Below are 280,263 nucleotides of genomic sequence, written 5' to 3' on the forward strand. Positions count from 1 at the left end.
CGCAGGTGGCCCAGGGTGTACCCGCAGGTCGCCCAGGGTACCCGCAGCTGACCCAGTGTACCCGCAGCACGCCCAGCACGCCTGCAGCAAGCTCAGTGTGCTCACAGCATGCCCAGGGTCCCTGCAGCTGGCCCAAGGTCTCCGCAGCTGGCCCACGGTGCCCGCAGGTGGCCCTGCTGGCCGCGCCGGCAGCGCCCGCCCAGCCGCAGCGAGTTCGCGGCGCGGCGGCGGCCGGCGGGGGAGGGCAGAGCAGCAGCCACTCCCAGGAACAGTAGTGAAATCGCCCCGACACTTTAACTGTCAATCAGGATTAATGGGGTATAAAAGCTCCCCAGCGCCGCGGCCCTGAGCGGCAGAGACAGCAATAGGCAGAAATGAGTAAGAGCCAGAGCTGAACTAGTGCACGGCGTAATTCCTGCTCTGTGATCAGACACTCCAAGTGAAAAAACCGGGAGAGGGGGCAGAGAGAGGCGGTGATCAGCTCAACCTTTGCAGCCGGCTCAGGACAGAACGTCTATAGATATTTATAGATATTAAAACAAAAACAACAACCTCACCCTGAATAGAGCCTTTCTTAAAAAGAAGGTCCTGGCAATTCTGTCTTATTTAAGCAATTTCCTGAGTCTAAGAATAGAAATGAGCTGCCTGGAAGGCACTGCAGGCTGAAATTTGGAGACATAGGCTGCTTTATTTTATTTTTCCAAATATAAAAACCTTTCCTTTGGATCCTGGATTTTTATGTGGGTCTTTGCAGCGGAGGGATGTATGGCTACTTTTAATTTTACTCTTTTTTTCTCTCTCTTTTAATTAAAAAAAAGCTCTCCTGTTAAAAAGCAAGGAAACCGTTTTACCTGCATGTGACAATCCCAGAGGACACCGATCCAGAAACAGGGGAGTGACTTGATCTTCTGCACTACTTTACTCCTACATTCTTTTTTTTGTAGGGGGAGAGAAGGATTTTTCCAGTCCAAGAACGTCTTGCCCCCAAGTTTTGGAAGGGGGTTGAAGACTTGTCACCCATCTAGGGGTGCATGAAGGGTATTGCTTTTCGTCCTCTGTCAGCTTGGTTTTGTGGAGGTTTGGAAGAGAACTTTGCCTGGGAGAAGAGGATGATCTGGAAGTGGCTGGGCGCCCTGCTGCTGTTCCCGGTGCAGATGGTGTATCTGATGGTGAAAGCTGCCGTGTGCCTGGTGCTGCCACCCAAGCTGCGAGACCTGTCCCAGGAGAACGTGCTGGTCACCGGCGGGGGCCGAGGTATCGGCCGGCACCTGGCCCGGGAATTCGCCAGGAGAGGAGCCAGGAAGGTGAGCAGGGAGGGGAGGGGAGCGCCCACCTGCTGCTCTGCCAGGGAGCCCTGTTCCCTCACCTCTAGGTGGGATTGGTGGGATCACTTGGAAAAGGTGAGAGAGGCTGTCATTTTGCAGAACTGAGTTGTTACATCAATTACATTTCAGAAGTTGCCCACTCCTCCATCCCTGCATCCTGCCTTTCCCTGTCTCATCCGTGAAAATGCGATGGTGAGAAAGGTCCCCCGCGTAAATCCCCCTCTGCTGACAAAGGAGAGGTTTTTGCCTCAGCCAGGTTTCCTGTGGCAAGGGAAGGAGAGCTGAGCAATTCTCATGCATGGAGCCAGTGCTCACTTCCATTGCTGTTTCCTGGGCTTCTTCCTGGCACTGCTGGTCATGGGGGTCATGTACAGAGAGCCCTCATCTATCAGGATCATATCCAGGTGTATCACCCCAGAGGAGAGGGGCAAGTGGCTCTGGGATGGTGGGGAAAAGCGCTCCCTTTCACCCTGATGGGCTTCCATTTGTGAAATTAATTTCTTGTGCTTCCTGAAGTCCCTTGTATTTCACTTTTGGGCAGCCCAGAGCTGTTCAAATGGAAGATGAATGAGAACCTAGCAAGAACAGCACGGCTTGAGTGGGAGCTGTAGGATTATTTGCACGTTTCCTTTAGGAGAGCAGCTGAGAGTGGTCTGTCTGCACAGGAGCCCAGAAGTGCCAGCGTAGCTGGTGGGTCCATTCTCTTGCTCAGGAATTGGTGGTTTACCTTGAAACTTTGTGGTTTGTAAGTACAGGTATGTCCCTATGTGTGAATCAGTCAGGGGATACAGGAACACATCCCTGAAATGAGTCTTGGGACGGAAAGTTTCATCTCCCCCTTTATTGGTAATTGAGGGGAGGACTGGTGAAATTAGACAGCTGCACAAATACTTCTCTGTGTGAGAGGATGAATGAGAGTAAATAGAGAAGAAAGAAGAGGAAAAATACAGAATGAGAGGCTATTTAAAGAAAAAAATTTGGATTTAGTTCAGGATAGTGTTTTGTCACTTCCTTACACATGCATTACAGTTTTCTCTGTGTGGTACAGAGCTATTCTGGCATGTAACTCGGAGGTGTAAAATATGTCAGCATTGAACTTTGATGTTTGTCTGTGTTTGTGTTTAAACATCATGTTGAGATTTACACATTCTGGGAGTCAGAGCAAACAAGTTGACTGACCTTTGGACCCAAGCAATTTGCTGAAAGTGTATTTATATTATCTCTTGGAATACCACGCTTCATTATTTATTTATTTAGGGCGGCTGGTTGCTATGCTGAGCTCTGGCATTAAAGTGCCACCATTTCTACAGTACATTTAAGAGCTGTTTTGCTGCAGTTGAGCTGGGAGCTGAACAATGGCCCTGAGGAGCCAGGGGGCAGGGGCCAAAAGGAGACAGGGCTGTTTGAGAGAGAGCTGAGGATGGAATTACTGTAAACAGACACAGACTGTAGTCTATCTGTGTGTCCTATCTACAAAATCTCTATGTATTGTACAAGGAAAGAATAAATGAGAATAATTATTGGGAACCTTTGTACTTGTCTCATATGATGTTCTGAAACACTCTGTGTTGCTAGTTATTGGTTAGAACTTTGGGGTGTTTTGCCTTTTGGGATGTTTTCATGTGTGTCATCAAGGTGTTTAAGTCTTTGCATTGACTCAATTTGAATTAGATTTTCTTTTCAGTTACATCATGGTATCCAGTCAGTCAAATACGGAACTCAGCAAGTTCTGATTCCCCTGGTAGTGGCATTGCCTGTCAGCCTGTGGTGAGAACACCAAAGTTGGCATATTCTCCTTAGCAGTTTTAATGCCAATTTTACCTACATGTGGTAGTTTGCTTTCCCTTTGCTCTGAGATTTCATTTCTTTCCTGCTTCTGTGCTCAACCCTACATTTGTGGATTTTATGCAGTCTCCATGTACCGTGCACAACCTTCTGCTTGGCACTCCTCTTCAATTTTACACTTTGCCTTTGACAATCAAAAAGAAATGAAAAAGGCTTGCAATGTCTAGCAAGTCATCTTTTGATAAGGCTTGTGAAAATTGACTGGTTTTCTCTTTTTACACTCTTAACAGTTTTACAATAATATGCTAAGCTTGAATTATTGATCATAATAAATAACTTAGAACAGATTCTGATTATCAGATGGTGTAGTCACCATATTCCAGGTTTAGAAAAAGACTGCCAGCAAAGGCGTGGAATTCTGGGGCCAAGCCCAGCGTGCCATGGAGGCGGTTGGCAGCAGTGCCGCGGGCTCACGTTCTGGTGGAGGGTGTGCAGCGTGTCCTGACCAAGTGCTCCCAGCGCCTGCGCACACAGACATAGTGGCGGGGTTTTGGAGGTAGGCGGCGATATATAACCATATTTTTGAGATTACAATCTTCAGAAAGATAAGTTAGTTGGGACTGTGAGCATATGAAACTTCTCTGGTAATTAGGCTGGATGGGATTTCATCTTACACTCAGTTTCAGAGGCTGGTTTTGTTGCTCACAAGTGAGATGTATTGGAGCCATTTTCACGCAAGGTGGCAAATGTTGTATCTCACAAGATTATCAATTGTCACATCTGCAACTCCTCTACTGTCAAATTTGATCTTGCATTTAAAGCTATGAAGATGACAAGAAATAAATCCCAAAAGGGTTCATGCGAATAGAAATACAATGTCTTCTGCTTGATTGATGAGCATGGAGACTAAAATTCTCAATCTAATGGAATGGAAGTCTCTTGGGCATGATCTTGTAAATCCATACTGATTCTCATTCTTTACCCCCATTGCTCTGCCACTGTTCCTCAAATGTGACTTGGATAGATAAATGTCTAGGAGACATTTCCTTCTCAGGTGATGTTTTTTTTCTCACAGTTGTTCATTGGCCTCTCCAAAGAAATGGCCAATAAGGGCACAAAGCAGTGCCAGTTCTACTTGCAGTTTCAGAAGTGTATGTTCTGTTTTTTTCAATTAAGACGGTCAGCAATTTTTAGGCCATGAGAGACTTTAATAATCAGATCATCCCTGTTCAGGTGTACACTGACAAGTCAAAGGATCCGTACTCCATTTGTAATTTCAAGTAGTTGTCAAGAACTACTTGGTCCTGGGAGGCACTGTGTATTGAAATGCTTCCTGGAGCACTTCTGGAAAAAGCCAAGAGCATGTAAATGAGCTGTATGCAGAGATGAAGTGGTCACAGATGATCCAGGACATGTTAGTATTATTATGAGGGATGAACAGCACTGACTTTTCTCCGGAAGTGCTCAAGTGTTGTAATCCAACTTGCCAGAGATGTGTCCAGATTCATAAGTGCTGGCTGAGAAGCTACTTTGCTGTGGCTGAATTGCTGGAGAAATTAACTTTCTGCTTTCAGTTCCTTCTTGGTTGCTTGCAAAATTCAAAATCCTCACTGTTGCCTGCTTTAACTCTTGAGAATTTGACTGTACCTTAAAAGTATTTGGTCAATGGAGCATCACCTCTGCCTCAGTCTCACACACTGGTAGCTCTCTCAAGGCTCATAGCTGGTGATACTCTAGTGAGCCAGAATGGCAGGGAATGTCTGTGTTAATGAAATGGGAGAAGGAGAGACTTTTATGAGTTTATGATTTAATGCCTATGAAATAAAAATCCACTTCCAAAGCCTAATGGTGTTTTGCAAAGACTGTACTGTATAATCCAGTTAATATTGGGAAGACTGGCCCCTTTGAACAGTATTTCTTGTGTTGGAGAACAACCCTCTGCAGATGTGAACAGTCAGGGGGTGTAGGGACTGAATGGGTTCATTCACTGCTCAGTAGAGTGGGAAACTGCTCCTGGTTTCCTCAAAGCCATTTGCTTTTCCTACAGAAGTTTCATTATAGTGCCTTTGCCAGGGAATTGTCAGCTGTGGTTTTGATGGTCTCTAGTGAAAAACTTTTGATTCCTATGTCTTTTGTATGTCTTGCTCTTTGTTAGGTTTTCATCTAGGAAACCTTGATCTCTAAAAATTTTCCTTGTCATTTTAATTTACTTTGTTCACAGATTATCTAATTTGAGGTGTGATTGAACAGGAAGGGGATGCTTGATTCGTAGGCATTCTGCATTTTTAAATGTCAACAAAACCTAATAAAAGTAACTGAAAAAGATGTTAATGATAGGACAGAAACAGATTCCCCCACTCTGATATGTAATGTAGTATTCTTGTTTATCTGACAGTGACTTTGGAAGAGTTTCTTGGGCCTTTCCAAAAAAGCCTAACAACCCTAAAATCTCAGCTGTTCTTTCCATCAGTATTTTCACAACATTTTCCAAAGTCAGACCTCAGTGTCTGCATTTTGGAAGATTTCTTGTCATTTGGTTGTGCTGTCCTCTTTCAGTTCAGTGGCAATTGGGGAGCACCAAGGATGAGAGCTGTGCAAGTCCACACTGCTGTTGGAACCTGGAGCTTCCCTCAGTGTTCCACTTTCTCCAACAGAATTGAAAACCTCAGAGGAACTACAAGTGCTTGAAAGCCTTGTATAATTGGAGGGGTTTAGCTCTGTGAGATTTGAGGCTATTTTGTGTTTAGGCTGAGAGTATTGGAGAGAGGTTACGTAAAAAAATGCTACCAGGTCTTAGAATTTAGACTTGTATTCCCAGTAATGGAAAATTTGGCAAGTTTTGAAATGAGTTTATCAATGGCACACTCCTCCCACACAAACTGCATCTGTAGGCCTACGAATATTTCACTTTGGTCTTTATGAATCATGTTGACATATTATTTCACAGAATATTCTGAGTTTGAAGGGACCCCACAAGGATCATTGAGTCCAACTCTTAAGTGAAGGGCCCCTATATTATTGTCCTGATTTGTATGAATTAGTATATGTCTTCTAAAAGCTTTATAACACATACCAATACTATATGATCAAGGATTAACTGCACTGTGACTAGACTGGATATTACAATACCGATCTCCTGAAGTGAGGGCAAAAGACAGCCACTGCTACTGTCCTGCACCTTTTTTTGAGGTGCAGGACAAAAGCTATAAGTGTCTCCCATGGATTTAGTAAGAGTTCTTATTCCAAAATGACTTAAAATATTGGTCACTCTCAAACATTCATCTCTGGTTGCACTTTCAGGGCCTCTAGAAGACTCTTAACTAAACTGCACTGGAGAGTATCTCTTGCCTGGCATCAAATTCCTGGCAGACAGGAATGGAAATGTGCCCCGGACTTCATCCAGAAGGGCTGTAGTGTTCCAAACCTGGAAGCCTTCCTTTTGTAATGTACAAAGGTGTATAATTCCTGACCATGTGCTGGGGGAGTGGGGAAGGGATGGGAAGGCATGAGACCTCTGCAGGAATCCCAGCAAGCCCTTCTGCGTCTGTCAGCTTTAAAATCCATTGTGCTGGGCCAGTTGTCAAGGAGACACTTTTGTTCTGCAAGTAATAACTGATTTCTGACACATTCATTCCTTCTCAGCTCAGAACATGACTAGACCTGATCTGGCCACCCCAGAGAAGATTAGTCCTGATAGAAGGAAAAGAACTGGTTTAAAATTACATGCCTTCAGAGCTGAGAGGACCTGATTTTCCTCAGAATCTGATTAATCACCATGTACTTGTTTTTAACAGGCATCATGACCTATCGTAATGAAGTCAGAAAGCCTTTAAAATTAATTTTGTAAAAGAAATGGATGCAATTCTGATGTACATTACGCAGTGCAATATGCTAGTGTGGTGCACTGTGTTAAGGTGGCCTGGTGGATAATAATTTTTAAAAGACTCAGTGTAAAATTTTTACACATATATATATATTTAGATTTCAATGCTAATACAGTTGTTGCCAGGTGAGCATCTGTGCCCATTCTGAATGCTTTTCTTGCCCTGTGGTGGTACCACAGTGACATACAGCCCACGTGTCTAATGGCTTTCTCTGCAGTCATTTTGAAATGCAAAAAAGTAAGTAACCATTTGGAAAAAGCAATCTGACATTATGTGAAAAAGATAATGTAATCTAAAAGGAAAGTGCACATATTCTATGCTGTAGATATTGTAGTGCAATGAGAATATTTACCTGTAGTGCAAATATCAGGCTGTAGGTGATTAATGTCCTGTTGTGTGTGGTTAGAAAAAAACCACCATAGGAATGCAGCAGCTTCAGGGATATGTTAAATGATGGTTACTTTAATCTTTCTTAAATTTAAGCACTTAATCTTACAGTGAACTATTAGAGCATGTCACAACTTACCAGCAACCAGAAGTACGTGAGAAGAACTGAGGAGTGAATGTTTTTCCATGTCATGCAAAATAATACATTAATTTGAAACTTTTGGTAAACTATAAGAGCACAGATCTGATTGGGTGGCTTTACGGTCTCCAGAAAGGCTTTATTTCTCCAAAGATTATATCCTGATGGCAGCTTTATTTAATGGCTTCCTGTTGGCAGCTCCCTACTTTGTTGATTGGATTTAAGGATGGGCAGAAGAGACCTTGTTTCGAGTCCCAGGCTGCGATGGCATGAAGCCTGTGCTGGGTGCTGGTGCCAAGGCCAGCAGTTGGAATAACATGCTGAATAAGTGTCTCTGCCTGGCAGGCACTGCCAGAATTTATCAGCTCTCAGATCTTTGGTGTCTGTGAAGCAGCTTGGGCTGGAGCTGTTTTAACTTATGATTTGGAGCATACCTGTTTTTTGTTGGTGGGTATGTTGTAAGGAGAATAAATAATGTTAACAAGAAGTGGAACTTCGTGTTACAGGCTTGTCATCTCCCATCGGGATATGGTGATGTCATGAGAAAATAGTGTCCCAATGAGACCATGCTGTGTTGGCACACCAAGATCCAGCACTTTTTAACATGCTGAAGGTCTGGCATCAGGGCAGTTAAATGAGGCTTCTCACTAAATACAAGGACTATGCCAATGCTGTAAAAAGTCTTAAAGTTTTAAGGATGAGGTTATATATTAATGCCATTGCAGTGCCTCAAAAACTGACTTCACACTGTTTAGCATAAAGATGCTAAATGTGCTCTATAAGAACAACAGCAAAAGATAATGCTGGCCTCAGGGTTGGCAGGGATAAAATAAATAAATGTGACAGTAGAAATAAAAACCAAAAGGCCACAATGAGTACCAACACAGAACTCTCTGCTAATTAAAGCCAGAGTCTGGAGCACCACTCGTTGAGCCACTTTAAAGTTTTGGGGGAGGCATCACAGCAATGGAAGTTTTAAGGTGGGGTTTGAAAAGCAGCAGTAAAGGGTTTTGAAGAATGTTTAGAGAGGTGCAGGACGTGTGGTAGAAAACAGACAGGTTGTTCTAAAAATTAATGCTGGGAGGTAAAGGCTGCAGTAGGAGACCTGATGCTAAATGAAAAGTGATGGGAACATGGGTGAAGTGAAAGTGAATACCTTGAAAGTAAAAACAGAGGCTCAGATCTGGCAAGCTGGAGGATGAGGCAGTGAAATTCAAAATGAGCTGACCTGGTCAAAGCAGTAGATGAGGTGTTTGATCTTGAGCAGGGACTTGGACCAGAGGACATGCAGAGGTCCAGAGCCTCAACCATACCCTGATTCCGTAATTCTCAGTCTTATTTGTACCACAGAAAGGAAAAAGGCAGATTTTCTGAACTTCAGGGCTGATAGGAAGGTTTTGGTCTATAATGTTTCATGTTACTTATCTGAAGTGATTCATCCCTATTTTATTTGCATTGTTTCATCACCTACAGTGACTTGTAAAAGTACTGCTGTGTATTTATGTTGCATTTATGTCATGGCTCTGGCACAGGCTAGGAAAAAGTCTCAGATTTGTAGAACTATTTCCATCTGAAGCACTGTAGGTAGTATTTACTGCATTATAAAAGAATCAAACATGCTGTTGAGCTAATGTCTAATTTAATTAGCCAGGCACAGCAATTTGCTTTAAGAGTGACCATAATCCGTGCATACAGTCCTAATCATTTGACTAAAAACATTTTAAAGGAATCAAAGATTTTATTATTTTTGAGCCTGCTGTGGAAACCTGCTTTATTAGGGCAATACTATGCAGTGGATAGTAAAATTATGAAGGAGGAACTTAGAAAACTCTGAATAGACTCTGAATTCCATTTCTCAAAAGATCAGCAGCATTCAAAGCTGGTACATCAAGAACTATCTTGTTTTACATCAAACTGCCAAAGCCAAGATCAGGAACTCAGCCTGACAGTAACCTGAGAGGGATGAAAATATTAAGGCAAAAAAAAAAAAAAGAGGACAAATAGATGATAATGATGAAGTTCACCGAAGTAGCCAGTTGATTGATTCTACAGGAATGATGGGCAGAAGGAAAAAAGGCAACAGTTCTCTTGATTTCCTTCCAATAAAATTGGACAAGGGTCTAGAAATTCTGTATCTTTCCTTCTGGGCAGTTTGAAAATGTCAGTTAATGATTATTGAGTATTTGAGTACTGAGGATGAGTTAGAGTATTTGTTTTAAAATCCACTAACAAATGCTAGTTAGTGTTTAGTGTTCACTTTCACTTTGATCCCTGGCCCAAATTGAAAGCACAAATCTAACATGATTGCTGCTTCAAGGTTTTCTGCAGGAAAGGGAGACTGAAAAGAAAAACTCTTCAAGACAGAGAAAAACAGCCTCAGAGCTGACCACCGAGAGCGAACAAGCTCTGGCATTTTTAAACCTGTGCTTATCAGGAATATAAAGCAGAAATTATTAGAGATCTTTTAGCTGGGCCCAGACTCTGTTCTTCAAAGCATCCTGTCAACATCCTGAAGAGTCGAACAAGTCAGACCCAGGCACTGCCAGATCCATTGGCTGATAACACTGACGCCAGGAGAAAAGGGTCAAATACATGTTGTTTGACCTTTATCCCAGTGGGGATAAAATTGATTCTAATTAATAGACTTGGGAATAGATGGGTACCTTGGCAGAGTTTGTAATTAATTTAAATTGTTCATCCCATTATCTTAGCCATAAACTATGCATAATTACAATGGAATTTTGTGGACAGCCACCCTTTTCTTGCCGCCTTCTTAATTACAATTTATTGACTGCAGTGCTGCAGAGCTTATTTGTTTTGGTTAACATAGGGATTTCTGTTGTCTTACACTGCCTGAGCAAATGTGTCAGTGCTCCATTTATAGCAATAAAATCATGTTTGAAAGCACAAATGCAGCTCTGCTGAATCAATTGTGCTTTAGGTGTGTGCCTGTGAGGTAAACCTGGCTCTCAGTGTGTGATCAGTGACAGTTGTACCTCTGAGTACATTTAACCAACATAAAATTATACATATTTTGAAGTGGTATAAAAATGATGCCTGGAAAGATTCTGGCTGTGATTATCCTGTAGTATGACATAGTTTTAGCCACAGATTGCAAAGAGTCTGTATAAAGGTGGGTGGCAGTTGGTGTGACCTGGATAACAGTGTATTTTTTCCCTTATCTCAGTGAAAGACCCTTTTAAAGTAGGTGCAAATGGAGTTCAAACTTGACTTTTCATTCAGTCATCATCATCCCTTCTCTTGGGCAGCACAAGTGTATCCATGGGTGCTGTTTGCCTTTTTGGTAGGTCCTCTTTTCCAGTAAGTCCTGGACTAGAATCTTGGTGTCGAAACTTCGAGCACTGGCCTGTATCAGAGAGTCAAACTTCAGGCACTGAAGTGTTTCTTCAGTGTTTCTCGGAAGCTTCACTGAGGAGCAAATGTCTCCTTTATGGCCAGGCCTACATTAAGAAGTCAGGAGTCACCACTCAACCATCATCTTTTGTGTGCTTATAATTGGGGTTTGTTCTATTTGCTCTTTGAATCACTAGGTACGCCCAAGATTTTCTTAGTGTCTGAGGAGCTGACAAACTTGCACTACTTTACCTGAAAGCCGAAATTCTTAGGTAATCATTTTACTGGACCTCAAGAAAAAACTCAAATATGCCAGGCCTAAATTATGGCAGTGAAGAGTGTTGCTCTAAAGACACTGAGCAGTTCCTCTTTCCATGACCTTCAACAGAATGGATCAGCAATAACAGTGGGAAGACAGATACTTTCTACATGAACATTAAATTAGTGTTTGTCTTCTACCTGTCATTTCAGTCTCCTTGCTGGCAGTAAACACAGACAGTTTGTCTCTGATCAGCACTTCCCTGGGCAAAGCTTGGTGGAGAGGGAACAGAAAATCCTGACATCCCCTTTCACCAGCTTGGTTTGACATTGACTACAACGTCAAATTCCCTGTACCCAGCTCCTAAAAAACCTTCCCAGTGAGGACAGACTCAGCTTACTGCCTTAAGGAGACAGGTCATGCTTCCAAGTGGGATATTAAAGACATCCAGCTGGTACAAGTGCTTCTTTCCCAAATGGTAATAGCTCAGGGCTGGCTCTGGCCACAGTGAGCTGTCAGGAATTATGTCAGAACATTTCCAAGGCCCTTGGGAAACACAGAAGTCCTGCCTCGCTGAACCAAGCTGTTTGATTTTGGGGTTGGGATGTGCTGCTTGTGCAATGCTGTAGCTTTCTGCTGCTTGTTATTGGATTGTAATCCAGGCCCCTTAGAGACTGCTGTCCGTGCTGTGTTTATATTTGATGTGCTTATGGAAGTAGGTTTGTCTCTTCAAAAGCAAACTCTTTAGCCGTCAAAAGGGGTTCCAGGGTTTATTTCCCTGGATGATGATGTGCAACTGTGGCAGATTGTTCTGTGACACCTTTTCTGCTGAAAGGAGGGGGATGTGTGTGTATGTGTGCACACATGTGTGGGAAAGGGATCTGGCACCTTGCGTGTACTTCAGAGCCCAGAGTTCAGCAGTGGGTCAGCCAGCTCCTCCTGACATCACTGCACTTGTTTACAGCTCTCACTGAGCTTTCCTGATGCCTTTGACCACTAACACGGTTTCATCTTAGTCCAGCATTTGTGCAAAATCATAAATTTAGAAGAGCATCTTATATCTGTAAAGGGATTTTAGTTTCTCTTCCTCACTGACTTGAAAGGGACAATAAGAGATAGAAAATTCTTGCCCACTGAAAATAAATTACATTTAAAAATAAATTATATCAAATTATAGACTACACAATTTCAAGTTGTTGTTGAAATTGTAATGGGACTAAATAATCAGAATGCTGGTTATAGACTGAAAAAGGATCCATTTCAGAGGGAGTTGATATATTCGGGATGAAGTCAGAATGGCTTCTTTAGCACTGGAATCAGTAAAATCAGTTAAAACACTTTTGGTTTGCATTTGAGTCTCAGATTTTAGGCCAAGTGGTGTTACTTGTTTCAGGATCCATGTTTCTGAGTGCAATTCCAACACTGGCAATCCATCCCAGATCTCCCACTGCTGCACATGGGGATTGCTGTCCTTCAGGCCATTACTTCAGTTGGGTTTGTCACTTATATTTAAGTGGAAGCGAAGATTGTCCTACAGTGAATGTGAGTCAACCAAAAATAAGCCTGTTTTTTAGGGCTAAATTTCACACACTTTCTTGGAGCAGTCTCCAGATCCCCAATGCTCTGAAGCTGCTGGTAGGGAGGGAACTCTTCAGGCAAAGAGCTGTGCTTGTGACTGCCTTTGAACACACCGAGAATTACTGTCACTCAATATTCTATTTCTGCCCCTCGGCTAAATCTCAGTTACTGACCAGGTACATTATATCGTTTATTTTATTGGAAAGTCAGGTTTGTCTCATGGTCTGTGATAAGTTAATTGATTATATGTTCACATTGAAGAGAATTAACTTCATTTTGCATTGCAGTGGCCTGAAAAGCATGCAATCACATCCAAAGGACGGTAACTTCCAGGCAGCTATAAGTTAGGAATATGCTAAAGCTGGATTTGTGACTGCCTTACCAGCCCCTCTTGTTCTAATAACTGCCATTGTGGCAGAATCTGCTTAGAATTGCTTTGATCATTTCTGGATAAAAGTAATGAACATATATATAACTTTTGTTTCTACATTTAGATATCATTTTATTTAACCAGAGCTGTGCTGGTTTTCACATTTTTTGTAAGCAAGGTAGCTTCTTTATCTTAAAAGTGTATTGAAAAAAATTGTGTAATCAGTGAAAGACCCTTTTTAAAGCCATGCTGTACCCCTGGGGGTGTGTGTGCTCTGGGAGCTTACAGTCCTCTGATTCCCATCCTCCTTCTTTGACTTAATAGACTGAGAGAGTTAAATATGTCCTGAAAACTGCCATTTGTACAACACATGAATAGATTTTAGAGATTCTGCCCTGTTGCATAGCAACAGCCACCATTAAAAAATAACATTTTGAAAAGCACATGAAAAGATAGGCAACCAGTTAAGCATTTCAATATTGAAGCTTTCTTCTTAAGCAGTGCCCTTTATTTCTTTGACTAAAATTCTTATAAGAAAGGCACCTTTTGACGGCTTTTATATGGTTTGAAAATGGTAGCAGCTCTCTTTTGCTGGAGGCAAAGAAAGGCTTGTAGGGGAGCTTGTCTGGAGCAGTTGCTGGTGTTCAATTTATACACAAATTTAAGGCAGGCTATTTTAACTCCAGTACTTCTCCAGTAGCCTCACGGGAGAAGTTATTTTTTCAGTCAAGAGCTGAATCCTATTATGTACATGGATGATCTGGAGCATATTTTAGCCCTTTCTGGAGGGCAGTTTATAATGACAGCATTGGGAACATTATTCACCCTTAGGTTTCCATGGCTGTTTTTGTTGCAATCCTTCTCCAAGCTTAACAAATTTAAACCCTTCCCTAGTTTTTCTTTTCAGTGATGTTTTGAGTATAGCATCTAATTGATAAATTTGTATTTTTTATTTTTACAGAGCTTGTAGAGGATTTTTTTTATATTCCCCAAAATAAGTGAAGTGCTGGTGAATTGCTCATCGTGATTTAGCTTAGAGCAAAACTGAAGGTGTCCTGAATTAAAGCTGACAATTCTTTAAATTGGTAATGCAGCATGATTGATGCTTCTATAAGCTGTGCAGGGTCTAGCCTAGGAGTCAGTGCTGTCCCTGGGGGGATGCAGTGCCCAGCCCTCTCCACTAGAACTTAAAACCACCCAGCATTTCAACATTTCAAGGTTAGGCTGCTCTGCTGCAGAATTTGTCTCAGAAATAGAAAGGCAAACTCTAAAGAAGAATCCACTTCAACCAACTAGCACCCAGTTTGTAGCTCTTTAATTCTTCTTTTCCATACATTTATATTGTCAGATTTTTCCATTTTGTTAGTTTAGAAGTGCAGACTTTTCAGTTAATTGTTGGTTGAAGAGGCAACTTGTGGGCAGTTTTGCCTAGTGAGGTGAAATAATGCTGTATTGGAGCCACTTTTTAATTCCACATGTCCCTTTCTTCTAACATTACCCTGTACTCTAAACTTTCGGACTTCTTTAGCTTTCCAAAAACAAACAGTTACTGTTCGGTGTAGACATAACTTTGTGTTGTAGTAAATGTTTAACTCTGTTACAATGAACTTTTAGCCTGCCACATGGTAAGAATTCTTTACCTGTAGAGTTGTATCCAATAAGTAAAAATAATAATGCAGCATTTTGGAAGGAAAATGTGCACACAGCAAACCTTCAGTGATGCTGAAATGTCCTGTATGACCATGGCAGTAATTTCTTTTTCCCCTTTGAAATGTTATTTACTGACTTTCTATCCCTTCATCCTGTCTGTTGTGCATGCAGGACAGAAGGGCTTTCTGCACCTGCATATTTACCCTCCCCACAATTTCCTGAGATCTCTGTGGACATTTTTATAGGAGTCTGGATTATAGGGATGCCATGCCAAGCAAACGGAGGCGGCAGCAGCACACTAGTTATTTTTGCAGGGTGGAGTATTATATTTCTATTGGTGGATGTCTCCAAACCCTTACCTCAAATACAGAACTTTTCTAACATTACCCCTCTCCCCACCCCCAGATACGCCACTTCTTCCTGCTCTCCAGCCAGAGAATTTTACTGCGGGATATCTCTTTGTGTGCTTTGGATCCCTGGAGCAGCGGCCGGTTCTCACACATGGTGTGGCAAGACATTCACCATTAAATGTCTGTCCTTTCTTCCCCCACAGATGCTTCCAGGGACCTTTGCAGGGTGACAGTTTGTGGCCACTTGGTGCTTTTTGTTGGAACGTGCACTCGGTTTGACCCTGTCCCAGCGTTAATGGGATTGTAAAGGCTGACTCCTGCCTGACCTCTCCTTGCAAACAACCCTCACCCTTCCCCTTCCTCCTCTGCTCCGAGCAGAGCTGGGAAGAGTCGCTCCCAAGGCAGTCTGGAGTAGCAGTTCGTGCTGCAGACGAAAGCAATTGGAAAAAACATTGGAAAAAAAAAGTCAGCAAGGGGCCACCTGTCCTTAAATAGTCCTGACTGGGAGAACAGTGGGCATTTGTTCCCTTCTTTAGGGGGAGCTGGTCTTAAATGCCTGTGTGCAGACAGAAAATCACACATTTTCTTTCCAAGGAAGGTCTCTGTTGAATAGCAGGCAGGTGTTGACATACTCCTCTGTAATTTTTTTAGGTGCTGTTTGGTTTCTTTCGGAGGAAAAAAAGGGTGACTGGGGTACAACTGGAATTGACTGTTGTTTAGGTGAATAATGTTAATCCCATTGAGTGCTAAGTCAACATATAAAGTAATAAAAATTCTGCCTCTAGACGAAAAGGATTGGAATTCACTCTTTTAGTCTCCTTCTGAAGTCTCTTTAGCCCTAACTTTTAATCTCATTACTGTGTGTTACTCCTGGCCTTAACTCAAACCAGTTTATAATAAAGTCTGTGGCTTGTGTTTACCAGGGTGGCAGGATTAAATTTAAATTCAATTCTTACAGACTTTACAACTTCTAAATAGTAATCTAGAAAGGCTTGTGTGTAAAATAGAAAAACAGGCTTACTCTCTTGATTCTCCATGTTAACGTGCAACCTTTCTCATACCTGTCCCTTGCAGCTTTGATACTCACTGTGGGAGCTGAGAAAAATTTGCCACTGGCCTGCTTTGTTTGCTTACCTTTATAAAAGTGTCACTAAGGGGCTGGGTTAAGTATTTTGACCTACTTCAGGCATCACAAGGTTTTTTTTTCCCTTTCTAAAGCAAAGATTGGCTTTTCACACTGCAGGGCTACACCTTTCCCTCTTCCAGTAATCTGCCTTTAGCTGCCTCTCCCATGGAGAACTCCTGAAAGAACTTGTCTGCCTTTGCCTGGGGCCAAGAGAGGGGAAGGGGTGGAGGAGAAAACCGTTTTGCCATTGACAGGCAAAAGACATGGAGCTTTTGAGGCTGTGGGATTTAGCCTCCCTTTCTCACGATATGCAAAACTCTGCCAGGATTATGGGTCACACTGGAATGCATTTTTTCGGAGGACAGGCTGTGAGTTAGTACTACCAGACTTTGTAAATATAGGGGGATAAGACTGGCATACTTCAGTGGATTATCTACACTTTGTACTTCCTAAAAGTATGCAGGAACCCTGAGTGTTGGGCGCAGAAAGGCTTTCTGTGTTTGAACAAAGGTCTGTGCAATTACAGATACCAGCTCACACAGAGCAACTTTTGTTCCACTGGACTAGGAAGGAGGTTCAAAGGGGGAATGAAATGTGTTGACCTACCAACTACTTCCTATCTCTGCTGATCTGGGGCTGGGAGTTGTGGTTGATTTGTGGAGGCAGCAATAATGAGATCAGGCAGGAAGGGCATTCGTGTCTCTGCAACACTTTAATCTTTCAGTGTCTTCAGATTATATCAGAGAATTGCTTTATGAATCGTAAAATGGAGAAACTTTCGGCATGGAAGTTATATCTGCTAATCACAGCTCACCTTGTGTTGTAAAGGACCAAGGGTGAACAGTTCTTTACTCAAATACAGCCCAGATAACCCAAGGGGAGTGCCTAGAAATAGCAGATGTTCAGTCTCAGAAGTTTGTGGTGGGACACCTTTCCAGTACTGCTCCAGCTCACTGGAGGCAGAAATTCTAGCACAGCAGGTTTGCTGAAGATACAGTGCCAAAATAATTGATGATGTAAAAGGGCAGCGTTCCTTTGCTGCTGTTCTTGAATTGTGCTAGCAATAAAATCGGACCAAACAAGTTAACTAGCCTTGTAAATGATGTACAGTTAGCTCTAACCTTGTGTCCTGCACCAGTAATATCCTTCAGTCTCTGGAAGCATTGATCACGTGTTTATATTGTGGTTCATTGCAGTTTCAATCTAGACCAGTTTATATAAATTAGTGGCTTTATCTGATTTTGCGGTGGCCAGAAGCATAACTCTTCTTGTGTTATGGTGAAAGTCAGGCTTTGGCCCTGCAGGATTGGGGCTTCTGGCACGAAGCCAGTGCAGGTCTCTGTTAGGCAGCCTTACCTTAGTCCAACAGCAGCAAAACTCTTCCCTCTGACTCCCCTCCGACCTCGGGGCAGGCCTCATTAGCAGATTAAATCCAGAGTTAAATGAGTCCTCTGGGAGCAGAGGATGCAGTGCCTGCCCCTCTAGCTGAAAGGATTTTCCTAAGGTCAGATAAGGACCTTATCTGTGACTCCAGATCAACAGATAAAGTTTGTTTTGCAAAAATCCATGAATAATCCTGGGAAAATCTGCGCCAAGTGTGATGTCACACCCCTTGCCTACTTTGAAGTTCATCAGGGGGAGGAGGGCACGTAGAGTTCCTCCCTCCGTCATCATAAATCTCTTCTTCCTTGTGTCCAGTGGCAGGATCCTGCCCTGCTGCCTCCAGTAGCCTGGAGTGTCAGGGATAGCTTTCCCATTCCACCTGCCTCCCTGGCCACTGCCAGCCCGGGGTCACGCCAAGGTAAGTGTGGGCAGGAGGCCTTGGAGCGGGATTATCCACCTCCCCAGGCTCCTGCCCTCGCCAATTTTCTGGTCAGTAACTCTGTGAAAGGAGAGCATGTCTGGTGCAGCAGGGACAGGCAGGCAGGGGAGGATCGTGAGAGATGAAGGGGAGGAAGAAATAAGGGCTGGATTCTTTCCAAGAGAAAAAACTGTCTGTCCAAGAATTTATCCAAAATGCAAATTAAATATTCCTCTGTCCACCACTAAGTTACGGTGAATGGGTGGCTGTGCAGCATCCTGATGGGCTGGGAAATCAGGAACACGGTGTCTGTCTTTATTCCTTTGCATTTTTCTCTGTCCAGACAGGAACTTCTGTGTCTGTTGGAGTCATTCTCAGCCTCCAGTTGGGACACACTTACTGCCAATTTAGACTTAGAAAAGAAAGAGGAGACACACCAGACTCTGAGCCCCATGTCTACATTTGGAAAATTGTCCTTCCTAATAAAATGGACCATTTCCTAAACCACACGTCTGGACTACTCATGAATGCAGAGCCCTCGATTCCCAGCTGGGGCACAATGAAGTGAAATGATGCCTTTCTTGATGTTGACTGAGCAAAGAATAATATTCTTGTATCCCAAGGGTTGCATCCCAAGGGAAGCAAAGAGCCAAGTGTTTGGGTAACTGGAGCTCACGTGGCAGCAGCAAACTGCCCCAGGCCCACAGTGGCTCATTAGGTCAACAGGGAGCAGAAGGGTTTGTTCAGGAGCATTGAGAACATGGATGATCATCCCTTAATTACACATTTTGCAGAAGAGGGTGAATGCAGGAGAGCAGAGAACTGAGGAGTTTGTAGAAAATCTCAGGAGGCAATAGGAGATTAAGGACGCAGAAAACATCAGAAACATCAGAAAACTGCTGTATTGCCTATGCAGTAAGACTGAACCAAGCCCTCCATAAAGATGTTCAGGAGCAACAGATGCCTCAACTGTGAGACAAATGCAGCAACTGAGTCTTGTCTCACTGTAAGAGCTGATGTCCTGAGAGGCTGGAGGGAAGCCCGTGCCAGTTCAGTTTGGCCAGATGTAAGAGAGAAATTGAAAATCTCATATGATCTCGTAGGAGCAGTCAAGCTTGAATTTGGACCAAAAGCACATTGTATTGAGTTCTGAGTTTTATCCATCTGTAAAAAGTAGCAGAAATGACAGCAGGAGCCCTCACTTCCCACTGGGTCATCAGGGACCTCTCACAAAAGAATGGTCTTTTATTTACTGCCTTTCTCTTACACAGGCTGAAGCCTTCACCTGAGTGTGGACAGTATCAAAGACAGGAAACTTCTCATGGAAAAAAGGCAGTACTGAAATTAATGTTGTCAGCAGGATAAGCAGCAAATTCTGTCTTCCCCAGATGGCTCAGATTTTAACGGGGTCACCTTGCAAGACTTGCCTGTAGGATATTAAAGGTCGCAATGAAACTGTTGGGGCATAAAAAAAATATTATATCCAAGAGAGATGCATCACAGACAGATGTTCCTTTTGACAGGTCATCCTTTGCTTAACTATTCTTCCATGTATATTTCCTGACATTCAATGCATCAGTGGCAGCTCCTGGGAATAGGAGGCTGTGTGGATGTTTGAAACAGATTGAAGTGAAGAGTGAGGGATCTACTTTTTATTTAGCAATAGCAGTGTGAAGCGCTGGAGTATTAGATATGTGAGGGCAGTTTCTTGCCTTGCACTCTCCTCGTCTGACACCTTATTTCTCTTTCTCTCCTCTTCCTGTCCTACCTTCCATCACTCTTTAACAAGTCACTTCATTTTTTAATGTGTGCATTGACTAATCCAACCCTGCAAAGAGGGTGAAGTTCACCCTGATGCAAGACTCTGTGGGCATCAAACTCGATGTTTGCAGTTGACATTTTGTAGTGGTTTGTCCTCCCCTTTTTACAGAGATGTGGGTTGTGAAAGGGAGAGCAAGTGTGCATGTGCTCACAGCTGAACAGTATTTTGTAAATATTTCCTGAGAGCTTGTGAAATTTCTCACATGTTCTTGATTTCCCTTCAAGTCTGCAGTGTACACATGAAAAATATCCCTTGGTCTAGCCCTGGGATCAGAAGTGAGTAAATAGCCATCAGTTTTACAAGCTTTGAGGAGATGCCAAGCCCTGATGGCCAAGGGTGATACGCTGAGACTTTGGAAGCCAGGCCAGCGCACAAGCTGCAATTTCAGCCATATGCTTTCTTACAGTTTTTAAGTTTTAAGCTTTTTCCTTGAAAATTACTTCCCCTGAGATAAGATTTCCCATGAAATGGCTCTGGCATATTTATACACGCTCTGAAGTTTCTGGTTAGCCAGATTCATTAGTGCTCTGGAGAATTTGAGGATATAAATCTTATCAGTCTGGGTGTGTTTGGGTTCACAGATGTGCCAATGACTTGGAAATGGGATTAATTGTAAATGTGACTTATTTGGGAAATGGCTGAGGACTTGGGTACTTCTGCATTTTAGCTTTGCTTGGGCACACTGAAGAGCTCTTTGGCCCTGCCAGAGATTACTTTTTTAGTACCAGTTATGAGATAAGCTTAACTCGTCCTTAAAAACAGGTATGTTAAAGCTCCCTGCCAGAGGTTTGTTGTGGGGAAGGAATACTGCACTCATAATACATAATTTTTAATGTTTATCTTGCTGTTACTAAATTAATTGCAGGGATGGAGCTGTAAGCAGTGATGGAATTCAGACTTTTTTCTTTCTGTTCTTTCAACTTTTGGAAAACTCAAAGATTCTTTAGTCTTTGAAGTTTAAGTGTGCTTATTTTTAACCATTAAAAAATCAGTATACTGGTCAGATTCATACAGACTCAATACACAGTGGTGTGAGAAGGAACTATAACCCTGGATCACACGTCCTTGGAAATAGCACCATAATTTTGCATTTCCAATGTAGCAACCGTTTCTTCTTTCTTTTTGGATCTTGCTCTTGGAGTCAAAGAGCAGTCAGCTGATTGCAGTAACATGCTCCATTCAGTAATTTATTTTTTGCAGAAGGCAATGACTCACCATTTATAACATGGTGAGTGCTGAGAAGACTTAGTTGAAGAGCAAAAAGCATAGATCAATTCATTCATAAAATGTCTTAGGTAACAGAGATGGAATTATATTCCTTCCAGTAACCTTAAAAGAAATAGAAAATAAGGTTGTGTACTCAGAAAAAAATATTGTGGTTAAGTCTGTTTAGCTGCAGGTTAGTGTTTGAAGGACAGTGGTGGGAGCCCCCTCTCATACTTGAGACTGATGTTTTTGTCTCACTAGAAAGAATTGTACTGGACAAAGCCCCATGATGGAAGTTAATGAACCTGGTGACTTTTCAAGTTATTTCTATTTCTGACCTCGCTGCTGGTGTAGAAATGCAGATAGGGTTGTCTGGTTATGTCTCATTCTAAGTCAGATCCATGCTCCATTATTTGAATGTTTGTGCCATGAATATTCAGAATTTTCTTTGTACAAGAAGCAGTGTTTAATTTTTACTGTGTTAAAAGGGAGTGGCAGGTGAAATGCTGCATATATGAGCTGCAAAATAAATTCATACTTGAAATTTCTCACTTTAAAAGTCTGTAGTAGGATGAATGCTTGTTTGAAATGCACTTGAGACACCAGCCTGCAACCAGCATTGCAAGTAATTACTAGGCTCAAAAAATACATACTACTGCATAGCAGATTTTGTCTCCAAACGTAAAACAAGAAGTAGAGAACACACGAGATATTCAGGAGGGTCTGTGGTTTTAGGATAAATTTATCATTCTATACATGTGTATAGCAAAAACAGGGAGACATTTGAAATGACATGATTCAGTAAAATTTCCAAGCATTCCATATGCTGGTCCTGTTAGGCTTAAGATCTATTTTTTTGTTTTAGCTTGTATTGCTTGTAAAGAATCTGTAACAGAGGATCAGCACTGGGACACAGGTCCCACTTGATACTCCCCATGTAACAGAAAATCATTGCTTGTATTAAATGAAACAAAACAACAGCCCTGGCAGTGAAAACACATCAAAGATTTCCATCAAACTGTTGAAGTCAGAAGCATGTTTTAATTATTTTAGATACGAAACAGAAGCAGTTCAACTCTTAACAAAAGTTTCTCACTGCAGATCATCCTGTGGGGTCGGACTGAGAAATGCCTGAAGGAGACCACGGAGGAGATCAGAATGATGGGGACAGAGTGCCACTATTTCATCTGTGATGTAGGAAATCGGGAGGAAGTCTATCGGCAAGCCAAGGCTGTGCGGGAAAAGGTCTGGGAGAACTCTGGTTGTGAAGGGGTTGAGGGAGCTGGAGAAAAGGAGGCTCACGGGGAGCCTTCTGGGTCTCCACAGCTCCCTGACAGGAGGGTCCAGCCGGGGGATATCAGGATCTGCTCCCAGGGAACAGGGACAGGATGAGAGGAAATGGCCTCAAGTTGCACCAGGGGAGGTTTAGATTGGATTTTAGTGAAAACATTTTCATGGAAGGGGTTGTAAAGCATCAGAACAGGCTGTCCAGGGCAGTAGTGGAAGCACCATCCCTGGAAGCGTTCAAAAACCATGTGGATTGTGGCACCTGAGGACATGGGTTAGTGATGAACACAGTGGTGGAGCCAGGTTCATGGTTGGACTTGATGATCTCAAAGGTCTTTTCCAGCCTTGACAATTCTGTGATTCTGTGATTCAGTATTTGACGAGAAAGAAAATATATTGGGAAAAAAGAAGGGTGACCATGCCAGTAACGTTGTACAAAGTCTAGCTACCTGTGTGAGGTGATCCAAAGGATTGCAAGGCCCATAGGCAAGAATGTTAAAAGCTGTGAAAATAATGATGTGTTTGGGCAGTAGTGGCTATTCAGCTCTAAGGTAACTGCCAATTTGTATGGGGAGATACAGTTTGTCACAAGTAATTTGCCTTTTTTTTTGCAGGTGGGTGACATCACCATCCTTGTGAACAATGCTGCTGTGGTCCATGGGAAGAGCCTGATGGACAGCGATGATGATGCACTGCTCAAATCTCAGCACATAAACACCCTGGGACAGTTCTGGGTGAGACAATCTCTTGTGTCCCACATAGTCAAAGCTGGGAAAGAGAGTGACGGATTACAGCCAATAGGTCTTTCTAAGGGATGCTTGATAAAACCAGTCTGTCTTAAAAACAAGAGAAAAAACGATGCGAGGGGCAATGGCCAGAGGGAGGAGATCAAAAATAAATACAATCTTTTCAGTATTACTCAGTATTTGATGCTCTTTATTCCCATTCTGTGATTTCCAGAAAAACATTTGATGACTTTGTCAAAGCCTGAGCTCACAGAGGAGTTTTCTGTATGGTGATGTGAAGGGAACATGAGAGGAGTGTGGGACTACATTGCTTAGGGAAGGGAGCTGTGAAACTCAGTCCATTTTGAATCAGACAATAGAAATAAAAAAGGGCTTCTTGTGATTTCATCTCTTTGTTGAAGACTTTATCCCGTACAAGTTCTTAAGCATAGAATGTACTCTGTTCATGGCCTTCATCTGGAGGTACTGCTTATATACGTGCTAGGAAAGACTTCTGTTGTGTTTCTACACAAACTTTGCCTGCTTAGAGTCTCAGAAAATGGCAAAGCAACAAGGTCCTCTGCCACTCCTTTCCTGACATAATGAACAGGACACTGGGGTTTGTCATGTCCGTGTCACCTTATTTTTTTCAGTCAGTGTTGTTTTTGATGTATCACTGCTGAGCAAATCTTTTTTATTTCTTTTCTTCTTTTAACTCTGTTATTCTTCAGACCACCAAAGCATTCCTGCCAAGGATGCTGGAGCTGCAGAATGGGCACATTGTTTGCCTGAACTCTGTCCTGGCCTTGTCAGCCATCCCTGGTGCCATTGACTATTGCACCTCCAAAGCCTCATCGTTTGCTTTCATGGAGAGCCTGACCCTGGGGCTGCTGGACTGTCCCGGAGTGAATGCCACCACAGTCCTGCCCTTCCACACCAGCACAGAGATGTTCCAGGGCATGAGAATCAGGTCAGTTCAGGGGAACTAGAATAAAGTATCTCATTTTAAATGAATCATCAAAATACACTCCTAATTAATGCTTCATTTAGTTAAGAGAATTTGATGTCTCATTTGGCTGCCTGGGAACAGAGGGTCAGTCTAGGCCACCTGGGACTCATCAGACTGGTTCCCTCAGTGTGCTAGGATATTCCTGCAGCCTGTTCTGGGGGAGACATTGGCTGCTACAGGGAGAACTGGAAGCTGTTTTTCCCTGCGTGTATTCAAGCCATACCAGAGAGGGAGGGGAGGCAATCTGCAACTGTGGTCATGCAAAAGGACCAGTCTACAAATTACTTCAGAATTAACAGTACAAGTTCCTTCTTTATTCACTGGAATACTTAATCCTTTCCCACTGAAAGGAATGACAGTCATTTACTGAAGTGAGACTATCAGTACCTCCTTTTTGCCCCTGTCCAAGAGAACAAGTAATGGCTATCAAAATTAATCTTTTACAATGGGTAAAATAACCTGTTAATACAGATTGTGCTCTCATAGTCAAGAAAATCTGCAGTGTCAAGCTATTGCAGGAGCTGGGAAAAGCCCTATGTTTGGTATTAAAAGCAATGGAGGAAAATATTTGTCTTTCACCTGTCAAGGATTTGAATCAAGCAAAGAGGAACAGAGAACAAATGGAAAAACACCAGCTCTGAAAAGACAGCATTTGGTATTGGTTTGCATTCAAATTAAGAAAAGCCTTGAATCAGGGCTCTGATTACACTGTGCCACTGTGGATGCTAAAAAGCAGGAGCAGAGGAAAATGCTTCAGCAGCTGGAAAATTCCTCTGCTCCTGCTTTTTAGCATCCACATGCCACTTCCCACTGAAGGCACCAACATGCACATTCTTAACTGTTTAGCTCACCCAGTAGTACTGGTTGGAACTGGGCGTTCTGCTTTCGGGCTTTTTGGCTGGAACTAGAATTTTCTGCCTCTTAGAGGAATAGCTGGTCCTGGGCATGTTTGAAGGCCAGTAACCAGCGATAACTTAGAGAAACAGGACTTGGGCAGTGATAACCTTAAAGAAAAATCTTGGTTCACATGTAATTATTTTATTTCTTACATTTTTTATTCAGGTTCCCTAGTCTTTTTCCTCCTCTCAAGCCAGAGACAGTGGCGAGGAGGACAGTAGAAGCTGTTCAGTTGAATCAAGCCTTCCTGCTCCTTCCATGGACAATGCATGTTCTTGTCATCCTAAAGAGGTGAGTATTTCCTTTGCCCAGCAATAGTCTCGCTACGTAGGGAAGGTTGGCTCTGTGTCTGTTCCCCGAGGCAAAGTTCAAGCTGACAGGAACTGCTCTCTCATCTCTTCCCTTGAAAGACAGTCATGGAAGCAAAAGGGAGATTCCCTTTGGAGATTTTTTGTCTTTGTAAAACTCCTTTATGAAACCAGTTTCATCCCCAGAATTTGGATTCCTGAGGTGTAAAGTGGATTTTTGTCTAGGGAATTTCTTAATAATTAACTTACACAGGTAGTTGATTGGGATTTATTAAGTCACTTGTTGGACTCCAGGCTTTTTATTGTGTGGGATTTCTGAGCCATAAGGCCTGGATATCCCAGCTGCATTTAGAGAGCATTGCCTATGTTACAGCAGTGAAACTATTAAATCAATATTTTTGTGTATGATCAGGACAGAAGTTTTAAGGTCCCTAAGGAAAAAAAAAGTCATAACTTCATATCCTGAAACAACCAAAGAGAAAGGACATTCACTGTTGTATGTCCATGACAGTTTGCACTAAAGCCTTCGGAAAACCTGCTGCAGTCAGGAACTGAAACAAGGCAATGAGACTTCTGTGGAAAATAATTTCAGTATTGCATTTCAAACAAGAAAAATAATTCACAGTAAATGCTTTGCTCTGAATGTAAAATTTGGGGTAAAAGTTCCCGGAAATTCTATTGACAAGAGAAAGGGCTGTTCCATTTTATTGTAAGAATTAATAGGTTATTTTCCATTACTGTAGCTGTCAGAAAATCAGGTCTCTATCCATGCCTTAGGATAAGGAGGCCACATGCCTTGCTCAACCAGATGGCAAGGTAACCAGAGAATTTAGGTTAAATTTGTGTACATCAAAATATAGTATTTGGAAGGAAGAAAACATAATGGTATCTTCCAAGTTACATCTTTTACAGACATTTTTTGGATAAACATTTCTGTAGAGAAAGGGTGACTGGATGGAACTTTCTCCCTGTAGGGCCTCCTCACAACAGGAAACTGATGCCAGTTTTGTCTGCGTCTCTCACTAGCTGATTTTTGAGCACGTGTATATTTATGTACATAAATGCATATTTACACATCTCTCATTAGAACAGATTAAGGGATTTGTCTCATCTGATCATTTTCTTTCTCCTTCTACCCCAGCATTCTCCCCCAGGCAGCACTTGAAGAAATCCACAAGTTTTCTGGGAGCTACACCTGCATGAACACTTTTAAAGGACGAACATAGACCTGATGGCTCAAGGACTGTTCCGCAGTGAACCCAACACAAGCATGAAAATCCTACAGGACTGTGAATCAGCAAGTCTTGGCTTTCAGCCTGCTCATGTGATTTGTGCTGCTCTGAGGCAACACATTTCTTGCAGGTCATATCCATAGTAACATGACCTTTGCACAGGATTGAGTGAGTGGACTATGGACCCTTGGAAAGAAAAACAGAAAGTGTGAAATGTTTCTATGGTGTTTAATTCTTTAGAGTTCAATTGTTAAATCTACTCATAGTTTTAAGATGTGATTTTTGTTTCTGAAGTGTCTGTGGGCTGTCTCAGTGGAGAGGCATCACATCCCATCCCAAACACACTTTGTCCCCTCTCTCCAGAGGAACTGCCACTGGTTTCATTTCAGCTTTTTGAATGGGGAGCTTCAAAATTACTTTGAAGAACTAAAAGTTATGAACATTTAATAGAAGTTTCCTTCCCTTTCTTCAGTTTCCATCCCATGGTGAAGTTGTTCCCAGCACACACTGGGGAAAGAGCAAACCATGAAGCAATGTTTTCTTTGCTGCAGGCTGCCTAGGACTTCTCTTTCTGCGCCCAAAATAGCTGTTGTACTTCCTCTGTGGTGGCTGGACAGGAAGGCTCAGGCAGCAGAGCTGAGAGTTTGAATAGTGGGAGATTCTTTCTGTCACTGAACTCATATGTGAAATTGTCATTCTGATTTTTTTTGTTGTTCATTTATGATAAAATATAAACATATTTTTAGCGTTAATCCCAGTTGCCACACATGTAGGCAGCAGCACATTTGGGATGAACTAAATCTAGAACTAAAATTAGAGTCTGCTTGTACAAACATACATTCACTGACATAATCCATGCAGACGAAAATCCATTGTATCAATCTGCACAGTGAAGTGGAATAATGCTCTAAAAATAGAAGAGACAGTACTGTCGTGCTTATGAGATGTGAAGTTTGGGAGCACATTTAGCAAAGACCTGATTAAATGCACGTTGAATTCATCTGGGAATGAACCCATTGTGCTTTAGGGACATTGAATCAGGTACTGATCAGCCAAAAGTGACAAATATACTTGGACTGAGGTGCCAGAAGCAGCTAGACATTATTTATTTTTGTAATTAAATATCCTTTTTGACAGCCTAGGAAGGGCAACATGGCATTCCTGTGCAAAATGCAGTGAGCAGCACATTGGAGCACTACTAACAGAGGAATTAATATAATTGCAATACAGGAAGTAGCAAGTCTAACTGGAGACACCTGAATGAAGTGCCTCAAGGATGGTTGTGTGATTAAAAGAGTGAATTTAGGGCTCTTGACTCAAATTTTGAGCTTTTCCATAAATGTCCTGTGTAGCCTGGGGCAAAATGCATCATCTGAAGGCGTACCCTGACCTGCAAAGCAGATATTTCTAGTGTTTCCCTACCTCAAAAGTTGCAAGTCTGACTACCTAAATGTCTGTTGAAAGCTCAGAAAATTCAAATGCAACGTGTTATAGAAAGGAAAAGCAGTATTTTTTCATAGACCAAGAGGTTCTATACAAAAATTTAGATGAGGAAAAGACCCATATGCCAAAATATATCATCTCCTAAAAGACATCTGAGGAACAGCAGAAAAGCTGCATTTGGAACACTCCTTTGGTTCTGCTGTGTAGAATGGAGACTTGCTACTGAGGGGCAAAGGTGTGAGTGTTAAAATCAGGTCTGACCTTACTGCAGACCACTGGATTTCTCTCTTCTGGAGCTCTCCAAGAGGAAGATGCTGCCAGAAGTGCCACTGGTGAAGTCCCTCTGCTTGGGTGAGTGTTTGGAGGGGCTCTCCTGCCAGGGTCAGTGCAGAACTATAACCTGGAGCACTGTGACACCTCTGAACATGTTTCTTAAAATGCAGTTTTTGTTGGAATTCCTGGATGTCTGAGGCTCTCTGGAGAGGATGCAAAGAAACGTCAGTCTCTCTGTGATTTTGAGGCCCACCCTAATAGATGCTTCCAGCTTTATTTTTTGTCAACTTTTTTGAGAAGCCCAGCTCACTGAAAGGTCAAGTGCCATGAAGGGAGAACCCTTCCAGGATCTGCCTGGAATACTGAAGGTACCAGGTTTATCAGGAGAGGTTTGGGAGAGGAAGGTATGATGATACCAACTTCCCCTTGTGCTCTCTGATCCATTCCAGTTCCTCATTAATCCCAGCTGGGTGTGCCAGGCTCGTAGCTGCAAGAGCAAACAGCTGTGGTGGAAGAGCAGTGTCCCCCTGAAATTAAACCTTTGTGCTGAGATTCTATTTATTGGTAGCTTCCTGATGCAAAAGTGAGGTAAAAACACACACTGGAATCTTCATTAATCCCCAAATCCTGTCCCTTAGATAGATCTGCTCTTTCCCTGCACCACACAAAAAGATGTTCCCTATCTCTAGAGTTGTCTTACACACTTAAGTGCTGTTGATTTCTTTCTGATGAATAGAAACAAGACAGAACATAGCTGAGACTTGTCATCTCTTCTCATACACACAGAATTCCCCCTCTCTTCCCCCAGGGTCCTGGAGTGGACAGCGGGTCAAATAGCAGTCACAGTGGGGGAGAGGGTTGCAGCAAACAGAAAATAATGAGGAAAACATTGACTTTGCTTTTCAGATAGCCAGGAAGAGTTGGGTAAGAGAGTTCCTTCCCTTGTGAGTGTTGCGAGGCAGGACAGTTTCCATCCAGCAAGCAACTGCAAATGTGAATGGAGACACTGAAGACTTTTTTTTAATAGAAAGACTCCTCTGGAATGGCTGCTGAGGTCTGCTGGGACCTTCCCACATAAGGGTAGTATTGGGTAATCTTGAAGTGCTGCAAATATGGACAAGCTTTGTTGAAGCCTAAGGCCTTCTACGAGGAATTTCCGCCCTTTGACCTTTTTAAATTTTGATTTTTTCCCGCTCTCTTTGCTGCCTCCTGCTCTCCACTGCGTAATTATTTTTTCCCTTCTGTTTTCCTATGTCATCACTGCACTTTTCTGTGCCACCATCTTGAAGCCAGATGTCATATGAGAGTCTGGAGTAAATCAAAATCGGGGTGTCCATTTATTATCCTGCTGGAGGAACCCAGGTGAAGCTGCAGGAGCAGGTCACAGGAGTTTCATAGGGAATTAGTTTTACTTGCTCCAAACTCTGAAGAAGTAAAAGAGTCCTTGCTATCGCTCTTATACAGGAGATTGCTTCTGGTTAAAAATTTGAATGGTAGAGTAACATGAGCTGATTTGAGACATGTTCCCCTGACAAAAAAAGGCCCAATTTAAATGGGAGGATTTTTCAGTTCCAGTTGGTTTCAGGGGCTGGTGTTTATACAAAGTGATTGTCAGAATTAGCAAGGCAGGGCAGGGAGAGGAGGAGTCCTTTGCAAAGGAATCTGATCCCTCATGTTCGATATTTCATTTTGTGGTTTTTGATGAGAAAAAAATGCACCCTCATGTACCCTTGGTGACCTTTAAAAAGGTCATTCCAGCCATGTCCCTGCCAATGGCATGTTTTTAGCAGAATGACAAAAAGGAGTGAGCCCTCAAAGTGGGAACTGTACCCTCCCCACTCACCCATTGTTCTGTTGAGGTTAAAAAGCAATAGAGTCCATCCCTCTAGTTCTTCTAGAACTGCGTAGAAAGTGCCTGGGCAAGCGATTCTGATGTTTGCAAAGAGAAACTTGTTGTACTTTTATGTAATGTGTTAATTAGTGTGGGTGGGTATCATCAGATCTAGTCTTGCAATCCTTTCCGACAACTCCCTGAACACTCCCACCTTCAGATATTAACAGATAGCACTTGCCAAAGCTCCTAAAAACCCAGTAACAGACTTAATGCAGGCAGAGCATAAGTGGGTGCATGTATTTCAAAGAGAACACATCTGCTTGTAGCAGACATTAATGTGGCCTAGTGCCTTCCTTGAGCTGAAATGCAACTGTTGAGAGAAGAATACAGGGTGACCCTTGGATCATCTCTCTTGTTTTTATTTCTTCATGTGGCTTCAATAAACTTAATCTGGGTGGCAGCCACTTTTTTGACAGCACTGGTTCCTAAATTTGGGGTAAAGCAAGATTATGTCAAATGCAGTATTTAACATTTTTACCAACCGCCAGCCCTGAGAATGAGAATATTCTGCACTGTTTGCAGCTCTCACCTCCCCGGCACTAAGATCCTGGTATGTTTGGAGTCTGAGCAAACCTGTCAGTCACCAGCAGCAGTTGCATTCTCTAGGGAATAGAATCCTCTTTGTCCTAATGCTTTTCTGAAGGAGATGTTGACCTGTGAGCAGTGGCAGCCACAGATTCAGGAATGTAGAGAAAGACGAGTCAAAACAGAACTTCACCTGCTCCCTGCAGCTCATTGTCTTCTATCCAGTTTCCTGTGGGAAGATGGCAATTCAGATACTTCTTGCCCCCTTTCCCACCTCTGTTCTACTGAGGTCACCTCAGCACCTTCCTTCAGTACCTTCAGGGAGCCGAAGTTTCAGCACAAACACCCCTGTCTGTCTTCGAGGAGTTGGATCAGCTGGTAAGTAGTGGAAGAGCAGACAGAGGCTGTTCTCAGGGGCTGAGCTGCCCCAGCCTGCAGAGCACAGGTGGAAGACACAGGACACACCTTGATTGTCCCCTGGACCACTGAAGGCAGTGAGTCCCCCCCATCTTTGCTTTCAACATCACACCCTCTTTTGTTCCTGTAACAGATCCTGTGAGCAGAAGCACACACTGTCCCAGCCTGCCTGGACTGGACTAGAGGCACAAACCTCTGAGACAATTTATATCTTCACACCTTCTCAAAGAGTCCAAACTTATAGTTCCTTATGCTCACCTTTGCTATGGGCATTGTGATGTATTAGCACAGAAAAAAAAATCAAGGCAAATGTGTGATGGTTTTTTATGCACTGTATAATTTTTTCTGCATAAAACTAGAACAATTCCTCCTTAAGTGAGGGAATAAAGCACTGTAATTGCAGCTGGAGAGTGACTGAAAAGTATATGAGAATACAAAATAGAAGATGCAATCTTAGGGGGAGTGTGATGGCCCTAAAGAGACAGAAGCAAGATACCACCTTACATCCCTGAAGTTATATAATAACAGAGGCGTGTGATTTCCATCTAAATACGAAGTCTGTAAAAGAAGCCTGTTGTTGCCCCTCCTCATTCCAGTGGGTCACCATGCCCTAAAAATTAAGTCAATTAATTTTGTAGTTTGCTGGCTCAGAAACTCCAGTATGCTGGTAACTGATGGCTGATTCTTGTGGTTTTTGAGGGAGGGAAAGGAGCCCAAACATGTAAAAACAAGGAAGGGTCAATTTGACTCCCTACTTACTTTTACCAGCTGCAAGGGCCATCTATCATGCCTAGGTATTACAAGGACATGTGCTCCTCTGGCTTGTGTCAGTAATCATCCTGACATGGTGCTACTAGGTAGATGTGGTTCCATTTCCTGTTTTTTTCTTAAGCAAAAGCATTTTTTAAATACGATTTTTCTTTATCTGAGTTAGCTGCCTCTGTATTGTACAGGCTTTTCACAGATAGGCATCCTAGACATGAAGTTTCCCTATCTATGTTGTGAATGTTCCCTATCCATGTAATGAATACAGAAGTGAAGAGTTCCCGTTGGATATCTTCCTTCCCCAAGCAATGTGGAACTGATGGAGAGGAACACTATTGGAATATCAATGCCTTAAACTGAGCCATCTCAGAAGCCTGTTGGCTTCTGTCTGAAAATTACCCTGGCTTCCAAAATAGCCTTCCTGGAGATCCCTGGGGCATTTGGCACTGATCTTGGTTTCCTGAGCAGGTCACTATCACAGTGCACTCATACAGTAAAGGCTGCACATACAAACTCTGAACAGATGGATTTAAACTTCTGGTTCCACAGGACACTCTTGAAAAATCCAGATTAAAGAAGGAGGTGGCATCAGGTAACCAGTGCAAACCCAAGCACTGAAGGAAGGCTCTGTTTGTCCATAGGTGCCGGAAAGCTCAGAGCACAGCTCCCACCTCCTGTCTCAGTTCTGACCCCTGACTGGAGCCTTGGACCACTGTGTGCAAACCCTGGGCATTAGGAGTACATGAACTGAGACCTTCCTCAACTTTTTTAGTGTCATACACTTTGGGGTGGAGCTACCAGCTGCCCTTGGGCATCACTGTTAGTCTGATCAGTGTTCCCAGACACTGGGCTGGCACATGGCAGCATCAACTTCAGCTGTAAGATAAGGACGCAACTCCTTGCTGTTTTTTCCAGGAAAGTCAACTCTTCCTGCCTTTATGCAGAGAGGACTGAAGTAAGTGCAGGGTGATAGGGTTTCTGGAGTGTTTTGGCTGCATGAATACCGCTGTCATTTGGAATAAGAAAAAAAGGGCTCATGTCAGAAGAATGTTAACAGAAGATAGAAATGGCAGTAATGGAAAACAAGTGAAATCCAAACACATAATTCCTGTTCCCAGAACCTGCTGGGAACACTGATTCCCTGTGAACATTGCACAGGGAAGTCAATTCACTCCATAGTCTCACACGCCCTTCAACTCTGCCTACTTCAAGTAGCTGCAGAGGTGACAAGCTCATGATCTCTGTTCTCTCCACTCTTAAATGTAGCAACATAGGTGCTTTTAAAAAAAAAATAAAAATCTATCCATCAGAGACCAAAGCAATTCTTTGGGTCAGTATCAGCCTTAGAGAATGGATGAGTCTCTCAAGTACCAGAAACAGGAGCCACAGCAGCTCCTACTTGATTCCTTGAGGTCTCGGCACACATCTCCCCTTGGTAATAAATGTGGAGGAGTATGTTTGACTCAATTCCGCCGTAGGATTAAACAGAATCACAGATCAGTCTGTGAGCTTTTGCTTGGCTCTCTCCTTCCCAGCAATAAAATACCTTGTGTTCTTTTCTGAACTCCCATCAGAGCTGCAAATTCATGGAGAACACTTGTGGAGCCAGGCAATATTTTATTCCTGTTCTAAGGACTGTGCAAAAGACAGTCAGGAGAGACATGAGCAAGCACTATCACATGTGCTTTGGTGGCTGAATAGTCTGTAACTTTCAATATTCTGGTTTTTTTGACTGTTCAGTAGAAGCAATCTGACATGTTTCTCAACTGTCTGCTATAGCCAAAAAACCTTCTTCACCCACATCAACTATTATAATATTTTTGAACCGTAAACCGCATTTAGTTTCTCTGTTGTTTTAGCTGAGGTTTAACAAGCATGTTAATCATGTTAATCAAATTATCAAATGTAGCCTTGAATTTCTTTAGAAGTGGTCTGATGCTGAAAAATAATTTTTAAAAATTCCAGTGTTGATGTCCTGTAGCAAAAGTTTCTACATATGTTAAACAGTACATAAATAATTTACAAACAACTCAGTTTGATTGTGCAATACAATGCTCTGCTTCCATCATCCTGGGGATACATCTGAGCCTCCTGACCTCATTCTGTTTTACACATGCAGAGTCAAAGCATCTTCATTCCAGTTTTAAAAATAAATTACAGAATTGTAAGTTTTCTTTTGTAAAAACTATCACTTGGCTTTGAATCCAGGCAAGTACACACAGCTCTGACCCCACATCAATTATGAAAATAATGTTAATTCTTTCAAATTCTGAAGCCCAGGATTTAGGAGCAGTTACACTTTCTGGCTGGAGATGACACATTTCCTGTGATGCAACGTAGGAGGTAGAGTTGCAATCTTCAGTATTTCCCTTTAAAAACCTCTTCCCATTGCCAGTCAGAGTTGCCAGTGGCTCCTAAAGGCACAGAGCAGAGAAGTTCTATTCCGTCTTTCCCCTGACCTGAGTTCACTGGAGAAGAGCTGCTTTTCAATGAGCCACAGGAGCCATGCTGAGTTTATTTTAGTTGGGTTTATATTAGGTTTGATTTCTGCTGATCCCTTCATTTTTCATCATTTCATCTGTCTCTTCCAATTGTTCCCGTTGGAGAGGGCTGTGTTTGGAGAGTTCCTGAGCCAGAATGCTGTGCCTGCAGATTGTTCATCTCTGCGCCCTCCCCTCAGGCAGTCCCTCACCTGTGCCTTGTGCACACCTTAGACATTAATTCTACAAACTGCCCTAAATATCTTCAGATTTGTTCCTTTGAAGCATGAAGTGTAGCTAAACCCTAGAGAGCTGTTACTTCTGTTCATAACTGCACATTCTGTTTAACACCTACACAATCCGAATTTGAACTGGGAAGGACTGGGAGGGAGTGGGTGGCCATAACCTCACTTTATGGTTAGAGGGGGAATCATAAGGTAAAAGTCATTTGTTGAAAAATAAAAATATGGTGCAAGCCCCAATACCCAGCACTGCTGTTTGATTTCTTCTGATAATTTACCGTACACAAATAGTAAAATAGATTATTTTCACGATACTTCAGAGTGTCCTTTTGCAGTCTAAGGTACACAGCCTCTAAGGCTGGAGGAGCAACTTGTATTCCAGTGATCTTTATTACAGCCAGCAGCACTTCTTGACATGGGCAATTCCGCTGTAAAATCAGCCTGTTTTCTTTCAATGGATTATTTTTACATAGACTTCTTTCAGATTTTCATTTATCGAATACTTTATGCACATGATGGTTCTCAGCCAGTGATTTCCTTGCAAGCTCTTCACCGTAACTCCCCTTTTGAGTGCTTGCCATTCATTAATGTACAGTTTTCTTGTGGAACTGGCCATCCCAATCACATGGTGGCTTTGCTTTCTCCTGGCTGGATGCCTTCCAATCCCACAGAAAGCTTTCTAGGGGCTCCACTATGTCTGGTGATGACTGTGAGATGGCTTCTGGCAGCAGTGTTAATGCAAACACATATTTGAGTGTGTTCTCATGACATATTTCCAATCCTGTGATCAAAAACGTGCCTATAGACATTTTTAAGGGCAAAAACCCTAACTTGGGATACTGTCAAAAGTGCATTTGCCTTTACTTACAGCAAACATTTTTCACAGTTTGGTTTTGTTTCTTTCACTGGATCCGCTTCTCAGCCTCAGATCATCAGGGGAAAAATAATCACACTGGAAATCCTGGAAAGAGTTCATTAAAATAAGAGTGACTTCCCGACATCAGGGCATGGCATATTTCCACATGAGGGGAATGGCATGATGGTACTTTGGGATTTGTGTTGCTGCATACTCTGTCCTTGGTTCATTTAAGAAAATAAAGGGGACTAGAGTTGTGCTGCAACTGAAGTTTGGGAAGTAAGGAAATGCAGGAAAAGCACTGCCAGCACATTGTTTGACCTACTGAAGCACTTCAATTTGTTACAGACATAGGAAGGGTGGCACAGAAAATGGTACAGTCTCACCTGGTGTCACACAATGAAATAATTTATGATTGTACTGCTGGTACAACCTTTTGGGTCACCCAAAGACCTTTGGTGGCAGCCAACATCATGAGTTTCTGACCTGGCTGAGGCTGTCAAAATTGGGGTTAAAAATCCCAACAAAATATGGTATTTGTTCATGATCTGTTGCTTAATTATTTCACTCTGTATAGACAAACCCCAGTGGCAAATCTCTAATCAGATTTTCACACTTGCCCTTGACTTGTTGGATGAGATTGCTGCTTCTTCTTAATGCCATAATTACAATATTTCCATGCCTTAAACCAAAACAAGGCTTGGAAACCAAGCCCTGTGGCTGCTCCAGCCCAGGGATGTTCTGGGAGAAGGGGGAAGGTATCTGCTGTGCTGAGTTGGCCTAAAAATCACATAGAGGTTCTGAGGGTTTAATCACAGAAATGTTTGCTCAGGGGCATTTGCAATGGGCCCTTTTCTTGGAACTTTGAGCAAACGTAGCCTTTGTTTGCATTTTTCTGTGGGATTTGTTTACTGTTCATTTGTGCTGCACATGCTGTGAGAAATTAAGCCATTATGTCCGTATTTTTTTTCCTTTCTCCTGCTTTCATTCCTTCCACCCGCCCCCCTTCAAAACCCTTACAATTCCTTTCATTACTTAATGTTAACAGGACAAAAGAAATAAATACTTGAAAGAAGATACAAGCTGTGTTTCTGTTTGACTTTGGAGCTGCTGTGGTAACTGAATACCAGTCTGCAAGGTCAGGAAAAGAAAGGAAGGAATAAGAAAACTGCCCAAAAACTCAGACCACGGGGCTCGTTGGCTTTTGCCCAGCAATTTCCAGCCACATGCCCCGAGAGCTGAGCAGTTGCTCTGTAAATCTCTGAGTGTTTCATATAGTTTCCTTGTCATGTGGCCGTTAAGTTTTATAACCTTTATATTTCAAGGGAAACAATGAACGTGAATTCCTTCAAAATGCCCTAATAGATCCCACATGTGAGCAATCTTTCATATTTTGGTTGCTCTGTAGGTACTGAACCCGTGCGTGGATGGTTGTTGTTGGCTGTGGCCCTCAGATGTGCCTGGCCAAGGGACTGACTCCTGCTGTCTGGTGCTGTCCACCCACCTCCAGCCACACTGGGACCAGTGTCCAGCCGGCTGAGCCCCTGGGGCTGCACATGGCCTGTGTGACATCCCACCCTGAGGGCAAGGAAGCATGGGAGGGAAAGGAAGGAAGGAAGGAATTCGGAAGGAAGGAATTCAGAAGGAAGGAAGGAAGGAATTCAGAAGGAAGGAAGGAAGGAATTCGGAAGGAAGGAATTCAGAAGGAAGGAATTAGGAAGGAAGGAAGGAAGGAAGGAAGGAAGGAAGGAAGGAAGGAAAGGAATTAGGAATTCGGAAGGAAGGAAGGAAGGAAGGAATTCGGAAGGAAGGAAGGAATTCGGAAGGAATTCGGAAGGAATTCGGAAGGAAGGAAGGAAGGAATTCGGAAGGAAGGAATTCGGAAGGAAGGAAGGAAGGAAGGAAGGAAGGAAGGAAGGAAGGAAGGAAGGAAGGAAGGAAGGAAGGAAGGAAGGAAGGAAGGAAGGAAGGAAGGAACTGGGATGTCATTCCTGGTTTCAGCATGGATCCAGGTGCATCAGTCCAGCTGATGGGATGTCCAGGATCCTGGGGACACCACCCAGGCTTGAGGGGGTCCTTTTTATGGACAGGGTTTCCCATTGTCAGGATATTTTCTCAGTTTCTATGCAGATCAGCTGTCATGGATGTTCTTTCAGACCTTTCTGGAAATGGGTCAGAGGCTTTGTGGATCACTGGTGACCTTGATTCCTATAATCCCTGCCTAATTCCCAGCCTTATTCCTGCACTTGTGCTGTGCTTGTCTCCAGGAGCATGCACAAGGATGTTTGTCCCAGGATAGTGCTGCCCTACCTCCACATGGCCCCTTCTCCAGCCACATCTTTTTCTTTCTCACGGCGTGTTATCAACAATCCCTGTCTGTGATCAACAACAATCCCTGCCTGTTATTACCAACAGCCCTTGGCTGGCTCCACAGCCACCCTGCTCTCAGTGTTTGAGACATACACATTTATTTCCTGGAATTCTGCATCCCAGGGGCTCCAGTGGAACCTTCCAGAGCTGCGGGAAGGGGCAGGTTATGGAGCCCTCCAGGTGATCCCAGGGGAGTTGAGAAACCCCAGAACCGCAAGCACTCCTTACCAGCTCATCAAAGGCTGTCAGGGTCGTGGGTTTCCCTGTCCTTGGCTTTAATTTAGAATCACAGACAATTCTGGATTGGAAGGGACCTCCAAGGGGGTCCTCCATCGAGTCCAGTTCTTGAATGGCCTGTACAGGGATTGAAGCCACAACTTTGGCATTATCAGGACCATGCTCCAACCAACTGGGCTGATTTCACTTAATTCCTTTGTTTTAAGCATCATCCCTTGATCTTGGTGGTGAGTCTGACCCTGGAGTACAGGGGCTGTGTCTGAGCTGAGCCTATTCCAACAGCAGCAGCCGCTGGAATTGTGCCCCGAGTGCCAGGAGGTGGGGGCGATGTGTCTGTGAGGGTCTGTCTGCAGTCATGGGGGACAAAAATCTTCCTCAGGAGCCAGCAAGAGCTGAAAAATCTCCCTGAGAGGCTGAAACTGAATTTCCAGTTGCTGCCCTCTTACATTTTCATGATGTGGGATGGGTTTTGGGAGCAGGGGACAGAGGTGTTGGGGTTTGTTTGTTGTGGTGTTTTTCTTGGTTTTGTTTGGGTTTTTTTCCCCACAAACAAAAGCCTCTAAGTTGGATACATGGAGAAGAGGACATAGATTTCCTTTGAAGCTTGACCTGTTAATTGCCCTCCTGTATTTCTAAAGTGAAAGTTGTTTCTCTCAAGGTTTTCACAAGCTCTTTTCTGTTGTGAACAAACTCTGGGGTTTGGGGCTGAATTATTAAAATGGCTGCATCAAGTATGTGCGGCCTTTTTTTTAAGTTAGGTGATTCTTAAGCTGCACCTGTAAACTATTTGAGCTTCATTGCATTCAGCTTGCCTTTAATTATGCAGGTATGGCATCTTTTGAAGTATTTTTGCTTTTCTGTGTGGTGCCTGGAGGGAGCAAACTGGGATCTGTGGCACTGAGCTCTGTGATTGACTTTCTCTCTCACCTGTTGTAACAATCCTGTGCCTTTTTACCCACCCATGACTAATTTCAACAGTTTTGAAGAGGCATTAAAATCTATAACAAAGTTTGCACAAAGGGTTCCTTGTATGGCAATTATACATTGTTTGTTATCGAATAGATTAATTATGTTGAGGCAGCAGTGAGTTCCTGTACTGGCCCTACTGTTGAGGAATACAGGTACCAGGGGACTTACGCCATGTGGGTTGAGGAGTTTTTTGTGTATCGTCAGTTTACTTATGTAGCAGTTTGAAGTCCTGTCACCCTTACTTGGCTCTTCTCAACAACTTTCATGCCTTGAAAACATGGAGCATTAGATGGGGAGGGTGGTGCTGAATCATGTGCTTTGGTAAGGGCCCGGGGGTTTTCATTTCAAAGTACTCTTTGTAAACTCATATTTTGCTACTTTGGTGAGGGAGTGGTGAAGTTTGGAATGGATGGTGTCACTAAATTAGTGACCACATCAGAACTAGGCCAGTCTGCACTGCTTCCAGAGAAACGAAGCCATGTGTCAAGGCGAGGTCATCTGCTGACCCTGAGAAACGAGTTTAATATTGTTCTTAGACCACAAGGAATTTCCACTTATTGTAAGGCTGTCAGGCTGTTTCTGCCCTCCCTGTCAGAGGGACATGAACTTTGTGTGTGCAGACACACTGTAATGGAGTTTTGGGCACTCTGATGATACAGATTATAAAAATAATAAGTTGTGAGAATGACTCCTAGACCTGAGGCAGCTCAGGTGTATCAAAGCCATGGCACTGAGGTTCTTTGTCAGGTCAAAAATGATAAAGTTAAGGTTTACAGGAAACATTTGTTCTGCTCCATTAGCAGAGTCTTAGGCACATCCTAAGTCACTCTCACGGAGGCAGGGAGTGCCAGCAGGTGGGAATGGAAGTGTGGATTCTGGGGCGTCCAAGGTTAAACACCAAAGGGAGCAGCAGCTGCTCAATGGAGCAGGGACAGCTCGGCAAGTTTGGTTTGTGCCCGGTTCTGAAGTTGTGCCCAGTCATTGAGAAGCCCATCAAATACACTTTGTGTTGCCCTGGAGAGTGTTGGGAACAGTCCTGAGCACAGCAGGAAAACAAGGAGAGCCTGCCAGTAACGCGTGTTCCGGGCAGTTTTTCCAGCAGTTTGCATCACCAATGCCGAGCTCTGACGTGTGGAATCAAGAGGTGCTGTGAGGGTGTTCACAGAGCAGTGCACTGCACAGCAGGGGGAATGTCAGGAGTTCTTGTCACCCATTTTTTTGGGCACAGGGGCAGGAGGGGTTGGGAAGCTGTAGATTACCAGGGAAAGGGAATATACTCAGCAGCTTCTGAGCACAACCTTGGCTGTATTCTGCAGGATGAGTTGCTTATGGATGCACAAAGGTCTGTGGATCAGGGAATCCTGTTCTCTGAAGAGCAGCAGTAGCGCATCTTGATAACCCTCCAGCCTTTCCTCTACTGACTTTATGGGATTTGGGGTGAGAAAAGCCCTTTAGGATCGCCCTGCTCGTGTTCTGTGTCACTGCAGCTACTGCTCTGTGCCTTGCAAAATTTAAATTTATCTGTCAGGTTCCTTTTGAGGGTCTTGAGCTGCAGAAATGAGGTGATGGGCATACTGGGTTAAGTGGTATCTTGCAGGCTGTGGATGTGGGAACTTTGTGCCAGTCCCCTGGCCAGGGCTGCCAGGGGAATCAGGGATCCATTATAAGCCACTCTAGAAGTGTTGCATCCTTGTAAGAGTGAGAGGGTGCAAAGGAAGTGGGGGTGCAGGCGGGGTGCCATCCAGCCTTGGGAAGGCTGATAAGCTGGAACACCATGTCAGGCAACGTTGCTGACTGTAGGGCTTTTGTGTTTGCTCCTGTTGAAGTTTAGAGCATAAATAATGATTATCTGTGCAGTGCTCGGGCTCTGGTCTGTGCTTGGCCCTGTGTCCCAGCCCCCGCTCCCCTCGGCAGGGTCAGGGAGAAGGGAATTAGAGGCGGTGTCTTTGGCTGACACAAACCCGCTGGGGAGGGATGAGAGGAAGGGGGTCTTGGGGGCTGGGTTCAGAGCAAGGTTAGCCAAATATTGGATAAATTAAGCAAGAGAAACAGACAGCTCAGCTTGCAGTGAACTTTTCACCCAGCTAACCTGTTCCTCACCCTGCCTTGCACAGGTGGAGTGCGACTGGAGCACAACCCTTGCTCTCCCTGCCTCCCTTCTTGCTGTGGTAAGGCATGGCCAAGGGGAGAGCATGAACTGTTTTGAATCCAAGAAATATCATAGTTCTGATTTTCATCTTAAGAACCCTGAAGTTAACACCACTAATTGCAGAGGGGTTAGTCCATATTCGCTGCAGGGTAAAGGAGGACTGATAATTACTGGTCATAGAGGATTGGGAAGAAATTCCATGCTGGTCAGGGCAAGGAACAAATGTGAGTGTCTGAACCGGGATGATTAGAGATTCTTTGTGGGAAAACACAAGACTGGTGGGAATTCTGCTGTTTATTTCTCTGACTTTTCTTCTGCATTTGCAGTGCAAGTAAATACAAATAATTGCTGACAGATGTTGTAAAAACATAGCATTATGCTAACCATTAAGGTTAACTTTTTTTGGTTAATAATAGATGCTGATAATTCAACATGGTGTACTTGTCTCAAACTCACATCACCTTGTTGAAATGGGCTGTGCTCCAGAGGCACGTGTGGAACAAGTGCTGGACTTCTTCTCTTGACCCTTCCCTAAATCCCCATTGTCTCCACTCCCTTCTCTCCAGAAATCTCCAAGAAAATTAAAGTTCCTGGATTTTAAGTAGTTGTTCCATCACAATCAGTGCACAGTGGTGAGGCCTGAAGTTTTTGCTCTTCTTTCTTAGACCGTATCTCTGGTTTGTGGTGTGACAGATTTGTTGGAGAGCAATACCTTGTATTGCTTCAATCTTGGGCTGAAAACCACTGTGTTGAAATTGCAACTCTCAAGTTCTGTAATCTTCCTTTTCCCTTTTCTCTCATCATAGGTAAGGAAGGTCTGAAACCAACAGCAGCTCTCTAATGCACAGTATTTCCAGGAGTCCTATATTTTTCTCTGTGTGTGCCTAAATTCCATAAAACTCCAAAAAGTAAAAAAAATTTCTTGTAAAGCCCTCTTAAGAACTCTTAATGGCAATGCACTAGATGCTGGGAACTGTGCGTCTGAAAAGGGAAGAGCAATCTGGAGATAATCCCCGACTTTAGGAAGCAATGAGCCTTCCTGGAACACTGAATAATTTCAGCTTTGCCTCCTGCTCTGCTCCACACACAGGGATGGTTTCCACCCCCATTTTGGATCTGGGAAGTTCTTGGAACTACCTGTAAATGTCTGTTCACACCCAGCTCTTCAGCCACTGCCAGGTTTAGGTGACTGGCTGCAAAGCAGCACTGACAGCATCCAGTATTTTGCCCACAGGTGAGAAGCAAACATGGATTGGGTGCAGAAGGTGTTTTATGTTGGCAGAAAAGGGCCATGGTTCTGCAGTTTGGGAAAAGGGGGTGTGTTAAGTGGAAGGTGTGGAAAAAGGGACTGTGATGTGGTTACTGTTGAGTTCCTGAGCCTGCTGATGCTACTGGTTGTTGATCAGTTTTTCTTCCGAGTTTTTCTTCTCCTGCAGTTGTTTAAGAAGATAAAAGGAGTTCAGACGTGCACAAGGCAGCACCACCTCTGCTGCCCCTTCCCCTGCAAGGACAGGAGCTCTTGGGCAGGTTTGGTGAACCCAGAGAACAGATTCTGTTCAAACTCACTCTGTTGTTTGCGTGGTTTGGGCTGTTGTGTTGTTGCTCTGGTTTGGTTTTGTTTTCTCAGGACGGTTCTGGCCAGCTGATTTTACAACCTGTAGCTTCAAATGCAAATTCCACCCCCGGGGAGGGGACGGGGCAATGACAAGGTCAGTGGTCATCAGATAAGTGAGGCTACTCCTTCTCCAGCAGTTCAGGCAGATTCATCAGAGCTTCAAGTAACATCATAATCTTGCCAAAGACAAATTTGCCTGACCAATCTGTCAGAGTGTATATTCTCCACAAAACTTGCTCCCTTTTCAATGTGTTGGTGAAGCTTCCCAGACCTGTTTGGCCAGTCATGTTGTGGCTCCAAACCCTTGTCATGGCAGGCTGGCAGTTTCTACTGTATTTTTTATTGCCCCTTGAGTGACATCATTTAATGATGAGTCTCTGAGATGATTCATACCAAAAAAGATCTAATAATTGTTACCAGTTATTCAGATCAGTGTTACTGATTTCCCGCATCCTCCCACTGGTCCCTTGAGCTCCCCCACCCACTCGTTTTTCCTAATATTTCCCAGACTTTCTGGCTGTAGGCTCAGTATGCCCTCTTCTGTGTTAAGGTGTAAGTGTCTGGCTCTCCCCAGAGGAACATTTAGGGCTTGGCTGCAGCAGCTTGCATGGGCAGATGTGAGCTGGAATGGAACTGGGAGGTAAAGGGACCACTGGCAGCTCCAGGGAAGCGGCACACAGTGTTTGCAGCACATCCCTGCTCCCTGTGCTGTGCTGGCATTGCTGGCAGGCTCTGAGGTGGCCAGTTCAAAGCTGGCTGAGTGCTGTATCTGCAGGCTACAGGGCTGGGGTCACAGGACCGGGCTGGGATCTCTGGAGCAGTTTGCACAGGACCAGCTCCACACTCCACCAAGGCTCCCGCCAGGAGCAGCCTCATGTGCTGCCACTACGGTTCCTGTGGTTGTCTCTTATCTCACTAATAAAGTTCTTCAACTCATGAGGCTCATTTCTCCAGCACTGTGAGTTGGAATCTACATTGTGCAGTGATTTGTGTGGTCCATACAAACAGCTGCCATTGAGAGGAGTGGGTTTTTCAAGCAGCTCCTCAGTCTGGCCCCTTTTCCTCATCATGTTCTCTTTTCGCATCCTGGTCAAGCATTTTTGCTTGATCTTTGAGTCCCTTCAACATCTGTATTCTCATTTTATTAACTTATTTACTCAGTCTCTCTCTAGTGATTTCTTCTATTGGTAGAAATACACTTGGTTTTGCCCAGAGTGAGTTGGATCTAGAGCCCAGTGATGGAAAAGGGTTCTAGGTACCCACAATGAAATATTTGAGGATGCACTGACATTATGGCAGCTGAAGCTATAAAGTTGATTTTGGAGCTATTTTTTGGCTGTGTTACTGTCTTGTGCAAGGCCTTAAAGAAACTAGGTATACAGATCTACAGAGCTGTCTTAAGCAAGGGAAACAGCTTCACCTTTCCTATTTATTAGGTCCAGGGGTGGATTTTTGGTCCGACTGTTGGTTGTTGGGGGGTGGGAGAGTCAGTAGTTTGAAATTTGTGCTGTCAAAAATTCTTGTACAGGAAGTAAGGAACCCCTTCTGTTGTGGAGCTCATTTGTTCGCTCTTGCTGGTAGGGGCTGGAATGGCAAGAACCAAAAATTAGAGTGTTCTCCCCAGTATTTGCAGGAAGTTCTTTACTTTGCAGACAGTGGGAAGGGAGAATGAAGGGATATTGAGGAAACAGGACACAGAGACAAGGTCTCAGTTAGTAGAGGACCTCTTTGGATGACTAAAAAAACTTCGGTTCATTTCCTAGACTCCAGTTTTTTAAAGGAAAAACTCCTTTTGTTTGAGGTTTTCCAATAGAGGAGATACGAGCATATTGAATGTTTAGAATATTAAAGAAAGGTATCTAACATGAAATCCCAGCCTCACACAGGATTCCTGGATATTCTAGTGAACTTACGGGTTATTTTGGTGCAAATAAGTAAGATGATTTCAAGGCCTGTGCCTTGTTGGTCCTGATTCTGCAGCCTGTGAAGTTCAGCCCCCAGAGAGTTTTCTTCTGGAGAGGACTTGGTGTAGCCACCCCTGCGGCTGGGCTGTACCGCTGTTCCCTTCGGGGGGAGGAGCCCTGTGTTGGCCCAGCAGACTGAGCTCCCACAAAAGAGCAACAGAGCTGCCTCTTTCCTCCTTTCTGGAAGAGCGAGTGGATTTATGGCTGTTCTTGTGCGTGCAGTAAAGTTGGCACCGCAGCCCCTCCTGCGTCAGCAGTAGGGCAGTTGAGGGGAAGAAAAGCTTGGAGTAACTTTGCTGTGTTATTTATTATCACTTTGCAGCCCCCTGGAAAATGAACTTTAGAAACTCGTGGGCCGATGGTAACGGCGAACACTGGGAAAAGCCCAGGAATCAGCAAATCCATTGTGTTGCGCTGACAGAAAGATACTGTTACAACACACTTTAGCTGCCAACTTGCTGCAGTCACTCAATCCATCACGGTGGGCTGTGGGATCACAAGCCAGTGAAACTCAGCCTGGCGTGTTATTTTAGTCTTACATGGACTGTGAGATAAACGGGGCATGAACCGGCCCCCTGGCAGGGGGTCGACCCCCGGCGCCCTCATTAAAGTGCCAATCAAAAAGAGTAATGGAAGGGGGAATGGAAAACTGGCTCCTCCAGCCTCGCACTATGCTCAGTCCCAGCAACTTGCACAAGCCAAGGGAAACATTTCTGTTCTGAACAGAAGCCAGGCCTCCAGAAATGCTCCCTGCTCGTCTTGGAGTTCTGAGGCTCCTCCGGTGTCATGTGGTGGAAACCTGTCCCCCATGGCTGGCTGTAAGCACAGGGAAGGTACTCGCTGGGTGCACTCTGGAAAGGTGTGGATGTGCTTTTTGTGGGTGCACAGGCCCTGGGACTGTGTCCGTGGTCACTCAGTGATGGGTTTTCTGTCAGAAGTGGCGCCTAGTTCAGTATTTGTGTGTGCAAAGGTGCAGTGAAACCTCCTCTCTGCCGCAGCACTGCCACCCTCCTGGGAGCCTCAGCAGCTGGTTGGTCTGTCCGAAGTGTGGATTTGGATTCCTGTCCTTTGTGGGGAGATTATTTCCACTGGAACCCACAGCAAATTGACACTGGATAATCTTGGAGTGAATACAGACATAAGGCTGAGGCACACAAGCAGTGATGAACTGTCACTGTACCCCTGAGCTCTGCTTTGACAATGGGTGCTGGCCTTTGAGATTGAGACAGTTCCCAGCACTGCTGTGGGAATTCCTGGATGGCCTGAGATGTGTTCTGGATGAGGTATAAATACATATTCTTCTGCATGTTGATTTCCCTCTGGTGTGTGCTCAAAGGAGAGGCAAAAAGGTGTCTGTGGGAAGAAAGGTGAGTGAAGTTGTACGTGTAATGTGGATTTTTAGTGTTTGAAATCAGGAAGCTGAAAGTGGGCGAGTTGGCTCTTAAACTTGCTTATAAATGAGATAAATGCTTATAAACCTCTTATAAATGAGAGCTCTGGTGTGCTCTCAGTGTGATTATGACCTTGGCTGCTGTTTATTTTTGCTCACAAGGTTTTGTCAACAGCACAGAATTTCTCCAGGTAGATTGGTCTGGTTTAAAATAAATTTTTAATGGAGAGGGTCAGCAGGATCAGTTGGGATTAGAGTTAGTGAAGCAAAATGTATGAACAGTAACACCAAAGAATGACGACTGTGAGAATGGAACCTCCTGCCACAAAACAAGGTGGTCTCATGTGAAGGTGACATCTTATTGTCTACTGAGGCTGGTACAGATTAGAGGCACCCAATACAGGGAGGAAGGAAATGTATCCAGGTCTGGAGCCCTCAGCACAGGAAAGACATGGAGCAGGTCCAGAGGAGGCCACAGAGATGCTCCAAAGGCTGGAACCCCTCTGGAGCCAGGCTGGGAGAGCTGGGGGTTACCCGCCTGGAGTAGAGAAGGCTCCAGGGAAACCTTAGAGCCCTTCCAGTATTTCAAAAGGCCTTACTAGAAAGATGAGGACATACTTTTTAACAGGGTCTGCAGCCATAGGAGAAGGGGAAATGGTTTTAACGTAAAGGAGAGTAAACTCAGACCATATAAAGAAGAAAATTTTACAGCGAAGGTGAGGGACAGTCACAGGTTGCCCAGAGCAGTGGTAGATGCCCCATCCATGAAACATCCAAGCCAAACAATTTTATGACTATAAGTAGCATGATTGGAGTCAGCTTTGTACTGAGCCAGGTCAGAAATAATGATTGTACCCATTTATACACAAAATTCTAGAACATTTGCATGTCTGAACTGGGGGTCTAAGGATGCTGTCTCTGGATAATCCTTTGAATGATCATGTAACTGCTACTACACCAGAAATTAAGATATTACACCAGAAATTAAGATGTGTTCTGGCATAGAAGGTAGCGCTGAATAGAATCTTCACATTTCTGGGATGTTTACCTCAAATACTTTTTCCTCCATGCTTTGAGATTCAAAGAAATCCTGAAAAAGGATTAATGGAAGGGCCTAGAATTGCCCATTGGCAGAGGGAAGACAGAGGTGATGCTCCTGCTGCTGGAGCTGCTGAAAGGGCCTGGCCTTGCCAAAAGAAGGCTGGGGGAGAGTCTTGTCATGCAAATGGTGGGTTACTTGTAAAAATTATTTTATTTTTTTCCTCCCATTAAACCTGCATGCAGGCACAGGTTTTTGCTACATCATTACTTTGATACCCAGTGGTTTGTACGGCTGGATGTCGATTGTTTGCCAAAGGCCTTGGAGCAACAGTCCTTAGGAATGGTGAGTCACCCTCCCAGAGCAGAGCAAATGTTTGCTTTTGCAGTGTCTGGAGGGCTGAGGGATAGATGGTATGATGGATTTCTCCTTTATTTGTTAGAATTCCTCTACAGCTGCAGCATGCAGGGGACTTTTTTTGCTGGCATTTTCAGAACCCATTGTTCTGCAGCTCCCGTCCACAGCCCTTGTCCTTTGGGTGACCCAGCCATTTATCCAAAATGGAAATGCACATGGAAGCTGTTTACTTGGCCCGTGGCCTTTCAAAGCTTTTGAGTCAGCCCAGAGCAGGCCTGAGATACAGGGTTGCTCTTACCCACACTTTGTGGAGGGCACAGTGTCGGGCAGTGGAGTGTCAGCTAAAGGGAAGAAAACCCGAAAACCCACACACACACCAACACTGTGTAACACTGTGTTATGTATAAATTATGTATTACTGGCACAGGGTGGGGAGGCCCTGGCACACATTCCCAGAGAAGCTGTGGCTGCCCCATCCCACGCAGTGTCTAAGGCCAGGCTGAACGGGGCTTGGAGCAACCTGGGATAGTGGAAGGTGGCCCTGCCCATGGCAGGGGAGGATGGGATGGTCTTTTAAGGTCCTTTCCAGCTCAAACCAATCTGGGATTCTGGGATTCTGATGCTCTGCTCATCATGAGTGTCCCCAGGCCCTGAGCAGAGCTGACCTCTCTAATGGAACTGCAGTTTGTACCCACAGCATTTGTATTTCTGGCCAAAATGTGCAGTAGTTCTACTGAGCAAAACAATATGACTGTTTTTCCCCCCAGTGTTTGTCAGTGGTTAATGAGTAACCTTTTCTTTCTGGCAGGAATCCTTGTCAGATTCTGCCCTCTCCTGCACCGAGGCACAAGCAGGGCTGGTCAAAGACCCAGCTGGGGCTGGGTTTGCCTCACATTCTCCCACTCCAGAAAATCTGCTGCTGGAGAACCATGGAAACTCCATGGTTAGGTCAAACTGCTCCCAGTCCTGTTAACAAAACATTTTCTCGGCCAGGGATTGTTCTGGCAGGGGAAGGCAGGTGCGTTTGTGCTGCCCGGAGCCCTCTGTCAAAGCTGTCAGACCATTTGGGAGGCCACCAGCAGCTGTTAGAAATGGGCTGCAAGAAAGTCAAACCTGTAACATAGGGGGAGTTAGAAGTGCTTTGTCCCAGCGCTGCATTTGATAAAATTAAGCATCATAACATGGAGTAAGAGTGAGCTGTCAAGCTGGAATGCTGCAGCAATCTGGACTGGAATCTGAAGCTCTGGGCACATTTTATTATTTTATTTTATTTTAACTATTGTTTGTTTTATATTTTCTATTTTATTTTATTTTATTGTATTTATTTTCTGAAAAATATGATTGTTCTTTCTTTGCAACAACCCTGCCTTTAGGAAGGTGGAATAGAGGAGTTTGGAACAGAGCCTTTGCTTTTCAAGAGAATTTTGAAGTGTATCTACATTTGGGGGTGGGTGTATATATTAGAAGGAGTACAGAAGCATACACATGCACAGTGTTACTGTCAGAAGAAAACTTGTATAAGTGGAGTTTGAGCAGCTCTTAATTAAAATGTGCTTTAATTTTGCTTTGTTGGGATTTTTAAAAATATCTGTGCAGCAACCTGTAATCTAAAGAGAGTATATTCACTGAAACCTGCTTTTTCAGTGTGAGGTACCAGAGGTGAAGTCATTGTGAGAAGCAGGTTCCTCTGAGAAGAAAAACAGAGCAAGGGCTGAGAGGATTTGTCAGCCCAGTGGGTTGTGCCCTGGAGGAAGCAGGTTCGGACTAAACTCTGCTTTAGAGAGAAAAAGAAGTTAAAAAAAATACATAGTTGGGCTAAGATGTTATGAAGTATTTTATTGAAGAGAAAATAGATAAATGTTGAAAAGCATCACGCAGTCTAGGAAATGAGATAGTGAAGAGATCAAAGGTCCCTGTCACTGGGAAATGGCTGATTATTGCTCTGGTTTGAGATGGAGCCCATTTAGTCACTTAGCTTCTCCCCACAAAAATGTAAACACTGCACTGCTTTGGAAAACAGCCTTTGGGACTGGAGCTGCTCAGATGGCTCATCACACTGAGTTATTTCGACTGTGAAGAGCAGAGGGGAGGGAAGGGTGTTGTTCACATTTGCTCCGTGTTCCCATCACTGCAGGAACCCCTCAAGCTGTAGGAGCTGTTGGGAACAGGATCACTGATGATCCAGCAATGATAGCAAGGAAAAGGGGTTTTCCCTGTGAACATGCCACAGATGCAGAAGGACACCCAGAACTTCATCCCTGGTTTCAGAGCCTGAAAGTATCTTTTTTCCAGTTACTTTCATGTCTTGAGATAGTGAGGACAGTCCCTGTCTCAGGAGTGGGCAGACAAGTTATGCCTGTGTCCTGAGTCAGACTTGGTGACAGGGTCAGTTAGTGGGGTCGGGTGGGGGTGTTCCCAGCAGGGACAGTGTGGACACAGCCCCTGGATTTGTTCACCTTTGCAGGAGCACTGGAGTGAAACTATGGGCCAGGGAAAAGGGCAAGGGAGGAGAGGACAGGAGGAGAGGGCAGGGCATTAAAGGGGAGAAAAGGGGAGGGCAGGAAAAGGGGGAGAAGGACAGCAAAGAAGAGGAAAGGTGGAAAGGATGGAGAAAAGGGAGGACAGGACAGGATGTGACAGGTCAGTAAAGGGGACGAGAGGACTGGGAAAACAGGCAAGGAAAGGGAAGGAGAGTAGAGAAGGAAGATACAGACAGGTGTCATTTCCTCACGTGTCATTTCCATGCTGTGTTGAGTCTCTTTACCAGTTAGAGACAGTTCTTCCTTCCTGCCCCTGCTGAGGTGTTATTTCATCTACTCTTTATTGCACCTTGAAGCTGGACAGGTTTTTTCACACAAATAGCTCTCTGAGTTCACGGCCAAGAGTGCAACTGTTCAATGACTGCTCTGGTGTTTGTACATCATGTCCTTATGGATGGTTACAGACCCCAAGTACTCCATCCATCCCTGGAAATGCTCAACACAGCAGTGAACTACTCCTGTTTTCCCTCCCCACTTTCAGCAGCCAAGTATTTTACAAGAGCTCAGAACTGGTTTCATTCTAACCTTCAGCACCAAAATATCCCCATGTGTCTTCATGAAAGGACTTTACCTTCAAATTACTTTACCTTTTAAAGCTCTACTTACACTGAGTCAAAAGGTTTACAAAATAACACTTTAAAATTTAGGTTACTCGGCAGTTACAGGAGAGTTGTGTGTTCATACCCAAGCCTGGCACCTCCAGGAAGTAAATGTGACACTGAGGGTTCCAGTTCCTGTGGGTTAACATGCTGAAGAGCACTCATTCCTCCCTCTTCAGTGTGGTTACAGTTAATGAGACAAATACTGATGTGATGTACAACACCGGAAAAAAAAACCAACTTGTTATTTTTATTATTTAGAAGTTTACTTCTGAAGATGTTGATAAGCCCAACAAGCTGGTGATCTCCTCTACCCTCACCCTTCCTCCACCTGAGGGAAGGAAAAATCTGAAGTTAAAGATTCAATTTCCAAGGCTGCTCACTTCAACTACTTCAAAGCCAAGTCAGAAATAGGGGCCTTGAGATGCAGACTGTGAATGTAAAACTGAATCCTCCCTGTATTATTTACCAAAATGCAATTTTTTGTTAAAAAAGAGGCTGACATTTCAGTGCAAGGTCTCCTGTATTTATCTGTATTAGTGACTTAAGAGAAGAAACAACAAAAAGCCCACCAAACAACCCAACCAATGCCCCCTAATCACAGTGTTAATGCACCCTAACCATGGTGTTAAAGCTCCAAACCATGGGACACCTGTGCTTCAACAGCTGAAATTAATTCATCATTTTATTTTTTAAAGGTTTATCTACATTCCTGCACTGGGATAATCAGTTTTCTCAAGGAAAAGAAAAAGACAGAGAGAGAGAAGGGCTTGTGTCAGGTAGTGCAGTATGTATGACTCAGTAGAGCTCCTTTAATTTCTTTACACAGTAAACAGACTCATATTTATACCAACACCTGCTGCCGGTTGTATTTACATGGACACGTGTACATATATACATGTTAGCAAAATACAGGGCTTCTCCCAGACCCAAAGCTGTGTCAGCTACACCTCTGTTATACAACTGGTGCATAAAAAAGAAAAGCCACCTCTTTTGTTTTCTCTAAATACTAAAATTATGTTTTTTCCTTCTCTAGTCATACAATTCTAGCTCCAGCCTGGTACTTGCAGCTCTTTGTGGCAGTGAGGAAGTGGATTTTCAAGAGTCCAGCTCGAGTTGCTCTTGATTTTCACTGAGTCTCAGCATCAGCTGCTGCTCATAATACAGGCTCTTTGCATAGTTGATTTCTTGGGACAGCTTTACTGCCAGAGCTTCCGATCTCACTTTCACCTGCAGAAAGAAAGGGAATTTTTCTTAATGTGCTCCTGCTGTCAGCTAAAACAGAATAGATTTTAGACTTGAAGTAAGGGACAGAAAGGTTTCAGTGGAGTTTCCTTCTCAGCACTGAGGCTGGAGTAAGGAAGAAGAGAGAGGGAGCACCAGGTGCACACATATTCAAGGGTGAGAGCAGGAACACTGTGCCCTATCTGAGGTTATTTCCTTTGCCTCCCCTCCCACCTTTTATCTTGCTGGTCTGTTTGGAATGTGAACTGACTTGGGTCAGGGGTGAGCTTGTAACTGGGCCTGTAGGACAGCCCCCAAGCAACTACTGTAATGGCACAAAACATAAACACTGGTTCCATCGTTAGAGATCTCACAGTAAAAAAATACTACATGTAGGAGAAGATTAAAAAGACAGCAAAGTACCCAAGTTCCATTTATGTGGTAAAGTTAAAAGCCTTTCACAGGTAAATACAAGTTTCTTCCTGTTACTTTCCTGCCTGCAGAAATATTTTAGAGTTTTCCTTTCTTCAGCTTTCTCAGGAGTTTAAGGAGCCACTTCTACAGTCACTGAAACCTGGGCAGCAGCCGTTTTCAGTGCTGACAGAACAAAGCCTGTGACTAAAACACTTTGGTCACAAGGGGAGCACAAGGAGAAAGGGGTGCCAGCTCCTCACCATGGGCCGCTGTTGGGAGGGGCCTGGCATGGCCACACCGCTGCTCGTGTTCACAGCCTTCTTGGTGAGCTGGATGTACACATTCCCGTGGTCCTTGGACACCAGGCAGTGGTACAGGTCATCATACCTGACCTCCAGGAATATGGAATCTCTGTCCGTGCAGTCTCCGCTCTTCAGGAAATACACGGCCTTGGAGGAGATGAGCACACAGTAGCTGTCAATGTTCTCCACAGCGATGAAACTGCAACAAAGGAGAAAACATCATTAGCTTAAAGCTGAAAATAGCAAATTAAGCATTGTCTTCACCTGTTCTGTGACCTTCAGAAGTCCATCAGAAAATGCAGTAGTGCAACATGTACAATTCATCTGTATTTAATTTAAACCGTTTAGAAATGGAGCTGATAAAGGACACTCTCACCTAGTTATAAAAAGATCATGCTGTAAATCAAATATTAGTGCTGCCTGCCTGGCCACCAGCTGTGGGCATTACAGGGACACATAAAAGTGTCCTTTGACAAGGCTTAGGAACAGTAATTTCCTTGCTCTGGAGGACTGCAAGTCCTAATGCTGAAGTTTAATTGCAACTAACTTCAGTTCTGGAGCTAGCACGTGAAAGGTTTGCAGACATTTATGACAAGAGCATTATCCTGTAACCCTCCTGTGCTTCCCTCCTCCCCACACCTCCCTGCCTTCAAAACCAAAACCAAGTTGAACCTGCTGCCAGGATCAGTAACAGAAAAGAGAAATTAGCTGTTTAACATGGGGTGAGAGGTTAAGCAGCAAGCAGGTTTCCCCAGGGAGATTAGACTGAGTGATGAATAGGAAGAGGGAGAGAAGAGTGAGTTAGGAATATTGAGAGTTATGATGGCTGAAAAGGCTGGTGTGTAAAAGAATAACTGTTAGGTGCAAAAGTGAAGTGGAAGTTGAACACATAAATGCTTCTCCCCCACTTCTGATTTACTACTGAAATGAGCCTCATTAGTGGGGCTTTCTAAATGCTGAAAAAATCAGCAACTTGAATGTGAAATCATAGCTGAGTAGAGTAATAGAGTAGTGCTAAATAGAATAATAAAGTTCTGCCAACAGCCCCCAGGGTTGACATGCATCTGTAAAGGAGGATTCTCCTACTGTCAGGCAGCTTCCCAATTGCTGCCCTCTGAGCCACTGCTCGTACAAACCTGCCTGCTGCCCTCACATCCTGCAGAATCCTCCACTGGCTTAGAAATCAGTGACCTTTGTCACTACTTGATGTTTCTGGTAAACAGAGAAGTTCCCCATCTCCAAACCCACCCTTGGCTCTACCAGTTAAATAACACTGTGCACAAACTGCTTCGAGCTGTAGCCAAATAAACCCAGAGCTATAAAAGGTATGTTAATAGCCAAAAATATGGCAAGAGGTCAGGCCATGGTTTCTTTTTGTGGTATAAAAGGATAACTCCAGTAATTCTGTATTCCCAGTCCTCTCAAAGACACTGCTCTGCACTGAAATTACCTTTCCCTCTGTGCTGTGTCCCTGCCCTCGCTCCCCTCACACTGGGAAAGGTGCACACACCAACTCCAGCCCACACTGTAATGTCAGTGCTGAGAAGGGCACAACCAGCCTCATTAAAAAGGGCCTGCAATGTGCTTTGCCCAGCTCTACCCTTGGATGAAGCTCCAGGATGGGATAAATGAACTGTGTTCCTTTAAGTAAAACAAACTGGGAGAAAAGTGGATTTCAGCTTAGAGGAACCCAGGTGAAAGACAACATTAACAGAGTTCCGGAAACCAGCAGCTGCCCCGCAGTTTTCCATCGGAGTTCAAACGCTTCGGGGCAAGGTTCTGCCTTTGAAATTAGCTAAATAGGATGGAGAGTGACATTTTTTATGAAGTGTCACAGAAAACTTAATTTAAACCCAGAGCAGCAGTACAGCTGCAGAGGAACAGCCTGATGCCCTGGACAGGCACATCAAACACAAGTGTTTGAGGGAGGCCCCGAATCCAACAGGGTCACAATGCCACTGAGCACACCACAGGGAGAAATGGGGCACTGACAGCTGCTCTCAAGTCCAGGGGCAGCACCTGGGCACTGACCATGGGTTGCATTTGCTCTGTAAGAACACCACATGATGCATGTACTTCTCCTTACAAGACTTTTACTGGTGGTATATATTCTGAGGAATGGAAACAGAGGTCAGTGAGTTAACAGAGAAGCCCAGAAACATTAGCTAATTTGTAGTTCAGGCTCTACATTTTGTTCTAAGTTTGAGTCATGCATCATTACCTTTGCTCTTGCCAACTGTTACTTTCTTCTCAGTGTCTAGTTCTTAAAACAGGTATTTTTAACCTTTTCAGATACTACTGCAAGATACAACTTATTTTTTTTTAAACCCATACAGCTACACTATTATCTCAAATTAATAAAATGAAAAATTAAATGAAACATGATCCAGTAGAACAAAGTAGAAGCAACCAGATCTCTGGAGAATTTGTGGAGTTTTTAACAACATCAGGAAGTAATTACACTATATTTTCCAGAAGTGAAACAGCAAGCCTAACTGGAAAAAAATGTGGAAACATTTAGTTAGAACAGTAGAGCAAGGTATTAAACCCCCTTTTATGGATTTAACTCTGAAGAAAAATATGCAAATAATCAGGTCTTTAAATGTGTTTCTGATTATGATCCTAGGATAAAAGTCAGAGGCATAATTTTGTACTTATTTTCCATGACAAGAAACACTGTGTTCCTGTTGAATGGTGTTCCTAATGGTGAGAGTCACAGTGAATGAACTGCGTGACTTGATGACAAAGGCCACTGCTCTGCTATGGGCTACACTGGTGATTTTTTTTGGTCACAAATTGCTCTTTCCAGTCTCCCTGCCTAAGAGCCAGACTGAATAGGCACAAAGATCCTGAAAGGAGATGGAAACGGGATACCCCAAGTGTGAACTCACAGGGCCACAATAAGTGCCAGATTGCAAACTCTTCCTCAGGCAGAACCTGAAGTGGCACATGGAGCCTGCCCAGTGACACTGGTGACACCAAGTGACCCTGCTGAACCTGCACCTCCCTCTGCCAGGTCCACCATCAGCAGTTCCGACCCTTTGCCTTGGCAGATGCTCTGATGGGTGACAGACAGAGCATCTGACACCTTCCCCTGACACAGGTGATCAGTAACTGTGGTGGAGATCGGGCAAGTGATGAATTCTGCCTTTAGACCCCAGTCCAACAAACTGACATCCCCTGTAGAATCACAGAAAAATTGGGGTTGGAAAAGCCCTCTGAGACCATCAAATCCAACTGTTCCTCCAGCACTGCCCAGGCCACCACTAACCCATGTCCCCGAGTGCCACATCCACATGGCTTTTAAATCCCTCCAGGAATGGTGACTGCACTACTGCCCTGGGCAGCTGTGCCACAGCTTTATGACTTTCCATGAATAAATTTACCCCAATATCCAACCTAAAACTCCCCTGGTGCGACTTCAGGCCGTTTCCTCTCATCCTGTCCCTTGTTCCTGTCACCTGTTCTGTGACAGAAGAGCCTGACTGGCTTCCCCCTCCTGCCAGGGAGTTGTGGAGAGCCAGAAGGTCCCCCATGAGCCTCCTTTTCTCCAGGCTGAGCCCCCCCAGCTCCCTCACACACTCCTGGTGTTCCAGACCCAGCTCTGTTCCCTTCCCTGGACACGCTCCAGCCCCTCAATGTCTTTGTTGTGGTGAGGGCCCAGAACTGAGTATGTGTCTGTGTGCAAAGCAGTTTTAGATGTGAAGACATGATGGCAGCAAACAGAACAGAAGTACTCTGTGTAAGTGGCTATGTACTCACAACTCATCCTGGATGTTGTCTGTCAGTTTGAAGAGCTGCTCCTGTCCCTCTGCTTGGCTCTCCAGGTAGCGGGGCAGGAGCCCCTGGGGTCCCCTGCAACACCGGGGCTTCCGCACTCGCTCTGCCTGGGTCCTGCAGCAAGAGACACACAGAGATCACCTGGTGCAGCCTTTTCTTCCGCTGACACCTGTCTGCACACAGAGTTCTAGTCATTTTGAAATATGAGGTGTGACAAAGCCTTCAAAAATCCCAGATCTTCACCCACATGGCATGTAGATCCTGCAAGACTTGGCTCTGGAAGATACGGTGTCTACTCATACATTTCTATGAGACACACAACCATACAATAATAAAAATAGAAGGATTTTGTCTACAAGGAAGGGGCAAGTAGTTAAATTAGTAGGAAGAAGTAACCTGAGCAGAGTATACTCTCTGAAGATCTGAGGATGTATTTATCAGGAGTTCTACTGATTTGACAGTTTTTTCTCACTGCTCTAGAGAAAGTAAGAGCGCACCAATGGACAGCGCCAGGAGACTGCAAACTCTATGGTTATGGAAATAGGAACATACAGTTAAATTAAGACAGAAGAAAAATCCCCATTAATTAGGGTCCCCACAGCAGGGTTTAACATACTTTACCCTTCTGCATGTTTATTAAAAATGACAATAATAAAGATACACATGTGCGGGCTGACAGCCATCGGAGGTTGATATTGGCCACAGCATTGCAGAACTGCAGGCTCGGTTCCTTCCTTAGCAGTATTTTGTCAAAAAATAATACTCTGAATTCCTTCAAGCTCCTGGAACGCCCCACCCCTGAAGAATTGTGTTACAGGCTCCCGAACCCTGCTTCATTCCCTGTCCCTTCCGAGCAGCATCGCTCTGGGGCTGCTCCATGATATTTCACAGCTCTTCCAGGCTATTGCTGTTACAAATTTCCCGGCCAAATGCACCATTTTGGATTAGTGCTCTCCCTTCCCATCCTGACTCTTTTTAAAAACCCTGCACAAGGAACTCCAGCCTCCAGGGACAGGAAGAAGGTCCCACAGAGCATTACCTTTGCTTTTGAAGCTGCCCACCACCAGGAGAGAGCACTCACCTTCTGGGCTCCATGATCTGCAGATGTTTTCTCTGGAGCCTCATTTCCTTGTCACCTTTCCCCCCCTCAGCACTCCTGTCTCACACCTGAAGCCTGAGCACCCTTTTAAAATTTGTTTTCCTTCAAGTTTTTGACAACCCTGAATGCAGTGGTTAGAGCTGTGCTATTAAAGTACTTTGGATCTGAAGCAAGTCTTCTCTCCTGCCCCTTAAATTCCTTGGACATAAGCAAGATTCACCTGCACCAGATACAGCATTCTTGTCTTTCTGAACCTACACAAGAGGTGAACAAACATGTGCCTGTTTTTACCTATTAGACTCTTATAAAGCAGTAAAAAAAAGTGTTTGCCTCTGTGAATGCAAAATATTAAAACAAAGTTCCAAAGAGATTAAAGAATTCCAACCAGTATAATTCACATCTTGCTGCTTGTCCTACTTACTAACTTCCAAAAGCAGGAAAACAGCAAAAGATCACTAATCTAAGAAGCCCCTGTTGACTGTTAAAACCTCTCTATGCCACCTCTTGACAAGTTCAAAGAGCGACTGTCTGCAGCCTAAGGAGGGTTTTAGTTAACAGTGGCCAATCAATAATGTTTTGCTGAGACACTTTCCATTCTGCATTCAGGAAGGCTGGATAACTGGGACAGAGCAGCTGCACTGTGCAGTGGGTTTTACATGAACCATCCTTCAGACAAACACTCCCCTGTGCCAGCCTCTCTAACATTCTGTAGTACCTTGAGAAGAGGGATCTGAAGCACTGCAAGCAAGACTACACTAAAAATGGGGATAGAACAGGGCCTTTTAATCCCATAGACTCTGTAACTACAGGGAACACTGGTTTCTAACGTCTGGCTCAAAGCAGGTCAGAGAGGAAGTACGACTGCTAAAAAGGCACAGGATACCAAATGGATTTCTGAAGGTTTGGCAATTTCTGAGCCAAGGTTTTATGTTTTGGTTTTGTTTTTAAATGAAGAAGCACCATAGAGTACAAGTTCAGTGTTCACCCTGCCTTCCACGCTCAGACACTGATCCTGGTGATAACAGATCATTCCCTTCTTGTTGGTAAGGCCAGCAGTTCTCCAACCCAATGCCACTGGTGCTGGACCTAAACTGCATTGATTTAGTCCATCACCCCCTTGGCAAACTGCTGTGTTTGGTCTGCACAGCTAAAAACATTCCACACCATTTGATTTTTTTTAATCTAAAAATTTGTTCTACTGTCTCAAGTTACATTCTGTAAATAATAAGCAACCCTGGTGAAATCCCAAAAGCTGCAGATTTGTCAAGCGGAGCGGACGGCAGTGCCCACATCTGGGTTCCATTACCCAGGCACTCAGCAGATCTGCTGATTCCTTTTTAATAAGCACACAAAGGCAATACAAGACAGGAATGCCCTCACGTCTGCCCGGCACAGCAGGGAATGGTGCTGCTGAATGGAGGCACAAAGGGCTGGGAGAGGGTGTTGGGAGGTTGAGATGAACACTGCAGCCCTGTCCTGCTCCAAGCTGAGCACCGGAGCTCTCACCCCAGCTGACTCTGCTCACTGGAACCAGTGCCTGGCATTGACTGGTTGGCTGGCATTTGCTGAGCAGTTCACAGAATCCTTGGGATTCAGCTGGCCAGTTTTAAGCCAGAAGTTTTGTAATCAAACACATCACCAACCTGATGAAGAAAGCGGTCAGGTATTAGTGGGGATAATTACTGACCAACTTAGGTTGAGAAAACTCTCCAAGAAACACCACATTTTCCAGAATCACCTGTCCTTGTTCCTTCACTCCATGTTCGCCCCTATCAGGTACCTACCCCATCAGGTTCCCACCATCAGGTCTGTAGATGTGATTCCTGCAGAGGTGCATAAACACACAGTGGCTTTGAGAACAACAACTGTTACTCATCTTTGAGGGTCTCTTGGACCTCAGAAATTTCCCTGAAGTGTATCCTGAGTACCTTGACAAAAACACTGAATATCAAAAGACATTGATCCGTTAAAAGAAACCACCTCTCTTCTAAAATGATTTAGAAATTATTTACAAATTTATATCTTTCTGTTTCCTGAGTATCACACCCAGAATAATTATTCATAATAATACAACTTTAGGAAATGTAGCGACTTCTGAGAAAAACCAACACGGACAAAACCCCATGACCAACACAGTAATCACTGGATTTCATTTAAAATCTGTATCTGGGGCATTTCTCATCTAGATAAGAGAACAGCACTGGCAACCACAGATCTGTTCAAAAACCCAACCTGAGCATGGACACCCCAAATCTTGCACAAACAACAGCTCTAAGTGCAAGGAGATGGAATTCTGGCACCTGGAACCAGTATTTAATGGACCAGGCTCCTCACAGACTGGACCTGCTGCAGCATCTGCCTGCCAGCCAAGCCCCATGGCCACACCTTGGGGTGCTCCTGGTCATGGGCTCCCTCCCAAGGGATCCTTCAGCCCCAGAGCTACCCCCAAAACTCTCAAGGAATCAGTTTCTTCAGCCACACCCAGTTCTTGCTGCCAAAACTTCAGCAACTGTCACCACCTCATTATTCCAGCCCACTTAAGCAGTAACTTGCTGGTTCTGGTACAGCTATAATTCAGTGTTTCCATTGTAAACTCTTTTTTTTTTCAGGTTTAAAGCCTGCTCTGGGCTGTAGCTTGGCATACTGACTTTCAGCCTGGGAATGATTTTTATCCCCTTGAAATAATTATAAAACAACCTTAATTCAAACAAAGGAAAATGGCAGGTAATGTAAGACACAATTCAAAAGCTGCTGGCATTTTCAAGAAAAAATAAAATCAAACTATTACTGGCTCTGGAAAAAGTCTGCTTCCTAAATACAGGGAGTGCTTTGTCTGAGGAGGCTTCAGTGCATTTCAGACATTAAAAGTGACATGATCTGATAAGTTAAGGGAGGAATAACCTTTATCTTCTACCATAAAATACACAATTAAAATACCTGATCCACTTGCTTGAGTTTCAGACTGACTTCCACCTGCAGCCTTCCATGAGGATCACCATCCCACGCACATGATTTCCATGAAATGCAGAATGAGGACGGTGGTTGTGCCACAGACATGATGGGAGGACACTGTGCAAAAAACACTTGGGAGTGCCAGAACCAATTAAATGCTGAACAATGTATGCCCTTAAAAATTGAGTTGAAAACTCAGCCATCACAGTGACAAATTCTCAGTGCTGCAGCCATAGCTTGGGAACACATGGATAACAAACAAAAACAAACATGTGCCACTTGTGATGGGGTCTGTAGTGCACATCACACCTCTGCACAGCACTAAAGATCCACTATTTCCACAATTCTTTCCTCACTGATGCACTTAACCTTGTTTCATGTGCTGAACCCATGTGATGAGCAAGAATATTCCCTGAATTTACTGAGCAGAAGGGGAGAGATAGCACAATTTTGATGTGCCAGCTCTCAGCATCTGAGAAATTTAATGCCTTGGGCCTAACTTCAGGCAAACGTGGCAATCTAGATTCCCTGTTCCCTGGTGATTCTACTGGTGCTCTGTTTCAAGGGGTCAGTGCACCCTGTGCCGGACCTTGGGGTGCAGTTCCCAACAGGCAGGTCACTGCCTGATCCGAGATCTGGCACAGCCATGGGATTTGTTTGCTGGTTCCAACGCAGATGCTGTTAAGGTGTGTTAAAGTGCACACACGGTGGAGTCAGTTGAGTGCTGGATTTGGCATCAGAATGTCTCAGTTAGATGCAAGAATGTGTAAAATCACGAGCCAGACAGCTCCCTGCTGACTGCAGATCTGAGGAAGCTCATATGCACCGTTTATTCCAGCAAATGCATGGAATATATTGTGCTTGTTAAACATGTTCCCAAAATGCTAGTTTCAGGCAGAAACATGCAAATAAATGGTGCCTAGGGTTAAAACCTCCCACTTACAGTCAAATACCTCCTCTTTGGAGGGATCTCCCAGCTCAGATGCTGCAGACCTTTAGCTGACCCGACATGCCTTTAGGAGAGTACAGCATGCTCAAGGAACAACTGTTTATCATGGAGGTTGTTCCTGCCAGTTTCTTGAGATAGAGCTTTTCTCCCCCCTCCCTTTTCTTTTGTACACCAGATCAAAACAAAATTGAGAATTATTCCTTGGGTTTACAACCTCACCAGGCTCCAAGTTCAAAAGGAATTGAGAAGAGATTAATTAAGACACAACTTAATTATGACATCCATATTACAAATCCAGCATTTGGACAAGGTGCTTGAGCTTGCACTGTAGACAAAGCACTGACACCAGCTGCACCCAGGGTATCAACCTATGGCACTTGCCCCACCTCTGCCTGTCACAGTTGTGCAGCAAAACCCGCATTTTCTCAAGCACTTTGGCAACATCAAGCTTAAGAAGTTGACAAAACGTAACACTGCCATCGTAGTTTCCAGTTTCTCCTTGACTTTTACTGTACTCATTACAGGGATATCTGCAGCTGTCATCTTAAAAAGTTTCTTGTCTAACCAATGTGTTGAAAAATGCTCCCATTCGCCTTCTGACTTGATGTAGAAGATAGTTCTTAGCAGGAATTTCCTGCAAACACCTGTCTGAGAACAGAAGCTGAACATGCCTTAGTGAAACCAAAGTGCCCAGGGCCATAACACTGCTCAGCCTCAGGGTACTGTGGGTTTAAAATATTAAATACTGTCTGCTGCCAGGCAGGGCCCATAGCAGATGGAGCATTGCTCTTATGTCTGTGCCCATGGAATTCCAGATTGGTTTGGGCTGGAAGGGGCCTTAAAGCTCATCCCGTTCTACCCCCTGCCGTGGGCAGGGACACCTTCTCCTATCCCAGGTTGCTCCAAGCCCTGTCCAACCTGACATAAGACACTGTCAGGGACAGGGAGTCACGTTTATAATGGTCCCATCATTGCTGGTCAAGCCAATACCCAGTTGTAGCAAATGCAAACACAGTGACTTTACTTTGAGTATAAAATACTTCAATCTAACAGAAATGCTTCCATGTTGTATTCCTGCCTTTCTGGGAAAGCAAATCTGCTTTGGGGAAAAAAAAAAAACCAGGGGTCCTGCCCAGCATCAGGACAGTGACTCTGGCTGTGCATGAAGGACTGTGTCAATCAACTCTTAACGACTGGATGTTTCTTCTCTTTCCAACCCTCCTTTTAAACTTCTCAGTTACTACAACTGGGGCTGCAACAGGTACAGCAAAGTGCTCCAGCACAAACCTCACCCAACAAAAAGCTACTCATGAGGTTTGTTTGATTTTTAAAGTTCACAGTTGCAAGAACAATTCAGATCAACTGGCTGTACTTACAAAACTGATAAAGAGCATTCCACATGTTAACAGCAACATTAGGTGAAAAAATTATCTATAAAAATACCAGCCACGTGCTAAATGAGGTGACATCAAGGCAATAAATAGCTCCATCTGTATGAAACAGTTTGCAGAACAACCCAGAAGACGTATCTGAACAAAAAAGTAACTATGGATGAAGCAGTGCTGAAAAAAAAGTGGGTTGGATTTCTTTTTTTGGTTAAAAAAAAAAGATCAGTTTTACATATTTTTCCGCAATCACTTTATAAATCTGCTGCACATTAGAAATCAGACACACATGTATGTTTTTCAAGTACAGAAAGTCGAAGGTTTACATTTTAATAGCAAAGTGCCTATTTGTGAATGGCAGCAGTGTATATTACAGGCAGTGTGAGAGGGTTAAACAGGACAGCCTCGACTCTTTATAAACTTTTGCCCTCTGGATATGTACTCATTGGCTGCTGTACAAGACTCGAGCTGTATTACACGCCTTAACGATATGGTTCAACTGTCGGTCAGGCTCGGGGCTGGCGCTGGGCCAGACCGCAATCAATGGGACACAAACCTCCCCCTTTCAGATCATCACGAAGGCTCATATTATCTCCTTTTTGTCGTGCTGGTTAAATTTATGGAGCAGAACCCCGAAGCTGCATTCCTTGGCCTGGGCCGGCCCACGCGGGCCTCCCTTTGTTTGGTACTGTAAGGAGCGTGCTTTGGAGGATTGCGGGGTTGTTAGTTCAGGCACTGACTGTTTGCTCATGACTGAAATGAAAAGAGTTCAGGGGAAGGGCAAAAGGACAGCACAAGTGTAAAACCCCATCCCAGCAGGCCCTGGGCTCCCATCTACCGCTCCGGCCTGGGAGTGAACACAAAACCTCACGTTAATGACAAAGGGGAAAGCCTCTCTAGTAACAGGTAAACAGCCCGGCTGCACCTGAGCAGCACCTCGAGCTCTCCTGCTTTCAGGCAAGCCTGCAATTGCTACATAAAGATGAACCTCGACTAAGCTGGCTTAAAACACTGCTTAGAAGTGGTATTAGTTTAAAAGCAATGCTGTATCTCTTTGTTTGAAAATAAAACCCATCACTGCACACAGCCACACAGTTTACTATTTCCACCACTTTAAACACATGGAATAACCTCAGAGAACCCGGTATTTACGATGTAGCATGGAATTCTAATAAGACACAAAAATGAATGGAAATACAGTACAGAGAGAAGATTTTCATTTTGTCTAAAATGGGCATTTCTTACATCTTTATACTTGGTCTGAGGATGAAAAAAATGCACCTCTGGGTAAGCTCAGACACTCTCTACTCAAAGCTTTGTTCCTGTCATAAATAAAGGGCACTTCTTGATCCCACTCCTGACACCATTCTCATTCCAAATCCAAAAGACAGCACTGTAACACCTACAGAGAAGAAATTAGCTCTATACTAGCTGAAACCAGGGCAAGATCACAAACTAAGGATGTAAGAAACCTCGAGTGTGATCTCAAAGCAAAAGCACCAGGAGCAAAGGCAAATGGAAAGACTCAATTCCAAATCCACACAAGAGAAGCAAATACATACATGGGAAACCCCAAGGACTCTCAGTGTTGTGTAAGAATAGAAGGTGCCTGTGGACTCATTCTTCAGCATGGATATTCAAAAAATATCCACCCTTACCTTCATCATTATTAAGACATTCCCAAGAAGCCACTCCAGACCTGCTGTACCAGACTTCACCCCTGTGGTCCCAGCACAGTTGTCTCTGTCCAGCAGGTCACACAGTCACTGCACTGGTGAGCAGCTCCTGTCACTTGTGCCTTAGAAATAAGAACATAAACAAACCCTACACTCCTATTGCACTACACCAGTTTCATCTTTCCTGCTATTTTTATGAACTGAAAATCCTAGAAAAAGGGCTAGAAGAGATTATGAAAACTCACAGAATGTATGAGATGTTTCTCAGTGCCAGAGCCCAAGCCCGACACTGGCCACAGCCTGATGGGCTGTCCCAGTACATTCCAGCAGACACGGCTGGCTTGAATAAGCCTTTGTTCTTTCCTGGTGGGCAGACGCTCCCTACTTATCCCACCTCGTTCTGAGCAGGCAGATTTGTGAATTGGAACTGCGAACTCTTTACGGCCCAATCTTCGATGACTTTTTAGTAGGTTCTGCAGATGGTCATGCATGAATATAATTTTTTTTTCTTTTCCAAAGACTCTCCAATTCTATTCTAGGAGGCAGCAATGCAGACTAATTAAATCTGCAGCTCTCTGGAATTGTTTCCACCCAAGGCAAGTGTTACACAGAATACATGAAACAGCAGCATCCTTTAGCAGAGATGCTGTGATCTAAAAAAATCACATGAATGCCTGAAAACAGGAAACATGCAAAACAGGAAGAAGTGTTTCTTTTACTTTTTGGTCTTTGTGTCCTAAAGCTTTGGATGAAATAGAAGATAATTAGAACATGCAGGCTCTAGAAATACAAGTATTTCCAGAAGACATAAAACTTTTTCCCTGTCTAGCTGCATTCCTTTGAGTTAACAGCTAAATACTGTGAAGTGGACACACAGAATAAGAATTCCACTTTGTGAAGCAAATATTTCATGTCATGTGAAGTTCAAGTATCCAACAAAGGATTTATCTGCTCTTTTCAGAAGGAAGTTCATAATTGCTTCTATTTCTGATGGACTACACCGGACCAACGTTAGAGTGTCTTGGATTTAACTGAACTGGAAGACATTAGTCACCTACTGCAAATGTCTGTGTGTCCTAAGAAACTTTCCCATGGCCTCCAGAAGTGTTGCACTGGAAAGGGAGCAAGTTCTGTACCCATGATGTCTGTTTTCAGCCAGCTCTCCTTTCCTACCTGACGAGACTAACACCAAGCAATGCATTTCCCTCGCTAATGTGCATCTTTTCCAGACCAGTTACTGCATACAGTAACATCAAGCTGAATCTGAACCCAGATTTCTGCATTCAACCCAGCCCAGGCAACGGTTTAAGTCTAACAGGAGCTGGACATGGCTCACTGCATGCAGCACCTTTCACCAGGGATGGAAAGGCTCCTGCCCTTACTTGTAACATATTTGGAGGGTGTGGAGGCCACCACAGTAAGAACTCTGCATTCATTCATCCTTTTGAAATTATTTATTGCTATTAATGAATGGACATCTAAAGAAAAAGACGATTTAACATTTTATGCTTGGGTAACTCCTCAGCATTGCTCACTTCAATGTTTTCCATTTTCATGATCTGTCCTCCCCTTGCAACATTCCCTTCCGGTGCCTCTGTCCCTTGAGCAGAGTCTGAAAGCATCCAGGGTATCTTTCTGCCCTCAAATATCAAGTTAAACACTAATGTTCTAGTGGGAAATCCTTCTTACTCACAGAATAGATGCTGGGATTTAGAATGACAGCCAGTCTCTCACAAAGCCTCCCTGTTTAATGCCAACGGACATGTCACCACTGGAGAACCCAGTGCCTGCACAGTTTTCTTATGCCAGGTTTTTGTTCAGTTTAATACATTTTCTGAAGGTAAAGCAAAAAGGCTTAAACAGTAAAAGTTACACAAGTCTTAACTAAAGATTTAGCCCTCCTTGTTGGAATTTGTTGGAACCATCTACAGCTTCTTTCTTAAATGTAGGGTGCATGAAACGCCAGAGGTACAACGCGAGGGAGCTGAACAGCCTCAGCAACTTAAACCCTTGAGCTTGAAAAAGTGTCTTTTTACAAACAGATAACAGGGCTGTTTGGGGGTTTTCCTGTCTCAGACACTGCTACTCTAAGTCTAGCTCGTAAGCCCCAGAGACTAATCAAGGTAACATATGTAAAGTGTGAGACCTGTATGATTAAACATTGCCCAATGCAAGCCCATAATTGCTTATTTTTTTCCAAAAACCTCCTATTACATAAAAATACTCCTATAGGCAGATATGAAAGGAACCACATCTATATAATATTAATGTAGGGTTATGTTGCTTCTCTAGGTTCAAACACCGTGAGTTTTACTTCCTTCCAAATAGTTAAACTGAGTCAAGTTCAGAAAAGAGAACAATGACAACTGAGTATTTAGTAGTGCTGATCCCTAGGAACAGCCTCCTGGAAACATTATTCAGACATACAGTGGGTATTTGCAGTAATGCACAAAAATGTGTTAAGAGTTTAGGCACCAATCCCACTCAACCCTCTAAAAAGGAAAGGGAGAGGGATGTGTCAGTGCAGTTTGGGTTCTCCAAACCATCTGACTTTTACTGCGCACAAACAATGGACAGTGTATTGTTCTAGAAACTGTGACACTTTTATACATGAGGCTCTAGGATTACAGACTGCGTAATAAAATATGATTAAGCAAACTCAATGTTTTAAAACTTCATCTTTCTTTTACTGTATCTTGTGGATTACAAAAGAAACCCAATGAAAACTAACTACATGCATCATTTCTTCAGCCATGCATAGCAAATCCTGTTTTATTGTGAAGAACAGAGCCTGTAAGTCCCAAGAAATTATCCTTCAGCTCTTTGTTCCAGGAGGGAGGGCAAAGGGAACAAACTGTGAGATGCCCAGCCTGTCAGTGCTGGTGGAGGACACAAAAAAAAGGAAAGAAAAGCTGCCTCCCTGTATTTCATTCTCACACAGAGGTACTCAGGCTTGACTTCACTTTCCTTTATTTCTATAATTTTTTTAGAAAATTTTGAAAAATTTTGAAAAAACTTTGAAAATTTTATTTTTGTTTCTTCAAATACTAAGTTTTATTAGCCACTGTATGAGTACGTTGAGCTTCCGAAGTGCAGGGAAATGTGGGGTGGCATCGCACCCCATCCTCAGTTCTCCTAACTTTGGGCACTCCAGAACAGTCATCACAAGCCTCAGCTGCTTGAATTCCTTCCAAAAAGCTTTAAGGGGAAGTTGATTTTCCCCTTAGGAAGAGTGAGCATGCAAAGCAATCTTGACAGATTCCACTCCCAGGCAAACATAATCACTACTTGACTGACAAAAAGCGCTACTAGTTTCTTGATGCACAGCATAAGACTTGTGCAAAATGAGATCTGAGTAGAAACAAGAAAAAAAACTAACACATTCTTACAGAGAGCTATAGAAAAGAGAACCAACTAGAAGCCAGAAGCGTCTTATGAAAGAAGCACTCCTTGAATAGAAAAAGGAACAGAGAACCACTTTCTGTTCATTCTAAAGGCAGCTTCATTTATTTAGAAATCATTTTAAGTCTTAGATGATGGATTACTGCATCTTTCTAGTTTAGAAACTAAATTAGCTGAGGTGCATTTTCAGAAAGAAATTAAGGTTTTGAGATTAAATCAGCCACACTGAAAAGAAACAGGGCTGCATTTGGGGAACTGCTTCTCCCACAAGGAAATCCACATTTACTTATGCAACAAGCAAGAGCAGACACTTCAAGAACAGTGCCAGTATCTCCAAATGAACTACAGAAAGCTACCAGTGATAAAATAAAACTTAACAGAAGAATACTGAGCAGGTGAGACTGGTCACAGAAAAAGAAGCATCTACTGAGGTGCTGCTAAATGTGTAGACACAAACCCAGGTTTGCTTAACTACAAGGATCTAGTGATATAAAACTACATTTGGAGGACAAATTAAGAAGCACTTAAAACCCCAGGGAGGACACTGAAGTACTGAAGGACCTGAAGAGGTCAGAAATATGACAGGAAATTAAATGGGGTTCAACCTACAAGATTGCATTTCTGGGGAAAAATAACCCAGAACACAAATGTGAAATGACAAGGAGATACCTGCAAAGCAGTAAAATCAAACAAAACATAAAGAAAACCTCTTGGGGCAAAACAGCAAGCAGAAAAATGGGCATCAGTTTGCAATGGGATATGGCAGTAAAACCATGACAATTCTGGGTGGCTTGCAGAGCACAGCTTGTCCCAGAGCAGAGGAATGACGGGCCCTTTTCACACCACACTGATGGGAACCTGCATATGGGGAATTTCAAAGCATCTCCACAAAAGCAGGGGAACAATCTGGATATCAGCTAATGACAGAAGAATGTAAACCACAAAATCCAGTTGGACAGTAACTGAGCATGGGAGGCTGAGCTGACACTGAGGAAAAGCCCATGGCTACAGCTGTGCAACAAGGACAAATCTGCTCAAAGAAAACAGATTATCATGAAGACCTGTTATCCCACTGGGAGAAAGAAAATAGGATGTGAAGGAAATCACACTGCTGAAGTAATTAATTGATTAGACTGATAAATACATTTTTTTCTCTGGCTTCTAGGAAAATCTCAGGAAGGGCTTACCACGAGAATAACAACATCCCCTTGACCAGAATCATGGCCCATACATGACTGACATTATTGTAAAGAGTTGTAAAGTCAGAGCTAGATCAAGTCCAAGGTCAGGACCAAATCTGAGGCACATACAGAAGTGTAAAGGTTCAAGCAATATATACTGTAAAACCTGAGAACCTCGTGGCAATATATTGGCTGAGTTGGTCTCCATACAATTATGTACATATTTCCTACTTCTCCTTGGTGTCACTGATACTCATGCTCTCAACCACACTACTTTTGACCTCACAAGGCAAATCACGGCTAACAGAGAGATGCATGCAAAAAGGCAAAAAAAATCAAATTAAATCACCTTCTTTTGACATTGTGTCAAACTTTGCAACCTCATTGCACAACTCCAAGTGATGAGCAAAGGAACAACTAGCACAGGCTGCTGCTTTCCACATGAAGTACATTTAAAAGAATAAAATATTTACATAACAATCTTCTGTGACCATTAATGGCTTTCCAATCTCAAACTATTCTTTACTAATAACAGTCTACTTCATGGACAGAATTCGTCAGAATTGAGGAGGTCATGGAGTTATCTCCTTACTTCTAATTTTCACATCGTGACTCAAAAAAGAACACAAACCCTTGCAGCAACAGTCCAAGAATAATCTTAAACTTGCACTGACCTGGCAGAAGCCTGAAAGAAAGCCATAAAGAGAGTTTCCTGTACTAATTCTTAGGTTAGACACACATCTAAATATAAACGTTCTTTACTTGTGCTGTACCAGGATGTAAAACACGTTTCTAAGCGAGAGCTCTCCAAGCATATCCAGAGACGTAACAGCTTTCCTGTTTTGAACTGGGCTTTAAAGACTTTTGGCAGTATATGAAAAATATGGAAATAATCAGAACTGTTGTATGTAACACTGGAGTACTTGGAACACATAAAACCCACTCAATAAAGGTATCAAATCATAGACATTAACTGTTTATAAATTAGAGGTATACTGCACTTTCACCAACTGCTTTATGCTCTCTTCTGCATTAAATTTAGAAGTAGTAGGGCAGCTTTATGATTAGATAGTAAGTTTGTAAGATTAGCCTTTAAAAAGTCCAGTCTAAAGTCAGATTTAAAAATATTTTCTTGCACTTTAAACCAATCACCTTTGAAACTACCCCCTTAAGGTCTAAACCCATCACCTGCGCCTCAGCCATGCTGATCTGGCTCCCTGTTCCCAACACATGGCGTGTGCCAGCTGCAGGAGTTCCAACACAAATCAACACATTTCAAGACAAAAAAGACTCATATCCATGTAGCCTGATCACAGGAACACATGCTGCAGACTGTTGATTGCATTCACGAACTTTGCTGGAATTAAACTATGTCTTTTAGGAAAGCCAACAACCTCAATTAAAATTCTTCATCCCACTCAAATCTGATCCAATGGTTAAAGTCAAGCAGCTGAAATTCAGAGCTTTTTTTAAAATTCAACCATGTAATTAGAGAATTGCAATGGGCCTGTAATTTACAGTTACATATCCTGCTATTTAACTGCAATTAACTGGCTGAGTCAGCTTTGCAGCAGCACCAGGAGCGTGCACAGGGTAAGGTCACACAGCTCTTGTCACGCTTATGAACTCAGTCTTCAGGTGTGCAAAACTACACTGGAGACCAGCTCCTCCCATGCACATTCAGTCACATCCATCAGGGAAGGCTGCTCTTGTGTGCCGAGCTTGGAAGAGCCAACACAGCCCAGCACACTCCAACCGGAGCCAGCAGCTCGGGCTTGGAACGTTATTCTCCTCTGATTCCAAACCACACATACTTGAGCAGTTACAAACGCGGCAGGGGGATAGTGGTACACGGCAGCCCAGAAAACAGACAAACCCTTTGTTGTGTGGGGCTTTTTAAACCCCTAAAAGAACAATTTGGCTCCTTCATTATATAAGTACATAAAACCCACACACCAAACAAAACATGAGTGCAAGGTTGCTTACAGATGGAGGTGGCATTTTGGTCCCACCCCACTCCTTACACTACCTACATGTTCTCAAGTACATTTGTTTAGCTAAAAAAAGTTTTGATCGGACTTTTGTAGACTGGAGAACTGTAGTAACTGAGTAACCTTGAGAAAGGTCGGGGCTTTTTTCCCTTTTTTTTTTTTTTTCCTTTCCTCTTGTAAAAGGTTGTTGGGTCAGAAACTCAACTGTGTGTAGATAAAATAAAATAAAATAAAATAAAATCAGTAAAAAATAAGATAAAATAAAATCATTTTACAGTGCTCATGCATGACAAAAGGATTTCAAAATCTAGTGGAAGCAAAAACATGGTTCAGCTCATCTGTCCTAACCTCTTCTCTGAACTGACAGTTAGCAAGGCAAAGAGAAATATTTCCCAAAGGAAATACAAGCCCAAGATCAGGCTGGCTGGAGACCCTCTTGCCCTCTCTCTCCTGGCTGGTGTCCAGTTTGGCAACTGTTGGTAACACCTACTGCATACAGGCTGTATCTCACAGAAGTGTGTCAAAACAAGAATTTTAAGAGTATTTTTATCTTGAAACAAATTACAATAGACACACAGCTCAACCAGAAATCCAGCTAACAGCACAGCCAGGTGTGCTTCTCCCCACCTTTACATAAATCAGTCAACCTGTACAGTCACAAAATTAAGACACGTACAAGCGAAACACTGGATGCGTTTTCTCAGGGATGCACTGAGAGTTCTCATTTAATTTTGTGCATGCAAATATACTTACCAAATTTCAATCCTTGACCTCTTGGTTTTACAAATCAGGGTAAGTCCCAAATATGTAATACACACATGTACAAACTTCCATTTTCAGAACAAAGCCCACCTAAGGTCATTCTTCAGGCTTCCTTCAACTCACTCACACTTAAACTTATTTTTTACTGAAACCCTGATGTAGACCCTTCAGAATCCAAGAGCGGCATAATAAAACACAGGAAATGGAAAAGCCAAATGGGAAGACAAAACAAGCAGAAAACCCAGCATTTTTCAGACATTTTTCACCAAGCTTTCTGACAATAAAACCTGCTTAGGGTTTTTTTTCACTTCTTCAGCAGACGGGTCTAGTGTACATAGAACAGGACTTCTTGGCATAGTAATACAAAGCAAACTTTTGGCCACAAAGAGCACAAAAACTCTGCTCTCAGAGCAGCCCTTTCAGAACTTGGCCCTTTCCCTCTGCCACACTCACAGTCAGTGCTAATGAACATTTCTTTATTTTAAGCAAAACCATCATTACTTTGCTGAGGCCACATTACACCAGTAACCGAGCACAGGAAGAAGCCAAAGCATCTGTCCTGATGTGCTGATCCCTCACACAGAGGAGGATGGTCCCATGCACATAAGGGCACACAGCCACTCCCTTTCATAACTGAGAATTTTGCACGAAATGAAAATTAGAAAATAATGACACTATATTGATGACAGAACTCTTCAAACCTTTCAAGAGCTGTTTTTCTACAGTGAAATGAAAACTGGAGGTAGAGCAAGGAGAACTCCTTCATTTCAACTCTGTGTGAGGATTTAGTGGTAGAAGTTTAACCTTACTACCATACAGCCTTTCTAAAACCTTTGCTTTATCTAATGCTGTAGCTTAATAATTCCTGTTTTACGTTGCAGATTTTTCGGGCAAATTTCACTCTTGTTAGAGTATCAACAAATGCCATCTATCAAACAAAAAGCAAATGGAATTAAATGGGCTGATAACAGCTTATGTTAACCTTGATTATTGTTGCTTTGCTTGCAGAAAGACAATCGGTTCAGAAGTTGCAGCAGGCACTGATACACAGTTTTATAGTATTATTCACTAGAAATCCCAACTGGTGGCTGACCTGGGGCCGCTCAGGGTCGCAGTGTCCCTCACTGCCTGTGCGGTTTCCGACGCGAAATCCAGCGCTCCTGCCACAGGTTTGGTGACAGTGCCCACCAGCCCCTTCCCCAGGCCGGATATGAAACCACTGACCCCTCCTTCTGTTTTCACACCTTCCACTGTCGACGTTATGACACTTGTCAATCCTCCAATGATACCTGGCAAAGACAAGAGCAGCGGAGAAGTCCAGAATTATTGGCTCTAGAACGTACAGAACCTCATCCACCTGACGGCTCTCTGCCTACAGAGTTTATTGTGCATTTAATTTAATACACACTGTTTCAAACTTAATTACATTAACCAGTAACTTTACTTTGTATGTAGTATACACATGCATATGTACAGACAATAATATCCCACAGAAAAATACTTAATTCATCACTAAATATATGTATTTAAAAATATTTCTATACTGGTTCACTTCCAGCAGCACTTACCAAGAGTCCTCATCCATTGCACAGGTTAACTGGTTACTTAGGATGTGACTAAATTCTATCACTGCGAAAGCTGGTACAACTTGAGACAGAAAACAGTAGAATGCATTTCTCCACTGGACGAAGTCAATTATTTTAAACTGGCACTTTAAGTGTCTTTAAAGTCAGTTTCAATGACTTTAACTATGATGCTGCCAACAGATATTTTTGTGCACATTTCCCTTCCTGCAAACATCAGTGCTCTGAGAAATCAAGCACCTACTGAAGTTTCAAAAGACTTGGAACAGTTCACATTGTCTGAGAACACACTTTAGAGATTTCATATCTCCATGATTAAAAGATAGTTTCTAGTGCCCTGGCTCAAGCACTCACCTGCCCAGCTTCCAGCAGGCAAGGGCTCCTCTGAGGTCTGTAACTCAAGTACAGACCACGCAAATCTCAACAGCCAAACTCAAAAAGCACAAAGTATTTAAATCTCTCCTCTTGAGTAACTATAGTTTATGATTAAATCCTGTCTGTTGAAATGTAGTAATTAGCAGTTCCTTTCTTTTTTCAAAAAACTGAATGGGAAGCATTTAAAAATGCCACAGACTTAGGATTAGAACAGCCACACTAATTACTGGATAATACAACACAGTTAAGTGCTTTCATAATGGACTTTTCAGCAAAGACTCACATATTTTGGATTTCCCGTGTTTCTACCAATTTATGTCAGACTGTACAGCACACTGGTGTGAGAGGAACCTTTCATGATCCATTTCATACCTACAGTGTCTCTGTATGACCAAAGCAAAAAGACTTTTCTCAGCATAGAAAAGATCCTCTTTTACTGAAAGCCAAATCAGCTTTGCACAGGCTGCAACAGTTACACTGTGAGAATAATATTTAAACAAACTGAGTCAAGATGATGCAAAATATAAATATTTGATTTAAACTTGGCTTGTATTGATTTAACGTTCTTCAACAGATAAATCATGAACTAAATCGATGTGAAGTTCTGGCCAAATTAAAACTAGTCCACTGCCTTTTATACAAGTCCATGCCTCTAGTTCTTAGTACACTGAAAAAAACCACGAAATAACCCAACTGGTGAAATGTAACTTTAAACTGATGTACTGATTCCAAGGAAACTCAGGTTTCTGGAACTAAAAGCAAACATAAGAAAGCTACAACCCAGCCATACTAACATTTTATTTTAATGTCTGGCCCTCAAAAAAACCCTGTGTATTTCATGCTTCTACAAAGAAATGGATGTTCTGGATGAATTTTCTTTGCAATTTCATTTTAATTTGCAAAAAAAAATTTACTTCCAGTTACATGTGAAAAGCCCTGATTAAATGTAGTTTCTGTTGACTTGAAAACCAAACAAATGCCCCCACCCCCGACCTGCCAGTACTGAAACTCAAGCATAAAGCCTCTGATAGCTCCACTGCCCAGGCTTCCAGCAAACACGCAGCAGTAACAATCACTGTTCTTTGCAATCTGATCATCCCTTTTAAGAGAGAAATGAATTGAGATTACAGCTAAGGATTACCATGTGCAAGTCCATGGATTCCAGCTACAAGGTGTTCTCCACTGGTTGCAGCATGATATCGGATGTATTCCCGCTCCGTCTGATGTCTGTTATCCATGGTCTTTCCCAAACCATCTGACAAAGTCCCAGCAAACTGCAAGAGAAGAACCTTTTCCGTTATTAAAAGAACAAAAGCTGTTTCTCCTAAGTAGATTCATTGCAGAAAATACCTAAATCCTACTTGTGAAATGCACATTTATACAAATCATTTTGATACATAACGAAATCTGTCCAATCCTTTTGCCATGGAGAACGCTCAGAACTACATCAACACATACAACGGTGGTGACAAGGAGGTGCACCAATTACTGTGGCCAAGCCAAAACAAACCAAGTCTGTGAAAGATGTACCAAAAGCAATGCCAATGACCCAACTGCGACCCCTCAAAACCTCAAAGGAATGCTATTTAGATACAAAGCTTTTCCTCTGAAAAAATATGTGCAAAGCTTCAAGGCAAATATGCCTGTCATGAAACTAAAACATTTTTAAGAGTGAATTAAATTCTTTTTAGTAACTCAGGGTAGAAGTGGCTGTGTTGTAGAAGGAGTGGGAGCCAGGCCACACTCACAGCATGACATGGGGAGATCCCTGACAGGATTCCAAGCTGTGCTGGGAAGTGTTGTCCTGGTTTAAAGGACAGGTGTCTGCCAAGGAAGGTGGGAACCTCCCTCGGAATGGAAAATATGACCCCCTTCCCTCCAAATTATTCTAACTTTGAAATTACAGGGCTTTCAGGCCCTGTATAAGAGAAAAGGAATAACAGTTCTTTACTAGCATGTATAACAAGGCAAGTAACAACAACAGCAGCAACAACAAACAGAACCAGAGACCCAGTGCTGGCCTCTATCGGCCGCAGGCGCTTTCCCCTCGGTGCAGTTCCGGTCACGGCCGGCAGGGGCGCTGCTGGCTCCCGGCCGGGCAGGGCAGGTGCGGTGATTCCCCCGCGCCTGCAGGGGGCGCTGTGGCGCGAGCTCAGCTGCCTCTCCCACACATGGTAACGCCGGGCACAGCCGGCAAGAGAGAGAAAAAGGGGCTCCTGCTGCAAACTCACGGGGGAGGGAGGGATGGAGCAGGTCTCAGTGCTCCTCTGGGTCGTGAAATGAACTGGTGCAGGAACCTCGGAGCAGCAGGCTGGAACAGCAGAGGCAGGCACACACAGGGTAGCAAACAAAGCGTAGCAGAAACTCTGCGGCCGCACCAGGAGCCGCAGGGGTCGGGCGGACAGAGGGTGTCAGGTTGAAGTGTAGCAAGAAACCCGAAGCAGTGGTAGAAAAACAGTGGGGCTGGGCAGTGGCAGCTGGGCTCCGACAAACAGCCGGGAGATGTTCCATCGGTGGGGCTTGGAGCTTGGCGTGCCGGGTTTTTCCCCTAAGGCACCCTAGCAGATGGTGAGGGTCCTTTCCAGTGAGATCAGGTGTTGATAAGGTCCCAGTTAAACGGTCGCTCTTATGAGCGAAGCCCCAGTAGGAGAGGCAGTAAAAGACGGAACTCCGCCGTGGCAGCGAATTCTCCCCGCAACAACCGCAGCCCAGCCGTCTCCCCGACCCGAGAGCTAGAGCTAGGAGCTGAGCCCTAGAGATATCTCTCGGTATCTCTGCCCTTCCCAAGAGAAAGTCCCCCCCAGTTAAGAGGGTAGCCAACTGCACCCTTCCCAGTCCTCCTCCTCCCAGCACATCTTTTGTCTCTCTTAAGTATCATCATCATCTCCTCTTAGGCAACAAATGGGAGAAAATTCCCTGAGAGAAAGCACAAAAAAAGAAAAATCCTAACCTCCAACAAGTGTCCACAGGTACCATACTAAAGGCCCAGGGGCAACCCCGAGTGTGTGTGTGTGGAGCATTTTGACTCCTTACACTTCCCTTGAACAGTGTGGGGAGACATGCTCATGGATGAAAGGGAACATTATGTCCAAACAGGATTTGTTCCGAGAACTCTAACCATTGCTGTGTGCGAGTCAATGAAAAAGCACCAAGTAAAAACGATCTACTGTGATCTGCTGACCTTTAGTCTGATGTAATTAGATAGAAACCAGAAGCCTGGTGGAAGGAGGGAGGCAAGAAAAGGAGACAGAAAACCTGAAACTTTGCCTTTATTCAGGATGTTACTATAGAAAAGGGCTCCTAGCAGGAATTTTCCTGGAATACTTTCCAAACACTAGCTGGGTTTTGATTAAATGTAGTTGGACACCTCCTGTATCACTTTCAACTACTATCAGCATTCTTATCTCCTTTCAATAAATGAACAAACTTCATCCTCTCCACCCCTGCGGAAGGAAAGATCATTTAAAGCTTTGTTGCATCTTTCACTGGGCCAGGTGCCCCAGGAATGTCACTCAGGATGCTGAAGTCCCTGGTGTCCTGCATGACTACAGCTCTTCCAGGACAAGGATTTCATTGTGTAAGGACCTGCCTATGTCTCAAGGACCATCTCCTCTGCACCCACAGCAGCTACCTTTGCAGAGGTAAAACTCCTCCGTGGCTCAGGTGTGCACCAGAGGACAACTTAGACCTGGTGTGAAACCCTGATACACTGAAGATTAAAAAAGAACTGGACAAACAGTTCATTTACGGGCCCAATGCCACAATGAAGTTCCCCTCATTTTTCTGCCATTTCTTCCAAGGCTGTGTTTCTTTTTCACTAATGACACTATGTCCCAGTTTGAAAAACTCCTTTTGAGCTTAAAGACAAACAACTCCAGTGGCTCCAATTATCTAAACAAGTAGATTTTAACAACAGGGATGAAAATGAAATCCCATGACCTTTCTTGAGACTTGATCATATGGACACTAAACAGAACATAGTGGTCAAGGTCTGAGTTACTTCTGACCTTGTTGTGAACTTAATGTAGATGCTGTGAACTTAATGTAGATGCTATTTTTTAAAAAAATTATCCTAGAAATACAAACCAACCTGAAGTTATTTATGAACTGTGTTTAAGATCAGGGGTTTTTCTGGAAAAATACTTTGCTTATGAGGATTAGAGTAGTTGCTATAGAAACTGAAAGGCTCAACAGGTCTTCAAATCAAACCTCGTTACAAGACCTGAAAATTATTTTTCAAGAACACATTTTGGAAGTTACAGTAGTGCGTGACTGGACAATCAGCCAAGCAGGAATAAACCAACTTATTGATGAGAATTGGTAATGTCTCTTTACAGCTTCCCCCCCCCTGCACCCACACTGTCCAGCTCCACTACCCCAGCTCTTCCTGTGAATACAATCCAGTCTTTCCTCAAATTGCCCTTCCTCCATGACACATAATCTGACACCTAATGGTCCACAGCAGTCCTGTTTGTGTGTAGACATAATTTTAATGTAATAGTGCATTTTTCTTAGTAAGGAGGAAAAAGGAAAAAATCCCATGCACACAGTTTAAAAGTCAAACTCCATTAGCTATAAACCCAAAGTTAAACAGGGACATTTTTGTTTGTGTTATTTAGAAAATAGCACTGAATTACAGCTGTAAGCAAGATAATTTAAGGATTTTAATGTACCAAATGTACCATGAAATGTTTCCATTTTGCCCTGATTCAGGTGACAAAATCTGAACTCACAACATGTTAGTTACAAGACATGAACTTCGTGTTGAATTACTTTTTGATGCGGCTCCTCATCCCCTCTCCCCAGGACTGTTTGTTTTCTGGCCTCATTTATTAAAGACTGAAGCCAAACTTTTGTCACCATCTGCACCATTTGTACCCAAACCAAGGGGTTTCCGCAGGGAGCACAGTGAGTCAGTCCCTCCTGAGCCATTTCCAGCTGGGACCAGTCCCCTCCTGCTCTTCGGTGCAGAGTTTACCAATTAGAGGTGAAATGCCAGGGAAGATAAAACAAAGGGATGTTCCACAGGCATTAGCAAGTGATGGGAAGGGCTGCTGGGCAAGGGGGTAAAGGTTTAGACTCGTATTTGAATAAAGATTCAGACTGTGGTGTCTGAATTATCCTGATTCCTGATCTGAACCACATCCATCCATATCACCTATTACAGGTAATACCACCTGAGTGAAATACCTGCTGGGGATCACAACTTGACACTTTTTTAAACTTTTCTGTGCACCTCAGAAATACCTTCCTTGAAATGGTTTCTGAAGTCTATTTCGACTAATAGGATTGTATCTACTATACAATAGGAAAATTAAAGATTTCTAACATAAAAAACCCACAACCAACCAAACACCTGCACAACACCTCCTGTCCAGTCTGTGTAGGTTATAATCACTTTACTGAGAACAAGTTCCTCAGCAGTTACTTCTGGATCAGAAACCTAAACAAGCGTTAGAAATGTAAGCAGTTTAAGTCCAGCTTAAACTCTGAAGGGAGATTTGAACAAGCTGAAGCACAAAAGCAGGCTGCTTCCGCCCCCCTCCCCCTCCCGTCTTGCTTTTAGATACCTCCTTTGGGGAGTGCAATATCAGCTGCTGAGGTTGAGGTTTTAAGACTCCTGAAAGAGCAGAGATGGTGCCTTATTGAGGTGTTAACCCGGTTACACAGCAAATCGGCTCCAGATAAACAAAGGTGACACCAAAAGTGCGACCCACCCTTGTCTTCCTCAGCTTTTGTTAATAAGGTGTGACCTGGTAACTTCAAAGCCTACTCAAGACCATGTAAATGCCAACATAACTAAACACAACAGTCTTCGGAACAAACATGAAACTAATCAAGGGACTTGTAAAAAAACAGCTCCCCCTTCTCTACCCTAATTTTCATAATGAGTTCTTTGTCTACTTGCTGATGAAAAAAAGAAATGAGTCACTTGGTCTTTTATCTCTGCATTTTCCCCACTTCAGACATCCCTTGCCTTGAAACAGGACTGCAACACAATACATTAGTTTCAGCTAAGGGAAGTTACCTGCTTCCAGACCAAAAGGCTCCCAGTGTTTCTGGATGAAGCAAGTCTGCACAAGGCACACGTAGAAGTGGGTGTTTTATTTGTCAATTTGGCCTCTCCAGAGGGGAACAGGAGCCTTCCAGACTACTGCTTAAAAGCTCTGTCATTTCAGGTACTTAAAATATTTCAACTTACCATCAGTACATATTGTTTAATGCTTTGTCTTATCCTTTTTGCCTGGACAGAAGGAGAACCCCTCCTAAAAGCCCCAGGCAGCTGAGCATTCATCCACCTTCATTCACAAGACACCCTCTGTCTCCTCTCACCCTTTTTGTCCCCAAAGCACATGGTTCTTTCTTCATTTTCCTTCTACAGAGGGACACTGATCTTTTCTTTCAGGTCTACACTCTAAAGACACTTGGATCCCTGGTTTTCATCCCACACCGGTTCATGGAAGATATGAAGCTACTGACTGGTAACATACTGCAAGCAGAAAACATTCCCCACTGCACTTCAGCCTACCTGATCTAACATAAACTCATCCTCCTGAGAAGGGTGAAATACGACATTTTCCTCCAAATCCCAGGACACTATGCTACTGTGCACACTATCTTTGGATGAGCATGCTAACCACTCTCAGCACTTCACAATCATTGAAGATGTTAATACACTTCTGCAAGCCTGGGGCACGCTGGGCTCAGCCGCCTCCTCTGCAGACTCAAGTAAATCAATGATTCATCACTTCTTGCTTTACATTTACACAGTGTCACCAATCAATACTAACTACTCACCAAGATCTGCAAAAGCAGATTAAATACTATCTGTACAAGAAACTAATCTATTCATGTTTTGGATAATTTGCTGTGTTTGTTTTTAAAGGCACAGTAATTAAGGAAGTTTTGCCACAAAAACCTTTTACCACTGACTACATATCCCTGCTGTTTCAAGCAATAGAAGAAAAACAAAACCACCTATATATACAATGTTTGTGAACCAAAGCTGGTGCCAAACAATAAGGCTTATGGGGCACAAAAAGAATTCAAAGCAAATGGAAACTCGACTTTGGACTGCCTGTTCCCTCTAAGCCAGATGCATGAAGCACACAGCATGGAAATAAGGTTTTAGTCATCTTTTAAAGTCTTTTTAAGTTCTTGGCGCTGCCTGGTTCTCTAAGGACATCCCAAAAGGATAAATACACAATTATGACCTGAGTCCAAACATTCCATTGTAGTTCTAGCATCAGAGAATGGTACATTTACAAATATTATTGACTGAGCAAAGCAGAACATTCCAAGATGGAATGTTAAGGGAGAAAGTGATGACATTAATTCTGGATCAGTTAAAACTTCTGTGCAAACCTCACAATGAACTGTGTTTAAATCAGAAAACACAGGGTTTATTTGGTTCTCATCTTTGCTTTGCAGATGTCATTTAGAAAGGAGTTCAGTCCTTCATGTTCACTTGCCTTGTAGCAACATCATTAAAAATCACCTTTATTTCCTACAACTCTACAACCTGTTAAAGGTATTTTAGAGGAAGCCAATTTTTATGCTGTTGTCTGTCAGTAAATTAAAACAGTTCAAAATTAAGCACTTGCCTATAGAGACAAAAAGTCCTCAGAGTGTACATGTTCTAGGCTAAGGAGACATATATACATGCTGTTAGGATTTGTGGTTTAAAAGGGTCATCTTCAAACCTTGCTTCTATTCTTTGGAAAGTGCAAAAGTCAAAAAGCCATGCAGGATCCTTGGATATACACAAGGACTGGGTGCAGTGGGACAGGTAAACTTGTCCAGTAAATTTGCAGCCTAAGTTTTCCTGCTTTTACTTCAACGTCTCAGGATTGATATGTAATGTATTTCTGTGACTTACCATAAAAATAACTTTTAGAGCAGCTTCTTTGCTCATCAATACATACATTGTTATAGAGTGGAAGCAGTACATATTTCGTTTTACAAACTGGCCACCAGTAAGCACAGACAACAAACAGCTTCATCCCTTCCTATCACTGTGGTCAATGGTGTATTATACTGGGACTAAAAAGTAAAATGCTTTTATTTGAAAACACAACAGGTGTTTGTTTGTCAGGTTTCAAAGGCCTACTGGTCTGAAGCTGTTCCCCAAAACACTTTTGCTATGGCTTTGGTCAGTCTCTTAAGAATTACCTGGGGCATTTTAGCAGGAAAGTTTGTGAATTCAGTTAAATTTATATGCTCTAGACTTTTACACTTTCCTTTACACATCGAGACAGACCGAAGTCAACTCTTTGATCCAGTCCTAACCAGAAAGGACAGTTCAGGCCGAGCCCCCAAAGCATTTATAACCCAGCCAAGCTGTGCAAAGAGAAACGAGTCCTGGTACTCTGAACAGCACCAACAGAGTCTTAATTTAGAAAATACTAAATCAGCAAAAAGCGATAATCAGCTTCTCATTTTCAGAGCAACATAAACTTTGACCCTCTCCAAATTACTGACAACCACGAGGAGCCGACAGCTTTTCCCACTGAACGTGCTCCTTGAGATTCCCTGCAGCATTCCCCACCCGCATTTATGTCATTTGCCCAAAGTAAAGGAGCTTTAATTAGCTCACATCTCATCGTTAACTGAGCTTCCTAATGCATCCTGACACGGGCTGCTGGCAGCCGCGGGAACCCCTGATGGGCCGGCTGTGAGGAGCCTGATTAGCCGGGTATCCCAGGGGAGCCCCGCTGTTCCCACCCCGCCATGCCCCAGGAGCTGGGTCGCTTCCCTCCGGGACCTCCTGGGAAGCCGCACCAGCAGGTGCCCGCTGGCAATAGTTTTGTGTTACAGGGCAGAATGAGTGATCCCTGCAGGAACCGCCGGCTGTTTTCACAGACACAGAAGGCAGTCAAAAGTCCACAGCATGAACTTGGAATGACCCCAATTGCAGAGTCACTGGCGGGTTCATCTGGAGGACAACTGTGCTTTATTAAACAACTAATACTCTTAACAGATAATTCCCCGCCCCCCGGCCTTAACTCTTACCAAGCCGAGTTTGTTTATTTTTTGGGAATGGAATTATTTGCCCTCCTTCACCCCCTTCCTTAAATATATCGAAAAACAGAGAGAAGGCCTGAGGAGATCCAGTGCCTTGAGTTAATAGGTAACAACAAAGTATTCAGAGGGGGCACTTTAGGTTTGGTTTTAACATCATCTTTACCAGCTCTGTTGATCTTGATTTCCAAAAGCATTTCCATCTGCGCTAACTGCAGCACTCGGGCTCTTTCCAACCAGTTTCTTTTTCTGCCATGACCACCTGTGACCACACTTGGGATCTGAAAGAACCTCCTGTTTAAAAACTAACAGGTTTTCCATGTTCTACTAGATATTTTGAAGGAAACCCCATGCAAGCACATTAACTGGACCTGCCACCCCGCCCGCGTGTGTGTATGTGTGTAAATAGTGAACAACTCTGTGAGTTGTTTGGATCTTCTGGTACAGCTTGGCCTTCTCCCCTGGCCATAGAAACACTATTTTCACTTCTCAGGGATACACAGCTAAGGAACTTCAAGTTTAAGTCTGTACTATTTAACATTTTCTACAGAACTCTACAACTTTAAATACACAGTAGGGAGGTGCAGTCAGCCATTTATCAAGACTGAAATGATGAATTTCAAACCCACATCCCATTTTTTCTCCTTCAGATGCTAATGGTGATACATGGGATAGATTTGCCTGTCCGCCTGACATGTAACCACTCAAAAACTGCAGGTTAAAACGAAATTTCATTTCATCTATATAAAATATAGATGAAATAATAAGCACTGGAAATGCTTATTTCCAGTGTCACAGTTTATGACTTGGCAACTCTTTGCATACCTCATTTTAAATTCTCCTTTGCTCACTGAATTCTCCAATGAGTCAGCAAAACAGCAATGGTGCATTTTATTTTCCAGGAAAATCAGCTGGTAAACCCCATTTTTTTGAAATGAAGCTGTAAAGCAGGTGTAAAACTAAAGGCTCTCTAATCCCTCTTTTTTTCAGTTGTCAAATGGTCACCTGTACATTCCTCTATCCAGCTGTGCATCTTCATGTGTGCAGTTGCTGCATTGTTGCAGGACTCTCATTATCAACTGAGCAGTTTCTCCTGGGTAAGGCTCATTCAAAGCTGCCACCAATTTGCTTCTGAATGGGGCACACTGAGGATGTCAAGTCCACATCAAACCAGTTCTTCCCACAAAATATATCACCGTTTCTGTTCAATCTACCCATGCCCATTTCTCCACATAAAAATACACTGGAGTAAAGTGTGTTCACTTTGTGCAAGAAGCTTTGTAAAAGAAAGGCTGAATTTAACCCAAACTGAGACGAAAACTTTCAACCTGGCTGCTGGCCAGACACATTTTATCCCATGGTACAAATGAAAACCAGGAAGAACAAAATAATACTTCAAACTTCTCAAAGATGATCCTTTATCCCAAAACCTCTTTCAAAGATACTAATTACAGATACCAGATGTTCTGCACATTAAAACTGACACTTTCCATGGCTTTTGATTGCCACTAATTGGCCATAAAACTTGCTGTCTTTTCAAACTGGCAGGAAATGGGGAAATGGCCTCATCTGTAATGTTGCTCCAGTACTCAACATTTCTGCCTGGGAATTTCAATTGCTTTCCATCTCATAATCTGCACATTTTGATACAGATTCTCACTGCTCACACGAACCTGCACATGAGCTGCTTATCTGTGGATGAAATGCAAGTTAAACTGAAGATGACCTGCAGTGCCACCTGCACAGGCTGCAGGAGCTTCTACGCTACACTGGGGAAGATTACACTGAAGAAAACACAGAAAAAGCTACATTTGACCCAAACTGTATGAATCACTTTTGTAATAGAAAAAATTATGGTAGATGCTGCTAAATCCCACTACTTCAATACCTCAACTACCCTTTGTAAGGGATGAACACCAGCTTTCCTGAATGAAAACCCAAATTCTAAACTGTAAAATTGCCCAGAAAGATGACATGTATTCCAGCCTTCCTCACCTTTATCCAGTGAGACTGACAGTAACCACACACATTCTGCTCTTAGGAGTCAAGGAGAAGAGCAGACAATCAAACAAAAATCATGAAAATATAGAATGGTAGGAAACTCAGCAAACTCAGAATCCAAACACCACCATGACCTCTCTACAGCATCACTTGATGATTCTGTTTAAGACTCTTCGGAGGAAAACACCACCATGTATTTCTTTCTCAGGCTTCATATACAAAGGCTTTTGTTAGAAGTTCCCTAACACCAAGATATTATTTTATTTACAGCTACTTCATTGGCATTTTGAGCTAATGAAGCTAGAGCTGAACTGCAGTGACTCCAAAAATGGGAGAATGGCAGTTGTTCTTGCTTCTGAATGGTATCAAAGAGGAGTGGTTGGTTACATGAACTAAGAAACTTTAAACAAAAGGGAACCATCGGCTTTGATTGTTTTAGAAAGCTTTCTGTCTGTTTTTGGGTAGAGCCTGCTCAAACTGCACCTTCCTTCTGTGCTCTGCTACAGCCACTTCTCATTGCATTTACTGCCAACTTTGTTAAAATTAACATTCATGTGAGTCAAACACTTGTTCAAGGTTTGTTTTTAAATAATCCCTTTATTACTTCCTCTTTATTTTCCATTCAGTTATCTTTATTTTCCTGTCACTGCCAACCACCTGAGATTCTGCTTTGATTTATCTTACAAGGAGGGTTAAAACTCCCATTTCCCTTTCTGTTGCTTTCATGCTTCTGTTCTACAAATGCCCAAACACTCACCTGAAACAGTATTTGCATCCTTACTAGTCCTAAAGTTTTCTTACCCGGTTCTAACATGCCACGTCTTTTCCTACCTCTGTTAAGCACCTAAGCACCTCTGCCATCAGTCTGAACTCAGCTGAAATAAACAGATGGAGTGAAAGTCCAGGGAAGAAAGGTTCATCAGCCATAAAAGAAAACAAACACCCAAATGCAATTTGTTGCAACTCCCCTCTAGGGAAGTTTTAGCATCTCAGGTGCCTGATTCTGGAAGGAAGCCTGTCTCTCAGAACCCTGCATGCTTCCGAAAAACCTAACGGGGAAATGCAGCTGTGACTGATGGGTTACCTTTCCTTAAGAAGCCTAATTAAACTGGAAACTTCAAAGTTCAATATGAAAATTAAGCTCTTTCATTAAGTTCATTAAATTATTTTTCTCAAGAGGAAGGGAAGGACACACCAATTATTTCCATCCTATATCCTAACCTCAGAGTCATAACAGAGACACTACTATGTGCTCATAATTCCTAAAAGATAGAATTCATGGTAGAACGAAATCGGCCACATTAAATACAGTATTGGCAAGCTTTGAATCTTTTCAATCCTTTACCACCAGGACTTTCACTATGTCAGCACAACACCTATTTGCCAGTAATAGATACAACCACACTTATTTTTCTATTTGGAGAACACAGGCTACAGAACAGTTTTGGTCAGCTGCTAATTCAGTGTTCAATATTCATTTCTAATTGAAACACATCTGAAACAGGAACAATTTAGGATTTAGTTCTATCATGCCTAACAGGGGAAATAAAAAAAGTGTGGATGCCAAGAATGTGTGACATTTCTACGCATATGGCAACTACAGAAGGCTCCATTCAGAGGGAATGAAATTCCCTCAGGTGTCTATATTTAGGATCAAAGAACTTTTTAAAATACAGAACTTGGGAGTCTCCAAGGGATAAAAACTACAAAACTGTCTGTAGTGAACTTTATTTAACCTAAGGGTTTGTGCCAATTTAAATACACCACAGCTCTCCACTTGAAAGAAGGCATTACCCACTGCATGCTCAGAAATGCATGGAAAAGCCATTACAAGGATAATCAGCACAACTATAAAATAGAAAAGCAATAAAATGACAAAACCAGATACAACTCCAATAGCTTACTTCTTGATTCAGTTGAGCAGTGTTACTTTAAAAGCCATGATTATAGTATTCCTCTTCGTTTATCTACTCACACCTTAATAGCTAACTCATCTTAAAATCTAGGATAGATTTTTATTTTAGACACTTCGTAAGTCAGGTACTCAAACAACCAAAATGGAGATTTTTTCCCAACCCTCAGTGCCTGTGCAGGACACAGGCTCCTCTAGTTTTGACTCCTTTAATTACCAGATCCACAGAATAAGCTGCAAAGACAAGAGCCCTCTGTGGCACAGCTGAATCAGGTGAAAATTTATGCAGTGAAAATATACCTAAAAATACCTGCCCAGAGCACCAACAGCAAGATGAAAATGACCTATTGTTTCAGTTTTGTTTCTCTTGACTAACTCAAATTGTTTTTTCTCTCCACGTAATTTTCTTTACCAATACTTCACATATCCTAGATACACTCATAAGGCACACACAAGGTAGAACAGAAAGTAAAAGACAAAGTTCTGTGCTGTACCATGTACATAACATATCACAAACTGTACTTGAAATGCCAATTTTTTTATCATACGGACATTCTGGGCTTAATTTTCAAGCACATTTAAATGCCTGAAAGCAGTGCAACACATAAGGAAGAATTCAACCTGACTATTTGGAGCCTTTTTTACCATTGTCTTCTATGCATCAGAATGAAGATTCAACCTTTGGAAGGAAGACTCATCAAGGAGCTCCACAATGTACTACTAAGCCTTCTTAAATTACAGATTGCTCTCCTTGTTCCAAAAGGACAAATACATAAACCATATAAAAAGCTTTGAAAAGGGAACTGTGTGAGACTTGCATCACAGAGACATTTCTGATATATCAAGGAGAAAGAAAAAAAATACCTGGGAAGACATGGCGTGATTTTCAAAGGTATAAATGGGGAGCAGGCACTCAGCTCCTGTTGAATTTTGAAAGGAACTAAGCATCCAACTGCCCTTCTGCCTTTGAAAATCTTCCTTCACAAACCCCTTGGTTACAAATGACTCCAAAGTTCAAGGAATGACCTTGCCCTTGTGGGAAACAGAGGAAGGCTCGTGCCTTTTAAAGGAAGATTTATGAGACTGTTGCTGCAGATGTGACTGTGATGAGGAAACAACACTTTACAGAAAGGAAATTCTAAAGAAACATACTCTATTGGGTGGAGTGGATGGGTCACCAGAGACTACAACCACGAGGAGAAAGCATGGACAAAAGTACTCATTTGCAGACAGATACAGCTGCCTTCCAGAAGCTCAGCAAGTCTCCTACCAGACTGCCTGGATCAGCTTGTATTTGCAGTGCTGAGAATTACAGAACCACCGACTAGGAGATTGAGACAGGAATATCAACATGGCATTTTGTTTGAATTTCTTGAAATTGTGGAAAATAGGCTAATGCTGCAAACAAGATAATTATGACAGAGAATGTGCATGTCATCTTTCTTCATAGCTCAGCTCTCCGGGTCAGACCCAGCTGTGCACTTGGTGATGGTCTAGGTTTGATAATGTTAGTCTCGAGCTCTCTTTAATTATAGAGACTCTGAATCTTCTGAATCACCTTTTTCCACTAAGGAGGGGAAAAAGCAGATTTCCTTGTATACAAGTAAGTGGGAAAGGTTGTTAAAGGATGAACCATGACAATACACACATACAAAGTTACCCACTTGGAAAATGAAAATAATAGAAAGTAAAGAATTTTCACAAAACCAAACTTAGCAACACATCCTTGTGTCAAAAAAGCATTACTGCAGTTGTACCCATGAAGGGTTGTGCAGACACAACATGTATGTTTGCTCAGCATCAAGTACGGCATCAACCATGATCCAAACCTCTTCCTATTTCTAACTCCTGCCTCAGATCATCCCTCTCTTGGGCACTAAATACAGTAATTTTCACTGATATAACTGAATTCTCTCAGCTGTTATCAGGAAGGACAAAACAGTGTTCACCATGCAGAGACTTTAGAATTAAACCACAGATAAATACAAAGCAATCTAGAAATTCCTTAGTTTGTTGCTATGTGGCACAAAAACCCCCAAACCTCAAGAGTCAGCATAATTGCTATTCACATCAGCTTAATCACTTCTCAAAAATAACAGCTAACAACTCCTGTTATACTAAATAACCCCTTAAATACTCCACCTTCCTCTAGTGCTCTCTCTCTCTTCTGTATGTAGATTACATACACAATTTAACACAGCTTTGTTCATTTGCATGTAGGAGCAAATTATTTCTCATTTTGGTTAACTGTTGATTCAACCTGCAAGTATCTGTACAGCAGTAATAGGGTTTTGAGTGGTCCACTGACTCCTGTTTCTGGCATCTCTGGGATGTATAAAAAGCATTTATGAAAAACAAAATCTACATTTCAAACACCATTTTTACAAAACAAACAGGACATAAAGCAATTTAAGCATGGTCAATAGTTCTATTTGACTTCTTGCCTATTTTTTGCTTATTGTTATAGCAAACTTTATTATCACAATTTTTACCTTTGCAGCAGAGTTTGATACTCCATGAGTGACATTTCTAATGAGACCACCCACATTGCCATACTTTATAAGTCCAGTAACACCTTCTGAGACATCATTCAGTAGACCCATTGGGTTGCCAAGGAAATCCACAGAACCTAGAATCCTTGCTGCCTGACTCAGCAGCTCCTGTAAAATCAAGAGGAAGAATGAAGTATTTCTTATGGATCACATTAACATGAGCAAGGTTGATGGAAAAAAAAACCATCCCACCCACAACAGAAGCTTCTGCCAACCCAGGTAGGTTTACTGGAGAAAGCAACACACAAATACCAGTAAAATTAACAATAGTTTCATCTTAAAATGCAGTGTATTCTTAGAATTCTTCTGGGATACTACTTCTCCATATACCAAAGAAGCAAAACAGCACTAACACTTAATAGTCAGGAAAGAGCTCCCATATCCTTGGTGGAGAACTCCTCAACCAAGAGAAGTTCAACCTTTGCCACGACATAATCTCCATTGCACTGACCTCCTGAAAGTGTTTCAGAATGTCATTAATGATGAACTCCTGAGTTTCATATGGATGGACTCGAGTGAAAGGATCCAGATTAATCACAGCATCTTCAAATCGGATCAGAGGGAATCCCAGTGTGCTTTTCAATGCCTGAGTAAATAAAAGATATTGCCACTGTAATTCTTTTCTCTGCTTTTCATTCAGAGCATCCAAGTGAGTTTACCTTTAAATGGGTAACAAACCAAAATTCTCTGAAGCTGCTGGAGTTCTCTACCACTGCAGTGTGGACACTTTGATACAGAGAGCAATCACCCACAAATCTTTTAATTTTTAATTTAATCTTTTTAGCACTGTATTTCTTCAATAACTCAAGAGTCACTAACCTTCCCAAATGCAATCTGTTTCCCACACCTGATAGGAGTATTTCAAACCAAAATGTGTCTAAGATTCCATATATAACTTTGCTATACTGTTCTAATCTTCAATTAAACCAACCCTAAATGAATTTCCTTGACAAAACTGGCTATTTTCCACTCTGCTGAACTTCTGTGAAGGGATTAAATGTCAGGATGAGCTGAAGTAACATACATAATTTACTGTAAGCCTGTGGCTCATATCTTAACATTATATGGTGTACAGAAATTCTTTAAACTAGCTTTTCCCATTATTTTGCAAGGAAGAAAACTAAGATTGTCATTAGCTCATAGGCCATACGTACCTTGTACAATTTATATACAAAAAAGTACATTTCAGGTGGACAAGCTGTACATCTAAAGATACACACATGAATAAAACGATTTTGGAAAAAAAATTGTAAAAAATCTAATTTTTTAAGACAGAAAGAGTCTTCTTCTTCTTCAGGTCTTTATAATGGCACCTGTACACTCACCAACATCAGACACTCTGAAGAAGGCAAGAAGCCTCACACTGATATCTTTACACATTAATCACCAAAGCTGCCTGGTATAGGGAACACGAGTTTTTGTGCCATCTGCAGGCAATTAAGGCAAGTTACAGGTCTGAGTTAAGTCTGCGAGTAAGAAAAGAGCTATTTATTTTTTCAGTAAATGGATGACCAACCAGAGTAGTCCTCATTATTCACTTGGGTAGGAAGTAATTTCCTGTTTAACTATCAGATATTATATAAGGCAACTTTGTTAATACTGGTACCTAATAAAAATAATCTGTCTACACCAAATTACCAGACAGCCAAGTCCAAGCCAGAAACATCAGAGGTAGTTAGAAAAACTTCCACAAAGGCTCTACGGTGATTATTCTCTCCCTCCTACCCTGAACTTTCCTGTGCTACAGAACTGAATGGAACTCTTTCTGTGAAAGTCAATATACAGAATATGTAGGGACTGTTAACATTATGGGGGAAAATGTATACGCCAAGTTTTCTCTTGAGAACACTGCTGACAGCTGCCAAGATGGATCCATGTGCAATCCTGTACCAAGGGTGGTAGGAAATCCAAACAAAACAGTGCACAGTGCTGGGCTCTTAAAGGCACTCACCACTAGCTCTGTTTCCTCAGTCTGCATTTCAGCTAATGGCATTACAAGGGTTTTTGTGTTGAAGCTAAAGTGCAAACACATATTCAGGACTATTATTTATGCTGCTATTATTTAGTGGTAAGGACTATCACGGCTAAGGAATATCATACCTAGGAATATCACAGGCAAGGAATATCCCAGCTAGCTATTGAACTGTCCTCTGCACAAGGATTTGGTAAAAGCAATACAAGAATGCACGACTGGTGATCTTCTGGATCATCTTGGTAAGACTCCATGACAGACATTCATTACACAAAACTAAACTTCTTTAGAAGCTTTCTCATCATGATGTCCTTAATATCAAGGACAAAAAAGCCCAGCTGGTATCTCCGTTTTGGTTTTTTGAAAAGGCAGCAGCTCAGTTCCTCCAGAATAGGGAGGGTTTTTCATGGTTTGGTTGGTTGGTTTTGTTTCAGCTCTCCCACCTTGGAGGAAAGCAGTTGTATTAGCTCAGAGAGAACTGAAATATTTCTGACTGAAATGCTAAATTAATCATTTTTGAAGTGGAAACTCACTGCTGCCACTTTATTGTGTCCAGGAATTGTGTGTCCTAACACACAATTTGGGAACACTGGATGAGACTATGTTCTGGCTAGAATCTGGAATCCTTGGTTCACTTACCAACTGTGCCAGATTTATGACCATATGAATCAGTCTCAATTTACTTTAATTTTTGACCATATTGCACAGTGCTCATGCAAATTCTCCAATTCCAATGAAACAACATTTTTTGGATGAAAACACTCAGAGTTGTCCTGTATTTCTGTTCTCTAAGTTGAGTAACTTCTTATTTTATGATAGCAATTCCCTTCAAGCTCTTTACACTTCCATTATTGCAACTAAGGTCCTCTGTAAAGCAGTGAGTCATTAGGTCCAGCTGGCTGTGCTTCAACTGAAATTACAAAAATTAAGTACTATTACAGAAGAGACTGGAAATTATGCTAATTAAATGTCAGAAGTTGCTGAAACTTCTATTATTTGTAACTTAGATAATGCAAAAGTAAATGGAAACTAAAGAGTATTAAGTTAAAGCTTCTGTTCCCTTTTCTTTCTCTTTACTGGAAGCCCACTCTGAGAATGCATTGGTGTACCTTGAGATCCAAAGGGAGCTTGTTGGAAGTGAAGACACTCAACTTGATTTGAGGCACACTGATTTTCAGATTTTCAAAGTAGTATCGTTTTTGTCCTCCGCCTTGTTCAACAACCTTCTCATGGAGGTTCTCATCATACTTTTCAACCTCTGCATCCAGACAAAACACAGGAATCAGAACCAATTAAAGATAAATAAGTATGGGGTTAGGAATGCACACTCTGTTAAGAGTTAACAATCCTCTGTACAAATAAAAACTATGTGTGACTGCTGGTGTAGCCAGCAAAATTACTCATGCCTTGTGACATGAAGTTGACCTCTGAAGCTCAATAATTTTTGTCAGATTGCTCTGCATCTCTAAAACCTGTTATGTGAGCTCACTTCTAATTTATCTTTATCAGCACACAGAAACAAGGAGATAACACATGACCATGCAATGTTCCTACTGTGCCGTTGTGATCTTACAGTCTGTTTTCCTCTCTCTACTTTCTCTGTAATTCCTTACGCACTCAACTAAGAATATAATGTACAAAGAAAGCTTTCAATTATTCACTACACAATGGACAAAATGCCTACATGGAAGACATCCAATAAATCAATTTACATGGAGAGTGACTCAAATTCGGTCGACATTAACAGGCTCATGTTATTTGTAAGAGCACCTGGGTGGTGTCAGGAAGCAGGGGAAAGACGAAAGATGACCAAGTCTTATGAACTCAGACTTACGAACAATAAAACATGCTGACTGTAAATGAGAAAATTATTTTTGTCTGAATCTTGGATGGCATCAGCATCAGGGGATAAACTACAAATAATGTACAGTAAGGAAAAAAAATAGCAAAAGCAACAGGGTAAACCAGAACAAAGGGCAAATTAGTTAAAAGGCTAAGAGCAAGACTCAAAATTTTTACTTCTTCCTCATCATTAGAGATCTAAGTTTGTAAGTCCTCTGTGAAATGCAATACTGTTATTTTTCCAGAGACAATTCAGAGGATAGTGTGGATTAGCAAGACAGAACTCTGGAGCATCACTTGTAGGCTTGGTCCCATTTGGAATCATGCCAAAAATAATTACTTTCTTGTGACAGTTATTATGTAATAGTACACAGGCTACTGCATAATAGAAGTGATATTTTCAATTGCCACTCCAAAACAAACATTTCATAAAGTTTCCAAAGCACAGATAAACACTAAAATAGGAGGATTAGAATAGCATCTATGAGATCAGAAGATTGAAAAGGTCTGTCTTGCCTCATTGAATGAAAGAAAACTTACATTACAATTAAAACCAGGGGTATGGATGCCACAACAAAGGTCAGACAAAATTTTCTTGCACTGAAGCAAGAGGAACTGCCCAAGGAACAAATTAACACAGATCCCACTTCTAGCCCTGGGTTAAATAAACAAACTAAACAAATCACTAAACAAAGTGGCTTGCTAAATTAATAACACAATTTCTTTTATCCCAATTTAGATGAATCCAGATACAGGAACTGAAAATGAATACTGAACTCCTTCAAGAGACAGGCTGTACTTGGGCAATCACCTGAGCTCTGCAACAGGCATTAACACCCATGAACAGCTTCACAGGGGCCACTGAAGCATTTCCAGCTCTGTTCAAGAGTGGGAGGTTCCAAACAGCCAAGAGTGTGCTGGTGTTTTCTACTTATTTTATATGCAAAGATCATAATACTTCTGTACACTGTAAATCTGGGCTGTGCAATTTTATACCACACCTGATTCCGACTGGTCGTAGCCAAAGAAACTCAACAGCTTCAGAAGTAGTTTCTCCTCAATTTGAACTGTGAACTTTCGGGCAGTGATCATCAGATGCTACAGAAATAAACAAGTCTCATTTTACAGCATTAACACCAGAAATATAATCCATGTAAGCTATTAAAAAGGACAACGTGCTCTATTCCAGTGGAATATTTCACTTAAGTGGATTTGTAGCAAGACTCCCACCTTCAAAATGTCTTTGGTAGCTTTCTTCACTTCAAGTTATCTACAACTAGTGAAGATTATTTCAATTTTCTGGAAGGCATTGTGCTTTATTACCTAATCCTAACACTTCAAAATCTTAGCTGCATTTCCAACACTGGAATCAGCTGCTTTTCAAAACAGAGTTAAAATACATGCGTGAAGACTCCAAGTGAGAAAGTAAGTCTTGACAACCAACTCAGTTTTGCTGTCACAATACATACCACAGTTGGTGGATAAATTTATAACCAACGTTTCCAAAAGGCTGCAGTGCACAGAACAGCGTTTATGCAGCAAGATAACAGCTTATCAGAGAGAATTTATAACCTTGTACTCAACTCCTGAAGAGCAAAAAACACAGATACTCTGGTTCACTGTGCTACAGTTCTCAGGAGAGAATAACTACCTTGAAAAATAAGGTCACAGACATGGACAGACAGGGGTCTGGACTGATTTTTTATATTTTTAAACATATTTATTACCCTGTTCATCACTGTGCTGTAGCTTTAAACACCACAAATGTGAGAAGGTGGACACTGTGTCCTTTAAGCTTCAGAACTGATTCAACAAAGTGTATTTCATAAACCACTGAATTCAGATTACAAGTAAAAATTAAGAACAGGAAAGGTCATTTAAGCAAAGTAGTACCTATGTTGCACGAACAAAAACATTGTGGTTTACCTTGTATATATCGGTCAGTGCACTTTTACTGGGAAATTTCATGGCATTGACTTGCACAGCAGGCCCAGGGTCCAGGGGCTCATTCTCACTCATCCTGGGCGTCAGAAAGAGCATAAAAGGCCGTGTGGTGCCAATAAGTTGGTTGTCCACCTACACAGTGGACAGAAAACAGAATTGAAACTCCAGTGATATTTAGGAATTAAAGTCTCAGTCACACAGCTCTAAACATTTTTCAAACCTATTATGACTCAAAAAACCGAAGAAGACCCATGAATAAATGAATTTGTTTCAAAATGGCAAGTACCTGTATATCATGCACACTGAGCTCTAGCACCTGACTGGTCGAGAGCTGAGTGTAATGGACATTAATTCTGGTGAGGCTTGCAAACACAAGCTCTTCAGGGACTTTGTTGACCAAAGACAATCCTATTCCACCTTCCAGTTTCACAAGCACCTGAGAAAAAAAGGGGAAAAAAATCCACCACTAACAAACCAACACTGAGAAAACCTGTGATATCAAATACATATTTCTGCAAAGTTGTTATTTTTTTAGGATCATCTCCAGAGAGACTGAGCAGCATTGAATTAGTCTTAGAATCAAGAGGGTTAAGGCATATTAACCCAAATTCTGAGAAGGAGAAGTTGTAGCAGGAAAAGCTACAAGTTCATAACACGAGGTCATCATCAGGAGAAGTTACTGACCATCATCCCCCCCTGAAATGTAGAAAGGAAAATGAAAATGAAAAAGACAAGTACTAGTTGTCATATCTTACTTCTAACTCCTGCTCTGTATCAGGATTTTTGAACTTCCGCAGATCTTGTTCCGTAACTGGAAGCTCTTCTCCTTCACTGAATGAACGATCATTTCTACGTTGGTTAAAATCCGTTATCTGAAAACAAGTGAATTACTACAAGATCCCTTTTGTATATATAAATAACAGCTACATTGTCCTACCTTAGAAAATTATCTTTTTAAAAAAATAAGGACAAGGAAAACTTCTGTAGTACCTGTTTCTGGCTTATGATATTCCCACCCCCTTCATGTCATTACAAAGGCAGTTATTCATAAGGATTTGAAGACGTAATACAGAAAAAGAGTATTTCCAGTATAAGCAAATAATGAACTAGATTCTAGTTAATGAAGGACTGTCACCTGCAGAACTCTAGTTGGCCCATCTGGGATGACTCTCACAGCCAGTACTCCTGAGCCAGGCCTCATCTTTTGGTTTGTGAACTTCTGTTCAGGTGGAACTGGCCCCAAAAGTTCAAGTGAGGTATCAGGACCTAGAACAACTTCAGCTCCATCATGAAGACCCTGTATTCCTCCCTTTGCCTGAAGAAAGAAAAAAGAGTAAGGAAAGAAAATTAACTAACTAAGTGATAGGTAAATACTTCAGATGACTATTTACATATATTAATTTAGAATTGTATTTTACTTTCCTCTCCTTATTCTTCGGAATGAAAAGAAGAGCAATCCAGAGCATTTTACTTGATATTACTAAAGTTTCTGGTAACTAATGTTTAATCAGTTGGCAGCTAAAAGAAACAGCCAAGATCAATAATTAAGTAATTGATAATTAGGTGGGTAATTGATAGTTAAGTGGGAATTAAGTATTCCCACTGCACATTTAAAACTGAAGCTATCACATCATCAAAGGACGTTGGAAAGTCCTTCCTGAAGAGTTTTCAAAAACGATAGGAAGCTTTTTAAAAGACGAACCCTGGACCTGCAGATGAGAATGTAAATCCTTACTGAGTCAACATCTAAAGACATCAATACAGAGCTTTTTTAGATGCTTCAAGTAGTTACTTACTAAGCTGCAGTAATTTGATCACGAAATGATCAATATAGTATCAGGGTACTAACTAAAAGACTTTTTTAATTTCTAATTATTAGTGCAAGATCTTCTGTTATTTGAAATTAATAAGAACATTCAAATATAAACCTAAAACATAAGCTGTTTGCACAAGTTTGCTTTGCTCTGTATTCTGAATTTGCCTCAAACCTTTTGGTTCACTTCAATACTAAGCCCAAATGACTTTGTCATCTACATCAGCAACAAACAAAACAGGTTCAACATATAATCAGTACTGACCTGGACAACAAGTCCATGGATACCACAGGCCAGCTTCCCATCCCGAAAGCTCCACGTCTGGGTCGTACTGCGTCGTCGATCCGGCCTTCTCAGCATCAAGGGCTCATACCTGCAGGGGACACTCCAGTGCTCAGAGGATGTACCTCAGCACTTTTACTCTGCACCTGGGTTAATGCTGAACATTTACTTTGTCCCAGCTCATTTTTCTAATCTCTCTTCTGAAGTGCTGTCTACAGTCACCTGCTGGAAAGGCATCAGCCATGCTTTTACAAGTAGTTCCAAGTCACACAGGTGACCATGAGGTTTGTTTATAAAACCAGGTAAAATCCAGCTCTTTCACATGCCTTCAGAACAATGTCTTTCCCTATTCAGAGAATATCATATTAAGTATGTTTTCAAAGACACAGTTAGAAACCCCCATCAGTTTCCTGAGGAACTGCATTTCAATACCTGTTATCTGTGACAGCTGCCAGGCCTGCGATATCTAAAATCATACTGGAGTCCTCGGAGCGAGGAGAAGGTTTGTGGGGGTTATGAGGAACTGAAGAACCTTCATGGCAAAGCATTCCTGTGTCTGTCATTCTCCAGAGCTGGGATCGCTTTCCTGGCTCCTGTTGCAGAAAAATTCAACATTTAAATATAATATGGAGCAAATATTTTTTTCTGTTTTTCTATCAGAGGCTTTGAATTATAATTCTTGGAATGACTTGCATACATTTAACTTCAAAGCCCTGAATTAGAATTAGGAACTAGTTTGGATAAAGACTTCTGATTGAACTCTGATATTCAATGAATACGTAACAGCAGCTAGATGCAGAGCTGCATTTACAAGCTGTTTGCTAAACTCAGCAATATTTAAACACAGTTTCTATTTCTTAAGAGCTGCAGAAACAGATGACTTGGCTTACACTGCTCCCAAAAAGGGAGCATGTCCTACCTTGTAACTTCATGAGAATATCTAACACACAACTACCACATTCAGTTGTCTTGGAGGCATTTACAACCTTCCTTACTACTTTATTCCAATTCCCTTTTCTGTCACCTTTACCCCTATAAAAGTCTTACACGGGAAGCACTACCAAAACTCAAAAAAACCCATCACTTTGGAGTCTCTCTCTACCCTTTAGAAGTTAGAACTTTTTTTTTTAATGTTCTCCTACTCGCAAGCATTTGATTTTACTTCAGCACACAGCAACAATAGTATAAAACAGTAGTATAAAAAAAAAGTCAAATTGTACCTTCTTTTTCAGCAAAACTCGTTGAGTCTTTGGAGAAACATCAAGGACAAGCTCTGCATTTGCAGCATCCTTATTTGAAGTAACTGGTCTTACACTTGGCTCCTGTAACCTGGAACACCAAGAGAACAGCATCATGTTTGTTCAGAGTAGCAGCTTCTTTTGTAGAGTGAATTAGATCTGCACCAAAATTCAAACTGGAAGTTTACACTTCCAATACAGCCCATAAGACTAACATTTAAATTGGGGTTTTTTCCCCTCTTGTTAGGAATTATCAGGGCAAGCTGGTAACTTGAGTACATTCTTAAAAGGGGCTTTGATTTCTCACCAGAACTCGGAACTTCACAGGCAAAACAGATGAATTACAAAGACAGTTTTCTACCTCATATTGAGGAAAGTAACAAAGTCCTGTATCAATCTCCCAGAGCTGTTTTCAGCAGCATATAAACTAGTGCAAGCTTAATCTCACAGGCATGTTGTAAATAGGTGTGACTTGTGGTAAAGTGTCCTTTATACAACAAAGGAAATTAAGTCCCCAGAGGGGACCCCAAACATCCAGACTCTTCCGAGACCACATCGACCATACAGTGGGGTCACAGCAGATGCCAGATGCTAAATCCTTCTCACTGTGTGACAGAATAAACAGTGTCAAGCTGCACCTCTAAAGCAAAAGTACTATGTCCAAATGAGGTAAAATACACAAATTACCAACACCCAGACAACTTCAGAATCTGGCATTTCTTCTGCTAGCTACAAGGTAGACAGAAGTTTAACTCCATGTGAAAAACTCTTGAATGGCAACCATTAAGAGAATAATAATTTGATATTAATTAATTAAAGCTTAATGTGAACGTTAAAAATATTTCCATCAACAGATATAAAGAATTACCCTGAGAAAGTATATGTAGCAGCTATATAGATGAAGTTTTCATAGTAAAGCTGTTTGGCGTCTTGGAAGTCATTCATGCAGCAGACAACTTCTGAGGAGCCTGCTCCTTTCACTGTCAGCATGATGAAGGGAGGCAGGACTGGCTCATCCCATGCGTAATCCAGAGAGGTCATGGGCTTCACCTCAGTGGACAGCCTGGGCTCCACCACCCCATGCTGCTTAAACACAACTGGGACCTGTAACAGTCAGGAAGGAGGAGTTTGTTCATACAGGAATTGTTCATCACACAGACTTTTTGCTATCATTTGCTCATTTACTAGGAGTTGATGACTGAAACACGTTCAGATAACTTCTTTTTTTCCCCCCCAATCATTTCATATGTATATTCTTCCATTCAGGTCTCAATTAAATAGAGTCTTAAAGGGATGAGAAACATCATCTTTGCTTGTATCTGTCATCTGTGGTTCAAAATGTCTGCAGTCCCATGGCAGCATCTCAAACCCTGCTAATCTAAATTATGAGACTAGAACAGATTAAGTATCATCACTCTCATTGGTAATACTTCTCTTCCTTGTAAGACTTCTAAAGCACTCATGAAAGCCACAATGTTACCACTATTATTTGAAAAAGATTAAGCAGCTGTGTGCTACCAGTTTTTACTAGAACTTCAGAAAATTACAATTATTACAGACAAATACACAGACAATAATGTTTATTTCATGACACAAGTTAGTCAGCTCCCACTTCTAATAAATACAGAAGAACTTCTACTTTTTTTACTGAAAGTAGTAAAGGGAAAAAATATGGGGCTTGGTTCTTTTACCTTAGAAAAATTGTCAATGCGGAAAGGTGGCGGTAACTGGTCGGTGTCACTGAACGCAATGCGGTACGTGGCTCCTTGAAGGGTAATTTCTACTCTTAAGAAGTAACATTTTCCCAGGGTGTCCCTGAACAAGAACACAGTAAAAGACAGGTAAACTTCTGATCTGCATTATCTGCAGTGTTAAACAGCTGCTTCTATCAAAACACAGCAGCTGCAGAAGATTTATAGGTCACAGCTACCTCATATTAATGTGGAACGAATTGTTCTTGTTGACCTCAAAGCCCCCAGACCAAATGCAGTTTGGGATATCCATCAGCCTCACACACAACAGCTGATCATAATCATTCCGTGGCCAGTGGAACACAACACTGGAACCAGGGAGGGTGGAAATATAGCCGTCAGGATTGGATGTTCCCTAGGAACAGAAATTGGTAAATAATTGGTAAATAATCCCAGCACTGAAAAATCCACTATTAACCTATACACCTCTCAGATACAAACGCAGCCATTCTTCTGTCAGGTGGATGCTGCTATTGGAATAATGAGAAAGATCCTCATAATCAGCCAACAATACTTTAAAGAACAATGCCTGCTCTTCTTGGTAAACAGTTTCTGTGACTAAGTACAATACTGTACTAAAAAGTCACCACCAGGAAGCTTCTTACCCGACCTCTGGCAAATTCCCGCTGAACAAAGGCCAGTTTGTAGCTTGATTTATTGTCTAACAGGTACCGGGGAGCGAAGGTGACCATGCAGGTGTCAATATAACGGCCTCTGCCTTTTTTAACATCAATACCTAGTAATAAAAACAAGGTGAAAATAAAGCTATTATTTACAAAAGAAAAAGACAGCTGCCACAATATATTTCAGAGAACACAAGTTACTTCTTGGGTTCCTGACATGCACTCTCTGTGCCACACCACTGACTTGCATTGGAAAATCATTTTAAATAGTAAAAGACATCTGTTACCCTGTATTTCTCAAGTACAACTTAGATACTGAAGATAACTGAAGATAAAAAAACACAAAACAATTCCCAATCACAAGTACATCAACGCAAGTAATTATTTCACTTTTAAACATATGAAAAATTCCTCGAAAATCACTGTGGAGTAACTTCCAGACTCTCAACTAATTTAAAACCAAAACCTGCTTGTACTTTATGTACACCAGGAGCACAAGGACTCCAGAAGCTGCATTCCTGCACATCAGCCTATGCAGACACTGCTAAGCAAAACCCACAGACACAGCACACGGCTGACCAGTTACAGTACACAGACACTCAAATTAATCAGAGTAATGTCATGGGATTTAAAATGCACTTGGAATTAACATATAAGGGGAATAAAAACACAGAAGCAGACAGAACAGTTTGACAACGTAGTTATTAACACTCGATGAAACGTAAAATTAAAAAGAACTGCAAACTAATTTTTAAGCTAATAAAATTTACAACAAATATATAAAATTACTTAGAATACTATCTTTTGTTTGATGATTTTCTCTGGACCCTCAAATGCCTTTAAGAAGATATGTTTCTCTGCTGCAATTGTTCTGTTTCTGGTGTCACTGACATTGTATCTCACCAAGAGTTCCACAGGATTTTCAGATGTTCCCATCAGCACCTACCAATGTTATAGATGAGGCCTGGCCGGTTTCCATGCTGGATCACCTTAAGGGCTCTGACACCACTCCCACCATCCAGGGAGAAACCCTGGCACCAGCCAGGCATGCCTTCAGGATGGATTCCTTTTCCAACCCTCATTGTGCAACTAAGGGTAAGAAGAAAACACAAAGATTTACTAATTTAAATGAAGGATCAGGTAGCAACATGATGCTGGTGATCAAACACATGCCCAGATAGAAAAAGAACATCTGTGTCTGGATATAAAAACATTTGAAGCCATGATAAATCTCTTACTGAGCGACTCATTCTGCATGTCTGCTATAAACCCTTTCAACACATTAGTAAGGTGTCAATGGCCATGTCCTGTAAAAAGCTTGGCAATTTCCAGACTGATTAATCATGACAGCATTTGTGTGTCCTTTATCTTTGAAATTTAAGACAAAAAAATTTGAAATAAATTGAGACATGACAGAATTGGCTAACCAAGCAGCTTTCAGTAGGAAATGTCTAAGAATCCAATATGCTCAATACAGTATTAAAAAACTTAATAATTTAAGAGGTCATCTTAATATTTTCATCTTTGTAAGGTTCCTCCTGATTGCCCTTCTTACTTACAAGTTTGGCTGTTCTTTATCAGCATAACAGAACAGCAGTGGGCTGAGACTTCTAGCAAGCTCATGCTCTTCGAATTGACCAGCCGCATCTGTTTTTGCATTATCTTGTCTGAAGATAAGTGGCAATCCTTTAAGTAAACACAGAAGAAAAGAGTGTTAAACTACACATCACCTTTGTACAAATTAACATGAGAATGGTAAAAATTTCAAATTAAGGAACAACCCAAAATATTTTTGTTGTAGTATTAGCCATTACTGTGCATTACTGTGCATCTAGTTTTTCATCTAACCTGCTTAAAACAGCTGCTCACAGCTGCAGATCATGAGACTGGCCCATGCAGACCTGAAAGTGCCAGTGGAAGTTCACACAGACTCACTGCAATTCAGACCCGTTGCCTTCTCAAGGTATGTCGGTCTTCGAAAACCACAAATTTTAACAGTGATCTAATCTATATTGATTTATTTAGAGGTACAATAGCTCATGTTTGAAAATCTGTAATACAGCAACCCAATGGCTAAGTTATCTCCTGTAACATGCATCAAACAGTAGCTGCTGGCACTATTAAAAATATAAATTCCTGCAACCTTTATTCCTCTTAAATAGTGTTTAAAAGCTTTATTTGGCTAGAAAGCAAATCAAAATACTACAGGAAAACCTTATTTCCCACTTCGTTACAACAAAACTTGCCTGTTTTGTTGATTAACCAATACGGAGCTGAAATTAGTATTTTTAGAGAGCCCTCAGCACGACACACAATCCGTATGGTCAGATTTAGCAGCCGCTTATTGACATCGTACAATCGCATCCGCACCATGTAGTTTTGTGTCCCAGGAGGAATCAACAGCTCTTTGCAGATTGGGAAGTTTTCTAGCAATACCCCTATGAAACAAAACAAAGCAGAGCAAAATAAAACATCACCCACACAAACATGAGTTTTTGATAAGCACTGAAGTTGGTGTTTCATGTAACTTCATCTTCCTGAATATTTCATGGAGCTCACCCTGATCAACTTTTAAATATACCCACTATGGTAAACTCTGACCTCATGAAGAAATGCCTCAATTTAAGTCACAAACAGCAAAACAAGTTCTGTAAGGGACCCTGATTAGGGCTAATTATTGCTTCAGGCATTACAGGTCTAACCAGTGTTGAATAACTCCATACATACTCTCAACACCAATTATTTCTGTCAGAAAGAAAAGAGCAAAACCACCCAAAACATTAGGAACTTATTTGATTTATTCCCCTCTTTACCACTGTTCTCTCCAGTTTCCACTCTCAGGAAAACCAGAGCTGAACAAGGAACATCCTAAGTGACAGCTGACAGATTTGGGGGAATGATGGCAGTATTGGGTTGGTTTTTTTCCAGTGTGTACACTTCGTTACTAAAAATAAGAAGCCCTGCAACCCAATGAAACCATCATTTAAATGCTTTCTATTTTTCCATTTTTCCATTCTGTGCCATAGTTCCTTGCAGAAACAAGTTCCCTGGAGGTACAGAGAGGAGCAGCAAATAGTCCCTGAGCAAGAGCCTTACCAAGCTCAATGTTCTGGGCTGTGTCAGCCGTGTGCAAGGCAGCCTCTTTGCCAGGCTTCAGTGTCCCACTGATGGGCAAACCCTTCACGTAGAATTCCAGCTCACAAGGCAGCAGGTTGCAGATTACCACCGTTGGCAGGAGATAAATGGTATGCCCAGGCTGCCTGAAAATCTGCTTAGCACTGTCAGAGAATATGCTGGAAGGCATGTAATCTGGGTAATTTTCTTTCTTTATAGCCACACAAAACCTGGGAATGCCAACATACATGAGAAGTCAATGAATTTGACACAATAATTAAACCCTGTCTTTCCATATTGCACTAAGTCCTCAAAGATGCTCTAACTTCAGGATTGATGAGAAAAACAGTATTTAGAGTTGTTCTCCACATAATCACTTTGCAGCTCATTATAAGGTACTTTGTATTTATGTCTGACGTTAAGACAACATGAGTTTTCTGATTTTAATCGAAGACTTAATTTAGTTCCCCAAAAACTGGTCTATTTAGAGACCTAACAGAAAATGGCTATTAGAGATTGCCACCTTTAAAACCAACTTTCATAAACTTGCAAAAGCATGTTCTTTACTACTACTATTAAAAACAGATTTTTAACTATTGAAGTAAACTATAATCATGTACTTAAACATAAATGCTGAATGTGTCCTTCTTCCCAGTAGATATATCTTTGCTCTGACCACTTGACACTTCAGTTTTTCATTAGTTAAGGTAAAAAATTGAGTTGGTAAACTTTCATTTTAAATAATTAGTTTATTTTCCTCCCTGTGATACATTCAAAAACAGTGTATTAGGAAATGAACTATGAAACTGACATAGAGCAGTAACCATATGGTGTGCAAAGGTCATTTCCTGACACAACTTCATAATCCCTATCCTAGTATTTCCTAAATTCAGAGCAACCTTAAAGCAATCATATCAGAAAACTACAAAATTCCATTAAGTCCTCACTATGCAGAGAATTTTTGGCCTCAGAACCGAGCACAGGACATTGAGGATAAAGAGTAAGTATTTGTGAACACTCTTTTGGCAAACCCCTCATTACCCTCAGTGAGACAGAGTAGTTAATTTAATGTAAGTTCACATTCTATTTTCTAACTTTCTCTTTTTTTTACAATAAATATTCATAGTGTGCTTTATATTCTCAGAGGTTTAACAGCACTGTCAGAAGGGCTTCCAGGAGCCCTGCAGAAACAGAGCAGCTACACTTCACTGCTTCACTGCAGATCCAATAAAACATCCCACTAAACTGCAGCAGCTTTCATCTCTAAGCATTCTCTTTCCTGTTATTTACTTTCACAGGATTTCATTTATCAGAGCTTACAGAAAAAGAACTGGGCTTTAATTACCTGAAAAACCGGCTGTTTTCGGACTCCATGGAATGACACTCCCTCTTGCTGCTGCACACCTCTGCTGCCTTCTGGACGTTAGTCCAGTGAATCGGAGCCTTACAGAAGAACACTCCCATTCCTTTGGGCCTGGCTTGCAAACGCCAGGATGTGAGATGTAATGGAATAGCAAAGGAATCTCCTGGCATAACTGCTGGAAGGACTACAGGCTCTGCAACCAGAGAAGAAATCACACATATTAAAAGAGGCCCCTTTACTGAAAACAGTAAAATTTTGAAGTAGTAAGTCTCAAATTTTTAATGCAACACGTTTAATTTTAATATAAATCACTTCCTGCTTTATTCATGTTTCAAACACCAACCTGGTATTTTCAGCTCTATTAACAATCTGGCAGCAGACTAATGTCAGCATGTAAATCTGAAACAGCCTAAAAACTTGTTGGTATTCCAATTCTTTAGTGAAAACGCTTGTTTCAAAAAACCTCGTTCTACAAACATTCTGGGTACATTACCAGCATATCATTACATTTCTACTCTAAACCTTTGCATGGTAACAGCAAAACCTTCCAGACTGCTGCTGTAAGAGACAACTTTGCTACATACAGAAATAAGTTTTAGTCTTTACAGAATGTCAGCTTTCCCTGTTTATCTGAACAGCAACAAAAAGTCCTACTGGGCTCTCTAGTTCACCTTGCTGACTGTTTTCTTCTTAACCTGACCCATTTCCTGTCCAGGGAGCTCTATTCTGGTATGAAACATTACAGATGGTGGTGAATCTTCCTGGGGAGGAAGCTGAACTCCCCACAGTATATAGGGACTGCTATAGGAACATGGGTCACAGGAGTTTACAGCACTTACTGTCAGGGGCAGAAGGACTGTCCAGTCGCAGTTCCATTGGAGATTCCAGCTTGTTCTTCACCATCAAGGCTGAGCGCACTGTTATCACCTTCCGGGCGCTCCCCTCCATGGTAACTTCAAACACCACACGAACTGGAGGCAATGAAGAAAACTGGAAGATATTTAAAAGCATTAAAAAGCTCAGGTAATGAATATATCTAGAAGAGGGACACCTCCCTTATGAAGCACTAACTGCTGGAGAAAAATTTGCCAACTGAATCCAACCATGTGCAACTCATAAGGTGTATAAATAGTTTCATAATGGTGCTTTATAATCCTGTACCTCCTCCTCAAAGAACAGTAAAATTATGAAAAAGCAATTCCACACATCACTAACTCTGTTACGTTTCTCAAAATGATGCAAGTTCAAATAAGAGCAATATAGATCCTAAGAGGTGAACTTTACACATCATCTTTCTATTATATTATTTAATAAATCCATGTAGTTTGAAGTCTAAGACTCATAAAATTACCGATCACTCACCACTCCTATCTGTCAAAACTGAAAAATAAGGTAGAGCTTTCTTAAAATATTCATGCTTTCTTCACTCACAGCTGCCCTTCTACTGTGGTGTTTTACCTTGTACATTACACAAAGCCATGGCCACTTTGATCCTGAAAACAACATTTAATATGCGTTTACATGCTAGAATTCACATATTAGAATTTAAGACCCATTTTTCAAACATTTATACTGGTGAGGAATGGTAAGTCATAAGTATTTGTTCTGATTTGAAAGTGCATTTTGTTTGCCTAAATTTTGTTTCCTTTCTATTGAAAAGGTTCTAGAAGGATGGAAAAGCCAGTTCACTTGTAGAGTTACCCTACTCTTACTTAAGTAGCTCTCAAAAAAATGAAAATATATACTCACGTAGACTTGTGGATGTATTATATTTGTTCTACTTATTGGGCTTCCAAGCTGGGAGGAAAGTAAACAAGAAGGTTAAAGAAGTTAAACTTTTAAGATGCTGCTCTCAGCTCTAATACAAAACTTTACTACAGAAGAATAAACTTTCATCACATTGTGTTTCTGATCTTCAGTGCAACTTGGAATCACATCAGAACTAGATTAGCAAAGCCTGTTTGTAATACTGCTTTGCAAAGAAATGAAGCTTAAGGAGGTTTTGTTGTAAAGAAAAATTCTACAGGAAATGTTGCTGGACAGCAATTCTCATTAATTTGCATCCTTTTCCTTCAACATTCAAGTTACAGAGAGATGATCCTTTTTATGCTTCAATATAAAAACTCAGAAACAATTCAAGTAAGAGACCACTGGCTCTTGTCAGCAGTATCAAATCAAATTTAATTCTGTTTTATATCAAGAAGATCTCAACCTCCTATTTGTCCAGTGCTCAACAACTAGCTAGTCTCAGTAGCTAGTCTCTGAACTTAGCTAGTCTTGAAATCCACAAGACCATTTTTATCAGTGAGCCTCCACCAAATGCCAGCCTGCTGATTATTACAACTGCATTTTCCCTTCATGACAAGTGTATTTTGTCTACAGAGCCACATACTTCGAAAAACAATCTCCAGGCTTACAGGAAATTGCAGTGTTTGTTTATTTTAAGCAAATTAAATACATGAAAAGCATTCTTGCAATAAAAGAAATAAAGTAGCTGCTGAAATGCTGCGTTGATTTAAGCTCAGTCCTCCACGAGCGCATGGCCTGTCACTAATACATTCATTCTGTTCAACTGGAAGCTCTGCTGCCAAGGACAGATTAACTGATGACTGCTCTGGCTGTGGTTTGGTTACACAGTATTGCCAGTTAGGAACCCAGCATCTCCAAGCTCTCCCAACCCAGGCTAACTGGAAAGAGGACAATCTCATACAACAGATGCTTTGAGATTAAAATCTTGCAGACATCATTACTCTTACATGACATATTCTTTTAAAACACTCAAATCAGAACTTACAGTAGAAGAGGAGGAGTTTCTTATCTGGTGCAGCATATCGGAAAAATGTTCAACTTGTCTACAGACACTGGACTCACTTCTTCCCAGCCATTTACTCTCACTTGCAACTGATGAATCCTTAGATCATGTGTGTGTCTACCAGGTTAGATCAAGTTAAATTACTATTAAGCATTGTTATACAGAGTAAACACCAAACAGTTCAAACCACAAACATCCTATGGATTCTCGTAAAAGAATCTCACTGAAGCATTAAAAAGTCTCAAGTTTTTCCATTTCATGGATAGATGGACCTGATTTTATGTCTAATTACTGCACCTTCCCGAAGGAACACACAGACACATAACTATATCACAAAAAAAAAAAAAAAGCGTGCTACACATTTGTTAACAAGCTCTAGTTCTTACCTTTGATAACAACCAACACTGCCCCAACAGTCCTTTAAAATAAAGGACATTGATTTGTAACTGAGACCCCCAAGTCCTTCTAAAAGCTTATAATGATCCAACTCAGATAAAGGAATAGCTTCCACCAATAGCAACAGTTGCTGCTTTACCAGAGAAATTATAATTTCACTCTATACAAGAGTATTAAAAATAAACACTAAACATTAACAGGAGATTTTGAAGAAATCCACTTCTAATGTGACACCTGCCAGTGCCCTCACAACTATGAACCTGTGTGTTCCATACACGAGACTGTCAGAACATCTCATGGCCTGGTCCCTTCACCTGTGTCTGAGTTTTCCTCTGGCTTCAAACTCAAATGGAACCTCTTCCCCAGTGATAACCTCTTGCCATTCACTGACGTTATGGGCATCATCCAGCAACGTCCCATTTTCCTCAGGAACAACACCTGGACTCCCACTGTGAGATAGGGCAGCCCTGTGAAGAGAATCACAGCATTTTACAAACTGACTACTTCAAGTTGACTACTTCAAGTTAGTCCTGCAATGAACACAATCACACCATGAACGTACGTGACTGGTTTCCACACTCTGCTGGGTCTCTTGAAAAACAGAATCTTTTGTTTAATAATAAAACTATCTCAGCGTCAAAGAAAAGGCTCTTAACTAAGTAAAACTGGGAGTTGCCTACAGGTCTCTGCAAAACAGAAGCACTGAAAACAACAGGGTCTGGCTCACATGGAAGAGGTGCCAGACAAATACGTCTGAAGTGATCCCCCAAGAGCTGCTTACCGGGTTGGGGTCGTAGTCAGGGTGGCAACCAGAGAGTGCACCCCAGTGTGATTCCTCAGAAGCAAAGGGGACAAACGGCTGCCTGCGTTTTGGGGGTCTTCATTTCCAGCTACAAAACAGAACAGAGACTTGTCTGAATGCGCGTGAGAAATTCATTCATCAGATGTTAATGTGGGATGAGATGCAATGGCTGGAGAACCACAACCTGCTCTAACTAAAGAAAAACAAAGAAACAGGACATCCAGATTACTTACAAAGTTTTCACAACTAGTAATTACTACAGGAATGGTACAAAGCAAACAGACATTCTTCCCCTACATCAACCCCGCCTTGGAACTGAACTTAATCTACATGTTCTTTTGTTTGTTTTTATCAAGTCTTGTAAAATACTATGCCTCCAGTTACACCTAACACGTAGAAAACCTAACTAAAAACCCAAGCATGATGAGTAATCTTTTATATACATCCAAATGCTCATGAAATACTAAAGACACATTCACTTAAAATTAAGATTTATGTTGCATTTAATGTAACAAATACAGTCACATTAAAGGTAACAGGTTAGCCAGGTACCCCCTTTAACATGGGACTTTTATTCTCAACGCCTGAACAAGTAGAAATATTTCCAATACAGGATAAAGCCTACTAAAATAACGGAAAATCATTTGAGAGCAACCAAAGGCAATCTGGTTTTGTTAACCTGTTGGGACAGCAATATGCCAGAAGGACGATACTTCACCTCCCATGTTTGCCTTTTTCCAAGCACAAATTTCTAACAGGCACAAGTGTTACTCTCATCTTCCACACTGCAGTGCATGAAATCTGTGAAAATACTTACTGTGTTTGGACAGAGAAAAACCCCTGTCCGAGTCCAGTAATTTACTTAAAAAGGAATATAAATGGCTGCTACCTCAATACACACATCTTTGGTATAAGAGAAGTGGAAAGAAGGCACACACAACAAATCAGCTGCTTAAAGAAAAGGTAAGACAGAAATCTCTTTCCCAGACCTGAAGTCACTCCAAAAGGTTTCCAGAGGCAAGGAGGGGTGATGTGGGGAGGGCAGGAAAGTTTTGAAGGAGTTACTGATGACGACAGACAACTTTCTTCCAAATCAACAAACTCCTATGTACTCTCATGTTGTCCACGGAGACTTAAAGCTTACAGAGAAAGTTCTTTCCAATTAAATAGCAAGAAGATGAAATCTTTGAAAATCAAAGCTCTGATTTTTGCCAAAAGCAAATACATGTTCTAAGTGTTGAGTTTCACTTTATATCATTTTTTGGCTAGCCCAGGTTCTACAAAATTAGACCAGAAGCCAAATGAACTTTTACTCTGGTGTTTAATCGATTGCCAATTTATCTTTGGAGACTTTTAAAAAAGAATTTTTGGGACTATGGCCTGATTTTCAAAAGAAATGTAGAAGTTGAGTTTTGAGACTACTGCCTGAAAAAAAAAGGCTATCATTACCAGGAGGATTTTTTCATAATTAATTTAGTAATTTAGCTGCAACCCCTACTAAAAGCCAAGCAATAAATATTAGATGTTTTGCTGTTCGGTTGATTTTTGGGGGGGAAAAAAACCAACAGAAAAATACTTCAGAAACATAAATCCAAAATTTTCCGTTTTGTTGTTTTGTTTTTTTTAACTCAGAGAAAATATTTCTAAGGGGCACTCGAACAGGCAACAGATGTAGATTTCCAGAGAGCTCTCTCTTCTCCCATCCACTAACTTTTTTGCAGGGCTATGTATTTATCAAGTGTGCTGTTTGTCTTCCATAATGTCAAAAATTGAAAAATCTTACTTCATACTGCATGGTTTTGCCCAAAACCTATCCTGTCAAATAGAACCCAAACAAATTAACAAATTATTTATTAGGAATGCTTTACTTCCTAAAGCTTACTGAAAACAGCCCGTTCTTCTGAAGGCATCTGAAAGTTTTAAGTACCTAAATATGCTAAATTAGGCATAAATATGTATATTGAACATAATGGTGGATATTTTTAGAATATAAATTAAATACTGTGATATTACTATGCTATTTTTAATCACACTGTACTTTCCCTCTAGAAAAGAGACACTGAACAGTCAACAATTCACATAACCTTCCTCACAAAGACAGTTCTCCTACATGGGGTTACATTTCTCCATTCTTTCCTGAAGGACCCAGAGAATGACAGGACAAAATACTAAATTTAGCAGCCTAAAAGAAAAGTAGCTGTTATGTTATTTGGCTTGAGGGTTTTTTGGGTTTTGATTATTTTTAAATATAGAGGCCAATCCACCAGCAAGTCCCACATACAGCACAGTATTTATTGTGCAAGAGCCTTTCAAAGAAAAAAGCACCTTTTGGTGTCTGTGTGCTGTACAGTACCTCTAGCATAGATCTGATGCTCTAGGTTAGTCAAACTGGCTGTACTCCTAGTTCTAAGGTAGACAAGAGGAAGGCCTGGCAGACAGGAAAGACAAAGTTAGCAGGTAAGAAAACCCATACAAATACAAGTAGATTTTCCCCTGCATGCATAAGGGAAGATATACATCATGCAATTATGAGTCTCTACCCATTTGCTTGCACTAAGCTGGCATTTGAATTGTTAAAATTCCTTCTAGAAGGAACTCTGGGAGAAAAAAGGATGAAAAGACCTGCCACATGTCAAGAACTATTACTCAGGTGATTATTTCACAAAGAAAACAGCATTTTTTTAGAGAAACTCAGTTATTTAGGTCTTTGAGGTACAGAAAGAAAAAGATCCTCTCTGAACTTCACACAGCCTAAACTCAACACTCTGATTTAATCCTTGACATGAGAGTCACTCATTAACTGAGAGTGGCAGACAGAAAGGAAGCAGAACTAGCAGTACAAAGCTCTTACTCAAAGCTAAGCAGCCAGAAAGCTTTTTGTTTTGAAAGAACTGAATATAATTGAACAGAAACAGCTTTTTTGTCTTTTTTTTTTTTGCCAAACATCTCTAACAAATCACTGTATGCTGGGAAGCCAAAATACTTATGTTTGTAATACATTAGACAGATGACCATGTGTGTCAAGACTGTTTCAAATAAAGTGTGATTAATGACCAACATACTCTGCCCAAAACATGGGGGATCCACCGAAGAACCCGACCAGTCTTCTGAGCTGATTACATTCACTTCTTTGTCCTGTTTACAGTAATCTTCCATCCAGGACTGCTTGGTACATGTGTATTGCTCTAGAGGAATGTAAGCACAGACAGTGTCTCCAAGGTGGCAGTAAACGAAATAATTGAAAAGTGTGTTAAATTCATCACACTCAAGTTACTCCACTTTAATGGTAGAAGTTATACTTCACTGCTTTTTCTGTGAGTCACTTACGTAAGTTAAAGACAAACAACAGCTCATAAAATCACAGCAATGTCTTAAAAAACAAATATATCCCAAAGATTTTATTTTTAAAAGAAGCTTTCAGTGGAATTTCATGTTCTTGATACTCCTATATCAATCTAAGAGCTCTACCTGCCGAGACAATTAACCTTAGATATTTTCATGTCAGAAGCACTTCCTAGGGTTTTGGGGTTGCTTCTTTTAAGAGGCACATGCACATTCCTGCCTAAGTATCAAGACATTAATTGAGTCCTCTGGCACACAGCCTCACCACTTGTCATTACTGGTTTTAAAAAGCATAATCTTCAGAATCATCGATTTGCTTCTTCTCCTGCCACCTTGGCTCCCCTCTTTCTGCCAACCCCCCAGGTTCTCCTTGGGGGACAAAGGAGACCAAGGCAGGTTTTTTTGTTATATCTGCAATCTCAGCTGTTGACATTTTCTTTACTGTGTCCACCAAATAATTCTGAATGAGCAACAATATTCCTGGGAAATGCACACAATTAGAGCTCCACAACACAGAAGCTCACATGAAATTGGAGCTAACGATGAACAAAATATTTTGGTTTCCAGAGGTGGGAACTGACAGCTCAGGTGCTCAGAAACTGAAGAACTGAAATGAGTAGCTACCCACTACATCTGTCAATGTACTGAAAAATGATGAGCTTATCAAAATATTTTTAAGCCCTGTGAAGTATGGAAAGCTTTAGATGAAAGCCTGTTTCTGATTAAAAATAAATTTCAAATAACATACAAATTTGATAGAATTCATATGACCAGAGAAAGAATTCCTACTAGCCTCTAAAATATGCAGCTCATGTCTTTACACTTTCACAACATCTGATAGAACACGGGCTGCCTAAACACACACCTGGTACAGTATCCTGGGAAGTATGGAGGGACTTGAGCCGATCCCGCTCCCTCCACAGGATGCCAACAGTTTAACTAGAGATATCTGTCATTTTCAGTAGTGAAAACCAGACTGTAGAGTGCTGCTCTCAGGGAATATTCCCACATACCTATGAGAACAGAGGTGATGTTTATATCCAGGCGTGGTTTGGCCTTCACTTCCAGCTTCAGGCGGGAAGGGTGGAGGCGGCTTGAAACTTGCTGTTGCCAAGACACTGAACACGGCCACGGCTCAATAAATGGCTCCCAGCCTGAGAGAAACACAAACCATGACCTCTGCTACACGCATGGAGGCCACACTGGAATGCTCTTTACATATATAATAATGAAACTCTAATAATTAGATCCTTTACTTTTAATCTGTGTTCAAGATGAAGTTGCAAACCTATGGATTTAATTTAATACCTATTACAAATTTGGTCCAGCTCCTCCATTTAGACCATGTATACCATATGTAGGGTCTTGCAGAAATATCTTAATTCCAATTAAAGAACTAGAAGGCAATTACCGCTCTATATTTAAGCTAGCTGGAATTAAGTTCTCTCAAACAGCTTCGACAATGACTTTCACACAATTATACGTAAGCTGGCTATTATTCAGTATCTCAAAGGATAAAGATCTAGAAGCTTTTAAAAAAAACCACCCTACATACTTTTAAAAACAAAGTATTTTTTAAAAACAAAAAAATTACCTTGTTATTGACAGATAATTTCTGAGTGCTTGTCACCAATTATGTAACAGAAAATTTAGTTTCTCAGTTAAAAAACCCCACACAACTAGATTACTTCTTTTGTCAGTATCATTGAGGCCTAACTTGGTTTTTAACATCTAAAATATAAATTGTGATTGTCTTCTTATGTTAATCCTTTGTCTTCAGCCTAATCACCTGCCCTCACATGCTTTTCCTTCCTGAAAAACGTAATCAACTGAATGCACCAAACAGTCAAAGAGAAGAGAGACAAGAATGCAGAGACAGCTTGTTGTAAAAGTGTTGTTTTGGTGAATAACCTTTCTATGCAATTCCATCTGAAAACTTGAGTGCTACTTTCATATCAGCAAAATCTCTACTTTCCACATTCCTCCAACTGATCTCAAATCAGGGTATCTTGTCTAGGATCACAGTCTCACACAGAGTCCCAAAAGTCAACCTTTCCCCATTCCCTTAAAGGCATTTCCTGTAGTAGGAAAGGCTGTTTCCTAAATTTAAATAAGAAGACAACAACTCCCCAGGTATTTCACCTGAAAGCTCACGGTTGTAATAATCTCCAGACAGGGTAAAATGAGCGTAACCTTCAGGGCTGGTTCTCAAATGTTGGAGAAAATTCAAACCTGGGGGAAAAAAACCCATGTGACATTTAAACTAATGCAAAACCATCAAGCTTCCTGATTTTGTGAACTGTCAAGTAAGCAATGGAAGGTTTTGTCTTGTCTTTTAAACTGAAATGGTACAAAAAGCCTATCATAATACTCTTCAAATAACATTTGCAGATAGCCACACCTTACAATACAGAGCCTCCCTAGGATTCTGCTCAGGACAGATTCCATTTGTTATGTAATGTCAAAAAGGGAAACCAGAATCTTAACCCTACAAAGACTGTAATCTTAAAACCAAAACTTAAACCAAAGAGAACTAAAGAAAAAAGAACCCCCAAAATCCCCCATAACCACCACCAAGGCACTGTCAGTTGAAATTTGACAAGTCCTGACAAACAAGAGCATGGTGCTGAACACACCCAGAACTGACAGTCATTTTATACAAGGCAGAACCAAAAACTCACGTGAAAAGGTTAATTCAGCCAGGGGAACATCACAGTCCATGCAGTCATCTATAAAGCAGATGCAAACACTTTCTGCCTTTATTTCCACCCCAGAGATGAACTGGAGAGGCACAATCCCCTGGCTATCTCGACCAGAAGAGGTCTGGGAAACTGATTTCAGAGGTTCAGCATTCTTAAACAGCCAACTTGCTGCTTTTTTCAAGTCACCTTAGATGAAAGCAAACAACCAAGCAATCATCATCTACTTTCTCAATGAAACGTACTTAGTAAAAAACATATAGAAGAAAACTAATTCTCTCTCTCTTAAGAAAATATTCTCAACAGTACCTTGAATATGCTCTATTTTGTAACATAAATATGAGAAGAATATAAAGACATTGGTATTTCCTAAGAGTAAGAAATGTATTTTGAAGTTTGCAAAAGTAATAAAAATCTGTAACATTATGCATGCCTATAGATAAGGTGGGAAGCATGATAGTGCTAAAGGAAAAGAATCACTTGTGTTAAAGCTTTGTCTTCTTTTCATGTACTGCACGTAGAAATAGAGAAATACGATTTTAAAATGGAGAGATGAAAACACATGCTCTCAAGAGGAAGAGATGGATAATAGCGAGAAATTGGCCCACCATAAAAAATTACCAACCTGAACACAACTAAAACTCCCAAACAAAAATATACTCAAGCGCCCCACACATGACATCCCAAGGGTAGGAAGAATCCTTGCAGGGTAGATTTTACGCAGTAGCAGAACAGGAAGAAGAATGTTTAAGATTACAGGCCAACACAGAGCCAAAGACATTCTAAAGAAGGAAACAGGGCTTGTGCATCGCCACCTGACAGTCTACAGGCTTTACTCAGTTGCAATTAAGGTAAGATGAACAATGTGCAAGCCCCTGCTGAGAATATCTGATGTTACCTTGGCAGATCAAAAGAGCTTTACGACAATCTTCCATACTGAATCCCAGCTCCTGGAGGCGAGCCAGCTGGACCTCTGGAATGAACAGTTAACCACGCATAAATCCTTGACAGTTATCTACTTGTTTTCATTTCTAGAATCAAGATACATCTGTATGTATCTGTATGTAGAAAAAGCACATGATTCAACACTGCTTTTACATTTTTTATAATATCATCAAGACAATGCCATCATTAAACAGCTCTAACCAACAAAGGGTCTTACACCATGACGGTATCAACATCTTTTGTGTTAAGCATATAGATTAGCTTCACCTTGTAGAAACCTCCTTTAGATATAAAAAAGGGCTTCACTCCAACAGTGAAAAACATACCAAGAACAGGATCCAGCACACGTTTGGATCCATCTCTGGTTTCATGTGCCAAGGAAGCCTCATTTTCCAGTGCTGAACTGGAGGCATCAGCAGCATTCCCAGTACTTGAGGCAGCCGAGTCAGGCAGAGCTGCACTTGTCTGTTGGGGAATTGACTTTGCAATCGCCAAAAAGAGTTGAACATCATTGTAGGACAGTCTGATATCCAGTGCTTGCAACTGAATCTAAATGAAAAATTAAAATATAAGATTCACTTGCCTTTTTCTACACATTCTTCTTACATACTTTAGATATTAATGAAGCTTTTCCCAAAGAAGACAAAATTTAGGGTTAAAATCTGATCACCATGCTGTTTTAAAGATCCAATAATAAAATTATCGAAGTTGTTATAATTTACCAACAACCAACAGCATTACTTTTCAGGGAAAAGAAGTTTTACTTTGATATAATGGTAAAAAAAGTCTCTAAATATAATTCCTCTCTAATATGTCCTAACAAGTAGAAACAGAAAATACAGAAAAGTATCTTTTTCTTTCAGATATTAGTAACTATCTAACATGCCTACAAAATCAGCCTACTTCTTTCCCCCACTATTAAACTCTGTAACATATCCCAGAAATCACTCTTTCATTACCACTAAGAGCATTTTCTGCATGCTTGTTTCTTTTCCTTTTCAGGAAAAAATTACCTTATTCTCTTCTTATGCATTTGAAAGTCTTCTATTAAATCCTTGGGCATAAAAATATCTCTGCTAGTATTCTCTACTGCATATCATTTTATTCAGGCCTTTAACATTACCTCTAGAATAGGGGGAAAATCTTCACTATTGAAAGCATCCAGCAGTCCTGAACCACTTGGGTAGGAAGAATTCCCAATAAGTTCCATATGAATCTGTACTGGATCGATAATTGACAGTGCAGTCTCTTGCTCATTTCCTAACCGGCATGAAAACACCTAAAAGTTGCAAATTATTTTTAAAAAATTACGAATTGAGAGAACAGGCCTGGCAAGAACTAGCAGTATTTTGAGGTTGCAGTCAAGTCTTACAATGTTTTAACAGAAACAATATAAAACTGTTCCTAAAACTGCTGTAAAATGAGACCATTTGGTGAGAAACTAACAAACTTCAAAAAGCATCTGTGGACTATTCCTTTTGTGTCTATACATTTATAGTAAAGTATCTTCACAAACTCCTCTAATTTTAGATGTTTTACAGAAGCAAATTTATTTTTCTTACCTCAATGCCAAACAAACTGCCAGAGAAAGGACGATCTAACAACTTGGGCTTGTAAGTGAGAACAGTTGTTCCCTTCAGAATAATTGCGTTGGTATCGAAGCAGGATATGTCTTCAACAACCACAAATTCAGTTCCTTAACCAAACAAAATGACAAATAATAAACAGGGCAGTTGGCAATATCATTAAGCTACTTTCAGCATTTGCAGCAGGTTTCTTGATTTCCTTTAACAGACCTGGTTTTACACCAGCACATGGCTTTTAATGAGAAAAACTCCTGCAAAAGCACTAGAGAAGAGCATGTTTACCTGTCACATTGACCTTGACTTCCAGCTGCTTTTCTGCTGTCACAGGGAGCGAGGAACGTTTGGTAACTACTCCACTTTTCACAGTTTTGGGAACTACAGTTGTGTCACTGATGCAGGTTCGCTGCCGGGATGAATGGGGATTTTCCCGCTTTTTGGTATCTCCAGGAGTATATAAAAAGTCATGAACCAGTAACAACCAGTCAAATATCAGGAAGACACGAAGATTGTTCAGAACAACTGTGAAACTGGAGGAATCCTTAGTAGACCTTTTAAGAAGAGAGAAGCACACAAGTGAACTTTACAACCTACAGATATTTAAAATCATGCTGAATACTGTCAGTATCTAGTAAGAATTATGTGGCATTTTATAGGGATACACTTAGTTTACAGAGTGTCTGGCCTTTAAAATACACATACATACATATATATATACACACACACATATATATATTTAAACGGATTGAAATTCAACAATTTGCTGTACCCACAGAAACCCAACACATCTTAACCGCACAAATTCTAAGCCATAATGGTACAGGAGATGAACTGAAAAACTACGTAACAGGAAATTTATAAAAGCTCCTTTAACACACTTACATTATCAATATTAATTTGCAAAATTTCAAATTTTGAAACTTTTTATTATCATTTTATGTCTGCTGGGTATCAAACCTAACATTCTGTGTGTGAAACTCAGACCAGCTCCAAGGTAAGAGGTACAGCATGAATTTCCTCTCACACCCTGACAGCATTTTGCAGCACAGGAAGCTGCTCTGTCATTCAGAAAAAATGTCAGCCTGCCTGAGCTCCCAGCATCCCATCCTGAAGGTCTGGCTAGGAGGGATAAAGTGTTTGGCTTCATGATCTGGAATACCAGTTACATTTGATCATGCTAACTGGAAAATCATCTAAGTACTTAAATATCATGAAGCAATTTTCAATCCAGCACACTGTGAACTATAAAATCTCCAAAGAACTGTGGTGCCTTAGCGGGGAGCAGCCTCTGCCTGAGCTGCTTCCAACAGCAAAAGCCTATAACCCTCCCTGGCTCTCCAGGATATTTCAAGAGGCACCAGCCAGTACAACACTATCACTGAGTTCTGCCAACCCTTACATCTACTGCCAAGGATGCTCTCACCACTAAAAACAGACCACATGCTGCTGTGGCTGAAATTTAAAAGCACAACGCTTGGGAAGAAGATTTCTGAAACTCTCACTCACAAACCAGATTAGGCTGTACCTTGAAAACTCACTAACTGTGTCTAATCTAGGCACCTACTGACTCAACAGTTCTGTGAAAACCATCTGGGTTTTTTTAGGGTTTATTTTTTAGTAAATCCCATTTTAGTTATATTCAAATTGAAATGTTGGTTTCTTTCTGAACACATTTTTTTAGGTACCTAAAACCGCAATGCAGCATCCAAATCTTAAAAAAAATTTCTCTCAGTTGCCAAGTTTCTTTGGTTGGTTTTTATGAACAAATATCTTCAAAATTCTCTACTGGACTAAAACAATCCACGGTTTTTTTCTACATTATTCCTGCAACTGTTTCAGAGGGCATCATAATTATATGAGAGTGAGAAAGCTGAGCTTGGTCAGCAAATCTGATCAGAAGTGAAAGTAAGATCTCTAGTCATCTCAGTTCACCCTCTTTTTTGTTAGTTAACATTCCTCAGAAAAACACCATGCTGAGAAGGTAAATACTGACATTATTCTTTATATTCCCAATTTCAACACTAAGTTAGATCAAAACAGATAAGAAAAAACAAACATGGTAGGATAGAACACAGAAGAGAATACAGAGATTGTTTTTGAAAGAGGTGCCACTTCTGTCTGTATTTGATGCTCTCAGAAAACCACATGTGACACCTGCTGGGAAACAGCTTTTGTGCAACTTACAGTAAAAATTCTACAAACTGGTTTTATGCACACATGTGATAGGCCAGACTTATCAAGCTTTAAGCGCTAGTGATTTTAATAGTATTTCAAACCTTCATCTGATCCATTACACATTCAAACCTAAATTTTACTGCAACAACTGAAAAGAAAAAAATCCAACAACTTCCAGAGAATGAGTAACTGCAGATTTCAATCTATCACGTACCACTGATCACCCCAAAAAAGTCATCAGATTGAAATACAAAGCCAGCAAGTTTATTTACAATAATAACAGGTGTATTAAAACCAGGACAGTCCTGATTATGTCATTATTAAAAACAAACAAATCCCAGAATTACCAACCTGAAATGCAATTCAATCTGGATTGCTCCCGGGCTACTGGTGTTCTTTGATGACTGAAAGATGCAACTGAAGACATTTGGGGGGCATGTAGCATATTTCTGTCCAGCATAACGAGTGTCAAAGGCCATCATGGAATGAGAGACCAGATTTACGGACTTTGTTCCATTTGAAGAGCTTTCAAAAAGCAACTTGGATTTCTTAAAATCAAACCTGGGAGAATAAGAAGCAAAACAACACACTGAAGAGACTTACAGTTTATTTATTCCTTGGAGTAATTTATTTTACAAGTACAGCACACTGCTGAAATCTTTCATTTAGGTATTTTCTAAAACAACTACAATCATATCCCATGTCACAGGGATAGAAAATAGGTCTATACTACATGTAATAATATCTTCCACTGATGAAAACCCTTCTGGATTAAAAACACCCCAACAAGCCAACACAGCAGAAATCTGCTTTTTTAAACCCTCCCTCATATCACTTTCTTAATTAAAATACTGTTTCTCTTGGGCAAGTCAACTGATCACTGGATTGTTATTTCAAGGACAACTGGAAAGACAGACGGTATCGTTTGAACAGTGTTATTCCCTTTCATCTTTCAGAGCAGCTCAAACTCTCAGTTTGGACTCTAATTAAGAAATTCCATTTCACTGCATTATTAAACTGTAATTCCACATATTATTTCAATTCTTGTCCTGTATCTCTCAATATAAGCACAGTATTTAGGATAAGGTATTCAGTAAGAGAAGAACATTCATACCTGGCTAAAGAGCTGCATCCATCTTTCCCCTTTGGATCCATCAGTTCCAGGCTCACATTAACCATGTCAATGAGGAATGACATGGAAGTATACACTTCTCCGCTCAAAACTGTCTGAAAATGGAAAACACCAACATTCTTTTTCAGAGCATCTGTTTAACTTTCATCTCTGAATTAAACTGTATTTCAGAAAAATGCAAACAGTTTTTGTGTGGTGTCCTTCTTTTCCAAAGAGTTTCATTAACCATTACTGGGGAAATGTAACATTTCACAACAGTGTGGCCTTTACCTTGAAAATAAAATGACCATTAATCCATTTTCACACTACTGGTCTAGAGCTTCTTTGTACTTAAAATATTGCTGTCATCAGCAAAATCAGCAAACCCCCCCCAGACATTTCAAGAGAATTTCAGCTGCACATAGATCCTTACAAGAATTCTTGGATCCTGCAAGTCATAGGGACGCATGAATTCCTCGATGGGCTCCCCAAGGTTGTTCTCCAGCAGCCCACGGATCAGTTTGTACTTGTTCAGATCCAGAGAGCAGTGCACTGAGGACAGGCTGCCGTGGATTGAAATGTCTGCGACGGCGTGACTCAGCTCCCTGCAACAAAGGGGAAACCTCAGCATTTCCAGGAGCTCCAACACAGCAGGGCAAAACCTTTAGGATACAACAAAAGGCATTTAAAACACTGCTGTAGGTGACAGCATAAGGCAACCCTGTTTAAACTCACTTGTCCAAGTTTCTCTCTACTTTTAACTTCAGTCTGAAGGGTTCTGTGAGCAGGCTCCCTCCTGTCTGCCTCACCAAGTAGGATGGAAAGCTCAAATCCACACTGGTATCTTCCATAGCCTTGGAATACTCTCTCTCGTATCTTTCGGCAGCAAAGATATCCATGTCCTGCAGATCAACCACAATGCAGTCTAAGAGGCAGATGTGATCCTCTGCAAGTGCACAGGAGATAACACATTAAGGAAGAAAAATAGAATCTGTACAAAACTAATGCAACTTACTTTTAAAATGAAATTTAATTTAGTCTCAATTTTATTCAATTTTTAATTTTCTTTTATTCATATTTATCAATATCTGTAACTACCAGATACCAAGCTCATTTGCAGGTAAATGTAAATTCTTTATTAGGAGTCCAAGTACACTCCTTGTATATCTGCAATATGCATCTCAAAACACATCCAATTTGCAGGACTGCTCTTCCAGAAACTGAACTACAACTCCCTAAGCCTTTACGCTGCAAAAATCAGCCTTAAAGCTCAGAAATAATTTCTTCTCCAGCCTGCAATCTTCAGACCCAGAAGTCATTTCTTCTCCAATCTACAATCTTCAGACCCAGAGCCTAATACTTTTTCAGTGTCACGTAAGATATAAGCAATATGTCACTGTACTATTTCACAGGACAAAAGAAGCACCATGGAAGCACCACTGCTCTCACATACCTGGGCTCTCAGGGTTTGGGACAACAGGCAGCTTTGACGGCTGCCCTTGCTGCTTACTCGATGTGCTCACTGTAGGTTCATTCTTCAGCCTAGAAATGTTTGTTCCTGATGATTTTTTCATGACTAATCCTTCCATTGCTACTTTGGACTCATCAGCACTTGTCTTCTTCATGCTATGTTTTGGGGTTCCCAAAGGAGAGGAAAACTGAACTGAATCCTGCTAATGAGAGAAATTTTGTAATTAACATTAGATTTTTAATTTCAATTGTAAGGAACCAATGCACCAAGGTTCAAGCTGCAACAAATTTCTGTCAAAATTAAGTATGTTACTGGAATGCCAGTATCTTCTGCTGTAGAAAGATGGCCAAACTTTTCTCCTATAGCCTTAACAGCAGATGAGAACATTTTCTTTGTAAAAAAGTTCACTTCAGCAACCTTCCCCAAAAAGCTGTGGAATCTTTTCAGTGAGAAACTAATTCAAAAGCAGAGGGTTTTGCATAAAACACAAACACTGTCATGTAAATGAAATTCATATCAAAATGGAGGGGTAAAACTGTCAAGATATTAAACATTTCTGCAGAATAAAGACTACTAAATATTTAAAGCTGTTTTTCAGGTGATGAAAATAACATATGCCATTATTTTTGCAAGATCATGTCAGCAACTTCATATCTTATTAGAGTATGTGAACTAACACTTCCAAACATGCACATTTTATGCACTTCAAATACTTCAGTTGTCACACCAAAATGTGTCCCAAAATTCTCCTGCAGTTTAAGGTTGGATAAATCCCTACACTTAGTGGTAAATTCCTCACAGGTGAAAAAAGAAAAGCTCATTTATATTGATGTAAAACATTTTAGACATCTCCCCACCACCACATATCCAGTGGAAATCCATGAGCTGTCTTGCATCAAAAACCTACAACTCTCCCTAGGAAAAGAGTCACATAAACATTAAGAATTTCTTTTCCCAAAAATCCTGCGTGACCAATTTGATAGCCTTCTGTGATGGAGTGGCCCCAACCACCCTGTGATATGTCTGGTGGAAGAGATCTACATACCACCTGTATACTCCAAAGTTCATTTTGGGATTCATCTGTCCTGATTTCAGTTAATTAACCTCATGCCCCACATGCAGGCAGCAATCATCTTTAGTGATTTACTCACCCCTTACTCCAATATTGCTCACTTTGCCCCTGGCTCCTGTATTGTTACTATCATTTCCCACCTTCCTTCTGTATCCAGCTTCTGATGTCACATCAATCCCTACCATAAACTTCCCTTTCTGGTTTTAATTGTTAATATTTTCTTGCCTTACATGGTTTTTAAATATTAGAAAAAAATTGGAAAAATTAATTGCAATCATAATCAAGGATTTCAAGAAAAAAAAATTGATGACATTAACTTCATACTGTAAAGACAAGACTGAAAAGTACATGCAAAGGAAAATCATCACATCATCTATAAATCTATAAATATGTGCAATTAAATCCAAATTAGCAGCTCCTCAGACATGCATAAAGAGCACACCACAAAAAATTTACATCCAGTTCTAATAGAATGCAGCAAAATCTTTAGAATGGGAACATAATTTTTAATAAATGAAGTAATGTTTTAAAGTGCTAAATTCCAGAAGAATATTTTCTCTTTTTTAGAATGAATGAGGAGCACCTGAACACTGCTATAAAGATGTGAAATACCTCAAATAAAACAGGATCCTTGTATGCATTGCCTTGTAAAATCCGATCCTCAAAAATAAACATAGGACAGAGGAAAAATGAAAACAAAAGCAACAAAAAAAAAGCCAAACCCCACCTAATCCCATTTCAAACACCTACATTTCTACAGTGCTACAAAACACAGTATTTTTAGGCTGAAATAAAATTATTGTGCATACTTTCTTTAATTTATAACATCAATTTAGGAGTCTACTGCTTACGAACCTTTACTTACATCAACACACTACAGCACAGGAAACAACTCAACATCACAGTCCACTAGTTCCTTACAGCAAAAACACAGGTAGGTACAAGTCAGATCAAGGCAACAGACACACCACAAAACCACTGCAGCAATTTAGTCCATCTAATTTCTAATTCCTTCAAAATGGAATTAGGGGGTTCCCAGACAACTCCTTACTTTGCTGAATAGGTTAGATATAGAAAGCCATCCAAGATGGATCTTCCTTAGCTCAAATTTTGTGGCTGCATCTCTCAAGAGCAGCACCAGCTACTCCTGTCCTGTGCCTTGCCACGTGTGCAAACACTGGAAACCTTTCCCAAGGTTTCACCTCATCGAAGCAACTACACACACTCAGTTTCACCAAGAGCACAAAAATAAAATAAACCCAATTCTATTCTCCAGTGCATTTGAACAAGTCTCAGCCAACACAGACCCCTGTTTTCTGCCACTCACACTGTGGATATAGTGAGTGGTAAAGAGCTGGAGTTACCAAACAGGGTGAGCTGAAAGCCCATCCTGGTCCCAACATTCAGGTGTGTACCCAGCTGGGTCCTGCTTCCTCACCAGAGCAGCTGGAGCAAGTTCAGCCTCCTTTCTTCCCTCCATTCTCTCAAAACACTCAGTTCAGTCTCCCCTCTGCCCCAATGCCTCAGACAATAAGCCCAAGGCAGGAAGGGCAGCACAGCACAATCAACAGCAAGGCAAATCCGTAAGATCTGCCAGCATGCTGCCACAGACTCTCATTACCAGAAATATAAAGTCAATATATAAAGTAAAATGCAAGAATCATTTACAATTTTGATTTAGAAATAAAATGCATAAAAACTAGCAAAACTACAAACTGCTAAATTAAGAAGTAATGTTCCTACCTTGTTCTTTAATGAAAAGGTACCCGACACTCCTGCAAACAGGAATCTGTTCTTCACTTTCAGTTTTCCCAGATTAGCTACAATAAGACTGTTAGACTTGGAGCTCTCAGGTATAAGCAGAACAGGAGCCCCAGCTTCAATATCAAGAAGAACTCGGGAAGCTCGCTGGGCTTTATCTCTCACCTGGGAAGAGCAAAAATACATTTTAAAAAGTAATTACAAAAATTGCAGAAAGCAGGTGATTATTTCCCACTGATGAGTACTGAACTCAGGATCATGACCCCTTGATTTACAAAATTAAGATAAGGTAAGAGTTTATACCAAACAAAAACAACAACAAAGCAACCAAAAAAACCCCCTCAAACTCTTGTTTTAGGCAGAGAATAAAGGCTCATTAAAAAAGTATTATGATGCAAACAGGAAAAACCTGTGCAACAGGTGCAGCCCTCAGGAGTAACACATCCTTTCACCCCTGAACTAAGAGGTAGAACAGACACTACCCAACTCACTATATAACAAATTACTTAAGAAAAATTATTTACAAAAAGCAAAACCCCATCATTTAGAACAGATGTTTCAAAATCAGATTCAAACTTCCCACCTAGTGCACAATGAAGCATTTTAATATCCAAATATTCACTGTCTTTCCTTCAACTATGAGACGCTTCTATTAAATGAAGACTATTGACTACATTAATTACTCCCACATTAGGTCATGTGGTCTATGGCTGTCCTGACTATTGAAACATTCTATCATGCCCTATATACTCTATTATGTAGAGTATTGATATACTCTGTCTTGATATACTCTATCATGCTCTATATTCTCTATATTGATATATTCAATCTTGCTCTATAATCTCTATATTGATACACTCTACCATGCAGCAGTTCTGATTTTCTCAGCCTACCAGCCATCAAACTAATCAGAGACATACACCTGAGTGGAACAGAACTTCTCACTTGGCTCTCCTAAGTCAGGTATTATTATATCTGGTGGACAGTGGAGAATAAGACAAGATAACGCCTTGACCCTTTTTGTCCAGCACATCCTGCAGAATCCAGGTGCCAAAGTTTTAATTAATGTGCAAATTTGGTATTCTGCACTTTCAAACAGCAGCAGAATGGTCCTAACTAAGGTCTCCTGACTACAAGATGAGCCTGAGAAATCTCTACCAACACCAAAACTCTAAAACCTCCCACCATTTCAACTCATTTGAGATGATGCATTAACGTAAAGTATATATTGCATTTCAACTGGAAAAAACAGGCTGGGAAAGAATAGAAAAAAGGCCCAGACATACTGTTTGTCCCTCAATTGCTGCTCTCTGCCGCCCCAAGACATCTTGGAGCTGAGTAAAATGCTGGATGAAAGACACCACCTCGGCCTGGAAGCGCTGGGTGTGCACATACTGGACAGAGGCCATACGCAGGGTCACACAGATGTCACACTCTCTCTGCAGCAGTGGATCTGGCCTCCCGTATCTGTGAGAAGGGTTCAAAGTCAAAATTTACCAATCTTCAATACATTTTACAAGCAGCACTAGACATTTTGCTGCATTCAAAATAGCAATATAGAGGATTTAACTAATATTCACAGCATGTCATTAACACTATTGCAGTTGCAGACATGAAAACTCAGGTTTGTATTAATTACTTCTAAATTTTGTACGTTTAAGTGCTGCTGAGTTTTAATTAAGCAAACAGGAAAATTCTACATTTGGAATGTACCTTTAATCTTTGCATACCAGTTAGACCTTTGGTGATTTTATATCAGAACCGTGGCTTTTAAGGTAAGTACTCTACTGCAGGATAATGTGTACATTCAATTCTGAATCAGCATGCTGTCATATTTGAAATTAATTCCGTAACACTACTTGGATAATTTCTAATCTGATTAATTGGAGAACCAGGAAACATCACAGGATAAGAACTATTGCTTTAAACAAAACAAAGAAATTCAAGTTTACAGTATGACAAAAGCAAACCCCTAATTCCAAAATTAAGGAGCAATGGAAAATCTATTTCATCAGGTGAATACCTCTTCCAACTTTTAAAAAACAACTGTTTTAGCTAGGAACAAACTATCATGTAAATACTTTCAAGAACAGCTTTAAAGGGAAATAAAAAACTACTTTTCCATTTTTTTTGTACATTGCAGGACAAAGGTAAGTTAAAAATCTCAAGTTTATGACTGAAAATATTTTAAGTCCCACTTAAGTCCCAAGAGGCCAAAGCAGAATCATGCAGCCCTGACAGTTGTAGGCTTGGGTTTTGTGGGTTTGTTTGACTTTTTTTTTGGTTTTTTTGCGGGGAGTGTGTTGGAAGTTAATGGAGTACCAAGCTAATATTGAGTAACAAGAAGTTTAAATTCATACTTAAAGATTTGGAAAATGAGTGCTTCTTCACCACTTGTAGTGAAACGTTCTCTGTAAAATTCTCCATGAGCTGTAAGATCACTTAAGGACAGACTTCCAATACTTCCCTGCAAGGCTAAATCTCCCTCTGAAAAACAAAGGGCAGACAATCGGGATCCACAAACACAGATCAGTTACTAAACCCCAAAAGCTTCTATTAGTGGGATAGCATCCTTACAAGTAATTAAGTACATCAATTCAATTAAACATTAAACTTTGTGTTCAAAGAAAATCACGTCCTTCTGCTACAAAGGTTGTATTAACCCACACATTACTCTAGGCTTTACACACATCACGTGATCACACCACTTTGATTTGTGAAACTTAGATGCAACTCCTTTTTTTCCTCTAAAACAGTAATAAAAACTAATGTTCTGCTCTGTGAAAGTGAAGCATTAAAATCACAGCCAATCTCAGCTACAACGATGAAAGGTGACAACTGGGAGGGATGCCAGGATTTAAAACAAACCCTGAAAAAGCAGAGGAAGAAGCAGTGGGAGGAGAATGTGCATTTTGCCCAAGAAAAACACACAAAAACCCAATGAGGACCAAAATAAAAACATTTAAAATCGTAATTCCAGTGCACACCTCATCTTACTTTAAGCTGCAAACAAACCGGACCCTTCAATCTACTCACCAATCACTTCCAAGTGAGCTGCAAGTTTTGCCACACTGGCTTTAGCAAGCTCACTGGTTGCCTTATTCAGGACTAAGGATAAAGAATGGACCTGGTCAAACAAAACAGGAACAAATTGGTATGAAACAACATGACTTCAGAGCTTGAACATCTTGTTTAGCTTTTTTTCAAGACAATTGCACTGTAACACATGAATGGCACACAACAATTATCTGATCAGGAGACACTGAAGGAGAGCAACATTTTTACTGCCTTGTTTGCACATTAATGGGTCTCCCAAGCTATTCAGAATTATCAGGCCAAGAAGAAATCCCAGCACTGTTACCTTCATGTTCTTCTCTTTCAAGATTTGTCACATGTAAATTAAGACTGCAGGGCCTCTGGGCAAAGACTATATTATATACACATACATAATGTGTTTTTCAAAAAATATGTTTATACATACAGATGTATAAACATATATGGATATATATTTATAAAATATAGAATTTTTCTGCATAAATAAATTCCATAGTACCTAGAACAGCACAGTGCCAATTGCAGCATGTTAGGTCTTTAATACTGAAGCAACCTTTTCATTCAAGAGAGGGACACAGAACAAGGGAGCCAAGCACTTTGCAAATGTTCTGCTTTTCAGTAACTCCTTCTATAACTCCTTTTTTGTTTCTTTTAACTACATACACCCATTTTAAATCTGTTTCTGCATTTATGTATACTCCCCACTAGAATATAAGACACTTGATGTAAATGTCACCTTAAGTTTCTATAAACCAGAAGTTTTATGACAGACAATCCCATTACTGTTTTGCATCTCAAGTATACCTTTAGATCCAGTTTAGTGTTTACAGGCTCTTGGGCTTGAGAAGCTGACAAGGAATTTATTTCTGATTTGATTGTCTGCTGAGTATCTTCAGGCTGTGGCTTCATAGCATGGTTATCAGCAGTGGATCCAATCCCAAAGAAATCCAGTATCACTACCCAAGTTTGCAAAGTTATTAACACATCTAGACAATTAAAATCAACATCTACACTACGATTAATTTTGTTATAGCGAGAAGAAAATTCAGGATGTTTCCTATCCACTAGAAATATATTGATATGAACTAATGAATCATCAAAGTTACTTTTTCCACAGGGCAACTTGGATCTGTCTGCTGATGGAGAAGGAGGTGGAGTCAGAGGATACTCAGAATCAGCATCTTCTTTTTGCTTCTTACGGGAGGCACAAACTGGTCTTTGGTACAGCTGAAAGACATTAGGTGCTTCTTCCATATGGGAAGGGAGGGACCGTGGCATATCTGGATATTCTGCATTGGATACTGAGGGACAGGACTGTGAAAGATATTCCTTATGTGCTAAATTGGACGGTTTGGGTGCTCCACGGGACACCATGAGGTTCTTATACTTTGAGTCTGGTTTCTTTTCCAGGAGATCTTCCATCAGCAGGGAACGTAAGGCAATCTGAATGGACAAGGTCTGAGGGTGATCTTTGGCAAACTCAACATCAAAATCCTGAAACTTAAGGCTCACGAGACCTTGTGCCCCAAGTGTGAGATCACCACTTAACTGAACCTGGAGCTCTGAGATGTGAAAGTTTGCTTGAATCTGAGTAAAAGATTTTGTTTCCCTGATAGCTAAGGGCTTGTTTGGAACAGAATTAAAACTAGAGTGGCTGAATAAACCATTTTCCTTCCGTTCACTCAAGAATTCTGTGGCTGTACTATGAAGTGATGCTGAAGGAGAACTAAGACCAGCTGGAGATGTAGAAGTGGTTGAAAACTTGTTCAAGTCTTCACTGTAAATTAAATTATCCAGAGTCTGAAGGACTTGTTCATACACATGTTTTGCTAACACCACCTACAACATAGAGAAAAGAAACAATCCTCACATTGGAGCTCTATATATTAATAGAATTAATACATATATGTTAAAATTCGTAAGTGGTATGCCAGCCCACAAAAATTTTAAGTTCATCCAAGAAAAAAACAATCCAAAACAAGATATAATGCAAAACTGAAGCAAAACAGTTCTTCTGTATTAGCTCTGCAAGATGACACCACCTAGAAACACATGGGATGGGATCCTAGAATAGGATACCTTGTATCCCTGGGCAAAAACCATCCACACAGAGTTAGTTAAAAATAATTCACCCCGTGAGCTTACACAGTAATGTATGAAACAAACATTCCACTTAGCCATCATTGCTTGTCTCCTTAGCATTAGAAGTTTCAGTTTCCTCTATTTAAAACCTCTGCTCCTGCACAGATTTTTTTCAAGGTAATGGCATTTTAATGCTTAGTTTCAACTAGAACTGCAAATAAACTTACTTGGACAGTGACACATTTACTTTTCCTTCTGTGTTCAAGATAAGCAAAAGTTATACTAATTCATTAAGACGTCTAAAATGCCCCCAAACAAGGTTAAATATTGGTCATTATTATCATGACTTAAGACTGTCTCTTTTAATCACGTATATAAGGATCAGATTTCTAAACTATCAACATGTTAAACCTGAAGATACTGGCCTGAAAAATACTTATCTTCTATGCAGGGAAATACTTTTATATTGATAGTGGAAATACTACACTTCTGTACCTGAAGAGGGTTCACAAATTTCCCTTCAATCTTCATGATGCTTGATATTCCAAACTCTTCATTACACAGAGGGAAAGTTAAATCCAAATCTTTCTCTAGTGGTATCTTTTCCAATTTAAACTGGATGGTGGTATTATTCAGAATGTGGAAAGCTTTAAGAGAAAGTGAAATTAAAACAACATTAGAATAAGTGAACTGATTATCCCATAAATACTGTATGGAGGAAGTAACACAGTAGCTATTGAACTTGCTCAGAATGTGAGCAATGCTGGACTAAGGTTGTGTGGTTATGTTTTGCTCAATTTCTGCATAAAAGGCACCATTCAGTTTTTGCTTAGGAGACCAAAAAAAGATATAAATACAATAACTAGCCCATTGTCATTAAAACTGACCAATGTATTTTAGTAGGATGGGTGAAGCAGAATATAAATTAGACCTATGGTCAATACACATTTTTGACACATATACTACTCACATTATAATAATTAAGACTCCTCTGATTCACATACCATGGCCTTTATGTAATGATTCAAAGAAGTCATGACGAGTAAAATGAGTTTCTTCCTGGCTGGTAATGCTGGCAGGACCTGAGGAAGAATGTGGTCCATGGGGTATCTCACTTGCAGGCTCCTTCTTGTTTGTAAATTGACTACTATTTAATGAATACATCTTAATATCTTTAATTTCAACTTGCAGCCTATCACTTGTAGACTCATCTTCTCCTGGTACAAAATTCTGAATAGATATTTGTCCTAGATGACCTACAAGCAATTCAGAGCTACCAGGCTTTCGAGGTATGGAGACAATTGGCGATTCAATGTTTACATTTAATATAAGCTTGATAGTATCAGTTTTGAGGGGCTGTGATCCAAATGCATTGCCTTCATTATCTTCTGCACTGGCAACATCTCTTGATCGCGGTATGGTATCAAACAAAGAAACCATTTCACTGTATTCAGCAGTTTTAGTTGCCAAGACTGTAGTAACTTTTGAAGCTGCACTTTTCAACATGCTGCGGAAATTCTCTTCCAGCTCATCCATGGACAAAGTCAGTTCTTTCAAAAATTTGGCTGAGTGGTTGTAGTGCAAGGAAGCCATTTTGAGGTTGAGAAAACACTCTTCTTTTGACTTTTCTGTGAAAGTGAAACTTAAAGCATCTGGAAGGCTATTTCCATCATCAAGCCTAAAAAATAAAGATTCAAAGAAATTTACATCGCCAATGAGATTTTCACACCTCCCTGTGTTCCCTATGCTCACCACGTACTGGTTCTTTACATTGTCTTGGGTCAGATCCATAAGGTGAAGGCATCCAAGAGAGCCATTCACATCCAGTTTACTACACATGGAGACATTGACTTTGGTGCCACCAATACTGGCTGTTGCAATTTTTCTGCCATATTTTTCTCCATTTGCCATGCCAACTGTCCTGAGGAGAAGAACATTTAACCAGTGAATATCAACCGCTACCTCTGTGTTCTGTGCGTAAGTAGACTGGAATGTTTCCTGTTCCCTCCAACCTCTCTCCAAGTCAGCTATTAAAGGCTGAGGACTAGAATCTTCTTTCTCCTTGGGGAAAGACTTCTGGAGGAACCCAATCAGTTCAACAATAGTCTCTGGGTTAAGAATGATATCCAGGTTGTTCACTTGTACAGAGATCACCTGCAGACTGCTATCCAAGTTCATCGATGGGCATTCTGCACTCACAAACTGATACTCCAACTTTATCAAGGACTCTTGATCTTTTCCATTGTTACCAAGTGAGGTGCTGGAGGCTGTAGTGCATCTCTCTGCCAAACCAGCTACATCAATGGGACGTGCATCTTGTGATCCAGAAACTGGGGATTGAGCCCTGCTGTCTCGAAGGCTTCCTGTTGGCACATCAAAGCTCAGGTTCTTATGAGAAGCCATCAAAAGATCAAAATCTGTTCCATATGTTTGCATAGTATCAACCAGTAACAGGCCATGGACAGTCAGGGACACCTCTGCATCATAAGGCCTTTTCACAAAATGGGCATTGGTGCCAAAAACTTTGAGCACAGAGATGTATCGCCCGTTACTCTCAACACCCAGCTGCATACAGTTTACTTTGAACTCAGCCAAAAGCAGCTGGGATTCAACAAGAACTTCCCGGGTGTGTTGTTCCAGCATGACAACACTCTGTGTTAGATTCATTACAGAATCATGCAAACTGCCAAACTGGTCTACCTCTGCAAAAATCTTGTCTTTCCCTAAATGTAGGGCATCTGAAGACTTAGCTTCAGATGTACTCAGCAGTGTCAAACAGTTCTTCAGAGCCAGGATTTTGTCTTCATTGATGTGAATTTTCAAGTCTGGCAAATTGCCAGACAAGACGGCTCCTGGGTATTTTGGGTCAGATGTGTATATCAGTCTGCGCTCCAGCTGCAGGTGAACATTGAATTTTTCTACCACATGAGTTGGACCCACATCACTATCCTGCACATGCTTCCAGTTGTCTTTCATTCGGCCCACCATGATCTGAAGGTCCATAAAAGAAAGTGTGTATCTCTCATACATTTTTTTACTCATTAAGTGTGCCTGTAGTTGCTCTTCACTTATTTCTACTCCAGTAAATTCAGACACTTTGGTGCCACTATTGGTGTTGGATTCTGGTGGTGGAGTATTGGGAGGAGTTGCAAGAGGTGTTTTATATTCCTCATCACTCAACTCATTGACTTCTGAAGAAATGGCACCTGCACTCCTCTTAGAGTCTTCTGCGGATTAAAAAAACAGTAAACAAACAAACAAACCAACGTATTCTCCTCCCTCCTGAGATGTTTTCTATCATTATCTGATCATCCTGTATGAAGTCCTATTTTTTTTAACACAGAGCATATCTGGTACTGTCCTTGCCTCCTTCCACTGTCACTTCTTTTTTCCTCAACAAGAAACCTACTATACTTCTACATTCACAGAAGTGTCAGTCACAATGCAGTATAGAAGCTATTCAAAGACACTATTGTCTCATTTTTAACCCACTTACTACAAGATTTACTCTTAACCAAGTCAAAAAAAGAACTCTGCCCACACAATTCTTACGATCCTCGAAACCAAATGAAAGGTAAGAGCTACTTAACTATTTTTATCATCAGAAAGTTTTGTCCAACTGGCTTTATTGCCTGATATTAACTTTCATTTTATTATCTTAAGAAAAGGATTATTTTCTACTTTACAAAGCAGGAACACCCCTCAAAAACTTCCTTGTACTTTTTTACCCGTTTTTTTTAAGCTCTGACTTTCTGAAAGAAGATATTAAAAAAAGGAAAGCTGCAATAATTCTAGATCATACCTTGAGAATTTGTGAGTAATATTCTTCCCAGATCTACAACAACTAACACAGGATCCACAAATTTGAAATCATCAAGAAAGATCACCTGAGGGGCAAAGATATCAAGGCACACAGTCCAGCTATTGCTGTTTTCCTGAAAGTTAAGAAGAAAGATATAATAGCCCATAAGAAAACAAATTTAAAAAGCCATGTGAAACATCTAATTAGCCACTTTTTCTTGTGATGAGCTGACTGTCACGAACTCCAGCCACACTCAGGTTTGGTACCTTGTTAAACCACAGACTCCCACTGCAGTCAATAAAGAAACATTTTCAGCAGGTGAAAACACCCCCTGCACCCTCAAGCCTGGACTGACTAACAGCAAAAGGAATCTACACCACCCCCTGGAAAACTCCCATCCTGCTCACACAAACAACAACAAACCTCATTCTTTAGCGCTCCTAGTCCTAAACCGAAAGGCTAAAAGTCCACCTAGACATTTTGGGGGCAAAAACTTACAATGAAGTCTCCAACTAATAAACGATCGATCGTTTGTCTGATTTCAGCTTTTGTCTGCATTTTCAGCTTGTTGTACTGTCTTCTGGCAGCTTCAGCCACTCTTGCCTCTAACTCAGATTGATAACCAAAACCTGCACAAGAGAGGGAAAACTGACTAGGTATAACTTTGTTCACCCAGTATTGAATCAGAAGAAAAAATGGAAGAGAAAAAATAAAAGATTTATTTTAAATTTTAGCAGTAAAATACAAAACAGGAAAACACAGCAGGTGAAAGCCACTGCCTGTGCCTATTCACCAGGCTGCTGCACAGAAAAAAGGAAGTATCTAAGCACAAAACAAATAATCCCACTAAAAAAAACACTCCCCAAACCTTTTTCTGGTCTTTATTTCACAGACCTTCAGCCCAAGTAATTAAATTTGAGGAAGAAAGAAAGGGTGCTAAGTATGGCCACAGAGGAAATTCTAACTAAACATTAAGATGTGCCTATGTAGGCAGTGGTTTTTTGTTTGGTTGGGTGGTTTATTTTAAACTTGAATATTTATGGAATAATCTCACCTTGTGAGAAAAGGCATGACACACACCTTTATGCCAGGTAACTTGAATCTTTTGGTATTTACCATAATCAGCAGAAAAATAATTCGTATTTCAAGAACATTTTAATGTTCCTAATGTTGCTTACTGTCACCTCTCATTTCCTCAAAAACTGAACTTTAACAACCAAAACTGCAAAGGTGGCCACTTTAGAGTGTTACAGGGTTAGGTACTAGATCTTGTTGCCTTTAGAAATTTATGGAACCAGTATGCTCAAATCTAAAACTCAAGGTATCTCAAGAAGCCATAACAAAGGGCAGTCTTTATCTAATCAACAGAAGAGATACAACAGGAACCAGAAGACTATTTCCTCTGTATGATTACTATAGAAATACTCTTTCAACTGCCCTCTCAAAAAAACTCCATCAGTTTCCAGAACGCATTGCAGGAACAACTCCCCTCTCTTTATTTATGCATTTTAATTTAGGGGGCATGAACATCCACCATGGGGTATAGCAGCAACTTGCAATTTTAAAGCAGAAGTTGCAGGAGCCTGCCAAAGCAAAACCCCTGATTCAATTAAAGAACAAACAAAGAAACAAAACCCTCCAGAGAAGACTTGGAATACTGCTAAATTTGAACTTAAAGATTCTTTGATTAGTGCTTTATATTTCTAAGAATGAAAATAAATAAAAATCAAAAACAAGAAAAGATGTAAATCCACCAACCCCACCAAAAAAACACATTAAAGGTTAACCTGAGGAATGAACCCTTCCCTTGTAGAAGAAGTCAGCTACTTTCTTAATGGCTTGTGGATTGTAAATAATATTTAGAGGTCTGGTACTGACTTCCAGGCGTCTCTCAAAAGTGCTGTGAATTGGATTTCTTTCATAAAGCATCTCAAATACTGGGGCATCAGGATCTGCAACTGAATAAAAAATGAGTTACAAAAAGCAGCTATAAAAAAACCCCAAAACAAACAAATAGACAAAACCAAAAAACAACTCCCAAAGAATTTAATAACTGATTTTTAACTGGTAGTACTGGGTGAGTAGAAGTTTCTAAGAATTCTTCAGTAACAGAAAAGGAAGTAACATGTTCAACTTCTACAATCAACAGAATTCAACAAGGTTATATATACAAAAACATACGTATAATTGGGGTCCTAATGTTGAATTCCTACTAATTTCTTTTTAAACCAAAACTAAGAGTAAGGGCAACACCTATTGTCTTGAAAGACATCGTTTCTTCCTTTCTTTAAAGTCAACCTGCATGCACCCTTACATCTGAACAAAGCTTCTATGATTTTATCTTTACCATTTGCAAAAAGCATTTGCATTAATTCAAACTCTAGGCACTTAGTTTTGAAATTTCTCGTTTTTTAGTAATTATGTCATCAAACATAAAATGAAATCTTTACCAGTGTTCTCATTAGTCATTTCTGAGGACAAACTTTGGAGTCCAAAGGAAGACATGCAGCCAACCTCTTTTTGCTAATAAGAATTTAAAAGAAAAAGATTGTTTAGATAAAATCAACCAAGCCACCTGATAATAAGCGTAAGTCTTTTCTGTTGAAGTATATGTATAGTCTGAGATTATTATATGCATTTTTTTCCCTGACATGGTCAAATGAAAGAAGGCAAACACTCTCCACTCCTGCAGCAGACAGGCTGAACACTGAAGTGCAAATTGCAATCAGTACAAAATACACAAGAAATCCGCATGGCATTGGATTCAAATTTTGTTCGCTCAGAAGAGAAATTGAAATATTTTCTAGAATTTATTTCTGCATTTAGTGTACCAGTATGCAGGTGAAATAGAACCATTCCTTGGGCCACAGAGCTTTATGGAAAAGAACAATCACTGATTAAGCAGCAATGTTGATTGTTCCAAAAATCAAATGTTGTTTAACAAATTATCTTCTTCCCAACACATATAACTGACAGGTTAAAGTCACAAGCATACAGAGTAAAAAATGAAGAGTTCTACAAATTATATTTGGAAAGAGAGAGAAAAAGTAAATTCAACAGGTGGAAACTTTTCCTCAAGACTTTTGTGTTCCCTTTCTGGGATAAGAAATGTTTTGAGTTGAGTTTTGGAGTACAATTATTTTCATACACAATTATGCATCCCACATAGTAACTTATAGGGTTTTTTTCACCTACAGGATTTGGGAAAACAAGAACAGGAAATATGGTCCCTTCTGTTGCCAAATCCCTCAGGAAAAGACCACCAAGCTGAACTTTGAGAAGGGAAGACTTTCTGCGAGGAAGGGATTCAGCCAAGATCTTTACACCTGGAATATAAATACATAGAATTATTTTGTTTCTTTTAGTACAGCATACATTTTATTTAAATTTTATGAATAAAAAAATACTGTCCAACAAGTAAGTATTTTTGAAGTCTTTATATATATTAATTTCTACTAAAAAATTTAACATGGAAATTTGTTATATAGTACAATAATTGTGAGGCAGCTCTGGTCTTTTTTAAGAAAGACCAGAAACGGGCTTAATACCTGAAAACTCCAGCTGCATAAAAGCTGTCTCTTCAGCATGCACTACCTTCTTCTTCCCATGCAACAGAGTAAAAGAGCCACCCTGCAGCTGTAGATTTAACTTAGCAAAAACATGATCTCTCTTGGTAAAGGTATTCATGCTGGAAGCATCTGCAGCAGGGTCAAAAAATTCATCCGCACCTAATAAAAAACAAAACCAAAACCAACATGTTAAATAAATTAAATTTCTGGAGGGCTACTGAAGAACAAGAAAGTTCCTGCGAATATGAAAATAAAGATGTCTCCAGCTCTCAGGGGGAAAAATAGAAACAAGAAATAGACCAGATATACCTTTTTCCTTTAAAAACCTGAATATTCCATAGAACTCTTTTATTTCAATCAAGGTAATGTAAGCCTGAATTTACAAAGACCCCAACAACCCAGTACTATTCCTGTTACACCCAGTCATATGACCTCTCACACACACTTGAACAGAAAAGGTCCCAAAGCTCTTTGCCACAAATGACAGTAACAGGGGAAGCAAATGTATTCCACGTATCGCTTTGGAAATAAGCAGGTATCCAAGTACCAACATACTGCCCAGGGTGTTCAGCTTTAGGCAAGCTCTGCTGCCTGGGTCCATCAGCTGACAGAGAATCCTTTAACAGTACAGGCCCAGAGCCCTTTCTGCGTACCTGGACCAGCTATCAAACCATGGGAGCAAACCCTGCGTGTCCATACCCAGTATGTCTTCTGGATTCCACTGTTCCTTCGGGTCTGGCAGCAGCCCTTCAAAAGGTTCACCCTCATAAGTCTGCTGAGCATATCCATACCAACCTCCCCAGCCAGGAAACCACGATTGCAGGTACTGCAGCATCCCAGTGCTGCTGCCATGGGCGGGTTCTGCCGGAGGGGAGCCTCCAATGGAATCAGGCAAGGGCTCTTTAACACTCTGTGTCCGAACATTCAAGACATAACACGTTACTGCTGTTGAGTGAGAGAGTATCACCAGTGTACAAAAACCACCCCAACAGAAGCACAATTCCATCTCCAATTTACTCAGCACTCCAGCAGTGATATTCTCAATGAATACTCAGCCTAGAGGAGAGCAGCAGCAAAGAAGTAACAAACATAATTACTTAACTGCTGTGTATTCATATGAACATATAAATATGCATATGATTATGCATATATGAAGCCATACATCACTGTTTAAATCTTAGTCTAGAAACACTAAACCAAAGAAGAAGTCACTTCATACCATAAAGCACAGCTCTACATTTTAACATTTGTATTTACAAGAGATGATATTGTGTTGTTATGGAGATTAGTTTATATTTAATGAAGTGTGTTCCCCAAGTAATTTCTGTGAGGCTCACTTCTGGCACCTGTTTATTTCAGGAAAATATTCACTACAGGCCTTGGTTTCCACTCTGTTGTTTTTAAGATGCGGAGTACCTGACCTAGGAATTCTGGCAAGGATCCTGCTGGGGAAGATCATCATATGACAAGACAAAAGATTTCACTGTGCAAGTGACACAACCGTAAAGACTGCAGGAACTGAGCATTTCTGCAATTTTAGCATTAATGCCACACTTCTAAATCAAAGAAAATACCTGATAAGGCTGTCCAGCAGAACACTACCTCAGATAATCACTTAAAGATTGCAAACATTACACTGTATGGAGAATGCTCTCACCTCAGCTAAGTCATGAAATTTATTATGAACTATCTCATACAGAACCTTCAATTCTTCATAAGTCTGCTCATCCTCAATACGATGCATTTGTGCCTGGAAAGACAAAAAAGGTGAAGTACCTGCATTCAAGGAGTACAGAATCTTGTTCACAAACATGTCAAGTATCTCTGCACTGAGTTAGGGACTCGTAGAAAAAACTAAGATGGCATTAATGATCATATCCAAGTGCCTCAGCACACAAAAATTAATGAAAGTCATGTAGGCAATTGTAACATTGACATTTCCCCGAATTATAAATAAACCTTATTTGCATTGTAAAATACACTATTTTACCACTGTACAAAATTCACAACTATATCCTCCTATTACAAATAAGAAGCAAGATTTGCAGAACAAAAATTAAACCAGGGAAAATAAATTGATTTAACAGAATGCCTTGCTTAGCCAGGGGCAAAAAAAGCTTCTGTCTTGAAAAAAGAAGGTGGAGGAAATGAACTGGGTAAATTAGGGCAATGTAGTATTCATAGTCAGTTACTCAGACATGTTGTCTTCTCTGTACTGATTAACAAGTTATTTGTGGGAACTGACAATTCACCCAAGTCTAAAAAAACTATCATGAAACAACAAAGCAAAAGACATTTTTCTAGTCCACTGCCATTAACCTTGTTACATTTCACAGCTCTGCTGAACACAATACAAGCTCTATGAGACCTGGCTTCGCTAGGTACTATAAAAATTTTCTGTATATTGACCTACTCCTACAGTTCATCTCCAAATTACATAAGTAAGGACCACATACAACTTAAAAGTAACAGCAGAATTGCACCTTTAATTAATACAGGTGAGGTACATGGTGCCCTGAACTGATTTAAAGCAAAAGTCCCAATATACCTAAACATAAAAAGCAGCTAATTGTAGTTCATGGGTTTTTTCTTTCTGAAGTAGGTCATAGGTTCATTATTAGGGGCATTAAATTCTTCATCCTCAAATCAACTTGGAAAAACAAAACAAATAAAAAACCCCAACAAAACCCGCCAAATAACCCCAAACACACTGTCAAGTAGCCACAATTTTTCCCAATTCTCTACCGAAGCATATGGGTAGACACATCTCTGGTATTTAAATACCTTTTGGATCTACAGAGAACATGAGTTAAGAAAGCATGTCACCAACTGTCACAGGCATTCTATAGCAGTTAACGCTATTTTTGGTGAACACTGGTTACAGCTCAAAAACCAATCAGCTTTTTGCAGTGCAAAACAAAAACACATGAACCCTGCAGCACGCACACCTCCCACAAGCCCAGGTTTCATCATTAAAATCTCAGCTGTGGTCAGCAGACAGTCTGTTCAGTGAAAACAGACTGCAGTACAACTAAAGATGTTTCTTATCTTGCCCAGGTTTTAAACATGAAAAGATGAAACAAACCAAATGTAAGATGATTAATCATCACTGTAGAAGAAACTCAAGTCTAAATACCTGGTCTGCAGCAGACAGTGGTTCCCCCTTCAGCTTGCTGTAGTACAAGTCTGTGTAGGACACTGCATCCCGGGCCCGATGCAGCGCGAACTGCCAGGTGGAACGTTGCCTCTGCTCCCTGATCTCCGAAAGATTTGCATTCAGGGCAAAGATCCACCATTCCCGGCAGCTGGAACAATTTTCAATTGCTGTATTACCAGTATCTCATTTAAAAAAACCTAACCCAAGTCCATATCCAACTGGTGAAAGGTGCAGGAAACACAGTGAAAAGCAATGGGCCAACGGCCAGGAAAAGCAGTAGCACTGGAGCCAGCACAGATGGGCTGGTCCTACAGACTGTAGGACGATGCTCCCCAGGGTCCCACCACTCCAATGGGATTTAGTCCAGCTGCCACATATCAGGCACAGACAACAAAATTTAGAGTTACACAGACTGGATTGAAAGCCTCCGGTAAGGATAATTTTACGTCTGAATTACATCTGAGTATTTAAAACTCATTTATGAGGTAGGGGAACAAAACATGAAAACTGAATCTCTAACATATTGTTATTATGTACATTTTTGTATTTGTCTCATCTAGTTTTTCTAATATAGCTTGTAATACCCTATTGACAACACCACATATGGAGATGTACTTACTTCTCTGTTACTGTAACCTTTGGTTTCCACTTCCTGAATTTAAGCTGTTGTTCCTTTCTAGCCAGTTCCTTTAAAAATCCCATGATCTGCTGATACTGCATCTTTTAGTGAAACAACACACAGATCAGTGAGGTGATACTGGAGTGTTTTCCCAGGAAAAGAAGAGGAAAAAACCAGTGGCCTGCACATAGTGCAGGATTAGGATTATAACAATTCTGTTCCCCAATGTGACACATCTTCTCCCAGCAACTAGTAGTTCATGTGTGACATTCGATTTACAGCTTTATTTACAAAAACACAGAATGAAATCTTCCATGTCAGGTTATCAACATAACATCAGCTGCTATTGTACATTGCACAGATCAAACCCCCCCACATGCACCCTTCCTATTACTACAATAAACAAACAACAATTTAATTCTTTTTGCAGTAATTGGTTTCAGTAAAATAAATAAATAATTTTGAATGCTTGACTTTAGAACAACCTATTCAATATATCTCTTTGAGCTGCCTCTCAAATAAAATCTTTCAGAGAGTATTAATGTTAGGCTACAATAATAGCATTTAAGCTGTCACAAACACTGCCAGTTTTATGCTATCTGTTCCAGTTACTGGCAGGTAAATGGTTGCTATTTACCTGGGAGAGCTTCAGGGGTATCGTCTCAAGCTGAATGTCACATTCCAGGCGTGGAGCATGGCGGGATCTTAAAGGCTCCTTAGAACAATTTCTCTTGAGAAGAGCAGAAGTGCAGACAGGCTCCATGATGTAATTATGATCACGACTTTCCATACTTCTATCCATTGCTTCCTGGGGGTTACAAGCAAATTACTCTCTAAGAAATGAGTGTACAACAGTGTCGTGGTGTCATTAGGATGCACTGGTTTCATGTACTAGAATGTACTTTACTAGCAGGCCAGTCCATTGGAAAAAATTTATTGAACATGTTCTCTCTTCAAAAGTAAAACAAGCTATTTCACAGCACAGCCTTTGTGGATCGCACATGTATCCTATCACTAAAGCATGAAACCATAGACTTCTGTTGCTCTTAAAAGACCAAATCCAATAAATTCTACACCAGTCAGGTCTGCAGTACAGAAAGGAGAGTAACAACTACCTCTCTTTCGTATGCAAAGCTTCTCTCATGTACCTGTAGCTGCCCAGGAGGAAGGTCACCCAGTAAAGTGCAACTGGTATCCCAATAAACACTGAAATCAGCAACATCCATCTGTTTTTTCCGCATCAGCTTTTCCACCTGGAGTAGAAGAAGTGGAGTAAAGTCAAGATCACACACCATGTGCCATGTAGTTTTTAGTTCTACATACCAAATAAAAAAGACGAAATGCTCAATTTATTACAACAACCAAAAGGTTATTAAAATGCCATGTTTTACTGAGTATTTACTAGCACCCATAAAACGCAGCATCCCATCTGAGCTGCTCTTGTATGCACAAGTTGCACTTACTGGTTCAAACACTGCATTTTGCATTGACACATTTTTGATGCAGACGCCAAACGCAAATGGCTGTGAGGGATTTGTGACACCATCTTCAAACCTCAAATGCACATCCTGGATTTTTAACTGGATAAAAAAAAGACATTACTAAAGATACTATTTACATCATTATGGCAGACAGTAGTACTTTTCATTAATGCTGGAGCAATTTAATACCTAATTTCTGCAATTTTCCAATTAATTTCTACTAGATATTTAACCTAAGAGAAACCCTATTCCTCATTTCTGTTTTTGTACTCTCCGGTTCTACCTTCTCTTCAGACACCATCAGACCCTGCCCTCCTCCCAAAAATGAGCCACTTTACCAACACACTGTACCACTGTACTTTTTTTGCTATCCTACAATTATTCTCCATTTTAAAGGCAAATGTGTAACTGCCAACCACTCGAAAGCACAGACTTACTTCGATGTTTTCTACAATTCTCGTGACTACAGATGCGGTAACTGAGTACCAGTAAGACTCCCCTTTCTGTTGTTGTTCTTTCTGTAACAGCAAACATGGATAAACATTACTAACCACTGTAACAGCTGGTGAGGAGACAATATACTTTGTTACACTGAAATCACTGTTAACAGGGATAAAGGAAAAATTAACAGGTTAAGATATTTACATATCTCCGACATATGTGCGACATACAACATAATGGTGAGGGGCGGTAGGGCAGAAATTGTACTACGTCAGTCAGCATGTACAAATCAAGTTCTAACTCCATTTCCCGTGCATTTGTTCTCTCTCATTAGGAGACTTAGAGTACAATCCATCCACCACAGACGTTTCTTCACCATGAAACACAAGCTTGACTCACCTTCCATTTTTCTTCAAGTGCCAGCAGAAGGGCTTTCTTGTGCTCTCTCTCTTGCAACTTTTCCCTTTCCTCATCAAACTCTTCTCTTTTTTCTGGTGCACCAATTAAGTGCAGTTTTGAAACAGATATCACCCATGGATCCACATGTGGACGATAAAAAGGGATCTGTAGTGTTATTTTGCCAATGAAACCTGAATAAACAAAACAGACACACTATCAGATTCCTGTGAAAATTTACTTTATCACCCTTGAAAATCCTCAAGGAAAAAGTGATGTAAAAAACAAACAAGCTAGAACAGAAATAACCTAAAAATCAGGCTACCTCATTTGTTCAAGCCTCTGACTCACAGGTCCCCTAAAACATGCAATACTTCCTGTTTAGAAACATCTGTCCTGCATACACAAGCAAAATACAAACCTGCCTTTACTTCAAATGGTAATTCCAGCTCCTTTAAGGCATCTTTTTTTAGTGGCAAGTTTTCCAATTCAACAGCACCTATACAAAGCAGAAGAAAAAGACAAGTCTGCTAAATAAAACTATGTTAAAGAAAGCCAACTTTACAACTCTAAGCTTAAAATGACAGGCATTGTTTGCGTTTTTTTAAAATTAAATGGGATTTAACGAGAACAGACAACCTACCACTTCGGATTGTGTTACAATCACAACGGTTACTTGATACACTTGTTAATTTTTCAATGTCATGTGTTCAAACTACTTGATGAGGTCATCCAGAAGGAATCTTCTGTGAGGCTCTAGACCTGAACTTTGTTGTAGCCACAGACAAAACCTCTCCTTATTGTCTTTTCAAAAGAGATACTTATTTTCTTAGTATTGTAAAAAGCACACACAGAAAAGCCTTGGAGTATTACAAAACATTCTCACCAGAAGCAGCAGATAACAGCGGCAAAGGGTGAACAAAAAGCATTGATTTGAGGACTCTGTACAAAGTACAAAACTCGTGGATGCAACATGACACAAACCAGATTACAGGGAGTAACTACGAGCAATAAAAGGAGGTAAGAGGCTGGAGGACACTTCTGCCATGGTCCCTCGACAGGAAAGTTGCTGCACAGTACCAAGAAAGAATGACATAAATTCAACATGCTAAGACAGCTAAGCATACTTCTGAAAATTTTATGTAAATTGGTTTAAGAATGTTGATAAAAAGCAACAAAGAACATAAGGTCATTTACTATTTATTGCAAAGTTCTGTAACCAAACTCTGTATTAAAACGGTTTATATAAACATTAAACACAATATTAAGTGATTATTTCTATTCCACCTTCCAGTTATTACAAAAACATAACACTTTTCTAAATCACAATATGAAAACAGTACAGAAAATACCACAAAGCCTCCCTCACCCTTTAGAAGTGCCACTGAAAGTTGGTCTGTGTTCAGGTTATTGACATATTTGCCCAAGTAGGTGTTAAGGACCCAGGCTACCAATCCTTCCAACATGACTGTCCTAGAAGAGGAAAACTAATGCTTTTCTGTCATTTTCTGGATTTCTCTTCCATAATTAGTCTCAGTCTGAAAGAAAAAACCAAGAAAATTATTGTCAGAAATATCCACTCTCAACACAAGAATTGTCACTTCAATTCCTGCCGTGATCTAGCTAAAGAAAAGTAAAAGCACTAAGGATTGATTTCTACCTTAAAAAAGCTTTATCCTATGACCTTTAAGTGTCAAATCAGCTTCATATAGAGATCTGGTGATTACACACCACTCCCATTTGCACATAAAGTTCACCTTTCCATCATTTTTCTAACCAAAACATTACATCTTGTTGCAATAATCAACAAGGCAAATCTACAATCCTCCTCCAGAAAAGGAAAGGCCAAAATTCCGTGCTGAAGTTTGCACTGGCCTTCTCTGCTGTCCGTATTTTCACCATGCTGGGTTTAGCAGCCTGGTCTGAAGTAACAGCCTGAAGCCAACTGTATTTTTGTAGAATTCTTACACTACATCCGTGAAGCAACTCACCCTACTCAACCCCTTTTTGAGAGAGCGTGTGTGTGGGAAGTAATCAGATACGAGCCCCAAAAATAGTTCATCAACAGTTACTCCAACAGGTTTTCAAAGTGGCAGCAGAGATTATTGCACTGAAGAGGGAAAAAGCTACATTAGAGAAGCACCACTGGTCACACTCCTGAACATTCCCCTTCACTCTTCTCCAGCCATTTCTGTTTCAACTTCTGTGGTAATCAGAGCATTAAAATCCCGAAGTCCCTGTTCAACTTTTTAACCACTGAATTGCAAAACTAACTACTCATAGCTCCTGCAAGGGCAGGGTGAAGCTGGTACAGTAAGGAAAAAGTATGCAGGCCATTTCTTGAGGTTAGAATGGAATAAATGTATCAATTTTGTGTTTAAAAAACTCTCCCAATCCCATGTACCTGCCTAAACCATTGAATTCTACAAAGCAGAAATGCAAAATACATTCTTTATTTACAGCTGACAGTAGAAGGAAATGACAACTTCAAGAGTCGCATTTTAAATTTTGCATTAAGATTTAGAGTTTTCTCATTATGACACTCGCTTGATTCTAGGCAGCCCCATTTAAACTTTTATTTCTTTTTTAAAAAGGTAGTGAAAATATTTAACTAATAGTTAAATTAAATAACCAGAACCTAGGAAGTAATGAAAGGCTTCTTCTAAGGGCTGAAAGTGAAACTAGGCTGTCCTGAAGAATGAAACAGAAAATAGCACAGGCAAGTCGGATTCAACTCAGGCATGTGACTTCACATAAAATGTGTTTAACAGTTTTGCCTTTGTAAAATTTCTCAACAATTTTCCAAAACAATACTATTATTCCACAAAATAAAGACTAAGCATTCATTCTCTTGGGTCACCAAGCTTATATTATAGGTTTTTATTCTAATAAAAGTGATAACAAGCTCAAGATCAAACAAAAGCATATACAGTCATCTTTGTTACACCGTCATTAAAAAAAAAAGTCAATTAAAAAAGGAATCTCCCGGTGTTTGGAACCAAAGCAGAGAAAAGATCTTGAAGAAACATTTAAGCACAGCAGAGATCAACATCCCAGTGACTGAAACCCTCTGGTGCATGAACCATACCTGAAGTCACCCTAAAAACTGTAAATAAAGTACATCACATCCTTAACCTAAACTCGTGGGACATAACTAACCATATAGGACTCTTTCAAATGTTTTAAGGCTTTTATATTTTTAGCTCTGTAGTGCACTGCTGAGCTTCCCAGTGCTGCCCTGGGAATTAAAACAAGGCACGTATTTTCAATGACAGTTTTGTAATTTCCTTAACACGCACAGTACAAAAAGAACCGTCAGGGTGAGAACCAAAGCCCAAACCAGGCCCTGGCTCAAAGCGAGCTCCTTTTTTGCTGAAAAAAAGGATGCAATATTCCGCAGGGGGAGGCAGAGCAAGCCCTGCAGCCGCGGAGCCGGGGCAGGTGTCAGGGCAGCAGCCGGAGGGCCGGGGGGCTCTTGCAGCGCCCCGGTACCCAAAACCGGGCGGGAAGGAGCCTCCGGGGCAGTGCCGGGGACACGAGGCATCGGCAGCAGAGACCTGTGTGCTCGCACCGCGTGCCGGGGAGGAAGCGAAAGGTCACCTTGCCCGGCGGAGCGGGACGGACCCCGGGGGAGCCCCGCGGAGCATGAGGCGGCGAACGGCCCGCGCCGGGCGGGGAGGCCCTGAGGGACTCCCAGGCCCCAGCGCGAGGCTGAGACCCCCGCGGCCGGGCCAGCGCTGCCCTCCCCGCCCCGCGGTGGGCGCAAGGACCCGGACGCACCGCGGCCGCCCCTCGCCCACCCACCCCGGGGCGGGGCGGGGCGCCGCTAGCGGCGTGCGGCAGGGAGGGGCCCCTCATGCCGGACCCGCAGAGAGGGAGCGGCGGCTGACGCAGGAGGGAAGGGCAGCGGGGCCGAGGGCACCCCGAGTCCTCCCTGTGCCCCCCGGGGGCCCCCTCGGGAGCCCCGGACTCACCTGCGCTGCGAGCGGGGGGCGGCGGGCGCCAGGCCGTCGCGGGGGCGCGCCCGGGTGCGAGAGCGCCGAGCGATCGATGGGGCGGCGGCACCGCCCCCTGCGGGCGGGGCCCGGTAACGCCCCTGGGGCGGGGCCCGGACCGCGGCCAGACAGGGGAGGCCAGGCCAGGCCCGGCCCGGCCCGCGGGAATGGGCTGAAAACGGGCGGGTTTGGGGTCGAAAAGCGACCGGGGCCCGCGCAGGGCCCTGGGCCAGCCAGGCTGAAGAGAAGCAGCGGCAGAGGCCCCCGCAGTCAGTGCCCCGCAGGCTGCAGGAGCAGCGGCTCCTCAGTAACAACCTCAGCGCGCTCGGCCAGCTGCGATAGGTAACCTGTGCAGTGAGAGAGCCACGCTGAAATCCGAATTTTGTTTAATAAAGAGGTCAGGAAACTTGACGATACATATATCTATAAAAAGATATGTTTCTCGTTTTGGTTTGGTTTTTTCATACTTTGTATAAGCAAATGCAGGCTCATTTTTCCTACTTCAACATAAAACATGGCTTTTCTCTCTGTGACAGCTCCTTAATTTGAAAACTCAGTAAATTAACTATTTTAACAGGATCCTCTTTTTTAACGTTTTTAAACTTCTTCAAAAATCTTCCTTTGCTGCTTCAATATGGCGCCAATAATGGGAGCTGACGGAGAAAAAATGACAGAAATACTACGGCACAAGAGGTTCAAAGTGCTGTGAAAAATTATGTTCTTGCCTAAATCCTTCAGTTCTGTAGTAGTTTCAATGTGCCCATTTTCAAAGTCTCCTGAAACTACCTTCAAGTGTAAGTTTAGTATACATTTGTAAAAAGTTTCTTCATAGTAGAACTACAGACCTGTTTGTCAGTTCCCAGTTCCAGAAATAATATCAGCAACCTCATAACTTTTGTGGAAGTTTAAAATCTGTATTTTCAAAATCTGAATACTCTTTTGTAGCAATAGAATAAATGTTATTCCAAAAGATCTTTTTACGTCTCAGGCCTCAGAAACAACCACTGTGTCTATCTTGAAATAGATTAGGACAGTTCAGTGGGAAGTACAGCGATCACATAGTCCAACAGTGTTTTTATGGCATAAAACAAGAGTTACGTGTCATTGTATGACTTCACTCCCATGGGATTCAGACTCTGGATTGCAGATTCTGGTTGAACACAGCCACCACAATTGACAGTTAAATCACAGATGTAAAATATAATTATGGGAAGTGGGTTTCTAAATATTGGCTTCCAAACCACTTAATTCAAGGAGAACCTCCACTAATTTTCTGTAAGAGGTGGTTGGAGCTCCAGCGTCATCAAGCAGTGAAGGAGAACAGGATTTTCAGGTTCTGCGGTTTCAGTAAATTCCGTTTATTACGGATGATGCTCTGCCACCTGAGGGCAGTGAGCTATCTGACAAAGATAATCACAGGGATCTGCTCTAATAGTCACTGAACACAGGGAAAATACTTTGGATTTATGGTTTACCTCAAAAATGAGGTCAGGATCAATTGGGGAAACATGTTACATCAGCCAGGACACAAAGGTGACAAACTCTAGAGTTGTCAACAAAAGGAACTTACTTCCTACTCCAAGATAACAACAGTTCTATCTAGGTTTTCCCTTCTAAAACAAAATGAACTACATACAGAGAATGAAATGCTGTTGTTTAGACACAACAGTTGTAATTTTAGTTGTAAAAAACGCTTGTGTAAAAGATTTCACTTCCTGATACCCTATATGTACTTGAGAAATTTGGTCTGATAATGAGAAAAAACAAACTGTAATAACGAAAGAAATATCCAGGAGGATATTTCCAAAGATAACTAAGATAGGGGATAGGAAACTGAATGCAAAAGCTTTAAAATTCAAATCAAACGGATGATTCCTGAGCACTGAAAGAATGATAAATTAACTCCAGTCCCTTAGAAGTGCTGGTCACAGCCATGTTCTTGAAATGTGGCAGACCTGAACCCAAATTATCACCACAAGAAGACTGAGGAGAAAACTTAATGGCATAAAGTTCGAAAAATGTTCCTTTTCAAGTCTCATAAAGGTCTTTCTAGAGTATCACTGAAGAAAGGGAGGAGCTGGCCATTAAATTTTAAAAAATTTGAATGCTTTGTCTTTTAAACTGCAAAGTGACAGAAGAGACTGGAAACCTCAAAAGCATCAGTGTCTATATTCATCTGAAATTTCAAATCTCTGTAAGAAAGCTACATTTACCATGAGGTTTGTTTTATAACACCAGAGATTGTTTGATTAATTTTATCAGTTAATCAGCATATGATCTGTAATTTCCTTTAACTAGTTTTCATCCCAGCATCTTGAATACCCAGAGGAACCTTCATTTCTTGTGGAAGTAAGTCTTGAAGTAAATTGTCCTCATTTTCCACTGCGATGTGAATTTCAGTTTCTTTTTTCAAGGCATTTTCTTCTTTTGAAAGGGGAGTTTCTTCCCCTGTTGGGGAATAACAGGGAGTGCTTCCATAATCCCTTCTAGTTGAACTAGTCTGCTCGGGGCACTGGGAGCTGCAGTCAGGGCTGCAAAACTTAACAATACACGTCACATTCACCTGCGTTCCTCCGTTACCAGAATGTTCTGTCAAATAAACATACAACACATTAAACATGGAAGAATGAAACCAGAATGGGACAGCTGGATTCTTTATCCAGCTCTTTGACCTACAGTTAAAATAGACACTCAGTATCTTTTTGCTTCACTTAATTTAGTCAAGCTGGTGGAGTTGGTTCTGTAACATTTTAGTGGGTTTTACTGGTACCATAAAATCCACATATCACCCCAGAAATAAAGGCTACAAAAATGAATGCAGAGCCGTGGATTGCAAACAATTCCTTGCCCATCTGTTGTCATTTCAAATGCTATTGACAATGTTCTTCTGTAACTGCTCCCTTTGACTCCTACTTCCACTCACCAACCACGTGATCCCCTAGTCCCTAAATACCTGTTTCTCCACTGGGAAAACTCTCTCTTTACTGTCTCAGGGTGGCAACTTAAAACAATCACTTTTTCTTTTCAAAAGCTACTAAATTTTCTCTCTGCTGAACCGGACTCATATGTTTTATCCTGCCATTTAAACTTCTGCTAAAAAGATTCATAACTGATAATCAAATTTCAAGAGGTTCTGGATTGTTCAGAATCATTCCTACCTGAACTCACAGAGCTGTGTCTGTCTCCACTGTGGAGTTTAGAACCTTCTGGAGGTGAATGTTGCTGCTGAAATCCTTCTGGGTTTTTTCTTTCATCATTCTTTTTATTTATTACACTGATGCTTGCAGATCCAGTTGGATTATTCAGGACACTACTGCTGGATCCAGAAGTTTCCAAGAGATGCTGTTGCTCCTGTTCAGAACTCCTAGAGTTCTGCAATTCTGTATCTCTCACTTTTTTGTCACACTGTTTTTCTGGAGGGGGAAAAGGCTAGAACATTTGCAGAGAAATGCAAAACATTAATCTTTAAAAAAAAAAAGCCCACTTTTTGGTCAGTATTTTGGCAGCTAAAGAAACCACTGATGATTGGAACTAGAGGAGCTTTAAGGTCCTTTCCAACCCAAGCTATTCTATAATTATTTTCATTTGCATAGTGATGACTGTAAGTAAAATTTGTAACATCTCATTAGGGGTTCCACAAAATGAACCCATCTCCTGAAGGCACCCACAGCACTACTCTGATTACTTAGGGACCAAAGGCTGTAAAATCTGGTTTTCCAAACCCCACCTGTGTTTTACTGCTGTTTTTAGCCTCACATAAAGTGAGGGTGGGACATTATGTGGGGTATATAAGGTACATCTTACACCCTGGCTTGAGGACCAAACCACCCCATTCTCACTCCAGTTTTCTTCCTGCTGTGCAGTTTTCTTCTACTTGTAATTAGGTGAGAATTTATGATTTCTGTATAACTTTTGAAGAAATGGAAGAGATGGAAAGAGAGGACGCTCACCAAATCTGCTTCTGTAGCTGGTGCAGAGTACACAAGGGCTGCAAGTGAGCAAAGACAGTTAGTTCATTAGCACCCAAACCTGTCCCATTTGCAACAGCTGCACCCTAAACTAGGCTGAGTGATCCCATGCTCCTGGAATAAACTCCAAATGTACACTTATTACAGACAGTTTGAAAACATTGAAAGCTGTATTGTATTAATTTTGTGACTTAAATTTAGCCAGGAAGCAAAGAGAAGCCTCTGCATGAATTCATAATTTTGCTTGTATAGTGTCAGCGAGAAAATGTATTGATGACAATAAACCACAGTTTAATTATGACACCTGAAATTGTCTAATATTTAAACGATGAAGTACCGAATATTTAACAAGCTTCAGTAGAAGCACAATTGTTGCACAGTTGTCCAACTCCAAGGCTTTTGTGTGTTTAGACAATTACCTAAAATCTGAGGAACAAGACAGATTTGAAGAAAGCTGGCATCTTCTAAGACACTAACTTCAATCAACCACCAGGCTCAAATTAATGGGAAATAAGGTGACTTCCCAGTTTTTACAGATTTGCTTGTTTTCATTTAATGAATCTTACCTTTTTTGTTTGAGACTAAGCAATACCCCAAAATAGCAATTATCAGGACCAATAACAGTGGCCCTGCTACTGCTCCTGAAAATAAATAAGAGGAGAAATTATTTAGCAGGTTGATCTAACAAAGGATCTAATTAGAAAAAGGCAGTTTTGTAGTTTCTGCCCATGCCTACAAAAGCTAAATTTACAAGTATTGTGTATGTCTGACATTCATATTTGATGCCCTAATTGTCAGATACCAAAGTCTCATTCCAGTCATTACCACTTCATAAAAATGAATTCTCCTCTCCCGAAAAGGGAGGACAGAGTTTTGGCCTTGGTCACAAAAGGTATTTCTCCAGGCAAGCAAGTTTGTCACATACAGGGCAAGGTAGCTCAGAATGCTCCTAAACATCTCTGCCTTCTGGATGGGCTGTGAACAGGAGAGAACACATCCAACCTGGGAATGCTGTCAGGACCTCCTGTCTCAGGAAAGGCTGACAGAAGACTCCAAAGACCTCTCACCAGGTCAGGTTTGCCTCAGTCCAGAATATAAGATACCTTTTCTACCAGCTATAGCAACAATTCTCAGGAGATGCCTTGTATAATCTAGTTCGGAGTTTTTTTAGAAATATTTTCAGATTTACAAGGACTAGGATAGTGCAGATGCACAGGTAAAAATGCAGCTCACTACAAGCAGTGTCACATTGAATTAATTGAGTTCTTCTGAGGTTCTGTTTGGGTACAGGTGACTGGTCTTGGAGAGACACTGAGAACTAAATATAAACTTGGTTCCCGGGCACACAAAAGTGACTTTAAATGAGTTAAAGCTCACCGGTGATGTGGGACAGGTCAGGTACAGAGTTTAACGTGACAGGTTGAGTTATTATTTCAGGTTTGTGGGAAGCTGAGCTTTGGGTCAGGAGTAGGTTCAAAATGGTGTGAGGCAGAACTGTGGCTGTTCCTGAGTCACTGCAAACAGTGTCATTCCTGCTGTTCCCAGGAACAACCACTGATTTACAACTGCAAGAGACAGAAAGAGAAGTCAGGAAAGACAGAAAGCCCTGCACAGTTAAGGCCGCTTTGGACAGAACACTGGCTCACATGGAATGGGGTGTACAGCTGGTGTTGTAGGATTCCTCAGGGGAAAACGTGCCAGGAGGACAAGGTTTACATTCCGTGTCTGTGCTGTCTGTCCCTTTAAACAAAGAGGAAAACTCCAGTTACTCATCTGGTGAGAAACAAGAATGAATAATCAAGGTCTGCAGGAGATCCTGGCAGTGATACAGAGGCAGTGCAAAAATACAGCCTATAACTATTCACAGAAGATATTCACTTGAAGCACCCAACCCAAAGAGAAGATTAACCAGCTGTTAGTTTGGTGCCATTAATAGCCAATCTTTTTCAAGGACTAAAAGCCCACCAAAAGGTTCAAATGGTGGTGCTGCAGACAAAGCTGAGCTCTTTCACTAGTCCCTGACTGACTGACTACCATACTGTTGTGTTCTGCATCTTCTCAAATGATTCCTAATTTTTTTTAAATATTCAGTGTTTCAAATGTTTGAAAACTATTTGTCATTTTGAGACAGATATATTATTAGAGTGGTAGATTCCATCAACTAATAAAACCGTATCAATTCTGCAGGACACCATGGAGTCATCATTATTTATTGGCGTACAGTAATTCTACCTGAAGCCCTGTCTCAAGGATTTAAGGACTGATTAAGTGGTTTTGAATCTCAGTCACTTTTACAGAATAAATCACACGGTAGAGCAAAACGAAGATTAAGTTGGATTGGGAACTTTATGATACATGAAGTAAGAGATTGCAACATGTTGTCCCTTTGGATATACCTCTGGAGAATACTGTTACTCTGGTTAGTGCCTACTTGCTAAGAATGTAAAAATAAACCCTAAAAAGAATGCACATGTGTAGGGAATTAGGCCAGAGTAAGCGTTCAGTAAGCAGAGTGTTCAAAATCAAATTACCTTTTCTGGAAACCCGGTAACCTTTGCCGCACTTCTTATGTGCTCTACACACTTCGCAGTACTCGTCTAGTTTGGAAACACAGTACTTATGGGGTGGGCAGCTACAGACTCTGTCCTGGGACCTAGTGCATGTTTGATTCTGTACAAGCCCTGGTTTTAAAACAAGAACAAAGCAAGATGTCATTGACAACATTTAAAATCACAGCCTGCAATGTTTCGAGTGAACATGAGGTGATGTTCACATTCCACAAGTTTTGGGCTTGTATAGCACCATAAATCAAATGTGTTATATGCCCCAATATCTACATTTTCAGAAGAGTTTTCTCTCTCTAGGCAAGGAGAAATTTGCATCTGTAGAGTGCACACTTAAAGCTCTGTACCTGCAGTTGTGTTATATTTTGTGATAACCCCAAACATGGCCATTTGCGTTCACCACTACAGTACCTGGGGCCATACTGAGATTTTCAGTCTGTGCAGATTATGTAACTGTATTTAAAGTGTTTGGAGATTTTACTACAGACATTTCCACATTGTAATTATCCAGCTTTGTAAGATTATCTATTTAGATGAGACCAAAGGTCCTTTCAGCATAGGCTGTATCCTTAAAACTTACTTCTCAGTGAATCAAGTATATAATGTTCTACACCAATTTCCACTAGAAATGATGGAGAACAGCATGACCGACTTTGTTAATGCAGATGCCCAAAGTACAGGTGTTGGTACAATGTTCTACCTTATGTACTGTTAAGCTGCTTCAGTGAACAGAACCAGTGTGCTCTCACTGACTGCTGCTTTGCAAAACAAATAAAATTAAGAGAGGAATGTCACAACCCATGTTTGCTGTTGTCACTTCAGCAGACAAAATGAGAAATGAAAGGATGCCGGAAATGTAATTATCCGTTTACCAGTGTCCAAGTCAGGTCTTAAGATCTCTTGATGGGACGTTATAAGAAGGAACCTATTCTACTGATGGCATTTGGAATTATTTTGGTGATGTAGTGTCTTAGCTTTTAATAATATAAGATTGGTGTCTCATTTTTAGGACTTGAAAAGGGCCAGGGCTCCCTGCAAGACTTTTCCTTGGTTCTTATCCCTAAATCTTACACGTTCCAAAAGCATGAGGACTATACAACTGATTGACAAAATCTCCTGGTTTTCTTAGGAGAAAAGACAAGGTTAAACCAAGCCCAATCTTTGAACAAGCCTCTTTACTAATCCAAGCCTACCTTTCTTGCAGGGTGGTGAGCAAGCAAAGCACTGTGGAGAGTGATTCCAGATCGCTGTGTACGTTTTAGGTCTGCAGGGACTGCACTTTGTGTCCACGGTGTGACTGCAGCTCCCTGTCCTATACTGACCTATTAAAAGAAAAATAATGCAAACCAAAATAGAGAAAGCATCTCACAGGAAAAGATCGCTAGGAATTAAGTTTCATTCTTAGCTGTAGAATCCCTTCCCTTCACTGACACTATCAGATTGGTATCATATACCAAGAAACTGTTGATATAAAGGAGGACTGCATGTCTCTACAGGGAAAATCTGATTTATGTTCACTCATGTTTGACCCCTTTTCCTACATTCAGTTCAGTGAATTCCAGCCACATTCAAAACAACCTCAATGCTGAACAGAACCCCTCAGCACATACTTAGGTGCAGCTACCACAATACATAAACCAAACATTTTACCTTCGCAGAAGCTGTTTTATGGTGAACACAGGGAAGTGTTTCACACCCAAAGTCAGGCACATGCCAGAATGATGTGCCTGGGTGAGACCCTAACTGCTATTAAAGGCAGTGAGTAGAGAGGGCAAAATCAAGTACCATCACAAACAGACCTGAATTAGAACTTCACCACTTGTCACTACGTAAAGGACACGAGCGCACACTTTCTCCCTCACCTCTCCAGCCGGCCTTAACAGAGCCAAGCAGGAGTTGCTGAAACTCCTGGCATTCCAGACAAAGTTAAAAACTATCAAAGGTAGTTTCTTCAAAGCTTCTCACCACCAACAGAGCTTAGTATAGTGGTGGGAACATGTAAATATGAATTCCAACATATTCATTTGGGAGAAAGGAAAACACATCAGTTGCCATTTCCCTTTCATGTGAAAGGACAAAGAAGATAAAAGTCCATGTCTCATATCCTTTACAGAAATATCCTGGAAAACATACTCAGAAAGCAGGAATAACACTGAAAAAATTTTGGAGCTGCTTGGAGAATCTGTTTTTCAAAAGAATAGGCCCTGGAGGTGAGCCAAATGAGTTATTTCCAAAGACTTTGTTTTTCCTTGTACTTACTTGAACCTTTACATTCTGCATCCTACATCCTGCTAATGATTTACGCTGATTTAGTACTGAACACTACATAACACAACAGAAGAGTTTTACCTATGAATTACCATCTTTTCATCTGTCATGAACAAAGGAAGTTTGACAGATCTATCTAGATAATTTCAGTCAATTCAAGAAACTGCAGCTGTTTCAGCAAATACTGATTTCCTGTTTAAACTTCCGGATCTGACAGATCAGCATTTATGGAGACAAATTTTCTTTGCTCAGCATGTAATGAGGAAAAAAGGACAGGTTTTTTGCTGTATCTAATATAATATAGTTACAACTTGTTGCCAAAACCCTACTACCAAAATCTCCAAAGAACATTACTATCCCACTCCCTAAAAACAACCCCAAAACCCACAGACAATGACTTTTGCTAACTACAGGTCACTAATAATCACCCCTGGCGTATAAGACACGACAGCTCAGAGCAGACAGCGTCTGCAGTCCTGTCCCCAGTCTGACAGTGCTATGCAGTGTCTGATTTACAGTAAAAGACAACAAAACTCCCTTAATGAGCAATGATAGATTGACCTGTTCAATGGAAAGCCCCTTGTCTAAGTGATACTATCATAGTGCAGAAACTAAGCTTTACTTCATGCCCTGTTTTACAATGTATTTTTTATTAGTGGGCTTGGGTCTGTGTTGCCTAATTTTTGTAATTCCCTTAGTGAGCTGTTGCTCCCCCTCCAATGTTGACTAAAATTACTTTAATTAATTTAATGAAAACTTCATGAAGAGCTGTGCTTACACAAGCTCAGAACCTACCTCCTGGTAAGCCCCAGCCAGGTTAACCTTGTAGGAGAACTCCAATTCTGATGGACAATGTGTCTCTTTTGCAGGTGTTTTGCAGTCACAGTGTTTTGTTGTCTTTGAGGAAGAATGCATTACCACAGCAAAAATCTGATGCACTTTAGATGTGTAAGTAATCAAAATACACTATGATCATCTGAAAATTGGGAGAATTTGGCTGAGTAAAGTAATAGTTTGAATTATAACCTACCTGGAGGGCACTGGCTGCAGCATTTATTAAGTTCTTCATCATAGAATTCGGTGCTGGGATCATTGCATTGTGCAAACTGTGGCGTATAAGGTAATGAGTATTCCTAGGAGAATCAAAGGGTAGTCATGGGTCACAAGTCCATTCTGATCCTGAATTAGAGACCCACAAGAGACAAATACCTAAAGACCAATGCAATTACAAGCACTTTCCTTTCTAAGGCACCGATGTAGCCCCAGTGAAACAGAACACAGCAGGTGCCAAGAGGCTGCAGGGCAATGCACAGCTAATGAGCTGCTTTCGACTCTTTTGAGGTTCCTTTGTTTTTCAAAGATCCACCATCGTGAACAAAGTGATTTCTCCAGGTTTTAGGTTCAAAAGAGTGCAGTGGAACTATGGGATTAACATCACACCCAGTCACTACTGCATCCCCCAAACCAAAGAGCTGAGTGCCTTATCCTCAGCTTCCACGGCTCAAACAACATCTGACAAAACACCAGAGAAACCTAAATTACTACGTGTAGGTTTATGGGAAAAACATTTACTGCAAAGTAGCTCAAAGACTTCAGCCAACCTTTCCAAAGAAAAGGAAAAAAGGCTTTTATCTTTCCAGATACTCTGTGATTCCTTCCTGAGCAAGAAAGGCCTTGATGTTTTGAAAATTACGCCTCCAAAAATTGCACTGCTGCTTCTGAGAAGCAGCACCTTTGCAGAAGGTGCAGACAAATATGCAGGTTAAATGCATTAGAGACAATCATGAAATACAGGGTGCCTGATTTCAGCTCACACTGATCAGCACAGCTCAATGACTTCAATGAACAAGAGTCAAATTATTTGATGACTTGCCGACTATTTTCAAAGGGAAAAATACACTTACTTGAAAGAAGGCTCCTGTTAGGTTGGACAAGCATAGGAGTTTCCTGCTAGAGCAGAAAGGCACTGTTTAAAAAGGATGTGACACTGCTCAGCTTTCTGCAATCTGAAGAGATTGCTCCATGCGTAATCTACACACATTTAGAGGAATCATTACTAAAAAGAGAAATCAAAACAGGAACAAGCTCTTGGGAGGCCGGTAATGAAAATATCCTTCCGCGTTACTGAAAAACATGTTGAATATCTGTTGTGTCTTCACATTACTGACAAAGGAGACTAATGTTTCCCACCCTCAGCAATTGCTTAAAGGGAATTCAGCATGCAGCTCATTGAAATATTCTACCTCTTATTTACCTGTGATCAGAAACAGGATTTTGTCAACCTACTCAATGGTCAGTGTCAAAAAAACCCTTTTCTGAGAATGTGAAGGCAGAGAAAAGTCTTCTTGAGTTTAGATATCATAGGATGGACAATGATAAATCATCCTGTTTGCAGGATGATGAACTTGAGCTGACACTAAAATCTGATGAAGGAGAAAAGGGCTCTGCTCTCATCAAAAGTATTTTTAAGTTACTTTTTTATTAAAAGAGGAAAGATTAAATGTTGTCATCCCATTTTTGTAGTCACTATGATCAACTTCATTAAAACAAGCAGTTGAGAGCCTTTTCAAAACATAAATCTTCACTGCAAGAACAAACAGAGAAAAAAAAGGAGAAATACAATAAACCACATCACAAATTACCCTGCTGGTGAGGCTTCCTGGCAAAGAAAAAAGTTCTTATCTCATGCTCTTCCCTGTCTGTTGTAAATCCTGCCCTGTGAGCTACAGACACAGGAAAACCTGTCAGTTGCTGGGTTCATGCCTGTTTCTCTGAAGTTGTGCTTGGAAGGATCTCTCTACTGTCTAATACAATCTCCCTGAAATTCTATCTGATGAGCTGTGGCTCTCAGTGACTTACAATTGACAATTTCTCCCCAACTGTCCTCAAATAACATGATGGGAAACTAAAAGGGACTTGTGACTGGCTTAGCTACGATTTGTGCACACACAGGCACAAACGCATGCTCAGTTTGGTTTGCCCTGGAAGGATTCAATTCATTTAGTAGCTACTCCCAACAAACTAGTTTAATCAAAGCTGTCAAATCAGTCAGAGGAAGTGTAGGCCTTTTACTAGTTTTAAAACTCTTCTGGGATTTCTTTGCTAAAAGACCCAAATTTTCTAGCAATGTCACCAATCCTAAAGTCTGAGTTGGGCCATATAAGATTTCTGTCTGGCATCCAGATCCATTGGCTACTTTGGGCTGAAAGAGTGATGAGTAGAGGCCATATTATATTTCACAATCTTTGCATTTTGCTAGTGTTTGTATCTCCCACAGGTCCTTATTTTATCCTCTGTTTTTACTGTGATTCAATGTTCTACAAGCAGATTGTGTGAAGGGAAATTAACCTGATTTTGCATTACAGCCTTAGAGCTTCTCAGTTTAGGTAGCAGTGTCTAATGGCAGCTGACTTAAAAGAAATTTATATGGACAAAATTAAGACTTTGGAAGACTTCATTTAATTTGACAGGTACAAGTAGAAATAAAATGCCTCATCTGTCTTGGATGTTAGGAAAAAGTTTTTACTGAAAGAGTCATAAAGTTCTGGAATCGTCTGCCTGGGGAGGTAGCCCGGTGGAGTCACCATCCTTGGATGTGTTTAAAAAAAGATTGGATGTGGCCAATCAACTAAACAACCAGTGCCGTGGTTTAGTCGAGGTGGTGTTAGGGCATGGGTTGGACTCGGTGATCTTGAAGGTCCCTTCCAACCTGGTGATTCTGTTATTCTATCAGTAGAGGAACAAACATTCTGAAACACAAAATTTAGTCTAGCTCTATGCACATCAAATTAAGCAATACATTTTGGCAGAGAAATGGATAAACTATGCTTGCCTTTGACTTTGTAACTCACTAGGGAGATTTCTGCAATGCCTCTCTGCATTAAGCGATAACTAAAGTTACATACACAAAGTCAGTGACTCCTGACTCTGGAGTTCCTGCATTGTTTGGATCATTATCCTGTTTGCACTACAGAGATCACTATACAGATGACTCCCTGGAGAGGAGTGGGCTAACAGCTGTCTCCACACCAACTGAAAGGACTTTATGTATACTTAAATTTAAGTATCTTACATAATGAAAATAAAATATGTTATCATGATGGATGAATATATATAAATCCATTTCCATAACATACATTTTCACTCAAGGCCATTTAAACAACGATATTTAAGCATCTATTTTAATCCTAACTCATATGTCTACATTTCTACTGGTCTCCTTTTCATACATTTGCCTTCAAACTTAAGCTGTCAATCAGAGGAGTCTGAAGAGGAACTACATCTGTGTACAATGTTCTTCACGCATGTGAAACCACAATGAAGTCACTGAGGTCTCTGTTGTAAAATCTGTTTCTATGGAAAGGACTTGAGGTACAGAGACACTGTCTGCTCAGCTACCAGGCCTACTGAAGACAGCAAAAAATAAAATTCTGTCTAAAATATTTAAACTTCTCATTTACAAAAATAATTCTGTTGAAGTTTAGTTACCAGATAACAGCATCTCCCAAATCAGCTGGAGTTGTATCAGGCTATGCCAACTTTACTCACACTATAAAGTTTCTTTCAAAGCTGCTGTGCTGCACATCTCTCTCAAAGATTATGGTCCATTATGTGAATTATTCTCCCATCCTATATTGCACTTTACTTCTATAAAGCAGGAGTCCTTGCACAGCCGCACACCAACAGATTAACAGTTCCACATCCCCCCTCCCTGAGAAAACAGTGTCTCTGCTTACTGCCAGGAATTCTATTTCATTGCCACGCACCACCAGAATATGAAAACATCTTCTCAGAATGAGAAAGCAGGGAGATGCACAGAATATGGAAGCTGTTCACAACACACAAAAATTATAGAAGTCCAAGTTTGTAGGAAGACAAGGTATATTTTATTACATATGTATTTAGAAAAACATACACATTTCACCAGCTCTTCTGTTTGAAAATTTCAGGCTATTTCTGATAACTCTGGTGACTCAATTGTACAAAATGGCAAAAATGATGTTCAGTTCCTGTGTCTAACACAGGGTCTGAGGCTGGGAACTTTCAGAGACTTTCAGATGAATGAGAAAAAACCCAAGTAGTGTCACTCAAGAACTCTTGTTTTGCCAGTTTGTTTCCCTCAAAAATAAAGTAAGTTTTCTTTAATAAATCACTGTTAAAAATTGATATAACAGGCATGGGTTTTTTTCCAGCTCTGTGGCAGATGTGGTATTTCTGAAACTACTGCATTTGTTTTTCTAACTGTATATATAGGCTTTTCCTTATTTGCTAAATGTGATGCTGAAAGTTTCTGTCATTATTTCCATCGTTATGTTTTGGTCATGTTTAGAGTGAGAGAAGAGCTAATTCCTTTTGAACCAAAGCCCCTTGGTCAGCATGAAGTATGACAAAACCTGACACTTAAATTCTGGTAATAAGTTCTGCTACAATTCTGAGACTCTCCCTTCTCCATCTGCTTTACCCTATCCACTGCAAGGTGTCCCGTAAATCAGGTTCAAAACAGTCTCACCTTAAAAACAGAGCTGAATTAAAAATTAGTGAGAAACAGTTAAAATAATTATTTTATTATATTATCAACTTGCTATAGCACCCAGTAGTCCTTAAAAGACCATTGTGTAATTCCGGGTTCAATACACATTCTGACATCCTCACCTGATTTCAATGAACCTTTGTCTTATCCAGCCTAAATTCCTATGATTAAATAAACATGTAAATAACATAAATATCACATGAGAATACAGTGACCTGGACATCTCAGCAACATTTCCATGTTTATCTTCACAATCCTGGACATTTTAAAATCAGACAGAAAAGTGCTATCAATATACCAGTACAGAAAACACAGAGCCAAAAGGCAAACAGATCCCATCGAGCTCTTTGACACAGTTACAAACCCTCATTGCCAAACAGTGGTACAGCTGGATATAGAACATGACATTCACCACTGCAATGAAGGGGAACAGTAACAGCTGCAGCACATCAGATCTTCACTGTAAATTAAAAGGCTTTTCGATTTAAATTGGGAAGAGCTCTAGGGAACCAAAGCAGCTCAACAAGCTCTTCCTGTGTAAACAATGTAATATAGATATGGGTTTACACCCTGCACTTGCCAGGACACTCACCACAGTTTTTACATTCGAACAAGCCTGCAAAATTAACCTATTTCCGATGAAAATCCAGGAAAAAATGTTAGTCTTTGGGGAGCCAAGAAGTAACGACGACATAGACAAAGGGCACAGGCTGAGCTTTGAAGCAGTCTTAAGAGCGGGACTTGAGGTTGCTGTAGAGATCACAGCGAATCCAGCGCAAGCCCAGGGGTACAGAGGTGACAAGGGACGGACATGTGACAAGGGGCAGGAGACAGGGGACAGGTGACAAGGGACAGACAGGCGACAAGGGGCGGACAGGTGACAAGTAGACCGCACACACAGCAGTGAGAGGCTGCCCGCTCGCCGCGCACCTCGAGAGCGGCAGCATCAGGCGAGGCCCACTCGCGTTTCCCCCGCTGCTTTGCAGCGCTCCCAGCACCCCTGGAGCAGCGCCCCCGCCCCGCCCGGCCCCGCTCACCCGCCCGGCCGCGGCGCGGGTCAGCGCCGGGAGCAGCGCCGGGAGCAACGCCGGGAGCAGCGCCCAGCGCAGCCCCATCGCCGCCGAGTGCAGGGGCGGGGCGGGGGCGGTCCCGCGGCCCCGGGACGGGTCCGGCCCCCGGGGGCACCGCCCCGGGCACGGCCGAGCGGCGGCGGATGCGGTCCCCGCGGCCCGGACATCGGAGCTGCTTACACGCGGCTCTCGGCTTGTGTGGCGGGTCTCTTCAGCCCCATTCATAGACCACCCTGAGTTGCATCACTGAAGTCCAACTCCTTAGCCCCACAATACGAAGTTACCTTTGCAGCATTCCAATATTCACTAATACTCACGGTACCAGTCACTCCTGTGCCACATGCAGCCGGGATGGTACAGACAGACTTTACTATAAATTTAGCCCTGCTCCTGAGAAAAACTTTAATCCACCAAGAGCTCCATAAGCTTCAAATGGCTTTCTTGCAAAAATATTTCTTCTGAGACTGATACAGGTACTGAAATTATCAACAATGAAACATTCACATATCAAACAGGAAAAGCATGACCATGGCTTAAAATCCATGTAATTTTTAATTCAGACATTACCAGCATTATTAAACCAACCAACTATGACACATCCACCAGGTTGCAACGCCTATGGTTCTTTTAGAAAGCTGTTCCAGTAAAAAAGATTAATTAATATACAGAATGGAAATGCACAATTAGTCGTTGCAGAACAGCCCTGAACAATCACAGCCAGGTAAATGTGGTTATTCAGTTTGTGGATTCACAAATTGGTGTTCTCTAAAATGAAGTATGTAGTGAAGTTAAAGTCGATATAGGAAAGGTCAACTAAAGTGACCAAGGCAGTGGAGCATCAAATGTACATGAGTAGTATGAAAAGATGGGAACTTGTCTTGGAGGCTTAGTTCAATCAAAGCTGAGATACAATCAGGAATCACAAAAGCAACTTTGTGCAAAAGTTGCAAAAAAAAAAAAAAGCAGCTCACTGACTTCTGTAAGACAAGAACTGGTGACATTCACTGAAATAAAGAGGCCAGTTTAAAAGTGCTAGAAGTCCTTTACACAGTACACAATATCTGTAACCTGTTGCCACAGATGCTTATGGAGGCAGATTCTTCTTGGAAATTCAAAAGAGAGAAGAAAAACTAATGGTGATATGAGAGAATAATAAAGGCTGAGTCAAACTCTTTGAAATCCTTAATCCAATGCCAGCTGCCACTGCAGAACTATGATGAATGCAAACAGCAGATATGGTCTTCCTAACTAATCCCTTACTGCGACTGTCAGAGATGAAATGTTTGGCTCAAACTCCAGTCTGGCCCAAGAAGGTGTTTTTATGTCCTCGTGTTCCTTTTGTATGCTCTAAGACAGAAGTCGCTGCAGCTGCAGCACTGTTATGCGCTCTGAGCAGGACAAAACTACAAGGCAAGCAATGGGTTTTGTGGTTCCTTTTTTTGATTATTAAGACACGCTTTGTCATATTGCTTATTTTCCACTGTCCTGTGCAAAAGTATAGTCAGCACTATTACATTTACAGTTATTGAACAAGCAGCATGAAAGATTTAAAAACAGCATAACACATGCCAGTTGGCCACCAAACAGGATATGCAAATCAGTGTCACTCTGATGATTATGAACAATTCTAAAACAAGTAGACATTAACAATGTTATAGGAAGTAACTGCTGTGCCTCTTTTTCAGTAGAAAAATAGTTTCTTTTCTTCGTTTCTCTTTTTACAGGCTCCACATTGGGCTAAACCCATAGCTCATCCAATAGCCAAATGTTCAGCTAGTTCGGCTTCCATCAGAAGAGGCTGTTTTGTACACTTACTGATGATTTGACATAGTCAAAAAAAAATGAATTGGACTTCAAAACCAATAGAAAGAATGGCCTAAAGTACAATGGATTTCAATTTGTTTTATGGCCTTCTGTTTTCAGAGCCTGTGTGGCACCATTTGACCCTAATTCCTCAAGAAACATGAAGTCCACAAACTTGAGAGTTATGTTTATGCTAGGGAAAACTAAAATTATTACCATTTTCAATCAAAAGTGAGGCCTTGAGAAAATACCACATGCTGCAAAATATATGACAAAATTGGAAGTATTGGAATAGAAACAACATAAGAAACATGGCTGAGTCTCAAGCTTGACTCAGAATCCTGGCCAGAATTTTCACAGCTAATAGAAGTAACTACACATAGATTTCAGTCCATTCCTTCACACTGAGAAAGCAAGCTGTGAAACTTCAGCTGACATCTAGATGTCCTCTAAATTAGGCAGCTTTGATTCAAATTTGTTTTCAGTATGATACTGGGAGACAGGGAAAGAGAAATATCTGATGTGAGCTATGAAGGACAACGGTTTGGATGATCGTCTCATTTGTTAGATGGAATAGGTTCTATCTCTCCTTGTTTGAATGTGTTTCAGTGTTTTCCAGGAGTTTCCCAATAATCTAAGGCACAGTGTGTTTACTTCCCTTGTCATAAATTCAGCCTTAGTGTCACACTGGATGATTCTGTATCTTCCCACACTATCTCTGTGGGTTGTCACTTCTCAGTGGCAGTGGTAGGGTGGTGAAATTCCTTTCCCTCCTCTTCCACAGGAACCATTACATCATTCCCTGGAAAGGACTCTGTTTCCTGCTCTGGGTAGTGCATTTCCAGTTCCTCTTCCATGCTTTCCTGGGCATCAAGGTTACTTTCACATCCTCTAACAGCACAGTTCTTGCCACTGGGCACTTCTGAAACGGACCCCACGATAACAGTGTCAGCCTTCATGATGTAGAGTTTTTCTGAGGAAGGAAAAAAGTAGTGCTGAGCATGGTGAACAGTCACTGCTGTCCCAGAGATGGCTCTTTTTCATGTAACATGGACTCTGGCATTTCAGATCAAGTAGATTGAGTTTCCATGGGATTAACCCACTGAGCTAGAGGTGGGACTACAGGAGAAAGACAAAACAGAAAAGGCAGAAAATATTCACAAGAATCTGTTAGAAGAAACAATAATTGGGATCTAGATATGAAGAATCCAAGGTTTATGCTCCTGCTGTTTCAAGAAACAACACCATGTAAAAGAAACCTTTGGGTAAGGATCAGCACTGTACAGAAGTTCTGGGGTCTTAGGACCCGAAGAAATTAGTTTCTTTCTAGCTGAGAATAAACTACAAATTTTTATTAATCTTGGGTCCGATTTGTTGTCTTACTCCTTCACAGAAAAATAAATAAGGCCTTTTCAATGGCTTGTACCACTGCACTTAATTCAGAAGGATGCTGCACATGAGACACCATAGGTCAATTGCTTGGAGATATTTGGATATGATAAATCAAATAATCACATTCATCCAAATCCATCCCTCACAGTAAAAACAGAAAGGGCATTTAGTAAGGAAAGGTCAGCTTTTGTAATGTAAAAAATAACACCTTCAAATAACCTCATAACTGGGTTTGGAAGCACTGCCAGAATGTCTCATGCAGATGGTGTCTCAGGTAACAATTCTCCCCCCATGAGTAAGCTCCTTGCCTGACTTTATCTCCCACCCTGTGCCATGGTCAAACTTTATGGGAACATATGGGAGACACATTTCAAGCCATTATTATGAACCCAGAGAAGAAAATGATAGCAAAGTACAATTCTCATCCAGTAGTACAGCATCATCTTCCAGCTGACATATTCCAGTTTTTTCTGTAAAATTTACATCTTCTAGAATGAAAAGGAGAAAGAAGGAAATTTTCTGTCAAATTCATAGTGACTAAGACAAACATGAAAAAAAGAAAGTTTTTTACCTCAAATGAATAGGTATTTGTGTGTCAAAGGTCTGGAGATTCAGCCCAATCTTTGTTAGGAGATTTGGACACTTTGAAGTTTACTAGTAATCTTGGAATGACAGTATGTGCCATGTTTGAAAATTTGAAAAAAGAACAAGAAAAAAGGAAAAAAAAGCAAGACTCACCAATTCTGTTATTTGTGTGGTCTCTGACTCGAGAATCCACAGGGCAATCTGGGGCATTCCCACTGCTCAGTGTCACATCAGTCACGCTCCGATGAGGACTCTGTGCTTTTTCTGTGCTGGATACCAAGTTATTGTTGGTTTCCAAAGGAAGGGTTCTGTCAATTAACTCTTCCTCTTCTGGCCCACTCTCAGTGGTCAGTATGATCTTCTGCAAACACAAACAGGAGAGCAGAAGTGAGGTGAGTGTAAAAACACTTTGGACATTGCAATAGGTCGACAGAATCCTCCTGGGGCAGTCAGGATAACAGAATGTACTTCCCAGCACCACTGTCACAGGGAGTGAAACATTCCAAAGTACCTAACAGGTATAGGAACTTCAAACTAGGCTCCTGCATCACTTAAGACCATATTTCTAAGCTGAATTCACAGATTTCTGATGACATTTTCAGGAATGTGCCTCATTTCCACTGAAGAAAATATGTTTTAGCTACCTCTTAGACTTTGCAAAGACCTATCATGCTCCTATGGAAGAATAGAACAAGCCAGAAGCTGAACTGATTTAACTTCAAAATGTCTGCCTCAGCAGAGCATCAGGTAGAAGAAACAAGCTCAAACTACCTAATACATGAAGAAATAATTACAAACAGCTCTTTAAAAGAGGAATCAAAATGTAAAAGAGGCTAAAGGTCCTGCATCAGAATTTTCTGGTGGTTCTGATGTTCTTCTGTTTCCACAAGGTTGGCAAAGAAAAAACAAAGATTTTGAAATGTGCAGCTTAAAACCCTTGCTCATGTCTGACTCACTATAGAAGCAAGAATTGAAGCTCCTCACAATTCAGAAATTAGCAATGACACGCTGAAATTATGACAACCGATTGCAACCAGAGTGACTGGAAAAAGTAGTATCTTGTGTGTGTGCAGATGCACAACATTTAAAAGCGAAATTTAAAAACAAAAAGAAATGAACAGTCTAAAGTGTGGTTTAGCAGTTTAAAGATAACAAGCCTAATAAACTGAGAAGACTCAGAGGTTGAAAGCGGCTGTAATTTCACTGACAGAGGGGAAATCAAACGGAGCTGTAATGACTTCAGCAGCTGAGGAACTGCTTTCTGTTGTTGCCATATTGACTGATGTTTGTCCTGTTCATCTGCAAACTGCACTGTAACACCAGGAGCATGTCCTGAAGGAATGACAAACCAAACCCACTGTGTACCCATATCACAGTCACACCAAATCCTGCAGAGGGAAAGGGATGTGGAGGGAGACAGAAGAAAAGCACAAATCCCGTCTGTGTGACTGGAGCAGTAAGATGAAATGGGACTGACACACAAAGTTCTCCCAGAAGGAAGAAAAGGCATGTTCATCCTCTGATTTCAGATCTTGTCTCATGGAATGCACCATGAATGGCTTAACACCAAACCAAATCTCCTCACATGCAAGATTGGCAGCATCACATTATTTAACACCACATTAAACTCAGCCCAAGACATGAAAGTATCAAGTCCTGATACATCTCATCCCACCTAAATGATTACATATTATAGAGGGAAGTCCAAACTAAAATGCTGGCACTTTTTGGACAGGACGTTTGAAAATAACATTATTTACTTTGGTATGGAAAGTGATCTGTTTTGGAATATTGTTCACACTTACTGCACATTTGTTCACTAGATCAGAACCTGCAATGGAAAGTAAAAATATTATCAGAAGAAACCTTGCACAATCACAAGAATGTTAATATAAGCTCTGAAAGATCACATAGCAATGTACTTCCTAAACCACTCCACTGCCCGCCCCACATGCACGATGGTTTTCTTAAAACTAAGGGCACACTAAAATGACACTCCTGAGGGGAACAAGCAACAGGTTGCTGCCAAGACTGTGAGATCCTGCTGTCCCCAAAGCCTTTTGCATCACTCTCCCCACACCACAACTGGTATTCATCTTATGAAAAATTGAAGAGATGAAACTGTCTAGGTAAGCACAAGACAAGCTCATTAAAAAGAAAAAAAGTGAAAAAATGTTAATAATTTTCTACTGGATTAACAAGTTAGGTCAGTTCATCATACGGGCAGATGATTATTAAGGGGTGGGATTTTATGCATAGTTTCATTAACGATCCCAGGGAACACTGGAGAAAGAAGAGGTGAGAAGGAGGGAGTGTACAACATTCTGTAGCATCATGAAGGTAGGTGGACTCAGACCTACTGTCTAATTTCACCCTGATTTGCAATCACCTTTATTTTCAGAGCATCAGCTCTGTAATGCTACACAGTAACAGTTTCTATTGTGTAAGGCAAGCAGGGGAGAAAAAAAATCCATTTTGAAAAAATTAACCTGCAAAGAGACTTTAAACTGTATTCCTGAACAAATGAGTATAAAAAGCTCTGCTGTGTGGTGATTAGGAGAATCTGACACAACAGAGAATAGATCCGTCAGTGGAAGTGGAATTGCTGAGAGGGGATCAGCTAAATGGGTAAAATGCTTGCACTTATGGGATCTGGACAGGCTCTTTTTCTGAACACGTCTCCCATATTTGACTGTCCCACAATCAATCGGATGTTTTCCAGCAGCGACACATCACCCAGCTCTTCAGCCACCATGGGAACAGAGTGCCATCTGGTGGCATCTGGTCACATCCAGCGTGTCCCCTGCCTGTGCAGGTGGCAGCAGAGACATACATGTGACATGAGAAACTTCCACTTTTTAAATTAAAATTCTATAAAATAAAATCTCACGTTAAGCTATCCACTTATTCTTCAGACATAAGGATGACACTGCTGGCCCATCAGTCACTCACCTTGAGATTTGAGCGCATATTTGTGTACGATGACCGAATGCAGGTGAGCTGATAAAAGAAACCTTTCATTTAGTCAAACTCACCATGAAGCCTGCAGGCTCCAACAGCTTCACCACAGCCACATCTACAACCAACCTACAACGTGCACGTCCTGCTTTCTATAAAAGAGGGAATGTGGTTTTGCAGGCACACCCCACATTAACTCTAGGCAAAGCTATGGGGAGTCAGTGTCAGCAAAAATCACCCTTCCTCTCATGCTCAAAGCCCAATCCTATTCCCAGAACCGAAACCTATTCACACAACACTTCAGGTATAATTTAATACTAGTGTCTGTGCTGAGAGAAGAAGCAGCTGTTTACCCTTTCCTCACTTGTAGGTTGCCTTCCCACCTGCCTCCATAAATTCCCAGCTGCTTCCATCTTTCATGTTCTCCAACATCCTGCATGAGCAGCTTGCCTTCAACTCTTATCTGGCCTGTAGAGAACATTCTCTTCCCCAATGACCTCCACAAATATCCCCATATTTGAGTTCCCATTTGGCATATGCTGGCAGATCAAACAGCACATCACGTGTTACAGCTTGAAAAACTCACGCTTTCTTCTGAGGACGAGGATCCGCTTCTTGCAAACCTTCCATTTCCAAAATATCAGCATGCCTCCAAGAAGCACTGTCACAGAGAGAACCACTGCCCAAAGCACTACACCTACAGCACAGAGAGGGAGCACAGGACAGGCTGAGAAAAGGCAGAGGGGAAACCCTGAACAGATCTATGTGTTTGAACATAGGACCATAGACATCATTTCACAAGTCAGAGGGGATTTGCAGGAAGTTCCTACATAAAAATTGTGTTTACCAAAGATACTTCCAAATAGAAAGTGCTAGAGAGAATAAATGTTCTTTGTTACCTCCTGTTGTCATCTCCCCCTTGGCTGAGGTGGGAGAAATGCCAGCCTGAGCTTTCTCCTCCGGAGTTGAATCGGGATTTTCAGTTGTTGTGACACTTAAAAGGTCACCACTAGCAGAGGTCACCAGGTTCTCCTTAAACCTCCTCAGGTCAGAGTTATTTGTTTCATTGCTGAATCTCATGGACAAAGTGCTTGGCATGAGGTAGGTGGGCAACTGGTCCAGGCAAACTTCATCATGTGTGGCATTTCCTTTCCTTAGTATTACTTTGTTCAACTTGGCACAGCTGGGAATGAAAAAGAACATGTATCACTGCTGTGGTACAAGGTACAAGTGTTTTCCATGTGACAAACATCCCCTTGGTCATTTTTGTACCACCTGCAATTATTGCTTTCAGTGTAAAAAACATTAACCTTCTTCTCACCCCTGTGGCATTAATTCTTGGCCTGGATGCAAAGCTGCTACTCACACAGGTGTGCAATTCCACTGTACTTACTAACTAAAAATGAGGCAAGTAGGATTCCTTCCTTCCCTTGTTCCTCCAGTCCAGACCTGTGCAACAGGTACAAAGAGAGGCCTTCTAACCTCTGCATATGAGCCCAAAGTGATTCCCTTGCTTCTAAGATGAATTTGTATACTTTGCGCCAGAAGTGACATATCCTATTTCATCCTTTATTAATTTCAATTAATTAGTCAGTCCCATTAAAGAAGCACAGACTTACTTTGTGTGGGGTTTGCAGATGTCAGTGCTGGAGTTCTGATCAGAGAAGGTCCCGGGAGGGCACTCCTCACAAGTGACATCATTTGTTGAGGTGCCTGAATAAAAATAATGACTGAGGACTGACCAAGTAAAATGCATCAGGTCCAGGCCTACGGCCAGGACCAGGAAAGGTAAGCTGGACAGGTAGGAAGTCCTACCCCTGATTTTGACTCCAAACCCAGGCTTGCAAGCAGAGTGGTGCTGGCACCGTGTGCAGGTGTTCGTAACGTTCGTTCGGCAGAACAGGCCTGGCCGGCACTCGCACACACGACTGGAATTGAAGGAGCAGGGCTGCTTCTCCACAAGGTCAGGTTCTGTGGGCAAGAAACAGATGCAGTGACAAAGGATCACCTTGCAAGGGAAATGTAAGGCAGGGCCAAAGCTGAGCAACACCAGTTTTAAGGCTCAGGAAGCAGAAAAATGTGCTGTCCATGATCACTGACTGGTTTGGGTTGAAGATGAGCTTAACACTCATCTCATTCCACCCCCTGCCATGGGCAGAGACACTTTCCACTATCCCAGGGTGTTCCAAGCCCTGTCCAGCCTGGCCTTGAACACTTCCAGGGATGGGGCAGCCACAGCTTCTCTGAGCAAGCTGTGTCAGGGCCTCACCACCCTCACAGGGGAGGTACTTCTTCCTAGTATCTAATCTAAATCTGCCCTCTTTCAATTTAAAGCCATATGATGGTAATTTAAGTCATGAATAATTAGAGAAGCCTGTAGATAATGGCTTGTAATATAAGACAGAAAGCAGAAACCAGGCTGGGATAGCATTGGAGGAGCGAATTTTTAGGTACTCCCAGGTCACACAGGAAGTAACATAGATTATGTGCAAGGTAACATTCTGCTGTCTAACTCAGTAACCAAGGACGGATAATTTTGCTGTGGAAATCCTAAATGAATAAAATACAAATTTTATTAAGTGTAAATAAAATATGAAGGCAGAGAATATAACTGTGAGGCATGTGTGGGGAAAAGCAAACCTTTTGAGCATGACACACAGGCATCGCATCTTGGCTTTTGGAATGCATTGTTCACATATTGATCAGGTCCACATGTCATGCAGTCTTCGCCTGGATCCCGAGGACATGCTTTCTTTTTAACATAGCCTGGAGAAAAAAAGAGCAAAATATGCAAGATACCTATCCAGAATGGGCAGAAAACCATCCTGAAATGTTCTTGTCTGCTTGTTTACCTGTTAGACACATTACCACAGTCTTCTCTTAGTCATTTGGTTTCTCTAGGACATTTTTGCCTTTCCCATTCAAGTGTTAAGGTACAGGGCCAGGACATAATCCCAGCTGGAAGGGACTGCTTTGGAATGGGCAGATGGAAAATCATTTGCTGACAGAAAAGACAACCAAGTCTCCATGAGGGCCGTTGTCCTGCCATTACTAAGTTCCCAGGGAAGTGGGTTTCATGTTTCCTTCTTTCCTTCCTTTGATTAAAAGGACTTTTAGAAAAGCTCGTCTTTCTCCACAGTCAGCAGCTGAGTTAGTAGCAGATATGAACAGGTTATTGCTTGAAGGAGTGGTGGATGATTAAGATGAAAAAGGATTCTCATAACTTTTATTGTGGAGGAGTTCAGCACTGACATGAGGATGCAGTGATAAAGAATCAGCAAAGGTGAACTGATGGATACTGGTGGCTCGTTGCAGCCTGGTGTAAATCAGATCTCTGCTTCTCACCCAACCTCACTATGACATCCCTCATGATGGGAGCTTTGGCAAAGTATGGTTTTGAAGAAGAAAAGAGCTTTTCTTGGGACTGTCAGAGTCACATCCCCACCCACTTTTTCTTTTATGGGACCATTTTCTCCATCCCTTGCTCTGGTTTACATATACAACTTCTGAAGGACTCTAGTGGTGTGGCCAGCAGTACAGGATGTCCCAGTGGGAACCCCGATGGAACTGGATGCAAATGCTGGCAATCAAACACTAAAGCCCTCTGTATCATCAGAACACAAATACAGGTCAGAAATTTCCTTTAAGAAAAATGAAAGAGATTTCTGTAAGAAGATACAGATGGTGGTGAAGTACCACAAAACGCCCACCCACTGAGGGGTTTTTGGCCAATAGGGGCAGCTTCAGACATTTCCAGAACTCTTGTCTCATCAAGGTATTTCCTGGTGCTGACCTCATGTGCCTCTGAGTCACACCCAGCTTCTAGTCTCTTCGGACAAGGGCCTGTTCCCTCCCTCATGTGAGACACTTTCTAAACTGTTGTGACTATGAGAATAACGTCAGATTTTCTGTATCTTCATTTTATATTTTTTATCTCTGAGAAGAGACTCATTTAGCCTAATTTCACTGTGCTAATTCATACCCAGAGGCAAGTTTGAAATGAATTCTTTGACCTGGCTGCTTCAGTGTCAAGTGAAGTGATAAAACCCCATATAAATCCTATCACGCTATCTGGCTTGCGTGTAGACTACACAGGAGCAGGACAGAGAAGACATTCACATCTGAAGCCACATTAGACAGTGATTCATGAAATTGCCCTTTCCTTCAGGGACAAAATAAAAGTCTGCAGATACACAGGGTTCCTACTGTCTCTATGAAAAGGTGTCTCGGTTTTGGAGACAAAACTTCAGGAGGAAACACTCCGGAATGAGTGTCTCCTCCGAAGGGAAAAGGCCCTCCCCTTTTCCTCCACCAGTAAGACAAGTGGCTCACAGAAAGTGAAAGTGGGAAAAACCAAACTGTTTATTAACACCAAACAAAACAGAGTAGAACGGGGGGGGGAACCAACTCAAAATACAACAAATTCCCGGAGGGGGAACAGACACACGGGCTGGGACCAGCCGGGGCTGCCCCCCGCAGGCTGCCCGGACCGGCGAGGAGGGAGGGAAGGAAGGCAGTGAGGCAAGGGGAAGGAAAGGGAAAAAGAACAAGAAAAAAACCAACAGAACCTTTTTCCTGCTAGCCGGAACACAAAAGAAACCCAAAAAGCAGCACAGCGCTCCCGGCGCACCCCCTCCCAGGCCCTGCCGAGACCCCGGAGCCCCCGAGCCGTCGGGCCCCGCGGCTCCGGCCTCGCCCCCGAGCCCACCTTGGGCATTCAGCGGACGGGTAAGGGATAAAGCGGCTTCGTAACATCACCCCAGGACAGAAGGGCTCCATGTAAATTTGACTGAATTATAAACATACCTGAGGGACACCGGTAACAGCAGCTTTGTGAAATTTCATCATAGAACCAATTCTCAAGTGTACCACAGGGATGAGGTGGGGTTAATGATGTCTAGAAATTGAAAGATACAAAAGATACAATTAGAAAACAACTAATTCTGTTCTAGAGCAGGTCCCAATGCCTGTCTCAAGCAATGGCAGTTGCAGATGGTAAGGAAAAGCCCACAGTTTTTTGAAAATTCAAATATCCCCAAAGCAACTAAATTATTGACTGCATTTCCTTTAGAAACATTGCAGCAGTTAGCAAATTTTTAAAAAGCATAAAAATCACTGTCCTAAAATTGTTTCATGTTAATTTTGGATTAAAGGATTAAATCCAAAGGATTTTTAAAGGAAAGGAACAAAATCCCTTACATCTGTAACAGATTTCCAGCTCTGTGTGCACTGGAGTAAGAGGTGATACCATACTCTGCATCATCTAAATCTACATAGATTTGGTGTAATCCACAGAGGTCATTCCTGTTTGCAGTATACAAGTTTTCTGTTATTTATGCAGTCATAATGTTTGAATTTAGCAAACTTAGTGTCTATTATAAGCCAATAAATTATTTTACTTGTAATTTAGGGACAAATCCTACAAGAGGATTTTGCCTTGAAAAGAATGCTGCAAATACTCACACGATGAAGCCCTTATTCAAATAATTGATCCCACTTCTGTTGTGAGTGAAGATTTCCAGAAATAACCTTTCATCACTACATAACCAATATTTGTTTAGTTAAAAAACACCACCATAAAATAGTTCTGATATTAGCTAAGAAAATGAGACCCAGCTACAACTTGTAACAAGAAGCACATAATAAGACTTTGTTTTTGTATGGCTGGACCACTACATGCTCTGGGAAATTACAGTGCTACAAGTGTTCTGATGAGAAAATCTGATTTTTGAATTTGGCATCTCCCTTAAGAATCCCCTAAAAATGTTATCTGAATTTCATTTTCAGTATTTAGTAGAAGGCATGAACAGTGATTTTTTTCTGGTAAAGAATCGATAAGTAGATTCCCCAGAGATTTTCCCACAGGATACTGGTAGAGCAATTAAATATTTCAGAAACTCTACATCTCACTTTCTGCCAATGAATTTCCCACTGGTCTTTGAAATAATACTTGCTGTTGCCTGCTGCCTTTGTGCACTGTGCAGAATCTCACTACCTAACTCTTTTCATGGCCTGTTCTCCTGTTTAATATACACAAAACACAGAAATTATTTAACTTCCATCAGAAAACAGGAACTTTCAGTCAAGGAAGAAATTAACAGAAGAACAAGAAATAGAAACACATTGAAGCCATTACATTTCATCAAGGTCCAGTAACAGAACTGAGAACTCTGACACATCTCTGCACTATAATCCCTGGGCTTCCCAACAAGCACATTTTGTAGCTGACTGTAGGGGCAAGAGCAGGTGTTTCTGCCTGCTCAGCCTGACTCAAACCACATTTACAAAGGTGCACCCGCTGTTCTCCTGTTCTGAGGAGGAAGCCCTAGACTGGAGGAAAAGGAAGTGGTATCTCCTCACGCCTGTGTGCAGGGGTACCCTGGCCAGGCAGACACTCCAAGCCTAAACAGAACAACAGGAAATGACCAGTCACCACACAAAAGGTCAGTTGTGAGTTACTCAGTGAACTGGTTTTATAAAAAAAATTTAAGAAACAATAGCATCCTGGCTATAGCTAAGTCAGCCTGGATTAGTTTCTCTGCAAGAGCTGTGGGAAATCACCACAAATACCTGATATTCTCTTCCTGGTTCTCCTGGGCAACCAACTCTGGCTGCAAATGAAGCTGAATTTTAAACAAGGGTGTGAACCTATGGGGAATTATAAGGTAGAATTGGATTGTGAGCTGTAAGACCTGCCTGCAGAGGCACATGGCAGCACAAAGGAGCACATGGCGGCACACAGAAGCTTGTCTCCACTGGACCCTGGGGGGAGGAGGTGTCACACGGCAGACCCTTATGGAGAGGAGCCTGCCAGGAGCTGATGGACAGGTAACAGAGAGTGATCATCCCATAGAAGGAAGTGTGCTGCTGATGTGGCAACACAGAATAGGTCACGTCATATAAGGAAATACTGTGCCTTGCAAAAATGTATAACACCAGCTCATTCCTTTGAATAAACTATTCAGATTCCCTGCCGGTCTGGGTACATCATTCAATCGCCGACATGAACCCTTGAATTATTGAATTACTTATGCAGCACATAAGCTTACAGCTTATTTAATTGTATGTTTTGGGGTTTAAATCAAGGAATAGTGTCTGTGTAAAAATGTGAGATAACAGCTTTTTAAAAAATTACCTTGCCAAGAACATGAACATCAGGAGTTTAGTATTAGATTCTGCTCCTGGTTACAGTAGTGCACATTCTGATTATGAATTTGACTTGATGGTAGTGCAGTGATAAATCACTGCATGAACTAGGCCTACATACTAAACAAATTATGCAGATACACATATGAGGGAGTACTCAACCTTATTTTTCCCCTTTCCACGGGAGGGCAGCTCTGCATACAGCCACCTACATTACACATATCATTCATGACTCCTCAACAAATGCTGCTGTCACGTGTCCAACTACAAGCACAGCTTTGTAGCCACCAGTACTGTTACTGAGCCAAACCCAAGGTGCTCTTCTGTGAAAGGAATTCATTTTAACAAATCATGGCAGGATGTCTATGAGTAAAAACCACCTTCTTGAAGGCCCCACCACTTCTATCTGTAAGTATCTGCAAAATATCTGTAAGTCACCATCTGTTCAGTAGAGCTGTTTCATGAGTATAAAAATTAGTATAGATCCTTTCAGTGATAAATAACGTTCATGTCAATACTCAGCATCAGTCACCATACCCCATTCTTGTCATCTTTTTCCCTCTAAATCCTAAAGCTGTCTGACTCCTACTGTGACTTGTAACAGCAACACAATGATGCAAAGTTCTGCTTTTAACTCGGCAGGAAGGTTGGTTCCCATCATTCTCTAAGGGGTCAATGAAGAAATACCAGTTTTATCCCAATAACATCTGCTACTGTCATTAGAACTTAGACTTCTGTTTGTTAACGTATATTGTAAAAAACCCCTTTAATATACAAGGGAGATCACAGACATTGGAGTAAGACGTCTGGCTGTGGTGGACAGTAGGCCTTTATCCTTCTCTCTGTCTCTCTCTTCAAATAAAGGTTTTGGATTTAGCAGGAGCTGCAATACATCTTGTGAAAGGAAAGACCACAATCCCTGTCCTGCTTGGACTGCTCTGTGACAGGATGCACAGGGATGCAGTGGTTTAGAGCTCTCAGTGACCCAGAAGGTCAACTATTTTTTTCTTTTCTAAATGCATTGCAGATCAAGAATCAATTAAATAAAGCCAACATGTAGGTCAGAAGTATTTGGGTTTTTCAACGCTTACTTGAGAGAATTTGTTTTAAAAACAGGCTTTTTATAGCTCTTCTCACTTTCCTTATTTCTACAAAAATGTTTGCTATTCCAATTTAATTGCATTTGTAAAGGTGGTGCTGAATTCAGTGGGCTACTCTGCAATTCAGTCAGGACAAGGTTTGACTCATTTATTTATGGTCTTTTGAACTCATAGAGAAAAAGTGATTGTGAGGCAGAGTAAGAAATCAGCTTGCTACAAATGAGCTGTAAGTCAGGAAGAAAGCATATTACCGTAAAAAAAAAAATCTACCAGCAGTGGCTATTCTAGAACTGACTAATACTGCAGCAAAACAGTTAACTGTCTGTCAAACTTCTATCCAAATTCTGACAGTATAGAAAAAGCTGATAATCTACAGCTTCAATAGTCAAGCTTCATTTGCTTGATAGTAAAGACATTACCAACAAGTGAGAGTTCTCTGAATATAAAAAGAAACAAAACCCAAACTGTGAACTAAGGTAAGATGGAACATGGTTTAAAAATATGACCAGTAAGCAGTGACTTGCTCACATTAGACAGTATCACTTGTACTCCACTAGCAGTAAGAGCAAGTATTGCTGTAAGAGAGGCAATGCAGAAGGACAGTGCAAAGCCAGCTGCTTATCCCCACGAGGTCTGTGTATTTATTCCAGGTAACTGATAATTTTATGGTGAGTCTGAATATTGACAATGAGTATCAGAAAACCAAATTTTCTCTCTGTCCCTTTCATTTTGTGAACAAACCACCAAAAGTGATGTCAAAGAGAAAAAATATCATCCTTTATTTTCTGCTGGCTTTCCTCTTAAAGCAGTCTGCATTCAGCACACTGGACAAACTTATCTGAATGCCCTCCCAAATATTCCTCTGGTGAGCAAGGATTACAGGCTTCAAACCCATAGAATACTTATGCCTCTGTATTTCAGGAAGGAGGCAGTGGCAGGACAGATAGCCTGGGGAAAGTAAAGCAAACTTGCAATGTGGGAGGGGAATTTACGACTAAAGACACAAGAGCAAACTCCTACTCTTTCCAAAAGAACCAAGAATATCTTTTTCAAATGTCTATGAAGAGGGTACAGGACTTGGTTATTTTCAAAGATCTAACTGTAGTCAATGTCTTTTAAAACAATCCAGCAGCCCAAGTGATGTGCTGGATTTTTCAGTTACAGTGTATAGACAGGTGTCTTAGGCTAATATATGCTTGTATTTCCACTGTAAGGGCTCATTTCCGATCCAACACTCCATGCAATTACTCACCTACTTGACTTTACCTGTGCAGGGTCTCTGTGCCTGACCTTTTTTTTTTTTTAATGTGTACTTCCAAGTGTCAGTCAGGGAAATCACCTGGATTTATGCCAGGTACTGAGGGCTCACTGCCATGTGATCCACAGGAGGAGGGGGTAAGTGGCAGTATGGGGGTGGAAGCAAACCCACAAGAGCTGGTACAATTGGAATGGGGAGCTGGTGTGCATCTACAGAATCAGCTGAGTGCAGCTAGTGGGCTGCGTCTACTTAAAGTGATTTTTGATTCAGAAATAATAGTGGATTCATGAGGAAGTCAGTGTCAGTAGGGTGGGGGGTGTAAAGAGGAAGGTCTGTTATTGTTTAGCCTCTACACCTTTCAATTTGTGCCTCCTGACTTGCATCAGAAGAGTGGGCAGCAGCCCTCTGAACCAAGCTCTGCAAGGAATGTGCCTGTCACCGAGCATGCAGACAAAAACAAAAGCCCCCCACCCCTATCAAACCTTTCCTCACTCCCCAGCTGTGGTGTGCCTGGAGCTGCAGCAGCTCTAGCAGTGCCAACAAGATGCAGATCATAGCTCATATCCCATGCTCCTGCCTTTAAAGATCTCAGAGAGGGCAAACTCTCCTGGCTATATACCTTTATCTCCTGAGAGCTCTGCTCACCACCTTTATCCCCCTGTGTTGCACAAACCCTGCTTCTGTAGACACCCACCCCAACAGCCAGCTGCAGGGCAGGATGGCCCTGCAGCCCCAGGTGCCCCTAGACCTCACGAAGCTCCTGCATCCTGAGGAGCTGCAGGATCCTGGTGTCCCCCTGTCTTACCTGTGGGGCTGTTTGGATGTCCTGGAGAAACAGCAGGAGCCACAGTCCCAGAGGCAGGCTACAGGCAGCCATCTGAGGTGGTGTTAAATGTCCCTGGCTCCCAGCGTCACAGGTGAGACAGACAGTTTGTTCCTTCTGGTAGCTGAGATTCTTCCAGGGTCCCACCAAGTCATGCTCCTTGCCTGTTCATTCAGTCCACACCCATTCCAGCTGCTCAAGACAAGCAGGAGACAGGCTTTGAGACTCAACTGAGTTGAGAAAACAATTTGGAAGGAAGGGGGAGGGGGGCTGCCCCAAAAGAGAAAAGTAAAAATAGAACAAAACAAAACTGCTTCAATGTCTAGTCCCAGTGCGAGTCAGTTGTGAGAATCAAGGTTGTCACCCAAGGCACACGGCTGGCTATGCACAGGCTCCTGAGTCATCTGAGCTGCCCTCAGAGAGCACTTCACCACGCCAATGCCTTGGCCAGGCACACATCCAAGCCCTGCCCCGTCCAGCCGTCACTTTTTCAAGAGTTTCAACCAAGCCTCAAGAAAGTTCCCAGTAAGAAACACTAATTCTTTCAGTACAGTCATTTTACTACTGTTTGGATGAGTGGGTGAAGACTCAGAATCAACCAGGGTGACTCCACTAAGATTGAAGCTTTACACATTGCCACTTAAAACACCAACATACTACAGACCTTCCCCTTGAGAAACCTTCCCTTTCCTCCAGTCCCAAGACAAACTAATTCCTGTTGATGATAATCATCCTTAGGACTGCTACGCATAATTTCACTACTTTCACTGGTTACTCAGGATGGTTTTTGTTCTGATGCCTGGAAATACTTCAGTTGGTTGAAGGTGTCGTGAAGCTTCCTTATCTGCCCTAGAAGTTTGTCAAAAGTGAAGGTTAGCCACTTCAAAAAGGGCAAAGTGCCTTGAAAACCCTCTGAGGTATACAGGAAAATAATGACAATTTGAATTCTCACACCTTTGGGTTGTGTTTTCTTTGCTTCTCACCCTTATCAACAATAACAAAAGAAATGAAAAAATATTGAAAGTCGGATAAATGATTATTTTACTAAAGATCCACAGCCACCTCAGTGCCATCACAACCACCAAAGATGAGCATTCCACAGGGACCCTGTGTAAATATCTTCAACTCACAGCTGCAACATTTTAGCTACCTCAGTTTCTTTCTCCAGAATGCCATCGTATAAGCCCCAGGCATTTTCAGCACACTGCACATGGTGTATGTGACACACAGCAAATCTCTCTTCGCTCTGCTAGGGTGCTGCTCAGATTCTAAGCTCTCTCAGCTGTAGAAGCTCTCGGGGTAGGTATGCCTTATGGGTCTAGAGACAACTGAGTATTTCAATGTCAGATTATTACATTCTTGATTTTCCTAACTAAATAATAGGCTAGAAAACACCTTAATCTTCTGTAATAATATGCCATTAGGCAATCCTCCCAATTAATTAACGCAGTTTCAAATGGCATAGTAGTCAGGGCAATTGATGAGCTCTGTTTGTCTTTTTTCCCTCCCCTCTGTGTTTTTTTTTCTCTGATCAGGTCCTATCCAAGCTTTTCTAGCAAAAGGACAGGCACCAACATCAGAGAGAGCCTGGAAGGTTTGAGTTACACTGCTGAAGTCAAAGTATCTGATGCAAACATTACTTATGTGAGTACAAAAATCTGTGTGTGAAAGACTTTCCCAGAACTGGCACCAGGGAGAGTTTTCTGGCCCATTTTCCAGAGAAAGTAAGACTGAAACGAGCGTACTGAGCATTTTTTATATATACGTATATTAGTTCCTTTTTAATGAATGGTATTGGTAATTTTTTAAGCTGTTGGATAACTTCAATCAAATTTGTCTGAGAAGGCAATGTCATTAAGTTTTTACAGTTTTACAAGACGACTTGGATAAAGGGACACGTTGCTCGTGGACTCACTGAGAGAAAGGCTCCAGGGTGCTCCTCAGAAGAAAAAATCCACTCATACATCCAAAGTGAAACCAGGGTTCCCAGCTGCCATTCTTCCTGGAACTTCTTAAGAACTTTCTTGATTGTAAAACTGTAAAAACTTCATTAAGTTTTTACAGTTTTACAAGACGACTTGGATAAAGGGACACGTTGCTCGTGGACTCACTGAGAGAAAGGCTCCAGGGTGCTCCTCAGAAGAAAAAATCCACTCATACATCCAAAGTGAAACCAGGGTTCCCAGCTGCCATTCTTCCTGGAACTTCTTAAGTTCTTTCTTGATTGAACTAGATGTTTAAAAGGATAGGAAGTGGAAAGTGCTTATTGTTGCTGCTGGCTTTTCAGAAAGGCTGTTACATGACAAAGTGTTATTACAAGTGTGTAATAAAAGCAACATCAATAAAGAGGGTGGAGAGGTTGTTACACAGGAGTATCACAGCCTGTATGCATTCCCAAGTGAATGCATTATTTCAGACTTTGTGTGTTTTGATTTCAAATACAACAAAAGGGGTTTTCCAAAAGAAGCCCTATCAGTAACTGGAAGAAGCACCTCCATTTTATAACAAACCCACGCTACTGTACTCTATGTGGTGGCTCTATTTCCTAGAAAATAATCCCCTATGTTAATATGAAAAAAAACCCCACAGAACAAATAGAAGCAAACAACCAACCACTGATTCTCTGATCTTCCATCGAAGGACAATGTCTGTCAGAAAAAAAAAGGGGAGGCCCCTGTGAGCATGCTGTTATTATTTATAATGTTTATTTGATTACACATATCTGACGTCTGGATCACTTTTTGCTTTAGGTGTTAAACGTAGCAATGCCCTCAGACAAGCCTTCTTCACATTTTCTATTTTAACTAATTCAGAGAATGTCCTGTAAGTCAGGGCTTGTTCAAATGCCGGGAGCAAGAGAATCCAGAGACCCAACTAAGCCACGAGGGAAAGTCTCCACCACGTGCCCAAAACATCCCTTCAGCAGTGTCTATTCACTGTGCTCTAACAGTAAGGGCCTAGCAAAGGAAGCAGAAACTGAATACTACAGAAGGAGCATTGGTACACATGTGCTCAAGCAAACATACTCATGATATTTTCTAATTTTGAAGTAATTGATTTTAGTCTCAGGTTGTACTTTTACCATGGCTTTTTCATGAGAAGTGTAACCTCTAAACTTCTGTCAGACAGATAAAAGAGACCATGAAATTTTAAAGGATACGTTTAAATACCTTGTCTAAAATCTGTATTTCAGTGCCTGTTAGTGTTACTATTCAGAGTAATGCCAAATTGATTTTTGCCTTTATACATTCTCTATATTCTTTACATATATATTTGTAGCTCTGTAGCCTATTATTGTATTCATAGCTACCATTTTACCCACTCTATTAGACAGAAAGACAAAATAAATTCCCTAGCAGCTCCAAGCCCTGGGGGTCCAAGGTTAGGCTCTCTGGGAGCCAAGGTTGAAACCACCTCTTCGAGACACATTTTCAGAAACAAAGTTTAGTTCCTATCTAAGAGGGTGAAGGGTTTCAGAAAAGGGTAGAACCAGGGAGGAATTACCTCATCACCTATGTCTCTAATTGGGGATTCTTGTCAGTTATGTTAATTTGCTAAACACATAAAAATTGTATCTGCTTTATGTTATGTGTGCATCTTTGGCACTTTCCATCTAGCATTTTGTGCATTGCAAGGATCCTCATAAAGGTAACCCCTTTTCATCACCTAACTGTATCTGGCTCATACTTTTAGGACCAGTGAAAAGGCATCAAGAGCATTGCAGTATGCTGACAAAAAAATCACCAAATTCTTGTTCATTAGCTGGATGAAACAACACCAGAGCTTGAAACTTCACAAGGAACCTGAGGAGCACCAAAAACAGGGCTGGTTGAGATACATGCTGCATACCTTGGGGTACAAAATAAAAAAGAGAAGAGAAATGAAGGCATTTCTCGCAATGAAAAATACAGAGAATCTCATGGTTAAAATAAGGAAAGCAAGAAATGAAGAGAGGTAGAAAACCAAGAATTACTTTCTTGCTGCCTTTCTTGATCTATTTATGCATTTTAGCCGTTGGAGAGCTCCTGGATAGTGACATTATCCTGTGGTAACAACACACAGGATCCCGATGATTTTAGGCATTGTAAGAAAAGCCAACATACTGAACTTCTCAGGAAATCTTTCTGTAGCCCAAAGAGGACAGACAGGAGGGAGAGCAACACTGGTGCCACGGGATCTCACTGAGATACATCACACAGCCAGTCATCAGGGTTTGAACTGGCTGTAGCTGACACAGTACTTGAAATCACACATGGAAGAAGAAATAAAACCTCATTTATGCCACAGACTGGCAAAATTCTCTCCCTCTATGCCACTCTGGTACTGGTATTTATTTACTGGTACATACACTTCTCATTCTTATTATTAAATATTTGTGAATCCATTTAATTATGTCACTTCAATCCATTAAATACACTGCAGGTGCTCTTGGAAACATGATCTGAGAGCTGTCTTGATTCAGCAATTTACCTTGGTATATTTGTTCATTGTGATCAACAAGGAAGATGGTTTAAAGCTTTTGTTGCACACTTGTGAAAATGTAGCAATGGCTTAAAACTAGTTACCATCAGGAAAAAAAAGGTTACTGTGTTAATAACAAAGATAACGTCTTAATTTCCAGTTACATTTTACAGGTCGTTTTACATGTAATTTAGATATATTTTATTTATTTATAGATATATTTATATTTATTTATATTTTATGGTCATTTTCATGTCATTTAGATATATTTTATGTGGATAACAAAATCTTATACCTTTGTTTTCATTACTTCAACTAGTACTACTGCCTTACATAAAGTGATAAAATAACTAATGTAACAAAAAGAAAATCTGTATAAAATGTCTTTTACTACCCCATAGTAGCTTCAAAACTAAAGTACATCTTGAGTCAGACTGAAAAATGAGAAGAGCTGACAGTGAACTCAGAGAACTCAAGAAAACTGTGGCTTCCATGAAAGAAACCAAAACCATATCACAGAATTACTGTGCCCACAGGCTGGGAGAGACAGAGAGGGAGAGGGAGGGAGAGAGAAATGACCTTAGATGAGAGATCACACCATGTCTGTACTTTCTGTAATTTTGACTACAGCTTCTGGAAGAGTGGTATAGTTACACATGGTCATTTTCCATAGAAAAAGCTCTTGGTAAAGCAATTTGAAAAAGCACCAAGAGTTCCAATTCTGTACATTTTAACCCCAATTGAAAATAAAAAAGTTTGGGGAAGACCTGGCCAGGTGGTTGAAACACAGAAGTGGGACTTATTAGTTCCCCACAGTGCCACAGACCTTTTGGGTAACTCATACCCTTTCTTGATACTCTAGTTTGCCTCATGTAAAAGCTGAGTTTTAAAGCTTAACTAATAACAGAAGCCAGATGAGCTTTCCTTTGCGGACAAAGAATGAAATGAACAAAAGAAACTTGGGAAATATTAAATAATTTTTGTGAAAGAATCAAATGGGAAGATTTTCAGTATGCAGTTTTTCCAAAGACTGTAAAATTTATTTTCTTTGACTAGCTGAGCATCTCAGCCCTAACAATTTCGGGTGTTGTTTTCCTCCTCCTGGAAGTTTTGCTCTGCAGAAACTAACAGAAGGGAGAAAAACAAGTCCTTACTTTTGGTCAGCCATTATCCGGGGAGCTGGTGAAATTGAGGGGCTTGACTCCAAAGAGAAGGAATAGAACTTCTCTTGTGTTTTCAAATTTAAGAAACTCTGAAAACAAATTCTTATGGGCTTTGAAAACACAAGTTCCAAAGAGGTGAAAGCCCCCAAAATCAAAGTTTGCAAATGATTCAAAAAGCAAGTTCAAGCCACATGCAGCTGTTTCACCTGGGAGTTCTGGGGACAGTCACTGCTTGATGTGCTGATAACAAAACAGAACGCATAAATCAGCACTACATTCATTCAAAACTCTTGATATTAATTCTTACAATGTACTGACAGCAAGAAACACCTGATCCTGAGACATCACAAAAACTACCTTAACAAGAGAAGGGGAACAAACACAAAAGGCCATCTAACACTGGTACTGAGAAGTAGGTGGGAGCTGTGTTTTAACAGCCGAACTACATTGCTCCGTTCAAACCAATCACAAATACATCATTTACTGCATCTAATTTGTCTAATTAAGCAAAGCTGGATTTCCCATCTCATGAATCAGTATTATATACATGCAATACAGTCAGAAAGAGGAACTAAACCACCAGCTTTACCACCAAAATATCAGACAGAAGAGAACTGACATGAGTACACACAGAGCCAGCCATTAACAGGACAAACAGCTGCCGAGACTAAACCAGCATTGTTCCTAAGTGCTAGAAATGGTAAAAAATACAAATCCAGGTCAAGCCTACCGCCAGGAATAGCAGACAAGCTATCCCAGAATTCTGTGCCTACACAATCAAGTCCAGTGTTTGTATTATTTTGAGGCTTAGGAAACCCTTGGCCTCAAAACATTTGTGTGTTGCTAAGCCACAATCCTGACAACCCACACACACCACCCCCATCCTCTGTCTTCCCTGGAAATGTAGATCCCAGCACTGGCTCCAGCACAGAGTCCACTGTCCAAGTGCAGAAGCAGCTTTAACAGTGGCTGAAATGCAAGTTTTCAAGCAGTAAGTAGGTGTGTTCCTTTATAATGTACCCCCCAGTGACATCTCAGTCCGCTCTCCTGCATGGAAGGGTGTGTGTGTTATCCGGGACTGTGTAACATGCTGCAGGACAAAGCCACTGTGCAAAACCTTGTTATTACAGTGCAAAACATTCCTGTATCCACACTCAAAATGCTCCTCACAGCACGTGGCTGAAAGGCCACCTGGGCAGGTCTGGACTTGCACTACTCCAGATGCCATGCAGTGGAGAGGTGGGGAGGGGACATGAATTTAAAAGAGAGGCTCCACAAACAGGAGCATTTTCAGTCTGTTTGAGCTTGCAAATGAAGGCAGGACCACACAGGCCAGAACCAACACAAAAAGAGACAAACTTCAGTGAGCAGGGGCAGCATCACCAACTTCTTTCACCTGTTTCTAGTGGAGAAAGAGTCATAATCAGACCTCCGATGTTTTCACAAGCGTGAAAGACTGAATGTATTCCCATCTATCAAGAGACATTTTGAATTTTACATTTGTTCCAACCTGCATCCACAAGAGAGGTCTAATGTAGGTTACTGACTGAATCTATAGCATTAACTTTTCTCTGTTTATAGAGTGGAACAGGCTTGCTGTAATTTATTTCAGGATAAATTAAGGAAAGGTTTATGATGTCTTATGTTTTGGGTTTGAAGGCAAGGGAGTAAAAATGTTGAATTTGCCCTGTTTGGTATAATATTTGGCACCTGGTGTTCTATAGTCACTGGATTAGTTTATTTTAAAATTAGTATTTCCAATAATGGAAATTATGTGACCAAAATCACTCACTTTACCCTACAGATACATAACCCACAGCTAAAGTCAAGCTAAAAGTAATGCTTTTCATTTTTCATTCCAAGTCTTACATTAAGATTTCATAAACTTGCAATATTCCTGTCCTTGTCTAAAAAAGTCTATTCATGCATTTGATTTAATAAATAATGTATTTGATATATAAGTAACAGTGAATGCCAAGAAGCTGCACAAACCAAATTCATTCTCTCAAGTTAGCTCCCAGAAATATGTGCGAGGCAGGAATTTCTGTTTCAGAAAATTCAAAGCAAAATAAAACATCCGTTTTATTGTTTTCAGACAGGGAAAATAAGATCAGTCTATAAAGTTCAAACAAATCACACTATGTGAAGTATTTTTGGTTTGGTACAATTTAAAAATTCTAAAATGCTTATTTGGTTTATCTCCAGAAAACTTGGAAAAGCAGAGGCAAGCAAAATTTGCAAACATTTTAAGGCATTATCTAGCTCATTGACTAATAAAATCTCATTTTACTTAAACATGTTTTTTCACATTCAAAGTTACTCTGATGTAATAAACTCTGTAGCTACACACATTGCACTGAGAATAAACTGTATTTTTAAAATTTTTACTGAATTATTGAGGAACTCAAGTTTAAGGCACTAGAAAATTACATGTCATGTTTTATTTGGAAATAAACATATTTGTGTCACTCCACTGAGCCAGGCCCTTCACAGGCCAATTCCTCACCCTGGCATTCAGAGTTAATGCTAAACTGCTGGTTACTCAGTTGAGGTGCAGATGCATTACTGATCCTGGATACATGCCTTTATCCAGCCCTAGCTGGGACAGCTCATGCAGCCGCTCAGAAGTAGCTGTGAATGGCAAAAAAACCACAAAGTGAACATAGTGGACTGTACAAACTCAGATCTGTATATTGGTTGCTCACATATGCGCATGACTATGAAAATTGGGGAAAATCTGTCCAAAGATTTATTTTTATCCAAATTGCTTTGTTTCTGAGTTGTTTCCACGTGCTGTGCCCATCCCTTCCCCAGAGCAATCAAGTCAATAGTCCAGAGTGTTGAGGGAGTGGCGTCTGAACTGAGAGCTGCTCTCTGGTGTCCCGGTTTGCTCTGCTAAACCTCAGGTGTGCCAAGTGAGGCAGATGCAGAAACTTATCAGTTCTGGCTTCTCCTGACATTCTGGACACTAAGTCCTGGAATCCAAATAAAGAGGATATTAATCAAAGAATGCCAAAGTGACTTTTCCCATTTTGATGAAGACTAGCGAGCTGAACAGGCTTTTGCCTGTTATTCAGCTCCATTTGCTTTTTTGTCTCTGTGCACACCAGTCAGCAGAAGGAAAACATTTCCCAGTAGTGACAAGGAGATAAGGAGATACTCTTCCAGGCATTTTCATTTGCTCAGCTTTCAATAACCATCACACCCTTTAGAGATGGGGCCACAATTTCAATCTGTGCAATTCCCAGCATCTCCTGGCACTCTGGAGGCTGTTCTTACCAGGCAAGGATAGGGAGAAGGCTTCTCTTCCAGTGAGGCTCGCAGATCCAAACTGCTGAGCAGGGGGTTGCTGGAAGGGACCATATTTTCCCAGCCAGCCAGGCAATGCTGTGAAAAAAGATGGGAATGCTTTACCCTTTTTTATCTATTGTGGCCTGTTATTATTTAGAACTAACTTCTGCAAAGGGAGGTTTAAGTGAGTAATTAATTTATTATTTTTTGAGGAGTTTTATATGACTAACAGGAAATAAATGAAATCTCAAATAAAGGAGAATTACACTGTTGTCCCCTCTTCCACCTTTCTAAACTGATCTCCCGCTTTGTGAACTCAAGCACCCGACCTCTCTGAACCTGTCTCAACTGACTCATCCAGTTCCCTAAACCTCAAAACTAAGCTTCCTCCCACCTCTTCCCTGGAAATCTCTAGGCCTGGGCTAGGTTAGATTAGCAATACTGCCTGCAGCATTGACTACTGGCTGGAATACAGAACCAGCAACACAATAGCAGTTTTAAATCCACCCTTGCCACTACTGATTTTGTGAATACTTCATGGACACTTGCCTTTCAGACTCCTTAACATCTGTGGAAACAAACACAGGCACTCTTAGCTATGGTTCATCGTGTTGAGAAGCCAATGCCTGAAACAAGTCAGCCAAATCTGCCCCAGAAGGATACAGCTCCACATGGCATTCTCTTCTGTGCAGTGTAAAGCACTGGAAATGTCATACACTTTATGCCACTCACACAAAGGCACAAACTCAGAACACACCAAAGGATGTTCTGGCTATCTCACTGACGCATTTCAAAAATTTTAGTGGAAACTGCCAGGGGAGTCCCAGATTCTCGTTCCTTCTTGCTACAAAGCAAGGCCCAGCCTGGGCCACGCCATCAACAGGAAGACAGCAACTTACCGAAGGCAGTGCTAGATTGTCTGCCGGCTCAAAGCTCCTCCTGCGATGGGCTTTGTACTTGTAGGCTGGCAAAAGGGCGGATCTGGGAATGCTGACCCTGGAACCACACAAGGAAAGTAACTGCCTACACCTCTGCCAAGGCACAGGGAATCTCTGCATGCCTTCCCATTCAGAATCCAAGGATCTAACCCCAAAGTGAACCAAGTGAACAAGTTCTGGATTAGGACAGTAGATATTTTACATGTACATTCACATTCTGGACCAAATTCAGACAAAACCTGCATTTCTCATTGATTACAAGACTGTTTCTGCTTATAGAAAAGATCAGTAAAGAGTTTTTAAGCAAGAGATACCTCTGCCTTGAAAAAAGCAACCTTCTACAGAGCTGTTATGATGCTCTTTTCTCCTTCACCTGATCAGCTTTTTCTTCCCTACTGTTTCCTTGAGTTCTGCATATTACAAAGCAATAATTCTTATTTACCTGACATAAGTTGGCTCTTCCAGTGTCCCCGGGGGCTGGTGGGTATGTGGGATCTTACACACAGGGCAGGCAGATTCTGAATCCACGGGGATGGTGAAGAGGCGCTGGTTTAATCTGTAACAGTAAACACCTGCACGGAGCAACAAACCTTCATTGTAGTTCTTGTTTGTCACAAGGTCCCTGAACCCAGTCAAAAAAGCTGTGTTCTACCACAGTGCCACACCTGCATTCTATAAAAAGAGCTGCTTTTCCTGAAATATCTTATACATTTCCTGTCCCCAAGTAAGTTCCTAAAAAGCAAGAACAAAACTTCAGCCTCTTTAATTTAAAAACAGAACATTATCCAATTACAAGAAACCCTGACAAATTAAAATAACACTGAGAGAGGATCCCTAGAAGACTCAACCATCTTTGGAGTAGGAAGTTGAATCTGGTTGAAAAGCTGCAGCTGAAAATAATACATTCTTGCTTGTCTTGCACGATGCGGTGCTCAGGATGACAGGTAAAGACTGCTCAGTTGTTTATTCACAGAAATTGCATTAGGAAAAAATATGATCTTACACTTATGGGAACCAGTTATCAAATCCAGTTCTTGTTCAGGACCTGTGCAATCCAGAGCCTTGGGTCTAAAGAAATGCACAAGAAAATCAGTTAGTAACAGAGGGGCTGGCCCTCTGAACAGCACTGCTTTTTCCAAGCACACATGACTGGGAGGTAAATAAAGGCCCTCAAAGCCACGCTTGCAATGTCCTGCTCCAATCAGACTATTGTTCTTATTACTACAGGGATTACTAAGGGATTGAACATTGCTGCTTCAGCCCTTCCCCATTGCCACTTACTCCAGGTGCTGCTGATGAATACAGGTTTCTCTGTTGGCCTGTCGGAACTCCTGCAGCTCAGCAAAGTATTGCTCAGATTTTTCTGTTACTGAAGACTTTGTATCAAGGAGCCCTGAGAACACCAAGGAAAGAGAAAAGTTCAATGATTTACAAAATTTGGGAAAGTACCAAAGCAAGCCTCACAAGAAACAGTCAAAACAAAATAATGATAATGAGAAGGGCAGAACATCATGTCAAGCCAGAGATTTACTGTGTGTTTTGGGTCTCTTATTGCATTCATTCATTCCATGTATTTGGTATCCCTTCTGACCCCACTTGGCTTTGCCATTTGCTGCCTGGATTCCCATACCGCTGCTACTTCAGCACTGCAGGTAAGCACAGGTCACCTCTGGTCTGGAGAGGGGCCTCTGACAAAGCTGCAGGCCTTTTGCTGGGACCTGCTCCGTTGATCCTAGGACAGCAGTTCCACCACACCTCAAAAGGATCATAAACTGTGTTTTAACTCTTAATATCACCACATCACACTGAAAGCTTTGCTTCAGAGTTAGGATTCACCTGCAATCCAGTCATAGCCCAGGAAAGGACGGGCAGACCAGCTGCTCACAGGTACGGCATCTTCTTCAGGGTCAGGCTGAAAAGTCACATGACGAGCTTCCTTCTGAAAGAAAACAATTCATAAAGACTTCCTAATCATCTGGCAGGACATTCAAAGCTACAGCTGAGGAGACAACTGGCAGCTGTTCAGATGAGACAGCTGTGGCTTAGTTTGAGACTGGATTCTATCTATGCTTCTACCAGTAATTTGCTTATCAGCCCTTTTATCTTCTCAATAAATACAACAGAAAGAGGAGGCAGGGGACTTCCCCACATAAGGCAGGATTTTTCAGAGCTTTAAACAAAATGCTGAGCTGCGTCGCACATCCCCAGAGATCAGGCAACCTGCGCTGCCTTGGAGGATGATCACAGCCAGGGCCTGCCCTTCCACCTATGGAAACAAACTGTGCAACAGCAGCACTGCACCTGCCTGTTCTCCCTCAGCATGTGGATGACATATGCAAGAGACAGGGAACCTCACAGTGAAGTATTACGGATTTCCAGTCTTTCAGTTCACTGGCTAAGGAAAGCAGGGCCTGAACAAACTGCAAACAGCCCCTGGCTGCTATAGCTGAGAACAGTTCTGACTCCAACTTGCAATTTACACAGTGGGAACAGGGCAGGTAACATTCTCCTGGCCCTTTCTCCTCATCATTCTGTTGACTTAGGAAAATAAGAAAAGCATTTGTTTAACATTTACCTTTAACTCTTTGGACCGAGATGTCAGCAAGACTGATTTAGGGATACGGGGCTCTCTGATGACCACATGCTGCTCACTGGTCTCTTTATTTTGCACTCTGCTCAGTGATGGCTCCGGACGACTTTTCTCATGGGGACCATGCATCAGAGTGGACTGTCTTCTGTTCTCTCCCCGTCCCAGGAAGAAGGATTCTTTCTCTGGACTTCCTCGAGCATGGCCATCCCCATGCGCTCTGGAGACTTCTCTGCCACACATAATGATTGCAGACACTGACGTAACATTCTTCTCTTTCCCAGGAAATCTGGAATTGAAACCCACTCCTTCCTCTGTCTTCGCTTGTTGTTGCTGTACCCCTCTGTCACTGCTGCTGTGTTTAAGAGATGAACTGAGGGCTGGGCCAGCTCTGGGTTCCACAGACACCATTATTCTGGGGTCAGCTGTAGACTTCACTGCATTGACCTGATTTTCCTTCTGTAAGGACAGAGACTCTCTCAATACATAGCATCAGTCAGGCTACAAATACCTTTCATAAGAACATTTCACTCACTAAATCAACCTCTCATTCTAGTCTGTTCACTCCTTTAAATTCCTGCAGAGGAAAAAGAAAAATCCTTATGTTTTGGAGAGGGTAAGAAAGAGATCCACTTCCAGCTAAATGCAGCTTTTCCCAGTTTGAGGAACCACTGAACTTTCAGCCCTTGTACTTAGAAGAAACAGAAGGATTTTGTTCCACAACGTTCATTCCTATCTTCAATGAAGAAACTTGCCTTTCTTAGGCAGGAACTGATCTCCAAACCCTTGGCCAGGAGATCAGATTGAGACCACAGGATAAACAATCACCAAAGGGCAGCTACTTTTCTAATAGACTCCATATTCCCCATTCCTCTTTCTAAGAGCTCTTTTATGTCCATATGTCTCCTTGACCAAACCACACCATAGGCAGAGCTGCTATCTGTCATATGAGGCCCATTTGCTTCCCTGAATTTCTAGCACAGACACCACACATACCCCTCTCCTGGGCAAGGGGACACATCTGTCAGCAGCTGTGCTGCTATGAAGGGATGCTGGAAGGAGTTGCCTGCTGGGAAGTCCTTTTCTGATCTCCTCCTGCTTCATTCTGAGCATTTGTAGAAGGTCCTGGTTGGTCTGGCGCAGCCTCTTCAGGAGCTCTAAGTCCATCCTACAAAAACATTTTAATGTAAAACTAGAGGAAGAGTGAACTACATAAATTCACCACATTAAGTGAAGAAGCAGACAAAGGTGAAACCACTTTCAGAGGACTTTTCCTAAAAATTACTTACAGCTGTTGAAATGTTGATTCTTGCTCCTGAGAAATCAGCCAGTCTCAAAACTCCTTATGCTCAGAACCAGCAACACTAGATGTTTCTCTCCCCTTGGATATACAGTCAAATATTTTGCACTCAGAAACTGGGAGCTGATTTAACAGAGACAAGAAACACTGACAAAGGAAACAGTAAACACGAAAAATTCACATCAAAAAGCTAAATAAGAGACATTTGGTTCAGAAGCTGTTATTTAGGACATAGTTATGCAATTCTGCTGTAATGTTCTTTTCACGCATTGAAAATTATATTGTGATAACACTAGGATGCTCGTAAGTTCAAAATATTAATATGAATGTATCGGCTATATCCAGAAGAAATACTTAGTCAAAACTGTCCTCCATGTTCCCCAGGCAGGAAGGCTCCAAAAGGCTCAACTATGACTCAGGACTACAGTTCAGGCAATCCCAATCCCACGAATGAATTAAATTAAATCTCACAAAGGGATGCCCTTTTATTAGAAAAGGGGAGTGAAAAGGAGTTAATAAACAGAAAATGAATGAAGCGTAGCTTGACTGAAAGGCTGTCACACTGTTCAACACCTTTACAACATCACAAGCTCCTCTAAATTTGCAGAAAGTGGATTTTTAAATAAGATAGCAGCAAACCCTAAACCCAAACTCCCACATTGCTTTTGACTAGACTGATAAATTATGTTCTCAAGAAAACTATGCGTTTCTCTGGGACCTTTTGTTCCAAAGGATCCCCAAAACCTTCTGCAAAACTCATCTGATTTGTCTTTGTGTCTGCTACCTTGGCAACTAGACATGAGGAATCCAATGCACATGTGGTACAACAGCAGTGGGAGGAATCGAGAGCAGCGCTAACAATCAACAAACTACAACATACCTCTTTGTTACAAAAAATAAGGGAGAGGTGCACTACAGAACAGAAAATAGAAATATCAGTCTTGAGGCACTAAACTAGAGATAATTAGAAAAAACCCCAGTAGTTCTCACAGCCTTCACAGGACAAAGCTAAAAGAGCATCTTCTCATTTCTTGCTCATCAGAAAGCAAATACTCTAAAAATAACATCAGTCAAGGGACTTTCTGGAAGGGTTTTACCAGATGAGGTCCATGTTTGGCATAATCTACAAGTCCTTCATGCTCAACCCCGGGGGCTCAGGTTTACTAAACTGCTCTAATTTGAAACCTTTGTGAAAAGGAGCTTCGCCTCCCGCGGTTAGAGATAAACAACGGCTGTCTCGGGAGCTGAGAACTCTCCTCCCTGCGAGGAAGTTGTTCAACACTCCGCGCTGCTTCTGCACAGACGCACTGGTTCGGTCCTCCCATAGCCACGAGGAAGGGGAGAGAGCCCGAGCATTGTAAAATTCCCCTTTCCTCTCCAAGAGGCCGGTCCGGCAGCCGGCAGAGAACGGTGAACCCTACCCTTCCTCGCAGTGCGGGGAGCCCATGAGCCTCGCCAGGCCCTACGGCTCCGGGGCCGTGGCGTTCAAAGTCCCCGCGCCGGCCCCGCGTTTCCCGGCCCACCTGCACCGCCCCCACCGCTCTCGCCGGGAGCCGGGGGATGCCCGCGCCGCTCCGGGAGCCGGGGGATGCCCGCCGCGCTCCAGCCGCCGCCGGGATTCCCCCCCGCGGCCCCGGCGCGGCCGCTCGAGCAGGCGGTCCCGCCCCGCGGCTCCCAGCATGCGCGGGGCCCGGCCCGGCCCGGCCGCGGGCTGCAGGAGGCGGGGGGAGCCACTCGGGACAGAGCCCTGGCAGGACCCTGCCCCCAGCGCTCCGTGTCGGTAGGGCCACGTACCCCCAGTACCCCTATAGCCCAAAGGGAGCTGTTTTGAAAACTTGTCACGGGAAATCTGCCCTTTTCTAATACGCCCGATGTAACTTACCAGCTGAGGATACTGACCCACCACAGTTTCAGGCCACCAAGTCAGTAGTTGCTCACTATTACTTCCTAAAATATTCTCAAGAAATCATTGATTCAATACTGACAATTTTGGTGCAACTAAAACTTTCTATCAAACAAGTCAGTATCATTGGTCTCTTGGTCAATTTTCAAAGTAAGAACAGAAAAAGGTCGCTAGTGTCAAACATGCAATTCAGTACCACAAAGCAGCAAAGCTGTATGTACTGACGTCAGCTGATATACTTACACTGGAAGATTGTATCACAACATGCAGGACACATCAGGAGAAGCGTTTTTCCAATTCATTTTTATTTTTGTTTCCATTGTTTACAGCACTGTTACAGGACTAACTCATGCAAATTTATCACCTTAAATACAGCAGAGAGAAAACTCACTGGTAAGAGTATTTTGAAGAGCTCCATCAACATAATGCAACAGGAAAAGTAAGTAGCAGCTATAAGATAAAAGTGCATTTAGCTGACCTTCTTTAATGGGAGTTTGGGGAAGACTGGTATTGGAATTACCTGTTTTAAGGATTAGTACAGCATTCTTTATGAAAATCAGAAGAGAACAAACTCCTCGTGATAGTGCTCCACCACTCTCAGTTAAAGAAGTACAGCTATAATTTGTTTCAGAGGAATCCAGCTTGTAAGCCTGTCTGTTAAAAGTTTGATTCTCGATCAGTTGGGCTTCCAGGGACAAGGGTTACACATCCTTACCCACACATCTTAGCAGCTTTGCTTCTGAAAAAGTTCAAGTGGTTCTTTCCCCTGTTCTGTAGGTTAGGTTTCAGCTCTGCAGTGAGAATGCCGACAGCACCAGGGCCTGAGCAGGGTCAGACACACACACACAGCAGCAAGACCCTGGGTTCTAAGAACCAATAAATCTCTTTTCCCTTCACAGATTAAGACACTGGCTTAAAGATCAGCTCATTTATCAGATTTCCCCTTTAAGGTCCACTGAAGAGATGCTAACACTACCTCTTCAAAAGCAAGGTCAGCATTTCAAGTAGTCATGAGCTGCTGAGCAGTAGTACATCATCCTCTGCCTCGACCTGAAATTGATGATATCCTTGTGTATTAGGGATGTGCTTAATATTTTAACTCAGTAGAGCAGAACATAGCTTATTATAACTGTGTATGTTACAGCTTGAGAGACTAAAGATTCAAATTTATTTAACTAAGACCTGCAGCAGAGTAAGAGTAGATGATTCCACTTACTCCAATATACTTCACTACAAGCCCAGAGTACACACTTCCAGAAGCAAGGACTCAAATTTCTTTCTTGCTCATTTTCAGATTTGATCAAATCTATATTCACATCCTGGTGGCTGCCTGAGGAACCCAATCAAGGTCAAAACTTCTGATGAAAACAGCTTTTCAGTTTGAGTTGGAGTCAAAGCTGTCTACTGGAAGGGAAAGGTTTGTCTCCTTTCTGCATTCTGAAGACGCAAGAGCCTCACCGCCAGCTCCTACACAATCAAGATACTTCAAGTCTTTCTGCAAATCTCACAACAGCCTTACCTAAGAAGTACTTACTGACATTTCACTATTTTTACTCCCTCAAGTATCAGGCCGTTTCTTTCTGGAACTCCCGTGATATGAAAAACATGGGACTTGTCACAGGCACATATATTCACACCTGAGCATGAATGAGAAATCCTAAAGCCATTTTCAAGGGAAAAGTCTCTTTGTCAATAAGAAAGCACCCCACTGCTCAGTAGTTCTGAATTCAGCTGGGACCTGCTCGAAGACAGCCCATATTCTATGTGTGTGATGCTGAAGAGATTTAGGTTGTCACTAATCTCAGAACTACAGGATCTGATTCTGGATTCCTCAGACATTTTGAAGGCAACAGAAAGATTATAACCAACACAAGGCAAAATACTGACTCACAAAGAGGAAAAGAAGCTTGCAACAGAGGAACTTAATCCTACTCCTCCTAAAATCAGTGAGAATTTCTTCTCTATCAATTCCAACAGGAAGAGACTCAAGTCCTTACAATTCCCAAGTATATTCCAAATTCAAAACTGCATCAGGGCAAAACTTAACAATTAATTTCATGTATTTGCAAATAAAGAATGTCTTCAAAAAAACTAAGTTGCTTTAACTCATTCTTGCCCTGGCATGAACTACAAGCGCCACAACTGCCCCCACCCCAGAGGAGCTGTACTTGACAGCATGTTCTGATACTTTTAACAGAAGAGAAACATATGAAATCCTATTGCTGCCCAGACCGTAACATCCTGTGGGAACTCTACATGAAGCAAAATCTCTTACAGCGTGTAATCCACATGCTGTTCTTGTGGCCAAATAGTGGTAATGGAATTCCACAGGCCTGCTTCCAGGAACACAGCTGTGCTTTTCCAAAGAAAACCCACATTCATCAACTAAGCTCATAATGCAGTACGTTACGTTGTGTCAACTGGCTTCTCTTTCCTAGTTTCCTTCCTCAACAAGCTGCCAAATTATCGCACTATCTCCTTCACAGGAACTAGTTCTGTCTTTGCAAACTATTTGTCCATGACAGGAAATGGGCCAGACTGTGTTATTAAACAGCTCTTAAGAGAAAGAAACTAACTTCAAACTCACTAAGCTTACCAAAGCAAAATCTTAATCCCTCTTGCTCCGGAAGAAAACTGGGTTTTGTTCACAGGTTTAAGCACACTGAGAGCAATAAACCTTTTTATGAAGGGACATTGTGATTCCCTGTTATGTTCTAGAATAACGGAATATTAACCTAGGAGACAGGCCTGTGTGGGCTATAAATGCTTTGTGAAACCACCATCATGTCTGCGTGCATAGGATCTGTATTTAGTCAAACAGCTGCTTGTCACACATAAACCAACCTGGGGCTTGGAAGTCAAAAGTTCTGTCTTTATGAAGTAAAACAAATGACTCCATAAAGATGTGTCAGAATAACTTTTAACCTAATAAACATTTGCTTGATTGCTTTAAATTTGTTTAAAGCAAAATGAAGTGCAGTAAAAGCCTCCTGTAAATGTATAAAGCACACTCTCCTCCCGAAGTAGCCTGGTCTCACAAGGAAAAAGAAGAGTTATTAACAACTAGTGTTTAGAGGTGGGACACAGAACAGGGAAGCAGAATCCTACTGTTCACACAGCAACTGGAAACACAGCAATAGGCTCTTGCTCATTCCCTTTAGGGAATTCCATCACCCACCATATTCTCTGCAGTAATTAAGAGAGCACTGAAGGGAAACTGTTGTTTTTCTCTTCTTCCCACACTATCTGCTTTGCTGCAGGTACTGATGTGTGAACATGTTGAGCTCGCTGTCAAGCCAACCTGCTTTGTTCCTGCAAGGACAGGAAGTTTTGTTAAGTGAATGAAACAGCTCTTCTCAAGCCAGTCAGGAAGAAGCGCAACTAAACAGAGTACACGGCAAGGCACAGAGTGCCAGAGGTTCATTCCAAAAGGCTACTGCCATTCCTTGCAGATCAAGAATGCTTGCCTGCTGTCAGTCCCTAAGCTTTGAGGTTCAAACAGAGATCTTGGACACAACTTCACATTGGTCTTACTGTGTAGGTAAGGAATGTTTGAAAAAGTCTTCCCAACAGCCTTTGCAGGGTAAAGAAAGCAGCAGACAACTTGCTAGAAAGGCGAAAGCAAGACTTTTTGCATAATTTTAAAAGGGCCTGAAGGAGTTTGTAGGAGTGGAAGACTGTTATGTTTTGATAAATGCAAAGGAACTGGTAATGCCAAACAAATAAAAAACAGGAAGAAAAAGGTGCTTTGTGAGACAGAAGCTTTAAATGACTGTGAACAGTCCATGGGGAAGTACCTAGTGAAAGAGAACATGACTTGGTAGGGAAAAGTGCTGACGTCTGCACATCAAGTGCTATGACAAAGATAGGATGGACTACAGCTCATATGAACATCCTGGGGCAATCACATGAAAAACAATTGTATGGAATAATCAAATCTCACCTGAGCAGTTTTGCTTTGCTCTGCAGTGAATCCAAAACTTCAATTTTTTTATTCATGGCAGAAATTTCTTGCTCAAGATTCTCCCGTGTGACATCCACTTGCTGACACAAATGAGCAAATGTTCCAGCAAGCTCTCTATGAAACAAGAGTTCAATATGATGGAAAGTAAGATCAAGCAGCACATTCAAGGAATAAATCCCTTTGATGTATAGGGATGATGGTATTGTGACTCAGACATTCATCTTCCCACTTCTGCCCAAGAATATGTCAGAGCATTTTGTTTTGAGACATGGAAGTACATTAAGATTAATGCATAACAGCACCCAAACACTACATATTCAAAATAAGAGCAATATTATTTTAAAACGTGTCATTACATTTTTTTTAAATCTGGAATTCAGCATGAAGTTATCTTTTTTAACAAGGAATAGCATCAAAAAAAACCTGAAACAACAGAATTTCCATAAGGTGTTAGCTGAATACATGGAACTCACTGCTGGACTTGGTGGCTGCAGTTCGAGCCTGTGTAGCTGACGATGAGCTGCAGTTTCTCCCCAGCGTACTCCACAAACTGCCGCTTGAAAGCTCTCTCCTTCGCTTTGGTGGTCCAGGTGAGGCGCTCGTACACATAGAGCAGCCCATAAAGGCCAAAAGAGAGAGCAATCAGTCTCCAACCCACAGCCTTCCAGACCTAAAGAAGCACAACGAAAAACAAATTACACAATCATAATCTTGGACTGATGCTCACTCCCAACAATGGTGCACAGTGCATTGCAAAATCAGCTCACTGTTTATACTCAAATCGAAGATCAAAGGAGAAAATAGGTCACTATCCGTGAATAGCAAATACCTACAGGATTCAGCAGTGCAAGTGCTTTTTACATCAGTGCTCCAACTTAAGTTACAAAAATGCTGCCTAGAATGCACACATACCACACCACCAACCACGATGATCCCCATGGAAGTTCGGGATGTTAAAGAGGCCAGTCCAGTCACCATGGACACCATGAGCTCTTCCTGGGTCATAGAGCCCTGAGGCAAAGGAGGCAGACTGGGATTTGCTGGTGTTAAAGGGCGCTGAACCTAATTAGAAAAGCAGGAGCAAAACAAAACCAAAGGAGAGAATAAGAAGAGGCGAACTATTGCTCTTCCCACCAAAGGAACTTCAGCAGCCACTGAAATAACGAATATCTATCCCAACCACTCAATGAGGTATACTACCTGGTCATTATAGCCCATCAAGGCCCGACGACCATTCTTTGGTCCCAAAAATCTGTTCACCAGCATTGTCCATCCAAGAGAGAAATGGAATTCTATGTCCTCCTGGAAGTCGGCACAAAGCTTGTCACAGTTCAGATCATAGCTGAGCATGAAGCACTGACGGGGAATTAACATGTCTATCTGGCCCCGCACAGAGACTGGGAGGAGGGGTTTTAAACCATCTACACAGAAAACAAAACCATGCAAAAACATTTGTTGAGTTCACAAGAATTAACTGGTCTTGTATTCCATAATCAGGGTGCTTATGGCTAGTTTCATCCTCCACAGTTAGTTTCCTTAGTATGTTTAATTTCGTAAGCAAGCATATTGCAAAGTAAGAGATACATCATCAATTACAATTCGATTCTTGGTTCTTCAGATCAACTCAGAAGGAAATCTTTCCAAGGACCCTCCAAAATCCTCACAGATAGCTGGTGAAGTTTACAGATTAGCAAGACCTTGGAAAACAAAATCTGAAACCCAGTTCTACAAGTCTTTAGGCACCATAGTCCCGTTAAATCCAATATTTAGACAGGCACCTAGTTACTAGTCATTTGTATTTCATTAGGATTTGGTGTGAGAATCTCTCAAATTTCCAAAGCCACAGTTCCTCTCTATCATGAGGATTATGCTGCGACTGTACATATTCCTTAGGAAATCAGACTCAGAACCAGTCCTCTGCACAACAGCATTACTCATCAAGATGGAAACTAAGATGGTGCCAGCTGCGCATCAGCCATTGGATTAATGAGAAACCCAGAACATCTACCTAGTTATTTTGCATTGCAATTCAAGGGAAGAAGAAGGGCAATATTGCCTGTGGAACTGACCTATCATTTCTTGCTGCATTGTCTGCAGGGAAGTTGTGATTGCACTGGAGCAACGATCTGACATGTTACGGCCCAGGCCCTCCTCGATGTGTTTATGCAGCTCCTGACAAACAAAGAAAAGTTATTAAGATTAAATAAGTATGGCTAAGATGCAGGCTGAAGGTGCTGGAGCTTCCTAGTTAAAAAGACCCTCACACAACAGGAGCACATAATCTGTCTGCCCAGTGTTATAACATTAATTTCATACTTCCACCCATTTTTCAGTTAAGGGGATGAAAAGGCAAATCAAAAAAACCTCACATGGACTCTTTAGTTCAGGAGAAGTTCTCTTCAATCTATATAAAGTGATATATAATGTGTATCAATTTATTACTGAGATTATTAAAAAAATTAAAGCTTTAGCTCATATCCTAGTTGGAAGATTGTTAAACATCTCAATGAGCTGGCATCACTCAGAGCTAAAACAGGTCTCTTAAATTGCTTAAGCAAACATCACTTACACTCTTGTACACTTTAAGAACTACTTGAGATGGATGGAAGTCTGCTTGGTATTCATCTACCAACACTGAGAGCCGTCTGATTTCTTCTGCCATTGCATTTGACACCTAGAGAAACAGCACAGGAGAGAAAATAGAGCTTCTGAAAGCATTTCTTCTCTTCCCATCTGTAATTCTCACATTTCTAGTACTTCAAAGCTTTGTCAGCACTGCACATTTTCCTCACCATGCTGGTAGCTGTTTCAGACAATCCACTTTTCTGCAGACACTCCTCCTTACCTGCCTCTCCACCTCTTCTGTGATTTGTTTGATTTTCCGCTTGTAGTCCTGAGTAAGGAGCTCCAGCTGTTTGTCAATAAAACCTAGACGATCCTGTCGTTCCTCTCGCATTTCCAGACAGTAAACTCTGGTGAAAAAAAACCCTGTCTATCAATATGCCAGATAAATGCATTTTTCATCTATAAATATATTTGAATTCCAGAAATAAGACAGAGTTTCCTGCCCAGTAACAAAACATGTCAATATCTGCAACACATTACACAATCATGGCACAGGACAAAAAAAAAGGTCCTTTTCCCAATACTTCCATAATTCACTAGAAGCAAGACCACCAGTACGTGTCCTTTCTGCTCCCAAACACACTGTATTCTGTTTTGTATTTCAAATGCTCGTGTTCCCTTACAGCTCTCCCAGAATACAAACTTCAGCACCACACATCAGCTCTCACCGCTGTTCCTGGGCAGCAACATGCACAGAGTCCATGATGAGACGAACATCTTCCGCAATCTGCTTAGCTCTCACCGTATGCTGCTCAAATTTTGTTTTTACTGCTGACTGTGAGATACATTCCTGTATACAAAAGGCAGCCCAAGATTAGCAGCAGGCAGGAGCACACTAACACAACTTCTCCTTCCTGTATGATCTATTTCTAAAATGAGTCCCCGCAAGTGCCAGTCTTTCAGGAGTAAAATCTAACCAGAAGGTCAGCACACATAATGCTCACCTCAAACCTTCTCTCGAAGCTTTGAAACTCAAGCATTCTTACTTGAAATCCATCTGCCAATGCTCCACCTGAGAGAAGGAACACACAAAACAACCATTTAAATTTTGAGAAAGCAATCAGATGTTGGACATCAGGAATGCTCCTGCTTTACACTGAAGCCAGTGCAAAAGTGCTGCTAAATCACCCCTTCTGTTTTGATTGCCTTATTAATAATTTGGCCTACCCTAATTTTATACATTTTTTGAAACAAGATATTCTCTATTTTCTTCTCTATAAGTAAATGGAAAGTTTCTGCTAGCTTTCCTCACCTCCTTCTGGCATTCCTTGAGCCCTCTGAATTCTGGCATTCAGCACTTCTTTTGCAGACACAAAGAAAATTCGATCCCCTGCCTGGGCTCGATCCACCACACCGAGCTCATCCACCAGGAAACTGGTACAGCGCTCCATGTGCTGCCGGCGCACCTGAGGGATAACCAGGATAAATACATGCAGTTAAGTCCACTTTTTCCATCTTTTAAAGATTAGACCAGGCACCCAGATGCCCTCTGCTGGTCTAAGCTACCAAAAAAGCATTAAAAAAAGATGTCCTATTTTATGGAATTTTCCAGAGGTTATCTAAAGTGATCTAACTTCAAAGGGCCCCTGTGAGACTCTTGATTTCCTGCTCAGAAATTTCAAGAGCTGTATCCTCATCACTAGTCTATGCTCCCTCTAGTCTCTACCGTAAGGTGATAAAAATCCAACCTGTAAAACAATCACACATAGCACTGATTGTATCCCCAAGGACCAGAGTCAAAACAGACTCCATAATATCCATGCAAAGAGAAGTCATTTAAACGCATCACAAACCTCTTCCATATATTCTGGTTCAGAGGCAGAGGCATCCCAACGGTTATTTAAAATAAATATATTGGGTCGAGATAGACGTTCATTCACCTTGTGAAAGAACTGCTTCTCCTAAGGAAAATGAAACAAAACCCCTTTACATTAACATGTCAAATATTTTTAACATTTAGCCAAATTTATTGAACAAGTGGACTTGCACATACAGTTTGCATCAATGTTGATTCAGAATTTGCCACCAGGACAAATACGTCAGCATCGAGACAGAATTTGTCAATCCAGCTGTCCAGCTCTGTGGTTACATCAATTCCAGGGCTAGCAATAAAGAGAAATGAGATATTACTGTGCTGTGAATACAGCAAAAACAGAATTAAAAAAGTTATTAAGAGCTTTTCAGAGCATTAACTTCCCATGTCTGAGCTACACTGCCCTGAGGTGACAGAGTATAGGCTAAAAGGAAGTAATGACCAAGAAAATCACACTGTTAATTACAGTAAGGGACTTTGGTCACTGTCTTAGATTAGAAAAGGGTCAATTTCCTTGAGGTTTGTTAAATATATATTTGAAAACATTTCCGTAATTAGTCTGTGATAAGCAGGAAAGGAAAGAAAGCTATTTCTCACCTGTCCATCAGCACCAGGTCATCCTTTAAGAGAGAACATTTGGAATTGGGCCACATTACACTGACTAGGCTGCCAGCATTCAGATCTTCATCCTGATGAAGGGCATGAGCCAGCTGGTTTACTGTCTATGAAAAGATGGAAATAACATTTCCTGTATGCCAAGAACCACTAACACAATTATCCTCCCTTCAAGGTTGTCCAGAGACAATTTAAGATAAAGCCAAAGTCCAAATTATTTCCTCTCTGGAAGGTTTTCCACATAAAACCTTCTTGAGTGTCCTAGTAAAAAGGCAACTGCTGGTGAGAGTTTATGAGAGATTTTTCTCGTCAGAAAAGGCTATTGAGGAATTATCAGGAAGTCTGTGATTCTGTCAGTCATACAAAGCTCAGAACTTCCTGAGTCACTGCACTCTGCTATCGCTAATAAATACAACATATCATCTCTTTCATAAAATGAACAAGTCCCCATCCTGCAACTTGCTTCATTCCTTACTTCCTACATCTAACAAAGAGTCATTCTTCATCTCCGCTCCTTTAATGATTAAAATCCTTAACTGTGAAATTTAATTTTCTTGTTTCTTCCTTTTTCTGACATTTCTGAAGAGCTCTTATCCTTAACCTTATGCTTAAGGAAATTGTACCTTAACACTCTTCTTTTCCTCTGAGCCTTCGGTCAGCAGGAAAGCCTCATGTCCATCTGTCCCTTCCACACGCAAGAAGCAATTAGTGGTGTGTCCAATTCCTGAAGGAAGAACTTTGTCCCACAGCATGGCATTTATCACAGTGCTCTTCCCATTGCTTGTCCTGCAGTCAGATTAAGGATGGTGTTTCAGGCTTCCAAGACCCAGGTGTTCTCATTTTGATATTACAAAAGCAAGTTCTCTAAAGCCAAGCTGTATCAGAGCCATTAACAATTAGGTGCCAGAGGCAGCCTGCAAAAAGACTTTTCTATTTCCCTATTTTAAGAATTCTTCAAATTGAAGAATTACATGATGCAATATTTGTTTCCAATTTACAAGAGCACCTGTATCAGGAACATGCACATTACAAGCAAAAGCTAAAGCACTAGTGTTTCTATAAATATTTTTTACTGGCTACAATACTCAAATGCTTTACTGAGTGGGGAGCATAGGCAACACAAGCACGCGACTCACCTCCCAAAAAAAGCAACTTTCATATGTCGTCTTGCCAACACTTCACTAATACCACTGACTTTTGAGAGGTAGCTTTTGACTTCCAGTACCTGCTCTTCTGTGGTGACAGGATCAAGCTCTACATTCTTGTGTGTTTCTAAAATCAAAATAGATCATGTCTCTGAATGCCAGAAGCCATCTGGGCCAGTCCTGGGTGAAACCCCTCTCCGTGGTGGCAACATACAGGACTGAACATTTATCTGTGTCCCACAGCTCACGTGGGTGATCCTGACAAAGGCAATGACACCCTGAAGCAATTCTACAACAGCATTTATCAACTGGCCTCTTTTGTGTATCTAATAACCATTCCCATTCTTGGGACTGCCTTGAACAGAACAGCCAACACTGCCAACAGTTCAGCACCCCTAGAGATAAAATCTGTCTGTGCCTTAAGCTGTTAAAGCCAATTACTGGTGTATGTTACACGTCAGTAGCAATGATGTGTTCAGGCAAGAATGAAAGGATTACAGGCAAAAAAAAGCTATTGGGGCTGTGTAATTAATTAAAAATCTCCCAAACATAAAAACCAAGCATAGCTCCCTAATTAGCTCAGTTTCTTAACATGCATGAGCTTCTCATCTTCAAAATATGAGCCTGAACTCCACCCAAATTCAAAAAAAAAAAATTCAGTTTTTCTTACAAACGCATAAATGGATACGCATGTATAAATAAACACAGATTTAGCAGTGCCGTTTCACTCACTGAGGGGGTTTGGTGTGTGTTTTTGGGGAAATCGTACATGGGCAGAGCACTGTTACACACTCACAGTTCAAGAACTCAGCTTACCTTCCAGGAACAAGGAGCTCTCGTTGATGTACGCAGCCAACTGTTCAAAGATACCATTGATTTTCTTCTTTGCAGTGACAAAATGTTTAAGTGGAGAAGCATTTACCTCAGCCATGTGTCTTTTATCCTTCTTCACTGCAACTATTGAGTTGGAACGAGTAAACAACAGGGACATTGCGCTACAGGGAAACATCCAGTAAAGACCAGTGTCACCAAGTGTCAACAGCTATCCAAGGGAGTGTAGTGACAGCACAAGGGGGAATGGCTTTCGACTTACAGAGAGCAGGGTTAGATGGGATAGTGGGAAGAAATTCTTCCCTGTGAGGCTGGGGAGGCCCTGGAACAGGTTTCACAGAGAAGCTGTGGCTGCCCCATCCCTGGAAGTGTCCAAGGCCAGGTTGGACTGGACTTGATCCACCCGGTCTGGCAGAAGGTGTCCCTGCCCATGGCAGGGGGTGGAACTGGATAATCTTTAAGGTCCCTTCCAACCCAAACCATTCTGTGGTTCTGTGATCCAACCGAGCATATTTACAAGAACTAAACAAATATGCATTCTAAAAACTATCCTCTTTCTTCCACAAAGAAATTGTTCCGCTTTATACAACTCATGTATCGGAAAAAAACTCAAAACTCTTTCCTTCTCCCTTCGAATAAACAGGGATCGCTCGCAGTGATCACTCCTCCCCATCCTCCACTTACTTTCAGGATGAGTTACGTTTTCACAAGTCAGGCATGGCCAGCTTGAGGCCCTCTCGAAGACAAATAGCAGCAGTTTTCCCTGCCCTCTCCCTCGCCCCGGCCGCACTCCGTGCCGCAGCTCCTTCAGCGATGCCGAGACCAGCCGGTCTCCGCCCCTGTGGCAGAGTGACCACGGATGAGGGCCACAGGCTACCGAGCTCCATCCAGGGCTCTGCTCCCCCGCCATCCCGGTGCCCGGAGAATGCCCCAGGCTCTGTTCCACCGCCATCCCAGTGCCCGGAGAATGCCCCAGGCTCTGTTCCCCCGCCATCCCGGTGCCCGGAGAATGCCCCAGGCTCTGTTCCACCGCCATCCCAGTGCCCGGAGAATGCCCCAGGCTCTGTTCCCCCGCCATCCCGGTGCCCGGAGAATGCCCCAGGCTCTGTTCCACCGCCATCCCAGGGCCCGGAGAATGCCCCAGGCTCTGTTCCCCCGCCATCCCAGTGTGCTCCAGGGATGCTCTGGCTCCCCACCATACCGGCGCCCGGAGGATGTGTTGGCTTGACGCTCGGGACGGACGCCGCCGCCTCCTCCTCAGCCCTCAGGGGCGGGCGAAAAGGGCGGGAAGTGTCCTCCTCATGCCCGCCTCGCGCCCCCTCAAGACCCTGCCCCAGAGGGTCGGACACTCACCCGTCCCTGCCCTTGTCCCTGTCCCTATCCCTGCTGCTCCGGAGGCGACTCTCAGAGAGATTGGCCCAGCCTGAAGCAGCTGCCAGGTCCCCTCAGCTCAGCTCAGCTCAGCTCAGCTCGGCCCGGCCCGGCCCGGCCTCGCCCGGGGCTCACCTTCACCGCCGCTCCCGCACAGCCGCCATGTCACCCGGGGGCGTCATCGCCCGGGAGTCGACAGGTGGCGTGCGTCATCGCCGCGCGCCGCGCGCGTGGCACGTTGGGAGCTGTAGGTCCGGGGCCTCATGGCGGGAGATGGCGGTGATGGGGGCTCTCCTCGAACCCACGGACCGTGTCACGGGAAAGGGTTCAGTGTGAGCTCCCCGCGCTCAAACCGTACAGCTCGTTAACGCCCACCACCGAACCGGCCCGAGGAAACACACAACAAAATAAGGGGAAAAAAACCCACTTACTGCTGAATAAATACATAATACACATTTTGGACATCTCGACGACTGGCTTATCAATCCCTTCGTTTGGTAACAGATTCTGGATTTCACGTACCAGGATTTAGTAAAGGACAATCACTATATGAATTTATTGCTTGTGAAACACGCTAGTCTGGCATAATGGTGTCTGATAAGCAGAGCAGGTATCTCACAGGCACAGGCACAAAAGGTTTCTGCCCCTTCCCTCTGAAAGGAATGAGAAGGAGGCGTCTTTACAAACAAACTGTGGGTCTGCTGGTAGATAAAGCCAGATAGTGAGAGGTAAAAGAAGCAATGGGAGGAACCATAAATTCCATAGAAATTCCACTAATTGACAGACTGTTACTCACCCAAGGCCGTGCTAAATCCCTGAATTTAGAGAAAAAGAACAGAGACACAAGGGAAAAGGGGGGGAGGGGGGGGGTGTACACATTAGAAGGGGATCTGTATTAGGCGATTTGGGAAGTCTGTACCTCTCAAGTACCTCAGCCAATGGGGAAAGAGAGAGGGAAATGCGGCCGGGAAATTAGGATAAAAAGGAGGCTGCGTCCTCTAACAATTTGAGAGACCCCAGGGGAATGCCCCATGGCCTCTCCCTTTATTCATGAATAAAGCTATGTGACTTGTCTGTCTCCTTTTTTGGACATAAACCTCTGTTGCTTGTGGATTAATTTTCCTGACACCTCTCTAACCACAGGTCTAGTCTAGACATATTTTTACACCTACTAGTTCACAATCTCTCAGCATTTCCTAGCCACTCATTTCTATCAGCCTTGACCCCACTGGAGAAGTTTCTGCAATGGAGTCTTTTGGTTTTCAATCTCAAATAATAGAAACACTGAATAATTATTTCCTCTAAGAACCAGAGAACAGCTCTTTCCATCTAATGTGAATAGGCCATCAAAGAAAATTATCAAAACTATCTCTGACAACTGGAATGAGGCCACCAAAGACCACTAGGACCTCTGGGTTTTTATCCAGAGATTAATCAGAGCTTTTGATAATTGTAACATGGTATAGAACAGAGACAATTCTGCAATTAAGCCTTCCTGACTGATGTAGTGGTTCCCAGCCTTACCTTTCTTAGATTTACTCTACATATTGACATGGCCTGAATTTGTGTGGGTATGTCTGCTGCTCTTAGCTGGAGAAACAGAAGGTGGGGGGGCTTTTATCTCTTCAGTCTAATCCCAGAGGTAAAGCATCATCAGAGGACCTTCCTTTAGCTAATCAGAAGCACCTATGTTGTCACTGCTGCTCCTTTGAACTTTGTGATTTGCTTGCAAGGACAGCAAAGAGTTAAGGAATCAGATGATCTTCAGGCTCTTACTATTCAGTTTCATCTGGAGTGACATTTAACTGTTATGACTCGTGGAGTCAGCTCCCTGATTGATTTATATTTGGAATAATGTCCAGGAATTATTGTCTAACATCCAGTCCCATATATGCTGTGGATGACAACAGGCTTCCAGCTTGTAACTTGTAACTCCAAAAAGCTGGATTTCCAGTCCAAAAAAGCATTTTTTAAAGCAAATCAATCAGTGATGAAGGTTCAAGTAAATGGCACATTCAAGAAACAGTGGATGAGGAGCAGAATCAAAAATGAAGGCACAAAATCTCCTTTGGACTTCTACAGCAATATTCCTAGATATTACCTGCAGTATCAGAGGGAGATCTTCCAGTAGTGGAGTCTTAGAATATCATTAAAAATCATATTAAAAATCATATAAAAATCAATATCCAAATAGCTTTGAACAATGCCTTAGAAACTCTCAGCAGCGTTCCCTCTTTCCACTCAAAGTCAGCAGTGAGCAGGGCCAGGGAAAGGTCCTTCCTGGGAAGCATGACTCTAGGGGTCAAGAAAGGACACTGCGATGTAGCGGGTTCCTTTGGTGGTTGGAAGACCTTCATGGTAGTGGGTCAGGCGTCCTGGATGCATAAGGGTCCACCCTTTCCGTGGAGCTCGAATGGAGCAGTTGTAGCGCAGGAACCGGCAGCCTCCTCCCTGGTGGGAACACAAGAGACATATTAGCTTGAAAAAAGGACCTCAGGGAAGGGGTCCCTGCCTTCTGACAGCACTTCTGAAAATGTGAGAAGGTGCTTGGGGAATCTCCTGTATTCTGATGCATTCAAAAATCTCTTTCCTAGCCTAAGCCAGTCATTAATTGTAATCCTTAATGCAAAGGTGCTCGATGTGGATCGGGGAAGGGTTTTCAGCTGCTCCAAGGGGCTGTACTGCACTCCTGACCCCCTGGCACACACTCGCCTCATAGTCGATGCCAACTCTGTTCAAGGCAATGTTGATGGTGAAGGTGGACGCGTCATGGTGGGGCATTAGGGATGGCTGCTCATCAGGTTTGTAGCGAACCACAAAGGCCAGTTCAAACTGGGTCTGAGAAAGAAAAACAAATTTCACTCTGTTAGAGGGCTATGGTAGTCTGCGGCTTCTGAGCTGCAGAGCAGGGTGTAACACTGAAATTGCATCCCATTGCTAAAGGAGAAAGGCAACAACCAGGCACAAGAATGTTATTGAGAAATTGCTTATTTCCTAATGCACATACTTATGTCACACTGCAGGGTCAGATCCTCTGTACTGGGAAATAGTGTGTGTATTGCTGGAGGATTCTGGCAGTCTTGTCACAAAGCTGCAGCTGGAGGAGGTGCTGAGCTGACCATGAGTTTTGATGTTAAGGTGGACATACCTTGGTGTAGTATCCTGGGTACAGTTTCTCTGTGATGGGTGCAATATAGTCCAGAAGAAACTTATACCATTCTCTTTCAAAGCCAATTTGGTTCATGTGTATGTCAATAGTTGGCACATTCTCATATCCTCCTTGTATTCTGCTGTCCTGAAATAGAATCAACAGAAATACCCATAAGGATGGGAACCGTGGAGCTCAGGAATGAACAAACAGTACTTGTTTCTGGTAACTACAAATAAATATGATGTTTCTTTATCAGAATTTGCAGGATGGAAAGCTCATTTCAAACAATAATTAAACCCTAAGGGAAACAATATTACCATCAGAGAGGCTGAACACTGGAACTTCAGAGGACACTGAAGAAGACTCAGGGAAAAATCAGAGATAATCAGGAGCAAAATTAAAGTACTGTTTCTACTTTTCTGGTTTAATTCGGGATCTAATGCCTTCCCACAGGAGGCACTGCTACCACCAGAAATGCACAGAAAATGTTGTGGCCCAGAACTCGAAGGGCTCCTGCTTTTACTTACCGTGTTGTCACCTGTGGACCACTGGCCATAATGTTCCATTTCTTCCACCAGCTCATCACAGGCAGTGTCAGTGAATATGGGGAACCAGTAAACATCTGGGCAGGGCTGCAGATAGCAAACAGGTGAGAATAGCAGAAACAAAGACAGGTGCTTGAGGCAAAAGAAGTAAGACTAAACTGAGTGTAGACTAAGTGGAAAGAAACTAAAATATTGAGGATAGAAATTTTTCTTCTTTTTTATGTGCCCCACTTCCACTTAAGAGAGCTGGAGATGTACTTGTAAAAGAATGATTTGGCTCTAAAAGTACTTTCAAGGTCATGTTTCCTGCACTGAACTGCTTATTCCTGAGAATTACAATAACAACGATAAAGCGTTGTCCTGATGCTCATCTCTCATTCTGATGGATAAGAGTGATGTTTTCTTACCATTTCTATCAATTTCCCTTTCAGAGCTGCTGTGTAGTTTTCATGGATGTACTTTTCTCTCCAGTCCTGCAATTAGAAGATAAGCAAACCAGTAATTTCTGTGGGGCCCCTACTTAAAGAGGTAATAAAAGGCCAGGCACTCATGCAAGCAGTATTTTACAGGCGTTGCAGATCCATATGTTATGAATCCCAAAAACACGCTCTCTTTAAATTCTGTAACTGTGCTCTTCATCCCACCTGAGAGACACCATTATTACAAAGCCTGGACTTCCCATAGTGGTGAAACTAATATCAGATCTTCCCACATTGCTGTGCGTGCTGAGTATGCAGGTTATCTCACCTCAGGATTGCTGAATATTTGCCAGAGATCATTGTGAAGGTGACTTGTCTGGTAATTCTCCAGAGACAGTATGTGTCCGAATTGATGCCGGTTTGTCAGGTACATAAACACTCCCTGCAGGACAGAGAGAAATACTAAAGGCCTCGTATTTCTGAGAGCCACCATGAAACTAAGCACTGGACAGTTCTCCAAGCTGTTTATTTACTCATTCTTGCTCCTGTGGGCTTTCAGTTTTATTTCCACCCTGGATATGAGAAACTTTGAAAGGTTATAGGCAGAGACAGTAATTCTGTGTCTTGTCAGCCAGGACTGGAAGCAGAGGAGAGCAGCTGTTGTGAGATTAGGGTCTTCCTTCTTACCCTGTCAATCCCATTTAGAGCAGTCCTGAAAAGGCCCAATAATAACAAAAATGTTATCCATGTTTAGTGGTCCATGGCTATGCATGGTTTCACAGCAAGACTGAAGTCCCATGTTGTTCCAAAGTCTGCACTGTACTGACTAGTACCAGTTCACCCTATCCCTGCCCTGGCAGAACTGAGTGCCTTGAAACTACTTAATCCTGTACCCTTCACCCTGGCATGCAGCTCTCCTCTGCCAGCCTCTCTCCTCGACTGACCTGATTCCGAACGTTGTGGCAGAAAGCCATGTCAGCATCCAACTTGCCACTGTGGAACAGATCTCCCTGGTCAAGCTCCAAATGCAGAGCCTTGGCTTTAACCATGTAAACACTGCTGATGTAGGGAACATTCCAAAGCCCACTGAAACACATGGGAAGAAAAGTGAGACTTGAAATACCACTAAGACAGATACTGCTGGACCTGACAGGATGACAGGCAGCACTGCAACATCAGCCAGGCTTGCCTAAATGAGGCAACTCAGAACAGCAGGGAGAAACCATACCAATAGATATTGTCATTCCAGAAAAAATTCACTTATATTTCCCAGAGCTTTTAAGCTGCACAAATGCTAGTCCACTGTGAAAGCAATTAATTGCTACTGTGTGTTTTTTCTAGGGACATAATTAATAGTTTGAATCTCTTCCCAGAGAGATCAACATATTTTTTCCAGTGATTTAAAGAAACTGAACCAGCCAAAAGTGCATAAGCTGATTTCCAGAGTTTATTGCACATACAACGGCCTTTAAAAAAGAGGGTCCCTCAAGAATATGAATGAGTTGACAATTCTATTTTGTGAATCTTCCATTCAAGGATCACCTGGTATTTTCTGAAGATTTATCTGACAGAGATTAAACAGCACTTTACAGGATTTTAAGAATCACACTAACTATAATCCCCAGATGGGAAATCATGACATGAGTAAAATGAGATTATTTCAGCAGTCAGCACTCTCAAACCCTTACTCTGATCATAAGAAAATCTGCCCCAAGTATGTTATTGTCTCTACTCAGGGGAAAATATAAAGCAGCTTCCAAATGGGAGCAGAGACTTCTTTTCCTTTCCTATACACAAAGACATTTGCACTCTCTGGTTCTTTGCCATCATTTTGATGATGCAGCAAGCTTTGCATTTGAGGGATTATATCAGTGAGAAGCTCTCTTTGCATACTTACATTCTCCGCCTCTGAACAATATCCACGTAATCTTCTGAGCGGGCATAGTATCCATCAGGGCTCAGCGCTCCCCAGAAATTGGACCACAGCTTCTCATGACGGCTTACCAGGGGGGCAATCACCAGCCTGGAAGCATGAAAGAAAAAGGAATTGCAGGACAGGATGTTACTACAGGAAGAAAATGAAAATATTTACAAACCCCAGTACTGTAAGAGCTATTTCCTCTCTCACTTACACAGTTGCTGTTTTGCTAACTCTGTTGGAATGAAAGGCCACATAAGAAAGGGTAAATATGGTCCAAATCTCCTCTCTAACTGCACCCTGCACCAGGTCTGTTAGAATCTGATTTGTTCTAGTGACTACATAAAAATAAAGCTAAGGATGATTTACATCTCCTGCCTAAAACCCAGGGATTACAACTCCAGTAAAAAAAACCACATAAGAGGTTTTTGGCTAACATCCCATCTCTGGCACAGCTCTCCTGGTTCCCTACACATCTCAGGGATGTGCACTGAATTCCTCATGTGAGATGACCAGTAAGCATTGCTCATACCAAAGAACTCACTTGTTTTGTTCAATCAGGATCCTCAGAGTCTCTGTGTTCTTCAGAACTACCTCAGCATCCAGGCTAAAGTAATAGTCACAGTCAGGATCCTTCCTGCACAAATCCCTACAGCCAGAGAAGAGAAAAGTCACATCCTAAACCAGGGGAAGACAAAGGACAGAGCACCAAGAATTCCTTCTTTGTAGTCTAAAGGTCTTCTGAGTGCTCAGAAAAGTTTGGTTTAATGTAACAACCCAGAGGGCCAGCATAGTACAAGCACAGCAGATTCAGTATCCAATAGCAGATACTGAGACACAGCCAAAATCACCTTTAGCAAACTTTCCTCAGCTCAAACTGAAGAGGTTCCCATTTACAGATGGCCCAAATCCACACCAGAGCTCAAACCTCCTGATCATAGACAGGAAGATACTCTCTCACTAGTTCTTAGATTTGCTACAACGCTCCTCCTCTTCAGAGATATAGGTGAGTATTCTTTGTGCTCTGTGGCTGGGTATACAGATGAGGGTAGGAGATATAGGATTATCCTTCTGTCAGAACAAAGGACGAGTGAGAACTTAGTTTCTGAAACTGAACAAAGTGAGCTGGTATGGAAGCTGATTTTTTCCCAATATATAAGGGCATCAGAGTTAGTGCTAGAAAAACTGAAAGGATAACTGAAAAAAGAAAAGCAGTCACTTGACAGGAATCATCTCAGGAAAAACAGATGTCTTAGTTTGGACACGGGCTGTCTCTGCTGGCTATCATGTATGGCCTCTTCACTTACATGCCCAAGTTACGTGCCTCAGCATTCTCCATCTCATCCTCTGGTCCGATCACTTTGACAGTGAGATATTCTTTGCCATGCTCTTCTACAAAAGAGTCTACCTCCATCAAGTGATGTTCCTCCTATTCCAAAAGTAAGGAAAAACAGGTAAGATGGACTCATCCAGGCCACTCAGCCTCCTGAAAATGAGTAGAGGGGCAACAGCTCTTAAGCCCACTTCTGCACATCTACAGGTGGATGGATGGGTGTCATTGCAGATAAGTATGCAACCATATGGATGCCACTGCAGGTAAGTACTGTGATTACACAGCCTGGAAGTCTAGCCCAAGGCTGCAAAGGTGCCTAGAGTAGAGGAGGAGGTGTACATTTTCCCAGCATTTGGTAAGACCATCACAAGCCAACTTCACTTACATGATTGTGAATAAAGAGCTGGATTCGTTGCTTTGGGTAATGAAGGTTACGAAGCCGCAAGAAAAACTGGGAGAGGAATGGGGTGGGCTGCTCGATGAAAATGCCGATCAGAATCATTGGCAATGCCTCATCCTACATTCAGGGACAAGAGGAGAGAGAAGTGGTGAGTTGTGTTTCACATCAGACACATAGGATCCCATCATAAGACTTGTTTTGAGAGCTTTGAATAGACACAGAAGCCTTACCTTAAACCCCGTGAGGCTTCGCAGACCTTCGTCACACACCGTGCAGCCAGTCTCAAATGTCCATATTTGAGGAATGTAGTTTCCCAGGTAGTTCAGCTGCAGCTGCAAAAGGCAATTTGCCACATTATGCATTACAGGGCCGGGGAGTTTCTTTGTGTGCACCCCCACTGTGAGATCACATTTCAACTTCAATTACCTTCTGCGTGAACTAAAGAATCTGAAAAGCTTGACAGCCTGAGGGTCCAGCTACATGTGGTTCTTTGAACCAGATCCATTTTGCTGCTAGGGGCCTGGACTGCTTAATGTTTCTCAAATGGAAGCACACGGCGTAAGTCAATATATGTGAAGGCAGTAACCTGATCCATCAAGCCTAAAGGGTCACTTTGCAACAAACACAGACCAAATCTTTCTCTCAGGACAGTCCACTTACCTTGGTGGGTCCATTTCCATGGATCACCACAGGCAGAGTGTCATATAACAAGTTTCTTGCTCTCACTTGTGAGTTTTCAAACTTCAGTACTATCTCATCTGGAAATGACATTGTCATTATGTTAAGGTTTTTATTGATAATTAGAAGCACAATGCCTCATTTATACTGAAAAACTGCTGAAAAATGAAAGTGTGGACAATGGATAACTGTGCACAAGTAGTTTAAGGACTATAGACCAAATCTGTAAAGGAGAAAAAAATATTCAGAATGATCCTGTGAGGTAACAGAAGGATGGCTGGGAAGCTGGACAATGTCTGGGAATTGGCAGAAGTCATACTGAAAGATTCTTTCAAAACTGGCATTGACAAACTGTGCAGTGAGGAACAGCTACTGATGACAGGGACAGCTACTGACAGGAGGATTCAGGCCCTTCTCACCTAAGTGTTCTATGCACCTGACATCTCTCTTTGTCACCCCTCACAGAAGTCCATCCTCCTGGCAGAGATCATCCAAGATGTTGCCTCAACACAACCACACAAAATCCTTTGGAAAAAAGACTAGCACAGATACAAGCTGCAGTCTGTCATTGATATGATGAGCACAGGAGCCAAAAACTACACTGCCATTATCACTTTTTACCTGACCAGAATGAATATGGAATGGCGCAAGACTGAAAACATTAAGGCAGTACTGTCAGGAGAGTAAGTGAATCCCTCTTGCCAGGACTAGCAAAATCAATCAGCAGGTCAGGTCAGAAGCCTGGTACAGTCAGTGAGTGTTCACAGGTGTATCTGGCTACTTCTCACCTCCTATGGCATTCCAGCATGGCTCTGAAGCGGAAAGACAGGCAAGCCCTAGGCAGCGCTGTGTGTTATCACTTGCATTGGAAGTCCCTCCCAGTTTCAATCCCCAAGGCTAATGCAATCCGACATGCCTGGAGATCAAAGTGGCAAGGAGGTGTAGGATGAAAAACCTGACCTGCATTCCCTGAAGTGGAGAAGCAATTGCAATGAGAACCTAGTTGGTCACAGTGGAATTGCAAACAAATCCCAGAACTCTAGCAGAGACTTTTACTAAATCTTATTCTGTGGGAACAGCCATTTCTGAAATACAATCCCTTCAGCCATAACTTTATTTCTGGTGTCAACATGCAAGTTGCATTCCAAGGAGAAATGAGCTTCCTTCTTCCATCTCACCTAATGCTCCATTTAGGTTTTGGAAGATCCGGCTTCTGTGGTCTAGACTGATGTTGATACTTTCCTTTAAAAGAATTAGATAAATAACCTTAATTAGAACACAAAAGGCATCCATTCTTTACATGCAATGGACCCTATACTCAGTGAAGATATATCCCATTCCTATAGTAATCTGCAAACTCTCCAAGCTCTGAGGCCTAAAACATTCCCAGATAATCATAATTTTCATTTAAATCTGGGACAATTCACCATTTTCTAGAACAATTTAAATATATTCTATTAGGCAAAACTATGCAGACCCCCTCTCCCCGTTTTAAAGCTGCTGTGGGTATGTCAATAAATCTGCATCATATGAGTGAAGTAGACTTACACACAGTCATATAAACCCCAAATGCATATAATACACAGGAATGTCAGATAGCAAAACCATCTGCTGTGAAAAGTTTCTTGCCTTCTATCCACAGGGCAAGTATGACCCCAAGCATTGCCCCACGTACCAGTGTCAAACCAGAGGACAGTAAGATGCAAGATCAGCTTGTGCAATCTTTGTTTTTATCCATGGTGCAAGTCACACTCTGACTGCATCAGACTGAAATGCAGCTCTGACTTAACAGAGTTCTGTGTCCCTGCAGGCATCTATTAAGACTGATTACTGGAAATGACAGCAGGGTGCTAACATCCGCTGTCTGAGTGCCAAGTCCGGGGAATTGCTCAGCCCTTGTGTGGCACAGGGCCAGAGCTGCAGATGAGAACATTAAAGGAACTGTTCATGTTAAAGTATCACAGGCTGTACTCAGATTTGGGGAACTAAAAAAGTCCAGCTGCTCTAAATGTTCTACCAGCCTCGCTGGTAAAAAGTTGCAAGTCTCTAATTAGTCTGATAGCAGTTCCCTATTTCAAATGTTTCCTCTTGATTTGTGAATTGCTGTTACAGTTTGAATACTCAGTTCCCATGCATTTGGTCTGTCCCCAGGGACAGACTGGCCTCTGTAATCCACAACTGGGCAGGGACAGCAGAACCAGAATGACCCATGGGCTGGATGGTCTGGCCAGTGCATCACACAGTGCTGGAATGGCAATGCTGCTTCCAGGGTCCATTCCAGGCTTCTGTAGGATGTTACATGGCATTTTCCTAAAATGTACTTCAGTGCTAGGTTGGCTATCTCTAAGTCAGCACTGCACTCTGCAGTTTCACATCCCCTGGGAGGAGGCTGGTTAGTTCCTCCACACTCAACAACTTTAAACACCATACTGGTATGAGCCTCCATTAAGACTCATTTTCAGACATCTCTCTTCCCATTCACATTTTATGCTTAAATATAAAAACTTCTAACAACAGAAAACGGGGGTACTGGCTAGAATGCAAATTTTCAGAAACTTAGAATCTAGATACACCTACTCTTTTTTCTGGATCCAAGAAGATACTTGTATAGAAGAGCTGGTCACTGTCATTGTCCTGTCCTTTCCACTCCTCCACAAGCTTCTTCAGGTTTGGAGCATAACCTATGAAGCCTGTGGGAATAAATATGAGGAAGTGTTTCAACCCAGATGATCAAAAAATGGAAGTACTCCTATATACATGTACTTTCACTTCTCTCACATGAAATCTCACTACACCCTGCAGAGAATCATCAACTTTCAGTTTGCTTTGCCATTTCTCCCACAGGTTGAATATGAGGAGAAAGAGGTTCTCAGCTGAAAGCTAGCTCTGTGTCTCACCTCCAGAACCCAGGAAGCGCTTTCCATCTCGCACCCGAGGATACTTGGCTTCCAGCTTTCTGTCAGGATAGATGTAATTCTCTGCTGAGAAAACCACCTTGCTCTTGGCTTGTTTGAACTTCTTCAGCAGTTCTGTGGGGCCCGAAGCAAAGAGCACATCATAGCTAGAGAAAGAGACAGACAAAAAAGGACAAAAGGAATGGAATCAGAAAAACATGCCAGTGAGAAAAGTTTCCAGAAACAGCTAATTCTTTGGGAATCCCTCTCTTTTAGTTCTGTTTAACAGTATTATATTTTTTGTAATGCAACAAATTAAAGTATAGTCTTATTCGTATGCTGGGCATATGAAAAGACACTGAGACTCCAAGCCATCCTTTTCTCTCTTCACTTTTGTCTGGCAGACTAATTCTTGGCTCTTAGGATGTGCTGCAGTCCTACTTCACCTTATAAAACAAATAACTCTGGTAAGAAAGGCCTGCTTAGTTCCACAGGAATTGTCTGCTCATTCTCTGCAGATAGAGGCAGCCAAATTCCACAGTGGCAGAATCAGGTACAACACTATCAACTTCATGCAGGAACTGGCATCAGCCTATTCTGATCAGACCTTCCCAACAGCCATGGATGCAACTCTGAGTGATTCCCAGGAAACTACAGAGAGTTCAGGGGGAAAAAACCAGAGATCTGGACACACTTTTCAAAACAAATCAATTTCATAGTTCATTTCTTCTCAGTGAGAACCTGTCCAAACAGCCTTAAGATTCAGTTTGTGGCAAATGTTTTCCAACCATTACCTTTCTACAAAAAGGATGATCAAGTCCTCCTTATCCACATACTGCTTCAGAGCTGACTTCAGGAGACGGACCTTCTGCCCACCTCCAGCTGGCTGCTGGTCATCTCCACCCTGCCACTCCTCATCCAGCCCCAGCACCTACACAGCGACAGGCACATGGTGACCTCAACAGGGCACTTAAAGGAAAGGACCAGAACCCACAAACATACTGGTCCTGATAACTCCCAGTGCAATTCACACCAAAAATAACAGCTCCAGGACAAATGGACTAGGCAGCCTTTGATCCACTCTCTGGGCTGGACAGTCAGTGTAACATACAGCACAGTGACAAAGCATTCCTAGCCACAGGGACAGGAGCATGCTCCATACTGTGTGTCTTGGCAGTGAAATGGAAAAGTGCCATGAGGCTCCCTTGACCAGGAGTTATGGATCTCATCCCAAGCCAGCACTCAGAATACTGCAGAAATGACCCAGTCGCAGCACTTCTCAGCCAGCTGAGCAGGTGTGTCCTCTCTTGAGCTTTTATTTAATCACTGTGAGGCCAAGTCTTATCCATTCCACAATTTGAAATTCCCATTGACCAACCACCACGGAAGCTGCTAGACATCACCTGCACTTTGTAGTTGAAGAATTGGGCTGATCTTCTGAAGCGTTGAAATCCTTCAGTCTGCTTGGTGGCAACAGTCAGAACCAGCAGGTTTTCTGCACACAGGTGAAAGCACAAGAGATACTCAGCTCGTGTTGTTTCCACGCCTAACTTGATTGTGGTTATAAAATGAAAGATTATGTAAAGATACAATTCCATTGCCTGAGTTCTGAGCTAAAAAAAGAAAATAAAATGTATTAAGTGGTTTGTTTGCCCTGCTAGTGAAAGCTACAATTCTCTTCTCTCACACAGAGTACAAAGGAAATTAAACTTGAAGATAAAAAAATAGAATTACTACAAAATGCCCATTTGGAAGTCATCCATTTAATGCTGTTTTGACTTTCTGTTCCCCACAGAGCTGTTTTTTTGTCACTCAGCATTGACTGGATGTAGGGAAAACCAAAATTAGACTAAATGTTATTATTCTCTCCCCATGGCTGCTTCAAATTTCTACTGCATTCCTGAGGCATTTTCCAGTTTTTTCATACATATTCAATGTGAATTTAATTGTGCTATAATTTTCATTTGCGTTGTCCTCACAAACTTGCTTTTCATTTCCAGTCCCTTAAAAATCATAAAACTAAATCCTGAAGCTCTCTTTCAGAAGTTTCTCTGTGGTACCCTGAAATATGGTTTTTACGTGGAAGTTCTGGTTTCCTCATCGCAATGATGAAATGTTAATACTTCACCTTAAGAGTTTTGCTGAAGTAGGAATTTGTATAGGCTCTGGCAACGGTGCTTAAATGCAAATCCTGGCCATCCGATTTAAACATCAGAAAATACCAGGAAAAACTAAAAGAACATTTTCTTGGCCTCAGCAAGCTTTTTTTGGAACAATTATTTTTTTCAATGGATGTACCAGATGTATCTCCCTCAGGTACCCAAACTGATATTCTGTGTGGTTTTAGAGAGGAAGGATCTTGAAGCTGGAGTTATAAATGGACCTGACAAAGGCAGCAAAAGTAAAAAAAAAAGTGTAAGACTCCAAGTTATGAAGAAAGAAGATATTCCCAAAGAAATTCCCCAGATCCTTTACCTGCATCAGAATAAAAAAGAGAGGAGAGATTGAGAAAAGTCAACAGGTCAAGTCTAATTTTATTTATTAGACATGTGCACAAAGTGATAAATAAAAGAATATGAATCCCATATAAGTGCAGTTTTTAAGGACAGATTTTTAGACATATGAAGTGCATTCCTAATCTAGCCCTTCCAGCACACTCCAGTGCCTTGTGTCCAGCCCAGTCAAAGGGAGCAAACAAATGAGTAAAATATGTATGTCCTCAGGCAACATGTTAAAGCCATTAAAGTTTCTAGCCATATGATGGCACACAGAAAGCCACATCAGCTTTATGAGAGAGCTCTGAGCTCATGGATTTTGAGAAGGTGAGGATCATACTGCTGAGGAAGAGGGGGACAAACATGGGTTTGCCAGAGAGGAATGTAAAGACAATGCTCAAATTCTAGTACCTGAGGGGAGAAACCATGTGATAATGATAAGAGAAGGAAAGAAAGAAAGGATCATGACTACTGTGCAATTATTTCAGCCCAAAATCTGAGGCATCTCACATTAAATAAATCATTAATTCATTTTCATGCTGCCACCCCAAGAAAGCCACACACTGTTTATGACTTGACTGCCAAAAGTTTGCTGGACAGGATGAGCACTAAAAGCTCACACAGAACAGGAAGCAGTGTCCTATTTCTAAGACAGAAAAGGTCTCTCCATGCAGTCTGTGAACTCAGAGGAGCATGAAAAACCAGGACAAAGACCACTCTCATCCCCAGCAGAATTCCAAGTTACAGATTCCCTGTGGGGTAGGATGCTGAGAAACACTAAGCTCAGTTTCTGTTCTAAGAACTCTCTGCAGCAGCGAGAGCTTTCTATCCCAAGAGACATTCCTCCAGCTTAGCACTGGAAGTTTGTGCTGAGCTATGCTGCCTCCACTCCTTCTGCTTTAACCCTTTCTTCTCTTTCCCAAAGATTTTGCTGAACACTGATGCAGCTGATAGGTACTTCCAGGGACAGAGCAGTAAACCCTCTTACTTTCAGTATTACATGCAAACTTTTCAAAACATCCTAAACAGATTGATGCTTCCCTGTTTCCCATATCCCACAGTCAATTTCCATATGTAGAAATGCAGCCTGTTCTGCTAAGCTGGGCCTCCTGGGCCTAAAGGCTCCCTGGGCTACACTGACAATTAGGAATTGTATAAATACATTTAATAATGGGATGGCTGCATAATACAAACACAGGGTGGTTAACAAAGCAATCACTGGACTCAAAACCAGGGGAGCTGGACTGTATTGCAGGACAAAGAGCCAATCATGCTATCCCTGTTTCTCCATCTGTAGAATGATAAAAGAGAACATTTACCATGTTTGTGAAGGTTTTAGAGCTCTATAGATGAAAAGGATTCAGTAAGAACAAAGCACTGGAACAGGAACCCTGACACCAAGATCACAATTAAATGATTCAGTAAACTTCTGAGTTTTTATAGGGAATAAAAATCAGAGACCAGATGAGTTCAGTAACAAAAAAAAATTAAAGTTATTTACTTCTGCCCTAAGTCTACAGGGAAAGCACAGCTGCAGCTGCATTTTAGGACAAGGAATGAATTTATCCCTGGCTGTGATTTGGGAAATCTTACTGTGTCACTTCCATTTAAGATAGTGTCTGAGAAAATACCATTAATATGGGGATCAAATAGAAAAAAAACAGTGTACAATTTAACAGTGGATAATATATTCTCTGTATTACATTTACAGAAGATTTTTTAAAAATTCTATCAGCTACAGATAACTATGCAGAGATCTTTTGCAGAGATCTAAAAGAACATCCAGGAGAGAAGACAGGTATCATTACTCTCACATTACTCTGGGGAAGCTGAGGCAGAGGAAAGGTGAGGCATTTTTTCTTCAAATCATGCCAAAAGTGATGGGTTCAGAAAGTAGCTCATTCTAAATCCCTCTTCCTAACCAATTTACCTCATTCTCTTTCCCAGCCCTCAGTTTTATACCTCTAGTGCATTCTTAAATCTTACTAAAACCATGGAAGATTTGGGATGTGCAAGGAAGGCAGGATAGTACAGAGATTCTTTGTTTTAATTATGCCACTACAGCCAAAGAACTCCCAACACCCCCATAGATGCACACTAACTGTATTATGTACATATATAATAAAGGTAGTTATACCAGAATCATGCTGTGAAGGGAAATATTCTAGGTAACAAGATTAAATCTCCTCCTAATTGCCACTTCTCTAATGAAGACAGAAATAATTATCCAAACTTCTTGGCAGAGTGACAGTGTGTGAACCACTTTGTCAGTGCTGCTGACATTCTGTAGCTGCCCTAATCCTCTGCTGTTCTACCAACCACTCCAGGGCTTCTACCAACTGTTTATGGGGAGACAGACTGATGTTATTTTAGGAGCATCCCTGATCTTGAGTCACAGTGTGGCCAGTCTGGGATCAAATGCGCTCCCGTTACCTAATTCTTGAACCGCCCAAGTTCAAAAGCAGGCTGACCGAGGTGGGATGCAACCCACGGGACCAAGAGTCCTTCACTGGGATGAAATGACGTCTCACGAAACTCCGAGCTGTGAGCTGCCCGAGGCTCGAGGCGCCGCCCAGGGGCTCACACTCTGCCGTGGGCTCGGGTCGGGCAATGCTTGGGAGCGAGACCAGGACGCCGAGGCCAGCAGTGGCACCCACAGAGGCTGTGCTCGTCCATCAGCCTGGCCGCCGGCTCCCCATGCTGCCGATCCCCCCCGTGCCCCGCGCAGCACCCCCCTTACCTTCCTGCTGGGAGGCACGGCCACCCCCCGCCCCGAGCAGGGCCAGCACCGCCCAGAGCAGCAGCATCGCCGGAGGCACCATGGAGGCGGCTTCCCCGCCCGGACCCCGCTCCAGGAGCTGACACTGACCGGCAGCAATGCCTGCGAGACGGACCGGGCGACTCCGGGGCTGCCGGAGCTGTGCCACGCACCAGACCCACACGGCGGAGACGGGCGGAGGAAGCGAGGAGGCGATGGCTCCTCCTCCCGGGCCGCCCCGGCCCCCACAAGCGGCGGGCGGGCAGCCGGGGCAGGGCTGGGAGACGAGGCAGGACGTGCTGGGACCGCGTGGAAAGCGAGGCAACATCGAGACGGGGAGCTCGTGCGTTTGATCCCGGAGCTGCAGCGGCTTTGCCTGGGGTGCGGGGTCTAGCGGGGCTTGACTGCGGGGGCCGGGCAGTGTGCGGAGCACGCGCGGCGCTGGGACACCGGGCAGTGGATGTGCAGAGGGGCAAATAGGCATTGAGCAAATTCCTGTGTAGGAGCAGAGGAGTCAGTCTCTGGCCAGCTGCAGCTGGCTGACACTTATGGGACATTTCTGTACAAAAAGCAAACCAAGAAATTGATTATAATGTTATGCACAGCTCTAGAAACTGGAAGCCTTATTACATACCTTCTTCATACCTTCTTCCTACCTGTCACCTCCTATGTTTCCTTTGTGAACACAAAATCTGCAGTGTTTTTGTTTCCTGTACTAACTGGTTTTCTCTGGCCATATACACATCTTTAGGTCTTACATTAATCTCTGTGGCCTTGTGCTGGGTTTTCTTGCTGTAGCCCTGATCACTTACCCAGGCATCTTTTTCTATTTCATTCTGCCTTTGAGAACAGGTCAAATAATCCTGTCTTAGAAAGTTATACTTCTTAAAATAAACGTTTGCTTTTCGGTCACTTCTACAGTGCAGTGAATGTAAGGTTTAGATGTAGGAAAACCCTTTTGAGCCTGCAGGACACCAGATAAGGAGCTACGACTGACAGATCCTATGTGAGGCCTGTCAGTAAACCATCTCTTTAAATTAACAGAAATCACAGATATAACAGGGTTCAGTTTAAAAAAAAAAAAACCAAACCAACCAAACAAACAAAAAAACCCCAAACAAAACAAAACAAAAAAACCCCCCAAGAAGGCATGATCTTAGAGGAGAAAAAATCAAGCACGTTAGAAGGGCCACACTGTACCTACCTGATATAACAGCATCATCCCAAAGAACTCCCATTAAGTTTGTTTGTTCACTGAGAATATTCTTGAGTGTATTCAGAGCACTTTTCCTTCCATTCCCTCTCCCCAAAGCAGGAATTCCCTCATAATTCCCTCATAATTACCAGGTAAACAGAACAGTCCTCATGCTCAAGTGATGAGCATTCCAGGCAACAACCCAAGGAAATACTAGTTCTCTCTAAGATGGTGATTTCAGGAAACCTCCTTTTGCAAAGCTCCCAGTTTCCTTAAATTTAAAAAAAAAAAAAAGAGAGAGAGAGAAAGAGAGAACATACTTTCTCTTTAGATTTCTTCAGTACTTTGCAGGACCAGACAAAGCCCGTGATAAATCTGTAGCAGCTTCAACAGAGAAGACAGAAGCCACAGCAAAGATGTTCAGTCCTTCACCTTCAGACCTTAGACTGAGAGCTGGGACTCAACATGTGTTTTTAAAATTGCAAGTTTCTCGTTTTAATGAAGTTAAATCTCTCCAGTCTAAAACGAAAGCAGTTTTGCACACTTGAAATCATGAATGCCTCATTGTTTATGCTACTATACCCAGGCTGTCTCTGTTTGACAGCTTTGTATTCTGCAGCTATGCCCACCCAACAAGCACATTTCCCCCGTTTGTGTGTTTGCACTGCTCTGTGCGCTAGCTGCAGCCGGCTGCCTGTCTTTTTAAAGAGAGCCAGCTGCCAATGCAGATGTTCCAGTGAGTACGTGCAACACGTGCTCCAGGCGGAGCAGCAACTTCCTAAAAACTGGAAGGGCCAGAGCTCCGTTCTTACAGCAGCCTCAAAGCTGAGACACCACCAGCCCCATTGAAACCTGCAAGGAATGGGGTCTCACTCACCGTTTTGGGATCCCAGTGCCTCCCCCAAATCAAACAGCTCATGTGCAGGAATAAATTTAGAACGTGTCTCCTCTGTTTCCCTTCACTGAGCTGGTTCATTGCCTCAACCTGGTCGAGAATTTAACATTTCACTTTAACTCACAGTGTTTCCGCCTAATTTGCTTGAAACTGTGTTTCTCGTTCTGTCTTTCGAGCACTGCTCTGGATACAAAGCTTTCCTGCGCACATCTAAGACACGTGAGAAAGTTTGTTCCTCTATTTACTTTATAGTGGAACACACTTTGATAGAACTTCCTTTCCCGCATAGTTTCTGTTGTGGTAAGGCACTAAACTGCCACGGGAATTACGGAAAACCTCTCCAGGCCTTTTCGATCCGTGCAGTGACCCGGGCAGGAGACACAGAACCTCAGCCCTGGGCTGGAGCTGCTCGAAAACACCCGCGGATACAGCAGAGGGAGAGGGGCAGGGGCGGGCAGGGCCGGGAGACAGGGGGTTGGAAGTCGGGGGGTCCCGGAACCGGCGGGGTTGGAGGCTGGGGATCCCGGTGCCGGGAGAGGGCGCGATTGGAAGTCGGGGGTCCCGGAGCTGAGGAAGCTCGGAGCCGAGAGGGGTCCCGGTAACGGCAGGGGCCCGGAGCCGGTGGGGCCCCGAGCAAGGGGAAACCTGGAGCCGGGGGGGTTGGAAGCCGGGAGCGATAGAGGCCGGGGGTCCCGGGGGTCCCGGGGGATCCAAGCGGGCCGAGCCGCGTCTCCCCGCCAAGCCCCCCCTCGGGGGCGGAGACCGCGGCTGTCGCAAAGCGCTGCAAAGCGCCGCCAATCGCGGCGGAGCTGCCGCAGGGCGCGGCGGCGATGGCGGCTTAGGGCCGGTGCGACGCGGCGGGGCCGGGGCCGGGCAGGGCCGGGCCGGGGCTCCCCCGCCGCCGCCCATGTGGCTGCAGCAGCGACTGAAGGGGCTGCCGGGGCTGCTGTCCAGCAGCTGGGCGCGGCGCCTGCTGCTGCTGCTGGTGCTGCTGCTCGTTGCCTACTGGTACCTGGGCGCGCCGCGGGCGCGGGGCGCGGGGCGCGGGGCCGAGCCCCGGGGACCCGCTGCCCTCTGCGTTCAGGCCGCCGCGGGCGCCTGGCGGGCGCAGATCCAGCGCGGCGATGCGCTGCCGCTGCCTGAGGAGGCGGCCGGGGCCGGCGGGCCCCCGGGGCTGGCGCTGGCGGGCAACGGGTTCCTGCTGCTGGACGTGTCCGCCGGGCGGCTCTGGGTGCGGCCCGCGGCGGCCAGCGGGGGCCCGGCACTCGCCACCGAGTACCCGGCGCTGGTGCGGCTGAGGGCGCTGGGCGGGCGCGGCGAGGCGCGGGCGGCGCTGGCGGCGCTGCGGGACGGGGCCGTGCGAAGGGTGCGGTGCGTCCAGACGGGGCCCGGGGCCAGCGCCGGGGACTGCGTGACGGTGCGGGAGGAGGTGGTGGCTCATCGGAGCCGGCCGCATCTCTACCTGCAACGCATCCGCATCTCCAACCCCACCGAGCGGGTGGCCGCCTTCGAGGCCTCGGCCCCCACCGCCGCGTCCGCCCTGGGCGGGCGCTTCGCCACCAGCCTGGAGAAGGTAGAGGAGCGGCAGTTCCTGCTCTCCTCCGGCCGCCTGCTGCTGGCCGGCAGCCCCAAGATGGTGCTGGTGGTGGTGGCTGCCAAGAAACTCGTGAGCCGGGTGCAGGTTGCGCCCAAGTCGCACTTTGACGAAACCGTGCTGTCCGTGGTGTACACCTCGGAGCCCATCGAGGTCTCCAGGCTGGAGGAGACCTTCAGCAAGCTGAGGGAAGCAGCCAAGAAAGAGATGCTGGAGGTGATGCAGATGGGGGTGGAAGATCTTTTCCAGGAGCACCAGCAGACCTGGTCTGACTTGTTCATTTCAGGTAAGTAAAGTGATGCTCAACTTCCACGGGATTGCTTTAGAGGGTGGCTGAACGCTCAGTGTCCTGGTTGCTGTAAGGTCTCCAGAGGCTCTGGTCTTCCTGATGGGTTGTGGGATAGTAAAACAGTGTTCCTGGTTTGGAACCCAGCTTGCCTTACAGGAGCACACCTGACTACATATAGGAAATGATACAGAAAATATCATAGAAATGATATAGAAAATACATAAAATGAGAAGGAACATTTATAATCATGATTCTGTGTGTGCTGCTCTTCTTGGCTTCAGGAACTTCACTGATTTGCTGTGCATGTCAGTTGGAAATAAAGTTGACCTTTAGCGATAGCATAAAAGACAGATTCTCCATGGAAGTTAAGGGCCATCGTACAAAGATGCTTTTTCTTAAGGTTTTAATGTCTTACATAAAAGAGTAGCTGCCCAAATAATGTAGAACTTGTTATTTTTTAAAAAGATTTGACAGATCATTCTTGCAGTCATGATGACTGCCCTGTAAAGCATCTGTATATTAAATTAGCTTTGTCTTTAGTGGGAGCTTAGCTTCCAAACTCCCAAGTAGCAGAGAGAGCATCTTCTTAGAGAAACACATGAAAACATTTCACTTTGGTGTTTTATGGACAAAGGTTTCTTAGATGTTATAAAGAACACCTCTGTATTGAACATCAACATGCACGTTTGATCTTCTTTTCCTCCTAGTTAATGTCTGACTATTAGTTGTTTTCTTTTGCTACAGGGATTGAAATGAGAAAGATCACAGATGCACATACCCCATCCAGTGAGACTGTCAACATGACCCTCTACTACGTGCTGTCAACTGTGCCAGCCCCCCTGCTAGACCCGCTCATCGGTGGTGAGGACAGGGAGAAGATTGAAGCCAGCCTGAACTATGCTGACCACTGTTTCAGTGGCCATGCGACCATGCACGCCGAGAACCTGTGGCCACCAAAGCTGACCAGTGTCACCCAGATCCTGCAGCTCTCAGACCTGTGGAAGCTAACTCTCCAGAAACGGGGATGCAAGGGTCTTGTGACAGCTGGAGTCCATGGACTCATGCAGGGAATGGTGCTTAGTTTTGGGGGTCTGCAGTTCACAGAAAACCACCTTCAGTTTCAGGCTGACCCTGACGTACTTCATAACAGCTATTCCTTACGTGGGATCCATTACAATAAGGACTTGATCAATTTAGCTGTTCTCCTGGATGCTGAAGGAAAGCCCTTCTTGCATGTGTCTGTGAAATTCCAGGACAAGCCTGTCAGACTGTATGCGTGCGAGGCAGGCTGTATGAATGAGCCTGTGGAGCTGACCTCAGAGGCACGAGGTCACACCTTCCCTGTCATGGTGACTCAACCCATCACACCACTGCTTTATATATCAACAGATTTGGTCCACTTGCAGGACCTGAGACACACACTTCACCTAAAAGCTATTCTGGCTCATGAGGAACACATGGCCAAGCAATACCCAGGCTTACCCTTCCTGTTCTGGTTCAGTGTGGCCTCCTTAATTACTTTGTTTCACTTGTTTCTGTTCAAACTCATCTACAATGAATATTGTGGGCCGGGAGCCAAGCCACTCTTCAGGAGTAAGGTATAAGGCTGCTGCTTTTGGCTGCTTCCACTGTGTTGTCAGCCTTATGTTGTGTCAGCTGTGCCTGGGCAGGCTCTGTCTTGGACTGTGATGATTTTCAGTCTCTCTTGCAACAAGAGATCTGTGACCTCTTCTTGCAAGAAGGAGGATTAGGGCAGGGACTGGAGCAGTAGGGCTCCATTACGAAATCATTAGGAAAGATAAACTCATTGTCTGTCCTTAGACATTTGTGAGGCTGCAGGTGGAGGCAGACACAGCTTTCTGTCTTTTTTTCACACATTAGCGTAGGACATTGCTTGTTTCTAGGCCAGCAGTTGCAGTTGTGTCATGAGATGATGTTTCTTTTTATTCAGTACCAGAAAGCATATGAGAGAGCTGCTGTACTTGTCTGTACTGCTGTGTGGAGACCTGCACACCTGCCTGCCTGCCCTGAACATGTGACGTGTCACACAGGAACACCCAAAGGCGGGCTGCTGTTCTGAGGTGAAGGTGCCAACTTGCTGGGACTCGTGGTACATGTTCATATTATAGACACTGTGCAGTCCTCTATCAAACCACACTTACCACCATCATTTTGGGAAGATGCTAATTGGTGTTTCTCCCAAGTCAGACAAAATACAAAGCTGTGTTAAGGAAAGTACTGAGTGCTTTTTACTGTGAGTTGGAGGTTCTGGCTTCAAACTTTCATGCGTCTTACCTGGGTATAAAGAATTTCAAGTTGTTTTGAGTTGCCTTGGAAAACTTATTTGCTGTAAAAGCTTAGCACAGAATAGACAGTAGATGGTGAGTTCTGCTCTTAGTACTGGGACTTTCTGATTGTGTGTTGATAGGAAGTGGAAATGCAAGACCAGACTGGATTTGCTTTGTGAGCTAGTTGTGCTTTTCAGAGGCTTCCCTCCTGAGGGCTGAACAGAGTTAAATGTAGGTTACGTTTAAAAAAAAAATGAGATGATAGTTAAATAGAGCTGTCAGAGGAAAAGTTCTAGCTTTAGATTGCCCTGTTATTCAAAATTATAAAAACAAATTCAATTTTGGATAGCTAAGGCTGAACAGAAGGTATTGAACTAAACTTGACAGTTGGTATGTAAGGGGTGTTTAAAGTGAGTTGGAAATTTCCATGTCAATTCACTGGCTTTGTCATGTTGAGCAGTGGAGATCAAGCCTGATCCCAAGCAGGTCTGAATACCTGTGATCCAATAAAAGAATGAGTGGGAGGTGCTTGTAGCTAGACTAACTAACCTAGGAAGAGGTAGGATAGAAATGTGTATCAGACAACTGCAGTTACAAGCCTCTGATCATGATCAAAAAAAACCTCAGTGCAAAGGGAGGAAGGGGTTAGGAGGTGATGTCAGTTACTGTGTAACAGCTGTGCCCTGACATGCGCCTGAAATGTGTCCTTGGAATTATGTAATTAAGTCCTTTCACTGTTGTCTATCCAGTTGCCTTTGTCATCTCCAAGACTTGCCTTCTGCCTTTTACCAAGTGACTTGTTAACCATTGCTACAGGTGACTGCCCCGACTCTTCTCACTGAAGTGCCCAGAAGCTTCACAGCCACAGCCCAGGGCTGACCTGACACCTCGTCCTCCTGGGCACTGCAGAGCAAACAACTCTGCTGCCTCGTCTTAGTTGGATCTACTTCAAATGAAAGTGATGCAGAACTTGATTCCAGAAACAGGGAAGAAGTGGAAGCCAGCTGAAGCTCAGAATCTGTAGCAGTAAGCAAGATAGATGGTGTTGAAATTAACACCCTGTTCCATTAATTGAATGGGAACATCCCTGTGTCCAAATGAACTTAGTCCTGCTTTCAGCCTCCATTTGCACAAGACACCTGACAATTTTGCAGCTGAGAACAAGGACCATTTGAAAGCAACAATCCTTTTGTGCCTTGCTATGACAGGAATCTGAGACTTGGAAGGTGTGGTGATTCAGTAGTTTATCCCAGAAGCTTGTGTAACAGATGTTTCCTTTCCCTGTAAGCTGTTCAGTTCCCTAGAACTAATCCATTTGGTGAAAAAACTTGAAGATATACTAAGTCCTTTGATATTTTGATTTGGATTTTTTCAATTCTACAGAAAAATAAAGGATGATGATTTCTTTCTGAGAGTTAACTAGAAAACTTTAGTGTAACTTCCTTTCTGGTATAGTTTTTATTTATTGCTTGGGGGGAGGGGGAGTATGTTAATTTTTCCTTCACTTCAGTAACAGTCAATTGAATTGTCGATATCTAAGTTCTCGTAACAGGTTTTTCAGCATTTATAATTGTAGAGTGCAAAATCAATTTAATGAAGCTGTTTTCTGGATATACACTTGGAAATGCTGGTCTGCAGGTTTCTTATTCTAAGCCTATTGAGACTTTGTGCATTGAATTTGTTTTGGATATGGGGGAAGACATCTCACTTTCTAGTGACTTACAGGTTGTTTGGTTTTAAAATACCAAAGCTGTTGTTTCTAAATAAATATCTTTCAGTCTGATCTGACTGCTGAAGTGTGGTTGGGTTTTTTATTGGTTTTGTCTCTGTTCTCTCCTGCCTTTGCTCCCCACCCAGTTTAGACAAGCAGAGCCTTGTGTTACATCTGTGGCCAGTACTGACTGCAAATACAGTGTGGAAAATAATATATAAATGGATATAAGCCAGGAACAGACAATCTGGAAGGCACAACAAGGGATAAAAACACACAGGGTAATGCTCATCTCTCTTTCCTTTCTCAGTATAACCTTGTTCTATCCTGAGGAGTGAAGGCCAAGCTTTACTTTGAAGAACACAGAAACAATCCCAGGGAACCATCAAGCAGCAGATTTAACAGCCATCCAGCAAGTAATGAATTTTCCTTGGTGGTCCCAAGGAAAAACTGGGTCAGGATTTAACTTCAGATTTTCAGAGGGGTTACTATCTGGTTTCAGATGAAAAACATCCCTCAGAAAAGCAGATTTCAGTGTCTGTAACTTTTCTGCAGACAATTCCATTTACTAGTTGGTATAGCAGAGTTACTGCCCTTCAGGGGAATAAAGACAGGGAAACAACAGAGTCCATTATAAATTGTACACAGGTACACTGTGTATTTAAGGAGATATTTGCTATTCTGCTTTAACAGAACATACCAGAAGCTCCTTCTCTTTCTCACTGAAGTTCCATGAGCTGCTTAGTTTCTGTGAAACATCTGGCATGAAGATGATAAGAGCTTCCAGGGGGCTATTTCCAAGCCACCATGGTATCAGCTGGAGGCCGAGCCATTTGATGTTCCCTGGCGGAATTACCAGCAGCATGATGCCCACGGAGTCCAAGGAAGACTGTTTAGGCCTGGAAAAGATGGATAAGCTATCATCACATAAAGCATGAATAGAACAAAAAACAAAACAGCTTTGAGAGGGTTTTACATTTGTAGTGGTTTGGTTCAAAATATCCATTACTTACTAATTTTCCTTCTGTGAGATAAGAATTAGGAGAAAGCAAAGCAGGCACAAAACTTAAAAGAATATAAAGAAGTTTATTAACAGACCTAAAAGAAAGAAAAAAAAGTCAGACTAAACCTTCAGAACACTTCTCTTCCCCCCACCTTTCTCCCTTCTCCCACTGACAACGTAAAAAGACAACCCTTGAGATTTTTTTTCAGTCAGTTTACCACCTCTATAATAATCTCTTCAGTTCACTTAGGGGGAGGAGTCTCTCTTGCTCATGCTATGGAGACATCTCCACAAGAAACAGTTCTCTCATGGCTTCAATGTCACAGCAAGACAGCCGCCTGGGTTGGTTCTCTGCTCACATGTGAAAGTCCCTTCCCTCAACTTACAGCTTTCCCCACAACTGTTTTTGAGGGTCCAGTCTTGAGCTAATGGGGTACCATTTTAAGGTTGAGCTGTTCAGAAGCAAAGGTTCTCTTCACCCATCTCTGGGAGCATGTTCATCTCTAGGAACAGAGGTCTTCTTCTTTTTCCCTGAGAGGTAAGGGTCTTCATCACTTCATCTCTCTCTCTGTTCAAGCTTCTCATCAAATCACATCTACTTCATTTGCTTATTTCAGCACAGGTGCTTTTGCTCACAATTGCAATTTGAACGCTCCATCCCCCATGCTTCATGAAATTACAACGGGTACTCTGATGTATCATAGTCCATCACCATAGCTTTACAACAGCATTTCAGCTTCTAGGTTTGAAGCATCTCCTCTTTCGCCTCTCTCAGGGTTTCAGCTCTTCCTTCTTCACTGACTTGGGTGTCTTTATGGTGTTTGCTTCACGTGCCTTCACCTTTCCTCTTCCTCTGACTCGGGAGAGGATTGATGTCTGCAGGCTTCATCTGTTCTGGAGAATCTTAGAGCACTAAGAGAGTTCATCTCACCCGGGCCATGCAGCTGGAATTCGCCTCTCGCTGGTGGTCACACGATCTTTGCCGGGCCGCACTGGCGAGGGCCGGCCTGGCCGCGCCGCGCTGCCGGGCCGCCTGCACGGAGCAGGGCCGCGGATGGAACAAGGCCGCTCGGCTCCAGGGTGGCTGTCTTCTGGCCGGCCCGGCCCGCACTGAGGGGCTGTGCCGGGTGTCCAGCGAGCAGAAGCGGCTGAGATCTTCAGCCAAGCCGCGCTGCGGCCGACCTGGCCTGGCCGCGCCGAGCAGGGCCTGGCCCGGCCCCGCTGGGCCGCACCCCGGGCCCCCCTGCCCAGTTACCTGTCCGAAAGCCAGAAGCAAGAGAGCTTTCCCGGGATTTGTTCGTTCTTACATGTGGATCGCAGAGGCGTGTCAAGCTTCTTAAGTGGCTTTAAAAAGTTGCCAATATTCAAACTAGCCAGTTGATTGCTTCTATTGCGTCTAGAGGAACCTGTAAGCACCTCTTTGCAAAGAATCACTTCTGTGGCTGATGGAGCCCTCTTTAACTAAAAAACCCAAACTATGCTAAACCACGACAACATTAAATATATTATGATTGCTAGGAGCATTTCCTCCATAACAAAAGAAGTGTTCCAGAATTCCTCCATGAGGAAGGGGAAAAAGAAACAGGGTTTCTCTATTTTTACAGTATGCAAGAGAGCAGAAGGTTATATTTGTGAAATGCAGAAATGCTAAAAGAATTAAACAAAATTCCATGTTTACAAGCACACAACAAATGAGGAAAGTTAAAATAGTAACTAACCATCTGAAATTTATACTTTTAGTTGGAACTCAGTGAAAATGATAGTGACATGGAAGTTAAACTGAGCAGCATAACATGTTGTTTAGCTTGTAAATTCAGACACTAAGAAAAGAGCCAACAAATTAATGGGAAAAAAATGAGAATCTCAATTCTGCACTGTTAATCCTGGTTTCTGCCTTTGTCAGATAATAAGTACAAGATGTCAGAACAGGGCTTGGTTGATCTAATTTGCAATTCAAAATGCAGCTTTCTCAAGTGGTATTGTCTGGGTAGGAAAATATGTTCTTGAGAGGCAGACAAAAGAGCAAAGCATTCTGTATTTCTGCCTTCCACATATGTGCTCCAGGCATCTTTCATCCAAAACAGTACCTACCGCTGAATGGAAGCTCTGGAAATCAGGGATTTTGCTGCTTTTTAATCCTGACATTAAACATTAGATTTATTTCAGCATTTTTGAACCCCTAGTTTGGTCTGTGTGTACAACACAGCTCTAGTTACAAAACTGGCATTATGATATTCGTTTTCATTCTAATAAGTTTGTTCACTATGTGTGTCCCAACTTAGAGGGTAGAGATGTTTGTTTTTCAAATAACCAGCAACAGTTTTTCAGTGGTTGGTGGATGGAAAGGTGACAGAGGATAGCAAGTTTCTGTAGTAGAAGATAAAAAGGAAAAAAGAGACAGGGGTAAGTGTTGATATCTAGTCACTGATCTCAAATGTCACTAATTAATTAAGACACTTCCTTTTTGTGGCAACAGCTCTGGAGGGGTGCAAATGCCTGCTCTTGCCTGCTTTGTCCTGTGAATGAAAGTGCTTTGCTCTTTTTCATTAACAAGCTCACAGTGTGTTGTAGCACAGGTCAGCACTGCTCTGGGGTGTACACAGGCTCATTTGCAATGCTGCAGGAACCCTGTTCTCTTCCAGGGCTGTACTGCTGATCTAACAAAGGGAAATAGGAAAGGAATGGAGTCTGATTCACCACACCATACCAGGATTTCTGCTTCATCATGGACAGCTGGTTCTTTGTATGGCTGAAGTATGTTCCCCTTCAAAGTGATTACAGTCTGGTTTATTGAAGAAGGCTGGCATGCTAAAACACATGCAGCTTGATCTGGGAAAGAAGATACAGGTTTTCAGTCAGTACAATGCAGTAGATGCCATTCAGTTACACACAAAACAAAATAAAACAAAACAAAAGCAGACCCCAGACCAAAATAAAATTCCAAGCAGTCGTAGAATTGTACACTAATTAAGGTGGGAAGGGAGCCTCTAGAAATCAACTAATCCAACCCCACAAACACATCTGAATCTATCACTGTCTGAATATATCAGACACTTACTGCTGACATACCACCAAGTGTTAGAATAATTCATTTAACATTTTCCTTCTGTGAACACCTTTGTGATGAACTTTTCAAGGCAATGGAAATGCAAAATACAGATAATAAGCAACTAATTTGGAATTCTTTTTACCCAAGTTGTTTATATAGCCTGGATCCAAGGTCCACCTAAATGGGGATTTTTAGCAACTTGTGTATACAAAAAATTATCCCACAATGACACAAGTTTTCCATTGGTATTGGAATAGCTCTGCATTTTAAGTCATGTGTTCCAGAGATAAAAGACACCATATAAAATGGCTTGTGGAGTTGAGCCTGTAGCACCCAGGAACTGGCAGCATGCTCGGAGTGCTCTTCGCTGTGTTGACTCTGGCACCTGCAGGTACGTGTCCAATTTCTGCTTTAGTCTTAAAATAAAAAGTTAATTAAAATCTAAAAACAACTTTTATTTTTCAGACAAATTGAACATTCTGCATCAAAGCAGAAAAAAATACAGCATAGGAAGTTCATTACATGGGTCTCTTGAAAGAGTAACTGGGTGCTGTGCTATTCCATATCTTATGGATATTTTTTTAAACCTACTTTCAAAACACACATCCTACTTGTATGTCTTCTAGCCTTTGGCTGCGGGGTTCCTGCCTACCCACCTCTTGTATCCAGAGTTGTTGGAGGGGAAAATGCAAGACCATACAGCTGGCCCTGGCAGGTTGGTCATTCTGTGCTTCCTCTGGAACAACTGTGTTATCTCTGCACAGCACAACTGAACAAAACCACCTCTTACATTCCATTTGATGCATCTTGCCTGACCTGTCTTAGGTTTTGACTCTACTGATCTGATCAATCCTAAAGTTTCCAGTCTTTTTAAGAAAGCTCTGAATGTGCTGCATTTTGCTGGTAATGCAGGCTCTCTTTTTAAGTCGACTTGGGCTATTTAAGCAAGATATATTTTAAAAATCAAGCTTTGGATGATAGGGAAGGAGGGAAAGCTTTTCTGTGCCAAGGAGTTGGAAACTTGTTACTTCAAAGTCTTCCACCATCAGCAAGTTGTGTTCTGGGTGCAGGAACAAAGCACAACAATGAAAAATGAGTAAGCAAAAGCCTGAGCCTTACTTGGTTCCTTGATCCCAGGCCTCCCTTCAATACAATTCCAATGGCAATTGGCGTCACACCTGTGGAGGAACCCTCATTGCCACCAACTGGGTACTGACAGCTGCCCACTGCATCAGGTAAGTAATGAAGCTAAATCTGACCCAGGAAGTAGCATGAGAGATGAATGAAAACCAGTATCAATGCAGTTCTCCCTTTCCCAGTTGAAAGCTCTGAGTTTCACATCATGTCTTTTGATTATAAGTCAGGAGAATGACATCTCTCTATTTTCTTAATGTAAAAGGAGGAAAACCCCCCAGTTACCTGAATTATGTACTCTTCATTTTCCATAAACAAACTATGAACATCCTTATGTTTTCAAGTTGCTATTAAAATTCAGCTGTGTTGCCTGTTTCTGTAATACATGTGTCAGTGAGATCCACAAATTAACTAATAAATCCACTCCCTGAGGAAATAATCACAAATATTTTGAATATACCAATCATTTTCAGTAAACTCTTCATATTATGTGGCAGTGTAACAAAGAAATGATCAGGTACAGCTATGATGTTTCATCATCAAAACTGTTTCCACAAATACAACCCCCTTTTGCACTGGTAGCATATGGTTATTGTAACACTAAGTTGTAGCAAATATCATAATATGAAACATGGAAGATTGGTTGCATGTTGTTATTATAAATCCCACGTATTATACTATCACACAGTTGTTTATTAGTGAAGCTGTTTATGGCTGTCAAAAAAAGTCCGAATTGTTACTGCATTGAAGAATACGAGCTGAATCCTGCAAAGATTGGAGGCACCTTGAGTTTGTTAATGAAACCTTAAGCAGGAGTTGAGAGGATGGCTCAGAGATTAAATGATTATGAAGCCTAGAACACAATCTTTGCCCTTATCAAATCACTGGCTAAGCTCCAGACACACCATGCCTATGATGAGATATTACAGTCAAGGATATTCTTACTGAATCTCTCAGAAGCCAAAGATGCAGATGCCTGAGCAGCAGCTGCATAACTGAGTGTTCATCCTTTTCTTGCCCAGTTCTTCTCGGACATATCGAGTGTTTCTTGGAAAATACAACCTAGCAGCTGAGGAAGAAGGATCAATTGCACTTTCTCCAGAAAAGATAATTGTTAATGAGAACTGGAATCCACAGGATGTTGCAAATGGGTAAGCTGGTGGCAGGTATTTTTTCAGTTTTTAGATGGAGGGTAAAAATCAAACTGCCTGAATCCCACACACCTGGAGTTGTGGTAATTAAATTCATGTTTAGAGCCTCCTGTTACAGTGTCCAGTTTGTACCTTCCTCCTCAAAAGAATACAAACGAGTTACAATATTAATTTCTTATTGATTAATAATGTTTCCAGAAGCCATTTTGCATGTTCATGCTTGGGTAGGAAGCTGTTCCGTGCAATATCTTTTGTACAATGAAAGGGAATGAAACCTTTTATAAAACACTCTTGGAAGCCCTCCTACCAGCAGCACAGACACAGAATTATTGATCATTACTATCAGTGTGGCTGAAGGACCCCTATGTCCTGCTGCTGGCTAAGGGCAGTAACAAAGAAATCCCCTCAGTTCCAGGTCCTTGGAGTGAGTCCTAACATATGCTTGGTTTTGGTGAAAAAACCTAGAAAAGAAAATTTTCTGCCAACAGGACAGCGGCCAGTTCTGCAAGGGAATAGCCTTCCAGTCCGTGAATTTCCCCATTGCTTTGGGGTGCAGGAATCTTTACTGCTTATGCACTGGCCTTTGCTCCCTTGCTTCTCTTTTGAATAGGCCAAGTGCTGTGTAACTGCTGAGTACTCAGGCTGCTGTGTCTTAATCCATTTTGCAAACCTTTTTACCTTTCCTTTCTCTCCCCCGCCCTCCAACATGTGCATGTTACCACAGGTACGACATTGCTTTGATCAAACTCTCTGAGCATGTCACCTTAAGTGACCAGATTCAGCTGGCCTGCCTGCCCCCTGCCCAAAGCATCCTGTCCTCCAACACTGCCTGCTATGTGACTGGCTGGGGGAGACTGCAGAGTGAGTACTTGGGCATTTGCAAAACCATGGAACAAAAAAAAACTTTCAGAAGTGCCTTCTTCTCTGAGATTGACAGCAAAGACTATTGATGGTGCTCAAGATCCCCTCAAAACTCAGTGTAGTGAGGTAGTTTATTATATTAGTCCCCACTTCATTCACACATTATGATTTTTTCCTTTCAAGTTTATTTTCCTTGTAATGCACCTGAGGGGCCTTTACTGAGCTTTTAGGAGCTACTGTAATGCAAATGTTAATAGTGTGCAGAGAGGTGCATGTGTTAATCCCAACACACCTGCTGAATATCTGAAGACACATAAGGGAATAGACGTGAAGTAAAGAAAATCTCAGAGAGTTCATCAGAGGTGTCAGCTTGGCTCAGGAGGCAATTCCTCAAGGGATAAGTAAATTGCAAACTTCTGAAAAAAGAGTAGCCCTTTATCTCTCTAACAACAAAACATTTTTTAATGGAATGCAAATTTTTAGTAAATTAAGGTGTATATAAAAGAATGGAACTAAGGGACATTCATACGTATAACATATATACAGCTTCTCCTTTAATATAGCTCCTATGGAGTGTTTTACCTGGAGTGATGGTACTCAGATCCCAGGAGCAATTTAGCAGAGCAGTTTTATTCTTCCTTCAGTGCCAGCTGGTACCATGACTCTGTGTTTCTGTTCTCTCTCAGCAAATGGACCCCTTCCTGATGACCTGCAGCAAGGCCTTCTGCTGGTGGTGGATTACGCAACCTGCTCCAAGCCTTCCTGGTGGGGACAGACAGTGAAACCCACCATGGTTTGCGCTGGTGGGGATGGAATCATCTCCAGTTGTAACGTGAGTCCACTCTCAGGGCTTGGGTTTAGACAAACAGGCCTGATGGGAAGGAAAGGTTAAAAACCCCACAGAGGATGTGCTCATGCTATGGCTGCCATTAACTGCATTCTTCTTCCTTCCAGGGGGACTCTGGGGGCCCACTGAACTGCCAAGGGGCTGATGGCAGGTGGGAAGTGCACGGCATCGTCAGCTTCGGCTCTTCTCTTGGCTGCAACTACTATCAGAAACCCTCTGTCTTCACTCGGGTCTCTGCCTACAACAGCTGGATCGAGCAGGTGAGGCACTGGGAGGTGCTGCTTCAGAACACAGACACTTGGCTGTGCTGGGGTTCTCTCACTGGGATTTCTGCCACCTGCTAAGGGAGCTGTATCACTCTTGATTCAGCCCTTACCAACTGAAAGTATCCTCCTCTGAAAAAGATACCCAATTTTTTTTCACTTATTTAAATAAGTTTTGATAATAGGAAAGCATTCTCCCTTTATCTTAGAGCTTTAGTTGTAGTCATAAAGATTTACTGTATATTTCAGAAGTGATTACTCAAATTCGCATTCATCAATACACTGATTGTTGCGATTGTATCCTAAAAGGCAGCACATGCAGCTCAAGTCTGGAATGTCAAATATATTTTAATTTAATATAAACTTTGACTGAGAAGCAAAAATCTTATTTCAATTATTTAAATCCTGCGACGTGGACACAACACATACTGTTCACAAATTCCTGCATCTCATGATCTGATTTTTCATTTGTTTTACATTTTTGTAGGTTATGGCAACCAACTAATCCAATGAGAACTGGATGAGAGATGGCAAGAAGGAAAGCAGTTTGAATAAAGTCATAATCATGGCACCTTTGATCACAAAGAACTGGGAAATTATGCTTTTAACGACACAAGTATTAATCCAAACACTAGTGAAATAAACAGCATTTTTTGTAACATGAAAACAAAACATGTGTCTCTGTCCTGGCTGTTGGCAAGCTCAGAGCCTGTATTTGGGGATAACGCTGGATGTTTTTCCCTGTCCCCTGCCTTGGGCTGGAGCGTACCAGCCTCACCTGGGAGAAGGTGCGAGCCCGCTGTGCAGAGGGTGGGCAGTGGGAAGAGTCAGAGCATCACAAAACACCCCCGGGGGGCTCGGGGAGGAGGATACAGGGAGGCATTGCAGGGCTGGAGGCAGGTGGCAGAACCCTGAGGCTGCGAGTGGGACTCCTCAGAGCCAGCGATGCCCAGAGGAAAGGCAGCACAGGAGCCAGCAGGTCCCTGCAGGTGAGTGCAGAAGCACTGCAAAATGCTTTTAAAGGGAGGTTTTACTACCTGCGATCTCGGAGCCAGCCAGGGGAAGGGCAAGATCCAGCTCTGAGGGCAGACCTGTCTCCTCCATGGCCCCGCTGCTCGTTTTTAAGTCATTCAGGTGAAGAGCTCGGAGCAGTCACTGTCAGCTGGCACAAACAGGGATTTTTGGCAAAGCAAAGCAGAATCACCACTTTAAGCTCGGTACTCAATTAAAGTCCCTCTTTATAATTCTTTCATTTTAATAGAAGATAGGCAGTATAAAATCAAGGTGGATTTTTGTTGTGTTTTTCTTCTCCCCCCAGCACATATTAGGTGTTTGCAAGAGTAAAAGGAATGATTACAAATGGAGGGCAGGTGACCCAAAGGTAAGCGGTAGATAGAGTAAGGAAAAGGTTGGAAGTTTGTTGTGAGAACAGAAATGCTCAGAGATGCATTTTCTAGGCTTGCAGTTCCTTTTAGTTTGGTATTTTTCAGATGTTAACCTTTGGACTGAAAGTAAATACATTATTAAACATAAATTGTATTAAAGTAATAAGAGAAAACATGGCTGTTTATCATTTTCGGGGACTGTATTTTTATCACTTTTCTTCTACTTTACAACCATTGACCACCATTCTGCACAGCAAGAATTTATTTTGCTTAATATCAGCCTCTGCTGAGAAATAATAGGCTTTATTGGGTTTTATTTGCCTGACTAAATGTGTGATTTCCTATATCTGAAAGAACAGGGGATCTGAGGAGGGCTTTTTTCAATCAGCTTCACTATGCAGAACTTTGTTCTTTATCAGTGGAAATAAGGATTGCCCAGTTATTCAGGAATCATCAGCTCCAGCACAACATCCTGAGTTTTTTTCATGAGTATTGTTAATGTAAGACTGTAAATGATCGAATAATAGTTTTGAAAATTAAAATCATTAGAGGTCACTTTGCTGTATAGAGCATAGATGTCCACTATGTGCAGCATGAAAGAGAGACAGAAAGGTAATCATGAAGCTCAAACAGTAAAAATTGGATGCACAGGTGCTTTGGTAAAAACTGAAGCAAAACAGAAATGTGATTCATTTTCCTTCTGAAATATTTAGGCAATACTGTAAAAAACATCTGAGCTCATTTGAACATATCAACAGAAATTATTAATCATCTGGAAATGCCTATTAAGAACAAATTCTGGAAGTTTGATTTAAAAAATTCAACAGTTTCGGTTTGTGATCACTGGAATCACTGGGGGAATAAGTAACCCATCTTTTCATGGCCTTCCTTAAGATTTGGAGAGAAGTATCACAGAGAATAAAATCTACAGCAAATGGTTTTATTAGCTTTTATTCTCACAGAAAAACTGTATCATTCATCTGTTTTTGCAGATCAGAGTGTGTCAAGGAGGCAGTCTCTTAAATACAGCTTTTCTTTTAAAATCATGTCAGGTGGAACAAAATATAATAAAATAAAATTTAAAAAAAAGCATCCAGATAATGCATGCTCCTTGTGCTTTGTTTCAGAATGCATGGGAATTGTTAAATATCACTGCTAAATCCAACTGTGGTTTCAGGAGCTGGAAGAAACACTCCCAGGATCAGACAATACCACTGTTGTTTTTTTTAATTTTTTTTAATTCTTTTTTTTTAGATGTTTTCCCTCCTCCAATGCTGGTGGTAGAAAAACAGTTCAAAGGATTTTGATGGCATGCATGGTCTCCCTCTGCAGCCTCCTTGGGGCCATTTCTTTTGATTTGAGCAACAGCCTGGAAATATGGAAAAACACAGGCAAAGCCCTTCAGGAACTTGCCTCCTGTGAAAACCTTTGGGCTGCTCACCTCATCTCTCTCCTTCAGGAAGAAAGGCACAGCTGGCTGTTCCCAGCAGCAGACACAAGGAATAGATCATTCCATTCTCAGCTCTTGGGGAATTTAAACTCCCTCTGTACAGCAAGTGAAGCAGAACTGTACTGTGAGAATTGCCAATGCAAGGAGGAGAAAATCTCCATTTGCAGGTTTTACATAACTGACTTGAGACACAAATTTAATATCTCGGGGGTTACTGAAGCCAGGCAGGTGCTGTCCAGGGCAATCTCTGAACTGCTCAACCGTTTCAGGAGTCCCCATGAGGACCTCGAAGCCATGAGACACAATCCTGACTGGGCAGACACAGTAGCTTTTAAACTCATCCTCCAAATCAGAGAAGCCATGCTCAAAGCTCAGTCAGTGCCAGCACTTATGAGCCTTCAAACCACACTGCATCAACATTTTGCCACTCTGAGCTGTGCTCTCTTCTCCTCAGAGACTGCACATAAGTGCTGGACAGATAATGTCAATCTGTCACTTAATTTCACCCATTATGAAGGAATCGCTTTCTTTACCCCATTCCTGGGCTCGGGTGACTTTGTGTCCCTGGAAGCCTTGAAAAGGGGACTGCACTATGCACAGAGCTGCCTGCTGCAGGAGGGACAGGAAAAGCTGCACAAGAAATCTAAGGAAATCCTGTCTGCAATAAGCCTTAAGATCACTCTGTCGGTGGTCGCCTGTCTCATTTACCCCATTGTACTGATGTCCTTCAAGCAAATGACAGATTGGATACACAGTTATGCCAGGAACCTCAAGGAAAAGACAGAGGACTTGAAAAGGGAGAGGCGCCTAGCTGAGGACCTCTTACACCAGATGTTGCCAAAGTCTGTGGCCAAGCAGCTAAGGAAATGCCAAAAAGTTGAGGCAGAAAACTATGATCAGGTTAGCAAATGGAAAGGATGTTGCCAGCAAGGGTAGAAAGGTATTCACCTAAAATAGCACCTACCTTGTCACAGTTTTGAGGATCCTGGGTTTGCACCCAGAGTTGAGTGTGGATAGAAATCCAAATATTCCCGATGGGTTTTGGAAAGAGCTATGCAATGTGCTATGGAGCACTTAGGCTGATGGGAAAGGGAGAAGAGCTGAGATTTTTCAGACACATAGCTTTAGATGTCAAACATCCTATACTGGTAAACTGTCTTTGTGTTTAAGAGCCTACCCACAACAGCCAGCCAGCACTATTGGATCATGAGTTCATTGGAGAAAGAAATGAGTCTCCCCCTTGTAAAATAGGAAGAAAAAAAAAAAATTGCTGCTGTCAGTGTTGAATTTAGCACAGCCCTGAGCCCAAATCCTCATGCTACAGTAATTGCAATTCTAGTCTCTCTTTTTCCCTGTACACCCGCTTTCAGGTGTGAAACACAGTGAAAAATGTTTGCATTTAATCTGTAGGTGTCATTATCAAAACAACAACCTGTAATTCCACAATTAATTATAATCCACAATAGTCATGACATCAAAAGTGCTGAACCAAGGCAGAGAGCGAAAAGGTGGCTCCTCTAGATTAATTGGTATTAGCAAGGACTATTTGAGTTTAAACACTGACACAATTCAGACAGCACAGAGAAGAAACAATTCTTTGCCAACAGCTGTAACACACATTTCTCTTCCTCAATTCTATTCTTTCTTTTAAAAGTTTGATTTTTTTAAAGTGTATTTTTCTGTAAATTACTTGATCATAGCAAACATCATTTGAAGAGAAACAAAATCCAGTTAATATTTTCTAATTCAACAAGAGCAGAGACAGCATTTTAGATTTTATCTCACAGGTTTTTTGGGTACCTAGTTTTATCCCTATCACAGTTTAAATCACTTTTAAAGGAAAACGAGACCCTATTTCTATAAGAAGTCTGTTGATCACTGCTCACAAGATTCAAAGCATTTGACCTTCAGTCTCCCATTAGCATGAGGTATTCACAGAAGTGCAGGTGATAAACTTTGGAGATAAGAATAATTTTATCTGTCAAAGTAGTAGAAAACAATTCAGAGCCAGAGCTTGTTAATTTAGAATTGTATCTACTGAGCTGTGCAAGACTGGTTCTACGTGCAGCCTGTGCCTTAGGCTGTTGTGCTTGGAATTTCACAAATCCCCAAACTCTCCAAAGGCTTCACCACTGTTGCCTGGAGACCTTGGCTTCATGCTCTTCTTCTCCCTGTAACAGGTCACTATCTTTTTCTCGGACATTGTGGGGTTCACAAGCATTGCTGCCTCCTGCACTCCCTTGCAAGTGGTTGAGATGCTCAACAATCTGTACGTCTGCTTTGACACCAGGATTGAGTCTTATGATGTGTACAAGGTGAGTACAAACCCACAGGAAAGGAATCTGGAAGCTGCTGAAATCTTTCTTACTCTGTCTTCTGGTGAATATCAAATACCCCAGGCCAGGAGGCCAAAATACATGAAATACAAGACCTGCCATTGTACAGGGACTACATCACAGTTTGGCAAGTGCTGGACAGCTAAAATAGATTTTATTCTGATTTTCTTTCCAACGGAAAGCTCAGTGCCTGCCACTAACTGACACATGCCCCTTCCTATCAGGTGGAAACCATTGGGGATGCCTACATGGTAGTGAGTGGCCTGCCAGAGAGGAATGGCATCAAACACGCCGACGAGATTGCCAAAATGTCCCTGGATCTGGTGGCAGCAGTGCGGCAGGTTGTGATCCCTCACATGCCAATGGGCAGACTGGAGCTGCGGGCTGGGATACACACAGGTACATGGGCTGAGGTGAAGCCAGGAGAAAAACAGAATAGGACACAGTCCCGTTGTGTGAGGAGAAAGGAATTCTGCATTTCTGTACAAGCCGCTGCCTCTCCCCACACCTCAGGATAAGTATTTCTCCTGGTTCCAGCAGGGGGGTGAAATGACTTTTGCATGTATCAGTGTAGAAAGGTCTGCGAAGCAATTTAGTATTGGTGATATCAGCATCAATTAGGTACAGCTAATCAAATCGTGACTTCCCTCACTAAGTAAATACTGTGCAGTCAGGCCCCAGATGCACAGAGTACTTCCAGTTCCCAGGACTCTCTGAGGATACAGAGTGACTGGCAAAGGTGCTGGCATTTGACACTGCCCTGCACTTACTTCTTACTACTTCTTACCATTTGCTTCTTTTTGGGGTCTCTCTGCCTTGTGTTTTCTCAGGACCCTGTGTAGCTGGAGTTGTGGGGTACAAAATGCCTCGTTATTGCCTCTTTGGGGACACTGTAAACACAGCTTCCCGCATGGAATCCACCAGCCTGCGTAAGTGCCTTGGGCAGGATCCGGGCATCCAGCCAGACCCATACCTGCACCCTGAACCTTTAAGGCACTGCAGTGCAAGGAAAACCCCAAACAATCCCTCACATCAGGCACAGTCAAGTGTGAAATAAGGTCTCTAGAAGAGAAGGAGTATTCTCTGGGACCATCCCACATCAGAGAACTAATTACCATCTATCTAAGGAAGCAGCACATCCTGGACCTGCCATCCCCAGTATCTCTGCACATGCACCAAAGAGGCAAGAGAAACTCTTGTGGATTGGCATGGGCATGTAGAGTCACATACCTTAATGCCAAAAGAGGAGGTGGAAACACTGGGCTGATAAATGCAGGAGGGCTGGTGTGTAGTCTCTGGGATTCAGGGAATCATTAATTCCTGCTCTGCTCTGAATCCTAGCACAGAAGATCCACATCAGTTCTGCTACATATGAAGCCCTTCTCACAGATGATGCATATGAAATTGAACTGAGAGGAGAAATTGAAGTCAAGGTAACAGTTTTTCTATAACTTTACAACAATAAAGGCATTTAATGGGATAGCGAGGAGATGATAGATCTGGCCATTGCTTTTTTCTGAAGAGCAAGTCAACTTTTAACTGTGTCCCCAAGGTTCTTTTGCTAATTCATTTGGAAGTGGCTGCACATTACTCCTCAAAGCTGATGAAAAAGTGTTCTGTGTGCTTTGAAACATGGCTGCTATGTCTGCACCTTTATGGAACTACATGAGTATGGCCCAAAGTGTCAGGATTCAAAGACACATGGGTTTAAGGCTGATTTTAAAGCCTTAGCAACACTGCCAGTGATCAGCAATGCAGTGACCTCTGAACGGAAAAGATTATTAGCACCCAAACTGCACATAAAGTAGAATCCTTTCCCTGATCAGCATCCACTTATGAGAGAAAGAGAGATAACAAATGCAGGACAGGGATTAGCTCTGGCTATAGTGATCCCTGCTCTGCTTCATATCCCATGAAAACAGCTGTTTTCTGCTCTCTCCTTTTCTTGTCCAGGGCAAAGGGAAAATGAAAACCTATTGGCTTCTTGGAAACAAGAACTATAGTGTTCAAAATGACAGCCTGGTGTGTCACTGGAATCCAACAATCTCCAAGAAAAAAAAGATGGAAAGTAGCCAGGGATCTCTCCAACAAGTAAGGAGGTGAACATCTGGCTGGGGGAGCCTTCCTAGACAACAAGGCATTCACTACAGACTGGGACATGTGGAAATTGCATCTTTGCCCTGGAAGCAGAGGGCTCTGCTTTGTGCAAACACAGCTCTAATGTGTGCTTCTCTCTGTCAACAGGCTGGTGTGGGAGCAGCTCCAGCTGCACAGAGCCCTGCCATGTCCTGGGATGAGCTGAGCCTGGACACTCACACTCGAAGGAGTTCTAGACCAGACTGGAGCCCTGAGAGTGTCACCCATGGAGTGAGCCAAAAGCAGAGGAATGGCTTTCACCACAGCTCCCAACAGAGTCTCCAGGAGAACCTCCCTTCTCTGGGCTTACCTGCTTTGGGGGAAGGTGACCAAGGTGCCAATTTAGAACACAGGTCACATGGTACTAAAACAACATGGAAAAATGAGCTCCTTCCAGGTTTTGTAGCTGAGATGTGACAGTATAAGAAGTGACTGGACTGCCCCAGGCACACACAGCTCCTTTAAATAACATTCTCTTTTTGCTCCTAGCCACAATTGCTATTTTTAGCCAGTGTGTTAATGTGAGAACCTAAAACACCAGTAGGAATTTAGGAAAGTGTCTCAAAACAAGAAGCAACAAAAGTGCAGGTGGGGTTCCATCAGGAACATGACTGGTAGGTAAAAGATGTACAGCAGTGTGACTCTTTCACTTCACTAAAGCCATTCTAGATTTATGCCTGTAGGTGACACAGAATGCAGCCATCAAAGTCCAGAATAGTGAGGGCACTTTGAGACCCTGATACATTACAGCAAGCTGCTTATTTCAGGTTGGCCTTTACAGCTCCCCAGTGAACCATCGCTTGCAAAACATGTAAATTTAGATAGTAGGAGAGGGAGTAGCAAAACCCTGATGGAGAAGGTAATAATATTTTTGGATAATTATTTCAGAGGTACAAATGAAGTGAGAACAACACTGAATTCCTTCTAGTAAGTTTCTGTCGCACTTTGTCTTTCCAGCTCCTCTCCACTACAGTGGAATCTCCTCTCCATACATATATTTTTTCCATTATCAGTCTCCAGGGGGATTGGTGGTGAGGCAAAGATGCAGTACAGCTCTATGGAAGATGTGAGAAAGACAAGCTACTTCTCCCATTAAACTGAAATTTGCTTTTCTTTCCTTGACGAAGGAAGAGTCTCTGCAGTGATGAGCAGTAAATTCCTCTTCTACGTATGACTCAGAGAAATCAAAGCAAACAATTACTTTCGCATGTTGGCAATTCGTAACTCTGTGCAGAGTTCAATTAATTTACAAGAGAGCTGCACATCTCATGGACCCCATCCTGCCTGCTGCCTTCTTTTAGCAATTCCAGGAAGTGGGAACAGGAGCACAAGTGTGGGGGACAGGATTTGGCCTGTCTCTTCTGCCAACTGACAGGTTCATGTAGAGCACAAGAGAGATTTAGCAGATTAAAGTTCTTTCTAAAGGAGGCAAGGCAGTCCTTAATGGCTGCAAAAGGCAACACAAATGAAGGTGTGAATTTAAGAGGAAGTCAAGCTTGAAAAGCTGCAATTGGTCTTGCTTTTTAATAATTTCTTTTTTTCCTAAAATAAAGTAGCTTTATGAGTTTCAAAGGAAGTTGGTTGGAGTATCTCTTTGTCTTTCAATTGACTATTAGAAGAACAACTGAAAAAGCTCGTATAAGTTGACTCCTTGTGGAGTCAAAGACAAGAGCTGTTTCTTTAAGTCAGTTCAGAGAAGGTCACTGCAGGAGTGTGTGTGTGGCTCCAAGCTTAGCCTGAAGTAGTATCTCTGAAGGTCAACTGAAAAACTGTTTGGTTTTGTACATAAGTAAATCAAAATTGGAAGCTGAAGTCCTCATGATAAATGTAACATGCATATTTCTACATGAGAAAGAATGAAACACAGAACTAACTCCAGCATTGGTGTTTTATGAATCAAGATCAGGTGTCGTTCTAAAAATATACTCACTAGTTCAAGCAAGAAATCTTTCAAGAAAATTCAGTGGTTCAATTCATGCAGGACTTTGCATCAATGGCCGCAATGGTCGCTCCAGGCTTACAACTTAATAAAACAACCTAGTAAGGTGCTTTGCTCATCTCAAACACAACCTTCCCTCCCACCTCCCCACATCTCATTGCCTACATGGAATATTTACATGGGTGCAAATACAACTTCATTTCTTTTAAAAGGTATCTGCAAGACTGTGATTCAGATTTTTCCATTAAGATAGCTTGGAAGTTGCTCCAATACTTTCACACCAAAGAAAACAAAGGTAAATCACATTAGAGGAAGCTGCATCCTGGAAAGGCACTTCCAAAACACACAAACCAAACCAAAAATTCCTCTTAATTAAAGTCAGTCTCTTGAATCCAGGGGGATGATGGTATGGTGTCTTTTTAAGATGCCTGATGATGATATTACTGGAGATGTTTGGAACCCACACAGCTGTGCTCACATAGATGTAAACACACAATCCCATGTACTCAAACATACATAAATCTAGATTGATGTCCAATATTGACACTGAAATGCTAGAATCTTTTCATCTGGTTCCTGTCAGCACCCAGCAAGTGGGATCAAATGTGGGGAGAAAAAAAAAACAACAGGAAAAGGAGAGACAGAAATAAATGTTGTTGAAGAGCCACGACTTTCAGCTCAGTGAAGGAAAATGTCTCAGGTGCACATCGTCCTTCAGAGCCAAGCATGAAAGGAACCCCATGGGGAGAGGGACAGGTGGGTACTGTGGGCAGCTCAGAGACACAGCACCCCCACGTTGTCTCTAATTGTTATGAAAATCCTGGGTCAAGATCAGAAGAAAATTATTTGCATGGAAAATTGAGCCTGTTCTGATCTTCATCTCTTCAGAGGCTTCAGTGTGAATTTTTAAATTAGGAAAAATGCGTGTGCTTGATAGATGGCAATTAGTGTTTATTAACAAAACATGCTTTGTTTAAACTCCGAGCAGTCCCTTTCCCTTCCTCAGGGAAGAAGGAAGTGATGTGTTCCTTGCTATGCTTGTGGCTGATGCTTTGATATGGTGGCTTGGTTTCCAAAGATTTTTGTGTTGTTTATGCCTAACATACAACAAGGCTTGGACTGGATGAAGGTTAAGGCTGTACCAGGTTGCCTGGCTTAAATCTTAGACTGACTTTGGCATCATGAAACATTTTCTGGACTGAAAACCTTGCTCTGGATCAGGCTAACTAAGTCTCAAGTTTATTATGGGGGATTTCAACCTAGCCAAAGGCACAGAGATATACCTTCAACTAGAGAAATCCTCCAGGGATAAAAGTGCCCCGTTCTGAGTCTGACATACAAAGACAGTTTCTCCACAATCTTCCCCAGTACCAATCAAAGGTTACACCTCATTTCCATAAAGATCATACAGTCTATTTTAGCCATTCTGCATCAATCATACTGCTGAGACACATGGGATGCAAAGCCTCGAAAATGAACTGTCTGGGTCCTCTCACCAGATGTGCAAACCCCACAGCGGGATCCTCCCGAGACAACAACCAGCACTTCCCACAGCGGGCGCCAGGTGTCGTTGCGGGCCCGAGCACCGCAGCATTCCCAGCCCTGCCAGCATCCTTCGGGACCCCGGGAGAACCGGGACTTCGGTCACGCACACGGCGACAGCCGGAGAAGGAGAAGGAGAAGGAGAAGGAGAAGGAGAAGGAGAAGGAGAAGGAGAAGGAGAAGGAGAAGGAGAAGGAGAAGGAGAAGGAGAAGGAGAAGGAGAAGGAGAAGGAGCTGTCACAGCATTTTTCTCTCGAGATGGAGAAGGGTTAGGGTTAGGGTTAGAAGCTAAAAGGCCAAAACAAGTCTTTGATGACAAGGCATAAATGGGCATGTGGCCTTGAAACCAGAGAGCAGGGAAAAAGAGAGGCAGTCTGATAAGATGAAATAGAAAACAGCACATGCATGTTCTGGAGTATTTTTCAGCTTCTAGCTGGTCCTTATTCCCAAACCCACTAGTGTTACCCAACCTGTGGGCTCTGCACTGCTTCTCAGGATGTTAAGAAGTTGGCTAATAAAGATGTGTCAAAATGAGAGGAGGGTGGGAAGCTGGAAACAAAACCAGCTCATGAAATCAATCAGTTTGACAAAGTTCTTGCCAGTGACATTTCAAATATCCTGTATGATCCTGCTAGAGAAGAGAACAAGTGGTATGCCAGCCAGTGCAGAAGTTGGAGTAATTCAGGTGCTCACCCAGAACAGAGAAGTTCTATCCTCCAAGTCCCTTCTGTCCTCCCACCATCATGCTGGTGTGCTTCCAGCTCCTGCTGGGATGCTCAGCGCATGAAGCCCTACTGCCATGTTTGTTCTCATCCACTGAAGCCCAGCTGGAGCCAGGGGTTTGACCTTCAGAGTATCCAGTAACACCAACCACTTTTCACTCACCTTATGTGAGCCAACACTGTTTTAGTCCTCAGCTGAATGGGGGCAAGCTGGGCAGCTGCAGTGAGTAACGGCCTCCCACCCTGGAGGGTCTGGGCCACCTCACAGTGACCCTGGCAAAGCCACGGGGATCAGCCTTGGGGCTGCTGCTCCTTGATTGCAGTTCTGCTCAGAAATGGCCCCATGGACAAGTCAGGCCTGGATCTGGTGAGATCCCCAAGGACTTTTTGCCTTTTTCTATTTATCCTTTAAGACGTAGTACACTGGAGACCACAGGGAGTCCATTACCTGATCAACTGACCCGCAGGTACACGGAGCTGCTTAATTACCAGGTCTAAAGGAACATAAGGGATCTGAGTGTCACTCCCAAGAGGGTGACATAAAGACAGCAGCTGCCTGAAAACACATTTTCCTTTCCTGTTTAGAGAGTTCTTTAAAGATGTGGCTTTTTACACTCTGCTAATTAAAAACAGTAGTTCAGGCTTGCATTGATCCTTCAGTACAAGAGCTCACATATTCACCTCCATGGAAACAGCAAAAGGCAGGAGCATAAGTCCCCAGTAATTTTGTGGAGTTTGTGCTCCTTTTCCTCATCTCACAGTAATCCCTGTTTCTCCTGTAAGTGTTTTTCACTTGTTCTCAAAGCAGGTCACTGCTGCATGTGCCCTTCAAGAACAGCACAGCCAGATCGGAACTGACATCACTGTGGGATCAGAACCAGTTTATTGACTAGGACAGTGCTCACCTAGTTAGACCCCCAAAAAAAGAAACTATGCTGATTAGAGCAATTGTTCTAGGCACACCACAGAGGACACTAAGCCCATTTTTTGCACTTTTCAATGTCATGTCTGGCTGCAGCCAGTCCAGAAGACAAGTTCTTTCTATTGCAATGTCCTTGAAATAGAGAACAACTCATTCAGATTGGATCAGATCCATGCAACTTTGTGATGTGCATCACCTGAGTGTGCCTCTGTGGAACATTCCTATCCTCACAGCTCAGTACGGGTCTAACTGTGACAGCAGTTTCTGGCACAGGCTCTTGTTCCCTCGTAGGGCTTACAGGCCTTAGCTCTGGACCCTAAGGATGAGGGATTTTGTTTTTAAACTCTCAAGTACAAGGCAGGAGAGAGTGAGAATTTATTTCAGGAAGGTGTTTGTGGCAGGCGGGTTAAAATTAGACCATTTGTTCCTAAGAAGACTATGTAGAATGACAAGGACTTGGCAAGAGGCTCTCCACTTGGGAATGTGACACAGGAAGTGCCTACACGGCATTTGGCAGTGATGTCACCTGGCTGCCTGAGGGTGCTGCATGGAAGGGTCCTGGGAAGCTCAGGGATGGAGCACTGGAACTTGTTCAAGCCACTCTGTATCTGCAGGCAGTGAGTGCAGAGCAGGACGCGAGGCAGACGTGTCGACAGGACCCACCGCCCAGCGCTCCCACATAAGGGAATCTGGAGCCAGGACAGAGAACTGGTATTCTTGCACTATTTGTGAGGGGCTTTTCAGCAAAGTATCAGCCTCCTCTTCCTGTCATGCCTCCCTTCTCTTGCTGCTCCAGGAATTCCTGCCTTCTGAGCTTTCTGCCTTCCACACATGGCTCAGCAACACTTGTGCTTCACAGCCTCAGGCTGGCAGGATCACTAGGGAACAAATTGGTGGGCACTGGGCCTAGAAAACCTCAGTCTGAAGGGTTGGGACATTTCCTTTTCTCACTGAAGGTACTTGCTCTGAAGCTAAGCTAAGGAGTACCAGGTCAAGCTCTGAGACCTGCACAAGCAGAGATCTGTTCTGCAGTTTAAAGCACAGTGGTATAATGATTAGGGATGTGCGAAAAATAGCTCTGGAAAGCCACAGAGTGTTACAGTGGGGAAGTATGAAAGTTTTAAATGCAGACTCTCTCTTCCAGTAGAAACTTTCTGGTCATGAGGCAATTACTTGCAAAAGCTCTCATTCATTCTTGCCTCCATGACTGTAAAGATGCACAGACAAGAACCTCACTTCATGCCATGGGGGTGCATCACACACACATTTTTGCAGGGCAGAAATACAAACAGTTGCTTAGACTGCAGGCCAGATCATCAAAGTCATGCACATTTCCACTTCTCAAAGCAATACTGAAATCAGTGGTCAGTCCTGTCCCCCATACAGTTACATAATAAAAGACCTAAAGCAGCTAAGTCTTAGGTTAAGTCCTCCTGCTCTCAGTACTTGATACAAGGTGAAAGATGAACAGAGCGAAATGTTCTCTAGCCATTTAGAGAACAGATTACCTACAAAACCAGCAGCAAGAGAACGTGAGACTTATCTGCGAGTCAGGTCTGTTTGAACTTTAACAAAGGTTTCCTGTGCTGTGGGCAAAATGAGTCCAAATGACCCAGCCCATGAACCCACAGGATCATCTGGGCTCTGACTTCACTGATCAACCCACAGAACCCCGGACCGAAATAAGCCCTCAGCTTTGTAACCCAATCAGTAAGACCTCACAGACAATTTAGCTTATAAACCTCCCTGACTCCCTTTTAAAAAATTATTTTTTTAAACTGACTAATCTTCTGGTTTACATCAGTTAAAAATAGTTGAAACTATTCAGTTTATGAACTAATATTTATAATGATTTATTTTTGCAAAACACCATTCAATTTTCTAGAAAATGTAGTTTGCTGGTTTTTTCCTATTACTAGCTTCCTTCCCTTCCACCCCCCAAAAAAGCCATAGTCATTAATATATCTGTCTTTTCTCACTGGTCATTTTGATGAATCTGGAGGGAATTACTGTTCTAGCTGTGATTGGAAATTGGGACCCAGAATTCATTTTAAGCCTCCTGAAGTTAAATAAAGGTCAGATTTGGAGCAGTCTAGCTATTCAGGCCCATATTCCCTTATTCCTTACTGTGTGAGAGCAGCTCTGATTTATTAGTGTGTCATCTAGAGGATTTGCACCCTGATTCACCTCTGCCTCTTACAAACCATTTCTCTGCACTAAAATATCGTCATGTGCTAAAGTGTGAAAGATCTCCTTGATCTATTGGACTTGTCAGGTGCATCTGACCTATCTAGGCTAAAGAATGTTCATTTTTCCTATGGCCAATATTTTAGGCCTTCCTGGTCATTTCCTGATCTGCTCTGGCCTGAGATATGATGTCATGGCTCACAATGGTCTTCACACTTCAACACTACGCAAAACATGTTCTGTTATCCTTGGGGAGGTGACAGGGTAAAACAAATCCTCTTGGTTAAACAACACAGAAATTATGTGAAGAATCTCCAGTGCAAAAGGGATACTAAAAACATTTTCTGCCTCTGAGGTTCTGTAGCCTCTATCTGCTGCGCAACCCATACTGATGAGTTGATTTTAACTAAACACAGTTAAGACATTTAAGGCACAGGCAACTTTACAAATAAGTTTTTTCAAAGATGGGTTTTGAGTGCTCAAATGAAGGCCCTTTGGAGGATACTCCCATGTTTCAGAAAGCACTGAAGCACTATTTTCTATAAAAAGCAGATTGTGTGGCTGTATTCTTATTACCATTTTTTTGCCTTTCCATTACTGCTTATTCTTGCATAGCTTTCCCATCCAACTTTAAAAGCAGAGCAGATAGAACCCAGTCTTCGGGGATAGAGTGAATGGAATTGTTCCCATGATCAGGAAGTTCAGAGAGACACAGATCAAACTTAGACTAGGACATTCTACTCACGCAGAGGGGCACAGCAATGTTACATGATTTGTTTAAGTTCTGGCTTAAGGGTGGCATCTGGAGCCCCCTTTTAACATGCCATGGAGGAAAGTGAGTCCAAGATTTCCTACAGCCTATCAGGCACACAAAGACACTGAACAACCCTTCCATGTGCAGCTGCTACTCAAGCCTCCACTGAGTACAAACAAACTGTAAAAATGCTACTGGCTGACTGGCACACATGAAGCTGACTGTGCTCACTGGGAGCTGTACGCCAACAGTTTTATTTGTGCAAAGAGCCAAAGCCTTCCCTGCAGCAATAGAGCTGTAACATTTATAACAGTAGAGAGTTAGTTCCATATTGGACATGGATAGTATCCATATCTTTCAAGGTTTGGACTGAAACATCTCGAGAGAGGGAGAGAGAACTGCAGCTGTACCTGTGCAGCTGATCGACAGCAACCAGTTTTTTGGCTTACCAGTATGGTTAACAGTCATTAACTTAAGTAGCAACCTTAATTCTCCAATGACTTGGTCAACAGAGAACTTTGGCAAAAAATTCTGTTCATTTCCCCTATAAGTCCACTGCAAGTGTGGGAATGACACACCTTGCCATTACGAAGAAGCACTTTTGTGAGCTGAAGCTGACATCATACGTGTAGGTGGAAGCTTTTGAACCAGTCCTCATCCTGAAGGACTGGTTTAAAGTCTGGGTTTTGCAGTGATTAAACTATCTTGATCACAGGAATGATTCTTTTGCCCATTGGAACAGCCCCAAAAGCTTCAGTTTTCTAGTGGCATTCAGTTGCTTAACACAAGTGTCTTTTGTCCCTGTAAGTTAATTAAATGAATTTCTGTAATTCCAGAAAACTCTGCCAGCCCACAGACACTAAACAATTTACTCCAAATTAGCTTTTACAGAGTGAGACTGTAACTTGGGAGGAATCATTGCTTTCCTCAGCATCTACAGGCAAGTGTAACTGCCTGCCCTCGATTTCTGTTGTTTCAGAGAATGCATTTGGTGTTTGCACCCACACGGGGAAGCAGCCATGCCACTGTACATTCCCCAGCTCACACCTGGCATACACTACTCCACCCATTCCTCTTTCATCCAGACAGTGCATCCCAAGGGAAAATGGTTGAGTCCAAAGTTCTGGGTGACAATCCTTGGTGACAAATCTCTTCCACCCCACAGTATTCCCTCTAACCAGCTCAATGTCACCACAAGGGCACATGGAACTGTGCAGCCCCTGGTGACAGCAGCACAGGGCCTGATCCCCCCACGCTGAGGCTTTGCAGCAAGCGACTGGTGGGATGGCAGGACCATGGGGTGCGTAGTGTCACAGGGGAGGTGTGAATGTGGTGCTGACAGTGGACTTTATCTCAAGCATGAACACAGCCTCCAGCTCTGTAGCCTGAGCACCTTATCACAGCTTTAGGAGTGTTAGTTTTTGAAAGGCTGCTCGCCCATCACACTGTGCTGAGAAGCAACAGCTAAAATATCCTGCCCCTCTGGCCCACAGCCATGCCACCCTCCACCACAAAAGGCTGCAGCTATTTCCAGAAGCTTGGCAAACACAGTGAGTATTTTCTGGGAAAACAAAGAAGGGTTGTCAAATCAAGAACAGTGGGTGATAAGAGCCACCACAGCCACACTGAGCTCCTGAGAGAGAGTGGCTTTTCTAAGCTCTGGATGAAGCTGCATCCTTCCCACTGCAGCTCACCCACCCAAGGCAAGAAGGGGCTCTCTGTTCATGTGCAGCCTAATATGCATCCACTGCAGAATTCCAGAATGGCCGCCCTGGCACAACCAATTGCTTGCAATGCTTGACATGAAGGATTTGCCTTCTAATCACAATAAGCAAGTGTGGGTACATCCAAGTGTGCAGTTGCACCTGAACCGATGAGAAGCATTGATGAAAAGGACCATAAATGTTAGCAGGAAAAAGAAGAATACATGCATGAATCCCAAACAAAAATCAGGGTAGCTTACCTCCCTGTTCTCAAAACACAGGGCCCAACCTACACCACTTTCTAGTAAGGCAAAGTCCACAAATCTGAGATATGTTAGAACTAATGGACAATTGGGATCCTGCTCTGGGAATACAAAATTGAGGTTATGTACAGTGCCACTCTCACAGGCTGAACAAAATCTGCTGAGGGTTTTGTGGAGGACAGGCTTTATGTAATGATCACATTTTTAGTTAGTTAGGTTATTTTTAGGTTCATGACCAGTCTGTTAGGGGAGGGAGAAGGGAAGTAAACAACCACTGCAACTTCTAGGACAGGTGCCATTTCATTCCTGTAGCTGTTTAGCCATTTCTAGAAATGGCTTCTCCTTCTGCACGCTCCACACTGACAAATGGCATGGAGCAATAAATAGCACAGTGGGATAGTATGACCTCTTGCCCCTTGATTTGGGTGCTTGGCAAGAAAACCTTGATCAGTGGGCACTGGTGACACTATTCCCAGCTATGCCAGGATGAGCTGAGTTGCAAAGAAAAACCTGGAAAGTGTTATCCCAGATAAATTGCTTAAGAAATGTCCTCCCTACACCCATCTCTTCTTACACAAACTTACATTCTGCAAAATCCATTATGAGAGTCCAGATCAACATATCTAGTGCTGAACTAAACTCAGCCATTCATATGACACTCAAACTTTTAAATATCAGCACAACCATTCATATACCACACACATACCACGGGTCTTCTCAAGACATGACCACTCACACACACTTCCATGGCTAAACCCTGAAAAAGAGCCACTCAGCCCCTTGTTGTAGTGCATGTACCATGTTTTTGATTATGAAGTAATCGTTTTATTGAAACCTCCCAGTGTCTGGTCTGTTTTCTCTGCTTTAAGCAGAAGTTGCTCTCGAACTTGAGGTATGTCCTCCACTCGCCAGGAGAGGTCACCACACACCTCAGTAACCAAGTGAAGAGCCCAGATGGGATCTCACAGGAGGGACCTTCTAGTTGGGCTGAGTAAATGTTCCAGCTCGAAACAACTGGGGATATATCATATCCATGCTGCTCACAAAGGGTTCTCTTTCTCTCTCCTGTCAGAGGTTAGGAAGTGCAGACTAGCACCACAAGTTTCCTGCGTGCAGCTGCTCCCACTGAAAGTCCCGCTTTTCTACAGTAAGGCAATAACATACAGACAAATTAGACTTCAGTTCAAACACCAAAGATGTCTCATAAAACACAGAAAATGAAAAACTTGGATTTTGAGCAGTTTAGTGAAAGATTAGCCTATGAATTTCTGAGATCCAACTTAAAGATCATGGGGAAGCAAGAATGGCTGCCACAGGACTACAAAGACCTACATGGCTTAGAACCACAGCGAATCTATGTTTCAGCTGGAGTGTGAGTATCTATTTACCCATGTAGACATTCCCACCTTTACAAAACAAGATGAACAGATGCTGTTCATTTTGCTAGAGATGAAGCTTAGCCAAAAAAAGAGTTTCAGGTGAGGATTTATGGAACATGAGTACTTCTTTAGGTCTCTGCCTCTCACCAGGGTCTGGTGCCATTGCTCTGAATTCCTCAGCTTGTTTCCTGTTTGTTTGAGGATCCGTTTTAGGATCCATGTTAGGCTCTCCCTTCCCTCACTGAAGCTTCCCTGTTGGGCTTCATTAGCATCAGAGGAATGTGATAAATGTGCCTAACAAACCTAAAATTAAAATTTTGCCATCAAAATCCAATGCTCCAGAACCACCTACAACCTGCTACTAAATGCCAGCCTGCTGCCCTCCTTGTCCTCAGGTGGCCTTGGCCCCTTCTTATGCCAAAGGGCTAGAGAGGAAAACATCCCCTCTTCATCCATTCAAAGAGATCATTGAGCATTAATTAGTGAGTACAGAACAGATCAAAGGCAAATACATCCTCAGGACCCCAGACCAGAGTAGTGCCAGCACTGACTCGGTCCCTTTACTGGCCTTTACCCTCCCACAGAAGGTGCTGTGGGACAGGAAGAGGAGACAGGACAGTGTGTAGTGGCCCTATGGGATGACCAGCCCACGAAGGAAGCTCCTTCCAAATTTCCTGATAGTGAAGGCTTGGTTTATTTCCCATGGATGCGCTATCTCAGACACCAGGAGATCCCAATTCCTCCCAGTCCCAGCCACTCCTAAGGCAGGGACCAAACTCTCCTCTGGATTGTGCTGGAGCAGATGCAGCCAATACATGTCAGCTGTACCCCAGGTGAGTGAGCTCAGTCTCTGTGCTCAGTCCCTTCTCAGGATGGAGAACTGCTGTTGCAGATCCCCCGTGTCCCCTCCTGCAGTTGGGCCCTGCTGTCAGCCCATCACCAAAGGCGAAGGCAGGGAAGTGCCAGAAGAGCACAGAGAGCTCCTGCAGCTGGGCACTGACCGCCCAGGCCTGCGCTCATGGTGACACCAGGCACTGAGCCTGCACAGTCCAGCTCCAGCCCCCTCAGGAGAGGGCAGGGGAGGGGGACACCAGGAAAGCGCTTGGAGACCACAGCTAAATGTTAATGTCTCAGTGAGGGGCTGCTTGTGCCAGCTTCCCTCATGGACTCAGCAATTCCACTGTGATGAAAGCGCTGCAGACACGTCACTGCCCTTTCAGCCAGCCAGGGAATGTTGGCCGGAGCAGCTGGGAAGGAGAGGGAGGCTAAAGGGGTCACGGAGCAAGGAAGGAGGAAGATGAGTTACTACAGCTGTGCTCTAATGATATCTACCTAAGCCTAGTTGATGTGCTATCAGTTTCAGAGCTCAGCTTCCTCATGGGATGAGGCAGGGATACCCCCAGAGGAATAGTTTGCCCAAATCCTACTCTTTAATCAGATTTCTGCTGATACAGGAGAAATATCTCAGGAAGCTTGGAAACAATTTATTGTTGGAGATGAGCAACACACATCAATCTGCTGCCTTCTTGAAACTTCCTTCCACCCTATATGAAGGATCTGCCATACAAAGGAACACTTCAAAAAGGGACACAAACCCATTTCCTACCTCCAAAATATTTTCTATTGTCCTCAGGGGTTCCTCCCTTCTTATAGGCTGACGACTGTGCTGAAGTCTCCGTCTTAGCTGCACCACCTCAGTGATAGATCTCTGTGAATATTCAGACACTGAGTTCAATGCTAGTCTGAGCCCTGAGAAGATCTGGAATGTAAAGCAGACATTTGCTGGATGTCTTTCTAACTACATCTTGCCACTGCACCAAATCTGATCTGAACCCAGCTGTGGGCTACCTGGACTGAAGCTTCCCTTGCTGTCTGGGTTATGCAGCACTCTCTGAAACACACTCACATGAAGTGTCATTGTTTGAGGAGATGGAACATCCTTTTGTTGTGTTTATGGACAGCATTCTGCTGCAATCCATTAGGATGAGAGGCAATGACACAAATGGCAACAGGGAAAATTCCAAGTAGATATTAGTAAATCATTGTTTCTTGAAGGTTTTCAAAATTCAACTTGACAAGGCATTGAGAAATTTCATTTAAGTTGGCTCTGCTTTAGCACAAGATTGCACCACAGACCTCTAGAAGCCCTCTCCAGCCTTAATTATTCTTTTACCAACATAGTCATAGATCAGGACTGTGCTAGTGTATGAATGTCCAACAGTAACCAGAGAGACAATTCAGCAGAACCCCAAAACAACTTCAGAGATCTCAAGGTCCAGAAGATTTATTATCCACATTATGCAGACCTGTGACAAGCCAATCAAAGCAACAAAACAATTCTGGGCTTTTGCAGAGGAGAAAAGATGAACCTGAAACTGCCCCGACCTTTTCTTACAGCGTTGTTACCCTGTGAAATACACACCTCAAACCTCTGGGATGATGATTTCATTTACTAATAAGATTCATATCAAGTGTGGTTTTCACCAACATCAAAAACAAAAAAATCCCAACAATATAATAACATCAGACTTCCCTTTCCATCACAGAGGGATGTTTATGTCTCCTTACAACACCCATTTCTAGAGACACCTAAAATTATGCCTTAAACTGATCTGCACATGAAAAAAACATTGAAAACATTAAACCTGCTGGCACATCACAGAATTATTTTTTCCAAGCTTCCAGGACCAACAAGTTGATACTGAAGACTGGTTTGCAAGCTTTCAGTAACTCAAATATCAGATGAAAAATGCCAGATGGTCCTTACTTTCCATTTCCTTCATGTAGGTCCAGCTTGATGGCCTTTAACTCTGTGCATCACATGTGTGCAAAAAGGCCTTGAAAGGGCAAGATGTATTATTGCATACTCAGGAACATTTCAATTTTTCAGTGAAGCCAAATTTCAAGCCTGTTCTTCCTTTCAGACTGATTGCAGATTTAATATAAATTGTGCACAATAGACTGAGAAAGATCATATAAAGGAACTATTTTAAGCTGGATCCAGGGAAAGAGGAATTTATTCCTCAACTTAAGCCTTGTAGAAGTTGTCTGTGCATGTCAGCCTGTTTTTGGCCACACTCACAGTCATTCAGGCCAGTAACTATTGCAACTTGTCATATTTTTCATACTTGGTTTTCCCTTCTTCTCCAAATCACACTCTTTCATCTCTTAAGTCAATAACATTATATTAATAAGTTATATTATTATGCTATAATATCATGTTATTATGCAATGACACTCATTTCTTACACAGCATGTTTTCTTAGCCCATCCCGCTGGTTTGGTGCTTCACAGTGACAAAGGAGCCAGGTGAATGTGTCATGGATACCATTCACTTCCTGTCTTACTTTATAGTTCTCTCATAATTATTTTTCTCTGGATGAAAAAGAAAGGTTTAGCGGTCAGCCCAAGCAACACTGAGCTGTTCTCACTCATGTACATCAGTGGCACCAAGACAGAAGAATGATGCTGCATTGCCTAAGTGGAAAATACTCCTTTAATTCACCATTAGGAAAGAGAACTATTTCCTCCCTCCTCCTCCTCCACCTCCTCCTCCTCCTAGGTCGATGAAAACACATCAAAACCTCAAACCAATCCTTGCACTAGCAGGAACTCAAAAGGTAGACTTGGGAGGGGTTGGAGGAAGATATAAATGCTGATAGCTGGAGACACAGAGCAACATTGAACTGGAGAGACTTAAGGGTAGAGGAATCAGAGACACCAAACATGAATCTGAAACTCCTTTTTTGCCCTGGATTCCTTCTGCTGCTCATTGTCAGTCAAAACCAGGCAGAGGCCAGATCCATTTCCAGCTTACAGGTAAGTGACTGGCTGCTCAATAGAGCTGAAAGAAGCTGATGCTTCTTTAGGATTTAGACACGTCATATGAGCTCTGTTTCTTCCAACCCCAGCTTAAAGAGACATCATAACAGCAGGAATGCTGAGATGGGCAGACACAGATTTATTAAACGGAGGAAGCTAAAGTCATTGATCACTGGATTTTAATTTCTAATCACATGAGGTAACTGAAAGGAAAATGTTTGGGGGGTTTTCCTGTGGTTTCAGTTAGGGGATTGTACATTTAGGGTCATCCTGTGACTGAGTGAAGCAATAAGCTTTGGGAGTAAAAGAAATTATTCTGGAAGGACTGTGATCTAAAACCCTAGAGCAGTCACCTGCATGCTCCTCCCTGAAGCCCCTGGTTTTAGCTGAAAAAGAAATGCAGGATCTCCTCCTCAGCTCAGTTGTGCTGCAATGCAGCCCCTGCTTATGACTACCAGGTGTAGAATATAAGAAAAAAGAAAGTGTGTATGTGTACCTGTGTGTATTTGTTTGTGCAGGAATTCCAGGTCATTATAAAACACATTTCATTTACTGCACTAGGGAGCTGGCATTGCCACATATCAAGTAACCTCCCAGTGCGTAAAGAAATGTCTAACATAATCCTTCAGAATCAATTTCAGCATGTCTCCTGCCATTGCATTAATTCTCTTGGATATCAACTATTTTTTTCTTGTTCTTTATTCACAATTTTTTAGGCCTTTTTCAATTTTTTCATCATTTATCCCATATGCCCAGTTCCAGGAAAGACTTAACTGGCAGTCTGGCAGCTCAGACATATGTCCTCAAACTCAGCACTGAGTATGGCTTATATGGAAATAATGAGAGTTTCCAAAATCCCTCCTTCTCCTCTATTCCCTTTCTGCCTTCTACTCTTCCCTTTTTCCAGAGTCTGTCCAAATTGTTAGATGAGGACCTGGAGCATCCCCTGGTCTCAGAAGAGAGGGACCATGAGCAAGATGACCTGATCCCAGCAGGTGTCTTTGATCAGCAAGACACTGAACTCCAGTGGATCCAAAACACCAGGGACCAGCCCGAGAGCATGTCCATGGGTGATAGTGCAATCCGGAGATTCTTCAGCGACCTCCTGAGTTTATCCCGTAGATACCAAGGCAGAAGCAAAAAAGGCCTCTCCAGGGGCTGTTTTGGTGTCAGGCTAGACAGAATTGGGTCACTGAGTGGACTGGGATGCTGACTCTTCGCTATGGTAAGAGAAAGACAGAGGCTGCTGGTCTGTGTATTCATATATAACTTGCAGAAATATGCAAAAGAGCAGAGTTAATTCAACTTCAAGGAAATGGTGCCTTAAAGTAACTTTTACCGTCCTATCACAAACACAGTTTACTATTTCACTTTCCTCAGAAGTCACTGTCTTCAGATAGAGACTTAAAACCTGTGAATGCCACACCTCTGCTTTACCTGCTTTTCCTCCTTTCTCTGAGTCAGCTGTAAGCATTTCATCTTGTCTTAGAAGACCAGAGAGGTTTTTCACCAGCTCCTCAGGGATACTTGTTTCAATCCGAACAAACTCTAAGCAGAACAGTGGAGCTAAATCTGCCACTAGAACAGTAAGAAATCAGTTAACTTCCATGTGTGAAATCCTGTACAGTTCTCTTTCTATTACTTATTCCTCTTCTTTATTGACAGGACTGACTTCGGGGTTTCAAAGCACCTCTTGCCTTTTAGTGAGATATTCAGCTCTTTTTCATATTGGCCTCACCAATCCATCTACTACATGATGTACTGAGCAAATGCAGCCACCGCTCCCCTGACATACTTGGCCAACAGAACACACCTTTGCTGTACTGCCTGTTTGTATCAGTTATTTGTGAACATCTATCTGAAAATTAATTACAGAAAACTACATTTGTACTGTTTGTTTACTGAATGTATAAATAAACAAGTCTCATTATGTCACAGATAATAAACTGTTTTCCATAATGTAACGAATTTGCTTCAAGGTTTGCTGCGTGATTTGTTCATATTTCATTCCTGAAATAGAGCCTTAGTTTGCAGTTAGACACTAGAATTCAGGAGCATTTCAGAGGGCTGCTGTCTGGTGAATAGAGACCAAGATACAAAGCCCCGAGTCTCTGACCCACAGTTTGAACAAAGGGCAGCTCTCTTAGCAGACATCACCAGAAAGCAGTGACTCTGCATTTAGATCTGCCACGGACAGAGGAAAACAAATTTTTCTTAGCAGTAAATTTGGTTGGGGGTTTTTTTATTAAAAAAAAAGAAACAAAAAACCTCCAACCAAAAAAAAAATTCCAAATCTAACCCCAAAACAATGCTACCCTTCCTTGAAGGAAATTCAAAGGCACCCTGCTCTTCCATAGGCAGATCCAGGTATTTCAAAGCACTGAGAAGAAAACTGAAAAACATATCCTGAAGGCTGAAGGCTTCTTTTTTAAACATTTTTGGTTAGGTCTTATGTTGTTTGCTAGTTAATCTGTTTAAGTTAACTTTAATAACAAAGCAGCAGCAGCTGTGAAAATGCCCTGAAAAGATACTTGTTGCCATTTACATAGACAGCCCTGAGTACAAGTTCTCCAATGATGGACTAGTCCATAATGAATTTATTACATTCTGTATTGCCTTTCCTAAGAAAAAAATCACAAGAAAATTAAGATTTCCACCAATCAAATAAAGAATTAAAGTTCAGAATGAAAACTGTGTCATTCTTTCATCTTCCAGCATAATTCTATACCAATTGCTAGTCTATACATGGCTTAACACAAACTATTTACTTAGGCTAAGACGAAGCACACCTGCTCCCCCCTGCTTGGGGGAGCTTAACAGTAAGCATCCAGCTTTCTTAAGAGTCCCTCTTCAGGTGTGCTACCCCGGGGCTGGCCAAGGTGCAGCCCATGTGGTGGAAAGGTTAATCCACACAGCCCATGGACATCAGGGTGTCAAAAAATGTAGAGCCAGTATCTTGTGATAGCTGGTGCTAATGGGAAGGTAACAGCCTCCTTTCTAATAATTCTGAGTCTCAAACTTGTTCCCAGCTCCCAGTAACTCTAGAGCAGGGATGTTCTCACAGACATAAAGGCTTTTTACTGTTGAAATTTCACTGAAAACCCAGTGAAGGACAAGTGTTACCGAAGTTTATTTGCAGAAAAATAACAGAGGTCAGAGGAGGTTGAAGTCTGAGCTGTGAGCACTTGTGAACAGAATCCTACAGAAGATGAATAAGAAACAGATAAGAGTTGCAATTAGAGAGGTCGAGCTGGTAATGTGCCATCCCATCACCTGGCATTTTGTGGGAACATTTTAAAAAGGCACTTTTCTGAAAGCAAGAACAATTTATTTCACATAAAAGGCTCTATAATTAGATCCTCAGGACTGAAGCCAGGTGTGTTTGTACTTTAGGTAATTTGCTGAGTTCTATTAGCATTTAAATAATCAAAGCTAAGCTTTGAAGTGAGGATGCCAGTCAGATGGGGGAAGCTTATCTCTAACTGTGCCATTTCCATCTTTGCCAAGCAGCAGTGCGTGAATTTACAGACCAGGGTTACAGAAGTTGCTGAGGAGAAAAGCCTCCAATAAAAGTACTCCTACATGGAAAGAAATATACAGATATCTTTCTTAAATATGTGTGCTTTTGGGGTACCTGATTTTAAGTGATGTTAGGCAGCAATCAAGATTTGGTCTCATCCAAGACTCACTTCTGGCTAGCTTATTAACAGAGGCCCAGTTGTATTTATTCCCCTTGATCATCACACAGATCCTGTTCAGTCTCACTGCTTTATCCCTTTCCACTCCCATCTGTCTCCAGTACACACAAAATTGAGGATAATGCACATCCTCACCCAGACCTGCTTTCATTCTCTATCAACAATAACCCTCTCACCTGACATGATCTTCCTTCATTCAGGTACCATGCTTTCAAAACACACATCCCCTTTCTCTGCCAGGTTCTTCTTTGCTGTGTTGCTTTAAACAAACCCACTTGCCAATTGTTAAAACAGCTGGATGCAAAAATCACTGTCCCACACCAGTTGATATTGCTGGTTTCCTTCAATTCTAAGCAAAAGGACAGAAGGCAGAGGCTTAGTGAAATTGCTTTAATGTTACCCAGGCAGTGAATGAAAGAAAGGACCCTATCTGCTGTTCTGCCTCTTACAGAAGGAAGGGTTACAAAGGTAAGGGTTTGGTGACAATACCAGAGAACCATTATCAGAGGAACTTTCAAAGAAGGAAAATCTCCTAAACCCAAGTCTCAGGACACGGTCTACTCACATAGCACAAAAATTTGTATACAGAGAAGAAAAAGCTGTTATCCAAAGAGCTGCTGCAGACAGAGAAATGATCCATCCCTCAGCCCCTTGGAGGGCAAATCAACCCAGCTCTCAGCTCCTGTGTGTCTGAGACAGAGCAAACAGGCTGAAAGTGCAAGGTTCTTTTACTGCATCAACTTCAACCTAACAGTGATGGAGAGCGGAGGGAGAAGAAATCACTGGGAAAATAGGCGCTGCCAGGAGGGGAGATGACTAAGGGCAGTTCTCTCCCCCTGGAGCAATTGCTGCACTCAGAAGACCACCAGCTCCTGGAGGATGACCTGTGGGGGCAGCTGCAACCAGTTTCCTTATCGAAGCCAAAGGGCACAGTGCAGCACTTGGGCTCCTGCTGGGATCTCGCAGGAGGCAGCTGAGCTCCCTCCAGGGGGCAGAGTGCGGATATAAGGAGGGGCATCCAATGGCAAGGAAGCAATACAGTATCGAGATGATGATAGGGATAGGGGTAGGATGCAGCTCCCGGCTCTCTGCTGCGTGGCCTCGCTGCTGCAGCTCGTTATGCCGTGGGCAGGGGAGCAGGCGGCCGGTGAGGAGCTCAGTGCTGAGCTGCGGTTCCTGCAGACACCGGGGCCGGGACTCCCAAGGCAGCCACCCGCACCCGTCCCGCCGGGGCGAAGCGACAGGAGCGGGGCTCCCTATCCCTCCTCTCCTCCCCTCTCCAGGACTTCCTGGAGTCGCTACGGCAGCTCTGGGAAGGGGAAGGGGAACCGAGCCCGGGAGACGAGCCGGTGGCCGGGGCCGAGGACGGCGGCTCCGAGTGGGAGCTCTCGAGGGGCGGAGAGCGGCCGGGCGGGGATTCCGGTCCTGGCCCTAGACCTCCTCAGCTGGCGGAGGGATAGAGCCAGTGGAAGAGCCTCCTGTCCTCCCTCAGACGGAAGCACTTTTCCTACTGCTTTGGGACGAAGATGGAGAGGACCGGCGAGCAGACGGGGCTGGGATGCGACCAACACAAACCCCGTAGATGCCGGAGCAGGGCAGGCCGGGGCAGCCGCCGGGAGCTGCCGCTGTCCCCGGCTGAAAGCCTCGGAGCGGCTTCTCCCGCAGCTCTCTGCGCTTCTTTTACAGGTTTCTGGAGCAGATGGAGAAGCTGAAGCCGGGACCGGCTGCAAGAGCTTCCTGAGTCTCCAGGCCAGTGTTCAGCAGCCACACCATCAGGCTGCACTTGGACACGCCACGGCAGTGGGGTACGGAGCAATAAACTTTTTACAAAGCCTACATTGCCTTTTTTGAGTGGGGCTTTTTTTCGGTCACGGTTTAGCAAATGGTCAGAGGATACAGAAATCCCCTCCAAAGCGCTCCTCTCCCTCTGCTCTAAGGGCTCGGTCCTGACCCTGGCCAGAACATCCCACCCGTTCTGGACAAGCTTTTTGCTGGAAGGTCGCAGCAGCAGGAAGGATGGTAGTTGCATCCTTCCACGACTATGTCAGTAACCCTCCACGCTGTACTGAAGTAGCACTGCCAGGCACCGCTGCCAGCTCTGGGACCGTGGCAGGGGATGCCTTTCCCGATGGCTTCACTGCTGCTACCAGAGAATCCTCCCCGGAGGTGGGCACTGGGGCTCGGGGTTAACTCCAGGTAGTGTCCTACACACGCCCCTATGCCATGGGCTAAGCCGCTGGTATCAGTGCCAGGCTTGGCACGGCAGACCGGCATGGGGTGACCTCTAAGGACAGAGGGGCTCCATCGCTTTGAAAATACACCTGGCAGTGGCTGCCGGTGCAGGCGAAGGGCCGCAAGGGCTTCAGCACCCGGGACAGACGCCAATGGCCCGGCACGCCGAGCGCCGGCCCCGCCGGGCTCCCCCCGCCTGCCCGGGGCTCCCTGTAGCCTGCACTGAGCCTGGAAAGTCCAGCAAAGGAAGGGGCAGCCGCAACACAGAGATAATATATCCCGATCACGAGGAGAAACAATCCGTGTTTAGGGTGAAAATTGATTTCTCCCCTTGGAAAAAGTGAGGCACCACTTAATGGCAGTATGGCCACTCCAGACATTTTTACATTTTTACATTTCTGTTTTGATTTTTGTCTGATGGCCTGATCTCTTCATTTCCTTCTCAATCTAACTAAAGTGGAGAGAAAGAGAACCTAGGGTGGGGTGTGGCATAGTTTTGTCAAAGGTTTTGTCACTGGGAGATGAAAGAAATACAAATCCAGCCTCTTCCTCAGGACAGGAGATTCTGTACAACCAGCTCACACTCTTCAGCGCGGAATGGCAGTAGAAGAATGGACATCACTGGAAGGATGTGCAGCAGGTCAGGGCAGCACTTAGGGCAGGTCTATCCATCAGCAGATGGAACCCACATGGCACCAGCCCCCAGGTTTACAGTCCTTAGCCCTACAGGGCTGGAAAACAAGGACATAAAAAACAAGGACATAGAATCATCTTGCTGGGGAAGGGGCAGTGTGACCTCAGCTGAGCTCTGTCCATCCTCCTCATCACAGGATCCATGCACAGGCTGCCAGCAGCACCCTTGGTACTCTCCCTCTCTGATCTGAGCAACCAGAGCTGCTCTAATGGAGCCTCATGTCCTCACACCTCCCATCCCATACCCTGGGACACAGAGAAAATGTGCCAGATTCCCAGCCCTAAAACCATCCACAGTAAGCTTTTTAGAAGAACCTGCTGCCCTGTTAAGGCAGACATTTTACTAGGGAAATGCCCAGCTGAGCATGGGCAATGCCTAGATCTTGACTCTCCACTGCTGGGCTATAAAGCCTAAAGTTCATATTAATTTACCAGGGTGATGACACTGAGATAAACAAACGAGTTTTATAGCTTTAACAATGATGAGCTGAGTTCTGACACTTCACACCCCATTTGCTTTGGCAGAACTGCAAGATGGATAATTGCGGGCAGAATTTGGCTGTGAAAATACAACAGCTACTGTGACAGGCAGCCATTTTATCCCATCTCTACACTTCACTACATTGTACATGAAATAGAGCACAAAAGCTCCCTGTCTTAGAAAAGTACTGTTGAGGCTGAAGTCATGCTGCGGTATCTCATTTATCTGCCATGGAACACAGAAGATGAAAAGGAACAAACCAGTAAAGAATGGAGTATCTCAGGGTCTGACTTAATGACTAAAATCCTGGAAAATTAGATTGTTTCACAGGGGCAGGTCACTCAAAGCAAAATATTTCACATCTGAGATTAATATTGTGTCCCTCAATTTCTTGCTGCTGGGTTTGTGCCCCAGGGGCTGCTGTACAAAAAAAAAGACACAAAGGAAAACTCAGAGCAAGCTACAAAATGTTTTTGTACAGAGAGAGCACTAGAGAATACTTAGTGCATGGGGGGATGTGAAAGGAAAAAAACAAAAACCACAACAATAACAGATTCTAATTATCTTAAATTGAAGACTCAAAATTAATGAATAATTCTGGTTTATCTTCTCCCACTTTTGCAGTTTACAAAACAAAGTTACACCTTGGCACAAACAAGCATGCACTCACCAAGAGCAGCAGAAAGAGAATACTTGTTGCTAATTAATTAATTAATTATACAGACACTGCAGTATAAAGTGTTAATTAAAAAAAAGAAGCTGTCAGGATCTTAGTTCTTTTTTAAAAGCACAAAATAAGAAAGTGTTGGAGCACACAATAATAGAAAAAACTAGTATTGCCTCCATGTTCTGAAAAAATAAAGCATTGAAGAAAAATAGAGCTTTTATAATAAAGGGCTTCATCAGAACATACACAGAGTTGGGCTGACTTCAGGCTATATTAGGAAAAAGTAGCATTTGAGCGTGACTTCACAACCTTGAGAATGTCCGTTCTAGTATAATTTTGGTAGCTGATCATGTGAACAGTACATGCACATGTTTGTACACAAACATCATGTTAGACATTTAAGACATGAGAAATACTTTATCATTCTATTATTATTTTGAAAGTGTACTCAGGATATTCTTTCAAGATTTATGTTCATATGAAGAGTCAACAAATTATTACTAGACTGACATTCAACTTATACATTTGCTGCTGTTTCAATTTAAAGTAACAAGAAACATTAGGAAAATGCAAGAAAAGCCATTGCTTCATGATTTAGAACTCTTGCATTTCTGTAAAAAGATTAATTTTTAGTTGTACTATATGCACAAAGACACCAATGGAAGAGGAATTTGAAGCAATTCTGTACTTTTGTAATTTCTCATTTAAGAATAGGCAGTTTCTAGCTAATTTTATGACATTTAGCACTTAAGGAAACAAATACTTTTTGTTTTTAATATACATATATAAAATATAAAGATTTTTAACTCCTCACAAAACACACATACACACAAATTCATCCATTCTTCCTTTGGGACAGATTCTGATACCTTTCTGAATAACACCAAAAGCCATCTATTTAAGTTCTCATCGAGCAAGTTTCTTTCTTGTATAAAAGTAAAATAAGATTCTTGCTGAATCTGGCTGCCTGTTTTTAAAATTTTATTGATGCAGGGTCAAGCCTTACCATCGATGCTTAAAGAAATCCCACTATTTAAACATTTGGCTGTTAATAAACACTAGTGTTTTCCAGTGGTGCCGAAGCCGATTGTCGCAGAGGGCTGGAGGCACTCGCTGTCCCCACAGTCAGTCTGCACTGAGGTGCAGATCGAGGTGCTGCTCTTGTTGGTAGCACACAAAGCCTCAGTGGTGAAATCCCTTCAATTGTAATAGGAAAAGAGAAGTGGCCCAAATCTGGGATTTTCAGCCCAGTCTGTGGTATGTGGTGGCCGCGCATATTCCATATATAGAAGGAAAGTGTGCACAATACTTCAGGTGTCCTAAAAGTCGATTTATCTTCGTGCTTGACTCTTCACCAAATACTCATCTGAAAGCCTGTTGTTTCCCCTCTAAAAGGCAATTTCCTTATGGAAATCTAACTGAGCAAAGTTTAGAGCAGTTTCGGGATTGTTTCCCATCTCTGTAAATCTGACCATAGGGGTCTCTTGAAAGAGAATTGCTAAGAATTTCCAACTGGACTATGTAATCACAGCGCCTGGTATCTAGAGGAGGGGGAGTGACATGAAATCACTGACTTGTGACATACATTCCTCAGCAATAGCAGCTGCTGCCTAATGACAGCTAATAAAGGGAATCTTCCCTTGACAGAGCTGCATGCCTACAGTGGGACTGGAATGTGCCCAAGATAAACCCACTGATAACCTAGGAAGCAGGGATCACCCAAAGAGTATAAAAGACAAGCTTCAGAAGAGAGACAACAGGAGAAGGAAGAGAGAGACTTGAAGGGACATCTCAGAAGAAACAGCTTGAACTTCCCTATTCCCAGTGAAATCGGCGCCATGGACACTAAGGGCTCATTTTTCTATGGCTTCCTCTTGCTGCTGCTCATCCAGCTCCAGTCCAGCAGTGCCAATCCTATCTACAGCTTCAGCCCTGCCGAGGAACTGGCCAGCATGGAGGTGAGGACCTCATTTAAAAGGTTAAACTTTTGGGGCGGTTAGCAGAGTGTGAGGTGATGCTTTGCCTTCCTTTTGCATGATCAGACCCCAATAACCACATCAGCCATCCATGCTGGGGGACAAAGCCTCAGCTCTTCAAAGGGGTTCAGAGAAGCTCTGTAGGGCAATATTCTCCCGTGTTGAGTTTACCGAAGCTCCTAGGCAGTAGTGGGAATCAAAACTGATGTTGTAGGATGTCTTCTTTGGGGTTTTGGTTCTTTTTCTTTCAAAGATACATCTTCCTGGGAGCAAAGTTCCAGGAAAGGAAAAAATCATCAGAGTAGCTCCATGAGAACAAATAGAAAACTTTGATGTGGGGTCCTGTCTATCCCACTAAATGGCAGAATAGTGACGCAGGGCAGCCATATGGCTCTAGCTTTGTGAATTTGAGAGATCTGGTTGCATACAGATGAACAATGAGGCTGTAAAGAGGAGCAACCAAAGACAAACTTTTAGAAATATTACTAGAAGAATAACAATCATTTAGTGTGGCTCATCCAGAAAAGCTTCCAGAGTTATAAAATTACCAGCTAAGAATTTTAATGAATAATAGAGAAAATCCATTGTTATAGCACAGTACAAGCTTGAGACTCTGATGGAATCTAAAAGCTCAAACCTTTCCTTGGGCTGGTACCAGTGACCAGCTTCTCAAAGCTGTTCTCGGGCCCTAAGAACAAACTCCCTGAGCTGGTAAGGACAGTTGAAGATCAAACCGCCTCTGGGCTGTTTCCAGCAGCCGGAAAGAGTGGTTTCCAAATGCCTTCACTCTCGGGCAAGCCATAAGGCTCATTCCTTTCTATTCAAATTCTACAGATGGGCAATTACATTCCTCTGATTGGTTGAGCTGCCCTTGAGGAGGTTATCTGAACCCAGTTACACAAAGCTTTACAAATTACAAAAAAATGGTACCCAGGAAGTAATCACACAGCAGGTGTGAATTTACCATACAGGTATTTTCAGTTACTTTAAGGAGCAGCAATCCTGTAACCCCTGGGGCAGAGATTAGTGAAAACACCAAGAGCTTCTCCAAGTGATGTCCATTGAGATAGCCAGGGGTGACAAAGCAGCAACTTCTGAGAACGTGGGAGTGGGCTATGTGGCTAGAGGTTCTCTCAGACTGTGTACCACTGGTGGGCTGAGTGGTATCTCCCTGTGCAACCCACATATTGCATTTTCTTCTCTGCCAAGATATCTTCTAACCTTGCCAGTAAGATACACATGGTGGCAAGCAGCTTCATTCAGTTCACTAGCTGAAGCTGTATCTTCCCATAGATGGAATTACTGTGAACAGGGATATAATGCAGAGGACAGAGCCCAACGACCACTAGTAAGGCTGGGATCCAACCTGTCAGTCTCTCTAGAGCGGCCTATGGGACCATCGATGAATGCAGAACAGAATGACTGGAAGAGTTAGCAAATGACCACAAAACAAGGAGTTTTATTAATTTAATCCTTCTCTTATAGGCTCTGCTGGAAAGACTGGAGGATAAGTTTGCAATGATCGAAGCCCTGGAGTCCAATCCTGACCTGCAAGAACGCAAAACCCAGGAGGAGATCCTGTCGGAACTCGTCGATGACAGTGACAACCAGAAGGCTGAACGCAGGCTTGTACCCAACACCCCTCCGTCCTACAGGGACCCCTTCCTCAAGAGACTGAGGGGGCTGCAGATGCCCAGGATGATGAGAGATTCTGGCTGTTTTGGGAGGAGGATTGATCGGATCGGCTCCCTGAGTGGGATGGGTTGCAACGGTGAGTCTTGTCTAAGCCATTTCACTGAATAGCACAGACCACGTCCATGCCATGGGATAGGGGAGGAGCAGCTTCTCATTTAAGTCTTTAAGAAGACACAGTCTGAGAATGGAATTAATTTAAGCCTAGTATTTAAGGTAGTACTGTTTTTTTAAAAGCACTGCTGACAATGGTGACACGTACCAAGACAGAAACAGATTCTAGTAACATTTATTTCATGTTTGGCTTGCAGGTTCCCGGAGAAATTAGGATCAACCTCCCTATCTCCTGCTCTGAAGAATGCTTTACAGTACCCCTTCCTCCCAAGATGAAAGCCAGATTCTTTCTAAGTTCCTCCACAGAAAGTTATTCCTATTTTTATTTATTTATTTATTTATTTATTTGATGTTTTTTAAAGAACATTTCTTACGCTAGCACTGAAAGACCATCTTTAAATAAAACTAACACATTAGACATCTGTGCTGGACCTCTCTCCTGTCTGTTGCATTAAATTTTCTTGTATTTTCCTAAAGTCAAAATCTTAAGTTTTATTGGTATTCTGGTACCCACAAGCCTGGATCTTACATGAGACAGAAAAAGCATGAACTTGGTAAAAATGAAAATGAGTTTTTCACGAGAGGCTTTTCCTCTGTACTAAGAAATGCTAACAGATTAGCAGGAAAAAAAAAAAACTTGCTTAACATTGAAAGACCATAATGAGTCTTTCTATAGACAGGGTTTCAGTAATAAGAGAGTCCTTTTGCTGGTTTTGATTATTTGGTCATGGGAACTGCCATAAATGCCTCATGTAAGCAAAATTCACATGAAAAGAAATAAGAAAAATCATAACACTCCACAAGTTTCAAGATAACCAGAGGGAGGAAAGGGAATTCATTGTATATGCTTTCTAGCAGTGACCAAATAAAGGTTACGAGCATCAACAGAAAGATACATTATTAACTGTGTCTTGTCTCACTCTGCATATGGCTGAGATGCTGATTCCAAGAATTTCTTGAAGGCTCTTCAAAGGGTTTGAATACTATCATGATATTCCTCGTGGGCAGGTGGGATCACTCAACTACAAAGCAGCTTGTACAGAACATTTATCACTTTCTGGGAATGGCCCCTCACAAAGCTGTTCTAACATGGCTAATGGGAACACTGGGAGCCTGATTAAGGTTTACTTAACCTTAGTTGCTAGATTTTACTAACTAGGAGCTGAATTTGACCCAAAACATATTCTAGCACCCCAACAAAGAAGTTAATATTGCCAAAACCACATTCAGTCAGCATCCCAAGGAACAAAGAGCTCGGATCCCCATGTGAGCCCTGGCAATGGCATCATGCCCAGCTAAACACAACTGTCCTGTGATTGACTGCATGTACTGCTAGGAACTGTGTTATTTTGAGCACCTCATGAGTCTCATTCCCAGAATCTCAGTGCATTCCCAGTCTCATTCCCATGTACCTGAGTATCCTGGAAAGCTTGTTCAGGGCTTAAGAAGGCAGCACCAGGACAGACTCAGCTGAAACAGTCCAATTCTGATTTTGCTTATGCAAATGCACATGGGAACAGAAATACTACCCGGTGAGGATAAGGTATTGGAAGGCAGGTGTTCCAGAGCTGCTGACAAGAGCTCTCAGGGACCACAGCTCCAGGGAAAGGGTAAATTCAAGTGCACACCCCTCCTGCACAGGGCCAGTCACAGCTAAGGCTGCTGCAACACTTGATTAGGGCTCATGTCACACATCACGTTTCTGACAAGCCACCCTCCCAGTCACTCCCTGCACTGCTGACAGGGCCTCCAAGAGGGATCTGTGTGCTCCACATCGGGCCTTGTGATTCTTTCCTAGCGAATAAGGGCAGAAGTCTAATCTGAGGGAATAATTTTTCTCCACTCCAACAGGAAACCACAGTGTGATACATATCCTCTCCTTCCAGCGGCACCAGCTACAGGTAAAATACTTTGTGGAATAGTGTCCACACAGGTATCCCTGACAGGAGAATAAATTCCCAGGTTAAGATTCCCAGCAGCATGCATGAGACATCTCTGCAGTAAACGCTACAGTGACTTTGCATTTACTCAATTTCACCGATCAAGGGGGTGTGAAGTCACACTTTGGGGAGCCCTTGTGGGGACAACGGGGCTTTGTATTCTAAAAAGGCTTTCCAAACACACCCACTGCAGCACAGTGGGAACATGCAGGTGGATCCCTCCAAACCAGCAATGGGCAACAGCCTAACTTCCCCTGTGCTGCTGAAAGTAAAAACAATCCACATACTTTTAACAACAGCTCTTGCTGGAACTGAATTTTACCCAGTCAAGCACAACTTCCACAGACACTGTAAACTGTCCCTCCCTGTCAGCCCCTCAAGGCACAAAACACTGATTAGTTCAGTGGAATGTGCTAAAAATGGCAAGAAGAGGCAATGCTGCCTGACCTAAAGCCAGATGGGTCCAGTATTAGCAGCAAGCCAGTTTCTGGTGGAACAAGTCTGTATTGGCTTGCAGACAGTATGTTAATAGACCCCGTGGTCTGGGAGAACTTAATTGAGGGTAAGCAGTCGAGGAAAAAAGCATCTCTGACTGGATTTTTACTGCTACTCCAATACACACACTGAGCAGTAAAGCACCCTCAGGGAAATCTCACAGCCAGGTCAGAATAGTGCTGCACTCAGGAGCAAGCACTTCGAAAAGCTGAATGGGAGAAACTCGACACTAATCAGCTCTACAAGCAAAGAACATCACCCCCAACGACAGGCAAAGCTGCCACTGTTGCTGTGAGAGCTGGATCAGAGAGAGCAGGGAACAATCTTGGGTTCGAACAGCCATCATGTAAATGAAGAAATACCCCAGTGGTACCAGGGAAGGACCAAGCTAACACCCTCCACACAGCTATAATGACATTTGCCACCTCCTGCCCTGCCAGACTTCATTCCAACTTCCTGACAGCGTTTGGCAGTACCCTTGACTGGCAGTGCATAATTCAGCAGCTTGCTTTCCTTTGGACTCTGAAACACAGTAATTCCACTGGCGTGCTCCATGCACTCTGTAAGGCATGAGCCTTGTTTGGAATAGGGGTCTGCTTGGTGTGGGGTATACTTGCAAATTAGATTTGATGGTTTCTTTGCCCCTCAGACACTGCACTATCTCTATCCAGCTTCCCACTAAACAAAATGCTTCCACTGAAATCCAAGTTGGCAGGCAATAATACTAAGAGGAGCTGTCAGCACTGCTTGGTTTCTCTAAGAAATCATATGTGAACTACAGGGCACACACCCTCTGCTGCTGCAGGGAGATGTGGAGCTGTGCCCATTCACATCCCAATCTGGCCACAGCCAGCTTGCTTGACTTACTTACCCTGAATCTTGGCCCCTAAAGGCCAAGATTTGCTGATTGACATCTGCTTGATAAGTGTGTCCCACACTTTTATGTGGGAAAGAAGGAAGATTTGTAAGACCTTCCCCCTCCATTCCCATCTCCTGGCTGCTCTCTTGGAAAACCAGCACAATCCTGTACAGAAAATGCAGAGTGGGGAGAAGGGGAAGTTTATGAAAACAGAAGGTGGTGGGAAGGCAGCTAGAGTCAGGCCTGCTATGCTGGGAATGGGGAGGATAGAAAAGAAAGATAAAACTGGTGTGGTAATTCCGCCATTCCAGAGATATTCTCTAGTATAGGCATCAAAGAGCTGCTGGGGGAGCCAACAAAGGTCTCAACGTTGTCATGTCTTATCTGTTAGTCATGAATTTTCAACACAATATTGTTTTCTACTGAAACAGGCATATATGGGTTCCAGTCTCTGCTCCAAATGCTTAAAGGATCAGTAAGATGTGTGTTAAACCATACATAGCCCATATAGCAATTGAAACAGCCTGAAGAAAAGGACACCCTGCTCACTTTTAAACCGTGATCTCAACGTCCGAACCTCACCGACCGACTCCCCTCCCTTCCCAGACAGTGGTGGAGCTCACTGCCGTCTCATCCCAGCTCCCACTAAGCCTTTTCACACACAGCATTTGAACAAACAGTGGATGCAGAGGAGACTGAGTGTATCCCACCACCGCTGGAAAGCCCTTCAGCACCCTGGACAAGAAGAGCAGCTTCACTCTCTCCCTACATCCCTGCACAGACAAAGCTCTGGGCAGACATCCTCTGTTCCTTCCAGTGCATGTTGCACGATGCACACCTAGGAATGCCCTTGCCTGTATGGGAATGTACATGCCTGTATGGGAATGCACATACACTGAAGAGGCAGCTTGTATCCTGCTAGCAAAGCAAAAATTTAAAAAATAGTAATAACCTCACTGAACACCACTAAATTTTCCTGCTAGAGCCCCAGTGTGCCGTTACAGGGACAGTGACACATGGTTGGATTCAATGAGTCTATAAACCTCTCCCATTCCCTCCTGCATTTATGATCAAAGGCAGAAGAGAGCTGAAGCAGAGTTGCCCAGTCCTTTCTCCTGATGACTCCTTCCTACCCTTGCTATGTATCCTTCCTATTCCTTGCTTAGTTAAGACCACTGTGGCACTTGTTTAGCTCCCCAAACCAGATTTTCCGCCATTCCCTCCCAAGAGATGGTTTTACCTATCTCAGGCTTTCCTTGGCATTACATACCCACCAAGGGAGTGCCAGAGGGCAGGAGCCAGACAAGTTGCTGGCTAACTCTGTGCTAGAGTGCCTCAGAGAGTTACTATGTGCATCCTGTACAACACAGCCCCTGATCCACAGAAACACAGAAAGGCAGTGAGCTTTTTGGGTCACATATTTCTACAGTGCACAAAGACTGTACTTACATGTTTGGCTTGTAAGCATGTGATGAAAGCTCAAAAAATGTGATAAATTCTTTTCTGTAAGGCAGACGGCAGGACAAAGTAGGAAAGATAGCCACAAACTGAATAAACATTAAAGATGAAATTAACATCTTTCACACCCTGGAGAAGCCAGCTATAAAACAAGAGGTGTCACATTGTACTCTAAACTTCTGTCATTA

At 42.3% G+C, this 280,263-nt stretch overlaps 12 protein-coding genes and 1 long non-coding RNA gene across 22 annotated transcripts; 6 read left to right on the forward strand and 7 right to left on the reverse strand.

Annotated features, from left to right (window-relative positions):
• Window positions 1-336: 336 nt before the first annotated feature.
• On the forward strand, window positions 337-30,805 carry DHRS3 (dehydrogenase/reductase 3). Of its 4 annotated transcripts, XM_032131507.1 has the most exons (7): window positions 337-585; window positions 945-1,304; window positions 22,138-22,281; window positions 22,938-23,057; window positions 23,780-24,018; window positions 25,120-25,245; window positions 26,404-30,805. In XM_032131507.1, the coding sequence occupies exons 2-7, from the start codon at window positions 1,032-1,034 to the stop codon at window positions 26,486-26,488; spliced, it is 987 nt and encodes a 328-aa protein (XP_031987398.1). In that variant the 5' UTR covers window positions 337-585; window positions 945-1,031; the 3' UTR covers window positions 26,489-30,805. The 4 variants fall into 4 exon arrangements, with proteins under 4 accessions (XP_031987398.1, XP_031987396.1, XP_031987399.1 ...); XM_032131505.1 differs by having other exon boundaries at window positions 337-1,304; XM_032131508.1 differs by lacking the exons at window positions 337-585; window positions 945-1,304 and adding an exon at window positions 1,979-3,666.
• Window positions 30,806-50,849: 20,044 nt separating this feature from the next.
• Window positions 50,850-147,908, reverse strand: VPS13D (vacuolar protein sorting 13 homolog D). Its single transcript, XM_032131807.1, is given in 74 exon segments — window positions 50,850-51,848; window positions 52,517-52,757; window positions 56,321-56,452; window positions 72,829-73,024; window positions 74,835-74,967; window positions 89,120-89,287; window positions 89,631-89,765; window positions 92,261-92,409; window positions 93,995-94,091; window positions 94,920-95,069; window positions 95,224-95,373; window positions 95,693-95,809; window positions 96,073-96,252; window positions 97,016-97,124; window positions 97,466-97,626; window positions 98,254-98,362; window positions 99,140-99,375; window positions 99,963-100,086; window positions 100,202-100,377; window positions 100,628-100,758; window positions 101,592-101,734; window positions 102,205-102,331; window positions 102,892-103,083; window positions 103,742-103,989; window positions 105,105-105,315; window positions 105,962-106,112; window positions 106,872-106,919; window positions 107,917-107,934; window positions 107,936-107,966; window positions 107,968-108,051; window positions 108,645-108,797; window positions 109,112-109,170; window positions 109,172-109,208; window positions 111,171-111,177; window positions 111,486-111,560; window positions 112,195-112,317; window positions 113,488-113,628; window positions 114,617-114,706; window positions 115,156-115,362; window positions 116,072-116,146; window positions 116,445-116,667; window positions 117,242-117,397; window positions 117,681-117,814; window positions 117,987-118,252; window positions 120,228-120,437; window positions 120,991-121,103; window positions 121,421-121,592; window positions 121,723-121,933; window positions 122,441-122,657; window positions 125,274-125,456; window positions 126,578-126,758; window positions 127,652-127,778; window positions 128,328-128,418; window positions 129,150-130,184; window positions 130,923-131,074; window positions 131,432-133,654; window positions 134,230-134,362; window positions 134,728-134,858; window positions 136,017-136,187; window positions 136,680-136,752; window positions 137,425-137,555; window positions 137,778-137,957; window positions 138,498-138,708; window positions 139,456-139,548; window positions 140,935-141,103; window positions 141,575-141,675; window positions 142,212-142,382; window positions 142,723-142,827; window positions 143,038-143,154; window positions 143,493-143,573; window positions 143,896-144,086; window positions 144,314-144,391; window positions 145,262-145,430; window positions 147,867-147,908. Coding segments are annotated over 73 exon segments (13,173 nt in total). The 5' UTR covers window positions 145,359-145,430; window positions 147,867-147,908; the 3' UTR covers window positions 50,850-51,716.
• Window positions 147,909-148,256: 348 nt separating this feature from the next.
• Window positions 148,257-163,336, reverse strand: LOC116454804 (tumor necrosis factor receptor superfamily member 1B-like). Its single transcript, XM_032131806.1, has 10 exons — window positions 163,255-163,336; window positions 157,718-157,820; window positions 155,613-155,741; window positions 154,387-154,536; window positions 153,502-153,595; window positions 153,233-153,420; window positions 152,422-152,496; window positions 151,838-151,875; window positions 151,046-151,316; window positions 148,257-150,476 (listed from the first exon to the last, which is right to left on the reverse strand). Exons 1-10 carry the CDS (start codon window positions 163,330-163,332, stop codon window positions 150,178-150,180), a joined length of 1,425 nt encoding a protein of 474 aa, XP_031987697.1. The 5' UTR covers window positions 163,333-163,336; the 3' UTR covers window positions 148,257-150,177.
• Window positions 163,337-163,820: 484 nt separating this feature from the next.
• On the reverse strand, window positions 163,821-180,994 carry TNFRSF8 (TNF receptor superfamily member 8). 2 transcript variants are annotated; one of them, XM_032131859.1, is made up of 11 exons: window positions 180,335-180,988; window positions 174,832-174,922; window positions 172,666-172,791; window positions 171,841-171,996; window positions 171,645-171,738; window positions 170,925-171,208; window positions 170,612-170,722; window positions 170,020-170,067; window positions 168,873-168,898; window positions 167,221-167,428; window positions 163,821-166,063 (listed from the first exon to the last, which is right to left on the reverse strand). In XM_032131859.1, exons 1-11 carry the CDS (start codon window positions 180,404-180,406, stop codon window positions 165,819-165,821), a joined length of 1,461 nt encoding a protein of 486 aa, XP_031987750.1. In that variant the 5' UTR covers window positions 180,407-180,988; the 3' UTR covers window positions 163,821-165,818. The 2 variants fall into 2 exon arrangements, with proteins under 2 accessions (XP_031987750.1, XP_031987751.1); XM_032131860.1 differs by lacking the exon at window positions 163,821-166,063 and adding an exon at window positions 166,078-166,209 and having other exon boundaries at window positions 180,335-180,994.
• Window positions 180,995-188,033: 7,039 nt separating this feature from the next.
• MIIP (migration and invasion inhibitory protein) lies at window positions 188,034-195,713 on the reverse strand. 5 transcript variants are annotated; one of them, XM_032131665.1, is made up of 11 exons: window positions 195,616-195,713; window positions 194,082-194,239; window positions 193,789-193,960; window positions 192,781-193,251; window positions 192,042-192,144; window positions 191,487-191,598; window positions 191,209-191,273; window positions 190,648-190,777; window positions 190,167-190,263; window positions 189,256-189,363; window positions 188,034-188,951 (listed from the first exon to the last, which is right to left on the reverse strand). In XM_032131665.1, exons 3-11 carry the CDS (start codon window positions 193,957-193,959, stop codon window positions 188,796-188,798), a joined length of 1,413 nt encoding a protein of 470 aa, XP_031987556.1. In that variant the 5' UTR covers window position 193,960; window positions 194,082-194,239; window positions 195,616-195,713; the 3' UTR covers window positions 188,034-188,795. The 5 variants fall into 5 exon arrangements, with proteins under 5 accessions (XP_031987556.1, XP_031987558.1, XP_031987557.1 ...); XM_032131667.1 differs by having other exon boundaries at window positions 194,082-194,215; window positions 195,616-195,706; XM_032131666.1 differs by lacking the exon at window positions 195,616-195,713 and adding an exon at window positions 195,514-195,605.
• A 565-nt stretch (window positions 195,714-196,278) lies between these two features.
• Window positions 196,279-208,595, reverse strand: MFN2 (mitofusin 2). 2 transcript variants are annotated; one of them, XM_032131654.1, is made up of 19 exons: window positions 208,495-208,595; window positions 207,673-207,827; window positions 206,974-207,152; window positions 206,149-206,284; window positions 205,636-205,798; window positions 204,995-205,119; window positions 204,578-204,686; window positions 204,378-204,485; window positions 203,837-203,990; window positions 203,529-203,596; window positions 203,253-203,374; window positions 202,805-202,931; window positions 202,529-202,633; window positions 202,029-202,131; window positions 201,160-201,380; window positions 200,872-201,021; window positions 200,433-200,629; window positions 199,939-200,073; window positions 196,279-199,307 (listed from the first exon to the last, which is right to left on the reverse strand). In XM_032131654.1, the coding sequence occupies exons 3-19, from the start codon at window positions 207,146-207,148 to the stop codon at window positions 199,238-199,240; spliced, it is 2,268 nt and encodes a 755-aa protein (XP_031987545.1). In that variant the 5' UTR covers window positions 207,149-207,152; window positions 207,673-207,827; window positions 208,495-208,595; the 3' UTR covers window positions 196,279-199,237. The 2 variants fall into 2 exon arrangements, with proteins under 2 accessions (XP_031987545.1, XP_031987546.1); XM_032131655.1 differs by lacking the exon at window positions 208,495-208,595 and adding an exon at window positions 208,342-208,483.
• A 1,148-nt stretch (window positions 208,596-209,743) lies between these two features.
• Window positions 209,744-227,755, reverse strand: PLOD1 (procollagen-lysine,2-oxoglutarate 5-dioxygenase 1). Its single transcript, XM_032131649.1, has 21 exons — window positions 227,023-227,755; window positions 226,295-226,416; window positions 224,933-225,509; window positions 221,101-221,192; window positions 220,492-220,628; window positions 219,701-219,864; window positions 219,381-219,493; window positions 217,982-218,045; window positions 216,786-216,883; window positions 216,356-216,457; window positions 216,111-216,242; window positions 215,700-215,821; window positions 214,937-215,041; window positions 214,372-214,497; window positions 213,419-213,560; window positions 212,803-212,916; window positions 212,463-212,528; window positions 212,038-212,142; window positions 211,508-211,654; window positions 211,072-211,197; window positions 209,744-210,810 (listed from the first exon to the last, which is right to left on the reverse strand). The coding sequence occupies exons 3-21, from the start codon at window positions 225,432-225,434 to the stop codon at window positions 210,655-210,657; spliced, it is 2,613 nt and encodes an 870-aa protein (XP_031987540.1). The 5' UTR covers window positions 225,435-225,509; window positions 226,295-226,416; window positions 227,023-227,755; the 3' UTR covers window positions 209,744-210,654.
• A 95-nt stretch (window positions 227,756-227,850) lies between these two features.
• On the forward strand, window positions 227,851-233,000 carry KIAA2013 (KIAA2013 ortholog). The gene is made up of 2 exons (XM_032131663.1): window positions 227,851-228,920; window positions 229,668-233,000. The coding sequence occupies exons 1-2, from the start codon at window positions 227,948-227,950 to the stop codon at window positions 230,525-230,527; spliced, it is 1,833 nt and encodes a 610-aa protein (XP_031987554.1). The 5' UTR covers window positions 227,851-227,947; the 3' UTR covers window positions 230,528-233,000.
• On the reverse strand, window positions 231,973-233,971 carry LOC116454737. The gene is made up of 2 exons (XR_004244187.1): window positions 233,936-233,971; window positions 231,973-233,821 (listed from the first exon to the last, which is right to left on the reverse strand). It is a non-coding gene; the product is annotated as an uncharacterized LOC116454737 (long non-coding RNA).
• Window positions 233,972-237,543: 3,572 nt separating this feature from the next.
• LOC116454573 (chymotrypsin-like elastase family member 2A) lies at window positions 237,544-241,311 on the forward strand. Its single transcript, XM_032131325.1, is given in 7 exon segments — window positions 237,544-237,583; window positions 237,586-237,689; window positions 238,112-238,209; window positions 239,131-239,259; window positions 239,984-240,120; window positions 240,807-240,952; window positions 241,075-241,311. Coding segments are annotated over 7 exon segments (891 nt in total).
• A 22,210-nt stretch (window positions 241,312-263,521) lies between these two features.
• On the forward strand, window positions 263,522-265,738 carry LOC116454736 (C-type natriuretic peptide 1-like). The gene is made up of 2 exons (XM_032131672.1): window positions 263,522-263,767; window positions 264,678-265,738. Exons 1-2 carry the CDS (start codon window positions 263,675-263,677, stop codon window positions 264,981-264,983), a joined length of 399 nt encoding a protein of 132 aa, XP_031987563.1. The 5' UTR covers window positions 263,522-263,674; the 3' UTR covers window positions 264,984-265,738.
• A 2,801-nt stretch (window positions 265,739-268,539) lies between these two features.
• LOC116454574 (natriuretic peptides A-like) lies at window positions 268,540-269,180 on the forward strand. The gene is given in 2 exon segments (XM_032131327.1): window positions 268,540-268,642; window positions 268,744-269,180. Coding segments are annotated over 2 exon segments (540 nt in total).
• Window positions 269,181-273,155: 3,975 nt separating this feature from the next.
• On the forward strand, window positions 273,156-275,799 carry NPPA (natriuretic peptide A). Its single transcript, XM_032131671.1, has 3 exons — window positions 273,156-273,499; window positions 275,003-275,288; window positions 275,521-275,799. Exons 1-3 carry the CDS (start codon window positions 273,380-273,382, stop codon window positions 275,535-275,537), a joined length of 423 nt encoding a protein of 140 aa, XP_031987562.1. The 5' UTR covers window positions 273,156-273,379; the 3' UTR covers window positions 275,538-275,799.
• The last annotated feature ends 4,464 nt before the right edge of the window (window positions 275,800-280,263 follow it).

This window comes from Corvus moneduloides, chromosome 22, assembly GCF_009650955.1.
Source record: "Corvus moneduloides isolate bCorMon1 chromosome 22, bCorMon1.pri, whole genome shotgun sequence".
NCBI lineage: Eukaryota > Metazoa > Chordata > Aves > Passeriformes > Corvidae > Corvus > Corvus moneduloides.

What these genes read in the sequence shown, in the direction of transcription:
- DHRS3 (XM_032131505.1), top strand. Translation starts at nt 1,032, where the DNA reads ATGAAGGGTATTGCTTTTCGTCCTCTGTCAGCTTGGTTTTGTGGAGGT. An exon ending in CCAAGGCTGTGCGGGAAAAG is followed by an intron (nt 22,282 to 22,937) that starts GTCTGGGAGAAC and finishes TTTTTTTTGCAG; the next exon opens with GTGGGTGACATCACCATCCT. An exon ending in TTCCAGGGCATGAGAATCAG is followed by an intron (nt 24,019 to 25,119) that starts GTCAGTTCAGGG and finishes TTTTTTATTCAG; the next exon opens with GTTCCCTAGTCTTTTTCCTC.
- LOC116454804 (XM_032131806.1), bottom strand. Translation starts at nt 163,332, where the DNA reads ATGGGGCTGCGCTGGGCGCTGCTCCCGGCGTTGCTCCCGGCGCTGCTC. An exon ending in CTTAGTCTCAAACAAAAAAG is followed by an intron (nt 151,876 to 152,421) that starts GTAAGATTCATT and finishes GCTCACTTGCAG; the next exon opens with CCCTTGTGTACTCTGCACCA. An exon ending in ACACAGCTCTGTGAGTTCAG is followed by an intron (nt 150,477 to 151,045) that starts GTAGGAATGATT and finishes TTTATTTGACAG; the next exon opens with AACATTCTGGTAACGGAGGA.
- TNFRSF8 (XM_032131859.1), bottom strand. Translation starts at nt 180,406, where the DNA reads ATGGCTGCCTGTAGCCTGCCTCTGGGACTGTGGCTCCTGCTGTTTCTC. An exon ending in GTTTGGAGTCAAAATCAGGG is followed by an intron (nt 171,739 to 171,840) that starts GTAGGACTTCCT and finishes ATTTTTATTCAG; the next exon opens with GCACCTCAACAAATGATGTC. An exon ending in CCTCGTCCTCAGAAGAAAGC is followed by an intron (nt 170,068 to 170,611) that starts GTGAGTTTTTCA and finishes TTCTTTTATCAG; the next exon opens with CTCACCTGCATTCGGTCATC.
- MIIP (XM_032131665.1), bottom strand. Translation starts at nt 193,959, where the DNA reads ATGGACTTAGAGCTCCTGAAGAGGCTGCGCCAGACCAACCAGGACCTT. An exon ending in GGGCTATGACTGGATTGCAG is followed by an intron (nt 191,599 to 192,041) that starts GTGAATCCTAAC and finishes TGGTGTTCTCAG; the next exon opens with GGCTCCTTGATACAAAGTCT. An exon ending in GAAGAGCCAACTTATGTCAG is followed by an intron (nt 190,264 to 190,647) that starts GTAAATAAGAAT and finishes GTGTGGTTCCAG; the next exon opens with GGTCAGCATTCCCAGATCCG.
- MFN2 (XM_032131654.1), bottom strand. Translation starts at nt 207,148, where the DNA reads ATGTCCCTGTTGTTTACTCGTTCCAACTCAATAGTTGCAGTGAAGAAG. An exon ending in TTCTTAAAGTGTACAAGAGT is followed by an intron (nt 202,132 to 202,528) that starts GTAAGTGATGTT and finishes TTTGTTTGTCAG; the next exon opens with GAGCTGCATAAACACATCGA. An exon ending in TGATGGGCTATAATGACCAG is followed by an intron (nt 201,022 to 201,159) that starts GTAGTATACCTC and finishes TTTTCTAATTAG; the next exon opens with GTTCAGCGCCCTTTAACACC.
- PLOD1 (XM_032131649.1), bottom strand. Translation starts at nt 225,434, where the DNA reads ATGCCTATTTGCCCCTCTGCACATCCACTGCCCGGTGTCCCAGCGCCG. An exon ending in ATCATCCTTTTTGTAGAAAG is followed by an intron (nt 219,865 to 220,491) that starts GTAATGGTTGGA and finishes CTCTTTCTCTAG; the next exon opens with CTATGATGTGCTCTTTGCTT. An exon ending in ATCCTGATTGAACAAAACAA is followed by an intron (nt 214,498 to 214,936) that starts GTGAGTTCTTTG and finishes TCATGCTTCCAG; the next exon opens with GCTGGTGATTGCCCCCCTGG.
- KIAA2013 (XM_032131663.1), top strand. Translation starts at nt 227,948, where the DNA reads ATGTGGCTGCAGCAGCGACTGAAGGGGCTGCCGGGGCTGCTGTCCAGC. An exon ending in GTCTGACTTGTTCATTTCAG is followed by an intron (nt 228,921 to 229,667) that starts GTAAGTAAAGTG and finishes CTTTTGCTACAG; the next exon opens with GGATTGAAATGAGAAAGATC.
- LOC116454736 (XM_032131672.1), top strand. Translation starts at nt 263,675, where the DNA reads ATGAATCTGAAACTCCTTTTTTGCCCTGGATTCCTTCTGCTGCTCATT. An exon ending in GATCCATTTCCAGCTTACAG is followed by an intron (nt 263,768 to 264,677) that starts GTAAGTGACTGG and finishes CCCTTTTTCCAG; the next exon opens with AGTCTGTCCAAATTGTTAGA.
- NPPA (XM_032131671.1), top strand. Translation starts at nt 273,380, where the DNA reads ATGGACACTAAGGGCTCATTTTTCTATGGCTTCCTCTTGCTGCTGCTC. An exon ending in AGGAACTGGCCAGCATGGAG is followed by an intron (nt 273,500 to 275,002) that starts GTGAGGACCTCA and finishes CTTCTCTTATAG; the next exon opens with GCTCTGCTGGAAAGACTGGA.